General features: G+C 42.2%; 13 protein-coding genes across 17 annotated transcripts; 7 read left to right on the top strand and 6 right to left on the bottom strand.

Moving 5' to 3' along the window:
• Nucleotides 1-1875: 1875 nt before the first annotated feature.
• On the bottom strand, nucleotides 1876-5327 carry stc1 (stanniocalcin 1). Its single transcript, XM_070833286.1, has 4 exons — nucleotides 5147-5327; nucleotides 3161-3303; nucleotides 2796-3007; nucleotides 1876-2176 (listed from the first exon to the last, which is right to left on the bottom strand). Exons 1-4 carry the CDS (start codon nucleotides 5325-5327, stop codon nucleotides 1876-1878), a joined length of 837 nt encoding a protein of 278 aa, XP_070689387.1.
• Nucleotides 5328-37452: 32125 nt separating this feature from the next.
• Nucleotides 37453-40220, bottom strand: ido1 (indoleamine 2,3-dioxygenase 1). Its single transcript, XM_070834085.1, has 10 exons — nucleotides 40080-40220; nucleotides 39434-39529; nucleotides 39232-39351; nucleotides 38985-39103; nucleotides 38849-38863; nucleotides 38653-38752; nucleotides 38409-38526; nucleotides 38279-38330; nucleotides 38021-38169; nucleotides 37453-37927 (listed from the first exon to the last, which is right to left on the bottom strand). Exons 1-10 carry the CDS (start codon nucleotides 40164-40166, stop codon nucleotides 37530-37532), a joined length of 1254 nt encoding a protein of 417 aa, XP_070690186.1. The 5' UTR covers nucleotides 40167-40220; the 3' UTR covers nucleotides 37453-37529.
• A 3339-nt stretch (nucleotides 40221-43559) lies between these two features.
• On the top strand, nucleotides 43560-52426 carry LOC139203695 (rho-related BTB domain-containing protein 2-like). The gene is made up of 10 exons (XM_070833534.1): nucleotides 43560-43822; nucleotides 45634-45835; nucleotides 45990-46093; nucleotides 46184-46369; nucleotides 46480-47420; nucleotides 47512-47630; nucleotides 48334-48484; nucleotides 48594-48682; nucleotides 49622-49727; nucleotides 50390-52426. Exons 1-10 carry the CDS (start codon nucleotides 43761-43763, stop codon nucleotides 50593-50595), a joined length of 2166 nt encoding a protein of 721 aa, XP_070689635.1. The 5' UTR covers nucleotides 43560-43760; the 3' UTR covers nucleotides 50596-52426.
• Nucleotides 52427-54407: 1981 nt separating this feature from the next.
• LOC139204153 (phosphatidylethanolamine-binding protein 4) lies at nucleotides 54408-103408 on the top strand. The gene is made up of 7 exons (XM_070834123.1): nucleotides 54408-54507; nucleotides 55637-55740; nucleotides 55852-55984; nucleotides 75644-75742; nucleotides 95084-95129; nucleotides 95509-95625; nucleotides 101627-103408. Exons 1-7 carry the CDS (start codon nucleotides 54505-54507, stop codon nucleotides 101716-101718), a joined length of 594 nt encoding a protein of 197 aa, XP_070690224.1. The 5' UTR covers nucleotides 54408-54504; the 3' UTR covers nucleotides 101719-103408.
• A 2079-nt stretch (nucleotides 103409-105487) lies between these two features.
• Nucleotides 105488-112945, top strand: egr3 (early growth response 3). The gene is given in 4 exon segments (XM_070833723.1): nucleotides 105488-105537; nucleotides 106695-107428; nucleotides 110145-111191; nucleotides 111194-112945. Coding segments are annotated over 3 exon segments (1311 nt in total). The 5' UTR covers nucleotides 105488-105537; nucleotides 106695-107274; the 3' UTR covers nucleotides 111304-112945.
• A 3284-nt stretch (nucleotides 112946-116229) lies between these two features.
• Nucleotides 116230-144063, top strand: bin3 (bridging integrator 3). Its single transcript, XM_070833657.1, has 9 exons — nucleotides 116230-116321; nucleotides 122340-122388; nucleotides 123205-123245; nucleotides 127722-127783; nucleotides 129404-129540; nucleotides 134186-134226; nucleotides 138821-138962; nucleotides 140046-140180; nucleotides 142506-144063. The coding sequence occupies exons 1-9, from the start codon at nucleotides 116314-116316 to the stop codon at nucleotides 142650-142652; spliced, it is 762 nt and encodes a 253-aa protein (XP_070689758.1). The 5' UTR covers nucleotides 116230-116313; the 3' UTR covers nucleotides 142653-144063.
• Nucleotides 144064-144180: 117 nt separating this feature from the next.
• On the bottom strand, nucleotides 144181-157115 carry acsl2 (acyl-CoA synthetase long chain family member 2). Its single transcript, XM_070834560.1, has 20 exons — nucleotides 157050-157115; nucleotides 151157-151407; nucleotides 150938-151052; nucleotides 150138-150202; nucleotides 149962-150063; nucleotides 149258-149357; nucleotides 148296-148474; nucleotides 148128-148160; nucleotides 147877-147928; nucleotides 147655-147728; nucleotides 147256-147333; nucleotides 147044-147178; nucleotides 146787-146921; nucleotides 146132-146300; nucleotides 145959-146047; nucleotides 145758-145874; nucleotides 145517-145660; nucleotides 145332-145433; nucleotides 145172-145243; nucleotides 144181-145080 (listed from the first exon to the last, which is right to left on the bottom strand). Exons 2-20 carry the CDS (start codon nucleotides 151403-151405, stop codon nucleotides 144940-144942), a joined length of 2151 nt encoding a protein of 716 aa, XP_070690661.1. The 5' UTR covers nucleotides 151406-151407; nucleotides 157050-157115; the 3' UTR covers nucleotides 144181-144939.
• Nucleotides 157116-157754: 639 nt separating this feature from the next.
• On the bottom strand, nucleotides 157755-165849 carry prkg1l (protein kinase cGMP-dependent 1, like). 2 transcript variants are annotated; one of them, XM_070833774.1, is made up of 20 exons: nucleotides 165744-165849; nucleotides 164877-165069; nucleotides 164673-164796; nucleotides 164300-164466; nucleotides 163578-163691; nucleotides 161954-162059; nucleotides 161640-161703; nucleotides 161229-161306; nucleotides 160939-161033; nucleotides 160764-160829; nucleotides 160088-160165; nucleotides 159891-159987; nucleotides 159638-159777; nucleotides 159453-159542; nucleotides 159161-159302; nucleotides 158900-159063; nucleotides 158679-158801; nucleotides 158316-158378; nucleotides 158166-158232; nucleotides 157755-158064 (listed from the first exon to the last, which is right to left on the bottom strand). In XM_070833774.1, the coding sequence occupies exons 2-20, from the start codon at nucleotides 165064-165066 to the stop codon at nucleotides 157981-157983; spliced, it is 2052 nt and encodes a 683-aa protein (XP_070689875.1). In that variant the 5' UTR covers nucleotides 165067-165069; nucleotides 165744-165849; the 3' UTR covers nucleotides 157755-157980. The 2 variants fall into 2 exon arrangements, 1 of the variants encoding a protein (XP_070689875.1); XR_011584412.1 differs by lacking the exons at nucleotides 157755-158064; nucleotides 158166-158232 and having other exon boundaries at nucleotides 158679-158821.
• Nucleotides 165850-167018: 1169 nt separating this feature from the next.
• ubl4a (ubiquitin like 4A) lies at nucleotides 167019-170496 on the top strand. The gene is made up of 4 exons (XM_070833881.1): nucleotides 167019-167192; nucleotides 168404-168509; nucleotides 168641-168894; nucleotides 169864-170496. The coding sequence occupies exons 1-4, from the start codon at nucleotides 167145-167147 to the stop codon at nucleotides 169969-169971; spliced, it is 516 nt and encodes a 171-aa protein (XP_070689982.1). The 5' UTR covers nucleotides 167019-167144; the 3' UTR covers nucleotides 169972-170496.
• A 271-nt stretch (nucleotides 170497-170767) lies between these two features.
• LOC139203620 (dynamin-1-like protein) lies at nucleotides 170768-177185 on the top strand. The gene is made up of 17 exons (XM_070833441.1): nucleotides 170768-170898; nucleotides 171446-171572; nucleotides 171760-171901; nucleotides 172381-172427; nucleotides 172523-172594; nucleotides 172689-172775; nucleotides 172951-173113; nucleotides 173635-173755; nucleotides 173911-174249; nucleotides 174655-174775; nucleotides 174907-175062; nucleotides 175154-175243; nucleotides 175347-175445; nucleotides 175638-175754; nucleotides 175843-175952; nucleotides 176087-176246; nucleotides 176385-177185. The coding sequence occupies exons 2-17, from the start codon at nucleotides 171471-171473 to the stop codon at nucleotides 176439-176441; spliced, it is 1983 nt and encodes a 660-aa protein (XP_070689542.1). The 5' UTR covers nucleotides 170768-170898; nucleotides 171446-171470; the 3' UTR covers nucleotides 176442-177185.
• Nucleotides 177186-183551: 6366 nt separating this feature from the next.
• Nucleotides 183552-192601, top strand: disp3 (dispatched RND transporter family member 3). The gene is made up of 20 exons (XM_070834219.1): nucleotides 183552-184545; nucleotides 184646-184865; nucleotides 185022-185158; nucleotides 185284-185418; nucleotides 185974-186134; nucleotides 186310-186449; nucleotides 186569-186660; nucleotides 186778-186942; nucleotides 187327-187488; nucleotides 187562-187708; nucleotides 187799-187935; nucleotides 188057-188226; nucleotides 188324-188454; nucleotides 190034-190218; nucleotides 190334-190460; nucleotides 190883-191028; nucleotides 191136-191295; nucleotides 191420-191533; nucleotides 191659-191831; nucleotides 192037-192601. The coding sequence occupies exons 1-20, from the start codon at nucleotides 183552-183554 to the stop codon at nucleotides 192391-192393; spliced, it is 4053 nt and encodes a 1350-aa protein (XP_070690320.1). The 3' UTR covers nucleotides 192394-192601.
• Nucleotides 192602-195138: 2537 nt separating this feature from the next.
• Nucleotides 195139-224694, bottom strand: bmp1a (bone morphogenetic protein 1a). Its single transcript, XM_070833683.1, has 20 exons — nucleotides 224354-224694; nucleotides 216317-216430; nucleotides 213195-213320; nucleotides 212469-212586; nucleotides 210825-211003; nucleotides 210254-210359; nucleotides 205228-205352; nucleotides 203428-203543; nucleotides 203155-203257; nucleotides 202494-202610; nucleotides 201931-202076; nucleotides 201612-201807; nucleotides 201253-201378; nucleotides 200081-200241; nucleotides 199722-199902; nucleotides 199485-199610; nucleotides 199240-199367; nucleotides 198601-198814; nucleotides 197985-198235; nucleotides 195139-196582 (listed from the first exon to the last, which is right to left on the bottom strand). Exons 1-20 carry the CDS (start codon nucleotides 224496-224498, stop codon nucleotides 196448-196450), a joined length of 2913 nt encoding a protein of 970 aa, XP_070689784.1. The 5' UTR covers nucleotides 224499-224694; the 3' UTR covers nucleotides 195139-196447.
• A 3567-nt stretch (nucleotides 224695-228261) lies between these two features.
• kansl3 (KAT8 regulatory NSL complex subunit 3) lies at nucleotides 228262-238267 on the bottom strand. 4 transcript variants are annotated; one of them, XM_070833915.1, is made up of 20 exons: nucleotides 238120-238267; nucleotides 237315-237589; nucleotides 236992-237162; nucleotides 236764-236854; nucleotides 235640-235825; nucleotides 235399-235527; nucleotides 235157-235273; nucleotides 234966-235064; nucleotides 234115-234186; nucleotides 233936-234010; nucleotides 233616-233773; nucleotides 233424-233487; nucleotides 232862-233050; nucleotides 232046-232202; nucleotides 231611-231688; nucleotides 231075-231254; nucleotides 230512-230599; nucleotides 230151-230278; nucleotides 229664-229770; nucleotides 228262-229144 (listed from the first exon to the last, which is right to left on the bottom strand). In XM_070833915.1, the coding sequence occupies exons 2-20, from the start codon at nucleotides 237524-237526 to the stop codon at nucleotides 228908-228910; spliced, it is 2538 nt and encodes an 845-aa protein (XP_070690016.1). In that variant the 5' UTR covers nucleotides 237527-237589; nucleotides 238120-238267; the 3' UTR covers nucleotides 228262-228907. The 4 variants fall into 4 exon arrangements, with proteins under 4 accessions (XP_070690016.1, XP_070690017.1, XP_070690018.1 ...); XM_070833917.1 differs by having other exon boundaries at nucleotides 229014-229144; nucleotides 230151-230237; XM_070833916.1 differs by lacking the exon at nucleotides 231611-231688.
• Nucleotides 238268-240568: the final 2301 nt, after the last annotated feature.

The raw sequence follows: 240568 nt of genomic DNA, 5'->3' as shown, positions 1-240568 counted from the left end.
AATGACTCATGCCATCCTTATTTTTGCACCTGTCCTATCTCTTTCTCCCATGTATAATATCAGAACTGACACATAAAAAAAAACATATAAAAATAAATAACAGGAGAAAAATGCAAGGGATGAGAATAATTGCTGACAATAGCTTCGATAAAAATGGATCTCTATGTAGCCGTCTTAATGAGACCTAATTTCTGCCTAATGCGAAGAGAAGCACCATAAACTAGTGCAGGACCATCAGAAAACGACTCTAAGGGGGTGCTTTATTGCTGGTGTTTGTTTCACTGTGATTATACCTGGTCAATCCTCAATAATGTGCACGAATGCATCTAGCAGCTGCAGTGACAACCTTTTCTTTTTTCAACCAGAAAGTGTGTCAAAATGAAGCTATCATTTTGTTGTGGTCCCTTGTAACACCCATAAAGTAGAACACCTGACTGGAATGACCAACCTTGTTCCCCTATGGCCAGCACAGAGTCATGACATGGGTCCCATTCAGTCACCAGAGTGTCAGCTCACTTTTTTTTTTTTTGGCATAGAGCTCATGTTCAAATAGGAGCCATGACTGAACTGCTTTTTAAATCTGTAAACTGATCAAAACTACAATAATGCATTAAAATAAAAAAAAAACCATTAAATAATATAGTAGGAAAATAAATATCATTCCAACAAGGCTTTTTTAAATAGTCATTCTCAATCTTGACACTGGAAGCCAGTGTGTATGCCACGTTATTCACCTCAGAGAATGATGATCATCAGTCCAAGAAGATGGCTGCTCTCAGTCTCATCGGTGAACGTGCTAATCAGCTACTGCACATGCACTACTGCTTCACGCTCAGTTAAGAACATGGATGCAGATTCCTCTAAAAATGGTCCCACATGTACTGTAGAGCTCAACAGTCATATGTATTACAAGTGTCTGGATACAAGATATGTAAAATGGATTTTTTTTCTGATGGCTAGACTTGGCCATGACCTGGACAATCCTTGTGTGCAGGACGGTGGTGTGAAGCACACGACCATGGCTACTCCTGCCATCAGAAAAAAACCCCAGAAACAATTGTAAGTGCTATAGCTATACACTATTTTGGTATTTCATGAATAGCATTCAGGGCAGTTTGTAGTTTTTTGGTCAGTTTAAGGTAACCTCTCAAAGGTTATCATGAAACCTCTACAGACCTCACTCCGTATGAGCACTCTCTTAAAGAGGGCTATGGCTGTCTCAGATAACTTAGTATACAGTACATTGAACTGTTATATGTTAGTGTCAGAAAATAGATATGAAAGTCACTTCCACATCTCATGCTCACAATTTGACTGGTCTCATCGCTGAATTATTAGATACATCTACCAATAATTTCCCATTCCTATCAATGAACGAATAATAATCCAAGTGCTGATTTCTAGTCATGAACAAATGTCTGGTTTATGAGATTTTTGTCTTTTAAAGTACGAACTTGTGCTCTAGAGGCGTGAACCACTATGGCTGTTTTTTTGTTGTTTTTTTTCTTTCCTTTTTTTGCTTCTTGTCATCATAAGACGTCTAAGGATTAATCTCTGTTGGAGGAGGTGAAGAGGAGTGAGCAGGACCATGTTGCACAGATGCAACAGCCACATGTTCAACACTAATTGTGAGCAGACACGTTTGAAAACAGTCAATGGAAGGGGGGTTCTCTCAAGCCTAAAGTGTAGGATATACAATATAACAACAATCAAACTCTGATATCAATATCTCTATGGGCATTCCGGCATTCCCTAGAGGTGCATATTTCTGTAACTTCCAGTCTAGCGGAGGAATGTATTTTATCACCCCTAGGGAATAGAGGAGCTTTCATGATGTTTTGAGGAGTGAGTGGAGTTTCTGAATCTGAGTGGAAGTTAGGAGCTGTCACTGGCGGAGCGCTTTTTGCCAAAATGACTGGCAGAGTCTCTGTTTCGCAGATTAGGCTGGATCTTGTACATATGGGGACCCATGGACCAGCGCCAGCTCCCACGGCCCTCCACTCCAGTTGGGATGGCGGCAGCTGCAGCCACAGCAGTGGATGGGCAGGGCTTGCTCTGCAGCAGCTGAATAAGCATGGTCATCTCTGGGCCCAGCCGCGACACCATGCTGGTCCTAACACGGTCCACCGTGTCCTCATCACAGTCCATCAGGCTCTGTAGCAGCTTACCATAAAACCTAGGACAATAACACAAAGCATCACAGAATGTCTTTTTAAGAGCTCAAATCCTGAAAGGACAAAAATGTCGCACCCTGTAACAGTTCAAATCCTCATATGTATTTGCACTCGCGCTCTGTAGTCTTATGTCATGGAGTCACCATCCCTTCTCCAGTCACCACTAAGCTTGTGCTCCACCCTCCTACAGTAGCAGTTTTGTATCCACTCCCACACTTAAATCCTTACATGTATTACAACAACAATAGGAAAAGGAACATATAAACTTGATATTCCTGTTTCATTTTCTTTCATTGCATGAAAGAATGTAAGAAGCTGGTGGTAACCAAAATATGAAAATCAATGCAAATTTAGCCATCTGTTGTGCTGCAGAGAACAGGGTCAACGTGGTATGTGAAACATGCCAGTAATGTATATTTGTCATTTTTAGGATGATTCAAATTCTTCTTTATGGGAGAAGAAAACCTTAATCAACTCTGTGATAAAAGAGCTTGTGGAACATCCCAAACTTTACATACTGAAATGAAAATATATTTCTCAGAACACTTAATGAGCTGTGCACAGTGTCTACCAGATCATAACCTTAATCTGTAAGATGTACACAGCAGAGGAAGAGCTCACCTATTGGGGAAGTGACTTGGTAGCTGTGCCACTTCTCCAATAGCATCTGGATTCGATCGGGCAACAGTGCAGATATCCAGCTTGCTGTAACACTCCTCTTGGACTTCAGATATCATTCTTTGGAAGGTGGAGCAGCGGCGGATGGTGGGGAATGCCTTCGAGGTGATGCCATTGGCAATGCACTTAAGGCTCTCCTTCACAAATGCTTTACCCTGTAAAAAAAAAAAAAAAAGAGGTAGTGATTCACACACTCTTGCCCTGACAGTCACAGCCAAGTGTAACATTGTACACAGCTCATGTGCATGTAAAAACAGACAGAATGGCATACTATACGTAGTCTTTGTGAAATGAGTTAAAGTGTATACCTGAGTGTCAAATTTAGCAGCACTGTATAGGAAGGACTTGCAGATGTCATGCATGCCATCTGTGTCACAAGTTGAGTTTTCCAGGCAGGCGAAGGCTCCGCAGCCAACTTGGAGGGCACTGTTGAGACAGCGTGCCACATCTGCTGTGGGCACAAAGAATGGACCATCAGCAGGGAGCCAACAGTGGCTTCACTGGGAATCACTGCACACTCACTGAGCTCATTACACAAGGGTTGCCAGAGTTTCAGCTAAAAAATGGGGCGAACAAAAGAGGATTTTCATACTTTGGTGATTCACAAAAGACAAACAGTCACTCTGGGCAAATAGTGACTTGACTGGAGGTTGGACACCTTACAACTCAGAGAGTCTCAGACACTATTTGGCACAACTGCACTTTTCTCTTGGCAGGGACCTATATTCCACTGTTTGGTTCTTTTCAGCAGAGCTTGGATGAACGACACCAGAAATACCAAAGAGTTTCCTGAAAATTGTTGGCATGCCTGTCGACACACACAAACATACACTTGTACCTCTGGCGCACACGCACACACACACACGCGCACACACGCACACACACACACGCACACACACACACACAAACACACACTGCCACCAGCCTCTGTCTTCAATTTTTACACAAGCCATCATTGTCAAGCTGAATTTGAGGACTCTGCCTCCAAACCTTTACTTAACTTTAATACTCTTAACTATTAACTAATCACATGTCACAGGCCAGTTAAATATCCAGAATTGATCCTATGAAGATCGACATAATGAAATACACATTCAGGAAAAAGGCTGCCATATTCATTTCTGAAGCATCACATGACTGGAACAGTTATTAGGCTGATTAACCCACGAGTAACCCCATCCCCGTCTTTGTAAAACCTATGAAACAGCTACACTACAGCATCATTCAGTCCTTCAATCCATTTTCCAGAAACTGATCTTTCCCATAAGGAATAGCTCTAAGTCCGTGCAACTGACTTGAAATTTTACACCAAGACAGAGCTGTAAAACATAATCTGTAAATCAGTGTATCCAGATAGTTGGCGTCCCTTACTCTTGATCCAAGAATCCACTGCGATGGCAAGCAGCCTGACTCAAATCCTTTGTAATAACCATTAACAAATGTCACCGCGGAGCCTAAGCCTACTTGGCAGACTTAGAATCTGGGGCCCCATGTTGACCTGCACAGTCAGATAAAGTCTGCCTGCCATCAGGGACCAGAGATTGTTCTCAAAATGCAGAGAGTGAGCTGCAAATCTTATGATGATGAAGCAATTCCTGCAGAAGGGAATCAGCATCGCTGTTACCCACTGCCTTTTTGTAACTGGGCTGTACCTTTGTGTTAAAAAGGAAAAGTCAACATTTGAATGAAGCCATGCAGATTTATGCTTTGCAGAGTCATTTCTTGATGATTATGACAAGGGGATTTTGCAGAAGAAATGCCAACTAATAGGTTTGCATGTATTTATCCAAAAGGCACAGCCACAGTGGCAAACAGTGAAGGCATACTGAGAATAAATACAATGGTGTAGCCTACTTCTATCTCACTTGAGGGCTGGATAGGGAGGCTACACAGGAAGCTTTACGTTTTAAGCACTGAAAGCCCCCTTCAAGTCCACTATAATGCTGAATAGTGGGACGAATGCAGCAGCCAAAGCCATGAGAAAGACACTATCAGCATGACACAGCCTTCACTCTCAGGTGTCAGCACCAAGCTCCATGCTCATCTGTTGCCGGCAGGACACCGGCAAAAACCACAGCGTTAATCCCGCAGCCTTCTCCGTGAATCAACGCGCTCGTTTAGACAGAAAAGGCTGCATAGGCCAAAACAACATTTAAAACAAATTTTAAAAAGATGAGGAAAAAACCCTCCTTATAGTAAGCGAGCAAAGGGAAGGCTGCGCATGGTGGAAACGGTGTGTAAAGCAGCAAGCAGTGCACTCTGAGATATGCAGATGGGAGCAGCGTGTTACTTACAAGGGCTATTGGCAGAAAAGCGTGCTCTCCTGGGCGAATAGGACTCGTTCTGATCCAGTTCATATGCAGATGCGTTCAGCACCATCAGGAGAAAAAGTCCGGTCCTCAAAGGCATCGTCCTCTCAACACAGATAATACAACTAAATGTAAGGAGGCGCCTCCTGCTTTGTGTGTAATTCATAAGAATAACGCTCCAAAAGCTTCCGCGGCGCCGGAAAGAGAACAAATGTGGGCTATTACAAGTAAGATGCCAGCAATTTTCTTTACACTGGACTCCTCACTATCCTTTTGACTTGCATGACAGATGGAACCGATGTCAAGTGTGCATGGGTTTATATGGGAGCGCTGAACATTACGAGTTCTGCGTTTGGACCAATCAGAGCGCAGCATTCAAGACCGTGGTCCCGGTCTCTCCACTACTAATTGATAAAATCATTTAACACCGGCCAGCATGAGGAATTTGGGAATTATTTCTTACAATGAGCCCAGGAAACGAAATATAAGTATATTTTTATTACCCTGTACAGACTTTTTAAATCAGCTTTGCAATCTATATGTATAATATGTTGCAGCTATGCATTATTCCCACTGGTATAATTTCACTGTGTCGCTTTAGCCTCAGCCACTCTTCCCTTCATTACTGAGGGACATCATCTTTCACCACCCACTGTCTTACACACAGTATTACATATCAACAGCTAGACTCTAATTTATAGATGAAATGCATTTATGTATGAGTTTTCTTATTCTAAAACGAATTGACATAAAATAGGAGTTGTGCTTTTTTGTGAATGTCGTATAAAGTTGGTCCATAATGTAAAGGTCAGCATGAAACGTCGCTAACTTGTTTGAACTAGAACGAAACATTTGGGAGCAACAGTTTAGTCTTACACACACACACTTGGAGCTTTGTTAATACATATTACCTTTTATCTATAAATGGAATGGCATACATTTGTTACCTGCATTTTTTCATGTTTTATCTTTTTTAGTTTTCAAATATTTTGATGGTTTGGTGGGAGGGTGGAGGTCCAAAGGAAATATTAATGACACTGAGAAGGGTCTCGCTTTTATGATTCAGCCTTTCTCCCCACCACAAGTAGTTTTACTGAAGTCCCTAATGTCAAAAACTGCAAAACCCTTCCCCACACTATTAGACTGAAGTGTATTAGGCATTTTAGTCAAATGTGGTGCTCACCCTGCAAACGGATGTCTTTGTCCAAATATCAACCCAGAATATTCAAATTTTTTTTTATCACTCTGGCATTTTCCTGTACCAATGACACCATTGTTGCTTTAATTTAAGCGGGTCTGCGTAACATGGAGATAAACTACCTGTGCTGTTGACATACAGTGTAGGTTATGATTGCTGTTGACCTAATTCTCCATTCTCTTCTTTCCAAGTCAGTGAAATGTTGGCTCAGAGTTCGCTAACTTGCAGCTGCACGTGCCGGCATACAGAGGATGATGTGTGGGACTCTAAGCTATCATTAATCATGGAGGCCTCACGCCTCTTCACCCAGCGCAACGCTTGACTGTTACAGACAGAATCAGACACTAGGAAGCTGAGTTGTCCTGAAAATACGAGTGTAGAACATAAGAAAATGTTTAACAGTGATCTGAAAAATCGCTGTTTCACTTCGACACACTAAAGAAACTTCCAGGTTTCTAAAAATGATTCATGTCACGCTTGTCCTCTTGTCCTCTTGCCATCAGATATACAGCTCATTACAGGTGTCAGTGTGGGCCAGGCGTAGATCACCTCATTAGTTTTCTTACCAGCGAAAGATTTGTGCTATTCTCCTTGCATGTTATGTCAAATCACCTCTCCTTCCAAGCACAGGAGGCCTCTTTGTGTCTCTTCTCTGTGCTCTGGTTGTCTTTGGCAGTGATTGTGCTATAACCCTAATTTCTGCTGGAGCATTGTCAGTTGAGCATGATGTCAAGCTGTTGGCACCTTATCCCTTCTGGGGAATCCAAAATATGGGCCCCTGCCAGCTGCACCAATGATCTTTGTCAGGGACAGATAATATGAATGTAACAGCGTAATGAATGAGCTGTTATCTACTGTCACAATCAATCATTATCAACATACCAGTCCCTGACGGGCATACGTTCCATGTTAGACATGTTTTGGAATTCAGTTCAAAGTCAGCTTGAACACTGGTGAGTCTTTCAAAGGACACCAGAGGACTAAGTGATTTCATTTACTTAAATGCTGTAGGGTTTGTCCTTTGGTGGCACTATTTAGACAGCCGCAGTCTTTTCTCTCATGCCCATAGTTCCAAAGTTAAGTTTGACTGTCCAAAGCAAACTTTCACTTTTAACATCTCTTTCTGTTACAGTAGAGGAGTTTCCAGAGTGATGACTGGTTTCTCTCGCTGCAAACTAGGTGTGGAAAACAGTATGTCAAAGACCAGCCTGCTTGCTTATTGGTTATGTCAGCACTCCTAAAAAAAAACCTGAACAAACACCAGTCTGAACAATGTAAGATTTAAGTCAGATGTTGAGCTGATATTCATGCTTGCCGTGAATATCTCGCATTTATTGCTTCCCTATGCTTTTTCCCCTCCACTGTGCGGGGCTTCGGTGTGTCTCAGCTGAAACTGAAGACGTGAACTGAGAGTTTATTCATGAGTTTGGAAGTCGGTCTCGTCCTTGTTAGCACATCACTGCAGACTCTTCCTTTTTGGAGCGTAGCCACACCACAAACACATTTGAGAAGACCACTTGTGCGTCCTCTGGGGGGAAGGATAATGAATTCCTTTGTCAGGTAGAAGGAGGTGATTCGCCTTGTTTTCATAAATATAACAGACAATATTGGCAAGGTGCTGGAGATAGAGGGCAGAGTTCACTGAAAGGACAAATCTGTTACAGAGAATGGACATGCAGTGAAAACGAGAGTTTTGCATTCATTTACATTGAGGTGGATGAACTGATTCTCTGATTAGAGGTCACTTTGCATCTAAGTTGAATTGTGCCCTAAGATTATTGCTGTTTGCCTGACAGCAACTTCCTCTATAATTATGAGATAATGATTATTATATAATCTTGCTCATTGTGAGCAAGAGATTTGAAATTAGTCTAATAAATGGGAGGTTCATCTTTTATCAAGCACAAGCAAATTAATCACAAATATCGCTAATGTCGGTGCTAAAGCTTTTGAAGAAGTTTACATAATGAGTTATATAAAAGCACTGGCAAGATGTCACCTGAAGGACAGTGCTACTCTACCTGCGTCCACAAGAGGGACTTTTACATGACTTACACGAGCTATTTCTGTAAAGCAACACCTTCAAACACTGGTGTTTCTAGTGCACTGGAGGGATGGAGGGGAAATCTTAGGTTTTGTCAGATTTGAGAAGTGGAAAGGATGCAAGAGATCCTGCAGGATTATAATTACAACCACATTACCCGCATGCACAACCAGTCAATGGTGATGTGTTTGCCCCTACATTTAGAACTGTCTGTGTGCGTTTTGATGTGTGATGCTTGGCCAGGGGGTTAATGCGTTTTGTTTCTGGCTGCAGATGCTTGTGGTGTTCACATGAGAATAACACTCAACTTTTGAGGAAATATTTTGAACAGGAGGTGGACTGTGGGCAGCAGCTCTGCACAGTAATGACATAAAGAACCGGGATCAATTAGACACGGCACCCTGCAGTGCTGTCAGCCGCACGAAAATCGAGACCCCCCAATTGGTTAAAGAGAGACAACGACACTTTTATACCCCAAGAAAAGATTTGAAATAAATACAAACCCTTCTGTAAAGCTCTCAGGATACCAAGAAATTTGATTAATTACATAGAAATGTTAAAACTACCTCCATAAATCAAATGATCCTGTCCAGTGTAACTGAAACCACACTTATAATTGGTATTGTTAGAGGAAAGTCTATTGAATCACCAGAAGTGGAGCAACCAGACTGGTATTTGGTTTCTGTGGGCACACGTTTACCATTGTAAGTATTCACCACTCAGAAAGGCTGAAATTAGCAGACACCGCTGTGTAGTGGGCTCTCATTTTATTGTGGCCCTGTGGAATTCACAGTTCTTAGAAAAAGTGCAATTCAGACTGACAAAATACCCATTGTCACATCACCAGAATGGAGGGTGTAATGTTTGAGTTTATTTTCTTACATTCATTTCTTCCTCGGTAGTAGCTGAATGGATGGTGTTTTTCCTCAAACAGATGTCTGCATGACTTGAACATAACGCAAAAACTCAGGGGATCTGCATTCCTGAACGTGTATCCAATACGAGTAGCATAGCAGGGCTATACATCTGGAGGCTGGAATGAAAACACACTGCAGCTCTGCAGCATGAAACATTAGAACCAAAACATTTCATTAAAAACATTAACTGCTACAAATGTTTTCGCGTTTTGCAAGCACTGGTGTGAGTTACTTAAGCCCCTGCTAAGCAAAGGGAATAAGAATCAAGGAAATGAAGAAATGTAAAATGAACTTGTTTGAACAGCATGGATGGAAGATTGCAAAAGAGCACTTTATAGAATGTCTCTCTATATACATTATATGCAGTATTTTTCCTGTGACAATGTGAACTGCAGAGACAGTATGAAACACCTATTAACTAGATGTGTCAGTGACTGTTAGGACAATCGTGTCCTCTTGTGAAGTACAGGAACTAAGCACTTGTTAAGATTGGTGTGAAAACACATCATTCTTTACCACCACGTTTTACCTTTTAGTGAAACCAAACCACAAAGAAAAAAAAAAATCAGTGCTGAATTCATGCTGTCACCACCTCAACATACAGATTGGTTGGATAAAGATGAATAAAATCAAGTTAACACCACAATGCTTTCTCGTTTTTCCACTGTCGTCTACGCTGTCACAATACTGAGTGATGTATTTTTATCCAGATGCGTCAGTTTAAGTCAGCGTGTCGCATTTTGTGATTCTTATGAGACTCCTCAATTGAGTTTAATTGATTTTTTGGTTTTCAGTACCGGAGTTCATCCGTGGCTTTAGCATATCTGCTCCATCATCATGATTTGTAGTGTTTTGTTGTCACATATGAGCATCCCTGCTGCTGAAGTCTCCTTGAGATACTGAAAGCATCCACTGTTCTGTAGCACTTTTACCTCCCTGTAAGAAGGGTGAAATGACTAATGTCTCCTCAGGGAATTAAAAGGATGTTGCTCACCCAGATCAGGAGCCCAAAGACATTTTACAAGGACAAAAAAGTGTAGTTTTGGTACTGTGTGTGTCCGCTGTGTGTGTTTTGCTCCAGTTTGCTGTTGCAAGCAGCTAATTCTGATTGGAAACATTTCTAAATGGGAATGCTTTTGAAGTACAATGGTGGAAATAAATACTGTCTACTTGCGTGAGCCATGCTGTTGAAGATTTGAAATGCACGAATTTATCAGACCCACACTATTTCCCAAAGGCCAGAGCCATTCACAGAGAACTGTACAATATCATTCCCACAGCTTCATCGCTCTTTTGCATTCACCGTTTGAAACACCTGCCGTGTGGTTGGTGTTGGGCGGGTAATATCCTCTGGTAGTGCTTCAGCAGCAGCAGTGATTTCAATGCAATAAACAGAAAATTTACTTCGCACTTTGCTTGAACAACATCCACTGTAGATAAACGTAACTGACACTTTTAGATACTCCGTTTCATCACCAGAAAATCTGAGGCAAGTATCACAGAGCTGTACAGACAGCTGATGTGTCTGGCAGGAGATGTCTGGAATGTGCACTCCCAGAGATCCCTATGAAATATGAAAGGCACATTCATTGCTGATTTATTCTTTGTGTCAGACCTTTTTATATCAAATGTCATGCATACTCAGTTGAACATCGCATGATTGTGGAGCCGTCCAATGTGTAAATGCCACATTGTAAGTGTCTGCTGCAGCCAGATTTATCTGACTAAGAACAACAGTGGAGTATGATGTTCAAGAAACAGAGTTACATTGTGGATTCTTTTATTTTTATGCAGCTTAATGAAATATAGCTTTGTCGTGAAATTAAGTAACCAAGTCCACAAGTTTTACCTCTTTAAATAATCAGTGTAATCCCTCTTCCATCACACGAGCACGCACTTGCATTTGTGCATTAACTCTTTAAACAAGCATACACTCGAGCGCACACACTTTCACACACATACCAAGCAAAATCACAACGCCTGCACCTTAAGAGGAGTCCGTCTGTATGCTGCATGCAGTAGTACCTAGGCCATGGTCCCTTCACCCGGCCATCTGGTTTCAGTTCAGACCCATCTGGATCTGTCTCTAGCCCAGGCATCTCAGGAATACACTTCGGAGGGGTGCCCACATCCGTTCACACAGACAAGTGTTTTCAATTACTCCGTTTTAAAACCCAAGTGATTGAGCTTTTTTTTTTTTTTTTTTACAGCGGCAGTGGTGGTAAACACTACTTTAAAAGAGCTGCTTCAAAGGGAGATGGCTGACCAGTACACAAGACATCGACTGAGTTACACCTTGATGACTGACAGGAGCACATCACCACTCCACTCTGCAAGCCAAACGACTACCACAGCTCACAGACTCCGGGATCACAACACATACTTGTCTGCTGATTTCAGAGCTACCGCAAATATTCTCTCAGCCGACATGAAGCAACTAGATGAACCATGCAAAGAGCTCATCTCATATTGTAACTGACAGGATGATTCCACAAGCTCCCACAACAAAAAGCAGCGGCTTAGCTTTATGTGTAGCTGAGGTTTGTATCATGAAAAACAGAAGAGATTTTAGGTTTATAGCAATTCATCAAATTTATAAGGGCACATTAATTGGTATTGATGACTTTCAAATATATGTTGCATCAGTTACCAATTTCTTAATCAGAATTTATGGCAATTCCATATCCCAGTCTGCTGGGAGTTTTGCGTTGAAGCATTTTGCAAAAATTCTCTATTTTCTGATATTGTTTGACATTTTTGTTTTGATATGCAATGAAAGAGGAAAAGTGGACAGAATGGTAGCAAATAAATTAACATGCAGCAAAACCAAAGGTCAGTTTGCATGCATCTTAGCCAGCTGTATTTTCTATCACTGACAAAGAGCTCTCCATTTTCTGTGAGTGTGTGTGTGTGTGTGTGTGTGTGTGTGTGTGTGTGTGTGTGTGTGTGTGTGTGTGTGTGTGTGTATGCGTGTGTGTGTGTGTGTGCGTGTGTGCGTGCGTCACATCCATTAATCCATTCTGATGAATTCTGCTGTGTCAGAGTGACGCTTGTACCTGAATCTATTTTAAATTGTGACCAACAGCACATTTTAATGACTTCTATGACTAAACCAGAGGAGACCTTCCTCTGAACGCCGATGGGCATGTTCTCATACAGCTACAGTATTTCACATAGCTGTGTGATAAGGTCTATGGTGTAGCACTTATATATTGTCACAGGCGGTGGTAGTTAATCCAAAGGAAATACTGCCCCTTTTTTCAATTTGCATGCTAATAACATTTCAGATTTAATCTGATAGGAGCTGCACTGTGGTAGCACTCATATAAGTTCCCCATCAGGCATCCAGTCACCGTCGTACACATCTATCTTGAATTAGTCCTGCAACAGCTCCCAGCATCCTTTTCTTTGTCAAATGTTGTAAAGTCTCCTTCACACCCACAATAGCACTGCGTAAAAAATTTAGCCTCCTCATTAATTTCAATAAGATAACCGTGTTGTCATAGAGAGGGGCCTGCTGAAAAAAAAAGGGAGAAAAGAAAAACGCAGGGTAGTCAAGAGGAATAATGAAAGTTGATTCTGCCTCAACTTTCGTTTCTTTTGTTGGCTGGTCAAAAACAAACAAGTGACAACAGCTGTTTCAAAATAACTGGTTCCTTTTAAAATACGTCTACAGCCAGTGCTGACGGCACTGTGAGGTGCTTTGAGCTAAATGCTAACATCAGCATGTAAAGTTAATCGTGTTTGCCATTGGAGTTTAGTAATCTTACCATGCATAACATTTGTTACATGACCTACCACATTTAATGACATTTAATGAGTGCATCCAATGGCTGTTGAGACGTCTCACTCAAAACCACAATTTGATCCTCATGGTGGTGCTGCAACAAAAGTCAGATATGAACATCACAAAATGAGCAATTTTTCCAAAGTGTTGATGTGATGCTTTATCGCAGCAATCTTGTTATAATATATACAGTACAATTTTGTTACAATGGATGAGTCTAACTATGAACCGTCTGCGTACACATCAGCATTTCTGCTAGCTGTCTTTCTTCATTGGTTAAACTGATTTCCATTAAGAACCAGTAGTTTAGTGGGAAAAAAATAAGACAACGGGGAAACCTGGCTAACCATAGTCGTGTCATGAAGTAGGTTATGCAAAGAGTCTAGGATTTCTTCATCCATATGTGTCTACTGTGACATGCAAAAGGCAGAGTTAGGACTCACTAAGTCAATCAGGTTCAAAGTGGTGTCAAAGTTCTGCATACCTAGAATGTTTGACAAATGTACCACGTGTGCTGGAAAAAATCTTAATTTCCTAAATTTTTTTCTAGTATTTAAAGAAAATACATTGTCACCAAGTTGTGTGCGTGTGTGTACATGCTGCTGAAAAAGTAAATAAAGTCTTAAAAATCCCCACATACACCAACAAGCCATAATTCTCGCCATCACACTAATTCCCATGTTGTTAAATTTGTTTTATACACAGCTTTTATTCTAATGACCAGAACTGAACAGAGCGAGAAATCTGGAGGATCGTTGTGGTTTTAATTTATGACGTTGGAGTGTTTCTCAATGGTCTTGCGGTATTCATCACATCTATGCGTAATCGCTAATCAGGGTTATGTACATAGCACTCCATCAATAACCCTTCAACATGGCTCAGAGAATGTTGACTTGGTAATTGAATTTGAGCGTAGCTTATGATGGGAACTTAAGCCAGATGCCAGGATGTTTATGGCGTTGTTGCTCTGTGGGCAGCAGTATACACAATCTCTGTCTTTCGCTGCAGCCAAATTTTCCATGCCCAGTGCATCTTTATGGTGAAAAACATCTTGAGTAATGTATAGTAATGAACTTGGTGTTTGCAGTGATATGCATTGTGTAGGCTACATTAGTTACTGTGCCGTGTCACATTTTGGATAGAAAACATCATTGATTATTGTTCTTGCTCAAAAGTGTGATACTCTACAGACAAATTAAAGTTATTCAAATTAAAAAAAATCTGAATAGGAAGTGGAGAAAAATAATGAATGCAGATGGGGCACAAGGGTCACTGATTAGTGAACGACGCTTCAAATAAACAGCGCTCCCCTCCGCCATCATCAAAACAGCAAATGAGGGAATATCTTTTGGAAAGTAGTGTTCAGTGGAGTTACAGAGTGGTGCACAATCTGTGCCGAGGATGCACTTTCCCTTAATGTGAACCATATTGTGGTTGTCATGCGCAGATATTCTAGAAAGCAAGAGAAAACATTCTTATTGGACATAGAATAAAGTTGTCACTGAACGTATTACAAGGTTTTGTTAAATCTGGATGCACGTAGCTGATGTGCATGTAACTGCATGTTGGGCCGAGGGCATCAGCTGAGCATGACAGGATTGCAAAATGTGTGACTGTCTGCTTGTGTTTTCCGCTACATGTTTCTGATGCCTGCTGGAGACTGTTGATAGTGTAGACAAGGAAGCAGTAACCATCTCCTTTGCAGACAAACACATCCAATCTCTGCTGCAAACCATCTGCTCTCTGCGATCGCTGGCCTCTCTCTCACGGTGAAGGTAAACACATCAACAGCACAGGAGGAGTCTCTTACTCGGTAATGAGACAAGGCGAAAGAGATCTTACCTGGATGTAACTCCAGTTATAAGCAAGTGTAAAATATGTGAATGCCTATATAAGTGTATATCAACTCCAAATCAGTCTGATGTCTGATGTTATCAAGTGTATTTGATGACGATGAACATCTCAGAGATGGAGACTTTGCCCCCAAGAGTGCAACTACCATGATGACCACAAATTGAACTTGGACAGTACTTTAGTGAAATCACAGAAGGCACATGTAATTAGATGTAATTGACAAGTGAGAGGCTATTTACAAATAAGCCCAAATGAACTGGACACAGGATCCAAAGAACAAGCAGGTCCAATACTGCAGCCACCTCTGCGCCAAGTTGTTTGTCATTAACGGTCTCCTTTATCTGCTCTTTTTCATTGCTCTGTTTATGTATCTGAGTAGCTTGAGCTAAATGTATGGGGTTCACTTTCCCAATGCTCTTTTAAGATTGATTACATAACTTGTTTTGGATTAGGCAAAGAGCTTATGGGTGGAGAATTTGATAGTAACAATGCTGGTAATTACACAAGGACAATTATTCACTCAATGGCAGCATAAACTACTTTTATACACTGCGGCAGTGATCCAGGCCTGCGCAGCGCAGCCTTGACCTGCCTTTGCAAAGTTGAGCTTGAAGCGTCTCACCAAGCCACAGCCCACTAGTTTCATGGCAGACACCCTGACCACACTACCACCGCGATGGATAATGGAGAAAGCAATGGGATTTGTAGTCAAAGCGCTGTGCATCCTCACTGAAGTACAGCCTCCATGTCCTCCAGAGCCTCAGCAGCTTGGCCGATTTCTGTGAGTGAACGCAGATGGGAGAGATGCCCAGCAGTGGAAAATGGGGAATAAACTAGCTTAATGAAAGCATCATGGCACAGTGAAAAGCCAGTCTAAGTCATCAGTGAGAATGCCCTGGGGGTAGGAAGATGGGCTGGTGTGCGTGCTGGGGGCTGGAAGCTTGCCTAGATCTAGGAGCTCTGCTGGCCCTCTGTGGGCTCATGGCAGTGCACTCCCTCGACATACAGCCCCTCCTGGGAGCGGCCAAAAAGCTGATATGCCATGTTATAGGTTAGACCCAGAGGTACTCAGCACTATACCGGGAAGATTAGATGCTTCGTTAAGAATGGCAGCGGCCCAAGTTTGCCTTTTATGGACAGAGCTGCATCTGCATTCAATGTCCTTGACGGTGTCAGGAGGAGAAAAAGCTCTGAAGACTCATGTTTTAATTTTTGTTACAGAATAGACGCCACAGTTGTGCTTCTCTAGAGTTGCACAACTGATGTTCACCATCAGCTGTTCAGTAAAGATTTTCAGCTGACAGTAGCTGTTCAAGGCTGCATGCAATTGTTGCCTGATATTTATTCGCTTTTTATTCCAAGGTTAATGCCTCCAGGCATTTACAGCATTTTATGATTGAGTTGGATGGTGACATTTTGGAGTTTCATCTCAAGAGCAACGTGTAAGCTACAACTTCTGATTTGTGTAATTTGTATGCTTTAAAAGTGTACTTATCAATATTTGTATATTATCAATGGGTCAAATGTCTTCATGCGGTATCACCAACTCTGAAATTCCCCTCAACTCTATGGAGATGTTAAGCATCTTTCAGCACACAGTTCTGGTTTTATGATCCGCAGTGTGACTGTGTTTGTTTAGCGCTCTTACCAAGACCCAGTTACTAACTTCATCCAGCATCAGTGGTAGACAGAAAGAGTTAGCAACCAACAGGTGAACAAAGTGAACTACTAAGCAGCTAAAGATCAAGATAGTAGAGACCAAAACAGAGCTAAAACGTGAGTGAATATTGGACATCTATTTGCCAGAGACAGTTTCTGCTTCAAGTGTGAATAGACGACAGTTTGCCAGCACGTTCGCTATATCAACTTACTGATATGTCCATTTTGTGGTTACAGTTTGTTCTCCCGCCCGCAAGTGACCGAAAAGTGATCGCTCCTTTAGCATTGCTGCTGACTCTGAAAGATGCTATAAACTTCCCTTGCTTCAGCCAGGAAACATTCATAGTACTTCTGCAAGTAATAAAGAAAGTATTTTATCCTAATCAGCTGCAGCTACACCATATATGGCTTACTGCATAAATCAGTTTGTTGTTTACCATTTATAAAATCCCTTGTATTTCACCCTCATTATACTTGAGGTAATAATATGCAGAAGTTAACAGTTTGTACAGACGTAATAGGCCTTTATGTAATTTTATATAATAAATATGCCAGAAACAGTATTGCCTGCTTATACAACCAGCCCACCAATTTCTCCTCAGTACACTCATCAGCTTTTTCTTAAAGTCAAACTGAAATTGCATTTGGTCATCCCTCTTTGTAGTCTAAAGTAGTGTCATTGCTATTATTGTTCCTATGCCCCGTGTTATTTAGCGTGTCAGTCAGGTTGAGATAATTATAGTATTAATGATAATTTATTATGGTAATGTTGTCTTCCTACCAGAACTGTATAAGTGCCATTTGCTTCTAGTTCTGGATACATGCTGTGGTGATTGTTCGCTGCCTCGTTTGCCTGCACTGGAGTTAGACTGTTCCACACACACACACACAGTGAAGCAAAATAAACGATATAGTCTTTGTCCCGAGTAATCCTTCCTCCTGAAAGTAGACATCTAAATATCCCCTGTTGACTGAAGATAACAGTAATGTAAATGTGAAACATGAAAAAGGTGAAATGTCAGAAATGCTCCTTTTCATCCAAGCTGGAGGGGCGAGTGGGTGTACGTGTTTGACTGAGGTACCTTTGTTCCACCGTGGGGAATGAGAGATGCAAAGAAGTAAACAAACTTCTAATCTGCAAACTTGTCATTTACAGACATTGTGGGTCCAACATCTAACTGGACCAGAGTGATATTTGCAGTTATTTTTAGGCTACATGCTGTTTAATGTGCTCCAGGTGAGCAGATAATTAGCTAGCCCCACAAATGTTGGTGCACTTTCCTCAGAGGAATGTTTGTTTGGTCTCTCCTTCACCAAGCTAAGGTGCAGGACAAGTGTTTGTGCTTGTAGGTGAAATAAGGAGAGGAAAGCTAATGTGGGTTGTCGTGATGTCTGGCTCAGTGTGACATGATGACAGATCACTGACGTCACTGTTTTATGCAAGATGTGATTGGCTAAAAAATAGATGTCTCCTTTTTTGTACAATTGTAAAAATCACAGTCTAATTTCAGTTATAGAATTTCCATTCACAGTCCTGGATCAATATCTTATTCAGTTGGAAATGAAAAGTATCTAATGTCTATAAGTGCCGGTTAACAACCTTTTAATCTATTATCCGAAAGTTTTTTTTTTAAATCATTTTCTTTTTCTCATTTTCATCTTCATTTACGTCTTTCCTGTGACTATAAATAAAGTCTGTCAATAGAAGCTTTTGTTACCTTCATGATGAAGCTTTCTTCTCCAAGGCTCTGGTGTACAGTGCCACCTATTCACTCCGAGCACAAGATTATAGTTTCACTTGAATGTGTGGCTCTGAAGTGTTCCCGGAATTATAGAGACACACTTTTTAGATATTTCATCCCTCATACCACCAACACATTTATAGTAAAATCATATACAGGAGCTAGAGTTCTACTTCACATCACACAACCGGACGCGCTCCAGCAGAGTTATGGGAGCATCAGTCATGTAGATGGACAGATTTCAGATTACTGGAGTGCATGTGATGTTCAATAACACATTATTATTGTTAATCATAATAGTCAGATGGGCAGAGGATATTAGGAAGATGTCCACTTGTAAACGGGTGAAGTTGAGAGACTAAATCCAGAATGGTGATTGGTGAAGAGCCAATACTGTGTCCATCAACGTCCACAGGTCCTGTCAAACTGTCTTTTAATAGCCAGACTCTTTTTTTCCTCTCTTTGTAATACCCTCTGTATAAGCTACATCAGCTAAAAGCCTAAAAGGTAATGGTGGCTGTCTGTGGACAGTATGGGGAGTTTCCCTCGGTCTATTCAGTGTCAGCTTTACTGACAGAAAGGCCATTTACAACTTCCAAATATATCCTTCTGTATTTTTGTGCAACTGGCAAAGATGGTGAAGTTAACATGCACTTTCCACTGCTCCATCAAGAACTGATTCAAACTCTGAGAGCCGCGGAAGTGCAAACAAGGCAAGGCTAGGTCACTGCCTGTCTTCTTTGTCTTGTGTGTTAACAGGAGGGCGGATATAAACCCACTAATAGGACACAAGGCAGATAAATGAAAAGTTGACACAAAGAGAAAAGATGCGTTCAGGAAAGATACACGCAGTTATTTTTTTCTCTTATCACTCATCTCTACCAAAACAATTACTCTTAAATGAGATTAATAAACATTGATAAAGCAGGATAATATTTTCCAGGGCATCACAATGATACATGCTCTCTACATATTACTCCATGCATGGTTGTTTAAGACCGTGGCGCTGCTACATTTAGTGTCATTTTCCCCCTCTCTGCCTCAGGTGTGTGTGTGTGTGTGTGTGTGTGACCTAGCTAGCTAGACTCAGCTAGTTATCTTTAATTGTCATATCTACAACACTAGATATAGCACAATGAAGCAAGCAAAAATCAGTACAACTGCTGAGTTGAAATTTCTAGCGTGTAGCTAACCAGAAAAAATAACTGCTGGATGGCCGTTTACACTATGCTTAAAAAGTTAGTGACTTAAAACATTAATTTAAAATAGAAATACAATTTTATCCTGTTCTTTTTTAAGATAGTACATTTTTTAAAAACAATTACTTAGTCATGAAAAAGAACCGATGAGAATATTGATAAAAAAACTGAACTAATAAGAAGTTTGGATGAGAGAAGTAAAGTCGACAAAATCTAAACAATAGCTGTTTCTCTCTTTCTAGATTGAAGGTCATTTTTTTATTTGAAACTTCTCTGGACAAAAAAAATACTGGGAGGCAAGAAATGGAGTCCCTCCAAACGGGCACGCATTACGAACAGGCGCGCCCCCTGGATGCAGTGCAAGAAGCCAAAGCAGGAGCCAAGCAATCAGCCTGTTTTGAACAGGCTCACGCTCCCAACGGCCACATCCTGAACAAGCACTGCACTAGTATTTTAAAATCTGGACCAAACTGGTGAACTGGCTGATTAGTGCAGCTTTAAAGTGTGAGAGCTGGTGTTTGGACTTACCAACATGCAGGATCGTGTGCTGAATGGTGAAAGGTGAGGCGGAGGGAAATAAAGCACATACAGTCACAATTAGTGAGTGGTTGATTGTTTAGAGATTTTTCATCTTTTACTTGGATGTCCTGTGTGCAGCGGACGTGCTTGAACAGGGAGTTAAAAGCATGAGTCTGGTGGCTTTGGCACATATTCACAACAAGTTTTGGTCTTTTCATTAGACCTGTTTTGGAAAGTTTGAGACCAGTTTACTCCTTACTGTCCACAATCATTAGATGTAGAAGAAAGGGGACAAGAAAGTCTTGCTTAAGGTATTTTCTTGCGTGGCTGGTGTATATGTGTGAGTCAAAGGAAAGTAAATGAGTGCTGTTTTTATTACTCCTTTTCTGTAGCATGTTGGTCCCGTGAGTTTATATAACTTTGGGGTATAAACCACATTGGACACTCACACTGAGTGGGACGAATAACTAAAACAAGAGGGGTTCTTATAACCTTTCATGTCAGCGTTCTTGGCAAATCCATGCTCACTCCCTTGAGACATTTTAGATTTCAGCTGCCCAGAAAGGGCCAGAGCTATGATGCACACATATTGCTCAGAGGCACATGGGTAGCGCTAACTTCAGTGTGCTTTGATAGTCATGATCAGAGATTTGGTAGGGTTAGGTGTGTTTTGGCTAGGAATAGGCAAGTGAGTGTCCTTTCATTGCTCCTGCATACCAAAGTGTCTAGAAAGTGATTGATAAGCTGGTTTAACCTCACAGTGAAATAAATGATGGTAACTTTAACCAAACTCTCAGTGCATTCAAACTCCTCGGTTAATTATTAGAGTTCAACAGACTCCACCAGTAATGTCCATGGCCTTCTCTCCTGGTATTTGTTAGTGAGTGTGTTTGCATTCTTGTCTTGGATGACAGATAACCAGCTTTGCTTGCATGGAAAGTAGAATTGAAAAATGGTTTTGTGCACAGTGGGGAATGCGTAAACCACAGTGTCTGCAAATGTCCTCACTGGACCCCGGTGAGGTCTTTCGGGTCCCTGCAGCTTCAAGATGTAATGGTTTACATACACAGCTGGCAGCATGGCAGGCTATCATTCATAGTTATATTTGATTTGAAGCAAGTGGATTTTCTTCACGTTATTTATATATGGCTGCGTTTGGTCGTAGGCTTTGGTTTTTATGGTTTACCAATAACAATCTCCTGACTTTTCTCTCAGATTTGGCAACAACAAAGGTTTCTGATACCACACTAGACATCAGGATTGTCAAACATTTATATTTTCATCCCAACGACCTTTAATACGTGAGGTTGACAAGGCCGGAAATAAAAGAAACTTTAGAATTTTTGTACATGTAACACTTTTATTTTTTAGAGGCACGGGTTCTGATCAGGAGAACATCTTCCCATATTGTTTGTGTTGGTGAAACAGTTATTATCACATAAGTGAGAAAACCAATTTTACAGCGCTTAACAGCGGCCAATAAAGATTTAAGGAAAGGATTTATAGTGAAAGCTTAGATTGATTGAAAAGCAAATGTTATTATATTAGCTGATGCCACATGATCTGGATAAGGAAAGAGCAGATTGACCGTGTCTGAAGAGAATATTCATCTGTGTCTATTTTTGTTAGCCTCTTTTGAAGTACTGTATTGTGAAAAAGGACCTTGTCGAGGCTAATGTGAAAGTATTTAATTCAAATAGCATATAATAAGCTTTTGATTAGCAGCCCAGGGAAATTAGTGGTACGGCTGTTTCAGCTTGGCCCTCTCTTTGGTGGTTGCAACTCTGTTGAATCGACTCAGTAAAGGAACAGAGAACTTTGAACACAAGGCCTGTCGATCCCACAAAACTCTGAGAATTACCCTCTTAAAGTTCAATCCACTGGTAAAAGAGTTAATAATACTGTTGTTTAGAGTTGTCAGTCGCACTCAAACAGCATAACGTGGGCGTAGAACGAGGTCATGCAATGTAATCTAAGAGAAGAGCACCGTGTTATTCTCCTGTTTTTCTTCTTCTTCTCCTATTCCCATCGCCTCGGAACTTCCCAGCTGACTGAGGAGGAGACGTGATAATTCAAAGGAGTTTTAACTGAAAACTGCACAATTTAGAGACAGCGGTTTTATGTGGAAAAGGAGAGGCGTGCTCTTAGTAACACATCCAGCAACACTGGCGGTGACTTTGTTGGGGGTGAATATTTTCCATTAAGAAATTCATGAGCTTGTAAACAGCTCATGTCCTGGGAAGCATAGTTACATCTCCAGCCTGTTTGGAGAAATGCCACTTATTTTGTTTTCATTGACATTCCCTTTTTTGTTTTTCTGCACAACAACAGCTCCCGGCTCACTTTGCAATAAGCCTGACACTAATCCTGTAGGAAACTTTGCGCAGGCTCCTGGCCCCGTATTCACCTCCGCTCCAACATTTTAAAAACTTTTTCAGCAGATTATAAATTGAGTGTTAGTGTGTGTGCATGTTCTTGGCTGCCTTTCGTTCAGCGCTTGGCAACGTCTGCCTGCGTGTGAGCATGCAGGTGCACACAGAGCAGTGTTCTGGTGAAGATGAGTCAGTGCAAAGTCACTTAGCAGCTTTATGGAGGATGTTTGTAAACTTTAAAGGGCCACCTGGGAGCAGCCATAAAGCTGCCATTGTGCCAACCGTGTGTGAGCTGAGTCACATCATTTTGCCATGCTCCGCTTGCATTTCTCATATCTTCTTCTGTGGCATGAGCTCTTTGAGGTGACATTGTTCACTGCGAATGCGCGTACAGTGAAGAATCCCTTCATCTGTGAGTGGCGTGTCCTCTCTTGCATGCGCACAAGAGCTTGAAACATAAAATAAACATCAGAATCTCGATTCAAGTGGAGAATAAATATCAAGATCAGAGCTAATTAAATTAAATACTAAAAACTAAAAGGAGCAAAGAGGCACAATTTAGTCCAATAGTCCATTAAAAAGCCAAAGAAGGTCTTATCATGTCCTTGTGCTCGTAGCCTGTACTGAGAATGATTACTAACGAATGCTCTGTTGTTCCATCAGAGCTCTGTAAAGCATGATAACACAAAGTCATACTCTGGATCCAAAACAAGTCGGCTTTACAGAGTAATTAGTCATTCTAGTTGATATTTTTATGCTATATTTTATTCCTTTTTTTTATGCCTTTAATTGGGTGCAAAAGTCTGGCATTCATTTTCTGTTCCCCCCATCAACATGTGTGGTGCCAGAGGTTTTCAAGTTAACCTTCCTGGAACATATCTGCGATTTTGCTAAATATGAGGCCTGCTGTTACTCACTTTAGTGCCCCTAATATATTTTATTTGCGCTCTGTGGAAAGTCTGGCTTTTATGATTGAGAATAAAGAGGATTTCTGCAAAAACTGAATAGCAGAAGAGGAGGAAGGAGAAGAAATAACAGCAAATGTGTAGGTGAGAAAATAAACAGTAGCGGGAGCGCAGCCTTTCTTATGCAACAGTCAACATGTCAATTAAATGATTAAGTATCACATTGTTATATTGGAGAGTGTTACTGATAAATGTGCGTAAATACCAAGAAGCTGTGAACAACTGCCCTTTCGGCACTCAGAATCATTAACGCCAATTATTCACATCTTTAACAGGAAGCTGGGCAGCTTCCTGTTCACTTGACTTCCTTTCCTCCTGTTGCTGTTACTGTATTGTTTATCCTGTGTTTCTTCCCCTACTAGTCTATCCATCATAAACACTTCAAACGACCTACCTTTCAGTCTGCATTCAATACTCTTTCCCTTTCACACTGAAGTTGGTTCCCATGTAGTTGGAAAGTGGTTCAGTCCTCACTTGCTCATAGTGGGACTCATCAACGTCCCAGAGACTCTCTCGCCGGTCTTCCCAGGATGCACAGCTGCTTTTCTGCGCTCCACTCGCTTGGAAAGTCTATTTCGGTGCAGATAATATTAGCTACATCCCCTGTTTACTCCATGTTGAAAAGTGAACCATTGTATGTGGAGCAGTCAGAGTCCCCGGTGACTCGGAGTCACGGCGTAAAGGGCGTAGGATTCCCTCAAAGATGAAGGATAACACTGTCCTACCTGCACACGCTGCAGAGAAGGAATGAGATCTGTGAGAAATATATGGTGACGGCGTCACGTCCTCTAAAATGATCGTGACTAACAAATCAACAGCAGCACCAAACTTCAACACAGCGCCGTTATATTGTTTAGTAAGTTACATCTCCATCACACTCGAGCTGTTGTAGGTTTTCACCGTTAAATCCTGTCTGGTGTGGTAATGTGGCAACATGGAGCTGTTCATTTGAGCATTCACCACTTTAAAATTGGCGCCCGAGATGAAGAAAATGTGGAAGCGATACATTTTGGTGCTTTACTTTATCTTACACTGATTCCAAGAAAACCACAATGAGTTATTTGTAAAGTGGGAAATATCCTTCCTTGTTGCTGCGTTGTGACTCAACATGAATAGGGTGGAAGTGGTACAAGGCAACAGTGAACGGTGCTTTCCTCTGGGTTATGAGTGCAAAGGTTTGGTACGTGTGCTTGTTGAGTCACAGATCCTTTTCCAAACCAAACTGGACTGCGGCCACACTGCATCTTAAAACTGCTGTCCACAGGAGATTTCAAAGCCTCGTTCTGGCCCACCTTGCAGCTCAGTATCGCTGTGATGTTGAAAGGAACTCCAGATCAATGCTTCCATTTTAAGGGAGAGAATTCAAACCAGCAACCTTTTATTAACCTGGCTGACATTAACTGGAGATTGCCGCTCCTCCACTCGAGATCAACAACGTCCTTTGTGATAGCTGAGGAACTGACTGCTTTCCTTGGCATCATATCATACACGGGGGGATATTTTTAAGCCGTCCTGTATGAATTAAGTAGTGTTCAGTGTTCTCTCTGTGGGGCAGTTCAGATCTACCTGATTCAAGGGTTGCTATTAGCCCTTCTAATAAAGGCCAGATTGTGGGAAAACTGGTAGTTAATATGACTCGGCTGTGGCTTGCTGACAGACGTTCCCACCAGCGGTGTAGGACAGAGGCTGCTCCATTTTCCTATCCACAGGAAAAATGCTATCAGCTCCCTCACTGCTGCAGACTCTTAACTTGCATTATTTTCCCTTGAGAGGTTTAATAGCCTTCTATCTTACTCTTGACATCAGCTGCGAGATTGAATGACTCCATTTTCAGTATGAGTCCATTCACTGTTTCTGTGGCAGAATAGCAAGAGAAAACTCAACCCTTCAAACGTAGATACAAAAACCCAGTCATATGTCCAGATACCACTGAAAGTGACTGTGAGAAATGACAACAGTGTTGTATCATGCAGATTATCCCCGAGGATTCAGGTTTTTAGAGACCTATACACTCGTGGTTTTCAGCATCCATTTTAGCACAGTCTGTAAACGTAAACTGATTGTATGAGGATGGAGTGTCGCTGCATGAAAAAGTGACATCATCACCCCAGAAGTCCTTGCTTGTGCATGTTGAGTTTGTTTGAGGTTTTGGGTTTTATCTCACACATGTATTGATGGCTCACACACACAGGCAGAAATCATACACAATATGAGAATAAAAGTAGGGGATGTCCATTTTTTTTCACTGCTCAGTGTAAATCTTGTTAAATGATTTTTAATATTACTTTAATTTTTTGAGCTCATTTTTTTCATCAACAATTTTAGTGGCTTTTAATGTCACTGCTTTGAATCAATTTCTTCACTCTCATCTGCATTTTTTCCAGCCACAGAGGGCAGCTGTCCTCAGTGAAAAAGCTGTCTACTACCAGCACCAAATGGCAGAAGAGACAGATGCTTTTCCCAGGAGTTGGAGGGGACCCAAAGCAGAGCTAAAATACGCTGTGTGTACGCTGGCCCTCATTCAACAGGTGGCCGAAAACACGACTCCAAATAAGGGCTAATGTTCCCCTGTGTTTGCCTTATGTGGGAATTGGCTGTTTGACTTTTGACTGCTGCAAAAACTTTATATGCTGGTCAGGTCAGTTACATTTTCAATTTGTACTGGTATAAATATCTTAAGACATGAGGCGAAGCCAAAACAACTAACTGAGCAAACAAAGGTAGCTCATTTTACTGGAAGGGCACCATTGTATCCTGAATGCCATTTCAATATAAATACACTAGTAATAACCTTAACCAAGGCAAACATTCTATTTAATGTTCATCTTTCTCCTCTTTATTTTAATGAGGGGCTGTTATGACCAGAGTCTAATATATCAATATTACATGTTCATATTTATGTAACGTACCATAATACTAAAAGTCAAAATGCGCCTGCAAAACATGGGTGGTAAAAGGTTAATTGATAGACCTGAGTGGAGAGCAGCCACAAGACACTGCATGCTGGAACTTTTTCCAACCAGAAAAACTCTACGTTGTGTTCATTATGTTATTACTTATGATATTCTATGCAACTTTCCAAGTTCGCACCCTGTTACTCAAAGGGTTGTCCTGAGGCACTGTTGGGAATAAAACTGAAGTAGAAGCTGGTAAAAAAAAATGCTGCAAATGATGTTAATGTTTTCTGGAGTTGCACAATGTTAATTACTGTTGACACATTTTATGCCACTCTATGCAGCGCTGCGCTCTTACCTCAAAGATCAGATCCTTTCCACCTAAATCACCTTACAAAGCCTCTAATTGGCTTCCAGCTTCGTACCCTAAAACTTCAGACACAACAGGAGCATGGTGGAACATGCCTGTCTCTGTGGTCCCCTGTTAATGGAACAAGCTTGTCTGCATGAGACCGTTTAATTCAAGCTGCTGCGTGATTATTTCTTGTGGGTCTGCTTGGTGCCAGGCCAGCAGGTGAGGGCTACGCAGCCAAAGCATCCTGCCCCATTATCCAGAGACGACCTCGCCTCTGGTTCCCACAGCATTTTTTTGGCTCGTTTCTCAGAACTCTCTTCAACCACACAGGTACAGGTTTCATTTGTTTTTGTAAAGAAACAGCTTCATTTTCCAGACGTTTTTTTTTTCTGTTAATAAAGAACACACACAACTATTAAGTCTATTTGAAGCTTTGTGACTTTTAAGTGCTTTGCTGAAATCGTGCAGTGGTGTGGGTGGGGTCGTTAAAGTGGTTGCTTGCGTTTTTGGTTTTTATTTAAATGTTATCTGTACGAGATTTAGAACATTAATAATAATTAGCACAGCAAAACTGAGCCAAAAAACAAGTCAGAGCAGCTGTCCAGCAACTCAGCTAAGACACTGAGCTAACACAGTAGCACATAAGCTAAGAGAAGCTGTCATTCAGCAGTCGTGCACTGAAAAAATGAGAACGACTGAGAGACCTGGCCGCGGAGCTGTGGCAGTGTGAGATGGGAGAGACACACGTTTGTTTGGTCTGAGATGCTGAGACATAGTATACAGAATCCATAAATAAAAAAACAGACAAAACTGTGTTTCTTTTATGTATTTTATTTGTTTCACTCCTGTAAAAGAATAATCATCCAACATTTTTTTTTTTGCTGCAGACAGGAAACAAAGAGACATAGGTCATCAGCCAGAATCAGACTCACCACTCTACTGGTACATGATGCAGTGTGTACTGAACTAAGAGGGAGACAAAAAGTCACTGACTCTCATAAACATCACTGATGCTCTTTAGTGGAGCTGAGGCACAAGCATCCCTCACAGTGGGACAATGTGCTCGAGGATAATCAGCTCAATAAAAGTACATCTGCCTTTCACACTGCTGTATGCTGGGACAGCACAGGGACACAATGTACTGTTGTTTTTTTCATGTTTCGCTCGTCTTGACAAATACTGTCATGCTGCAGGATGAACATAAATCTATGCTATTCATTGCTGGGTTTATGAAGGCAGATGCCAAGTGAATTTCAGAGTTTTGAAAGAAGTTATTTTCAGGGTCATGGACAGCTCTGTCTTTTTTTGTCACTAAAAAATAATTGATGAGCCTTTAGGTTGTGTGCAAACAGCGATACTGTCACAGTATTCATTTTCAAGATGACACGAGACAATTTAATTTATAAAGCACATTTTATTACAAGTGTGTGCTTAGCATTGAAAGGTAAGCACTGTGATCTACAGAATAATAGAATGAATAGAAAAAGTAGAAAGAATACAAGGAGGTTTGACAAAAATCGTATTTTAAGCTCCACTTACTGGACATTTCTGTGTGCTTTCAGTCACATCTTGTGGCCTTCATCGGCAGGTAGAGACTGGGTCATAGTCTTCCACCAATATATGTTATAACATGACAATTTCATACTTAGAACACATGATAAAGGCCATGACGTGGCTGAAAACTACATTGGCTGAAAATTTCCATTAAGTGGACCTTGTGCTAAGAATTTTTGTCAAACTGCTATAACTGAGGTCAATAACATACCTCTGAGGTGGAAACAAAACAAGAGTTTTCTACCAATCATGTCATAGCGTTATTGATGAGTCAAACTGTATCTGATCTTTTGCACAAAGTGTTTTTAAAGCGTCTTCAGGCCAAATAACATCAGTATAATATCTATCCTGTTTAGTATGTACGCAGGTTACGTCATATTGATCTTATGTTACCATTGGCAGTCTTGAATATTTGGATGAATGGGTCACAGTGCACTACATTGTTACCACAGCCTGTTCGGGGTAATTACTTTTTATAGACCTCTCTTTCTTAGAGACTGGTGTTGAAAAGTGAAGATTCTGCCCCTGCTGTTGGGGATTTACTCCCTGTGCATTTGTGTGTGTGTGTGTGCTGTTCTGTCAAAAAAAAAAACACTCTTCGTCACATGTCTGTTGCAGCTTGCACAGCTGATTTCAATATACATGTTAAAAAGAAAAGAAGAAAACGCCAAACACTGTAATTTATCAACTAATTTTTACAATCTAGCCTATTTAAAGTTATTACATTTGCTCTGGCCAGACACACTGTCTTGACACAGAGGAGAATCATTGTACTGAATTATTTTTGGAGAAAGGCCTCATTTAGTGGAGAGCAATAACCAGCAGCATGCGATGCTGTAGACGATTGGAAGAAGACTGAAAATGGCGCACAAAGACACTGTAGACATGGGAAGCCAGAATAAAATTCTTGGAAGTTACTGACATACAAAAGAGTAAGAATGAAAATAAATGTTTAATAAGGGTTGCCAAGACCGCCAAGGTGCCACTTGATGTCTGAAAAGTTGTACGCTAATTTAATTCATTTAAGAACTTATGTGACCGGCTTTGGTTGAAATTGTTGGCTCTTTTCTCTACTTGTCCACTTTGTTTACCGTGGTCCTGTGTGTCAGCTCTGCATATAATGGGTAATATAAATATCTGAGCACAAAGGCTCTCTCAGAGTATTTAAAACAAGCTCAGTTATTTGATTATATAGCAGCTACTTCGCTCTACTACTGTATATTTGCACTCCACAGTAGTAATCCAGATGACACCACAAAAGAGGTTCCCAGAGCTGGAACAATATTTTTAGGGTTTCCTGATTTTTGCAATGAAAAATATTTTAGTTCTCAGAAACTAATTTTATCCATGAAAACTGAACAAGTAGTATTTGGCAAGCATCTATTTATATGTTTTGCATTAAGCCCACTGCGGAAACTAACAATATTGGCTTCCCCAATTTCGTAAATTACATGGCAGAAAGTACAAGGTCTTAAATCTAAATTTGGTTGTTTTTGGCTTAGGTGAACATGTTTTGGCAGAACAAATTGTAAGAGTTTGTTTTATGAATACAGTTTTTCAGGACACGGTGCTTTGGGAGCAGAGACAAGCAAAGTAAGCTCACGCTGTGTGGGCAGAAAAGGGCTGTTCTCAAGATGGGACAAAAGGTCTGAATGTGCTCTTATATGAACCAGTCAAAGCACTGTATGAAGCTTTTCAGTCCATATGGACAGCAATGTATTGACTGTGGTGTTAATCAGCTAAGATTTCTGTGTAATTCGGTGTAAAATATAGTCTGAACACAATTAGCAAGTTAAATTATATCTAATCATTTTAGTTTCCAAGACAACCAAACCAGACTATTGGGTTTTTTTGGCATGGACGACGACAACGACGACGACGACAATGACGACGACGACGATGATGATAATGTCAGCTAGTCCAAAACTTAAGTCCAGAATGAAATATCTCAACAACTATTGGATAGATTGCAGTGAAATTTGGTACTAACATTCCCCCATCATCATTACATTTTGCAAAACTAATAACCTTCGCATCAGCCTCAGCTGTACCATGTCCATCCATCCATCCATCCATTTTCTATACCGCTTATCCGTCAGGGTCCCAGCTGACTTCGGGCGAGGGGTACACCCTGGACTGGTCGCCAGCCAATCGCAGGGCCACATACTGTACAGACAGACAGACAACCACTCACTCTCACACTCACACCTACGGGCAATTTAGAGTTACCAATTAACCTAATGTGCATGTGTGGGAGGAAGCCGGAGTACCCGGAGAGAACCCACGCTAGCATGGGGAGAACATGCAAACTCCACACAGAAAGACCCCGGGTTCAAACCCCTGCTGCCCCCTGTATCATGTCTTTAGCACTAATTAACAAATGTCAGTGTGCACTCACTTGAAGATAAACATGCTGAACAAGTATCAAACCTGCTGAGCATAAGCATGTTAGCATGCCGATGTACAGCATTAATAGTCTTTATTCCCCTTCCCGTAACATAATTTGGTGAAACAACCAGCAGCAGAAGTAATGAGAACTTACAAAACAGTGAATAAAACAATAAACTTTGAAACAGGTCGGTCAAAAACATCAGCTTAATGTGATGCTGAAAAGAAAATACATTTTTGGGCTGCTTCACAACGAAATGTTTCCAACTCTACACTTAAGAGCGGACAACCTGGAGCTCGCCAGAAACACCAGACTACAATTGTTCTCACAGGGGCTTAAACGGGTCTTAGAGCTTGTCATGCCACTAAACCCTTCTTGATACCTGTAAAGTGATCATGCGTGAAAGTATCCACATTGTGTCCTTCAATCACAAAATCTGGCCAAATAAAGCAGAGTTTCTGGGATGCTTGAGTCTTCTTGTTGTGAGCATAATCACAATGACAAAGAAAAATATTATTACTATCATTTTCTGAACAAAGCCACAATTAGATCCCATCCTCCCTTTTGACCAATGTGAAATATTCTTCAGCTGACAGACACAGAACAAATCTGTTCATATTTCTTCCTGTACAGCGCCTCATGTCAGTGGTCTCCTCAGGCCTGTAAGTTGCACCTGACCGCTCCTCCCATCTGCCTGACCCCATCTGTCTCCAGCTTGTCCCCAGGTCTGAGCAGCCCACCCTCTGCCTGCCTCAGCTCTGCATGCGAACAAGTCCGGATCTCGCCTGGGAGGAAGTGGAATGTTTTTACTGGGAAGTTTGGGATTAGACGACCATTGCAGGATTTTCATTCCATCTCTCGGTAGCTGCACTCCAAAGGAAGCCCCCTTTTTTACTTACATAAGTAAGCCATCGCCAGTGTGGATTAATGAGCTTTATCCCATGCAGAAAAAGCAAACTAGACTGTGTGTCCAAAAATTGTGTAGTACAGAGTGTCCACAGTTGAACTGAAGCAGCGTCTTGGAATAAAGACTGCTCTCTGTCACCCATTGATTAACAGCCATTTCACTACCACAGACCCTGCCATTGGACCCTGCCTTTATTAAGTTTGGCAAGGGGGTGCAGGATGGATTGTTGAATGTTGGGATAATTGGGGTCAAGGTAGGGGATGAAGGGGGTCGATTGCACGGGGATGAACGGGGCAGGAATCGTGATGTGCGGAGGTGGCAAGGAACCTGGGGGTTGAGACCCAAGGGTGGAGCATGTTTCAATGAGCCTCCTGTGATAGAAGAAGAATAAATACTTGCATGGAACACATGTATGCACCTGGAGGAAACCCACGTGAGCACAGGCAGAAGATGCAAACTCCAAACAGACAGAACCCAGGACCCCCTACTGAGAGGGGGAAGAGGAGAAGAACGAATTTTGGCTCAACTGAGACAAATGGGAGAGACGGGGTTAGACACACATAGTATGCACGGGTGATTGAATTAGAGCTGTTCTTGTTCCTGAGCCTTTGTTATAATAATAACCCCATAAAACATTTTTGTAGTGAATTACAGCAGCTAATCTTTTCACTGCTTGGAACACTTTATTAATCAGTGAAATCTGACCTGCAAATGTTTTCCCTTTTTAGTCTGTTCTCGACCTGTGGCAAAGCTCGAGGCTATTTTGGTGTTGAATATGGAGGTGTGAATATCCCAGTATAGATATTATCTCCAGTTCCTGAGGTTACTGGTATTATCTTGGAACACCTACTGTGTGATCGACCCCTGAGCTCATTCGGCCTTATCATGCGGCGTGTCTCTGTATGTAGCATGTGTGTGTGACAGGGAGAGATGGACATTTCTTTTCCACGCAGGAGATCCCTGGGGAACTTCCTGTATTTTTGTAACCCGGATGAGAAGCTGTTGATAACACGAGTGTGTGGGCGCCAGGGGGAAAGGTGACATTAGCGACAACTCAGAGGAAGAGGAAGTCAATCAGCAGAGCGAGGGGGAGGAGGACAATAGCAGTGTGGCATGAGAGGAAAGCCAAGTGGGGAAAGTGGGAGTGAACACACACGTGACACGAGGTATCTCAGTCTTCAGGTCGGAGGGAATGAGGCACTGTGTCTACACCTACATGCATGGGTGCTCATTTGGGCATGGCGTGTGTCTGCGCATTTAAGTGCATTTGCATGTGTGTGTGTGTCTGTGTGCACGCACATGGGAGAATGTGTGTGCAGGGAGTATTGCGCAATTGTCTGTTTCACACCTGGCCCGGCTAGTAGTGACTCAGCAGTGATGAGAGGTTGAGCTGTATTCCCCGTCACACAGCTCAAAGTTGTGTTAACCTTTAAGACAAAAGGCTGTGACGCGTGTTGGCTTCTGCTAATCCTGTGAGGAAAACCATCAGAATGTCATGTATTCTTCTAGCTGCCATCAAAATCTGATTTAAAACGTGCGGTTGAGGTCTCTGAGGAAACCATTCAGCAGCTGAACTGTAAGGGCATTTTGGTCACTGCGAGTGTTTCTGCAAAGTGCTGCTCGATAACAACACGGAGGTTCAGGCTTTTCTTATTTTTACTGAGACTACAGTTCAATTAGATGGACCCACAGCACACAGGAAGTCATTCGGCAAAAGCTTGTACCCCCTAGGCTATCTGCTGATTTGATTAGACTCTGGGTGTAAACAAATTTGGAGTTCTTCACAAATTTTGATAATGTGTTGAAATATCTATTGCCCTTGAATTCAGTGTCCAGCCAAAAAGCACTACAAAGGAAGAAGAAATGAAAGCATGAAGTTGGTCACCAGAGTTACAGCTTGTGGTGGCCACATTTCTTTGTTTCATTAACCCTGTCAAAGCATATTTCACAGTCTATAAATGAAAGAGAAAAAAACAAGAGTTTTGATTTGAAAGAGGTCAAATGTTTCTCCCAAACATGGGCGAACAGGGGATAGGTCATTAAGCTGCTGAACACAGAAATGTCAAGAATTAATCCAAGACCAAGAAAACACAAAAAAACTAAAGAATAACATTCTCAGAGGAGAGAAAATGTTTATTTAGTCATGTAATTTCACATTTTCTAACCAAGCTAGTGGCTTTGTTTTAGAGATGGCAATATGGATCAGTCAGTTGGTTCACTTTGGTTCCAACCCAATCTAAACTAAAGACAAAAATAAATTATTGAATGGATTACCACATTTCTTTTTTTACAGATACTGTGGTCCTCTGGCAATCTAGCCCAGTGACTGAGGTCTGTAAATGCAAAAAACATCACACGATGACACTGCCACTCACCAAGGATGGAACGTAACTATACGTCAGATGCAAAGCTGGAAGGAAATCTATGTTGTGCAACGCAGCGTGATGCAGTATCTTTATCACAGGGGCCAAAATGTCACAAGTTTTTCCCTGGAAGAACAAAGGCTGCAATGTAACGTGTTTCTTTCCTGTCAGGACAGTGACGTCATCTGGGCTGGTTCATCGACACTGGCAACAACAGTAACTCCACACCTGAAAAAGCAGCCTTTCAAGCAGGCTGTGAACATGACAGCATCTTTTTTTCTCCTTTCTTCATGTGGGCATGCCGTCTCATTCGAGTCTGTGGGGAGGAAGTGATGAAGTTGCTGTAAGATGACTACATCAAAAACCCTTAACCTGCTCTAACAGACCGCATGTGAGTTACAAAGAGGAGATGGGGTTAAAAAAACGACTTCAAAGACGGGGGAGTTGAAAGATAAGGTGTTTTGTTTAACGATGACTAGTGAGCAGAAAAGTGAAGTCTGAAAAACCACAGCACTTTGAATGTCGGCTTGTGTTCAGAGAGGCTTCTATGGAAACTTCCCAAATGGAGGTACTATAGGGGCGGATGATTCACCTGCCTGGAGGTGATCTTGGCATTAGGGGAGTTGTTAGAGACAATATAGGCAAAGAAGCCACTGCCAATGGAGTGAACTAACACATATTTCTTTAAATTCTTTTCAGACCACTAAATGGATATCCTGTGGGAGGAGGAATCAGGCGGATTACTGTTGAGACCCTCAAATTTGTCATGAATATCTGTCTCAAGTAAAAAAAAAAAATACATATAAAATGAGAAACAACTCTGAGTTAAGTTCAGACTAAACCTTAATTATCCTCTGTAGAGTTTGAACACAGGGGTGAAAGAAAGGTGATGACAGATGATTTTTAGAGCTCAAATTAAACCGAAGGTGTGTCCAAATTAACCAGTAAGTGAATTATGAAGCCATTATCTGACCTGTGGGTGTGTACACATCGATGTTTGACAAAGATAGTGAAGACCAGATGAGAAGAAAGTGATACGACGCCCAGGGTCACCTACCGTACTGCGCATGCAGCCCATAATTCTCAGCTACGCCCGTCATGTGCACGCCAAACACAATCAATCCTGAGCGGCTGCCATCATGGCTGCTCATTCGCAGGGTGAGAAAAGGTCCTGGCTTTGCTTGGCTTGAGGTAAAGAGCAGCATGATAAATTCAATTTTGAAATAACAGAATCCAGGATATCCTGTGGTTAACCACAAAGGCACAGATATCCGATTGTCTAACCAAAAGGAGAACCTACGCCTGTAATCCTGTCGGCTCTGATAGATGGAATATGGATGTTTGAGTAGATTTCATGAAAACAAGAGTGACTCCAGATGCCCTTTGCAGTAAGGAAATTCACTGATGTAGCTTGCTCAGCTGATGCAATATTTAAGCCAAAATATCACTATACAAAGATAAACTGACTGACTTTGTACACTTTATTTTGCTAAGACATCTCACAGCATTCTCACGATGCACATGACTTGTAAGGGGGGGGACTGCATGCATATGTGTGTGTGTCATGTCCGATACTGAAATCAGCCACTGTTGTCATTCGAGGTGAAACTCCAGCAGTCATACAGGCCCAGCCCCAGCTTCACAATGAAGACATCCTTAGAGATGGTCTGTGTTTACTGCCGGGTTGTCAGGGAGTCCTCCACAGTCAGGCAATAAGGAAAAGGATTATTTGCTTTGGCTGTGGAAGAAGGCTCTAATCAGATCACTGTGACATATGATGACACTATTTGTCCTCCCCACCACCCAACTCTCACCACTCCTGCGCAGTTTCTGTTCACCTTTCACCTCCTCATCTCAAGCCCTCTCGTCTTCTTTTACAATCAGTTTTCCAGGTTGTGAAGTAAACGACTACCAATGCAATGCTTTTATCAATATCTTTTTTTTATTTAGTTATATATCACATACATTTCACTTGTGCTCAATTTCATGGTCCTTATAATTATCCTTATAATTGTGCTTGCAGCATCATTATGATCATTAGAATCCTTAGGAAATCAAATAATAAGTAATAGGCACACAGGTGATAACTGAACAGATTAATAAACTGACAGAATAAAGAAATATTTAAACACAATAAAGAGTTATGATAAAGAGATGACTGAGGCTCCCCTCCCTTATAGAACCCCACATCCTTATCTACTCTTATTGACTACGAACCCAATGATTGCTCTGTTATACAGTTATGTTATTTGCTGTGAATCAATCAGAATAAAATACCATAGTGCACGCTTCACAAGCCTTTAACAAATGTCTCTAAAATCTCGCTGCATGTGTTGTTTTCTCTCTCATTTGCTCCTCCATTGTCTTCCCTGCTACCCAGCATGCCAAAAGAAAGAGGGTGAGATGAAGTGGATCGCTCAGGTTGGGGGGAATTGTCATGTCTAATTGCCACATTGTCTCGTCTGCCTTATCTGATCTCACAAGGCTGCTTTTGTAATGAAACACTAGTGGTGACAAGCCAGGAAAGGTGAAGATTACACTGCATGAGCCATTCATGGCACAATCCATCCCTTCATTGCTCTGGGTTTTCCACACTCTCGGTCCAGGAAGTATAGTGGGGCATGTGAGGGCTGGATGTGGGCTGGAGGAGGACAGCAGGAGTGCTGAGCTAACCACTCCGAAAAGTGATGCACCTCTGCACTGCATTGTGCATTGTGCTCCGACATGACAACCCCTTTGTGAGGACACAGTGTAGAATAACGCAACAAAGGCTGATTATTTCATGACAGATAAAGGTCAGGTTCTAGCTTGTCGATGCTTTAATGTGTTTGGAGGATTTTAGCAAGTGAGGATTTCACACCTCTTCAAGTCCTCAAATGAATGATATCAATGATGAGCACATTATTTCATCAGGTCTGTGTTTGTTTGGGACGAGGGCCCATTAGTGGCCTGCATGCTTTTGGTGCACTCAGGTATTGTTCACTGTTTTAGCTTTTTAAAGTGCCTTCAGTGCCCTGCCATGGTTTCACTAGGTATTGCAGTACTCTTTTTTTTTTTTTTCACATGATCATTTTTGACAGCTAAAAACTCTCTCAGTTAGCATTTTTACTTTTAACCAAGTACCAGTAACGTCAGTGGGTGATAAAACTGAAAATATAACTGCTGCTGCATTTTCAGGTTAGATAGATAGATAGATAGATAGATAGATAGATAGATAGATGACTTTATTAATCCCAGAAGGGAAATTACATTGCCTTAGCAGCCAGGTGCATCTGAATACAATAAGAACACAAGGCAAATCCTCTTTGCTGTTTCTAAACTACATTTGAACTGAATCTCAAAATTCACTTAAATTGTCTAATGTCCAAATGTCCTCTAGATACGTGGGTCTGGAGCAGATGTCTGATGCATTTTTAGCATTCCAGTTCAGATTAAAGAGTAAATTAGTGGTTGTATTTAATGGAAAGTAACAGCGATGTTTTGAATTATGGTTTGGACTGAATGATAGATATCACTCATGTCTATTGAGCTGAATTGTGTTTATGGACACAGCAAAGCTGCATGTCATGCCAGACATATAAAGTAGTGCATGAAGTACTTGATTTAAAGACTGTTTCATGTGCTCTAGTTGACACTTTGTTGTGTCCAAATCAGCTCTGGTGTTTCGTTTCTTTGCTTGTCTCAGGCAGGAAGGCGTCTTTTGTTTGATCCCTCACAGTCTTAAGGAAGGTCATGATGCCAGAACCCCCGGTGCCCCTCTCCTCCAATGCAGTGGGTGCTCTGCTGACCATCTCCTCCTCCGAGCCCTGGCTCTGGTGACGAAGTTGTTGGGCGCGGGCAGCAGGTACAGTGATGAAGCGGCTGACAACATTGATGTGGTAGCTACGCAGATCCAGCAGTTTTGTGACACAGTGCTGAAAAGCCTGGTTTAACTGCTGGTCGGCCTGCTGCTGTACAAAGCTCTTAAGCGAGGGTTGTAATGAGATGTCCTGGATCAGTTTCTTGTGAGCAGGGAGCATGTAGTTCCTCATGCGTGTTAGAAAGGCACCTACATAAGAGCAGTATCATCATCATTGAGTGCTTCTCAATCCTCCTTGGAAATGTTGTAATCAATTAAAAGGGAAAAAATCAGCCATCTTACCACTTTTTGTCTCATGTTTGACTCCCAGAAGTTCATCAAAGCAGTGCAGCAGGCAGCTCTGTGCGGCACTCCCACCTGAATATTCCATTGGTTCTGTCTGGACCCCTTCATAAATCAGTCCCTTTGGCATGCAAGGGTTGTCTTTCCACCTATGTGTGTTTACATGGACAAAAACACACTCACATTTCAAAATAAGTTTTACTTTACAAATAATAATGACGAGTGAATCAAATGAAAACAAATGGAGGATTTCTGTACCCAGACAGGTAGATCCTCATGATGCCGTAGAAGACCGAAGGGTTCACGTACACTTAGGAAAAATTGTATTAATCAAAATATTTGTTTATAGGGAAATATCAGTGTTTTTAAGTCATGTTTGAGTGATTACCATGCATCAGTTTGAGCGCATCTGTCATGTCATGTATAGACTGGCTGATGTCCTCCAGGGCTCTGGCCACAGCCTCAGTGTCACCACATCTGACACCATCGATCACAACAGGAATGCTCTACAACACAGGTCCAGTTACAGTGGCTTCGTCTAAAATTTCTTCGATTTAATTGTCATTTGAAGGTGATGTTTGTTCATAAAGGACATATTGTATGAAATGACAGAGTTATGAATTTATCTTCACCCTCAGTGCAGGGACTGCTGCCAGCTCCACCAGCAGAGTAACTATGAAGAAACCTCGGACACTGTCTCCACCTGGGAGACTGAGCAGCAGCTCCAAGTTCCTGTGTGAAGCAAATAAAACATTAACCTTTGCATACGCCAGAGCATTGCGGTCCATCATGTGTAGAGGACCGGAATCGAGGTGAAAATGCACTTACTCCATATCAAAAGGCCTGGAACAGTGAGTGGAACATGAAGACGAACATGAAAAAGAAAGAGAACAGATTTATGCTTTTCACTTGTTCAGGAGGCAACCAAACAACAACAACAAGACAACAAAAATACTGGTCGTACCCATTTGGATCCTTCTTTTTCCAGTTAGCCAATACTGCATCTGCATGGGTGAGAATTGGGGGTAGCCCTAAGCGCTGTGACACTTCCCAGTATGGGACAGCCAGGTTATGTGGCAACATCTGAGAGGATTCAGGATGGAAAGTCATTCCAATGAATTGCAGATTGTAGCATTACTAATAGCAGTCAAGGTGTTAGGCAAGGAAAAAGTTAATATGGTAAAAAGAAAGACTGAAACACAGAGACACACTTGAACTGTGTTGTTCTCTCCCTCCTGCCAGGCGTAGCCCATGGTCATCATGCTGAGGGCCAGGTGCGCCAGCCGTAACTCCCGGTGTTTCTGCAGAAACTGGCTGCTCAGCAGCGGCATCTGGACAGACAGAGTATCAACACTGAACCATGACTCCATAAACACAGTGAATTGTCCTTGACAGTTTATGGTCCCCATTTACCTTGTTAATGTGGAAGCGCAACTCGTGAGAGTGAACAAGCTCTGGGACTCGCAGTGCAATATCCATCCATGGCTGGTAGTAAGATGGAAGCTCTTCCTTTGTAAGTGTGCATCATAAGAAAATATTGAGCACCACGGCAAAAGGAAATGAAACAAATCAGTGTACAGAAGGTGTGAAGGTGAAAATGATTGAACAATCTAACACATTTTAGATTTTAATTTTACAGCCTCCTACCTAAGTTTGCATGTCATAGTGTTATGTTATTGCACATTAACCTTGGACTTGGTGGGCAGCTTTAAACAAAATGCGATTTTGTAAACATTGCTGCTGTAGGAATAAAGTTCATCACATAAAGCAAACAGGAACAATGCCAAACGTTAACTTACCTCAGTCAATCAATATTACCAACCACAAGTTCCTGGTTTCATTATAGCAAAACTATAAGCACTATTCTCATTTAATGTATATTCACATTCATTTCAGTGAAATAACTGCCCATGTAACTACAGCAATTCTTCACCTAAGTTCACGTTTTAAAGAGCTTTCAGAGGCTGAAGTTTCCTGACAATCAGATGTTTTCAGTAGGTAAAAGGTAAAACGTAAAGACTGTATAGAGATGAAAAGTTGTCTTTCGGGCATTTCCTACCAGAGGATCAGAGAGGATGAAGCCAAGCTCCTCAGAGACATGGTAGGAGTCCAGAGAGAAAAGCGATTCTGATTCAGCAGCAGCCATAGAAACTGCAACAATCCTCTAACAGTCCAAATGGTTCAAGAGACCCCAACCTGTCTGGACTTCGGCACAGAGTTCACTTTAAAGCTGTCGTCAATAATGATTGTCGCTTACACAACATTTATCCTTAACTTCTGCTATTGCACAACTCTAAGTTACATGTAAGTGAAGCACATCAGGGCCTGTGCTTCACATTGTAAATCATTTACATAAAAGGTTTTCATGTCTAAACTTGATATGAGAAAAAGGTGCCTGTTAATATTAGATTGTACTGCTGTGAGGATCAAGCTTTAACTTTTCTTGTTACTTACTAGTTTAGAAAATGTAAATGTAACTAATACCAAAGCTGCTTTTGTAGTGGGCCAAAACTAAAAAAAATATTGAATTCTAAGCCAAACATGAACTCCACCTCCACGTCCAGTCCTATGTCCTCCTCTCTTTCTAAGTACTGACACCAAATTCAGGTCTCTCATTATTACGTACTTATCATTAGGTTTTACTGGTGTTTAATATTCTGAAGATTATGCTCACAAAAAGAACTTTCAATTACACAGCTTCCACATATCATTTTCAGCTTGTTCTTTTGTTATCATGTCATTAGTCAATATGTGTTGTAGCATCACCTTTCTTATTTTGAAGGAAATTGTTCCATCCATTGCTGTCATACCATCTGCTTATGCTGTTGTCCAGTACTAAAGAGAGGATTATGGAAATTTAGGCTGTCAGCCTCACCTGGTGGAGCAGGCTGAACATTGCAGGAGTTACAGTGAAACAGGCTGTACACATGGATACAAGAGTCAATCAGTGTCACTCGGTCCTCAATAACAGCCAGGGGTACTTGTACCCCAGGGGGTATTTTTGCAGTTGCCAGAGGTTACGTGGTAAATAGAAACGGTCATCTAATGAAGTCATCTATATCCACATATTGAGTCTGGTGTGGCACCTCAACTATGTTGTGATTGAAAGTGCTTAAAAGCTACGTGACAAGTCTAAACAGTTTGCTAAAAGTAAACTGTTGAAATAGTTACCAAAGTAATGGATGGAAAATAGTTGAAATAGCATCCACTTTAAAATAACATTTGGAACATGACAGATGGGGTCGATGAACTTGAATTTGAGCTGATCTAACAGGGCTGTGGGTGTAAATCAGCTGGGAACCACTGCTCCAGAACACCAAAAGTGCATTTTACAGTGTGAACTGGTTTTGGAAAGCTGACATTCTGTCTCCGCTTCAACATCTAATTCAGTGAAACAGAAATGCAAAAAGTTGTAAAGCTGTAAAGGCGTTTTTACAGAATTATGCTTGTGTGACTCAGATTAACAAATTGAGGTATTTCTCTCACAATGACTCCAGTTCAGCTTTCGTATTAATGCTGTCTGAAATTTGGAAGTATAAAGGTCAACTGTAATTTGATCCTCTTGGTCCTGGAACAAAGTCAAGATATACAAACACTGGATTGTATTGTTAGACTGTGCAATGTGACTGACGTAGCTCAGTGCGAGGTGAGCGAGATAAAAGATAAACCAGCTCTTGAGAATTTGGTTTATTGTAGAACTTAAACTTCCTAAATGGCATCATCTGTCCGCCGTGTGGACAGAATTACTAAATTGAACTGGAGTGGAAATAACCTCAGTTTAATGGTGAAATCCTCCCACCACCTATGCACTATGGCTGTCAGTGCCTGTGAGTGGTAAGTAGCCTTTAATTTATCCCAGACCAAACATGGCAAGTCATTTCTTTGCTTTGCACCCTGACGTTGACTTATCCCACCAGAAGTTGTACTGCCCTGAGGAGCTAAACAATAACTGAACTGGCCGCCTTTAAGAGCCATTGTTACGGATGTCAACACTGTTAAAGGAAAGAAATGAGCCGTTCACCTAATGTTTGGCGTACTAATAATCCTCCTGGCTCATGTCTAATGTGTCATAACTATGATATATGTGAATCTTATGCACACCAAGTAGATTTAACTCAGTAACCATTAGCAGTAAGAACAAGTTAATCATCACAGAAACAGTGATTCACAGTGATTTAATCAGTCTGAATTACCTCATTGATTCTAAAGATGGACCATTATTAGCCAAAACAGTGATATGAGATTTTGGTGAGGTACAAGAAATAATATTTAAGGATAAAAAAAAGAATATTTAACTGCTCTGTTTCATACAGTGCAAATGTACAGCAGTAGATCGACTCCTGTATTAACTGCTGACATGGAGTTTAAAAGGCTTAGACTCTCCCTAACAAAGGGAGAGTCTTGTTGTGGTAAGGCTACTTACCACTCACAGAAAGAGGACTATTGGTAGCATCATTGGTTGAAGTAAAGGATTGATTATTTCTGGAGCTTGACCTGTGCGAATTAGAAATCAAGATTTCAGCATCTCCTTCAATTTTCCCCACTCTTTTGAAAACTCACAAGTCCTACTTGTAGGTAGTGTTTTGTCACAAGTCCTATCCACAAGTGCTGGAGTGACACAAGACCTCAGAAAAGGGCATTCATCAGATTTCCATTATCAATGCTCATCATATTTTCATGTATTAGAAGACTATACTATTCATACTTGAAAATGTACAAACATAAGTAATCTTTTCTATGAAATTATTTATTTATTTATTTATTCAATGTCTTTCTCCAAACCAAATCAGTAACTTATCATATGATAACTGAAGAGTTTGGACTGACAGATCAGAGGAACTCATGCAGCATCTTAATGCACAGTTTTTCATGTAATAGCAGGGAACAGCTGATTATTTATACAAAGCTCAGCAGCTATGATGACTCATGCTTTACTTTTTTTTCCCCCCCAGTGCTCTTGAATGATACAATGATTCACAGATCCAAACAAACATTCTTGTTATTTGTGTGCCAGCCATCTGATTCCCCTTCACACTGCATTTGTCTCATGTTTCTGCTATACATGCATCCGCCATGTGTGTAAGCTATAAACTACACACACACACACACACATGCTCAGGTTAATCACTAGTGTCTCCCCAGTGGATGAACCCCACCTGTCCCAAGTGAGAATGCAGTGGTCCTGCCTCTGGATACAACACCGGCAATTAACGCATAAGAGAGCTGATCATTCATGCAGCCCACTTGATTTAAGGCACCCTGAATGCACGAGGGGTGTGTAATGTCATCTATTTGATCCCACTCACATTAACATACTGTAAACTGTGCAAAGTGCAAGCCGGATTCTTTAAAGGAAGAGGTGAAAAAGCATGTGCTGGACCGGAGGCCAATCTATGTGGGCTCTGTGGGAGCCGCGGAATGAGATTTGTACGACTTTAACGTGGATCAGTGTTTTGTAATGAATGGTTTTTTTCCCGGCGGTGCGCCTGCCTATTATTAGCTACGGAGGCCTCACAGTAAGTGGAGGTGGTTCCATGACGGTCAGAGCTGCAGCTCTGCGACGCACCGACAGGCTTCAGATCAGCCTTCGTATTTCTGGCAATGCAATCGGACTTACCGCACTGATCCAGGGGACCTTTTCCTGACACATCTGCGGTCGGCCGCCTATTTTCAAGCCTCGTTCACCTTGCCAAGAAGATGAAGTTAAATACGAGCTGCCGTCAGGTGCAAGCCGCATCCGATGGAGCCCAGCGTTTTGTCTCGTTCATCGACCAGCCCCATGCAGCACTTCCTTATGTTGCGGTAAGAGGGCAAAGCCACATTTCTTACACGGGAGTCAAACTGGTTTTTTAGGTCCTATTCGCTGTTTTATTTTTGCGATTAGTGAGATAAACAGGCTCGAGAGTCCCTGACGGTTTGTTACATAACGTGTAATGCAGCAGAGCCTCATGACTAGTGTCTCGGTGGTGGAGGGACTGCTCGGTCCTCCTGGTAGGATGAGCACAATTTTATCATCTTTGCTGTGGGTGATAACTGAGGCTGCACGCTTATTCACCGGCGATTTATCCGGGAGGATCATCTGTAGGCTCTGTGCGGCTTATTTAGAAGATCTGACCATATCAAAAAGAGGATGAATTAAAGCGGGAGCTGCGCAGTGTGAGACTCTAACAGGAAAGGGCATGTGAATGAGCAATATCAGAGGCGGTGTATCTGTGTAGTGTCATGCAGGCCCTGCCTAAGGTCAGACTGTCAGATGTTTTTGTATGCATGCCTTAAAGGAGGTGGGCCCTAGCCTATAGGGATGCACTAGTGCCGCCAATGAAACGCTCATTTTATGAATGGCAGCAAACGGCCAGTGACCATTAGAAGAAATCATAGTAACCTGAAATCATAGATCCACTGTGTACAAGTATACAGCATGCTATAGAGATGCATGCTATTTTCTGATTGCACTACCTCATCTTAGAGAATAAGACACTGGGGTGTAGTGTTGGTCATAGAAACATGTGATGCTTCATGAAGGGGGCCGGTTGTTGCCTTCATGGAGGTCTTTGGGGTCCAGACTGGCAGAGGGACATCAGGAGCGTCTGACCTCATTCATAAGAAATGATCTAGAAATGTAAATATGAATGACTCTTCTGATCAAAGGTTGCAATTCCTAGTGCAGTAAGTCTGTCAAGGGGAAAGCTGCTGCGGCAAATCTCAGACGGTGGCCTGGTGTTTGAACATGTGGACTGTGGATGTGGGAGTGTGGGACCTTGATGGTCCCTGTCCTGTGTGCTGTGGTGGCTCAAGTTAGGACTAAAATAAGTCTAGACCACCAGACTAGCGTGACAGTAGCTGTTTATGTGCTGCTGCTGCTGCTGCTGCTGCTGCTGCTGTATTTGTTGAACCAGTAGAAAAAAACATTATCAGTGCAATTGACGGAGGATTGTCTGATAAGATGTGGCACGTAGAGACAAAGGCTACAGTTCCCTTGGAAACCAGTCCGGCTAATTCACCATTTTCAAGAGACAGAAATGTTCTGTTTACCTATTCCCTCCATTTAATGAAGGTGTATTTGTGGATGTCCGATTATTAGTACTCACTGTTATGAATGAGGGCTGTGGTAACTGAAGCTAAGCTTTAAGGTAATGTCTAGATTATAATATGGGATTGTAGGCTTGGATATGGTTGATAGAATTACATAAATATATGGGTAGAATCGATTCAGCCTTTAGCCAACAGTATGCAAACTAAAGAGTTAATTTTGAAATAGGTTCTCAGTTTTTAAAGTGAATGTGCTTTTGTGGAAGTTTGTCATATTATTTTGCAGATCTTGGTCATGTTGTAAACTCTTTCAACCTACCCCAAAATGCATCAACCCCTTTTTGTTTGCTTGTCCCTTTTAATTTTTTTTCTATATCAGGAACAAGGACGGGGAACTTGTGAATGGGCACAGGGAAGTCACAAGACCATCCATTGATAGCTCTGCAGGCAGAACAAGCAGTGCAGATGAGGAGTAGTCACAGTGTCTAATATCCGTATTGATCCATGTGCCTGTACTGTTCAGGACAATAGTTTAGGATTTCTGGTGCTCACGCAGTTTTTTATGCCTCTTTGAATGTCGTCAGGTCCCAGCTGACAGATTCTGATATGGACTATGAGAGGCCAAACGTTGAAACTATCAAGTGTGTGGTGGTAGGAGACAATGCAGTTGGAAAGACCCGCCTTATCTGTGCCCGGGCCTGCAATGCCACACTGACTCAGTACCAGTTACTTGCTACACATGTGCCCACAGTCTGGGCAATTGACCAGTACAGAGTCTGCCAGGAGGTGAGTATGCATCGCAACAAGATAAATCTATACACGGATAAATTAGAAACACACCAAATGTGCCTCATATGTACATTTAAGCTTTAAGCTTAAATTATTAGTGACTCACAGAAACTGATGGTTGAATACCCCTGAATGTATCATCTCTTATTAGGTGTTAGAGCGCTCCAGAGATGTGGTGGATGATGTCAGTGTGTCCCTGCGCCTCTGGGATACTTTTGGAGACCATCATAAGGACCGGCGTTTTGCGTACGGCAGGTGAGTTATTGTAAAATTCAATGTTAGTCAACCAACACCTTCCCTGGTGCCTCCTGAATTGAGAGAATTTATCCTGCGTCTTCCTTTCAGGTCTGATGTTGTGGTACTGTGCTTCTCAATCGCCAACCCCAACTCTCTCTACCATGTGAAGACCATGTGGTACCCTGAAATAAAGCACTTCTGCCCCCGTGCTCCTGTCATCTTGGTGGGCTGTCAGCTGGACCTGCGCTATGCAGACCTGGAGGCTGTGAACCGAGCACGCAGACCTCTAGCTAGGTAGTGGGATTTTTATTTGAACGCAAGACTAGGACATTTTAGAGAGGTTTGCTTTGATGTACTCGTTTTAGTGCCAGAATTGCATTTTGATGTAGTCTCTTGTTTTTCAGACCCATTAAATCCAATGAGATTCTTCCTCCAGAGAGAGGCCGGGAGGTGGCCAAAGAGCTGGGAGTGCCATATTATGAAACCAGTGTTGTTGCTCAATTTGGAGTCAAGGACGTCTTTGATAATGCTATCCGAGCTGCGCTCATCTCACGCCGCCACCTGCAGTTTTGGAAATCTCACCTCAGAAACGTGCAGCGGCCTCTCCTTCAGGCGCCCTTCCTGCCACCAAAACCTCCCCCACCTATAATCACTGTGCCTCCTCCCCCAACCACCACAGAGGAGCATCCCGTCGGTCTTCTGGAGGACCCACACTGTGCCGATGTTATCCTGGTCCTGCAGGAGCGACAGAAAATCTTTGCACACAAGATATACTTGGCGACATCCTCTTCAAAGTTCTATGACCTCTTCATTATGGACACACATAACGAGGAGTCTGAAAGGCCCCCTCGTGGTCCTCTCTCTGGCCGAGAGCTGCTGATGCGTGCTGCTAGCTTTGATGTTTGCGAGAGCAGCGATGATGGAGTCGGGGCCAACCTGAGGGCCTGCACTAGTGATGGGACTTTGAAAGACTCTGAGGGAGGGCGACGGGGCAGACTGCTCTCCTCGTGGAGCCGAGCTTTCGTCAGCATCCAGGAGGAGTTGGTGGACGATCCTGTAACATACAGCCCCAGGCCCATGACTGTGGTTCACATGGACCAATCCATGCAGCTCGGTCCTTTCCGAGCAGTTCTCCGCTACCTGTACACAGGTCAGCTGGACGAGAACGAGAAGGAGCTAATGCACATTGCACACATTGCTGAGCTGCTGGAGGTCTTTGACCTGCGGATGATGGTGGCAAACATACTTAACAATGAAGCCTTCATGAACCAAGAAATCACCAAAGCCTTCCATGTACGGCGCACAAACAGAGTCAAAGAGTGCTTGGCCAAAGGCACCTTTTCTGGTGAGTGGAAATCATTAATCATGTTTTTTTCATGTGTGAGCGGATGCAGGTGTAAGCGACGTGTTATCTGTGCCCCACCTCTGCATTGCAGATGTAGTATTCAGGCTAGATGATGGGACGATCATGGCCCACAAGCCCTTACTCATCTCTAGTTGTGACTGGATGGCAGCTATGTTTGGCGGGCCTTTTGTGGAGAGCTGCACTAAAGAGGTACGTCAACCTACATCACTGACTTGATTGGCTGTGAAATAAGACCAGCTCAAGTACAGACCAGAGTCAGTGCTGGGTAAAACACTTATTCCACATCTTGATTTCCCATGGCATTCTTATTGCCAGGCGATTTATAAAGCATTAGCATTTAAAATTTAATTACTTTAAAATTACACAAAGCACAAAGGTCAGCAAAGATCAATTCATGTACTGACGTAAGTAGAGCACCGGTGAACTATGAAGTCTGTGTACAAAGCATAATTTAATTAAAGGATTGCTGTAATACAATTATGCTGGCTTCTGTGATCCAAACGTACTGTAGTTCTACTTTGTCTTTCTGCCTTAACAGAGAATAACACCACTGGAAATATAGTAATACAGAAGAAATGCTTCTGCAGGTAGTTTGGGATGTAGATACTGTCATTTCAAATTATCATAAACCGCACGGTTCTTGAGAGCTATTTTTAGATGTACTGACCAATAGTCAGCTGTGAGACACACAATGTTTCTCTTTCCGGTTTCTGCCGTTGCAGCAGCTAAAGCAGAACTGAAAAAGTAAAGAACAATTTTGAATTTTTTTACTACATTTTCTGTACTTCATCATATAAATACAAAAGCAAAATGTAGATTTTGTCTCTCTTTTCTTTTAAATACAGCCTTGTACCCCTAAGTCATGACTGTGTCACATGTTCCTGTTTCTAAGGTGCTGTTTCCCAACACAACTCGCAGCTGTATGAGGGCTGTGCTAGAATATCTCTATACGGGGCGGTTTTGTTCTCGACCTGACCTGGATGCAATGGAGCTTATTGTTCTTGCCAATCGTCTTTGCCTCCCCCACCTGGTTGCTCTTACAGGTATTACATTTGGTAAAATTATTACCCTGTAGAGCGCTGTATTATACAAAGCCATTGCCTGTGATTCTAAGTTAATACCTACAGTGACTAGCTTTTATGTTTCTGCCAGAACTGTACACAGTAACAGTATTGACGGAGGCAGCGATGATGGGGGCTGACATTGATGGAGATGTGCTGGTGTACTTGGACATGGCCCAGGTAGTGTGACCTGTCAGTCATCACTAAACAGGGGTGGCGCTTAAAGCCCTTGCATAATGCTTTGGCAAATTGGATTTTTATTAGTGAGGACATTTCTAAGGTACGACTGCTCTGAAGGCTGAAATAATCTTTACCTCTAGAGGGTGGAGCCAAATAAACACATTTTCAGAGTGCAAGTTAGCTATTTGGCAAAATTAGTGGCAAAGGATAATTGGGGCAGTGGGAATTAAGGACAAAAGAGTTTAGCTCAAGTACATAAGTTTGTCTTATCATTCAAACTCAGATGTGCTTCTGGTTCAATATATTCGCGTCAACAGGGTAAAGACCCTCATGACATGTTCATTTTGTGGCAAATGATATGTGTGATCAGTTGCTAATTACTTTGGTGAATATATAACATTAGTTAAAATAGAAGTTGCTTCCTGCATTTTGCAGGTCCTAAATGCTAGAGGAGCCCTATGTCTGGAGCCACCAGATGGTTAATATGGCTTTGCTTATATGTATCTACTGTGTCAGTATTAGTTATACTTTGTCACCTTCAGCTATACTTTCTCAGTTGCCCCACTAATGATGCTAAAAGTAACATGCAAATGCTAAAGTTAGCATTAAGCATAGTCCTAAATGAAGCTCCTGAGTGCACATAATGATAGCTGTTGATCAAAGTCACAAAATGTATATGAAGGTAGAGCCATGCAGATGTAAACATGACAATCTTTACCCAAAATAGCCACTGAACTCTTGTCAGATATAATTGAAATGTTATTTTAGATTCATGCATTAATGACCTTGGCTTTTTAGTCCTGCCCATTTAGGTTTAGCTCATATAATGAGGTGTCTGCATCCAAAGCAACAGCAAAACTACACAACACCAATGCTTGTCATGTACAAAAACATTTCACAAATAGAAAAATGACAGTCAGTGGTTTTGTATGTCGACAGTTCCACGGCGCCCAGCAGCTCACTGGCTGGTGTCTCCACCACATCTGCACCAACTACAACAGCGTCTGTCGCAAGTTTCCCCGAGACATGAAGGCCAAGTCTACAGGTGATCTGGCAGCACATTAGCGACCTTTTAACACCCTCTCATTCATACGTAACACTAATCTGACACACAGCATGGGGTGCCGCACTACATGAGGACTTGCATGTCTGGCGTGGCCATTTGGAACGTAACAGCATGAGCTCAGTGGGCCCATTCCACCTTAGTAAGAGTTATATTTCATTTTTAGCACTTCATAAGCAAAACAATTATTCTATTATATATTCAAGAACTCCTAAAATGAATGGTTACTGCCCAAACTTCAGTAATCTAAAAAGATGATGGTATCGTCTGGTGCTTAGGTTGCCCTGTCTCTCTTTCTGAAATAGCAAAACATCGCACTATGTAGGGAGTGTATAGTGTTGCAAAATCTGCAGTTACATTAGTCCGCTGCACAACAACGTCTTGATAATTTTGCTGTTATACATGATGAGAATTAGGATTGTGGTTCTATGTTAGAATGCAATCATACAGTATATAAGATTGTAATGAATTCCCAGCACTATTATTATTGTGAAAAATATGTAAATATCCCTTGAATCTGTTTCTTCCAACTCAAATGGGCTGCAATTAGTTGTTGTGACCATGCTGAAATGAAAAATTAAATCAGACTCTTGAAAACCCTACTTAGCCTTTTTGAATGCCTAACATGGTTTATTCTGATGCAGAGAACCAAGAGTACTTTGAGAAGCATCGCTGGCCACCCGTGTGGTACCTGAAAGAGGATGACCACTACCAAAGAGCACGCAAAGAGCGTGACAAGGAGGACTACCTATACCAGAGACGGCAATGTAAACGCAAGTGGCTCTTCTGGAACCTTCCTTCCTCCCCTAACTCAAACTCTCCTTCTTCTGGCTCATCTGCTGTCATCTGACCAAGTGGTAAGGCCGGGTCCACTCTGAAGTGCTTCAGTGTGGTCGCGGGTTAATAGAAGATAAGCACTGCTGGCTAGGTATGCCCCAATTATTCAGGCACACACTTTCTCCTCCTGTTTGTTTGCCTCTGCAGTCAAACGACACTCCTCCAGGTTTGCAAGGTCAGCTCAATCTGGCTGTTAAAATAATGAGTTTTGTTCCTTAGATTTTTAGCTTTGGGTACGTGAGACTCAAACCTCAGTGATATGAACCTTGCTGACAAATGGCACAGTGTAATAACAACTCATGTTGATTGTTATATGTTCCAAAAACTACCTGAGTTTTAGGTTTTAAAAACAGGACTCTGCTGGCCCAGAACTTTCCACCTATGATCATAATTATCATCAATTAACCTGAACTGATAACCAAGTGCTGCTTATCAGCTGCAACAACCAGCAATTCAACACAGAACTTCTCAGTCTCAGAGATATAACACTTTGCCCTTAAGTGTTTGTACAATCTACCAAACTATGTGTACAGTATGATCTCATCAACAGGATGTGACAATAGTATAGCCTGCCAGGATTCAGTTATGGAAGTCAGTCAGTCTAAACGTGAAAATACTGGCAAGCTCCTGTTCATTTTTATTCAGTCTTTCTATTTTTGAATGTTTGTGTGAGGCTTGCACAGCCAAAGGTGATGTGAGTCTGGACACACTCAGCATTTACGTATTGTGACCGTGTGATTTGTGGCCTCCTGTCACAAAAGGGCTTTAGTTTACAGGAATGCATTCAGTGTCCTGAGACACAAGAGATCCCAAATCAAGGAAAATACCTGCATTTTTCTGTAAAATGCCAGCAAAAACTAACCAGATCATTATTATTTTCAATGTGCTGCTTGATGAGGCTTGTTAGCGCACATGCTTCCTGAGTCCCTCGGTTCTACAATGAATGGTTCCATCTGCTTGATCACTGTCATCCTGGAAAGCGACACATGTATCGCAAAGCCAATAGCAGTATCTCCAGAGCTAAAGCGACCACATGTACATTACCATCCCTCTGCGACGGTGTGTTTGACACATCTGTTACCAGCGGTGATTTGGCCCTTAGAGATTTATCTTAGTTATTCAGAGGATGCCCCCTGACCGTCTGCAGTTGGCTGATTAAGACTTGCACATGCAGGAGGCTTCCTCATGCCTGGGTGGAGTCATGCATTCTCTCCTACACACCTCGAGCACTTTCTGGACTCCTCTCCACAGAGACACACACAAGAACCTCCAGTAGCAGCATCCTGGTGAACGGCACTAAAGACACAGTGGTGTCATGACACGCTGCAGCAAATGTAAAGAAAGGAAACGGGGAGGATACGAGGCCGTGATGTTTAAAATGTTTCAAAAAGTTGTGAAGATGTTTGGATCCAATCATTCTTCATGATTTGTTTTGCACACCTCACAGTACATGTTAAGGATTGTCATCTACTGTTGTACTTTTGATTGTAGGATGGACTTGTAAGCATGGTGCTCAGTGAAGATGGGTAGTATTGTAAATTGTACAAAATATCACATGAACTGCAAGTAACGTGCATCACTATAATGTGCAGTTACCTATGATTGTGCACTGCAGGCAGTGAGCAGAATCGTACAGTATTACTGAGTAATACATATACTGAATATAGACTTGACTTATCCGACTTGCATTTATTTACTGTGCAGCTACAAACTGTTGTTGAAAATAACTGAATACTCATTGTGCTGACCTCCAGTTACATCTATTATCTACTGTAGTATACATGCAAATCACAGGCAGTTCAAATGAACAGTTGACTTGTAAAATAGGGTTACAGTGCAAAGTAAAGTAGACACATGTTAACATAAATGACATAATGAAGACTTTTGGTACATCCAAAAAAAAAACAAAACACACCGTTGTTATCAAAAAAGTAAATTCTGATGGCAGCATTTGCTATTTGCAGCATATGCTTAAGAAAGGCTTGCTTTTTTCCTGCATATGATCGGTTATACTTTTCCATACAGTTTTTGACTAGACCGATATTTAGAGCCCAACAAAGAGCTTAAGATGTTTAAGTCGTGTGAACCAATTCAGTGACTAAACCAATATCTTGCTTGCATTAACCCCCGACCCAATAACTTCACTGCATGAACAAAACCGATGAAGTTCATTGTCATTTAAAGTGTTAAGATATAGATTAGTGGTGATGCTGATGCTCCAAGCAGTCGCTTTAAATTATACTCAATTACATTAAGTTTTGTCTTTGGCTTGGTAGACATAAGAACTGTCATTTTGAATATCTTAATTGGTCAAAATCTTTTGGCGCATGTGGTCAGGATTAGGCAGAGAGATGAGCCTCCAGAAAGATTGTACTCTCTTGGAGTCGTCTTTATCCTAATTCTGGATGTTTCAATTCATTACACCATATGACTGAGAAATAATGTCCGGTTTTCACAAGAAAAATCCACTTTATTATAATAGTTTAACAGCAGGAGGGTCTGTATTGTTATAATTTGCCTTGGTGGTGTGATTGATAAAGTTCATAGACATGCATTTCATTCCTCAGTGCATTGCATTTATCAGTGAATCTTCTGCTGATGTTTTGCATCTACAACACCTCATGCCTTAATGTACAGTGTAGTGTATGGTATCGAATGTAAAGTAGTGTTTCTGTGGTTTGTAGTTTGTTTGCTATATGTTCAGTTACCATGGTGCTCTCTAGGTTCTCTGTATGTGTGTGTATGCGTGTGTGTGTGCGTATTTGTAAGTGTACATAATCCATAATTTGGATGTAAAGCATTCTGTGTATGATTCGGGGGAATTCAATGTGTGTGCTTCAGTTTGAACACTGCATTGGGTTCATGTCCTTTTAAAGCCGTAAAAACACAAAAGTAATTAAGAAGACTCAAGACCATCAAGGCCACATTAAACCAACACAATGACAAACCATCAATTTATGACATTAACCATGAAATGAATGCAGGGATTTCAAATTTGTATCATTATTTTAAAGTGGCTTTATGCTAATAAACTCCAATTTTGGAGTCTGCATAATCAAAAAGAAAAGGAGAGAAAAAATGCTTCAACAGTGTAGCCATTGGAAGTTAGATTGTAACTCAAACATGTAAATATGAATTGTGTGATGACTTGCAAACTTGGCATAGCAACTGATACAAGCTATTGCATAGTTTAAAATAGATACTGTTTTTGTACTATGCATACTGAAATGTCTGACTTTGAAACTACAAACTTGCACTGCTTTGTAGCACCAGGTTCTATTCAAATTGCATTAGAGAATATAGCAACACCATTAGATATTTAGACAACATCAGGAAAAAAAAAAAGAAAGAAAGAAAAGAGAAAAAAAAAAAATCAGATCATAAATTTACAAAGATGTTGTCCCTGGGGCCCTTTTCCATATGTTTGGGTGCTAATATCACCGCTGCAGACAAGCACAAACCAAAGGGAGCTTTTAGCAGCACCAGGAATATATTATATATGCTGCACAATCACTACTGCATAGTTTAAGAGGCCTTGTTCCGAAATGGTTGAAAATTCAAAAAAAAAACAAAAAAAAAACATTAAATGATAAGAAAAAAACTTGAATGTTTTCTCAGTGTTCAAAGCCTGAATGACATTTTCCTTAGTCGTCAGGTCTTTTTGTTCTCAAGAGCTGTTTTTATTGTTTGGGAGCTGTAAATCTGAGATTCTGTAGCATGTGTTCTTGAAAAATGTGTAAATAATATTTACTAAATAAAAATCAGAGCAACGTGTGCTGTGTTTTCCGTCATCTGAAACTTTGGCTGCAGGCTCGTGCACTGCGCAGAGGCGGCGGCGGCGGCGCGTGAGACAAGAGAAGAAGAAACCCGCAGCAAAAATACAAATACACAAAAACAGACAACAGCGGACAACTTCTGAGAGATGGTAAAGACCTCCACAGATGAAAGCAGCTGCAGGTTGTCAGCAGGAATGTTTTACTGTCTTTTCTCCGTCACCTGATACGTTGCGCGGCGCGCGTGTGCGAACATGTAAAGTGACACAGCACAAACACAAACAAGCTAAAACAAGTCGATGCTAGCTAACTTTGAGCCAATGTTTGTATATCACCGCAAATGAAAGCGCGTCTAAAACTGAAAAAGTGAGAAACATGCGCCATTTTTAAGTAAAGAGATGAGTTTAAAAATGAGGAAATCAAACAAGTTATAAAAGTCACGACACTGGGATCCTGCTGTGTCTCTGTTGTAGCAGGATGTAGCCAAGCTGCGTTTAAATATAGGAGCACATTAGCAGCATGTAATGCGGTTCTTGGTACAGTTGCAGCAAGACTTTAAATGCTGCAGTGTGACAGTGTGTAATGAGGAGTGGCAGCCGAGGCCGGTGTTTTAAAATAAAACAGGAGTGTCTCCATCGCTGCTGGTGTGTCAGACAGTCCAACAGGGATCCAGTGTGTAAATCAGCTCTGACTGCACTACAGGTGAACCAGCTCACAGCATTCAGTCAACATATATGGATATATTTTAGTAGTTTATCAAGGGGAAATGGTTCCAGCCTTTCTAATGTTAACATTTCCTGCTTTTATTAGTCTGATGTCTTTCCCAATGTCATTAGGTCTGGAATTGTTTTGATCTGGGAACTTGCATTTTGAACCCTTTTCACATTTATAGATGCTTAAGCATCTTTATTTACATTTTTAGAGTTTTTATTTTGCCAGGTTGTCAAATTATTTAAAGCTGTAATGAAGAAGCACTATTGATGGAGTTAGTTTCCACTGCTGGCAAACACAGTTCAAGAGTGATGCTGCTTAACAGATGCATGTCATGTCACTTAAAGTGCTAATTACAAATGACAAGATCAAATACTTGAACACTCTTGTAAATCTGTTTGTAAGGACAGGCCTGCTTTGGTATTGACTGTCAGGACCTAATCAGACTTTAGCTGACAAAAGAGCAATAATATTAGATTGAATGGAACAAATTAAAAATAAAACATTTTCGGAGCAAATGTAATTAACGCAATTGTTAGACATAATTGCTCCTCGACTGCTGTTCTGCAGGCTGTGCCGGCACTGTTTCTGGTGTTATGTACTTGTCTTCTGGGATTTTACCATGTGGAAGCAACAGAGGACATCCTGAGCTCTCTGGATTCGTCTTTCTGCCAGTAAGTAGCACTTTTGGCCCCTGGCAGTGTTGGGACCGTTTTAAATACGCTGGCCATGTCAGGATGTGAGCCTGTCAGAGTTTCATTGAATTTTATCTCTCCCCGATAAAGTGGTGGACTGGAGGTGATCTACCCCGGACTGAGCATTGACAAATGCCTCATAATTCCGAAGCACCTGAAACTCAGACAAAAGGTCAGCACAGTTTGGAAAGCCCCACAGATCTACTTCTCTGGAGGACACAAGGTATGAGGTGTATGTCTGTGTGTGTATGTGTGTGTGTGTGTATTTATGTTTTAATGGTTTGGGGCTGTCCCAGTAATCAAATGGTTCGAGTAGGCCTGTATTTACATATGCAGGGATTATAATTCTGCCACTGTGGGTTATTAATCAAGAGAATATCAACCACTTTTTCATATCAAATATTAGACTGACCTGTCACACAGCTCATATATTTTAAATGCTCTAAACTGATATCTGTTAGTACATCTGTGAATACTAAAGCCACATTCTGCAGATTTTAGTCATCATCTCTGTGCCTGCTTATCAGCCCTCTTAGTAAACGTAAGCATATTCCTCATACCCCAGATGACGAGCTCTGAATAATGCTTGCGTGGGTTTCTTAGGACATTTTTGACGTTACACTGTGTGTAAAATATTGTCTTTGTGTAGTCGGTGTGATATGGTGAACATGCACATGCTTATTTGCAACACTAGAGTGCAGTAATTGATAAGACAGGCTGCATCTCTACCTCAGCATGACAGGCTTTAAGTTATTGTTACAAGAAACAACAATTTTACAATATTTTGAAAAACTATAAGCATGAAAAAACATCTTAGTAAAATTCTAAATGTCAGGCTGCTGAGCCTCTACGCTGCCTTCTTTCTTTATATACATTCTTTCTAATCACTGATACTGTGTTGTCACCAGAGGGTGGTGCTAGCACATCATAGTTGTAAGCCCTTTAGCGAACAATCACAAAGTAATGACCAACCTACACCTTATACTGTTCAGAATGTCAGACAACCACATCATAAAGTAGATAACACTGTCATGGACGTTCATAATTCAATCTCTGATTTTGACTGGGAAATGCTCTAGTCTTTGTTTCAAACCAGTGAAGCTACAAACAAGAAATCTCCATCCTCGGTTATTTGTCAATCCATTTATTAAATTGCATTTCAGCAGACAGCACACAAAACTGTGCATGCTTTAAATGACCACTGTATGCACCAGTATTCTTTAGCAGTAGCTCATGTTTAATAAAAACACAACTTCTGTAAAAGCTCAAACTATGACCCTAAGGCTAAAATAGGTTACTAATTATAATACACATATCTAAAGGATGAAACTGTAATTTAAAGTAATGCAGTAAAACTAAAGTGTTTTGTTACAATATACAGATACATTCTCACCATGCTTAAAGAAGTCAAAAAAGATTTTAAAGAATTGCGGCATCAGAATGATATTCCTGATGATAAAACAAAGGAGATGCTTTTAAGAAGAAATGACATTAAAATTACGGCACCTTAGCGACTTCTATGCCACAAATACTGAAAAGAGAAATGAGTTTGGAAACTGGGTTGACAGCACATGAGGTAGAGCCTAAATGACGTGTAGTATGTTCCTCTTAATATACTCACCCTTGTCCTAGAGAGCCATTCAAATGATCTGTGCACTATTTATTTGTATTTTTATATGTGTGTATTTCAGTGGATCACGTGCAGTGCAGTTTCCTTGTTGAGTGACAAATTGAGAGAGACACACTTCCCAATCCACAGAAACCCTGCTGAAGTTGACAATGAAATTACATCAGGCACACACCAAATCCTATATCTGTAAATTGAAAACTTAAATTGAAAGCCACCTCGATTTAGGAGGTAGTTTATGAATTCCAGAGCTAAGCAGTCTAGCTTGAACATGATCTATCGCCTTTCTCTTGCCCAAACTCCATTTGATCTATGGTCGTATTATCTATAATGCTGTCTTACATGATTCTCTTTCATTGCCAGAATCAGTGTCAGACAGCAAAACAGATTACACGTTGGATTAAATCAATATAAACTTTATTTACTGGGCTTTGAAATGTAATTCTCCATTTCTCCTGACACTTAAGTAAACACGCACTATTGAAGGATCAGATTGTTGCTTGTGGTTCTGTGGTTGGTCTGCTGGCCACTACGCTCTCTGTCACTGTGCCATGCTGCCAGAGCTGCAGCTATTCTCTGCCACTCAGCCCTTGTACCCAGTAGTAGGAATACAGAATAGTGGCCGCTCATGCTCAAATCCGCCCACTGCAACACCCACTTCATTACTGGGACGGAATGCATGCCTGCTGAGTAATTGTAATGGAGCGCAATGGGCAGTGGTCCCATAAAGCCGCCTCTAAATAGGTGCTCATAACCAAAAACAAAAGCAAAGGGCCACTGAAACTGCAGATTTTTGTGTTCAAACTTCAGAGCAACGGTTCACCACTCGCCATTCATGTGTTAGCATAATCTGGCATGTGTGTGTGGATGAAACATTTTTAGAAATCCTAATTAAACTCCTCAGAAGCATCTACAGTTTGAAGCAAGTGGGATATGTATTGGCTAACGGAGCTCAACTATAACAACATGACGAGTCTCATAAATAAAGTGCAAAGTGGTACGAAGGATTGGAAGTTAAATAGATCTGACCATTATTAACTAACTATTGTACGTGCTAAAGCTTGATATGTAAGTTTTAAAAGACATGGACTTATGACTGAATTAACCTCTGAGCTTTAAACAAAATGATATTAGAAAATGAAACTCTCGTCTGCTTCATTTCCAGTTGAAGGCTCTGAAATACTGCAACGTCACTGTACAATAAAGACTAAGAAAAGTTTGGCACTTATGGATAAAGCGACAAAGTGTTTCCAGAGGGAATGCATAATATATGTCAGATCAGACTTTAGCTCCACCAAATGTTAAAGACCAGTAAATTCCCTGAAACACAGGTGAAATGAGTTGTAACCAAACAGAGCTACAAAAGATAATTTGTTAAAATCAGACCTATAGCATTCTTGACGCTAGCTATAGACTAATATGTATAATAAATATGGTAAATTAAGGTCAATACATAAGGTGCATTGTCTTAGTAGGAACCGGAAGTATCTGTTCACTTCAGTATAGTCCAGAAATGAATGGCCCATTTTGTGAACCTAGCTACTGAATATTTGTAATATCTGACATATGTGCTGTAGCCATGACCCCAAACACAGCCAGATAATAATGGTCTCAATTAGTATTTGACCTCTGGGCATTGCAGCCAAGGCAGTGCTGTCACAACATTGTGGTTGGTTTTCCAAACCAACTCTTTGATCAACAACGACACCTCGACGTAAAATAAGTGTCTTTGACGGCACTTAGGAGAGGAACCAAACCTGTAATTGGAACTTCTTCTAGATTCACAAGATAAATATCTTTAATTAGAAAACAACTGTTAAAACCACGATCTTGTGTTTTTACATAAATTGGGTCTCAGAGGTCAGTAAGTTTGCACAGTTTTGAAAACCTACAAACACAAAAAAAGATGCTTGGCACTTATTATTGTCAAATTTTACTTTTTGTAAAACTCTGATACCTGTCCAAAATATTTTTTTGTGTGTTCGACTGCTGCAATGTTATTCTTGATGATTAATTGTTTAATAAAGATGCAGATTAATTATGGACAGTGAAAGTAGCTTCTAAATGTCAAATTATTTAGGATTAGGGTATCAAAACCTTGTCCTGTTTAATAGCTACACTCATAGTGTCTCAGTAAATGCCAAAATGCTTTTAGGACATTTTTTCACAGGGAGGAGGAGCTACTTGAGTTTTTCAGGTTGACAGAGGCTCTTTTGAAAACCAGCAAACTTGGCCCAAAGACAGAAAAGCCGTCAGATGAAGCTTTGCCTGCAGAAAAGAAGAACAGAATAGTGAAAATTAAGAGCACTCCAAAAATAACCCAAAAACCTCTCAAGTAGAAAGGATTAAAAAGCTCTGTATATTTGACTGCATGGCACCTCATCCAGGTGTGATTTTGGCACAGGCAAAGACTGTGAATGTGAGTCTCCACCTTCTCAAACTTTAATTGAGCTTTTATTGTAGCTTGCAAACAGCCTGATTGCAGTTATTTTAGTTCGAACAATTCTTGACTTGCAGGATGATTTTCTATCAACAAGGCGTATAGTGTAACTTGGATATACTTTTCGTTCATTTATCACTAATGTTTTCATTTTTCATAGATAAATTTCATGCAAATCAGTAGAAAACTTGACAAAATGAAGCCACCTCAAAAAAAGATGTTTGTAGTCTATTTTAGAGGGTAGTGGGCACGACATGAATGTGCATTACATTTTATTTAAAAGTCTTTATTGTGATACAAGCACGCTGACCTTCCCTTGATGTAGTTGGTGTAAACAGCGCAGGCCACAGGAGCTATCTTTACCTCATAGTTATTCCAAAAGTGGAGACAGTTTTGGAGTTGTTGTTTTCTTTTTTTTTTTTTCAGTAAGGACCATAGCCACAGGCCACATTCTTAGACATGGGGGATTTCAAAGCCTTGTTTTTGGGTAGACATTTCTTGCATCTGGTGGATGGAATGAGGGTTTAAACCATTACTGCGATTAGAGCTGCCTCACTATGATCTCTTGAGCTTGCTTACTGCTGCTAATAGCTGTTTCCTCTCTATTTCCCTCTATCTTTTTCTTTTTCGCTTTCTCTCTCTCTGTGAATGATTTTTATGCTTTGCTAAAACATGTGGGGGCGTTGAGAGAGGATTTAAATGCAACGATCCCCCTCCTCTTTTTTTGGTGAATCTCAGCGTTCTTTTCTGCAAGCCTCTGATGACGACAGGGCAGCTTTAAGCCTGGCAGTGCCCACGGCAGGCTGCCGTCTCAGCGCTGCCCACTCTCCTCTGTGTTGGCATGCCGGAGAAAGCGAGGGTGGGGTTCCTCTTTTGCAGACCCTGTCATTCCTAGGAAAGCCTACATGTCCACCCATGCAGGATTCCTGATAGGTCTTCATGGTGGGGTTGTGAGAGCACAGAGATAGGGATTTTATTTCAGTAGGCGACAGTCCTCATTCAACGAAGAGTCAAGGATGTATATTTAGATAAAGACACAAGGCACTTCCTTGAGCCTTCATATGACAGCGAGGGTCAACAAGTGAAACATGCTCTGTAATATCCATTTAATTGCATATTCAGTGTCATCAGGTGGGTGTTTTTGGCTCTGCTGGATTAAATCAGCGTCTTTGGCCGAGATTCAGGGAGTTTATTTCCTTAGCTAATGTTCCCCTTTGTCATTATAACACCCTGTTAAGCTGACCCGTGTCCCACTCCATTCAGTCATTGCCCATTACTACGCAACATATATGATTCATGGAAGCTTTTTCAAGAGCAAAGAATTATAACCCTCTGCTACCAGGAGCACTGGATTGATTGTGCATATTCAGTGGATTGAGAAGAGGCAATAAACCTCCTAAGCCACCTTTCCACACAGAAGAAGCACATTGTATGTCTGGGTCATGTCGACCACTACAGGTGCAAGCGGGCACACTCATAGAGGCTGTTGTGCCACAAGGTTTCGGTTTTAAACTCAGTGGCCAGGACTGAGGGCAAAATGATGTGTGCAAATGAATCTCATGCACAAGTGAGACTGCACCTGACACATTTATATCTCATAACCAATATTTTTATATTCTATTTTTTCTCTCTCCTCCATTTCCTGTGTTCCTTTTCTTCCCTCCACTCACCCATGCATTCACTTGCAGACTGTCAGTCTATTTTGAGTCGACCCTTTTTTTACCCTGTTGTTCCAGTAGCATGGTATTCCTTCACCTTAAATTTGGTCTAAGAGCGTAGGCAGCAGTACTTTTACTTTGTGGCGGTGAGTAAAATATGATTTCAATTACCATGAAAATGTATTGTATTATCAATGGGAGGATAAGAACAGATTAAGGAAGCTCTGGAATGCTCTTACAGATGACAATGGTCAGGTTTCTATGCAAGCAGCGGTATTGGAGAAAATGATAGATTTTCACAGTTTAACAAAAGCTTTGAGGAATGGAGGTGGTTCAACATGTAAAGCCGACTGAACAGACGCTGATATGTGTTAGATGAGGTTATTTGCTTCAATACACAGGAACCTTTTCAGTACTGATAGAGAGGTCAACTTTTTTACATAACAAACTAACAAAGAAATAAAAATGTGTTGATAAAAGAGAATGTGCACGAGTGAATTTACACATCTTGCGCAAAGTTTTCCACATGAGACCGTGTGATAATCATGAAATTCATATATTAGATCCAAATTTCCAATGACGCTGGAGCACAGAGGCAAAGACTTAGAGAAGCAGTGAGTCCTTAATAAAAATACCACTTGAACCTCTGCCTGCTGATTATTATTCAGTATTCACACAGAAATTCTATCTTGTCAGTTCATATACATTGACGGCAAGATCTGTTCAAACAGAGATTCATAATCTGCATGGGAAGTGCATCTGCTGCTGTGGATACTTAGACAAACATACAAGATTAAATTTCTATTTATATGAGTCACAGAAACCTAACATTTACCAGGGAATCACTGTAAGATCTGGAGTTGACTCGTTGGCACTTTGGCATAGTAAGAAAACCTGTGCATTTTATTAATGAGATCTGTCCAGTAGGGAGAGGTCTGCAGCCTCATGGTCCCAAAGATATCACCTTGAAAAAATATCGAGCTGCTCTCTGCAGTTTTCATTTGTCTTCTTATCTAGTGTGTTGTGTGATCAACATCTGACAGACATCTGCGGGCCTCCCATCTCTGGATTTAGAGGTGCTTGTTTTGTAAGAGCGCCTACCATTGCGAGGAATTTCAGCACCAAATTTGAAAAGTAAACTTTCATTTAGACACAGTAGTATAATAATTTATCTTAAATATGAAGAGTTTGAAAGTAGACACACTTGAGGACTTTATAGGCTTATGGTTAAAACTGAGGTATTTTTCTTTGACAGCCTTTTTTCCTCTTAGAACTAAGTAATCACAAAGTTGAAAGTGATCACGTGAAGTTTACTTAAGACCCAGATGCCTGGCTTAGTGGCATTTTGCCCAAAATGTTTTGTGCTTCTCATTTGTGGTCCGGCACAGGGTTTAGTTACAGTTGTGTCCCAATCCTCTGATTCACCTTCTTTAGGAACAGCTTCAGGGCTGCTCACAATGCTTAACTCTCTATAATGCCATCCCCTTCATCTCCTCAGTGGTCTTATTGTCTTAACTCTGGATGGAGAGAGTGTTAAGAAAAAAACAGGTTAATACACGTTTGGCACACTGAAAGTGTCTTTTCAAAGATGCACTCTATTCAAGTGTTTGGAGAGTGTTTATCATCAGATGATTCCTGTTTCTCCCAACTAGTTTAGTTACCTTGTTGGCCTGGTACATTTTGCCTTTAACATTAAAAAGCTGTCATTAATGGAAGCAGCGATCAGGTCCATTGGTGCGTTGATTGATCTGAGAACAGTGGATGATAAAACTGCCTTCCTTGTCATTTTACTGATCCTGTAGTTTGGAAGCAGAGAAAATGTTATGCAAATGATTTGTTAATCCCTTTACATTATTTGTTCCATTTCTGCCTTTCATTTTCACACTCAATTTCTAGCACAGCGAGCTGACAGGCGGACACCCTCAGATTGCTAATTCTTAAGATAGAAAAAAACAAAAGTCAGCCATCCATTTTGTATTTAGCATATACTTGCTTCAATTAATTAATTTGACTTGAATGATTTACCTAAATAATGCACAAAGAGATCCTGAAAGCCCTTCAAGTACTTCACTTTAGAAACCTTCAACTTTAACCTCTTTCTCTTCTTCTTTGTGCTTGAGTCTTATGTCTAAGCCGAGAGAGCAGTGTCACATGTGACCAGTATTTTTTTCCCCGTAGTTTTGTTGTCCCAAAGGTTGGTGTTAAAAATAATAAGAAAGAGGTGGGATGGTCTTAGATTCAAGAAGCTTAAAATGCAAAATCTCAAATAAGCCCAATTTTCCTTAGCCAATCGCGTTGCATTTTGGTGGGTTTGTGTTGATCGTCTCAACTGACTCACATACCGCCCCTCCCCAAATGAAAACACTACAGATTTACGTGGCTTTTCAAAAAATGTATCTAGACATTTATCCAGCTTAATCTTCTTAACATATTAAAGTGATTTGCTTTACCCTGAAGTGGCTGAAGCTGCGAGCTCACCGCCCCTCATGGCACTAAGACCTGAGAGGCATTGTGGACATCTTTCCGCTCTTGAATAAGAGAGAGGTGGGCAGAAGTCAACCTGCTTCTCAGCTGTGGAGCTGTGGCTGTCCCCGCTGTGCGTCCATTTTATTTTTTTTGTTCTGTTATTAGTCCAACTGTTGCACTCAGTCAGTGTTCTTAGGCACATGGCTCTGCCAGAACTGCCCACACTGTGGTGTGGAGGTTTGGAGCTCTCAGCTTTTGAGCTGAACTGAAAGAGCTCTCTCACAGAGTAGGTGTTGGCAGGATGCTTTGTTTCTTTCTGTGAATGTCATGAGAGGTATGGATAATGAGAAAACTGAAGCACATTGATGGCATGATTTATCTGGGTGCCAACTTCATGCCTGACTGCAGATCTGGGCATTTTCAGATAGACGATGTGCTTAACCTTTTCTTCAGACGCGACACAAATCTGAGAATCAGTAGTGACGGTTACAATGTGTTTTTCCTTACAACACCACTTCACAGGCCAGGCAGCTAAAAGGTCTTGGTCAAACTCAAGTAGTGCTAATGTCCTTATTTGGCATAATGCTCTATGGATCCGCTTCAGGGCGTTAGTTTTGCCAGATCACATTAGCAGAGCTGTGAATCTATAGTTGGAGACACTCATTGTAGCTGAAGCCTGAGTCCATTTATTGTCTTCGTGGTATTTAGCTTAATGTCTGTCAAAGTTAAATCAGACATGATGGGGTCAAAATAAGTGTGGCCATGCTACAAGCATAATTTATTTTATCTAGATAGGAGTTAAAAGAGTTGCCTGAAACTGAAAGGCATTTTTATGATTATTTCAAAATTACGTTGTAGATTTGTTTTATTTCATGGATAAATGTGTTTTAATGATAATGAAGCAGTCCTTCACCAAGACAGCAGTCTTTGGGACAAGCCAAAGCAGTGTACCACTTTTGTGATAAGGACATCAGTATTTAGGTTTCATCACAAAACGTATGAACGTCTGTTCTATTTGGAGAATATTCAGCTTCATCTTCAACGTGCCTTGCTTCGGTTTGGCTTTTCTGTAGTAACATAATGCATGTGCTCAGTAGCTTACTCGCCACCTAGCTGTTCATAGCAGGTTTTCTCACTTTTTCTCAATCTTTGGCTCGATCGCTGCTGAAATATTTGTTACATCTTGAGAGGCGGCATCTACATTAGTCCACAATGACACAACTTAGTGGCTTTAAAAAGCTCTTTCCTCATGAGACACATCCGGGATAAGTATAGATCTTGCAGTGATATGTGTGTATTGCTGTACCAAACAAACATCAAAACAACAAAAGAGCAAAAGATTTCAACATTACGGCCATAAACACATATTTAATACATTGGGTATGCTGTGTGTATGCTGCAACTGACCATTATTGTGATAGTCAAATAACCTGCCAATTCATGCCTCGGTTAATCGATTGTTTTGCAAAATATCAGAAAATAGTTGAAAGCGCAATTTACTAAAGCATAGGGTATCATCTTTACACTTCTTGTTTTGTCTGACCACCAATCTAAAAGCCAAACATATTCAGATTACTATCACATAAGATAAAGGACTACAGCGAATTTCCCAGCATGTTTCCCTGTGCACAGACGAGTTTCATTTCGTTAAGTGTGGGTCACTGAATCTAGCACAGTTTGCTACTATTGGTTGTGCACCAAACCATAAAAGAAAAAGAGATGACAAATATTATTGTGACACTATATGAAGTTAACAACCTGCTTACAAGAGTGTGACAGCACACACTGATGACTTGTGCAGAGAACATGTTTTAACGTCCTACGTGTGCTGCACCATATCTGATTTAACTATGATGCGTTTCTGTAAACGCGTCCACTTATTAGGATACCTCATGAAATAAAATGCAGTGTTTTGCTTCATCCCTTCCCTTATTCAAAGAGGCAGGTACTTGACCTCTCGTACTTGGACTGGCAGGTGTTAAAAATTATACACTGAGGCTGTCCATACAAAATGTTGTTGAACATAGCACATCTCCACACAGACGAGCACTTCAAACAAACTATGAGTGGTTGCTTCTCTTCATAGCACAGAGAATAGGAGAAATTGATTGGAACTGGGAGGCTTAGGACTGGATTTTCCTCAACCATAATATTTTTTCTTTAACAACTGCAGCTTAAATTTAGATTTTTTTCTGGCTTTGTTTTTTATTTCTTTGTCCAAATCCTATCGAGTGGTGCTTCAGGTTTTTCCTTGAGTAAAAAGTTGATATTGTTGTGGGGAGGGAGAAAGGACTTTTTTCATGTGTGCAGGAATGTAGATTTCTTCCCCCCGTGAAATCCTAATTGTGCCTTGGAGGGCTGGTAGGGTATCTCTGCTCGGCTCAGCTCAACAGGATTTGTGTCTGTGTATGTTAGAGTATGTCTCTTAGCTTGAATGCGGATATAACCCTTTCATTGCACAAGCTGCTGATTTTTCATTTTTGCCGATAGGCTGATCCCGTGCATCCGTAGCTTTTTGTGGAAGACATTGAAAGTTTTTGTTTAAGGTGCTTCCATATTTAATTTGTCCCCCCGTTAAATATTTGATTTTTGTTAAGAGGTAATGCACGTAACATTTGGACCTCTTTGTGTGGCTCAACATTACTTGAAAATGATTCTCCTGAGAGCAGGTCTTGTCAATAAAGTATGGTTCGATTGTGAATATATCTCAGGTCAAAACTACGTCTGTCCCGGGTGCTCCTTGAGTTATTGCTGTGCATTTATCTATGCAAATCCAGGATAAGATCCTATCTGCCTGCAGCGACATATCCCCCTGGATTTGGTCTATGTGAGTTAGGCAGGTTATGGTTGACACTCAAAAAGGAATTGCAACAACATATATGCGAAGATTATTGCTGTAGTCATTAATTGTTGCTTGAAAGGGGATTAGGATTACCAGTCCTATATACAACACTCTTAACACCTGTCCTTCCTCATATCTAACAATGTGACTTCAGTTTTTCTTTTTCAGTATCAGTTCAAGTTGGCAAAATAAAAAAGACTGATTTATTCAAATGAATCATCAACGCTGGAAATGATTCAATATGTGCCACATTCAGATGGGTGATATATTATTCCCTTGGGGAGAGGCAAAGATGGAGCTGTGGAGCTGTTTTATTTGTGCTGTCTTTATCAGTGTGTCAGGCAGAGAGGCTGAGCTTGTTCTCTATGAATGGACGAGCCCTTGAACCATAAACCTGTACCTCCTCTGATAACAGTTTTTGCATTGTGATATAAGTGCCATTCTCTGTGATGTCCTCCCTGACAGCGCTAAATATAACAACATGCACAAAATGATCTGTCAGACGAATTATTTTATTTCAACCAGTTCTCCAAAACTAAGGATTTTCAGTGCTGCGTACGCAGTGTGTGTTTTTGAAAACATAATGTGGATTTTGTTAAGGATTCAAAGCAAAGCGCAGTATTATGGTTGCATTTCCCCAAGCTTTGCTATTCATGCTCTTAATGTTTTGCCTGTAGCTGAAGAATTTTACTGTACTTTTTTGTCCTCCATACCCTGTGCTGTATGTTGTTTAGTGCTATTTCTGATGCTGGGACCTCAGACTGCTCTGACGTCTGAGATTGCCACATCTTCTAAGGTGATAAGAGTGCTCCCTGAATTACTCAGAGCCCGTGTGATGACATGGCCCCGATTGTCAGACGGGTGGGCTGGTGACACTGGAACACAGACGGTGCTTGTCTGTTTGAAATATTCTGTTTCAAGCTTCCAAGCCCTGGGCAGTCCTTTCTCCCAGTCTCCCAACACCCAGCGTCGCCCACTGAAACAAGACTCTTCCATACTGGAAAATCTGGCCTTGTCAACTGGCAGTCTTGACTAGGTTCAGCCCACACTCCAAGCACCCCCCCCCCACACACACCACCACTTCCACCCCTTAATAGGCACTAGAGTTTGCCACCCCATGTAGATGCCTTTTGGTCGCCATCCATGGATGGCGTCAATAGCATCTTCCTACACAACAGTGACTGAACGGAGGGCACAAGAAAATGTGGGAATAATTTACACTTTCTCACTGTACTACCATCAGAAACCATAATTAATCATGATAGAAAAAATGTGGAAGCCATCTTGGCTGGTGAAACACACAGTGCCTGTGAACAGGCCTGACACCTTTAACAGCTCTGATGGCCAAATAGGAATGGGTGTCAGAGTGCTTACAACCAAGCTCCCTTCATGGCAGCATGTATCCCATCGTTTTCAGAATTGTGTCTGCTGCATGGTGGCTCTCCATGCAGCGTAACTGTTGTACGCCTTTTTTATATGTCATTTAGATAAAGTCTTCGCTCCTTAAAAATGTGGCAGTAAGCGTCAAAATCAATGTAACAATAGCAACTATTCTCCTATTAAAACAAACAAGACTGATAATTTTGCTCAAGCTTTCACTCCTCTCTCTCCAGATTAAAAAAATGGAACAGTTGGTTTCCACAAGAATGAAATAGCTGCCAAAATAACATGTGATGACCCAGATAAAGTACATTTTCAGAACACATGTTAAATTTAAGCTTTAGGTGTTTACAGCCATGAAATCGCACGTCATGGCCTGTGTAAACTTGCTGCTTTCAGTGGCACACACTGTACAATAACCAAACGCATCCACTAATCCCAATAGATCTTTGTTTCCTCTCTTTTCCTCCAAATTCCCCTAAGTACATTTAGAATCAAAATAGTTGATTTAGATTCCCAAATCCTGGTGAAGTAATTAGAATGTGCACACCATTAACTTTTATAGGCTGCACTTGGTGGTAAAGTAGCAGATCTATGTTTTTCACTGTGTGACATGCTTGACAGACTAATTATGGATATGAGTCCAGTGCTGTAATTTGCCCTGTTTGACTGTGTTGTGTTCTCAGCAGCCAAACTACATGACAAAAATATTTCCCTCTTGCCTCATTTAGCACGGGCTGGATCTGAGGCTCACATCCCAGCGCCTGGCTGCACGTTACTTCAGAGTACCTGTTTGTGGTAGTTACTGTGTTTGAGCATGTGCATTTGCAGAAATGCTTTCATGGCAGTGAGTAGGTGTATGTGTGTAAAGCCACAACTAGAAAGTGTTGAAAGCCTCAGCTAGCAAGATCGCATCCAGGGTGACTAATAAGCTTAACATGAGCACGGCTGTGTTCGCAAGCATGGTGCGGTGAAAGAAGTCTTCAATGTTGAGAGAAATGCAGAAATGGTTCCCTAGGCTGCTACTAATTCCTTCACCCCCCTCAAGCTTCAATCAGACTGTGAACCATCTCACTGTTAGCTATGGCTTCATAGCAGTTCCAAACTGCATCGGGAAAGTACAAGGCTTTATAAACAGAGTTGACGACAGACTGCATTCAAACACACATCGGCTTTATCAGAGGGCTGTTTTTGTGACTTTAGTGGCCAAAGTGAATGAGGATTGTGATGTTTCAAGAATTTGCAAGTGACATGTAGACTGAGAACATTGAAATTGAATATGGTGAATCTATAGGCTGCAGATGGATAATATTGCCAGGTCTCGTGTTACCCTCTGTCATGTGTCAAGTCCATTTAAAAAGTATCATTGTAATACTTGCTTTCATATTCAAACAGAGGGAGTGTTAATGTGATTATGTAATTATGTAAACTTCATATTCCACTGTGATTCCTCTTGAACCGCTGCCTCCTCGTACTGTAGCTCACTCCTCTGTTTGGCTACCCAGCGGGGATCTAGTAGCTGTGTTGTCTTTAGGCCTAGACTATGCGTTTCTATCCACAAGTGACTTTCCTTTGACCATGTGGCTCCTCAAAGTGTGGATTTATAAGCCACTTCACACTCCACTCCTGTGTGGGAGGGAGGCTGAGTTAAAAATAGGCAGGTTTGGAGGTAGTGAGCAGCCCGCACTGTGTGAGGCGCTTAAGAACATACTGAGTAGCATTGGCTTTCTCTTTGCATATCATTTATATGTGTCAATAATCAATCTGAATGTTAAACCAGTTGCAATAGTTGTCATTGGCTCATGTGAAATTCCCCAAATCATCCTGTATAATAAGCCTCAGAAGTATCGCTAGCACTCACATTGCATCAAAGTGATAAGAAACACTTGGATGTGTGTTTATGGAATTTGATAATAAATGGATGAACTGCTTTGTGCGGTGAATCAAGTCTAAATTATGAAACTCCAATTTTAGCTCATTAACCATATATGCATGATATTTATATCACTATAATTAATTAATATACCAATATACTGGCTACCCAGTGATTTTGTATTGTGCTTTTCATAATGTTTGGGGATATGCTGAAGACAGATTTTAAAAAAAAAGTCTAAATCGATGCAGAAATATACAGATTTTTAGTCCCTAGTCAATTCTGTCTGTAATGTTATTATTGGTCTGTATGTATGTCTGTTTGGTGCCTGGATTATGTTGAGTGTTTACATTTGTTACAAGTAAAGGAAATGCTACATTTGTGTACCGCAGAAGCCTCAAGGAGGTGGTTGGGGTGGATAGTGGGCGCACAAAGTACAGGATTATGACACTGGAAACTGTTGTTAGTATCCTGAGCACCATGAGGGGTTAGGTTTAGGCAACAAAAGCACTTTGCTTAAGGTTAGGCTTGGAAACGTTTCAACTAAATGTTCAGGAAGTAACAAGTCACTGTAAGGATTTTTTACATTACATTACAACATTTAACCAAGACCATGAACTTTACCAAAACTCAGTCAAGTGCTGTCAAGTGCCTAAAAATAACTGGATTTTATTACCAGTAGCAGCACTACAGAGAAATGTTTCCTTTTTGTTCTTATCATGTGTGCGTACACGGAATTTATAATCACATCCTGGTTTCACGCTTATCCAATGATTGACACTTGGTGGTTGTGATGGTCCAATGACAATGGCAGGGAAGAAGAATGATGCTGCAAAGGAAACATGGCTGTAGACAATGCAAAACAGGAACCAAAAAAGCCTCAACAAATGTTTTGTGAAGAAGGAATTGCATTAAACGTGTTTGTTAGATCTTAAGGAAAACTCCACAGAGCACCTATAAAAGTATATTTGCAAGATCAGATATTGTAAGGAACACAAATTAAATATTGAAATCAATTCTCAGCTTGTAAAAACATTGGATAACACACTCCCCATAATGCAACTCTTGACACCCCCCTCCCCCCAGTCTCCAAGCCCAAGGCGTGTTGTCACTTGAGTAATGTCCTTAGACTTCAGATGGCTCCTTCCAAAGCCACAGAAGATGTTATACTGCAACTGTTTTTAGCCCTAATCACTATTAAGTTGACTCTGACATGTTAAATTTGGTGGAGCATTGTCTCTGATCACACGCAATATGTTTACTGCTGCTGCTTGACAACTGGAGGTTACAAACAGGTATAAGTGGTCATGTGCATTGTATATAATGAAAGCCCAATACATGCTAAAAGTAACTACTTGCTGTCCACCTTTAAACCTGTGGATCACGACCACAGTTTTAGGTATCCAAGCTGACATTTGTATTTTATGTCCCCGTAGTCATGATAATAGAATAAGATTCCCCAAAATTCCCATTTTTTTCCTCACCCAATTCCTCTGTGGCAGAGTGCCGATCTGCCCCTTATGATTGCCTCTGAAGAAGGTTTTATACATGTGATGCTGCTTGCAATGAGGAACAATGAGGTTTCAAAGTTTCTGCAGATGAGAGATGGGGGCGCCTGTTATTAATGACAACGAGGACCTTCTCACCTGTAAGGTTGGTGACCTCTAGGTGAGTGCTACAGCACCCCGTCTATCTCCATCTCATCTTTGGGTGTACGGCCCCCCACTCTCTGGTCAGAATGCAATTACTGCTGCCTGGCTGACCCTTGACCTCCCCTCCACCAGGATGAACCCCCTTTTCTGACCCTGACAATGGCACCACTGTTAACCTTTCCCATCACTCGCTCTTTTGCCCCTCTCACCGCTATCCTGCCTCCGAAATGAGACCTTATTGCTCTGTACTTAGTATAGAAGTCCACACATCTTTGCTCTCTGAATTCACTGGATACTAAATTATATATTCAGTTTAATTTAAAACCTTTTTTAATACTGTTTGACTGCAAAAACAATGAAATGGTAGCTCAGATTAATGTTGCTCGCCATCTGAAAAAATTACCTCTAGAGTCGTGTTTGAGTTTCTATTTTTCTGTATTTTCAGATCGATCTTTCAACCTTGCTCTAAGCTGCAGTCGATGGTTGTTAAGCCATCACCGTCTCTTAATCACAACACAGATACCTGTTAATTACCAAACGAGTTCAAGTGTTTTTGCTACTTAAACAGGGATTTGAGATCGATGCGTTGCTTTGCCCTGGGTTGGGCAGCGAGCACAGTTGACCATTTAATGAATCATTGTGGGTTCTGTGCACAGAGGCTGAAGGAGATGAAGAACTAGGAGGATAAAGCAATGGGTATATTAATAGGCAGCAGCACGGACGACACTGTTTGGTATTGGGTCAGGGATAAAACATGAACTTGTAAACTCACAGAGGGGCCTCTCCTCCCTCCCTCCCTCTAGCTAACTTACTCTCGCCCTTCGTGGTGTCATCAGTTAGCAGAGCTGGGCTCGATAGCCCAGGCAGCTCTACGAGAGCAGCGATTAGACATCTCTCTGATTCTCATCCCCAGCAGAGTTCACTCAAAGGTAAGCCAGTAGTTTACATCCTCAGAGACACTGGTCTTCCTCTGCCTTTGTTCTCCGCCGTCTTCTGTTTTGCAAATACTGTATCTATTCGATGCTATTGGCATGGAGTGGGAGTTTCATGTCATCTCTTGAAAATACAACAATATAAAAATGTATATAAAAAAACACATCTGCATTTATATGATATATTATCATGAAGTACTGAGTTCATTTATTCAGTAAATGACACCCGGTCCCCCCTCTGGTATCTATAGGTGTCACAGAAAGGAGCACCTCCTCTTTTCCTCCCTACCACTGACCAGTAGCCGTGATCGAGACGCCCAGGCGGCTGCGGGGTTTATTCCTGCTGCCTGGCGTCTGAGGTGTGGTCCCAGCGGGCCGTTTTGCTGTGATCACAGCAGGCAGTGGGAGGTTAATCCCAAGAGAATGCAGGCTCAATCTCCCCCCACCTCCAGCCTGCATAATGGCCCGATGGAGCTCTGTGGTCTGTGGCTGACACCTCCCCAGATTTCACTTCTGCCATGAGCTATGAGATTTTTATGACATTTGTAAGGTTCTGTAGATACCATCACAGAGCGTAACGGAGTGGGCAGATGACCTCTCATGACTTTACAATAATCTAAATTAAGTAGATAAAAGGCAGTAAACAGAGGAACATTAAAACAATTCTATGCTAATAGCTTGGTGTGTCCTCCCAAATATAGAAAATTAATGTCATCAGTGAATTTCCCTCATTTGTATTAGTGATTAATACTAATAACATATTTTGGAAAATGTGTGCCTTCCAGTATCCAGCTATGAGAATTAGCGCTGTTATAACATGTTTTGATATACATTTAGTTTGTTCAAGCCCTGATAAATTATTTCAGATGGCAGAATATGCATCTGTTTTTCCCTGGAGTCTTTCACACATAGCTCTGCGTAATTAATGTGGATTTTGACAGATGGAGAAAAAAAAAAAGTCCTTGTAAAGAGAGAAGGGTACATGCCACAATGTGTGAAGTGCAAGCATGGAGGGAGCCTCTTGTATTATTTGCTGCCCATGCCAGCTGGACCAGCCAGATTCTTACAGGTAGAAATTCAAGCACTAAATATGTGCAGAAATCATTTAAATTCAGTGCCCACCATAAATAGGCCATGTTTTTGTTGTTATAGTTGGAAATGAATGTGAAATGTTCTTAATGTTGTTCTAATTCTGGCTTTGGGAAAACTAAGCCCGTCCCATACAGTGTATCTCCATCCATGGTAACTTTCGTGAAATATCCCATAAAGTGCTATTCCTTTCAGTGATAATTGTGACTGGAGGTCATTTTTAATTTAAATGCTTAAATTGCCTTTTAGTGTGTGCGTGTGTGTGTGTGTTTATGCCTGTGTGTGTGTGCTGTTGTTTGAAACCATGGTATTTCTGAATGCATCAGGGTCTGACTTAAATATTAGTGTAACTACATTATCACAGTGTCTTTGCCTGGTAGCAAACATGTACAAATGAGGATTACAACTCCTCAGAAGGCAACAGGTCATGGTTGGTAAGCTGCCCGGGGGGGGTCACTGATATAGAGTCACTTTTGACAGGCTGTGGAGGAGGCTCTATTGTTGCTGGTGTGTCTGGATGTTACCTGCAGGCACTATCACTGAGACTACAGTATTATCCTATTATTAGGCTTAGTTGTTTACGCTTATTACTGCTTGTCAGGTAGGCAGAGAATCCTTCTGAAAATGAGCATCTGCAGAAAAATACATGACTACTTCTTTATCTCATTCAAGTACATCGGCTTACGATAATTTTCAGAGACCTTTAAGAAAGTCCTGATAGGACACAACAAACAGAAATTTAAGGTTTATGTTTACATGCGAGCATTTGATTCTGTGAAATGTTTCACTGTGCCACAGACAGCATTGTTTGGCAGTCAGTGTAAGGATGTAAGCAACGCTGCATCTGCTTTATATGTATTAAAGCTGATATCATTATGGTCTTGCTTCAGTTGAAAGTACATATACAGTAAGAGGACATCGTGGATTGAAGCAGCCCTGATTAATGTCTCTGTTTGTAGAGGAAGTGAACAAAATAAAAAAAGCCCATCATATGGTCTGGCAGATTTTGGGCACAGGACCAGGGATGACAAATGTGCTCTTGCAATAATTCAATCTGCTCTCATAATTCTCTAACTTTTAGGGACAGACAGAATGAAATTTTTCCGGCAGTTAAGCGGCCAAGTCAACGTCCAATAACTGTGATCAAGTGTTAGTTAAGATGCTTTTTCTCTCACTTTATCTATTGACAGATTGAGGGGTACAAAGATACTGGGTAAGTGGCAGAAAGTTACTGTGAATATGTTAACGAGAGGATTTGGTATTGGATCCAAAATGTTGTCATTTTATTGATGTCACAGTAATGATATTTTAAGGAGTAACAGAGAAGAGACAGAGCTGTACTTTGTGCACTACAGTAAGTGATTAGCAGGGGTACAGAAGATATTATCATTTCTGTTGCCTTTTTCTAACAGTTTTAATTACCGCTTTAATAACAATATTGTCTCATGTATCTTTTCTCTAAGCAACATTTTAGTCTTGACAGCTGAAGCAAGACTGTGTTAAGATTATGTGTCAAGCCAACAAAAGGCCAACTCAACCTTCTGCTATGAACAGGGTTTGTCAGCTTTGTGCACTCAGTTGACAAATCAAGTGACTACGTAAAAGACAAACCACACATTTTATGAATAGAATGAAATTCACTCTTTGCAGCATTTTTACGTGCAGCAAGTTAAAGCTAAATGAGCAAAGTGAAGCATCTGTCTTGTAAGTATTTAAGATTGGTATTGTTGGCTGCAGAGATGGCAGTCAAGCCTTGGGCAATGTGAAGCGCAAACAGCACATGGCTGCATTTAGAAAGTGAAAGGGATCAGGTACCGCTGTTAGTGGGGCTGCCTCTGGGCTAATCACAATGTGTGTGGTACTGTTGTAAGGCACTTTGTCTGTGTTACGAGTAATAATGTATGGATCTCCTTCTGTTTGCAGAAAAACATGTATGCTCTGGTGATGGTTGATCCTGATGCTCCAAGCCGCACCAAACCAACATCTGCTTACTGGAGGCACTGGCTGGTCGTGGGCATACAGGTACAGTAAGTCTGCAGTAACCTCTGCTGTCACTTAAAAACAGCTTCATGTTTTGGTGATGGCGACACGGACAGCATTTTACATTTTATTGGATTAGGAAGTCATACGGTAAAAATTTATGAAGTAGCGTTTGGACTTTTTTTCCTTGAAAACTGTGCATTTTCATAATCTCGGGGTCTCACTTGGCATGTCTTGTGTTTACATCTGCACTGGGGCCGATCGCAAGGCTGAAAAATTATGAATGGTTTTTAAGCCTAACTTGGTGAAAAAAGGATGCCAAGTTCAAAAAAATGTTAATTTTTCATATCATGTATCTTGTGCAATAAATGCCTGTGACAAAAGTGTGGGAGTAAGTCTTTCTACATGGCTGTGAAAGTTTGCAAGGCCCTGTCAGCAGCAATTTCCCTCTGCTGCAGAGAGCCTGGGACGTGTCAATGCAGGCGTGTGAGACTGAGATTGAGGAGAGCAGCATGCGAGGCGCACACTCTTTCTCCCATAGAGCTCCAGTCCCTCAGCTCCCCCTCCAGTGGAGAGATCTTGGCAGAGAGTCCTCCCTTCATCTGTTCCCCCAGGCAGAGCAGCTCCCCCAATGATCCACACTTCTCCATATTTTACACCCCCGAAATGGGCACAGCTCCGATCCCCTTATTTCTCTTCATATTTCACTCCTTTTTATCCATTCGTTTGTGTGTTTTCACAGTCTTGCATTCTAACGCCAAATGCGTGTTGAGTTGTTGATTGCCTCAAATATTTGGAGGTTTGCAGACATTTTATAATCCCGCGGGAACCAGGAGATCAACCCAGTAGATTAAGACTAGTGGTCTGAAAAACAACCACACAAAGACGGTTCGGTGATGTATTGCTGCTCCCGTTTCATTTTATAAGGCGTTGTCATACTTTAAGTAAATGCCACATCGATTAAAAGATCCAAATGTGATGTATCTGGGATGTATAGTTTAGTATGTTTCAATGGGTATAAATTCAGTATTTTGTGATTCAGATTATCAGTGCTGCGCTTTAGGGATGATTTATGCAACCACGGGCCTGTTTGCCTGTAAGAATTTGTGAATATTTACCTCATATCACTCACATACGTCAATGATGTACAAAAACACAAGTTATTTCCACTTTACAGAATTGCATTAGGCATCACCTTTGCTTCTTATTTTTAAGCCCACAAAGTCTGCCTGGCCGTGTGACCACCTGCGAATAAACAAATATCTTTCAAGTGCTCAGACAGACCACATTCTCTCTAGCAATTCAATTTCCTGTCACTTGTGTGGGTGTTGACCTGCGTTGCCCATGTAGGGATTGGCCAGTGTGACGGGATGTTTTTCTGATTGTGACTGGTGGTTGGTCAGAAGGGTTAATGAGCCTTTTGAGTGATGCCAACCCGTAGTGGGAGGTGTTTAATTGACCAGGGTGGCGAGGTGACATCGCACAACCTCAGTTTTGTTTTTTCAAGTGTCCATGTGAAGTCGGTTCATTTTGCTTCAGTGCAGTGGTGATTTTGACAGCAATGCAGGTGATTTTATAAACTGATGCATGTATATAATCCAGCAAAAAAAAGACTAAACTATCGGTAATTTAGTTTCGTCTGTATGTAAGTTAATGGAAGGGAAGAGCTCTACAATAACATGTTTGGTTTCTAAATTACTATTTCTGGCAAGATGATCAGAAGATTGTTTTGTAAAACAAAGTACTTTCCTTAGTTTCCTAAAGTCAGAGGTTGTGCTTTCAAATGTCAAATGGATCAGTGTTTTGATCCTCTCTCGTCAAACAGCGCGAGCTGCAGCAGCCATCTTCTTTTCATATATATTCATTAGTCTAAGGTCATGCCATCTTGCCGTACTTTGTAGATGTGTCCATAATTAGTGTGTATTCTTTATCCATAGCCACAGTTATGCAGGTAAAAGATTTACGTAATTCAGCAGAGAGTGAAGTGAGGTCAAGCTGGACTGAGCAACACGGCACCATAGATTTACACTGATTCTTCAGCCGCAGCCTCATTAGAGAGGCGATGGTAACAGAACAAGGACACGCTGGACTATCCCGTGTATTATAGACACATCGCTCACCTTGCTTTGAGCTGCATTATGTAGCTAGCTCCTCACTTATCAAAACATGTGCTGAGGATCTCCTCACTGTGTGTCAGCCATGCCAAAACCCTCTTGAACCACAGAAAGAGGTGTTTGAGAGCCTGATATTTGTCGCCACATACTGTACAGTGCTGCGCATGCGTACAGTATTCTTCCACAACTACAGTGTGGAGCTCTACGTGAAGCAGAATTTACCATTAGCTATAGAAATAGGAGGGTTTAACAGTCTTCTTAGGAGAAAGGGATTTCGTTACACCTGCTTTGCTTTTCTTAAACAAAATCAGATGAGTTCTTTTTGAGGGATGATTATAAAAACTTGAACAGTGGTTTTGTTTGGATTTTTATGATTATTTTATAAGAAGTTATGATCTTGTCTGATAAATCCTCTACAAGAGCAGAGAGCAGTAACGGGAGAAGAGGCAAAGAACTGACTGTGCAACAAATGGAAAGGATGCAATGCCTTCATTTGATGTCCTGTTTAAACTGATTAGTTTGCAACAAAAAATACTTGTTGAGCTTTACTTTCCATTTAGCTTCTATCTTATTCACGTGGGACAACAACCAAAATCAACATATTTTGAGTACAGGAAACAGCTACAGGTACTGCTATGGGGTGAAAACAGGATTTGGTTTTCTTGATTTGACGCTGGTATTTAGCTGTTCATCAAAAAATTATGTTAGAACAAATATCAACAAGTCAGAAATGTTTCACCGCTGTAACAGTCCATGTGGGCAGCCTGCTTGTATATACATGGTACAGTAAATAACACAACTAACTTGCTATAAGCACATCTGTGTACTTTAGTTTATCCACCTAAGCATCAACACCCATTTATAAACCAGCAGTTTAAACCACCCAACTAGATGACAATCATATTTTAATGTTTATGTCATGTGTCAAATCTTTAATTTAACTGGCTGTACATCACATCATTATTTTAGACTGCCAAGCACAATGTACTCCAGCAGTTAAGTGTAAGCTGAGAGGCTGGGTGTCTCGTCTTCTCCCACCAGCTGTCCAGTGTCTTTTAGAACTCACATTATTAAATGCTGTATGTGCATTTTCCTCGCAACTGCCCATTTTCAATGACCCCCCGAGCTACAGAAAGCGTCATTTAGAATCTTCTGCAACACACACTGTGTTTTACATCAATTATGGACAATTACCAAAATAACCATCAACAGATTGTTGTCTAGCTCTCGAAGTCGAATTCCAGATTGCGAGCCTCTCCCTCCCTCTCTCTGCTCTCCCAGAGTCTAAATCAATGCAGATGTTCCGGTATGGTCTCGCAGCGATAATTACTGTAACAAGCAAATCATTAGTATCTGAATAGAGGCAGCTTATATAAATACAGCACTGGGTCCTACTTTACTTGTTAATACTTATTCTCTCATTATAGTTTTGGCGGTTTGTGAGCCAACATGATGCAATATGAACTTGCAAAGGAGTGCTACAGTTAAAGCTCTTTCCTGCTCTGAGAAAAGCCAAGGTGTTCATTATCGCTGTAAAATCCCATTTAAACAGTGATGTATAGCCTTAGGTTTCTATGGATTTTTTTTCTTGCTTTTTATAATGTATGAAGTTTCTCTGCTGATGGTTTGTCTCCATGAAAGGTGTTAGTTGTCTGAAATACTTAACTTTTTCTATACTAATGTTGTGCAGAAAAGTTAACATGAGGATAATTATTGAATTTTCTATGCCTCAAATGTATTTATTTTTTTTCATAAAATTATTCTATGAAAAATTGATTGTACAAATATGTATAGTGTGTGACTATATTTACCAGAAGCAAATGTATTAAGCCTATCAGCTGTGTTGCCGTTTGATTGGACTGGATAGCTGTTTTCGTATCGACAGGCTGCCCATTTTAAACAAGACATTGATGACCCATCATGATCTCCTCAGGCTGTGGTCATCCTGTTCAGTCAGTATAGTTCTTCATTTCCAGATTCATTTCAATAAGGTCTTTGGATTGGATGCCACCATGTGTTTGTTAACTTCCTCTCCCTGGCTAACTGAAGGCCAGTTGGATAGTTCAGCACACTGCGTGCTGTGCTTATTATGATGCATGAGGGACATGCATGCTTTATCATCCATCTTTGTTGTAGCAGTTCCCAAAAGGGGGACAGAGCCTGTGCTCTGCTGCTGGTCAGGCAAATACAAACAGTGAAGTATTGTGACTGTATCAGACCAGCTGGCTTTGTGTTTGTGATTTCTGCGGCCTGCAGAGATCGTCTGCTCCACACCTCAAGATGTCCTTTAACTGCAAACTATTAGGTGTGTAACTCCTTCCTGCATTTCATTCAAAAACACTGGTGTTATTTTGTGGCTTTGTTATTATCACCTCTACAGACCAAAGAATTTTCCCTGCAAACAAATATTGTTTGTGTAGCTCTGATTATAATGAAGAAATACTGTGTGTCAACCAATGTAATGATATGGATCTTTCAGAAGCATTTCATATTTTATTTTTCAAAGAGAAATAAGCTACTGCATATCAGGTTGTGTTTGTGCAAACAGTACTTGTTTTATAATACCAGTAATACAAAGATAAATATAACACCAAGCTTAACCTTAAAACGTGTAGCCAGTACAACAGTCCTTAAGTCACAGAACAACACAGAAACATTTATTCATACACACAGGGTGATTAGAGTATATGTCTTTATTTTGTTAAGTTACGGTTCAATAAGTTGAGTTTTGCAAAAATTCATTTCATTCATTCCTATCTGAGCTGTAGCAAGTGATGGTAATGAGTGTTGCAATTACATTTTTAACCTCTGCAATAGCCTTAAAGTTTGTTTTAGCAAAAATACTTATCCAATATTGCAAATAAACATACATAATTGCATTGTTCTTTATCGTGTAATTATCCCTACTGTGGCATGTTATGATTTAAGCGTTTATTTTTGACAGACAGCTGCCCCCATATGGAAGCCAAAAACAATTTCCCAAAAGGCCAGGCGAACCATAGTTAGCTTCATTGTGAGAACAAAGAACCATTGGTATTATTCATAATTAAACTCTTATTGTGTACTCTGCTGAATATTTCCATTCTTCTGCCTCTCTCCTGTTCACTCTCGTTTCCCCTCTCGGTACTTTGCACCTCGTGCTGGGAACATCTGTCTGGCGTCAGAGTGGAGCCTGGCTGTGCAGATTGGAGCAGGTAGAGGAGCACATTGTAGCCCAGCTAATGATGAGAGTGTCTGCCCTCTCTCTTGGAGGAGACGCAAGCTGCTGCTTCACGCTCGCTCACTCCACTCATACGCCCAGGGAAACAGATTTCCAAACATATGCAGTATGTTTTTAATCCAGTTGAGCACTTCATTTCCCAGCAAACACAAATAACCTTACGGGACATCCATATCTTATGACAAGGGGGTGGGCGCAAAGGAATTGAACAATTTTCCTTTTTAATGTGATTTTTTTTTCCCTCCAAAGTTGCTAAACATGCTCATAACCCAGGTTAACAGTTTGCTCGTTTATGGTTTCGCAAACTTTTACACAGAAGTGCCTCCTGGCTCATATGAAGCAACTTTATCCAATCTAAACTCCACTCAGTGCACCTGTTGTCATCCTTTGTTTAAACTTAAACTGACAGCATAAACACATGTTCCTTGTGTGAAGTGCCTTAAAGAATTCGAACAGATTGTTGTCGATAATATATATGTGAGAAGTAAGTAAACTAAGCACCTGTTTACTGTACGTGATTCAGAGTTATGCCAGAACTTAAAGAAATGTTTTCGGTTTTTAGACAGACAGCAAGTTCCCAGGAAGTCAGAAAACAGCAGTGTTTTTTATTGCACACTTCATATTGCAGCTTGAATTAGTTTGACCCTGCCCAGTTTACATGCAGGTCATTCATCTTTTTTTAAAACTATCCAAACCTCCCTGTGGTACAAGTCAACAATAGCCCTTAACATGGAGGCCCAGCTGGAGGTGCTTAACATTTAGAGCGGTGCTCATCCTGCTGTCAGCTACAGCCAGACAAATGTCAGAGGTGGTTCTTCATGGAGTTCAGCTTTTGGAAGTCATTCCCTCACTAAACCTCATCAGACTCTCCTCACAGCCTCTCAGCCAGATTACGATGCTAATGTTTTATACTTCCACACCAGCGACAGCCGGGGCCAGACGCATTGTGTTTTCAGGTTGTCCGCATTTTCGTGAATGCCATATCTCAGGGACGTCTTGAGTTGAATTTGTTGTGTCCACTTGGACTGAAGGATGAAGTGATTCGATTTTGGTAATCAACGGTCACTGACCTCACGTTTTTTGCCATTACTCAAGAATTCATACGCAAGTTAAGACAAAATTGCGCACAAATTTCTTCTTGGATAAAATGATAAAGTGCTGACGTATATCCAAAAGGTCAAAGGTCTACTTCACTGTGACATCATAATGTTCTGCAAAAATACTTTTCTGGCTGTTATTTACGCCAGAACTCATCCACAGGAGGGGAGATTGGGAATATATTTCACTTTTTGGATAATAACATTGGTGACACTAATCTTGGGACAGATATGGATGTTAACTGAAACTTGACAAAAAGCATACTAATTCTAATTTCACTTTTTTGTTACCTTTTGCAGTCTGGCCTTTTCTGAGGTTGTCTGTATGTTGTCTGTATGTGTGTGCAGACAGACACACATACAGAGTTTTGTGCTAATAGGAACCAGTGATTAGTTGGAGATGCCCACTTAGTACCTGCACTTGATGTCACTGTGGCTGTATTCCTACCACTCTGCTACATCTAGACCCACCCCGCTCTTGTATACAAATCGCCTGTAATAATACTATCGATCTTATCTTACTTGCAGCTTATTAACAAACAGGTTCTTCTTCAGTGTGGGCTGCTGCTCTCACTGTTCTCCGCCACCTAAAGGGAGAATTACATAAGAATCCTCCGCTCAGTTGTCAGCTCCATCCCCCGTCCACATACAACACACACAAACACACACATTACTGTAGCTGATAACCTACCAAGCCTCTTGCCATCTCTATAACAACTGACCTCCCTGCTGTGGTTGCCGTGGTGAGATGATTGAGGAGGTTTCACTGCATGAAGAACGTGAGCTGCTATGGTTTCCTATCAGAAGCCATGAATGCTGCTTGGGCAGCAACGAAATGATTATAAATAAATTGTACTTTTCACATGTTGATTCATAGTGTTTTCTTGGAAAATCTAATTCCTATTGACCGTGTGAATTAAGTCTCTTTGTCCAGGAGAGAGAAATTCATATTACATCTTTTAATCATTTATTTTATTTACCTACTGCATGTCAATGTGCTACATTAATTCCTACCTTGCACACTGTCCTGGATATATCACGATTACTCTCCAAGAAAACAAGGACAACCTGGAAAGCCCTCTTTGATCCAGTCTGTCACACTATAGCCTAGTAGGAGAAAAAAAGAACAGATTGGACCTTCTCCATGCAAATGCAGTTTAAAAACCAGTAGCTCTGCTCACATAAAGGCGCTTCTTTTAATATGTGCCCCCTTTCTTCACACCCACGACCATTGTGTATAAAATCCTGTTTTTCCTGAAAAGATTTCTAGTCGCAGCCGCAGACAATGTTCCCCCACACAAGCTGTCGTCTTTGTCATACCCCCCCTCTCCTCCACTTCAGTCAGTAAAGCAGGATCTCTGGCAGTCGGCCCCGCGTGCAAATTCATGTGTTTCAGGGTACAGGTGGAGGTCTTGCTGGAGTCTGCCTACCTGTTCTCCTGTAAACTGGTCAATTTTGACAGACACGGATGGGGGGGGGGCATTGAAACCAGAAGGGGGGAGAGAGGGGCGGGTAAATGAACAAATGTCAAGGTTAGTGGGGGGTTGCTGGGGCCGTGGCTGTGGAAAATGCTTCCCCTCAGGGGTGTCTCCTTATAGGGTACGGCGAAGGGGAGTGAGGCATGCTGATAAAAACAACTCACTAACAATTATGCTTACCTAAAATAGCCCTTACTTAAGTATATAGCATGCTTGCCAGTTAATTGTACACAAAAACAAAGACTTCACAAAAGACCTCCTGCAGCCAATGTATTTTCTTGTATTTTGGCATGATAATTAAGTGTGACAGCTATGAATGCGAAGTTGGCAGATATTATAGTGGCCTGTCTAACTCTACGTACTGATTATGATTGTTTGGATTCCAAAAGTTATACTAAACTATAAAATTAGAAAAAGCTACAGTATAGTGCAAAGAAAACTATCTTGCATAATAAACAAATAATTAGAAGTGCTCAGATTGTGTGTATACTAAAATAAAGTGCACCGCTTTCTAGAAACGGTGCAGCTAGAATCTACCACGATTTTATAAAAGTACTAAGAGGTCTCCACCATTGTTACCAAAGCTTGGTGCATGGAGGCTTGACACTTATCTGTTGACAATTGGATAGAAATTGTAGAACAGAGGCTTGCTCTGTTTTATGAATATCAAATAATAATTGTTTCTATTTATAAGAGAATTTGTGAGTATTTGACAAATACAAAAATTGTACCAGAGATGAGTCCATTCACTGATTATTTACAGCCCATGTGTGTTCTTAACAAGCAGCTGACTGCATGGGATTTAATGACAGCATTCCTAATATTCACGGGAGATAATGCTTTTCATAATGGCAGGCGAAAAGCCACCATCAATACAATGCGTTGAGTAGAAGCCAATATTTTGTCCGTGTAACACTTGAATAATTTGTGTACGATTGCTGCATTTCCTCTGAATTGTTCTCTGGATTTGTTCAAGTTGTTCTTATTGATATGCTGTAGGACTAACAACCATAAAATCTACTAAGACCTCTGATCTGTACTATTGACCATTATCATAGCCAAGAGGTTTGTTACAATGTGGTATTTTTATGCTACAGTTGGTGAGAAACCTGTTTACATTCCAGGGTGCTGTATAGTTCACTTCTCTCCGCAGCTCAGTCGGATTCCAAAGCACTGTATAGATTTCTTTCAGCTGATGAAATTAAAAAGACAGCAGTGTGTGTGTGGTGTGCCTTCCAGCAACGCGATTTGCCTGTGAGTTCACGATACGGGTTGAGAGGGGAGTTCCTTTGGGGGGGATTAAATAGCTCCCTCTCTTCCTTCCCTCCTCCCCTGCCCTCCATACTTGCAGAACACAAACAGCTTGCAGGGCTGTACAGTACTTGTACAACATGTTTGCCACAGTGCTGCTCACAGGTAACAATAAGCCAAGGTTAAAGGTTAAGAGGGATTGTGGAGCTCAGTTTTTTGTGCGTTCCTCTGGCAAACATTGTGCACACAGGCATAGGAAACAGTGCCCATGGTGTGGCTGGGAGAAAGAAAGAGTGAGAGAGCAAGTTGGCTCGGAAGAGATGGGGTATCATAAAGAGCAAGACCGGGGCCGGTTTCATGAAGATATGTTGGACTGGTCTTTAAGGTTAGGACAGTCTTAGTTTTGCAATCAAAAGTATCAAAAGTAAAAGTACTTGTGCAGCAGGACTGCCCCCTTTCCTACATATGGTATTGGATGTTATTTCAAAGGGATATTGTTATAGATTCTGAAAAGTAGCTGATAAAATAGCTGAAAAATGAATATGGTGGTGTAGAAGTATGAAAATCCTCAAAATTATATTTAAGTACAGTTCTTAAGTAAATGTTATTGGTTGCATTCCACAGCTACCACAGTGTCAGCAGGTCAGGAAGTGGGTCATTTTTAAGCCAATTACAAATTTTGGTTTTGAAGATTTCAGGGTCACGTAACCATTAACATCACCTGCTGACAAAAAACAGTTGTTGGAAATAATTTTAAAAGTATGTGTATTGTTGCAAAGTGCCATCTTATTTGTAAGATTTCCCTAGGATAATTGTTCATTCCCTAATTTACCCATGCACAGAAAATATGTTCCGAAGGATTGTCGAAATAAGTGATGAACTTGGACGTCTATCTGAACTCTGACTGCTGGTTCGCTTTAAGCCTTAATGAAAGTCTATCTTTGTGAAACCAGATCCCTGCCTCCGTCAGGCTCTTTGAATGGGAAGGAGATTATCCATTTAATCTCTTAATCATGCACATGTATACATGCTTGGTCCTGTGCCTAAAACCTCTGTCCTGATCAGATGTATCTTTGCCACCTTTTGTGATGATTCCCTCTAACCCACAGACTAATTCAGGTTAGCGCTGCTGACACTGTTACAAATGTTCCTCTCCAGCTGTCAGTGTATTATACCCTCGGTGCCCTGTTAAAATGAAACCCAGACCAATGGTGCATAAAATGGAATGTGGAAATATGTAGATTTTAAAAATACAGCTTTTTAAAATCCCTCATTCCCACAAATGTATTCAGAATAAAGGCAGATGTTTCGTAACATCAGGTTACTGTACATTTTGCACAGTATATGTTCCCCAAAAGTAGGAATTAATAATGAAGATGCTTTTTGGCCTGAAATTGCTGTTCAAACAATTATGTACTTAGTTTCTTCCAACAAATGCATTCCACATTATTGTTTTGCCTCATAGCAAAGCACCCAAAAGACTAAAACCTTTCATTTCAGCAAAGGCCGCTATTGGTCACCGTCAATAAAAGCATAAAAGCATTTATTTCCCACGTTTGTCAAATTAACAGCATACTCCATCTCCCATAGGACTTGTAAGGTTCATTAACCTTTCTGTGAAGTGGGACAGGTTTCCAGCAGTTACCATAACCTCTGTCTCGCTCCTACCTCAATTATAATAGAAGAATTAAACATCCAGCGATTCAAAACAGTAATGCTGCCTCTTAAATCCCTTTGTACCAGCTCTCAGTTGTTAATGACTAAAGACACTGAATGAACCATAGAGTTATCAACAGATATAACCGCGGACAGAGGCATATCAAATGGAAACTCTCAACGGCAGGGATTACTGACTGTATATGTGCAGTTTTTGTTTGATGGCCAGATTTTACTGCTTCTAAAATTATTATTCAGTTTTGAAATTGTAGGTTGCCTTACACGGTTTTGTTAATGGTACATAGAACAGTTATATATATAACACTGAAAAACTGTGCCACATCTGTGTGGAGACACTTGTGGCTGTTTATTCGTTGATTAGTCAGTGCAAATTGCAGGATATTTCACCAAAACCTTCACATCTAGCACAGTGGTCCTTGTCCTTCTGAAGTATAGACTGACCTTGAACTAATTAAGTGGTCAATTACACGCCTGTTGATCTCTTTTAATTTCTTAATAATTAGATTAATTGTGTGGGCAAAGAGTTCGTTTTCTTGTCCACCTACTCCTACTCCTCCTTCATCCTCCACCTCTTCCTCTCACTTCTTTCTCTCCTCCTCCTCCAGGCCCAGGCCCACAAGGTTTCAATACTCATTTATTTTGTGTCACCGTTCACACTTCAAAAACTATTTTAATTCAATGCCATTGACTGTTTTATAAGCTTAATCTTCCTCTGCTGCTGCTCCCACCCCCTTACCTCTCCCCCATACTCTCATGTATTAATCAAAATCCAGCACGTGCCTGGGTGTATTTCTAGGCATAGAGCATCATAACCTCAGTTTACTATCTCCGTGGATTCATGGTCTTACCGCCGGAAACAGCTGTAGCCATGGAGCTGGAGCTGTGAGGCCTCGTGTTTGTGCGTGTGTGTGTGTCTTCTGATGCTACTCGTAGGCAAGCTAAGGCTGGGATTTTCCAGTGCCACCCCCGTCAGTAGGAAGCCCTGTATGGGGACATGTCAGCGCCTTGTTTGCTTGTTGTGCTGATGAAGCTGGGGGTGGGGCGAGTGGGCAGCCTTGTTCAGGTTCCAGGATTCCCTTGAAATGAGTCAGCCAGCCCCCACTCAAAGTGACTGTTACCTTGGGAACTCAGGCTGGGCTTCCCTCAACAGTACTTAAGTACAGACTCATCAGCACCCATACTCACTAGCACACACAAGAGCAGTAAGGACTCGGAAGCAGCGCCCAGGTTGGATGAAATTATCTCATTAAAACGCTCTCACTTTGGCCTGTGCTCTGCCCTGTTAGGCCCAATCTGCTCTATGAGGATGAGATGACCAACTCAGCACGGCCACTTTGTTATGGCGAATGGGTAATGTATGCAAATTAGACTGAATAGATGAGGGTGATAATGAGTTTGGGTGGCTAGTTTCTTAAGTCAGTGATTTGAGTAATAGTATGCTTCCCTGCTAATGAGCACAACCACCCATGGTGTGGGTTTGGTACATCACGGTGCGTCGGGTGATGTCAGTGATGACTGGAGTTCACTTAATAACTGGACTGTTTATGTTTCCAAGTCAGTTCATTACCGAAGCCAAATGAGTTTCTTTACTAAAGCCATTAGTCTAGCAGGCTATTGTTAAGTGGGTTAATTTGTTGATGCACTGAAGCAGATCAAGGGTGACTCCCCCACTGGCTTTCACCCTGTCCTGCTGAGGCCAATCCAGCCTGCACAGCTGATCATCATTGGGTAGCTCTACCAACCAGACACCCCAGACTCAAGCCCATCGGGCCCACAAAAGCTCATTTGCTGTTACTGTAGACCCTAGTAAAATTGAGTATTTGTTTTGTTTGTTTTAATTGGGAATAATATTATAAGTTTTACATGAAAAAAGGACCTTTGGTGGCTTATTTTGATGATTAAAAATTACGTGAGAAAATCTGTCTGAAAATTTCACCACTACAGTATTACTTATGCTATGTGTTGACTGATTTAAGCGAGCGAGTAGGGGGAGCAACTACATGACCACTTGTACTTTGAAAACCATGAATAAAAAAAAAAAAAAACGTGCCATCCACATCCTATTACTGTCATACGCATCTACCAGCTGCTCGACTGAGAGATAGAGGTTACCTTCTATATAAAATAAAGCCTGGCATAACTTCCAAGTTCATGCAGCACTGGGCTTTGCCAAAGTCTGTTTGGGTGCCATCTTTATCCATCTGAGAAGGGGACTGTGACCTTTGTAGGCCACACATTAGCGTTTGAAGAGCAGCTGAGACCTTCCAGTAGAGTAATGCGCTGTAGCTTGGGTTTGCAGTGCAGTTGAAACAGTGAAGCCATCTGTTAGCTTAGGTCTGATGCCATTCTTCAGCACCTGGTTCAGTCTCTTCACGCTTATTTTTGCATCAGTTATAGAGCTATATTTACAGGCTCTGTAACTGACTAGCTCTTTTGAGTTTCATCTTGGCCACCTGGCAAAGATGGACCAAAGCTGGGAGAGTACAGGGTCCTGCTCAAAGGTCAGTTGGAAGTGTGGGAGAGGAAGGGAGAAAGTGTAACTTTCAAGTGGAGAGCAGAGTGTCTAAATGATGTCTTAAGTTGCTTGTGCCTGGGCCTTAGTTTGTTGATGGAGGGGGAGTGGCATGAGAGAGAAAATAGGGGCCATGTTCTTTCAACCTGGAGTAATCTGCAAGGTGAAGAATGGATCCTGAGTGGTCTGTGCCCTGCGCCTGGTGTGGGTAAGAGAGCTGTAATGGCCAAATTCCTGGCCATCAAATCCAGGGCAGTGCATCAACTAGCTCAATTATGTCTGCCTCTAAGGTCAGAAACTTTGTCCTGCAGTTTCAGTATGCCATGTACACGTCTACTCCGGGGGGAGGACTAATGGGGTTGAGGGCTTTTGTCAGTAAATTGTTTCATACCATGTTAGTAAAGTCAAAAGAAAAGTGGGCTCACTGGTTTCTTTTCACTCATTTGTACTAAAGAAACTTGCCCCCCAGTTACTTTAAATTCAGAAGTGGCAGATTACACTGAAATCTTATATTTTCAGCTTCCTCAAGATCCCCTCGTTTAGCAGTCATGTGATTCTCTCTTCCAATTTGGAAAAAATAACAGTGTTTAACCTGTAAACGGTGTGGTTCCTTGTGAGACACAGACTTTTAATTCACAATAACCCTGCAAATGAATGGGCTGATTACTAAGGCGAAGATGAGGAGGCAGTCATAAGCACTTGGCTTGAGTGGAATAGGCAAAGGGGGGCGGGGGGGGGAGGCTGTGGCGGTACAAGTCCAGCCTCAGAAATAGAGCTGTGAACACCATCTGTCATGCTCTCTCTCCCCGTCTGTTAGCTTGACTGCAAGTAAAAGGGAGAATGATGCTCTCAGAACTGCATTAGAAGGACGTGGGTGCTGATTGTCGTAGGTGTGGGTTTACAGGGTGTGCAAGGGAGGGGGAGGGAAGCGGTGGATATACAAGGAGGTGCATGAGTAACTGACAAAGGGAAGCACTCACCCACACAGAAAAGGAGAAGAGTTGTTGGGCAAGTGGGCATTCCTGGTGAAACCGCACCCCTGCACCCACCCACCACCTCCTCGTGGACTCCTACCTATTGGCTCTTGTCAGAGGATTCCTAGCGGAAGTTATGTAGACACATTATACAAACACATTGCGCATCTTCTCCTCTAAGACCTGGAGGAGTTAACAATTCACATATAATATTAAGCTTTCAAATGCCGAGCAAGTTTACCTCAGTGATACCTGTAGTACATGTTTTAGTCAGCCACTTTCAGACCCACAGGAAGTGCGTTGATGTCCCATCAACTATGACTTTCAAGAATTTCATTATTTTACTGCTATCAACCCTAAACTAATTCAGATTCACTGTGTGGATTATGATAAATAAGTTGCTTTGGATCAGCCTTGCCTCATTTGGAACAGAGAGCTGGAGTTGTTGCGCTGAACATTGGTGGTTAGAGTGTCAGGCTATTACGTGACCCACAGAAAAAAAGTCCTGCAGCATCGCTTTTTCCAGATTTTCAGAATTATTCATTGCTCATAACGTGTAGGTTGCTCGGGATCCTTTCTGCTTTTGTCTGAGTCAGAGTGTGAAATGCAGTCAGTAAAACATGAAGGCAAGCTGGGCCACAAAGAACAACAGGGAGAGGCAGGATGAAGCGTCCGTAAGACCACAGCTGGACTAGCAGTAGTTACATCTGGGGTCTGAAGGGGTACCTGGCTCTGACAGTAAATGAGGAAATCTTAACTAAAATTGTTTCTTTAGCATTTAGGAGCAAGCAATTGTCAATATATGTAATAAATTCTTCGTATGGTAATTTTTATATTTTAATCCACAATGCTGCTTTCCATGACTGCCCTCCACAGGCAGATCAGAGGTCAGGGTCAGCTATACAACAGCTTGTGGCGATGTCTTTTTCACAGGGCACATGTTTCCTGCTGCACAGTCTTAAACTGAGGCCCTCCATCCGAAAGATGGTGTCCAATTCACTATACTGGATCGTCTCAATCAGTGTCACCACAATACAAAGAATATTTAGCTGATTGGTGACACCTCTTCCTAGATTAACAACTCACTACCACTTACCCTTTTCCAATGGTCTCATTTGGATCTACTTTTTCATACATTAAGAGTGAACTAACAACTGAAACAAAGCGTTCTACCAAGTCCAGACCTCCCCCGGGTTTAGGCGCCACAATTTCTCCTGTTTATTGCTCACTGGTTCTTATTATCTCACGTTAAAAGTAAATGCTTTCCTCTTGAAAGATAGACAAACCTTAATTTTTGTTAAGTATGTAAAATAGTAAACAGCCATTTTGACACTTTCAGTTTTTATCTCTCTGTCAGTTTCTGCCTCTCCCACACTGCTCAGTGTGTGATTCACTATCACAGCTACAAGAATGGGTATTCCCCTAGCATGAGGATGCAAAGCGTGGTCACATTTAGTTTGACTCAATAACTCACTCTCACATTAACTCAATCCAGATCCTCAACATCTTTTTGCGTGTTTTGTGTTTGCAACTGAAAGCATTTTGGCGTATTTCTTTAAGAGCCAAACCTCCACGCTGTTGATGATGCATGAGTTTGATGATTGTCAGGGTTCAAGGTTTGGTGGCAGGGAAGTATTTATAATCTATGTCATCAAGTCACAGTAATTTGTGGTGATTATGTAACTTAAGGTGTGGTATATAAGTGATTGTAAGTACTTTAAACTATTAAGCTTCTCTCTGTAGAGTTTTATTTGTAGCCTTGTTAGTATGAGCCTGTACAGCATTTGAATATACATGTATTTGTGTAACTGTTAGAGTTCAAAGAGCAAAGTAAATAAGCTTTGGTACAAATATTTGATAAATATAAAAGAGGTACATACATCATGACATCATACATCATGTGTTGTATATAATTTGAAAAGTAGCGCCTGGGTGAGAAAATACTTAGAATACTTTTCCATTAACATTTGTATTATTAGAAGGTATATTGCACAATACAACAGTCCAAGCGACTGTTTACTCCAACATCTGCCTTATGTAATGTAACTTTTATGCTCAGCTTGAGGCCAGCTCAGATAAACCAAAAATAAAACTGTTTGCAGTGGGTCAGTATAGCTGTGTGTTGTACTGCAAAAGAGTTTTTTCTCTGTCTATACAGAGCGGCACGGTGGTGCAGGTTCGAACCTACATGTTTCTGCGGGTGCTCCAGCTTCCTCCCACGGTCCAAAGACATGCAGGTTATTTTAATTGGTGACTCTGGCCTGTAGGTGTGAATATGAGCACTGTCTTTCTCTGTGTGCATCAGCACTGTGATTGACTGACGACCTGTCCAGGGTGTACTCAATGCTTTTGACTTTTCTAACCCAGAGCTCAGAGTGTTGTTTTTAGCTGAGGATATCCTTGATCCAAGATTAACTTCATCAATGCACTGTGTGGCTTTTGATTCCCCCTAACAAAGCTGTAATGGATTTACAATATGAAAAACTTTTTGTGAGGCAAGCAGCCATAACATTTATCATCCATGCAGCAAAACTGTAGTTGAATTAATTTAAATGAGAAACCTGTGTTAGTGGATGGTCACCAGCTCGTTAGTTCATACGACAGACACTGTGTGAGCCTTGTATACATAATATAGCCATAATTCATGGAATCATTATTCCCAGATTTTGCACAGGGGTTGTTGAGGTGCAGTGAGTGAAATTAAATAGGTCAAACTACAGTGAATTCCAGCCTGTCAAGTAACACTTGAATCATTGGAGTCATTGACAGCTGAACCTTTCTTAATAAACACAATTAACACAGCAAGGGGCTGTCAATCATTTGGTGGTCAGAACTTTTCACGCTCTGTGCCCCGCCCCCACAGCAGGGTCCCTGAGGGAGGCCGCCCACCATGTGAGAATGTCCTGTAGATTAGTGTGAGCGAGTCCGTCACCCCCCAGTGAACATCAAGAGTCAGCGACCTCGACGCTGCCCTGCCCTGTCACAGCTACTGTGATACCAGCTCTGCTCTGGAATAGATGAACCCCTACATCCACAAAACAGATTGATTTTTAAGGTTTTGATATCTCGTAAATATTAATATATGTGACATTCTATGTGAGTTCTCCATGTGATTGACTTCACTTTTATTGTTTGGCTGAATTTCAATATTGCATTCATATGCTGTTGTTTTTACTCAATGTATTATAATGAAATTAAAAGGGCAGAGGGTGCCATGGAGAGCGAGAGAGAACCGAGCATTAAGATGTGGGAAAATATTGCACGCTCAAATGTTGACTACCTGTTGCTATGGCAATGGGTTTGGATCCTGCAGGCTGCAGGACTCTTGCTGTTTCTAAATAAAGCTTTTTTTCACACTGATCAGTGGATGAAGATACTCACAGTTGAAACTAATCTTCTGAATTTTACCAGTCTGTGTAAACACTGGGGTTCTGCACTGTAATACTTACTGTTAAAACCTCCCAAACGGCAGTCACATAAATAAGATAAGATTATGCATAATAGAGGACACGTGCTTTCCTGCCAATGCATTCTTTTACTGAAAGAGTCTAATATAAATGCTACAGTTAATTAAACTCTATAGTCATAAGCACATAGTGTGGCATTTTAATTGGCACTATGCAGCATCTAAAAGACAGTCCAGTTCCAGAGTCCTCTGTTCCACATATGACTAAACAGCAAGCCAAATCTCTCCATTTACTTATCAAGACTATAAACTAAAACAGTACCACGAATACTGCAGTGATTTATTAGAATACTCAAATAGGAAGAGAGGCTATAATGTTTTGATGCCCTTTTTAAAAAAGATAATAGCTGTTGAGTGCAAAATGCGTCTGCATTATTCCCAACATGTCTAAAAAATGATCTCTACATAACACCATTCACTGCATGCTCTGAGTTGTTGAGTCCAGAGAAACGCAGCTTAATGTTTCTATAATGCTGCATAAATGGTATTGTGTTTCGTTCCATCAAACAGTAAACTGAAACTTCTGCTAAAGGATCAAAGGAGATGAGAAAAAGAGATGTCCTACATGTCTTTTGTCCTCGCATGCTGTCTAGTAACACAGTACCTATGTCACCCTGTGGGGGGAGCCTGTGTGTGGAGAAAAGAGGACAGAAATAGGTGCTGAGACCAGATATTTGATGCCTGTGATGGGGACTTCCATGCTTACCTCAAGTGGGTTTTGGGCCATTTCACAGACAACATATTTAGTCCTTTTCCTCCCACTCAAGGATGCAGCCGTCTTGCTGTAAGCAGCCAAGTCTATTAAACAAACATTCCTGTGTGCAATTTTCAGTGTGAGGTGCCTGACTGTGTGCTTCCTGGGGGTGAGGGAGTTTAATCTGACAAATATACAGTAGGAGATGCTTATGAATAATATCTACGCCCCACATCAGGTTACATGATGTCTGTTTCTAGGCAACAGGAAGTTAATATACAATTAATAATATGGGAAATTGTTACCTGGAAATCTTCTCAGTGGTTTAGTTTGCTTGGAAACTTTCTATTGTCTTTTGTCCTCAGATATTCATAGAACAGATCTTTCATATATTTAACCCCCGACAGACTTTTTGACAGGTTTGATGTACTGGAGCTTCCTGTAAGGTTGAATTTTTTGAATTGCTAGCGACAAATGTTTGTCTTTCTGCAATCATCACCAATGTCTCAATGTTTATTGGATCTATGGTTTAAAAAAAAAAAAACCCTTGCTATGATAATATATGTCTAATTTAGTCAAAATTCAGTTGGTTAGATTATAACAAAATTGGCAGATAAAATTGGCCTGGGAAATAAATAGCATCTCCAGCCTCCATCTGGTTGGTACAGTGGTTGCTAATTCAAGGACTGAGCGAGTGCAGACCACTTGACTGTAGAAGCATAAAACTAAGGGAAGAGTGGCATTATGTTGTGTCTCAGGAAGCAATGTAACGTCCCATTTTACTGTCTTTCTTGTCAAATTGGTATTTTTCATCATGAGGTTTTGGCCTAAAAGTGACATAACTATCCATCATAAATCTCCTAAATGCTTCTCTGACTGAGTCTATGTCTGAATTATCAGGGCAACACACTCAAGAAAGGGCGCATACAGGGGACGACCCTCACTGGTAAGTATGGTTTTCAGTCGACTATCCATTTTGTAACCTGTTTCTGTTCTCATTACATCTTGGTTTGCTTTAATTACATAATTTTGTCTCAGCATACTGTGGTACAAAGATTTATCCGAAGAAAAACTGTTACCCGCTTATTACCCACAACCCAGAGTGACTGAAGAATGCCAGGAATTCAGGGTCACAATTTTATGGATCTACAGCTACCATTGGTTTATTGTAATCTAAAAAAAAATCACAACAAATAAAGAGGAATAGATCATTTGGATATGAAAGATTTAAATTTTTTTGTGATAGCCACTTACTGTACATTGCTATGCAATACCATTCACCAGCCTCGGTTCTGCTGGTCCTGATTCTTTGTTTTTCCATGCAGACTATTCTCCTCCAACCCCGCCACAGAAGTCTGGCTTTCACCGCTACCAGTTCATGTTGTTTGAGCAGCCTCCAGACGCTCCAGTGTCACTCAGCGAGCAAGAGAAGTCTTCCCGTGGTAATGACTCCACTCGTCAGCACCTTGAGTTCACAACACTGTTGGCCACTGCACAATCCTCTATCATTTGCCAACACTGATCAACACAACTGCCAGCAGTTAGTTGTTGAATCAGCAACAGAAACGATTAAAACTCAAGGTCCAAACATTTCCTCTCAAATTTACCGCATTATAGTTTGTGTGCTTTTAGGTTTTAGTTTTTTGCAAACATTTAGAGGACACTGCAGGTATTTTTGTAAGCACTGGCAAGTAAATTATTCTATTTCCTGGCATACAGTAGGAAGTTGTGTCATTTGACAACATTAGATTGATTTAGGTATTGCATCATTTGTTTGAGTGGGCTTAATCCTTTATTTAGGGTGAAATGATTCCACATTAGGTTTCAACAAATGTATCCGTAGCACTACTGAAGCTGCTATTATTAGTGATTTGATTTATTATATAATGTCCCAAGACACCCCAGCCAGACACCATCTAACCATCTCTAAGCCCAGGTTTTTGTAGCTGTCGTCTTGAAACATCATTAGGCATAATTCGCAACAATTACGAGCATTTAATCGAAGCATTCGGAGTTGCTTTAGAAAGATAATTTTCTCCAAGCGCGTGAACTTCAGGGAAATGTTAATGAGGTTAGTGAGTAAGTCCGCTGCAGTGTTAATGCCTGCGGGGTCAAGACATGTATTGCTGGCTCCCACGCACACCTGCACAAGTCTGCCTGACCATGTCTTGTTAACCTCTGCCAAACCTGAAATCCTCATCAGCCACTTCACATGAACAGTACATATTTTCCTAATTTTGTCAGTTTGCCTCACAAAAGATAACCATGTCGGTCTCACTGACAGTGGAGTTACTCTTTTGTCTATACTTCAGGTTTTCTGACTTTTCCTCCCTCCGCCAAAAAGTCTCTTGAAGGTGGGCAACTGTGCTCAGATGTACAGTACAGTACCTCACAGTAGGCGTGTCCCTCTGTCTGCTCTACTCGGGTCACAGCCGGTGATTTGTGGGGAGATCGGGGCGGTTCGAGACTTCAATCGCTGCGGCCGTGAATGAGTGAAGCTGCCAGTCTCTGCTGTTTGAAGTTTTGACAGCTATGTCAGCAAACAATCCAGGCACATTAGGCTGAGGTCTGTTTGATGTTGAAACCTCTGGAAAAAAGAAATGTCAAAAGAGATGTACTTTGGAGTATTTTACGTATTCAAACTCACATTTGGGAAGGTTGAGCTGAACTCTCATCACATTTTTAGGTTATTCAGTGTGTCAGAACTGGTTAAGCTGAAGAAAGATAAAATCATGAATAATAGCCTGCTATTTAGAATATTTTAATATATTTTTTGTGCAAAATAAACTGGAGCATACTAATTTTCTGCTCCCAGCTCCGATACAGTAGTTGCCCCCACATTATGAAGCGATTGAACTGAGTGGATCCACCCATCCTTAATGTACTGGATGAGTTTAACTCCCGCTGTTGTACTTCCTCTCTCCTGCAAACTGTTCTCTCTATTCAGGGGAAATGAAATTAAGAAATTCACTCTTGGATAATCAGATGTTTCATTTGATGGGTCAATTCTGGAGAGGATAACTGCCCTTGTAATGGAAAAAGACTGCGTGACAGATTAAGAATGAAAACCTAGCCATGGTTTATGAATGGAAAAAATAAAATAATAGTTTTTACAATTATTATTGGTTTGGCTGAATTCTGTGGTGCACCTGCAGTATCGTTACTGCCCTCCACTTGGCCACGGTGAGGACGGTATTCCCGCACAGACAAGAGGAACGGAGGGAATCCCATGTCTCCCCACCTCCTCCGTTAAGTATGTTCACTTATTAGCGTCTGTCCTCCCTCCATGTGGTATGACACAGAGAGCATTTTTCATAGCCCATGACATTAATTGATGTGATTTGCGAAGGGAGAGCATTTAGTCGTGGGTGGGAGGCTCCTAATGATCGTTTTCCACTTCCAGTAGCGCAGGCATTGACTCAATTTTATCGCAAATTTGTTGTCTTTTTTTCTTTTCATCTCTGACCATCACTTAAGTAGTAGAGGGGGTAAACAATGAGAGGTGGAGCAGGGCTGTTGTGAGGAGCCGTGGGTGTCTGCTGTGCCTCCTGTGTTAAGGTTATGAATGTGGGTCAATGAACTGATGGAGACAGCTGGTTTATTACACAAGGAACTACAGGGGGGCTGCGCTCTTGGCACTGGGCACAGGGGCGTGATCGTAGGGAATCCCCTTCGCTCTGGCTCAGGAAGGCTGTCCCTGACTGGAGGCTGCCCCTGTGCCAGGGTGGGGGGCAGGCGTGGGCACACAGGCCCTCGTGATACTCGTTAGCCACTTGGCAAGCTCTCAATATGTCCTGCTACTGTTCAGTGCCGCCGAGTCAGTTTGTCAAGGGAAACAGTGTTACAAAGCCGGGGAGGGAAATACTGAGGCCTTGAGAGAGGCCATCTAGTGTTGTTTCAGCCTGCGTGGTAGTTTGCACATGCACTGTTCACACATCTAGAACCCTGTCTCATGGCTGCCCTCTCAACAGATAGTATAGATTGATCATACACAAAAGAAAAATGGATTTATATCAGAATTATTTTGCTGAAAATTCAATTAAAAGTTGGACGTTAAAAATTGATCAGTTTGTCTTTTTTTTTTTCCTCCATTTTTTCGTGGTAAATTACAAGGGGGAGGATGTACGTGATGATCATGTTGTGTGAATGAATGGATCACAGTGGAGTTAGCTGCTGGATGGTGCACGTTGCTCATCTTGCCTCCTAGAGCCCCTACTGCCAGCTCAGCACACTCCACAGTAATTGAAGCCATTTGCAATGTTGCAGTGTGGTAATGGGCAGATCCATGTCTACCACCCACCCACAGCCTCTACCATTAATCAGAGCTGCGTGGAGTCAAGAGAGCCAGGATTTGGTTGCTACAGCAGGCCTGAGTTTCAGCCAGGAGTCGGCTGCCTTAAAGGAACACTTTAACGTTTTGAATTTTGGCTGGATTTGTTGGTTTTTTTTGTTTTGTTGTTTTTTAACAGATGCTTGTCAGGTTCAGGGTAAAAAAAATCTAGATTTTTCCTCCCCTCACCCTTAAATAGTTTCATAGTATTGTTAGAATTAATAAGCAAAATAGATCTTAAACAATCATTTAGCCACCGGAGAATAACCGATTAATCATTTACATCATGTCCTGTTTCCAGTTTCTCAAATCGTTTGGGAAGCTAGATTTGCTGCTTTTTTATTATATGTGATAATAAACTGAATATCTTTTAGTTTTGGCCTGTTGGACAATACAATACACGCACACAAATATGGAATTTAATGCCGTCACCTTGCATCGTGGGAAACTGTGATAAGCATTTTCACTGTTTTCTCACAATTTTTAAAACATAACTTTCTTGTAATGCGACAGAAGAAGAATACAATACAAAAACAAACTGTATCTAACACATGACGCGTCCCTTCGAGATTGAATATGTCCCCGGCAAAGACACGGCATTTGGTGACAATCAATAGGCTACTATATTGACAGCAGGCTGAGAGCCGAGATCGGCAGTCGAACAGCGTGACAGTGTTCCTCGGCCCAGGTCCCTCCGCAGCAGTCGTCTGCCCTGCTGAAGGAGACACGTCTGATCCCCGGCCATCTAACATCCACAAAGAACTTCCATCTTCATGATATTAGGAGTGCATTATTGTGACTATGAAGGCTGTATGATAAAGCTCAGTAAAGCTCTTACACCGATATGGCTCCTCTTGCTCGACTGCGATGAACAGGATCACTTGGTTTCGAGTATTTTTGAGAGACTATAAGAGGTTTAACAGGGACACCGCCCACACCACTAAATGTAGCAGTTCTGTGTCACCTCACAGCAGTCCTGATCTTCCTGCCATACCCAGACAGAGAAGCAAGGTGGAAACAAAAGGGGTGGCAGGAAGACTTTAACATCGCCCTCAGGTCCCACACTATCTGTCCTTTCCATGAGCAGGCAGATGGGAGAGGTGGAAACACGTCTCTGCACTACAAACAGACACCAGCCTATTTTAAGGTCACTTGTAAGTCTAGGCATTTGAAGGGTACCAGCCAGCGTGATAGCTCCAGATATTGTGAATTCCCCTCATTTTGGATTGCGCCCAATGATTGCACAGCTTTAGACAGGATTATGTGTGTAAAGCCTTACAAGCAGCGCCTGGTTTTGACTCTCTGTCTGATCGTTAGTCTACAATAAAATGATCTTCAGTGTGACATTCTCCTGGAACTGCACTACTGTAAGGATGGTTCTCCCTATGAAAAGGGAAAGAGATGGTTTGACTATTAATGCATGACTGTCATGAGAGTCAAATCTGCCATATGACTCATGAACTGTATCCCAATATTGAGCGTAAAGTTTGCTGTCCCCGAGCTGCCTCACCCCTGAGCTGTCTTTAAAGTGCTACCTCAAAGGTGTGAGGGACCTTGTTCTGGACGTGCAGGGGAGTGTGGGGATCTGCAGAGGCGGTGCATTATCTCCCACTGAGGCACAGGCCAGAGGGGCCACTGGGGCCATGCCCTATCATATAGACAGGTCACTTGACTCCATTGCCCTCACCTGGTTATTGGAGCCCTTTCTGCAGACAATCCGAAAGCACCTGGCAAGATTCAGGTACTCATCTGCTCATCTCCCAGTTATTATTCATCTTCCCCAGCTGAGCTGAGAGCCTGACCTGACCTCATGGGGAACCAGGACACACCGAGGTATCAGTCTCATAAGCTAAACACGTGAGGAGGATCAGGAAGGGTGCATGCGACCAAAAAAGTTGAATGATAATATGGTTATATTGTCATTTTATGTTCAAACCCTTTCAATTTGAACAAGTGCAAACAAATATTCTACCTTAAGATTTGAGAGGAGTAAAATACAATAGTATATATCCTGTAAAAAGCCTGGAAAATCACAGCCTTGAATAAGACATTTGTCTGAAATGGAAATGAATCTGTCTGATTTGTTTCTGTGCTGATGAGAGGTGAGTGCACTTGATGTGCGTGGCAGCGGCAAAGTATATGTCTTCTCCCAGATCTCCGTCAGGATGGAGGAGGATGCAAAATGTGGCTCCCTGATGGCGAAAACAGCCACAGCAAAGGCCTGTAAAGCAGCTGCAGTGAGAGGTGAAATGCAGTAATACTTCTATCCAGGCAGAGCCAGACCCAAACCCTTAACTGCAAGACCATTCTCTCTACAGATTCGGACTATTTCAATAGTTTTGGCCTCCTTTTAGAAGGATTAACTTTCCTACTCTATTCTTGAGCATCTGTTCATGCAATTACTCCACATACGGAAATACCAGAATGTCAGTGATTCCCTGGATTACGGGGCACGCTATTGTCTTATGTACACCAAAACATACAGTCATTTTGTCTGGAATCTGTTGAAGTTTGCAAGTTAAAAGTGCACAGGGTTTTGTTGTCTTGGAATGATAATTGTGAATTTTTTTTGTCTTCTTTTTTTTCGGTAATGGGAGGGGAAGCTGCAGGGAATCAGCGGTTGTCAAAATCTAAGAAGTGATATTGTCATACCAGCCGGATGGCCGTCTGGTGTTTGTTTAAAAGGGGAGGGAAGAAAAAAAAAACAGTCCAGGCGATTGAATCATATCTTCTTGCCAATACGTCCTTGCGTTCCCACCTCCATCATTACAGCAACATGTTTTATTTTCAGCAGTGCTGTTCTCAGTGACTCACATCCCAGAGCCATGTGCTGCTCAGTTAGGCCTCAGATCCCTTAAACATGGGCCGAGCGGTCATGAGAAATACTCTTGTAATGCACCAGAGATTGCACTCGCACTGTGCTAACATCATGTAGGATATTGTCAGGATAAAAACATGTAAACATGTTGTGTAATAAACTTGTGAGGTGCCTTTGCTTTAGCTTACTTTGATCTATCTGCAACAGACTGAAAACAGACCTGTCTTCTACATGCATTGCCTCCCTAAATATCTATACATATATATATACTAAAACGTTTTTCCTGCTTCCACAGGTAAATGGGACCTCCGGGCCTTCATCACGAGGTTCAACCTGGGAGAGCCTGTGGCCACTCTGCAGTTTCTCACCCAAAACTACAACGATTGAAGGACGCACATATGCCTGAAAAATGTTGTGGAAGAAGAAATCTGTCAGCACAATGATAGAAAATAAGATGTTTCCCCACTTTCCCCAAATTAAACAGCATCATTTCTTCAAAGCTTGCAACAGGTCAGCCCTCTTTGCCTCTATCTTATCGTAGGGCTACAAAGAGATTTCCTCTTTGTGTTACACCAGCTGCTAGGTTTTGATGTTGCACTGTATCTCTGTCACGTGGTCTGGAGCGAAGGATTTGGGAGATAGATTTTGACCTCACTGGGGATTTCTTATTAGTTTCCGAACACTGTCGGCAAGAGAAGGAAGACAGCCTGATATCACAACTCGGTGTGGAAAAAGTTGATTCTAATTCAGGGGCGGAAACACGTCAGGGCCAAAAAAAGGAAGTGGGAGGTGAAACCAAGACCGCAACACAGCCGGATGCCACAGTGGAACTTGAACCAAAATACTCAACAGAGTAACAGGGCAGTGGGAGGGGCCGAAGGGCCTGTGATGTATTGGGTGAGGGGAACTTGCTGTTTGTGTGATTGTTTGTCATATTTCCATTGGCCACTCTCACCTCAGCTGGAAACAATGAGCTGCTTTCAGGTGCTTGATTGATTTTTTTTTTTTATGTACAAGTTTCTCTAACACATGGTGAAGTGTCCTTGAATGTGACTTTGGGATGATGAACCCATTCTGAACTTTGGACAGTTGCATAAGAGGCCCACCTTGCAGGTCTGTAGAGGGTGGTGTGGATAAACTTTTCAACCCTTTCACGAGGAGATACTTTTCAGACTTCATGGGTCTTTGTAGAGGGTGGGTCAGAGTACCTCCCATGAGGAATATTGGTTTCTAACCAGCAACTCTCCTCTGGGAGGGGTTTGTATCAATACCCCAGATGTCTGGAAAAAGGCTGGATTTACATGAGGGACTTTGATGTTCTGATAATCAATCTGTAGTTGGTGGTTTCATTGACCCTAATTTGGTGTCTCATCAGTGGGCTAGGCAGGAGTAGGTAATGGAGGTTTTTGTTCCTTTGGTGGTTAAGCCAGCCTTGGTAAACCCCTATGTGCCCTCTCGATGAACTCTGGGAGATCATTGATCAAATTGTCCTGAATCTGCTTTGTTTGCTTCCCCGACTTAGCAGTCAAAGCAGTCCACAAACAAAACAACCAAAACAATACACACGGGCACATAGTTAGTCAGTTAGACAGTCCATTGCTTTTGAACAAATGTTAAGTATCCGTCAGTTCCAATATCTCTCTTGACCTTGATTTACTCATCTTATTTGACTTATGAAAACACATTTTTAACAATTGGCAAGTGGAGTATAATTCCACACTCATTGTGAGGCATGCCAAGTGGGAGAGCATTCTTCCAAAAACCACCTACTTGAATCCATCAGTACACCATTGAAATGCCAAGATTTGTACTTCCAAATACACTGTGCACTGTTTTTTTCTCCTCCTTTATATCTTGGAGATATCCTGCCAGAACATCTGGGTTTTGCCACTCAGCTTCCTTGAATGTGTTTATTTTTACTCCAAATGTCAGGAGAGTTGAAATATTGTGATTAAGAAAAACTGACAGCTGTAGTTCAACGGCACACAGTATATTGCCTTCTCTGAAAAAAAATAACGTCTCACATCCCCTGATGATATGGGAGAGGCATTTAATATTTTTTTTAATTTATTCAAACTTACATTAATTAAAAGGAATTTGTATAATCAATTCAATTGCCTAACCGGCACTAAGTGATCTAATATGCATGATGACTTGAGTCTCCATTCTTCTTTTCAATCAGCTGCTGAAGAAGTGCAAGAGATTTATTTCACTGGAGAATTTTAGCAGTTCATCACTTGTTGTGAGCAGTGGTGAAAAGGATCGGAGTGTGACATCTGTTTTAATGCATGTCAACGGTATGGTCTGCTGACCACCTCGCAGCATTTTTTTTCTGTCTGTTTGACCCCAACACACTGGTGCTGTTCTGAAAATCTGGCTGCAAAGATTCAGCGCAGTTTAGTACACCTGGAGGTTTGAATCCTGCCTCCCATTCACATGAATATTTTTATTTTTAGGCGCTATTACTGTAATCACTCGCCAAGAAGGAATGTGGAATTTTAAAATGCACCTTTTGACCTCTGAAAGGAGCATTTTTGCCGAGGTATCTGCTCTGGCTTTGTGTCTTAAATACATGTTTTTATCTCTCCTATTACCTGTGAAATATAAAACTCTGCACATATGCAAACAGATAGCAGAGACTGGGTACAAGATTTATGATGTCTAATTTGAACTAAAACAAGTAATTGATAATAAATAAAAGCCTGTAAAGGCTTGAAAAGTTAAAGTTTGGAGATATGAGGCGGTTTTTGGATCATTTACTTATTAGAGCGTTGGGTCAGCAGATTGGTCAGCCTAACTAGAAAATGTGGAAATGACAATCTACACAATCATAATAGCAATACAGGTGTTGGCTTTAAAAGGTAATGTAAAATAATGGATCTTAAGTTACTGTTGGTATAATTGGCAACATTTTATCTTTCCAGCCCTGTAACTAACTGCAAGGAACAACAGTTTTATCCTTCTCCATGAAGCTTGGAAAAAAACAAAACTAATTTGCCTATATACCTGATGTGCCTGGTTAGTTTTCCACTAGGCTTTAAAATGAGCCTGTGCTTCCATGGAATCCCCGTATGCAAAGTGAGCTCGGCCGCTGCAGTCAAAGAGATGTAACTCCGCAACCCGTCGACAAACACTGCAGGCCTGCCCCATGTGACCCAGTTCACAGTCGAGGAAATAAGCCCACAACAGAAAGGTGTTCCAGCTGGGCTGGCCAACTTTCCAACCACAGAGGCACACAAACCCCTCCCCCCTGGACAGACATCCTAATGCAGTAAGTCCTCCACCTCACCTGAGGGGATTCTCTCAGTAGTTTGCATCCATGCACACGACAGTTGAGGCACCCTTTTTCCACGGATCTCCCATCCTGCATTGAACAACCTGTGTCGCATCATGGGGTGGACACAGTAACAGGAACAACAGACCCTGCAATGAATGCTTCCTTTTATAAAACTATAATAGTCTTTATATTTAAACTGTGTAAATTATGAGGCCATAGGTCACGGCAGAACATCACACTGTCAGGGTCTCCTGTTATTTGGTCCAAACCAAGTATATCTAATATATTCCTGGGTTGTTTAATAATGCAGTGGTATGCAACACGTCCGTATGTTAACATATTCACTCTCCAGAGTGAATATGTTCATGTTCAATATTCCATATTTCTTCGCAAGGTGTTTCACCATTTGACATTGTGATGTTACTTTGTTTGCTTGATAGAAATCAAGTTTTTAATAAGCTTTCCAGAATTGTCACCTCCCATCCAAAGAATGTTTGATTCTTCCCTTGAATTTGCATCACAAATTGATATGTAACCCATTAACAGCCTCTTAGCAGCCAGATATGCGGGTCATAAGCCAAAAACAGGGATAAGAATGTATAAAAACCAGTAACCAGTCTTTGTTAAAATACAACCTGAAGTGCAGATAGACATCTTAAAACATTTCATTTCACCTCTTTGGCGATTACAGTTTAAACTTCTGCTGCCTTTTGACCTGGACCCATGTGTGAAAAGTGATGAAGAGAAGCAGAAAGGGGGGTGAGTCAGGATGAGACGGATGATTAAGTAAAAACACAGTGTCCTTTTGGCGGCACACACAAGAGCGTTGAATTTTGAATCAAGTCCATCGGGATCATCACTGTTGTCTATTCTGCTGATTCAAGGTACGAGACAGACGGGGAGCGAGACACCCAGGGAGGACTCGGCTGGTAAGACTGAAACACACACACACAGACACACACACACGTGGAGGACTTGCCTGTGGAAATGAGACACACAAGATCACTGGCTGCTCTGTTTGTGTAAGCCCCCTAAACACAGAGCATGATTCAGACTAATTCTCCCACACACTGTGTTTACACTTCTGGTTCATTGAGGTACTATTAATTTCTCAGGTCTGAATATTCAGGCACTGACATTTCATTCAATATTTTCTGTGAATTTTGCAAAGGCCTGTGTTTCATATTGTTGCAGCTACAGCAGGGAATAGATTGAGTTCAAACCACAACTAAGCAAGTCTCCACTTAACTATAAACTCAGTGCAAAAGCCAATAACTGTAATGTGAAAGTGATACAGTACATGTGATGTGAGGGAATGACCCCACAGGCTTTTACCTATTCTGAGCTTTGTGTGTAACAAACCGGATCATTAGGGGATGTTTGTGACACTTTTTCAGGCAACCAGTGTAGCTATTTTTTTTCACTACTTGGCAAATTGGTGAAAAAGCGAGCCATGACGCTTTGTCCACTGTCATCTCTTTGCACGTCTTGTGGCTTCCGATCACTTTTCCACTACTACTTCACCCGGAACTCACATGTCCAAATAGAGACACTGAGGGGCGGGGCCGGACACTGCCTTATTTGGAGTTTCCACTTAAGCGGTCACTTGGGCTCCAAGTCAAAGCAAGTCTGTGGATTTACAAAGTGCCTGCAATGTTTACAAGCGATTAACTCGGCCAAGCACTATCTTTGTAAGCGTTCCTGCATGAAAAGGCGAAACAGGACGGCGCAAAGTGCGCGCGCGTGTGTGTGTGTGTGTGTGTGTGTGTGTGCATGTTCACCAATGGCAAAATGAAAGCACTTATCCAAAGTCACTTTTTCCATCTGAGCTTATTTGGACAAAAAAAGTGGGCTAGTTTAAAAGTGGAGCCAACAAAGAAGCATCCTCCAATATTTGATCAGTATTGGTAAAATGTTAACAAGCAAGTTTTAAGAGCGACAATACACCCTCTGTCTTTCTCCTGTACACACACACACACACACACTGTGCTGCATAAATAGCTCACAGTGTGCCTGAGTGTCCAAAATCAAAAGATCTGACAATAATAAAGATAACACGCCGCTGTCATGTTTTCCACCAGGACAGGAACAGCCGAGGCTCATCCCGAAGAAGGACGCGGCTGGAGGTGACATGTAGATTTAGTAAACTTTGTAGCTCTCTATCTGTCGGAGCCTTTTGCCTCCGCTGTAGTTTCCACCGCCTGACGCGCGGAGAGCCTGGCGCGGGGCGCTCTGTCCATATATGGTCATCTACGTCACGCAAATGTTCCATCCCCCTATTTAATACAGGCAAACTGGAGTCCCCTATCCAGCTCCAATAGAGCAAGTAGAGCTGCTCTTGTGCAACCAACACCACCACCTCCTCCATTGATTCACAGACTTCAAATTCCCCCACAAGCAGCCCATCAGCTTCCACAGTGATCAGATTAATAACAACAATAGCCTGTGATCACACAGGAGGAGATAACCGGCGCTGCTCGTCCTCCGCGGGATACTTGGATAGCTACAGCAACAGGATCCATCCCTGCTCCTCTCTCCTTTTTTCCACGCCTGATCCACACCTGTGTTTTCCACTTTGAGAGCACTCGTTCTGTTTTTTTTTTGAGTAACTACTTGGATACCTGCGCGTTGTCCTTTCTATAAATGTCGGACTGAATATAACTGCTATGACAGGGAAACTAGCGGAGAAGCTCCCTCTTACAATGAGCAGTTTAATAAACACGATCCCTGACAGTCTCTACCCAGAAGAGGACATCCCGACGTCTATGAATATTTTCACCAGTACGGAATCTATTAACCACTATTCGCAGATGAACTCAGGTAAGATTTTCATCTACTTTTTCCCAGTGCGAGTGTGTGTTTTTGGATTTGAGTGGTTCAAACTGCGACGTGCGCGAAAGGCAACAGTTGTCTTGGGGCTTGGAGCACCTGTTTGCGCTCTGGCTGTTGCGCACAAAGGCAGATTCCCGGACTGAAAACACTCCCGGGGTCAGGTGTAACACTGCCCTCCGTGAATTAGATACACCTTTAAAATGACTCACTTTGAGCTCGGCCGTGTCATTTCTTTTTCTCTTGCTTTTTCTCTCTTGTCCGTAGCCGAAATGTCAGGATTTCAAAATGCAGCGTGAAAAAGACAACTAGACTCAAATCCAAACTTTTTTCTTTTTTAAAAAAAAAAAAAAGATGAATCACCTGTCATTATATTGCATGTACACAAATCCGCCGTTTTTATAGTGGGTTTAATTCTCCAAAGCTGAGGCGTGTTTGAGGAAACGTGTTATGAACGGCTGTGGGGGGGGAGAAAAAAAAAGGCTGCTTTACGCAAAGTCCACTAAAAACGCAATCGGCTCCTGATTGAAACTGAAACCCGAATGTTTATGAGAAAATGTGTCTGATTAATGTGGTCTGGCTGCAAATGCCACAGATCTATTAATCTAATATCCACTCGCAAAGATGGGTCAGCTACTTTAGACAATGACTTTCATTCACAACTCTATTAACATGTCACAAATTGGATTTTAGTAGGCGTGTGTGTGTTTTCTCTGTAAGAAACATGTTGAGACGCCAGGCCCCTGAACCGTCTTATATTCACTAAAGTGCGAGGCCGGGGACACATTGATTGATTTATTGCTTAGTCCAGATCTACGTATATTTCTGATTAATTCAGACGCCTACATAAAGATGACTTGTTGGTTCGGCTCAGCGTTGGCATTAAATCAATCACTAATTGTACAGGCTCACCTCCTGAGGTGGTGGGTCAGTGCTCCACGAAATCCACTAAATCTTTAGTTTGTGGCTCAGAGGATCGCTGTGTGGTGCAGTGACCACAATATACATTTACCTTCTCCAACTTTGTCCATTAATCTTTTTCTTTTTTTTTTTTTTTTGATGGTCAAGTTTTCTTTGTTCGCAAATTAAAAAGACATCTCAGTTTGAATTTTGCCCCAAACATTTCCCCCTTATTTACACAAGTGTAGCAATGTGCGTTAAATTATTCCAGCGCTTATAAATAGTATATATTTTTAAACGAGTGAATTAAATATAAGCGACTTTAAGTTCATGATATACATTTGGCATATTAGATTTTTCCATAAACACGGCAATAAAATATATTCTTTGTGACCTCTGACAGGAGATATTTAAACAAGTGGAATGGGGGTAAAAGAGATGCTGCAGAGGAACATGTGTGTGTTGCTGTTTTAATTATGTCTGATCTAGTTGAAAATTCACATTACAAACTCTAAAATTTATATAGATGTATGTGTATTTTTTTTGCATGTATGTTATTTTTGGGCAAATAACAATGACACATTTTTGAAGTAGCATGCTGTGATTTTACAGGTGGAGCAGGTGTGTGCTGTGCTCTTCAAAACTGACCCATAAGAAAAGAGTGGAGACTTTATCTCACGCCCTTCATTCTGATTAAATATCCCACAGTGCAAATTACCCCCCAAAAAGACTAAAGATTTAGAACATGCGTTAATATCAGCTCAGGCTTCTTCTCTACAAGTCATACACACCCCGCAAAAAAATTATGTCACAAGTGTCATTGCTCCTATATACTCCATGTGTTGTTTGCAGTACGCGAAATTTTGCTTTTGTTTGTATTATTATGATTTATCTTTAGCCAAATTCCAGCAGGCTGTAATTACTGTGAGTGAGTATACAAGCACCCCTGTGTATGATTCCCTACAAATGAAAAGAGACGTCTATTTTAACTTCTGCTCCAAACAGAATTCTTTTCAAATGTCTCACATTAAACCTTCAGAGCATGATCAGCACATAAATGTATCCCCATTAAGCACATCTGCATTCGATGGGTTTTATGGCATCTTTGTAAAAAGTTAAATGTGTGTGTGTGTGTACGTGTGTGTGTGCCTATTCAGTGTGAGGTGTAAGATTCTGTACAATAAAAATATCAAGGACATTTGTGAAAATGTTGTTAAGCTCACTAATGCAGAGATTGGATAGGAAACACTTTTTACCCCCGTTATGTGCAGATGTTCTTTGCTGAAAATGTGTTTTGAATCCTTGAGCGTGATAGATGTGGCGTCTGCCTCATAATCCTCCCTGCTGTAAAGAAATCAGATCTTGCCATTCAGTTTGGCTGTCCTCCTGAGGGACACAATGACTGGATCAAAGGGGGTGTTTAGGTCTTGATTTATGAGAGCTTGTGGGATCTGAGAGCGAGAGAGACACCACTGTCTCACATGCAGCAGTCACTCACTTAACTCACAGGTCTGACAGCGCTCACATTTCTTTATGAACTGCATTGGACTTCTTTTATTTTGGACCTCCTGTTGGCACACTATTACAGAGACATGCAGAAAAGCTGAATTTTGGACAAAGCAAGGACTGTCACTTCAAGTTCATACAGCTTGACAAAGTGAATTTCTTAGACTTTTTTTCACAACTTGTGCCACATTATCACTTCTACAGGCTTTTTCTTCCCAACCGATTGCTTTTCATGTTCATGTCTGAGCAACCATGTGGATGATTTGTTCATGATGTCTGTTTTTTATTTGCCTTTGTCTAGATAATATCATGGATCTGGGCATGGGAAACGAGAAAGCAAGCGCAGAGATTCAATATGGATCCAGCTTCCAGTCCAACCGCAGCGGGCAGACTGTCACTTACCTGGGGAAGTTTGCCTTTGACACCCCTCCATCAGGTGGCATTGGTGGCTCTGGCTGGTGCTCTGATAACAATATCATAAGTCTCGTCAGCGCGGGGATCCTGGGCGTTTCTCCTTCACCTGGCACGGTAACGACGCAGACATCATCCTCCGCAGCCAGCATGGGCGGACAGACATCAGATATGGAGCAGGTGTACGGTCCACCACTGCCCGCCTATTCCACCTGCAGCGACCTGTACCAGGACCAGGTCTCCTTCCACCACAGCCCTGCCACCAGCACAGCTCTAGCCTACCCTGGCAATGACTATCACTCCACGTCCAAAGCCTCCATGGATGGCAGCCTTTTCTCCATGATCCCCGACTACAACCTTTTCCACCATCAGGGGGAGGTTGGCGTGATGGAGCACAAGCCCTTCCAGAGCATGGACCCCATTCGAGTCAACCCTCCACCCATCACGCCCCTGGAGACCATCAGAGCTTTCAAAGACAAGCAGCAGATTCATCCGGGTTTCATCGGTGGGCAGCAGCACCCTCCTCAGCACCACCCGCCGCCACAGACTCTCACCCTTAAACCCATCCGACCACGGAAGTACCCCAACCGTCCCAGCAAAACCCCCGTCCACGAACGGCCGCATGCCTGTCCGGCAGAGAACTGTGACAGACGCTTCTCACGCTCAGACGAGCTCACACGTCACCTTCGCATCCACACAGGTCACAAACCCTTCCAGTGCCGAATATGCATGCGCTCCTTCAGCCGGAGTGACCACCTGACCACGCACATCCGCACACACACAGGCGAGAAGCCCTTCTCCTGTGAGTTCTGTGGACGCAAGTTTGCCAGAAGTGACGAGCGAAAGAGACACGCAAAGGTTCACCTGAAACAGAAGGACAAGAAGCCAGCAGACAAGAGCAGTGGGGCAGCTGGGAGCCACAGCTCGCCACCCAGCTCCTGTGGGGGCCCAACCGTGGGAACGTCATGACCGTCACCATGTGCACTTGGACTGGACCCTCACCATGCCCCATAAAGAGACTTAGGAAGAAGGCATCACGTCCTCTATGAGATAAATAGGTGACTCTTTTCCTCTCTTTTACACCCCCTGCTCTTTTCACTTCCTTCTATTTTGAGATGGATGCCTTTAGTTTAAGTAAGAGGGGAAAGGCTGCTACGCCCTTCTCTTTCAAGTAACTCAGAGCCTCAGCTACTGTAACACAGTGCCAACACAAAGAAGGGCACCTTGGCACATTCTGTCCAAAGGGCCACTGTGTATCTATAGGTTTTGGGTGGATACACTTTTGTAAATTTTACTGAGAATTTCTAAATTGGAAGGAAGCCAGAATCCATCATAGGGGTCAAAACAGACAAAAATTACAATGGAGCTTGGTTAAAGGGAGAGTTGTTTAGGAGGTATGCATTAATTTTTTTAGGCTGTTTAAAAGTGCAATTGGTTATATTTGTGTACTGTCATGGATACCTTATTAGTGGCACTTGACTGTCTTTTTTTGTTGTTTTTGTTGAGGTGTCGTGTTTTTATTTTCTATTTGAATGTTGTTTTCTGAAAAGAATGTGCCAAATGTATTGTGGTGAAACAGCCAACCTTGTTCTTATTATTGTGCCTGACATTTGCCAAACATAACGGTGATATCAGCTTAGCACACATGTCGAGTCAAAGGAAAGATCACATTCAAGCAGCGTTATCTCAGATTTAGATTCATCTGCACAATTTGGTTAAAATCTAGACAATGACTGAGTGGGTTACACAGAGCAAAGCGATGTCTTGTCCTGTAACATGTACTTATAAAACACACATGCCTGCAGCAATCAATGCCTCTGCCAATACTTATTTATTTGTAGTCACTGAGAGACACTGTGTATTTTTGTTGCTTTTATAATATGGTGGCTTTGTGTGGTGTTACCAGATATAATTTCTCTTGCTTTTTTTTTTCAAAAAGCTCACCTATACTGTTCATTTCTTCCAGTTTTTCCTTGAGTTCTGCAATTATATGCAATATTCATGACACATGCCACCAACCCGTAAATCAAATAAACTAAGAGCACAGTTAGACAGACTGAACTACTTAAATAAATGACACTGGGTTTCAAAAACCAGCAGTATATGAAAGCAAATATGAATGAGGACTCACAGTGTAAAAAGACTAAACTACTTGGTTTAAGTCACCAAAAGATGAGCAGCACATTGTACGAGAAACATTAAAATGTCCAAATCCATGTTTACATCTTTTCTAATACACCGAGACTGAGACTGAGACTGAGTTGTAAACTAAGGAGTTGTTGTTTTTGTACAGTATACAAACATGTATGCAGGTAGCTACAGTAGAAGTTTCACTTTTGTACTCAAATGTCAAATGCACCATAACTCAGTATTAAATTGTGCATATATGTGCATGCCTTCGTGCACACTATGTAAATACAAATGTCTGCATAAACGAGAACTTTCAATTGACTGAATGCTTGTGCGGAATGTGTCTTAAAGCTTTTAGTAATGTAGTTATAATACAGAATATTTTGTTGTCATAAAGGTCATTGCAAACATTTTTGGAGCACTACACTAGTAGATGGTGTATTATCTTCCATAAAAGAAAAAAGAATAATAGCATCTGCACTTCCTGTACGCTTTGAAGTGGTAACTGGCTTAAGGAAGCACTAATGTCTTCTCTGAATAAACAACGAGATTTTTTTTACATTTTGTGTATCTCCATTATAGTCGCAATCAGTTATTTCAATTAACACATCCTCCCCATTGTATAGGAAACACTGGCTGCTCTCAGACAGATAGGAGACTAAATGACTGAAGCCTTTCTTAAACAAGAAAAGATTATAGGCCAATGCTAATATTTTTCCTGTGTGGCTCCTCATTGATCTCGGTCCTGATGGATAGAAATACCTCTTGTATCATTTAGTTAAAATATTTTGTGTTGCTTCATCTTTTCCATTTGCCTCTATGGGATCTTTAAAAAATGTGCTATAACAATAGTGACACAGCGAGGAGCACATTTGATGAACTTACTGATGCCAGATTTGTATCTGAAATATTTAGTTCTTTTGTATCTCTGTAAAGCAGGAGGGCTTTTCTTCTCCATGGCTGCATTATGGTCCAGGGGAGCAAAAGCGAAAAAAAAAAAAAAGTCATGACTGAAGCATGAATATGGCATAGTCATCAGCTGCTATTAATCTATTACACTTTTAGTGTACCAATGGAAATTTTTGAGAAATAGAGGTTGATTAAGACTGCAGATATCAAAAAATGAGGAGGTGTTTGCTTCTGTCAAAGCTATAAACCCATATGTCAAAAAAATAGTACTGGTTTTAGCATCAAAAATCTTTTACATTCATTCCATCACTGTTAATGTATTATTTGAGGAGTGATAACCTTGTCCAAGAGTTAAGATTGTTTCTGATTTGCTGCGATACCAGACAAACGTGCCCTTTTCTCTCCATCTACTTTGACAGTGTTTCTGGTTAGTGGTTAGTGTTTGGTTCTCTCTGATTGTTAAGGAGTGTAGGCTGCATGCGAGGCAGAGAATTTAAGCAAACGTTGCTATCAGCTGGAAAAAAAAAGAATACTGTGCTGGTCAGTAGACATGGCAATCAGACATAAAGAGAATACTGACTGACAAATGCAAAGGCCAAAAGAAAGGTTCAGGAAAGCAGTGCCACAGAGAACACAGTGCATACAGAAATGAGCTTCCCAGGCCACGCTTTCCCTTGTCTGTAACAACCAGTTTTCACTGCTGAGCTTCCTGGCAAGTGTCCACTTATTTTCCAATTAATTTGGCCTCAGAGAGTCTTTTCTCAACTCATCTACATGGTTAAATGAACAGACCTCCTTGCACTTTCTCAGATAGTTTAAAAGTTCGCACACCCTGTAACATCTAACTGTAAATCAATAGTTTTGTATCATAAAATTTTTTTTTTATTTTACTGCATGGATGTTGGTCGACAAGTGAAACTTTTCTGAGCTCATCCCAATAAAATGCAGCTGAAATGAGAATCACAACTTGACAAACTGAAGATGTAACCTTTTTAAACATTACATTTCCTTATTTCTGACCCCAGGTCATCAGCTTGATATTTAACTAGCATTCCAACATTAAATTGGGATTTCCGAGGTTAAATTTTGCAGTGAGTAATGGCCTCTAACGTCAATATCATGTAGCAGACAGAGAGCCAGCACAGAGGAAAATATATATATATATACATGAGATGATAGGAAGTACAAAATGTTTATCTTTAATGTTCACCTAGAATCATTTGATGTTAAGACACTGATCATAATAGGCTTTTGAGTTTATTTGACCAAAAAGTGTGCTCTTGTGTGTTCTTAATTTGACCCTGTGCTGGTGCGAATGGATGTTTTTAATTATAACAAATAGAATGTGGCTCCCTCTGAGAGAAAACTGTGTTTATGTTGCTTCGTGTTATGACGCAGAGTGAGGCGGAGACTACACCAAACTATTTCCACATCTAAATGAAGCCATGTAATTATAACTTTGCAAACTCAATATTTCATCAGTCATATCGTCTCACTGTGTTTGTCACTTTTGTTTCGTGACACTTTTGTAATGGACAGATAGATTTTGTAAAATTCATATGATCCCCTCAATATAGTTTGGTGGTTGAACAACAATGCAGGCTGCACCGTGTTCTTCTGAACAATAATCCCCCTGTGTAATGTGTGAATGTAATAGATATATGTCGATGACTTGTTAAACAAACTCAGAAACAACCCCCTCTTAGTAGTGCTTCTTCCGAGAATAATTTATTTTATGCTTTTTATGTTCTTTTGTCCAAAAGTGGGCAGCTGAACGCTCTGAAATTGGAATTTGCCTCATCCTCGTTCTCTGCTCCGTGTTGGATCTGAGCCAACGTCAGCAGCCATCTTTGTGCCAAACTGGGTTGCAGGGTTGGCTGATCAAAAACAATATCTGATGGGAACTCCACAGGAGCAACAAATCACAAATGTGACCTCAGTCCGCTTGCAGTTGGAGGCACCCTTGTGCTAATGTTTGTGTTTAACTGTTTGATTTAGTCTCCGTGAAGTTGGCCTTGGACAGAGCAATAGGCATGGGCTCATTCGTGATGATTAATACTTAACGGGATATTAAAAAAAAGAGAGATTTCAAGTATGTGTAGATATTATAGGCTACTCATGTCATCTTATGGACTACAGGGTGGCTTCAGGGATTTTGTGGTCTTCAACAGTGACACTATGGTGTTCAGATGGAGTCGATACTCACTGTTTTCTGTTGTGTAGTGTTTCCTTTTCATTACAGTATATCCTCATGTTTGCATGTGCACGGAAATGTTCCAAAGTGCTGCCCTCAGACGCTGTGGGTGGTGCTCATTTCTTTATTATGCATGAAAATAAAAGTCACATTGGGTGAAATGGGATAAACCTAACAACAATTCAATGCAGACAATTGAAAACACACACTGGAATAACTGTTCTGTTGGCTTTTCTTTTTTTTTTCTTTTTTCTTTTTTTTTAAGAAAACAAGGGGTCTTGTTTAAAATGTTGTGGATGTCTATAGCCTATTTCATGTTTTTATTACCTTATAATAAGGTCCTTTTATGATGAGCTGAATATTGAAATGAATTTTACTATATCCTTGTGATGGGGAGATGTGCTCCCCTGTTTATTTGGCACTTCAGTTTGTTGTAATGCAATTGTTTCGTTATTTCTATGTAAGTACTTGAATAAAGAAAAATATCACTTGCTTTCGGTTCACTTGGGTCTCTACGGGCGCGCGCACACACACACGCACGTGCGCGCACATGACATTTAACTTGCTGAATATGTCTGCACTTTATACACGCATTTGACAGAATCATGTGAGCATTTGCCCTGTGACATTATTATATTTATACATTATAACGTTTGCATATATATTGTTTCGCTTTGATCGTTTCTGTGAAAAAACTTCCTTAGAGGAAGCACGAGCGGCTTAGCTCGGGACTTCCTGTTTGGTGGCTCGGCTGTTGACTGGTGGGATGAGGTCCTCGGAAGATAATAAAACCACCCAATGAAACCGGAATAAAAGTTCTCTCAAAATGAGCTGGTATGTATTTTGGCTACAGCATTAATTTACCGCATTGCTGTGAAAGTATAACCTGTAAATGATACATTAATAGTGACTAAGGACAGATGGTTTGTCGACCGGGCTCCGGCTATTTCCTGGTAGCGCTACACAAACAGTAACGTTACAGTGGACAGGAGTTAGCGCTAGCTTGTTGAACTCATGAATAAAACCTCTGCTAGAGACTTTACTAACAGGTCATAGATGGGTAGCAATGTCCTCAAACAGGTGCTAATAAAGTGGTAGTTTTCATAAACAGTTAACTTAGACCGAAGGGTGGTTGATAAAGTCGAGCATTCTAAGTTAGCTAACTTGTATTTAGCACCTAGTTTGGCTGTTGAAACATTAGCGAGCAAATAACCTACAAAACAACAATTATTTACCAGCACTGCTCTTTGAGATTATGGCTACTTGTTCATGCTGTTAAAATAAACCTATGTTGTGCTTTTAGCACAACATGAGACATGAATATCGCTAAGCGTCAGGTCAACAGGGTCAACTCTGAAGCCATTTAAAGGGATTTGATAGCTGCTAGCTAACGTTAGCATCTGTCGTGCACCTCAGACCCACTGAGGAGGACTTTTGTTACTTGTTGTGCACCCGTGTCCACGTAATAATAGCATGGTGATGTTGTGTCCTTTACCATTCATCAAGAGTAGTGACGATGAGTATTTAATGGTAAATTGGTGGGTAGGTCACTATGATGATACCCCCTAACATGTTTAATGCTATTGCGTTTTTGCAGGCACCCAGGATGCAGATATGTCCTATATGTTGTGTTTACTAATCCAACACAAGTTTGTTTTTTGAGAGGGAAACATTTGCTCTAAGTTTGGGCTACCTATTCACAAGTCTGAAGTCACCTACTGGAAGTAAGAGAGGCCTCTGATAGCCAAGCACTGTTTAAGATCAGGTTTTACGGGTCACAGTGACTGTATGTTTTTGTATTTTCTTTATTTGGAAGCGACTGTATCATTTGTTTGGATTGTATTTTTGATGACTAGTTATCTTTAGTTTCAGGTTTAATGCCTCATATTTTCTGGATCAAGCTTCTCAAATGTGAGAATTTGTTGCTTTTCTTTGTCTTAAAGTAAAATGATAGATTGGGTTTAGGATCGTTGGTTAGACAAAGCAGTCAGTTTTAAGATTGATCATTGTTGATCATTTTCCCTCAAGATGAATGAATGATAATAAAAGGAAATAATTAACAGATTAATCAACAGTGAAAATATTTGTTATTTACACCATAATCAGTATGGCAATGATTACTATGTCACTATTATTATACATTATATAAATACATATGTTTAAACCAAATTGTATCCCTGGAGATTTGAGGGTTTTTAGTCGGTTTAGTGTTTTGTAATTTTCTACGCGTGTCACGGATGAATGGTATTGTGTTGAATGAATGAAGAGAGTTGGTGTGAACAGTTGGTTTTATGACATAGTCTGCATGGATGATCTGTGCAGATATCAGCTGAATCTGTGAGGCTTGTTATCAGTGATCTTTCATCCAGCTGGTTACCTTCCTGAGAAAGTAAACAACAGCAAACAAGGCTGTGCTATCATTTTCAGCCAAATGGCAACAAGAAAAGTAGTTGCTACAACATAATATGTCTTGAGCATTTCTGATTCTCGACTCTTATCTCAGACAAGATAAGTTTGTTTAAATAATGTCCCTATACAATTGGCTTTACAGACCCACATCAGCACTAGCTCCAGACCCAACCCAAGTACTCTCGGGAGACAAAGAAAAACTCCCCCAAACCTTTGCTTTTTAGAAAATTTCACTCCAGGGTGTCTGAGAGTTTATTTATCATTGGTTCCACAGTGTCTTCTCATGTATTACTTTTTCTTTTCTTTGGTAGGTCTAAGTGTCGTCTTGATTCTGTTTGTTATTTCATGTTTCAGGATTTTCTGTTCCTTGGAAATAGTTGAAAACCAGGTTCAGGGAGATAAGTAATCTGCTGTGAACTCTGTGTGCGTCACTCTGTGCATTGTATGTTTCATGTAGGAGATGACATGTTTCATTGTCTTTCATAGCCTACTATGAGTAGTACCGCTGGTCTCTTAAGGTATTGAGGGAATTCAGAATGTCTTTATCATACTAGTCCTCAACTGTGTGCTGCTTAGGAGTTTAAGAAGGTTTGAATAAATTCAGTGATTGTGTCTCGCAATTCATGAATGCAATTCAAAAGGAAATGGGGAGAGACTAGCATGTATTATAACAAACTCGTTCAGTTCGCTTGTGACGTGTATGTACATTAACTTCCTTTATGTTACGCTACACATTCTTTGTGTCATTTTCAGGGAAGACAGTTATCAAGTAAGCAACACGGCGTCACTCAGTTCAGTCTGACAGTCAATAGCTGGCAAGTGACGCTTCTGCCAGCACGCACCGCCAAATACAAGGTCAAGAGTGGGGTGCTCGACCAGTGAAAAGAGTCCTTTATGGGCTCTGCTGACTGATGCATTCCAGTAGGGCCTGCACACTTGCCTCTATGACGTGAGAGGTTTGACTTTGGGGTCATCATCAGAACAATCCCACTTCCCAACATCTTCAACTAGCCCTCTGTGCTCCACGGAATATCCAAGGTCGAATGATGCACCATCCCTCTAATGGCGTACGCCTTTGCAGTTTTCGTGAAAAGCCATTGGCTCTTCCAGCCAGTGCATAATATGTCCCGGACAGAGAAGACTGTTATGTCTTTGTTCTTGCCTACGTGCTTACTTGATGGCAGTGACGTGTAGCCTATTACAGCAAAGATGAGATAGCTCTGTAAATGCAAGTTCACCAACTTGTTGACAATGACAGCAAATGTGTAACGGAGCAGTTTTTAAATGCATCTGCGCCTGGAAATGGGCAATGGCCGAATAATATTAATAACCTTTCAAGTTACTGTGATTCTCTAAAAATCATTTTCCCTAAATCTATTTACGTATCTCTTGAGTTTTTGGCTTGTATTTACTTGTGTGACTAAATGTTTTATTGGTTAAGTGAATCTTTCGACTTACAGAAACATGTAGAAATACTCTAGATCACTCTAGATTGTAATAATCACATTGTCCAAATTATTTAGCACTAAACACCATGGCAATATTCAGCTGAACTACTGATGCCTGCCAGCACTAGGCTTAGATTTCTTTGCAGAAAAATTTGGACTTCAGCTGGTGCAAGACGTAAGTTTTCTGTCTTCAGCTGTCTTGTGGCTGGGCCTCTGCCATGTCAGACACTAGTTCTGGGTTCACAGGACCCGACTTACCAGTGTTTCTAAATGTGACAGCCCCTACAGAAATATTGCTGTGTGAAGAAACATTAGAAATGATTCTCACAGTGACTACCATCCTCCCTCTTTCTCATTCCCCCCCCCCCCCCCACCCCACCCCACCCCCCCCCCCTACCCGAAGCACACTTCACTCTGTGTGTTTGCCAGTTCTCATGAGCAGTTGAAGAGAGTGACCACTTTATTTTGGCGCCTTGGAGAAGTGGATATACTCTGAATCTATAAAATTAAGAACTCTGCTCAGTTTTTTTTTTCTCCAAGCAAATGTATCCTGTGGTACATTAAAGGGAAAATCCACCTTAATACGGTTACACTTGGACGGACTCTCTTGATGTCATTGAGAAATAAATCCTGTCATGGTCAGCTCTGCCAAAACATAGCAAAATATAACATTGAAAGCATGTAAATACGTGTTTTTTAATATATATGTGTGTGTGTATGTGTATGTATGTATGTGTGTGTGTGTGTGTGTGTGTGTATATATAGATAGATAGATAGATAGATACACGTTGTGCAGTGTGCAGCGAGCTAGAAAAACATAAACTAATGCAAAATCACTTGTGTAAAACACCAAATCAACAAAGTGACCGTATACGTGTCTTTCTTTAAATGCAACTACATTGGCTGTGTTTTAGCAATATGCAACCACTGTGTCCTCTTTATACTCCATTGTCAAGTTTTGTTCCCTAAAATTTTGCATGTTTGTTCAAATGGACACTCACTGCCATTGCACGCATTTGTTAATTTATCTTTTATTTATTCAGGAAGTCTCACTCAAATCAAGATCTCTTTAACAAAATAGAACTGAATTAAAACAATCACAAACATGATTAACAAGAAAACCTTTAGTGTGAGTGTCTTCAGTTTGTTTTGCAGTTCATTCCAATAGCAAGGTGCATCTTGCCCATTAGTATAAAGCCTGTTAGCATGTTTGAGTCACTTGAGCAGCTGTGTGTAGTTGTAGTTTCTACCCGAATTGTGGAGTCATCATTCATAAACACTGGAGAATGCGGTGGGTAAAGGTCTCACAAATCACGAGGGCATATGCCAAACAAAGGAATATTGCATTAGAAAGAAGGTGCTCGACCATATACTGAAGATATAAGATATGTATTGTGTTAAGGGAGGGCAGTCACCAAGTTTTGGTGATTTGCTGGTTCATGACTGACCAGGTTGAACTGATTGTCAAGTGGTTGTTTCCAAAGTCAAATCTCATGGTGAAAACTGGTCATTGAAGATGTAGTCTGGCTGAGCGAGAATGGTTCTCCTTATTGTAGCTTTGGAAGAGCACTAATTGATCTCCAGCCTAAGTTTACATTCAGATATTATGTTGCTATTATGTTGTATTTTGGAAAGGGAATTCTTTACAATGTCAAAGACGGCTACATGCGTATGTATTGTACCTATTGTGACGTTATAGTCTACTCATCAGGTAATCAGAGAAAGGTGAGTCACGTGAGATGGCAGTGAGTAATTTTCTGTGGTTACTTTCCGTACTCATCCAAATGATGACGAAGTGGGTGAAACTACTTTCTTGAGCCAAAAGTAACAAAATGGTTTTAAGCATTAGTAATTGTTTATTCATTAGAATCTAAACCAATTGATTTAAAACTATAGTTAAGATAGGACAAGACAATTGGTACCTCATACAACCTAAAGCACAACATCAACACAGAGCCAGCAAATCAAAGCAAATCTTGATACCTGAGCCACTAGTAAAACCTGTTCTTTTCTTTTTTTACCAGATTAATCTTGCTGTTATTTGACCATGTTGAGTTTTGTGATTGAGCTGTCATCAAAAAGATCTTCCCTACAAATCAGTAGCATTCCCCGGTTGCACAACGAGGCCCTACATCACACCCTCTCTTTTCCATCTCATTAGTCTACACACCTTTCTTTTGACGCAGCTGCTGCCTCACCCTGCCTGTCAGCGGCAACTGTCCATCATATAGCTTAGATTTCAGGCTATTAGTGCCACATCAATGACAACCTACAGCCAAGCACATTGGCAAGGCAGAGTTTTCTATCTCATGGATTCCAAAAGCACCCTGATGCTCAGCAGCAACTTATTAAGGCAAAGCCGTGGTTTTGAAATGGGGACAAAAGATTGTGTTTTAACTAAGAGGGAACAGGTTTCTGTTTCTTCTCCCAAAACTATAGTCAGGATGTCTGTGTTTGTCTTTCAAGACTGAAGAAAAGTTTGTATTTCATTCTGAAAATTATGTGCAGCCACTGCATCTACACTATACCCCATGACATGTTTTATTTTTTGATTGATTTGCAGCGCTGGTCTCAAGTTTTCTTTTAAAAGCAAGCCATCGTCCTGGCTTTACCTTTTGAGACCCTATATGTGAGGGTGTCGTGATGAAATTAGACTCATCTTTCTGATGAACAATATAGGGTGTCCATCTGTGTTTCATTGCCAGCCGAGGTCATGCAGTCAATCTGCACTGAAGGGACAACCACTTCTGTTTAGTGATATCCGCCTGCAATGGGAACCAGATGTGTTTAGTGATGACATGAAGTTAATGTACATGGCTTTGACTGCACACTCCTGCGAAGCAAGAATTAACAGCTTCAGATTGTCCATGTCTGCCTGCAGTCACCCATCATGACAACTGATGACAATCTAAGCACTCAGTAATTCCACCTCTTAGGGAGTCATTTTCCAGCTGCTTATGTCTGACCTGTGGCATTTCTTTTTATGTGATTTCAGGATTCCCTTCAAGATTGGACAACCAAAGAAGCAGATTGTCTCTAAAACAGTAAGTAACTCGCTACAAACAAAAGTTGACTCAAGTTCACTCATCATTCAAAAAGATGTTGTGCATAAAATTCAAATCAGAAATCCAATCTGTGTCAGTGAATTATTGAAAACTTGCTTTAAGGCAGTATTTTAGAAAAAAGTGTTTTTGTGAAGGTTTAGCTATACATACATATATATAAATTTGTCAACCTTTACAAATAGTACATACAACATGAATAGTAGTCTAGTAGCCTAAATAATGTCATCAGAGTTCCTCATCCGAAAGACTTATGGGATGCCAATTTGTCTGAGCCAAGGGGGCAGAGGTGGTTACCTTGAAGTGACAGTGAGTGGGCGTTCTCCTTGCTGGAGAAAACCACTTCCAGTATAATCGGTCTGTGGCCCCTCAGTCACTGTCAGACTGGGGTTCCAGCTTCCTGTGCCATCCTAGGCAAAAACCAGGGAGTGGGTTAGAGGAAGCCCAGTAAGACGATCCACTAGCGACAAAGTGTCAACTGCCGTCCTCGTTGTTTGGGCCACTGTGTTTATATGGAGGAGCCCACAGAACCACAAGGCAGGAACCTACGCTGCCTCTGTGACCTGCTTGGCATGTTTTCGAGACATGGTTGGACAAACTGTCTTAACCCTTGTTGACCCTGGGAACTTGATGCATTCAAGTATGTTAGCTGCATCTTAACAGCTGGAACCCGGAGGAGTTAGACTTCTTTAGCTGTAGTTTGTGCCTCCCAAGAAGTCCCTGTTCCAAAGAAAGTATATTCAACAATAGAAATTAACGCACATGCTGAATTTTACATGAAATGTGTTCTCTTTTTAGGTTGAAAGAGACTTTGAGCGAGAATATGACAAACTCCAAAAGTAAGTTTGAATTTTGAACTTTAAGGTAGACGATCAAAGGGGTTTTTTGTATGTGGTATTCGTGTCTCTTTGGAAAGTTTGTGATTGTGATACAGAGTGTTAATGAACTCAAACCTACTTTTTGTGGATTGCAGAGTGTGTTTGAGGTCCACGCATGTGTGCAAATTTACAGTCAGTTGGTCCCTTCAGTTTGATGAAATGTGGTTTCTCCTCCACCAAATCTGTGCCCACGTAATGCATTTTATTTCTCTTGAAGTAGCGTTCACATTCATAAACCCAGTCATCGGAGAGAGGTGTCATTGTGCCAGTGTGACGAATTCATAACTTGATTAGTCAAGTCTTAGTCAAAATGAGCATGTAAAGCAAACTCATCATCAACATTTAATTTTCAACTTACAAAGAAGTAATTCATATATATAATAAACGGTATATTGGTTAGCGTGCATTCCGTCCAGTGAAGTATGAAAATGTGCACCAGCCACACTGTAATGTAATGAAGATGTTAGAAACCTGAGAACACTGGGAGATCTTTTCCTAGATTTATGCATGTTGATCCAAAATTAGATTGTTGTTGTGTGTTATACAACTATTGTGTAATTTTACTTTACATGTTTACAAAGCACCCTGAGAAACTCACACTTAACATGCCTCTCATTGTACATACAGTGTCTTTGTCCCACACAATTTGCCAGCCCCTGCTGTGTTTGGTCACTTTTTCTTTTCTCAACACTGAACTGTGAAAGGACTCACATTTTAGCTATGGTGCTGAAATCTGAAATTAGAAATTGTGAAACTTTTTACTTTCCTTTAGATATGAACCTCTGATAAACTTAGATTTAAGCTCAAAGTTATAATCAGTCAGCCCCATTGGCCATGTATGTGTACACATACAAGCAATTTTTCCTTTGCGCTCAATTACACAGAAATATACACACAGCACAAAACAACGAACAAATAAACAAAAGATCGGAAAGTACGGAACTAGATGTTGTGGATGCAGACATTCTCGAGGCTTTTTTCAAGTAACCAAAAAGCCTAAACTGAAACGGAAATTTGTAAACTGTTGACAGCTATTATTTTACCAGCCCACCTAAGATTGAGTGAGAAGATATAAGTGATTCTATGAAACAAAGGAGAGACCCGAGAGCTCTGTACATTCAGGCCGTCTCTCACTGTGAGGCCAAGGTTCTAAAAAGTCCCTGAGGGCCCTGCTGAATGAGTGGGAGCACCATTTTCCTCTCAGGTTTTGTTGAGTAGGAGGGCCCATTACCAGGAAGGTGTGGTGCCAATAGACCTTATAGATGAGTCAGAATAGCAGGCATGTACAGACATTCAGGTTCCCCACCCAAGAGATCCATATCAACACATTGTGGTGCATCTGTTGCCTAAACACACTTGGTAGGCCTCACTATGAATCCTGTTTTTGCATTCCGTCCGCTTGACAAAAGACAACTTTGGCGTAATTACAATTCTGATTTTGTGGGACTTGTATTAACTACACCTAACCAGGCCTGGGCCTGACCACTAAACGATTTCTGAGGCCAATGCCGAGATCAGTGTTTGAGACAAATCTGGTCTACATCAGGTCATTTCTTTTTTTTTTACATAAGTGCATAACATACATCTAGCTGCAACGATTAATCAGTTTCAGTAATTTTTTAGAAAAATCTTTCTGCTTCCAGGTTCTTAAATGTCAATATATAGATATAATATATCTGTGAACATGGCTGAATGCCTGTTCCTTTTCTTGTGTCAAACAAAGGGTTTGTGTGTGAAGGTTGTAAAAAATTCAGTAGTGTTGTCCCGGTTTTCAATTGGCGACATGGCTGGATGATGGTGGCTGCACAGGCCCAACATTGGGGCACTGGAGCAAGGAGCAGCAGCTGTTCAGCTAGGCTGCTCTATTAGCACCTTTTGGAAAGAGACTCCAGGCTCACCTGGCGCTCATCCAGGATTGCTCTCTCACTGTCAGTGCTGACAGGGTAGAGAAGATGCAACAGCATTGTGCAACACATTTTAAAGTAGGAGGTACTATCTGGAACACAAGTTTGCACAAACAAGCACTATGAGAACACGTCTTGAGTGTACACGCGTTGGTCTCATAGCATGCTAGTTTGTTTACATCAAGAGATGATTTCACCAAGTGTCCCGCAACCCCGATCTCCGTGATTGGCAGGGTTTTTACTGTTATACTGTGATTTACATCATCTCTTATTTGTCTCCTGTCATTAAGCTCAAGTCTTAACTGTGTCAGCCAAGACTATTTTAGTTTTAGTTTGTTTTACATGGTGCCTTCCATTGACCCACCTGACGTTCAGAATTGCATTTAAAACTTGCGATGTATTATGAATTCTCAACTCTTTCTACTTGCTGGCATCATAAAGATGGAAATGAAACTGACCACATATTGGTATTACCAGATGTTTTTAACAATGTCTGAAGCAATTTTTTAATTGCAGGTATGACTGAAGACAGATTTGTAATGTTATTGCTGCATGGAAACATTGTCTCATAGATCAGCTTTTAAATCATTTTCAGATTGTCTCAACAAAACAGACAAACTGATGTTTGATCATACAGTGACCCGAGCTCTTCATAGCACATTCATAGTGCACACTGAAAATGTATTTACTGGGCAACCTCTGCTTTGAAAACAGGAAGAAGCCTTCTAATTATTAAATACTGACTAAATCCTGCTAGGAGTATTGCTTTAAATTTTGACAACAATGCGAGTTGCATTTGCTGCAATTAGACACATCTATTTCTAAATAACTGGAATGTAAGCGTATATTTTGATTACTTTAGACAAAGGCTGATCTGGCTTATGAGACCCAGTTACATCTAATTGGTGAGATAATACAAGAAGTTACTGTGGAGATCGTTCTGACAGAATGTTTTTTTTCTCCTGTGGTGTGAACAATAAGGGATGAAGTTACATCATTTACTGCAAATGACATTTTTGGAACAACCTCCATCTGGTCTGTGGCGATTGAGTGCAGAATCCTAAAAAACGTCAAGAAAAACAAAAGCATGTAGAGGACAAGTTATGATAGGAAATAATTAAGGATTTTTAGTAACCCCCCGACCTACATCCGGTTTACTCGGCTGCATAAATGAAATTACAATCACGGATCACAATCTAAAACCGAAGCTCCTGTTGTACAGATGCAACCTGACATGGGCTAATAGCACAAATTGTTAGTTTTTTGCATTAATGAGTTACTGTTAACAGTTGTGACAAAATTTACAAAATATCTGTGTTATGATTGTACTCTGTGTTTTTAGAAGTTTAGAAATGACTGTATTTAACTGTATTTCAAGAAGTTGTTTGGCCTCTCAACTCTTAATAGGGTAATACTGCACAAACTGTTTGTCTTAATTTTATGACAACACACTTATGTTGCCCTTCTTTTACAATCCTCTCACTTGTTTCTTGTTTTGTAAAACAGAGCTGTGTGAGCTGACTCATTGTTTGCTCTATGCACATATTAAAAGCTTCACTGATAAATTAATAGAGATAATAATCATTTTGAGATGCATTATTTCTCCATTATTCTTTAACATTTGAAACGGTGAATATTGAGGCAGAGGACAAACGGTAACATTCATGTTTGGTTCATGCACCTGTGTGTATGCTGGAGTAACCCACCGTTCGTTTGTTTCCCAGCTGTCAAACAATAAAAACCCTTTATTTAGAGCCAACGTCTTTGCATAGCCACATGTGTCCTACCAATATCTTAAAATCTTGTGGCCAGTAGCCATAGTGCCCCCACCAGAAATCCCACGGGATTACACAGCTATTGTCTTCCTAGTTCATATAATCCCTCAAAGCAAAGATGGAAATGAAACCGCACCACGTTCCCTTTTTCATCAAACCAGGAGAAGTGATATGACAGCAGTCTCAGGGGAGATTCTAAACCCCTCGTTTGCCTTAATTGATATAATGAATGGCATGTGTTTTCAGCCTCCATAGTCTGGTAATTGCCATTTTTAACACCCATCAATGGAATATGTGCAGTGGAATGATTGAAGACATTAATGCTTTTGAGCGCAAATGTAGTTGACAGTAACAAGAAGGATTCGCTGTATTATTAATTAGCTAACGGATGTTATAATAACATTTTATGTGGAATCAATGAAACATGTAATTCCTTCTTGAACCACGTGTATTTTAATATACCAATTTCCTTTTCTAGATTTTTGGTTCGGATCTTTTCTTTTGTCCCTGTTAACACGTCTGGCACAGATGGAATAGATCTATATTTAGATTAATTATGGATACAGTTGTGGAAAATGTTTACTTGACTGACTGTTTTTTCACTTTTGTATTTTTTGTTCTGGTTCTGACCAATTCCATTGGTTATACATTTGTTGTTTGTTGTCATTTCAGCCCAATTTTCTCATTGTTTTCAGTGTTACTGTCACTATTACTAGACCTGACGCTGGCTGATAATCACTCTTCTTCTTGTCCTACAGGCTGGAGGATCAGACGAAAAAGCTTCACAAGGACATGAAGAAAAGCACTGAGGCTGATTTAGGTGTGTTCTGCCACCAATCTGTGTGTTGCCGCTGGGTGTGTGCCATTGATCTCCACTTGTTCACCAACATACTTGATGTTACTTGGCAGGTTTTTCAGGGCTAGAAAGACGTTTGGTTGTCTTGGTTTGATTGGTGGTGCTTCATTGCTCTCCGAACGACTCGACAAATGAGACGGGACTTCACCTTAATCTTTTATAGGTTTTTCCAGGCTATCATAGCGTGTGTGTGTGTGTGTGTGTGTGTGTGTTTTGGATTTATGAGTGTATCTTTTCTATGCGATGCTCAGTTAGGGATCAGTTTGTCTCCCATGTCTGCCTTCATTTATTCATACATTTTGTCAGCCACAGAAACCATGTTTACTCTACCTTTTTATTTGCTTATTTGTTGGTTTTGGAGTTGTGTATTTGGGAAGCAGCAGTAGACATGGCCTGTGGTAAGTAGTCAGTTGTGGGGGTGGAGGAGCGGGGACGGATGGAGGAGTGTGAGAGGCTTCTTCATTTCCTCTCCTTTGTGCTCTGGAATATGGATGTCTGCATCATCAAAGTGTCATAGCTGTCAGGCCCTCATTATCGTTAATGGATTCCATCTGTTGCACAGGTCCCGTCTCCACCAACTGCTGCCAAACAAAGAACTGGACTTACTCTGCATGTCAGCACTGCATTTAATACACTGCTTTCTATATCGACGCTCATTTATCAAGTCAAGGGTGGTGATATGCAGAGCTTTGTTGAACTCGCTGCCAATTAGCTGGTGAGGGACGATAATATCTTTTAAGGGCTTCTGCAGTTCACAATTTCAATTAGTGACAGAAGGCAGAGAAAGTGGTTGGGATAACTGTGCTCTTCATACTGAGACATTGTTCATCTCCTTTCAGGCCCAGGTGATTACATGGGACTTCACTTATTTGCACTCCACTACCACAAATAATTAAATCACTACCCTCAGGGTCACCTTTTGATTTTCATGACCCCTATAATCAACATATTTCTCAGTCATATCAGACTCAGACAATGTCAAATCAGGCAATTTGTTACTTGTCAAATGGAGAGATATCCAGAAACGCCACACCACAGTAATTGATTGGCTGAAAATTGGTCTTGAGAGAATCCCAAGGGACTGAGAAAAGACTGTTCCAGATCTCCATTTTCACCACAGCCTCCCCTGTCAGCACGTGTCTCCTCGGTGAGGCTCACTTATTTTGACTGTGAAGCCATAATCTGATACGCGCTCCGTGTCTAAACAAAGTGGCATAAGTGCAGATTAACAGTAATTGGTGCTGTCAGTGTAGAAACATTGCAAAGGTTCTTGGTGCTCTGGTGAATATTCAACACAGCAGCCAACCCCACAAACCCCTCAGATTATTACGATGGGGGCAGCACAGTGCCATTCTACTTCTGCTCTATAGTCCTTTCTCGAAAAGCTCACTTTTAAATATGCTACTACATACAAACACATGGTGTTTGGTTTAAGAAAAATGTAAAGAAATCTAGCGTTGAATTGGATTAAAATGTGTAAATGAGGTAACCTTTTATTTGCTGTAATCTACAGGATTCTCTTTTCGCTATTAGACAACTATGTTTTAACAGTATCCTCTGCGTGTGTGTGTGTGTGTGTGTCAGCCATGTCCAAAGCAGCGGTGAAGATCTCCGCAGACCTGCTGAGTAACCCGCTGTGTGAGCAGGACCAGGCCTTCCTAGAGTCCATGAATGCTCTTGATACAGCCATGAGAAGGATGGAGGCCTTCAACCAGGAGAAGGTCAGACTCAATCCCACAGTCTTTCACACTTTAAATTTTTAGTGTGTTATCTCACTCTTCTGCCGTCTCTCCCTGCTTTGTTTTCTTGGCGCTTGCTATTGGCGCTGATACCATTAGATGGTTATCGGGGGAAATGTCTTTCCTCAGACATACAAAGTAAGAAACTAGATGAGTTTTTGTTGAAAATACATGTTTTCATATTTGTCAATATTGTGCAGCCTGTGGACTAAAAACTATCCGTATGTCTTTCCTTCTGTTGTTTTTGAAAAGCATCTGTGCCCATCATCCTCTATAAGCTCAAGCAACTGGTTATCAGCTGTGAGAATTGATGCATTTGTGACTCACTGGTGTCTAAAATATCTCATACAATGGACAGGCCTTTTCTCAACAGAAAAAAATGCCCGACCACAAATTTCCTAGAAGTAACTCTATCCACATCTTGTGTAGTGAACATGTCTATAGTATTACTTGTATTATTTTTTTTAAACCAACACTTGGCTTCAGATCAACACTTTTGTTTTGCATCGATGGCTTACACCACCCCACTTTGTCTCGGAAGGTTACAGAAAAATGTTGTTATTTCCTTTTAATTTGAGAAGCGCAACTGTAATCCGCTCGAATTCATCATACTTTAAACACTTGTGTAAACTTCTCAAATGCCTCCTGCAGCATTTCATTTTTGCTGGTAGCACTAGATGAAAGAACACCAGGAAAATCAAGTCCAACAGGCAGACTCAGACTGACATTGCCATCCTAGAGCCACACTGCTGGTGTGCCTGGAATATGGTCCGTCACCTCTTTCACCTACATTTCCTGTCCTTTTGTTTCTTGGTATTGTGATATTTAGAGTATTTGGTTGTTTTGGAGTGCGTTTCTCGTAATCTTTGTGCTTTTCACAATGTTTTGTCCTAAGGGGCAACCAACCGTAGATAGGCAGACATCTCTCTCCAGAAGTATAAGCCATACAGCACACTCTTGCCTCGCTCTCTCACAGCTGTACTTTGTGAAGATCTCTTCTTTGGCTGTCAGGCCTCTTCAGATTATTTGGTGGGTGCACTTCTGGTTTTTGATTAGAATCATCGCCAAAGGTAGTTATAATGTGAATCATAGTGGCACCGCATGTGTGCATCCTCAAGGCACTACACTGTGAAGGGTAGACTTTTAAAGAGGAAAAAATACAACAGAACACAAGAGATCACACTAAGGCATCTACCGATTGACTTTTTTCCATCTGTGTTTTCTTGACTCTTTGCCCTGCTCTTAGGTGTTCTTTTCACATTTGTTGCCTTAAAAAATTCCCATTTATTTTCACATTTAGCTCCGTACCAGAATGATTTAATAAGCTTTTACATAACAGCTATCTAACAAGGTGGAGAAAATGAATAGCTTTCTGAAAAGTGCATAGTTTTTTTTTATTTTTATTCCATGGTAAAAATTTTAGTGTAGTATCTTGAGAATAGCACACCATCTGGATTTGTACACACTGGGTTGAGCCGACATGATTTATATTTTCTGCGAATTCTCATGATCTGGAATCAATTTCAATAGAAAATCAAGCCATGACCTTTTACCCAAGACGTGAGTAAAGCAGTATCCATGCTACAATCCAAACTCCCGTAGAGGTGTTTTGAAGTCTCCTTGTCATTCAAAATAATTTAATCAGTTTTGAAATATATTGTCAATGTAAGGAGCTTGAGTTGGTGAATAAAGCTAAAAAAGTAAGTTGAATACTAGATTTTATATTTAAGATGTTTTGTCATGTCAAGAACTGTCTTTGTACTTTGATAGAGAGTAACTAAAATGCCTTAAAGAAAAGGGACAATTATTGAATTGAATGTAAAATTTGCTGAAAATGGTGGGTGGAGTTTGAACAACTAGGCTGCAGCAGTCATTTTTGTTTCTTTTCTTCTTCAGCTTTAACATACCAGTCTTTCAGACTGGCTTTCCTCACAGCTCATCAAATTTTACTGGAGCAATTTTGAGTGACTAGACAAAGTAGAATGTGGGTTGGATGGAGCGTGTGGGTTTGTGACCCGGGGTGCGTATGTTCCAGGACTTGGCTTGGTCGAGTGCCCAGGAGAGCACTCCTGCCAGTTTGACTGTTTTTGGTATAGAGCAACTTCTACATTCTTCAGATTTTATACCATAACAAATTTGTGTTTTTAGAGCTGATGAAAATTTTTCACCAGTGTTGCCACGCACATGCTACTGACACTTCACTCTTTCCACATCTTTTGAAGACCAAAGCTTGAAGTAACAAAGTCTCCCGGCTTACCTTTTCCCTTGTGGCTAAAATTGTAACCACTGTCTTCCAAACCTGGGCAGTCAGGCCATTACTGAATCCTGTGCAGATATCCTCAATGGCCTTATTTCATTTCACTTTTATTTGTTCTGCTCATGGTAATGCACAACTACAGGAAAGAAAAGCAATTCACAATCAAAACATAGCTCTATTTATGCATTCCATGACTGTAAAGAAAAACGGGGGAGAAAAACTCAGTCATCTCTTACTTTAATGTGATCTTCTATTTTCACATTTTAAGCAGTCTAGTTGCAAAAGGCACAACATATTTTTATAGTGTATAGTTGTGATTCTATTTTCTGGCTCCATGGTGTGTAGTTTTCCTGTTTGGCTCTGTGACTGGGATGTGTTTGACAGTGATTCAGTCAGGCAGCACAGTTTTTCACTTGTGGAGGACAACAGTCACCAACTGTATTGACGTGGTTGTATATATATTTTTTTAATACACTTACATCCAGAGTGGGTTTTGACAGCTAGGTCACACCTGATTTTATCTGCACTTCTTTCAGTCTTACTGAATAAAAATCCTTGCCTTAACACAATGTTCAGTTCCAGGTTTGGGCAGGGCTGTGTGGCTCAAAGTGAGCTAAAGGCAAAATAGTGATTGTGAGCACTTTTTGGTCAGTCTGCTATGTGGAGTATCACCCCAGGTTTGCTAGGTGTTTTAAAATCCAGCAGAGCTCACTCGAACACAACTCGAGCTTCTCCCTTCAAGCTGACTGTTGATTCTGACGGCACCAACTGCAAACCCTATTGCTCCAGCAAAACAGACACAAAAGCATCCACCCTTTGCTCTTCTCCGTGTTGAGACGAGATGTTCTGCCGCGGGGCCTGCAAGTGAGAGAGCCAGCAGATAAAACGTGCAGCGATAATGAAGGCAGCAGTGGCCCAGGTCTGTGTGTTTATTTCTGGGGCTGAGGAGGGCGCACAGCCCCGCCGGCACACTGCTGCCGAAGCTGAGCCCCAGTGTAGATGGCGGCAGCGCAGTAGAGGATGCTCCGTTTGGAGGGATATTGATTTCCTCTGCGATCTGTGTGTATTTTTGGGAGGCCTGTGTGCCAGGATGGCCTCTGCCCCGTGACTCACTGATGGAGACTACTGCTTGAGCGTCGGCCTCAGGCTCTGCAGGGCCTCTAAGGAATAGCTCTGCCCCCCCTCTCTGTGGGAAGGGGCAGAGGGTAGAGGGCACCAGCATGCTTAAGCAAATCTGCCGCTGTTGTTCTCCCTCCTCGCTGCATGCTCTCACCTTAGAAGCAGCGGCGCAGCTCAAGTCGGGTGGGGGGGGGGGTGGTGGTGGTGTGAATATGTAAAACAAAGAAAATGTGAATTCCCATGTACTTATTTGTTATTGGTTCTCTGTTTTCCCTCAAACCACAATCAACCATTTTGTACTTGGAAATCTGCCGGTGTGAAGCAGTGAGTGTTGCTGTATGTTCTCATAGATGGTCAGGGCATTTTTACAAAGCACAGCTGCGATCTCGCTTCCTTGTTGTTGTGTGATTGACTGTCCTTCCAATAGCAAGTGAACATATGATTAGTGGAGCTGCTCACTGTTCTCATGCAGCTGTCACTTCACATCTCGCTGCTTTAAATTCTCTTTCACTGTTTCTTAGCATTTACTGTTCACTTGACTCGATTGACTGGTTTACTTAGCAGTCTGTCATGCTTGAAGATCTAGTCGTAACAGTCATTTTGAATCTGCATTGTAAATGACGCTGGAAACTTTATTAATTGTGCGCCAACTTCTGTCGATGAGACTTGGTGCTGGGGCTTGAGGCCTCAAGATGAGATGTTCGTTTACTTCCACTTAACACCCCCCTTCCCGTCCCTCCCTCCCTCCTGCCCTCCCTCCCTCCCCTGTCGGCTCTGGCAACCAGAAGGAGAATGCAGGAAAATATAAACTGTTATTGTTAAAATGTTTGTTTGCAAAGAACTTTCATCTTGTAAGGCAGCCCACCCTCCACAGGATTTGAAATCAGTTGGGCTTTGCTTTCATGTCCATCCCCTGACAGTTCCATCCTTTTGTATCGCTAGCTCAATGAATATTCAGGGGTTTCTCCTCAGGGCTTGCGTACAATAAAAGAGTCAACGTCACGAAAGTTTCTTTGCAAGCCCCCCCCCCACCCCACCCCATCTCCTTTTTTCTTGAGTGTTCTGTTTGAAATGTACACAACAGTTGATGTTTGTGCAGCGGCATTACTTAGCTGCTAATGAGCAAGAGATGTAGAAGCTATTTTGTTTTGACTTCAGTTTTGATGTAACTCAATTTGACAATGAATAACAATTTGTAATGTCACTTCCCTTGATATGTTGATGATGTTAACAATTGTTCTTAACTTATAGGTCAACCAGATCCAGAAGACCGTTATTGACCCCCTGAAAAAGTAAGTGCCCGTCTTGATCTCTATAAAAAAATGTTTTCTTTTTTTTGGCCACCGTTACATTTAAAGGGAGGCTTCAAATAATATCTCTCTCCTCTACCAGGGTCAAATAGTTGTTGTAGATAAGTTTGACATTTGTTTGGAGTAGCAGAGTGGTGTTTTGCTGCAGAGGTGCTGTGAAGGCAGTTTAGTTTGGTTTTTGTAGCTTAATGTTCCTGATGTGGTGAATTCATATGACACTGCCCGTAACAATTTTATTATCTGACCCAGCTCTGCTCCTCACACTGGTAGAGCAGGGCCACAGGAAGGCATGCAGCGTTCTAACACAGATTATAAAAATGAACAAGGGAGTGAGTGGTGCTGCTGTGGCGGTAGTATGTCTGGAAGAAAGTTTATTTGAATACTCGCCCCCATTTGAGCAGGCTTTGAGTGCTATTCCATTCCTTAAGCCTCACTTTTTCAAACATGTGTGCGTGTGCGTGTGCGCACACACACACACACACACACACACACACACACACACACACACACACACACACACACACACACACATATACTGTACACACGCACATGCAAAGCAGAGGGACTGAAGGGAGTGGTTGGACTATCCCACCCGTCTTCCGGAGCACTTGTTAAGGGTTTGCTTCCTCCTCTTGGCTCCTCCCAAGAGATTAAACATATGCTGTGTAAGAGAGCACGAGCATCTGCCTCTACTGCAAGTTTATGTTGAACCCCATAAGCTCTTTAGTTTATTTTTCAAAATGGCCAATGTGAAGAGATTCTTCCATAAAAATTGAACAGGTCAGGTCAGTGTGTGTGTGTGTGTGTTGTGTGTGTGTTAAGCCCTTTCTTCCTCATGTGCTCTGGTGGCGGAGCAATGACAGGATGGAATGGTTCTAATTTCCTCTTCCTGGTGGGCGGCAGGCGGACGTGTGGGCAGGCTCAGAATATGGCAGAGGGCCCAGCTTCCTGGGCCCAGCGCCGTGGATTGGTTGAGGAGAACTGTCTCAGGACAGTGCATGCTCTCACACAAACATGGACACACATACACAAACTCCAACCCAGATTTTGGAGGGGGCACTGTCTTACAAAGATGGCATTTTAGACCATAAAGTTAGGCATTCACATGATTCTTAAATAGAGCAGAGGAAGTAAGTTCCTAAACTCAGAGTTTTTAAGTTAAGCTAAACTGACCTCCTTATTAACTTTTCCCTCCTTAAAAACACTGCACTATTAGTTATTAGTTTATCAAAGTGCCCTCTATAGAAAACTGAGACACAAAAGCTACTATACTACTTTAAAGCTTCCATTAAGATTCCATTAGTCCATCACTAATGAATATTTTTCATTGTTTACTCAGTCTCAAAATACTCTATTGGTGATCTTGTGTCATCATAAAGAGAATTAGAGAAGAGTTGAAAAGGAGAACGTTAATGTTAATGGAAGACCTTGAATGGCTTGTGTGTGTGTGTGTGTGTGTGTGTGTGTGTGTGTGTGTGTGTGTGTGTGTGTGTGTGTGTGTGTGTGTGTGTGTGTGTGTGTGTGTGTGTGTGTGTGTGTGTGTGTGTGTGTGTGTGTGGGGTTGAAGATTTTGGCATCCATCCTTAATATTTAGTGTGGTAAAATGTACAGTAAACAAATAGAGAAAAAAAGTGACCCCCCCCCCCCCCCCCCCCCCCCCCCCCACACACACACACACACACACACGATATCCCCCCTATTCCGTGTGTTTTATTCTCTCTCAGACCCAGACGTGGATCCACTCAGCAGGGTCACTGAGTGACATCACTGTGTTTATGTGTGGGGAGGGGAGTGCGTGGGCATGTTATCTCGGCCTCCTAACCTAGCCCTTTTTGCTCTTTTGCTCTTTTGGGGGAGACAGAAGTCAAGCCTGTTTTGAGACCTCTGCCCTCAGTTGAGAACTGCCTGGACAAGCCACATTCACTCAGGTTGTTTAGTTTTTTTTGTAACCATGAAGTTATCTGTCTTATCTTATCCAGTGTATCATGTATCCAGATTGCGTGAGTTGTCTGAGTTTTGATCAAGGCAAGTTGCTGCAGATCAAACTCTCCTTCTGATGAGACGAAGGAGGTTCTGCTAGCATGTACACACACACAGATGTTCCCGTGGCCCAGTGGTCGTAAACCATTTATACATCAGGTGACGGTTATTTTACATTCACAGCAAGCATATTTTAACAAAACTTGCCACGTGATATAAAATTGCCTGACACTCTTAAGTCTTCATCTGAAACTGTGACACATTGGAGGTGGTAATTTGCACATGAACAATTCGCTTTGCCATATTTTTAGTGGTTTGCTGTGCATTTTTTGCAATAGTGAGTTATGTGACGGTGATAGTCAAGAGGGACAGCCAGCCTGCTAGACTGAGGGTGTCTAGACCAGACTTGGGCTTGGCTGACGGATCAGACTGGCCTCTATGTGGATTGGCAGCTGCTCATAAACTCTCACTCTTGTCCAGATGCTATTTCCATCCAGCCTGTTCACCACACCCTGACCTGTCACATGGACAGTGGTGTGCCCTTGGCCTCCATGCAGCCCTCAACCAGAGTAAGACCTCATTCAGGCAACACTGACCGCAAATGCAGACCCAGCCGGCTGACTGCTAGTTGTCCAGCCGAGACCAGGATATCGAGGGAAGTATCCAGTGCCTGGACAGTTGTAGAATAATTTATCATAGCAAAGTATGTGCAGTCACCTTCAGCCTTTGACACAGATGAGTCACTATAACATCTGGACATAAAGAACCCCGAATGTAACAGTGAGACATCAGCATCCAGCATGAAAAGAGCAGGAATGGGTTAACAAGCAAATGGCTTTGGGTCTAGCTCAAGTCTCTCTGTGTGCTGAAGCATAGTAGTTGCTGGCAATGCTGTCCCACTTTAGAGCACAAATAGCAGGCCATCGTGGTGTGTCACAAGGAAATCGCACTGTGCTGTCAGGTGAAGTGTGCTGGTGAGAATGTGATCAGCCTGAAAGCTGGTTTGCTGCTGCGTTGTCATCAGCCAATGGGATCATGTTGGAGAGCAGTCATGCCTAGAGGGCAGTTACATAATCCCTTGGCACTTCAAGTATGTGTACACTGGAACAGATAGTAGACTTGAGGATCGGCATCCACCCCTGCCATAAACTGGGCCAAAGTGGTATTTTATAAATAGCGGTAGAGCGTGGGCCGCAGGGCTGGGCTGAGCTGAGCTCTGTGATGTCACTCAAACGCTGCGAGACCACTCCTTACTTAACTTCCTGTAGTAAACAATCGCTGCTTGTCTGAGACTGAGCCTCAGTACGCATCGCTTTCTGCTCCCCCCTCCTGCCCTCCGGTAAGGTGCACACACAGCCGTAATCTAGGATTTCACAATCAATCCACAGGTTGTCAGTGGTTCACTCATATGCTACACAGAGCAGGGCAAGGGTTGGCATGGAGAGGAAGGTAAATCACAAAGCCCACACATTTTGTGGCCAATAACACTATGGGCGGAGGTGCACATAATAAACTATTGTAGTAGTGTGCCTACACAGTTGATGAAATGTTTTAAATGAGTCATTCAAAAGAAGCTACATCTCACTCTTCAATTGTTTTTATTAGTGACTCACATGTAGCAGACACCTGTGTGAATAATTTTGTGGCCTGCTTTTTAAAAACACTGTCACTGCTTTGTGTTTACATGTTAGAGAGGCCAAAGAATTGGTTTCTTAACGGCTGTCTTCAGTTTGGTTTGCTATTGATTTGTGGATGACTGCTGGAATTTTAGCAACAGCTCATGGTGCTATCTTATTTCCCCTTCACATTCAGACACACGTGTTATTTGTTGTGTGTCCCTTGTCTTTTAAAACTAATGAAAACGGAGCATAACTGCCCCAGTTTAAAGAAATAATGTCAGGCCTTTGTAGCATACTGTATGCTAAGGGTGCATACATTATACATTAAGCAAGTTTGGATGTTATTTATCATGCAGGTATGTTAACTTCAAGTATCTAATTCGTTTTCACTAAATATTATTAGGTTGAATATTTTCTGTGTACAGTATTCCTGTTTCCCATTATAAGCAACCACAAAACCAGTGCAACAAGTCCCAGGATGAAGCTCAGACTCCTGTTGCTAAGTTACAGATGAGTGTTTTCCTATTTTTAGTGCCGAAGACTAGGATTCTCTTTGCAAGAATATATTTTCATTTGGAATATGATAATTGTCACAAAATGAATTGTTTCATGCCATTTTGAACTACAGTAATTAGATAATAGATTAGAGGAAGCTTAATGCAGAGCTGTCCTCTGGGGTTTCAGAGTACCTCTACAATAAGATGTTGAGGAGAGAGGTATTATTAATTCATAATGACTTTTATTAAGATGGGAAGCAACGCAAGATGCATGTCTACAAATTTCATAGTAATGAAAGCTGTTTTAATAATTTCAGTAACTTAAGTTTCTCTGAGAATATTCTGTGCTGATTACTCTGGTGTGAGCGTTTCTCTCTGTCTTCTGTTTGCATGAATCCATGCGTGTGTATGTGTTTTGTTTAGTTCCCTACTGGTTGTGTCAGAAATCTTTAAGGTTCTCTGTGTGCTTGTTTGTCGCAGGTACAGTGGCGTCTTCCCCAGCCTCAACATGGCGGTGAAACGCCGGGAACAAGCGCTGCAGGACTACAAACGGTTGCAATCCAAAGTGGAAAAGTATGATGAGAAAGAAAAAACCGGGCCCGTTATGGTCAAACTACACCAGGTACTGTGAGTTTAAAGCCTGCATGTGCGCACGTGTTCGTCCACTCCAGCGCTCCCTCTATCTGCAGAGGAGCAGAGTTCACTTGCTCTTACATGTTGCACGTATTGTGAATAGAGCACAAAAAGTGGAAAAAGACACAAATGCTGACTGGATATGAACAAAAATAGTTGAGCACATGCATACTGTACATGTGCGCTCCTTCACCCACGCAAGCTACCAGGCTCTCAAGTAGTGCCTTTTCAAAAAGGCACTGCTGCACATCTACAGGCACGTAATTGAGAATTGTAGACATACACATACACATAGACACACTATGAGGCCACTACAGAAGCGCACACATTCACAGATAGCACTGCAGTGTTGCCTATGCTATTGCCTCTAACACATCCTCACATGGCGAGCCACCCACACACATTGAGAAAAGCACTGTCAGGGGAACAAAGCCTTGAAGAGGCCCCTACATCCCTGCCCTTTGAAACCCCCTGCACTTAAAGAAATGATCCTGACAAAACACTCACATGCTGTTTTAACTGGCATTTGTAAGGAAAACTAACTAATGACCAACCCACAATGCCGCACATAAACAATATGTTGCAGTTTGAATATAGCAACTCCCCCCATCCCCTTAATAAAAATTCTCACCCTCTCACACATATTCATTGTGCATTCCATAACTCCATGCCTACAGTAGACTACCCACTAATACATTCACACACAGATCAGTGGTGCTGGAGTCCACTCACAGCCAAGTCTGCCCACATTACCCACTCCTCCTCACTGTGGTCGTGATTACAGCCTTTTTTTTTTTTTTTTTGCACTGCTTCTCCGTGGGAATTAGGCAAATATCTTTCTGAACAATAAGAAAAAGGACATTAAAGATGGCTCCAGTGCTGAAATGCTAAAACCTAACTTGTTTCTCTTTGCAGGTATTTTTTATTTTCTTGGAGGAATGTTCAGAATTATGTGTATATTATAACATGACAACACGCGGTGAAAGCAGGGGATGTTATTATGTAAAGTTGGAACTGATAGTGACCGCTGATGACCCGTTCTTTTGTTTCCTCTCTCCCCGCCACACCCCAGGCCAAAGAGGAGCTCCGACCTGTCAAGGAAGACTTCGAGGCCAAGAACAAGCAGCTGCTGGACGAGATGCCCAAGTTCTACCACAGCCGCATCGACTACTTCCAGCCCAGCTTCGAGTCTCTCATCAGGGCGCAGGTTAGTTATCCCCCCTGGAGATGCACACACAATGAGGCGCTCACGCATGCACGCACACGCCCACCCAACAGTGTGCTGTTACGCCCTCTGAGCATTGTTTAAACAGTGGATAAAGTGTCTGATGGAAGGGAGTGTATAATCCTGGCAGTCTGTCTCCCTCCACGCAGTCCTAATGTGATTAACCCCCAGTGACGGCCCACAATACTGTGTTTAGCCCAGGAAGGTCTCATCTGTCTGGCTCCGCTGCAGCGCTGCAAGTCATCCTCTAACCTGAAGCTTCTCTTAAAGCAGCTGGGCTTCTCAAGTTAGCGCCACCATGTCCCCCTCCCCCACCCCAGACCTGCCTGGCCATGTCATTTCCTCTTTGGGACAGTCACTGGCACACTCCTAATTACTAAACGAGATTATCCTAGACCTAATGGCAATTATGAGTTCTATGATGTACTTTGAAGTTAAAATTAGCTAACTGAGCAATCAGCTGTAACCAGCGTTAAACATTTCTGTTTATCTGAACTCGGGCCTTTTCTCTTTTAAGTTTAAATCGCGTTGTTAGCTTTTTACCTGGCCTTTTATGGTGCAAGAGCTCTTATTAGTCACACTTATGCTATTTTATTCCATCTACATTCTTTTTATTCATTTTGCTCACACACATGAATGAGCATTTCCACATGTTTACACACACACACACACACACAGACACACGTGGGTGGCCAGTGGTCCAGTGGACCTCATCCCCAGTCTTGCTGCATGTGCTGGGCTTCATCCTCCACTCCCCTCTCTCTCAGCGGCTGTTGCTGCTCAGCTCCCAGCAGCAGCAGGAAAAGGCACAAAGGCTGCCTTTGTTGTGAGCTTTCAGCTTCACTACCACGAGTCCTGTCCAGCGACTGTCAGTGGGACACATGGCCTGACCTGTCCACCTGTACAGATGTTGATGAATTGAGACATTGTCTTTTTTTTTTTTTTTTACTAAATTTTTCATTCTCCTCTGCATGTGTTCATTCATTCAATCATTTAAAAACTATGTTCTTTGTCCTTTTTTCAGCTGATTTTCTTTGTTTCCTGAGACAGTGGTCACGCATTGTTACTGGATGTAATGCAACTTAAATTATTCTAGGCAGAGATGTCAAAGTGCAACCTCTCTCTATAAATATTAAGCAGTATGTTAAAATGCCCAGACAGAAGTCGTGTGAATTAAAGCTCTGCTTTACTCAAAGGGTCCTTTTTGTATCGTAGGTGGTCACAGTTGTGTGATGTCGCGTTTATTCCTCGTGGTGACTTGACTAATTGTAATAGTAGAGTGTCTTTGCTACAGAGGGCACCCAGACACTGATCTGGTGTACATTATCATCACTGGTCATATGGACATTTCCGATGGCCCTTTCAACAAGCCACTTTTGAAAAAAAAAAATATCCGCTTTACCCCCACAAACAGCAGTAACCCAATACTTAGTGCCCACACATGTGGTTTAGGTGGCAAATATTGGTATAAACACTCAAAGGTCTTTCAGAGTGAGATCTTAAAAGGGCTTGTACAGTGTGGTTTAGAAACTTGACTTTTTTCCCCTTTGGCTGACTGTGTCTAATCTGCTCATGACAGAATGATGCACAAGAAGCATGATTCTTAGTTTATTTTCCAACTTGACCTTGTTCTTATTCTGTCGTGACCCTTAGTGGATCAGTGAGCATCTCTCCCACTGGCACCTTGCTTGGTCTTTCTGTTTCGGCCTACAATAGGACACACGAGCAATTTCAGAGAAGCCAACGATGCCCCCTTTAAGAGCACAGTATCGTATGCATCGCTGCATGAATAAATATCGAGATGTGTGTATGTGTGGGTTTCAAGGGGTTGTATTTCCCAGTACTTTCATTCTCTGCCTACTCTTCTGGAGTCTTGTAATGTGATTAAAGTCTATTAATCATCAAAGCAACTCTCTAGGGAGCCTGACTCATGAACTAAGGGGAAGAGGCAGGGGTGGGAAGTGTCAAGAAAGCTTTCAGTGAACACTCTCTATCTCTTGTTCAGATTGGGAGAGAAAAGCAGGGTCACTACCCACTGAAGTGCTGGGTTTTTGGGGCTTTGTCAGAGTTGTTTGATATCTTTGGGCTCTCTCTTCTCCTCTCGAATCACTTCTCATTAGCGGGGTTGAAGAGGTATGAGACCAGCAGCTTCAGACTAGTGTAAGTAAAAGCAAGGTGGCAATTTGGATATGAATCTGGAGTGTTTTCTGCGGGGCGTCCAAGAAAGGTCTGCGGATTGACCCCGTCGAGTCTTCATCAGAGGACAGACGGGACTATCTTCATCTTTTTCCTTCCTGCCCCCCTCAGGTGGTCTATTTCACCGAAATGTACAAGATCTTCAGCGAGTTAACAGACCAGATCGACCAGGCAGGGCTGACTGATGAGCAGAGGGAGAGGGAGACCGAGGCCAAGCTCAGCGAGTTGCGTGCTCTGTCCATTGTCGCCGACGACTGAGGGAGAAAAGCAGAAAACCGGGAAGGGCTCCTTTCATGCCCCTCTGAACGGATTGCACTCTTTTCAGGCTCCTTCAAACGGACAGCAAAGGCCTTAACCTGATTATCAGCTTGTTTCCTCGCGGCCTCATCAACCCCCACTCCTCTTGCACTACACTCCCATGTTTCATTCTCCCTACAAAGACTCTCTGCAACTCAAAGCAGCTGAAATGCCACATTAACTAAGCCATCAGCCATGTGCAACATTATAAGCCAATCTGTTTTTTTGTTTGTTTGTTTTTTAGTAAAGGAGTTAAACGGTTCTTGTCAGAACTAGTTAACAGGGTTACACTTGGTTTCAGAGACGTCTATAAGCATTTGTTTCCAACGTAGGAAATGAGCAAGGAAATGTTTTAATTAGTCACATCTGCTTTGTCACCAGCAATCTGTGAAACAGTCTTTAATGCCCAACTTTGAAATCACAACCACTACAAACTGAATGTTATTTAATATACAGCAGGTTATCAACAAGAAAATGTATTCCTGTATGTTCTGACCTTTGCTGGTTATCTCTAAGCTAAGTGCTGTGCCATGATGTGTGAGGGCTTTTTTATTGGGGTTTACAGGCTGATGTTGGTAACATCACCTGTGTATAATGTGCCTACTCTGTCCTGACTAAGTTGTGTGCAGTAAGCCTGTGCAGCGGTGCAGAAGGGATACTCGAATACTCGAGCTGCGGAGAGAACAAGTCCCTGGTGAAAACGAACCGCTGCACAAAACAAAGGCTGGTGCTCCCTCTAGTGGAAATAACTAATCACAACACACTATTTCTTTTTTCTTCACACCATCCATCATTTGTTCTGTTATTGTGGTTCAGTCTGTTAGCAACAAAGCTCACACATTGTTGGCGCTCTAGATTCTAAAGTCCTCTCTCTGTACCCTCTTCACCAGGGTTGGAAACCAACTGTTTTGGCTTTCCTAAATTATGGACCAAATCATACTGTCATTGCACTCTGTTGTTTCCACCTTTTTATCAGGTTCTGCCTCAGTATGATGAACACGCTCCAGTTATTGGGGTTGTATGGTGATGTATTAACATTGATTGCTCCCGTATCATTTTAGTTTTTGATGTGTCATACGCAGAAAATTTCTATTTATTGTTTGACAGACATGTTTTGATTTTTAAATTTCCTGAAACACTTAGTCAGTGGCTTGTCTTTGTGTTACACTTGAATAACTGTATTAATGAAGGTGTTTTTCTAAACAATTATGAGTTTTTAAGTTACTATAGTGGTTGATTTGTTTGTTTTTTTATATAACACAACTAAGTGAATACTTTAACATTAGTTTTATTTAGGTTTTTAAATGTGTAATGCACTATCTGTTAAATAACAATGTGATCAGCTGTCATCTCAGTTTATAATCAATCATTAAATAAATTAACTGAGAAAAAGCAACCATGTCTGCAATGTTGGCCAATTAGTGTTGTATTGTTGCCTTGGATATTCACTGCACAAAAAAACATGTACAATTAAGAGTTATCAGTTACTTATCTTTATTCTCTGTGTTTTACTTTACTGGAATTAGTCAGTAGTGTCCTGTCAACAATTCCCTCTGAGCAGTATTTACACTTCAGCCATTTTTTTTTGTTTTTTTTTACAAGTCATTGCTGGTTGAAACCCTCATTCGTGTTAGGAGTAGGATTACATGTCACACTGGTTTATGAAATCTGTCCCAACCAATTAAACAAGCACATGAGCATCGAGCTAAGATGACGGATGTTCATGAAAAGCTTATGTCGTGGCGATGAGAAAAAATACAAACCTACAGTTAATGCAAGTTCTACGAGCGAAAAACGCCCCAAGTACACATTAGTGTCCCTTTGAAAAAAAAAAATCCTTACATGGGTAAAGAGCAGTGTGGCGTAAATTACATGTCTAACTTCACATCTCTGTGATTCTTATCTCTACAACTAGACAATAATTTATTTATCAGTAAAATCTCCCACTGAATCACAGCTCTGATTTAATGAAAAAGTGAATAGAGAGATTGGTTTGGTCCCATTCTGTCTTATTTTTCATGTGAAGAGTTAATACTTTACATACATGTGCATGAGGACGACACAGGTGGACGTATTAAAACTTCTTTGAAGCAAAATACCGCTATTCAAAAATATATCCAATTGTATATTTTAAATAAGGCACTGCTGGACGTTTGTAATTTCCTTCTCCCGGGTCCCTGTTACATTTTTCCCTTATTGGACACCAGTAACCCACGGGTGTTGGACGTGAATTACTGAGTGGAGTCCTTTAAATGGCCGTCTTGCTGTACATGATTGATATTTGTTCCTGGAAGACTCTGCGGATGTCAGCACGTCTACTTTTCAGTGTTGGGGTGAGAAGGCCGTTGGCGATGCTGAACGTCTCTGGATGCAAGTAAAGGTCCTTCACCTGAGAGGCGAGACGCAAAATCACAACTTCACTCACTATCAGGAGGTTTGCAGCTCGTAAATTGCCAACGTCAGCAGCAGCAACGACTCACCTGTTCGAAGGACTTGAGCCCTGCTGTCTTCCCCTCGGCTTTCATGTCTTCTAATACTGCCTTCTTTACGTCCTGTTGTCAAACCAATGGCTCAGTCACTTGTTTTAGGATGCAAACAGCAATGTGCAGCAGACCAATTGTGAAACTGGGGTTTACTTACAGGATTCTGACACAGCTCTTCATGGGATCCCACAAATCCTCGCTCTTTAGCCCAGTCAACAAACACCTCAGGGTCAGGCACAACTATGCCTATGAGATAAGACTGGCAACATGAAACACAAGAGAAAATGAAAAACCACACTCATACCACGGGAAGGAGCTTTGAATCCGGATCATGCATCGTACCTGTAAACTATCTCCGTGCACGAACACCTGTAGCACAGGAACGCAGCGCATGTAGACATTTTCTATCTTCTCTGGAGCGATGTACTCTCCCTGGGACAACTTGAAGATGTGCTTCTTCCTGTCAATGATGCGTAGTGTCCCATTCTGGCAGAGGAAAGGGGGAAACACACATTTGCTCACTTAAAGGCGACTACAAGACGACATATGTCACCTACAGGCTCAGTGCTGTGTCTAATCTTACTGGGAGCCACTGGCCCACGTCCCCACTGTGCAGCCAGCCGTCGCTGTCCAAGGCTTCAGCCGTCCTTTCTGGGTCCTTCAGGTAGCCTCTGAACACACTGGGGCCGCGAATACAGATCTGACAGAACAGAGCTGTGAGAAACCTCAGCAGGCACCAGACTGTTTGGTAATACGGTTTGATTGCACCTTAAGACTATCTCACCTCTCCATCTCCGTTCTTAGCATAGTAGTTCATGTCAGGGATGTCCACCAGCTTCACCATGGCACAGGGCAAGGGAGCACCAACATGACCTGACAAAGACACAATCACATACCTGCTGAGGAACCAGCACAGCCACTGTAGAAGAAAGAGCGGGGAATCGGATCGTGTCTAACCTGCGCTCCAGTCCCCCGGCATAGAGAAGGTGCAGCCTGCGGTGCACTCTGTCTGGCCGTAGCCCTCAAAGATCAGACAGCCCAGAGTGGCTCTGAGGAAGGACAGCACGGTGGGGGAGATGGGTGCTGAAGCAGTCAAGGCGAACCTCAGGTTACCTCCTAAACTGGCCTGAAACACAAGTAATGGATTCAGTATTAATGTGAAACACTTCAAGTACAAGCGAAAATCCATTTTAACAGCATTTTCAACCACTAGACCATATTCTCCCATCTGCATTAATGATACCGAGCCAAAATCTCTCAGTTTTTGCTTGCCTGCTTCTCCAATAGACTCCCACAGGACCAATATGCTCTGGGTGAGTTTGGCATTGATTGCTGGAATAGTGCTTCTCTTGTAAAGTTTGGATACAAATTTATTGACTATTTGCAGTGCTGCTGGTCTACTTGTACCACTGTGTTAAGCAGTGCAAAAATATAAATAGTGACAACTGTAGAGTCCTGGATTAATAGAAAATGTGTCACAAAAGACTAAAAAACAAGATTTTTTTGTTTGTGGGCTTGATTTCTGAAGAGGCCTCTGAGGTTGTAGTTCTTTACTGGAGACCTACAGGAAAGACTAAAAAAAACAACAACATATGGATAAAATGGAACTGACCTGGATCCTGTTGAAAACCAGTTTGTCCCACAGACTGTTGTTACGTACAACCCCACTGCTGAGCTCCGCCTGCTTTCTCCTCACAGCGTAGTGGAGCAAAGCCCGGCGCAACGGAGAGGTCACAGAACCCAGGATCTTTAAAGAAATTAGCGAAAATGCACAAAAAACGGGGGAAAACAAGGTTTAAAACAAGACCGACCAGGAGCTGTGGCAGCCCTCTGGGTGCTAAGTACAACAGCGTGGATCTATGCACTGACCTTGTCGTAGATGCGATTGAGTAAACGAGGCACAACAGGAAAGAACGTGGGTTTGAGAGTTTTAATGTCGTCCATAAGAAGAGAAATGTCGCCTTGGTAGAAGCCTACTCTGGCCCCGTGGCAGAACATCGAGACCTGCGACAGAATAAGACTTAATTTAGAGTTTAAACACACACACACACACAAAGAGTGAAAAAAAGTCTAAGAACTACCTGAATCATCCTCTCAAACATGTGGGCAAGCGGCAGGTAAGAGATCGACACATCCTCCTGCTGGATCACAAACGAACCCTGAGAGAGAAAACGAGGAATAAAATGAGCAAAGCACAAGGGACAGATAAAGTTCAGGCGGCAGCATACGGCGAAGCCTCGCAGGCAATCAAACGTGCCGTATGGGTTTTTCAGCAGCAGTTAGATAGCACAATCTTTATACAGGGGCAATTAGTTAAAGTACCTTGCAGCGACAGGGGCAATCAAACAGCCAATTAATCATACCATTAGACACAGCGGGGAGAGGGACGGTTTTGAGATACAGAGACACAAGTAGATGTGAAGTGATGCGAGCTGTGAGGCTGTTCTCAATTAGACAAGGAGGTGGAAGTGTAGACAGACCTCCAGGATCTTAATGACAGAGGAAGTGTTGGAGGCGATGTTGCCGTGGGTGATCATGGCTCCCTTGGGCTTCCCTGGATAAATAAACAAGACATTATTGCAGTGCCCTGCGCAGCAAATGAAACTACAGCGGTGCCATAAAGAGAGGTTGTTAGTGGGCACTGAAGGACGCTTCCCCAATGATGTGAGTGAAGGATAATTGCGAATGGAATCAGACGGTACCTGTGGTTCCACTGGTGAAGCAGACCACGGCCAGATCCTGAGGCTGGGGCGGCTACAGCAGGCAGCAATGAAACATGAGAATATGACAACAGGCTTCCTCCACTCTTAATCTAAGCCATGTTTACAAGTGAGTGTTAATGATATCTTATGGGACAGGGGCAACGATAAAACTGTCAGCCTAGCATTTAGAGGGGGATTGGCTATTTACTGGAACCAGTTTGATGCGGTAATGTAGCAGCTGAGAGACTCACCACGGGATCTTTGAGGTTCTGCCTTCCCAGTTCCTAAAATGTGGACAAAGAGGAGTTATTCGTATCAATTTCCAGATCGCCATGGATGACTAAATTAAAGGGGATACATTTAAATGAGCCTGCATTTTAGGGATTCAGTGCTGCTGCTGCTGCTTCCACCCGGCTCACCATGAGCTGCTCCAGTTTCAAAACCTCCACCTCGCAGTTCTTCGCCCTCTCCACAAAGGCGTCGCTGAAATCGTTGAAGAGCACCAGGCAGGAGAGCCTCGGAGTCACGCCTCTCTCCTTGTTCTCTAACAAAGACGCTGCCTTCTCCTCCCGGTCACAGATCACCAGAGAGATCTCCGCTGGGAACAGACCACGACACACAGACGACATCAACGCCATCGACATCAACGAACTCATGCTGGAAAACTCATTCACAGATTTAAACTTTAAAAAAAAAAAAAAGATATTATATACACATTATAAATGACTCCTATACACGAATACAGCATGAAAAACTAAAATAGACTAAACACTTCATGCACCAATGTAAATCACAAGCTAAATAAATAGTACAGTGTGTTAACTACAGGCACTGTGAAGGAATAGTTCACCCAACCCAGAGTGACAAATAAGTAGTTCTCTGTTCAGCTTGTAACTCCACTGAAGCCTGATAAACTCAACTCATTTTCACAATAAAAAAAAACAAAAATCTAAATCAAATATTTCTCGGGTATAGAATAAGTTAGCATAAGCATTATAAGCATAATAAGTTCATTAAACCAGTAGTTCACAACCTTTTTGACAAAAAAAAAAGCAGAACTTTTTTTTACTTCTCCACCGCATTCATCATCTGCACAACCAGTACTTTTACTTTTTATACTTAAAATACATTTAGCTGATAATACTTTTCTACTTTTATTTAGGTAGAAGTTTGAAAGCAGGACATTTAGGTATAATGAAGCATTTTATAGAGACTTTTAGACTTCTACTGTTACTCCAACATCATGTATGCCTGTAGTGTCTTAGATTTTCCGTACTGGAGCTGCACATATGCACACCTCTTATGGTGAACTATTCCTTTAAATGATAATTAAAATCTCACTGGCGGTGAGTTTGTGATCTGTACATGCAGGTTGTCTCACCCAGGTTGAGTATGTGGACCATGGCCTCCAGGCCCAGTGTGTCATACAGAGGCACCACCGCCATGGAGTAAGTGTAGCAGGCCAGCTCCGAGATTATCCACTGCCACCAGCAGAGGGAGACAAAGCACCACCATTCATACTCATTTCCAGTCTTTACCCACTACTGAGCTCATGTTTAGGTAGATGGGTGAACATTAGAGAGGTATGCATATGTATTACCGTACATTTCATATTGACGAAGCAAACAAAACCATATTCAAAATTAAAAAAAAAAAAAAACACTCAAAATGGCTTTGCCTGATGGATAAATAAAAAATTGGGTTTGGGAGAGGACGTGCTCCAATATTAGCTGCCCTGGAGACCCACATTCACCACCAACAATCTGCTCACAATATGAATGAAGGAAAACGCACCACCAGGACAGACGCAGACAAAAACAAGTCATGCCTCAAGTTTCAAGGCACAAAACTTAAGGGATGAGTGATCAGGGACTGTAATGGATCAGAATTAAAAAAAAAAAAAAAGTGTCCTGGGATCCAAGAGTAGAGGAGAACCTCTGTGGAGGTGTGTGTGTGTGTGTGTGTGTGTGTGTGTGTGTGTGTGTGTGTGTTCTACCCTTCTACTATAGGGCTGTTTTTAGAGGCGAGAACCATCCACGTCTTAACATTAATCTTAAAAAGCTCGCGGGAATGAGCGATTCATACCTCTGGTCTGTTTTGTGCAAATATCCCAACGAACTGCTGCGGGTTCGGCTGGCAGCCTTTGGCCAGCAGCCCGGAGCCCAGCACCTGCGCCCGCTCCGCCACCTGAAGAGTCGGAGACGCTCCGTCAGCAAACAGCAAAGCGTACCAGATCAAATCCTGTAAAATAAATCTCAGACCTCAGAGTAGGAGATCCACTGGTAGGGCTGCCCCGGCTTCCTGAAGCCAAGACAGGGGCCATTTCCTGGAGGACACCAGACAGTTGCGTCACATCTGGTCAAACATGTGCAGCCTTTACAGCCCGGCGCCTGTTTTTTGCTCCCAGTATCTTGTATATTAAAGATCTGCTTATGATCCAAGTTTTCATTAATCTCTCGGGATTTGAAAGGACTTGCTGTCTGTCTGTTTGAAACGGGCACGGGCAAATAAATTACTCGGTCATACATTCATTCAGTGGAGTTGTCCTGTGATGAATAATTGCAGCCATTACACCACAGCTGACTGAATGAATGATGAAAAGCTCATGTTAATTGATCACGGTAACTAGTTCTAATTATAAAACGGACTCTATGTGCACTTCAGAGTCATTAACATAAATGTGACTGTGAACCGAGTGAGTTTTAATTTGATGATTTATCAATAAATTGATTTTGGTTTCTGAAACATTTATTTTGTTTATTTTCTCCAGCACTTAGTATAAATTAGTGCCGTTACCTGAAAGCCTGCAAAATGTCAGCTTTTAAAAAAAACTGCTTTTCCTTTAGTAACGTGACTGTTGTGAGTTTTATGTGGTAGCCTTTCAGAGGGCATTCATATTTGTCTCTAGAAAACCAAGAAATCCTTACGCTGAAAGGTTAAAGGTGAACTAAAGTGAAAGCATGACAGCCACTGTAAGTGGACTTAAGTCTTTTTTTTTTTTTATCCTTTTCTTTGATATGACCACACAGTAAAACTTAAAGGATAAAGTTAAGTTCACCACCTGCGATCCTGAGGCCCCTCTGGAACATGTCATAGGCCGTCTTGGTGTCATCGTAGTAAAACTCCAGCAGCGAGTCGTCTTTAAGAAGAGCTGATCGTCTGCAGCTGGCATCTCCCTACAACAAACGCCCCCATCAAAAACCCCTCAACGCGGTAATGACACACGGCATTTACACAGTTTGCATTGTAACGAAGCCGCCGGCACACACGAGTAACTCACATTCACGGCCACAGACTGGGCCTGCAGGTCGCAGGGAGGACGCATGGGTCGAGGACGGGTGACCAGCCAGTACGCGGTGAGAGAGGCCAGGGCTCCTAAACCCAGCAGAGAGGAGGGAGACAGGGACAGGGAGGACAGGGAGAAGGAGGACAGAGGCAGAGACGGCAGGAGACTCCAGAAGTCCTCTGATTCAGACCCTTTGAGTCCGGCGCTGGAGCGAAGTGACCGTAACCACTCCTGGAAATGCATAGCTGAGCAGAGAGGACAGAAAAGAAGACAGAAATAATAGCCAGTGAAACAGAAGGAAGGTGTATGGTACACTTGCATCACAAAAGCTTCATTGTGCTGTGATTTTAACAAACGCAGCGTCTCCTGCAGAGGGCAGCACACAGTGTGTTCACTGTCAGGCCAACAGATTCAGCCTGTCAGCATGTTTTATTACTTCTACTGCATTTTTATTAACTTGCTGACGTTTATCTGCAAAATTTGGTTTAACTTTCATTGTTGGCTTTCATCTTTTTTCTCTTTTGGTGTGATGCACTGTAAAATACAGTAATAAATAAAGGTAGAGTAAATAAAAGTATAAAGGTAATTATATGTAGAACTGCGGCTAATGATGATATTTATTAATAATTCATCTACTGATTAGAGTGAGACCAATAACTCGGCCGGGCTGATAATAACTTCCTGCAGATATAATATCATCTGTTTATGCGTCGACCAGTAAAGAAAAGAAACCACAGTAAAGAATGGTAACTAAGTTTGGTCATTATGTACTAAAAAACAAATCTACAGGATTAATGTCAATATAGTTTGTTTAGGTCATGTGTTTAAATTCAGCCCATATATTGTTCTCAGATTTTCACTCAGGTATCAGCTAAAAATTATAACTAATTATTTTTGCTATTAATTGACAGAGTCTGTAAAATGTCCAAAGGTAATACGATAATGCACATTTCACTTTCCTTGAGCCCAAGTTTACATTTCTAAATTGGTTGTTTTCTGCAGCCAATGTTCCAAATTGCAATTGTTTTCTATGTTCAAAAAGAGAGAAGATAATCCTCACATTTGACAAGCTGAAACCAGTGATTTCTGTGAATAAACTCGCTACTTTTAACTGTCAAAAAAAAAAAAGGAAAACATATCTGCCAGTAAATTTCTCTACTACCAAGAAGGTGCAGTTCAATGCATTTCAAATTGGAGAGATGCAATGAAAGGAATATGAGAGAGATTTCATTTCACTATAAGTGACTCAGTTGTAAATGCATCATTTCATATTCCCCCTGGAGCAGTCCTGGAAAATAAACAAGATGATTTAGCGCTCCTGTAACAGTCGGACAGAACCAGAGACATCATTTTTTTCTTATTCCACACATATTTCATTTTTTCGCATTTTTCACAAGGCAACTCCGTCGCAGCAGTTGCAGCTACTGTAGCCCTGAGCCACCAGCTTCAACCAGAGATGGATAACGGATTAGAGTTGTTTTTTTTTCCTGTCTTCAAGCCCATAGTCTTTAGGTCGTCACTTGAATATAAGACCTATAAGTATGAGAAAAATGACATAAAGTCTTTTGTGTGGCTCTATGTCATTTTTCTTATGTGCAGTAGTGATGTCGCTCCCCAACACCTGTAAACAGACTCTGATGATGCCTTTACCTCTAAACACCTCCCCTACTATCCACCAGAGTAAACTCTGTTCAAAAACCTAAAACAAATGTTGTTAGAAGCATCATTCCACTTCTGAAACTGTTTAGCACCAGTTGGAAAAGTCCAACATCCCTCACTGCAGTGTGCAATTCCCTTTTGTTTCATTTCTGATTTTTGGCGGTGAGTCAAACATCTGACTGTGACCACATTGAGCACCGCCCATAACAACATAGATACATTTTAGGAAATCAAAAGAAATATTATATAAAATACCATCATCAGTGACTGTCTGTTCTTTACATCTCAAACTTTGATACAAGCTACTCAATTAATTCATCACTAATCAATAACTGGACATCTAGACCACAGCTTACTGCTCAGGTGGGCAAATTAGATAAATATTACAAAATAGATTTTGCATAATGAAACTCTCACATGGTTTCACTTTATGTCACATTTCTGTCCAAGTAGGAATCTGTAAGATTTAACTTCTTCTGCATTCATCATGTTTCATCTATTTACATTTGTCATGTTCAGTGTTAACCTCAGGTGGACCAGACCCCTCTCACAAAAGGAGGAGGATGGGAATGACGGGCTGAGCAGCGGCTCTGTATGGGTGGTGTCAAACACCCTAAATTGAGCACCGCCCCAGATCACACACACACACACAGCAGTGATGGGCGTCTCCAAGAGTCTGGTTAAAAGGCTGAAGCACACTGGGCCACATGCTTGGTGGCACCGCTCAGAGAGAGAAGAAGAGAAGAAAAGGCCTGAGCTGCACACAGGGGAGGGCGGGGGGGTGGGGATGTGGAGAGACACCAGGAAGTAATAACCATTGGCTTAGCAGAAACAGGCACCGAGGTTACTCTCAGTCATGTTGTGCCACTCTTTCATTCAACAGAGAAGAGAGAGAGAGAGAGAGAGAGAGAGAGAGAGAGAGAGAGAGAGAGAGAGAGACTCGGGGTGTGTACAGTAGCGAGGGGCTGGTGGTGAAATAGGGTGAGGGGGAGGACCGGTTAAGTCCACCCCCATGATTGCCTGCCAGAGATTTCAGTGTTCATATCAAAACTGAATGACAGAGGGAGAAACAGGGAGGGGAAAAGCAACTTGAGAACAATCTGTGGCCTCGCTCCCTCCACCCGCACACAAAGTGAGAAACTGAAGTCTACCTCCGACTGCTCATTTCGCCCCCTCCTCTCACAAACCACTTCATCTGCCACCAAGCAAGGAATTCACCTCACTGAATAAATCTCTGCTTTCCCACATTGCCCCCACCCGCCTCGATCACCCCTCAACCTCTCACCCACTTTCTCCCCCAGTGCCCAATAGGAGAGGGGATACAGAGTGATATCATACCCCTCCCTCCGCTTTAAGCAGGCTGCTCCTGTGTCCGCTTTCCTTCCCTGCACGGGCAAAGTGATGCAACACTTAGATTTTACTTTAAGCATCAATTTATCTCTTTACACCTGCTGGAGCAACAGAGCCTCCCCCGGAGTCATTTCAATAGGTAAAGAAACGGGAAACAACAGACTTTATGAAATGTGACACATCAAAAAAATTGCTGCTAAGAGAGCTTCCTGTAGCCCCTTTCTGTCTCACCCCACCACTCTCCCCTCTCTCCCTCCCATTCATAATGGCTATTGTCAAGGCCCAGACAGGGACCATTGTGCTGCCGGCTTTTACTCCCTGGAAGACATGAGACAAAAGCAGTGGCACACACGTGAAGATATACTGAGGGGAAACAAATGCAACTTCACAGCATGTGCCAGGCTCTCCTGGGAGAGAGAAACCTTCGTGTTTTGGCGTTTCACACCTGAAGTCCTGCATTCATTCAGAAGGGTGATTGCATAGCAGGGCCTGCGTGACGACATCATGCAGAGTGACGTCTGAACATCAACAGTGGATTAAAAGTATGTTTGGGGCAAATGATGTTTGAGCCAACAAACAAACTTATGTAAAAAAGAAAATAACCTGACATTCTGCTACGGGGTGCATACCAAATGCCATAAAACCAGCAGAGTGCAGGTTCACAGGGAGACAGCAGGCGTGTAACAGATAGCCTGAGGCAGTCTGCATGTCTGTGCGCATTTACTCCAGCTGACAAGCAAAGACAGAGCTGAGAGAGCACACACAAGATATTCAGAGCCGCAGTATACTGTGTGAAAAACACACACACATCACAAGAGCAACAGAGTTTGTGGAATGTGCAAAAACAGAAACCAAAAACTGGTTTGGAGAAAAAATCTGGCGTGTGATCAACGATAACGACAACTTTAATGAATAAAACTGACCATTTTTTGTGTGAAATTCGCATGCCACGTTTTCTGGGTGCGCTGAAAACATTAAAAATGGGAGGAATTATTGAAGTGTTCAAAGTATTAATAGTAAAAGAACTAGGCTGCCTCGTCTCCAGTAAAATCAGGGCTTGAGTGTAGAATTGGAGAGCTGCAGCTGTAGGCTAATACGCTTAATAAATGCAAACGGTTGTTCCACTTAAAACTCTGCCTGTCAGACTCTGCTCAAGTTGAACATTTTGCAGATTTTAGGACGAGCCTGAGAGCGTCAAAAAGCAATCAAGGCTTTTTTAAACAAATATATGCAGAAAATGTCTTTTTTTTTTATCACAAGCACACAGAAATGGGCTGACCTTGAATTTGTTTTGAGTCATTTTCTTGTTAAATTCAACTAATTTGATTTGGTCAGCTTGTACAGACAGAATTAAGTGACATTCTTACCTCAAAGCCAATTTCCTACATAGAGCAAGCTCCTGAATTCCATGTAGGGAGAGAGGAGGCTCTGTACAGTGGCCCACAGAGCTTCTGTGGCCATGAGAGCAAAGCTGGGGAATGCTTCCCCCTGACCCAGAAAACTACAGGGGGTGACACTAGGAGGGGGGAGGTTTTTAATGGGGGAGAGAGGCGACAGAAGCAGCAGCGGCCACAGCAATGAACTCTGCACACTTTCCATGTGCCCAGAGAAGTGAATGGTCTGGTGGGGGGAGATGAGGGGGGTGTTGGGGGGAGGACACGTGAGGCCGGCCGGGCACTGGGGAGAAACGAGCAAGAGAGAAACGCTGGGGTGTTTTCCGGCTGTGATTCCCAAATGAAGCATGAAGAACACGGACACACACTTGGTCACAATGAAGTTTTTCTAGTTGAAGGGAAAAAGGTTGAAGAAGAAATGTGAAAGCGACCTCATGCTGCGCGGACAAAACACCTTGACTCTCCTCAGGACGGCCACGAGTCTCCTGTGGCCTCACATTCACTTCAGGCCGATCAAGATTCTCTCAGACAATGCAGCACTTGTGTATTTTTTTTTTTTCCCTACTCCAGCCTTAAGTTTTCAGTTTCACGTAACTAAGCAGCAGGTTCAAGCATCACTGGTAATCTTCCACACCTCAAAGGTCACTTGTGAAATCTGTGATCATCCAGCCCTGCATGACCTGCCACACAAATCTCAGCTGCCATGCACTGTACACTGTGACTGTCACACACTCCAGGGGATGCCACAGAGATGGCTCCTGGGCAACTGCAAACATGTTGCAGGACCCTGAATATCTAGACATGCAGGTGAATAAAGTTACAACACACACACACACACACACACACACACACACAGAACCAAAGCAGAGACCAGAGGAGGACGTGGACGTGGAGACAAAAGAATGTCTGAAAACCTGCAGCTCAGGGCTGAAACTCTCCCCAACCATAATTATTCCCAGCCAGGATCAGGGACAAAACACCACAGCACTGTGCTTTAGCCACACATACATGCACACACCCCAGTTCCTTTAAGGACTTTGGAATCACACTGCAAAAATATCCAGTTAAGATTGAAAAACTAAGACTAAACGTAGAGGGAAAGCACCATGTAAAAGTTAAAACTTCAGCAGGGCAAAGGCACAATGCACAACAAATGTCATACAGAGCAGGCTTTGTTGTTAAGAATCTCTCCGGGATTATGTAGAACTGAAGCCTGTGTGTCACCACTGGATCATTTAACAGGCAAAACTGAATTGTTTAAAACGTGATGCAACAGGTTGATCCATCCCCACAGAGCTCCACACACTCACTGCTCGGTAGCCTGGACTCTCAGCGGGCTGCAGCAAAAACTTCTCCTACTGCATGATCGAAATGTCAGCACCTCAGGAATGTTGGAGAATGTTGGAATGTTTGTGTGTGGAGCTGAAAAAGCGAACGAGACAAACAATAAACAGGCAAACAAACAAAGACCAAACAGGACTTACTTGGGTGAAAACACGGGCCTCCAAAGTCTCCTCACTTTGAGCTCCAAAGTTACTCCTTCAGCTGCAGACTCATCGAAGTGTCCTCGCGCCAGGTTAGAGATAATATAGCTTTGTTTCCGGTCAAGACCTTCAAAATAAAACCTCAGAGGGCTGTGCCCATCATGGTTTAGATTAGTATATAAAGTGCAGCAGTTCGCCCAGACCAGAAGTAATGAAGAGAATGATTCCTGCATTTTGATTCCATAACTACTTGACATGTCATATGTCAACATCACGGCACAAAACAAAATCTGAGAAGGAAATATGATTTAAAAAAATAACACAATTTAACAGGCTGGAAATGTGAATGCTTTTACGTACTGAATTAGATGCAATAATTCTGGCATTTCCTCTTTTCCATCGTCTGTGTTACTATAATATTTTACATTTTACTTACTTTAATTTGAAGTTAAGACCGCCTCACTTCCTGTATTTCTCTGTCTACTTTTCTGTGACTTGACGCCTTTCTGCAAGACTGGGCCGACGATGACGTCACTTATTAATTATATTCATGTGTTTTTTTTGGGGGGGGGGGTCAAATAATGACCGACTCAGGGTGAACTTGCACGTTTAAGAGGAAAGAGAAGACAGTGAGGTGCAGCCTATTACGTGTTTATTGAGTTACATTCAACAGCAGAAACATCACTGATGTCTATAAATCTAAAGAGGTTTTACATCAGAAACAGTCTGAGCTCAACATGATAGGCAGCATGGTTCATTTATCAAACTATATCTGCAGTTGCTGAAACTGTGGAAAATATTATCTGTCTGAAAATATAATTAATTCTTGATGGCAGAAAGACTGAAGGCAGTGAAATATTTATGAGGACTATTCCTGAAAGAGATGAAGAGTTGAGTTGTCTGACAGCTTTTTTTTCCCAGTTCACATCTGTCAGAAATCATCCCAGTCGGTGCACAACTCTCCTGAACCCTCAGTGTAATGACCACATGCACTGCTGTCCAGTGGATGCTTAACCTGAAAGAGGAAAAACACTCTGGCATGTAAATTAGTTCTACTTATTGTGACAAGAGCTACCACAAAATAAAAAATAATGAGCCAAACTGAAGGTGTCTTACTCTGGGAATAACTGGAGGGTTCAATGTGCCTTTACGAAGTCCGTCCCAGTTAAATCCTTCAAACCATCTGAATAAAAAAACAGAGCATTGCAACCCATGAAACCATGTCTCCAAGCACAGGTCTCCAGCATAATAAATCTGTCATCTTACTTGTGCCTCTGAATGTCCTTGGCCCCATTTCTCTGACTGCCCAGTCTCTCCGAGGGATTGCTCCTTGGTGGTGGTGGAAAGCCGACAAGAAGACACAAATAAACAAACTATGAATTAATAATCGCATTCTGTAATTCAAGAGGTGATGTTACTGTGCAGGCCGTGTCCAATACACCTGCACCATTTCCTCATTAGCTCCTATTTGCTCATGTGTGTTGGGGATGGCAGACTGGAAATATAATATCATACATAATGGTGGGCGGATGGTTTACGTGTCTGAAAAAGCACCATAAAATAACTAGAAAACCATCATTAGCTTCCACATTATCATTTGTGGTGTCTTGAGAGTCGTATTTACAACACCTGCACAGCTTCTTTATGAGACTGGAGGCACTTTTGCTGATGGCCTTTGGGAAGTCGATCTGATCAATGCCGCGAATGGTCGCTGTAAGAATCTTCATCGGATCAGAGCCGCCGAACGGGAGCCTGGTGAGGAAAACATGAGTCTGTCAACATCACTTTCATCTATAACTCATATAGAAATGAGCTTAAAAAGTAGGGCTGCGCAAAACTGTGAAACCTACCCACCGCTCAGAAGTTCAAACACAAAAACGCCCAGAGACCAGAAGTCTGCGCTTATACTGTGGCCTTTGTTTAAGATGATTTCAGGCGCCATGTATCCTGGCGTACCGCAGAACGTCCAGGTCTTCTTACCCACCTCAACCTTCTTTAGACATCTGGAGCTCGTCTACAAAAGGTAGATGTCAGAACATTTGCACTTACCTTAAGTACAATTCAATAGATGCTACAAAGTGTTGACTCAAGAATGGGACCAACTGCAGTACCAGTTTAGCATAACCGCGCTCATCCAGAACAACATTTTCAGGCTTGACGTCTCTATAGACGACACCTCGACAGTGAAGAAAGGTCAAGGCCTCGACAACACAAGCTGTGTAGAACCTGGCGCTGCATTCGTCCAAATATCCCCTGAAACAGTGAGGAGAGGTATTGACTTAAACATCACAGCGAGCAAAACAAATGTATGCAGCTTTAAAATTGCATTGTGATGAGAGCTTGGCTATAAATATTACATCAGTGTGATGACAAAACTGTGCTTTGCATCTTGAAAACACTCACTTATCCTTGAGTTGACAACAGAAATCTCCGCCAAGACAAGCTTCGGTCAAACTGTACAGGCACTCAGAATCTCGGAAGGTTTTATGTAGCCTGTGAGCCATAAAAAAAAATGTTTAACATGCTTTTTAATCTTTAACATATTAATAATGAAAACAATCCTAATTATATGACTGTAGGACAGACACCTGACTATGAATGGACAATGAGCCTCCATCAGTATGCGCCCTTCTCTCAGGATGTGCTCTCGTTGGCTGTTGCTGAGGATCAGCTTCTTCTTAAGGACCCTCATGGCAAAAAAACGGCTGGTGTTGCTCTTTAACTGCACCTGACAGAGGTGGAAATCGATGGATTGCATTATAGAAACATGGGATCTCGAGGAGGCAGGGGTACGGGGGCTCTGTGTCATTGTGTGTGAGCTCCTCTAGGATCAACTCTTACCAGGTCTACGTGACCAAACTCCCCAACTGCTAGAGTGCAAATAATCTGGAAATCGCTTAAGGTGGAGGATGAGAGGAGGTCTGTATCCTTGTCTGACCTGCTCACATGGAAAACAGAGGTGAGCTTATGCCTTGTGTTTTCTACTGGTTTAACTAACGTGCAATTGTTGTAGGAAATAGCGTCATAATGCTCCTCACTCGGTTTTGAATTCATGGCTTTGCTGCACCCTCTGACTGCAGTCAAATACCAAGCCTCCGATGATGTCTTTAAAGGTCCTGAAACACAGAAGCATATGAAAAATTCTCCAAATCTCGGGAAAAGCACAATAGCCAGGGAACCAGATGAATCTGCCAGCTCTTGTTTTATTTGCTCTGGTAAAATCATCTGGTCCCCCTCCCATTCTGACAGATTTCTAGCCCACCTGTCCTGGGCCAATCACAGACATTTATCTAATATGGGCCGGGTTTAATATGATGACTGACAGAGGAGAGTAGTTGAGGAATTTTCATAAAAGACCAAGATGGCTGCCGCTGATGTGAGTTCACTATCACATCAGTATTAAAAGACCTATTTTCCCTAGAAGAAGAACAAACAACTGCACTTAAAGCTTTTGTTGATAAGATGGATGTGTCTGTCGTACCTCCCGCAGGATTTGGTAAAAGTTTAATTTTACGTCACATGCATTTTGGTCAGCACCGGTTGATAACTGCTCTTGGAAATCAAAAATGAACTGAGAGGTTCCACACTAATTCTCATTTGCAATGAGTCTAGCGATGTCAGGCTGGATAAGCATATCAATTTATGACCAACTGACAGTATGAGGTACATTTTCCATGTAGTCACTTCTATTAAAACAAAATACCCTCCACTTACTCTCTGCCTATGACCAAGCATTTCACTTCACCAGCAGCAATCACATTCATGGTTCGAACATCCTCTCTAAAGACAGAGAGAGGAAAAGTATCACAGGAAAATCACTGATATCATTTTCGCTAAGATTATACGTTTTTACCATCACTACCAGCTGTTTCCATTACTTCCTCCTTACCCCCAAAGAGCTTTTTCTCCAAACCACTGTCTCTCAGAGAGTCTAGAAAGGACTGTCTGCTCTTCATGGCCCGACTTCTTTTCGGTCACTCTCACCTGGCAAGTCCAACAGGGAGTGGGAATGAAAAAGAAATAATGGTGGAGAGCAGTGCAGAAAAGCACCAAAGTCAATTATCACCACGACGTTGCAATTTCTAAAGCTGCGCTGACATTTTGTCCTCCACAATCTAAATCTTTTTCTCTGAAAGCTTCGTTTCATCTGTGCAGCAGGCAGAGAGCATAAACCTTTACCTGGCCTTTGCTAATGATATAAAAGGTGTCTCCTGTGGCCCCTTGTCGAATGATGTAGTCACCTTCAGCGTAGTGTGTCTACGGAACGTAAATGACAGATAGAGGAGCAAACAGTGGAAAATTATTTAAAAAGAGGATGAAAAGAGAGCAAGAAAAAGAAGCAGTTCTCTCACAGATAGAAAGATGAAGGATGGTAACAAGGAAGGATTAATTTTGAACCTCTCCCAGCACCTGCTTGTTAGCTGATGCAAAACAAAGAAAGCTGAAAATAGAAAATACTGAGCCGGTAAACAATCATGTTTACCGGCGTGCCGTCTGTGTGCACACATAATCTATTGGCTGAGTTCTGTTTGAAGAACAAGTGATGGTTGCACAATGCTGTGCTTGAGATTTTATGAACTTAATCTGTACCTCCTCCATGAGATCAGACATTTTCACGATGACATCCTCTGGCAACGACTGCAGGAAGGGAACGCTGCAGACACACAGATAAAAAGAAGAAGATATCATCCACAAAGACGGGTTTAAAAAGGATTTGACTTAATTTTTCAGAAACATATCGTAGGAATGTTAATAGTTTGGACACCATTAAGGGCCTAAATCCAGCATTGTGGTGACTGACAAACAACACAACCCTGGTGATATTGTGTAGAGGCTACTAGAATGTAAAGCAGCTTTGTAGCAGCTGCTCCGTGTCAAATCAAGTGTATCGGCCTGACGTTCACCTGCTAAGCAGCTCCATTGAATGAGATAGGCTGTTGAGACCACTCTGCATAAGTACGGTCTGGTAGCTCTTGCGGTCAATAACCCACAGCTTGCTGTCCGTTTGTGCTGCAGATGAAAAGACAGCGGCGAAGGAAGAGGTGAAGATTGTGTCAGTGACACCGGAGCTCAGGTGGACAGGCAATCAAGAAGCATGTATTGAATCAGCTCTCAAAGAAACACATAGTCTGAGAGGGAGGGTGGATGTGTGATGCAGGGTCACCTACAGCCTAAAGAGGCAGTGACAGTAAGCAGGCAAGGATTCCATCAGAAATGCTCATCATGTAGTATAGAGAGAAACATAAGTGCGGTGTTGCAGAGAAGGACTTTTAATATAGATCTAATCTGATTTTCTTAACTATTATTAACCTCTTTCTTTTTAATAGAGCTTGAAAGAGAGTGTTGTAAATTAATAATGACCCATATTGATTGGTCCACTGAAGCTTCCTGCAAACGGAAGCAGATATCCTCTAGACAGTCCAATTAGATCTGCCATCTAATCATGTGGTGCAGCCCTGATATCTCAGTTCATCCATTTGGATATTACCCTGTGAATTTTCACTTTATTATGTGCAGGTCTGGGCTTCATTCAGATTATGCTGTGCAGGATATTTTTACTACTTAAAATGAAGTAAATCATTGCGGCCTGAGGATGAAGCCCCATTTTCACCTGCACCTTTATCACTGTCACAATGGAAGAGACCTCATGAGCACATCCCTTACGGATGGTCTCAGATGGCAACAATGAAAACAAAAAAAAAAAGTAATTTCAGGTCAGGAAGGAGATAAACACAGTGGGCCCTGAGCAGATCAAGCACAGTCTGACAGAAATAGACGTGGAACAAAGGACAACAGACTGCTGACATGAGCTGAGCAAAGTAAAGAACAGTAAATTGGAGAGGCTGACTGGTCGCAAGATAAAGAAAGCAGTGAGAAAAAGGAATGAGATGCTTAGGGGCAAACAAGGCAAATACACAGAGTTTTTCAATTTAAAGTAATCTTGGCCGTTTCCGCAACCTATTTATTTGTGAAACCGGGTCAGATGCACGCGGCAATGGCTGAGAAAGTTTTCCCACAGGAGTTTGTGTTCAGAATCCGAAAAGGAAATAACAGCACACCTTAAAGAATATCACACATTTTGACACCAGAAATGCATATATGATAGATTACAGTCTAACCGTGGAAAGAATTAATCGAACAGAAACTGTGTCCGACAATGTTATTTGTAAAAATCCACTTTATGCATGTTGGACTGCAGGGAGGAGATGTGGCAGTCAGACTGCCGGGTTATGCAGTAAAGCAGAAAATGTTTTAAATTCCCCACATCTCTGAGAAAAGCGTTTGAAGCTGTGGTGTTGTCTAAGATCTCAAAGGGTCTTTGATTTTAAATTCACCAGACGTCTTCTGTCTAAGACCACTGCCAGAAATCCGCCTGCTTGTGATATTCTCTCAAACAAGAATTATTTATGTCCCCACCAAATCAAAATGAATTACAGTGAGACTCTGGCGGTGTTTCGTTGTTACAGATCTCCGGTGATATCTGCATGCAGATATAAAAACCAAGAGGGCAACACGATGCTTTGATACCTGAGACAGAGTGTGTGTGGGTGCAGCTGTAGAGGAGGCCCAGCTCTCCAAACATCTCTTCTGGCTCAATTGTGAGACACTTCAGCCCATCTTTCGTCACATCCAGCCTCCCTTCTGTTAATAAACACACCGTCAGTGACATAGCACGTGCATAACACATAGAGCTGTTATGTGCAGGTGTTTTTATGTCAAGAAATGTAGGGAGGAAGTCAAGAACCTTCAGCTATCCAACACATATTGTACAAACAACAGATAGGCAATCATCCAAAGCCACCACCTCTCACTGGTTAGGATGACAAGTGAAAAACGGGGAGCGGCCACTCTCCATTAGCTGTCACATTACAAATGCAGCCAAGATTCCTGAGGACAATCAAGCACTGATGAACTCTGCAACCGGGGCAAAGCAGAATCTTTTTTCGCCTGGCGTTCATGTCAAGTTGACATTTCAACACAAAACATCAATGTGGGTCACTTGTCATTCCCCAAGGTGCCTCCTCTGTTCTCGTTCAAGCACGCAAGTCTCACATCACTGTGTTTGATAGCAGTGTCACATTACTATCTGATCCAATTGTGCACCAGCTGTAACACAATTGATGTACAACGATATGACAAGAATAATCATTTCATCGGACTGTTCTTCAGCACCTGTCATCTCGAGGAAATGTTAATGAGGATCCTCAAGCATGATTGATGATAGCAGTTGTGAGAAGAAAATGATTTACCTTCTAAAACATAAGCCTGCGCCCCGTTGGTCCCCTCCTGAATGACATAGCAGCCTTGATTGACGTTGGTGGAATACATACAGGCCATGATGGCTCTGATTTCTCCTTCGTCAAGGTTCCTCAACAAGTCATTCTTCAAAAACGCCGCCTGAATCAGCCTCTGAGACCTGAGGACATGGAGGCAGGACGCTGATGTAATATTAAGGGCAGCTTATTAAATGCTGTGAATGCAGCGTCAGAAGCTACATGAAAATGTTCAGAAATATTTATTGATACAGAGTCACGCAGATAGCTCTCTGTGAACCTTGCACATTTGAGAGACAGATTTTATAGTCGGTCAGGTGGGAGCTGAGGGAACACTGTGTGCTCTTACTCTTGGCTTTTGTCACAGCTTCTTTGTGAAACCATGGCCAGAGTCACCGGGTCCAGAGTGAAGTGCTCAGAAATGATTGTTTTCCTTTTGGCTCTCTGCGTGTCCTCAACGTGAGCCGAGCAAGCTACAGAAAAACACAACGAGTCAGGTTTAGGGCTCCTCCTTACCTGTTGACGTGCCACATAAAAGCTACATGTTCTGTACCTGCACCGGACGCAGACGGTCCTGGGAGGGACACGGTGGCTCTGTGGCGATCCAGTTCTTCCTGCAGTCTCCGTATGAGTTCATCCTTCGTATCCAACTCCAGCTCTAACTCGTCTATTAGTGTGTCCCTCTGGCGGAGCTCCTCAATTTTAAGCTGCAGGGCATATTGGAGGTCCCGCAGTGTACCCATTACCTGCAAACATTAGGTATAAAAACACAGTGTTATATATCTCCTTCTACACACAAACATGCACATAGTGAAATACAGCCCTTCTCTAATTCAGCTGCACTCTTTCTGTGGTTATTTATATTCATATCATTCATATTCATAAAAATAAACAGGGAATCAATAATGGCTTCTACTTGGACTTGGATAAACAGGAAACTTTTTATCGAGCAATTATGCATGTTATGCATAATTAATGATATAGACAGACAGATACAGTCAATATCAAAATAGATAGATAGATAGATAGATAGATAGATCTCAAATGGAAAAAAAATTATCTAAAAACATTTGTCACATAAAAACATAAAATAAAATGACAAGAAAATCGTGCAATGGCAACACCAAAGACATAAAACACCTCAGATTAAGATAAGGTCATTATGGACTCTTTATTAAGTCACACACACTTTATGTCAACACAGGAATAAAATATGGGTGTTTTCATTTTAGGTCGCAAGCGCCCCGAGCCAGATGCATAATGTTGATAACAGCCTTTGTGATACATAAATGTGTTGGTAAAATCCGGCAACAGCGTTATATGTTTCTAAAAGACTGTAAACACAGATACATGGTCTGTCCTGCAGAATATAACCGCCGTGCTTTATTCCACACACACACACACACACAGATTCACCTACCACACGCAGCCTGTCTGGCGTTGTGGAGGTCTTCCTCACTTGTCCTGAATAGGTTTGTCCCTGTTAGACAGCAGACGGTCCATCCGACAGGTGCAGACCTCCTCTGTACCCGCCCAAGTGAGAGCTGCTCCTGTGCAGCTCGGGGCTGTGCACAGACAGCAGCCAATCACGTGATCGAGGCGGTGGAGACCATCCGGGAGGCTGTAATGAGAAATGCATGGACTGGAGCCCAATTGGGTCAGAGGGTCTTTGGGGTATTTGCTAGCCCTGGGGATAGGTGGGTCTACGGCATACTGAGCGGTGAACTTCAGTCATTTCACTCCCCAGATATTTGGCACATGTGAAAGAGACATAAAGGGCTGCCTGTGAGCACTGATCAGAGGCTTTACTCCTGCTGCTCACTGCAAAGTGGCCCACATCCTGACACCAGGAATGCTGAGTTTTCAGACACATATTATACTTAACATTTTTAACAGAAATGTTTCATTTGTTTAACTGAACAATAACGCTTAAATGGTGCAACTGGTGCTGGATTGTTGGAATTTCACATCAAAGCATGTTGAAACAGTCATGATGATTAGCAATAGTTACAATGGCGCAATGGAGGAAAATTAAGACATGGCTTTGTTCAACAGGACAAAAAAAAAAAAGACATCAATTCAAGTCTTTGTGCTGAGTCACTGCGAGCTTCAGAAAGAAAAACAGATTACAATGTACCATAAAGTAAAATCAATAATTGCTAATTCTAGAGGCCCATCGAAAACTTTATCACCTCCTTGCCACACAGTTTGACTCAGATTGCAGTTAGCCAACAGATCCACACATGACACCACAAACCATCTCCTCCACGCCACCCTGACCCCCCTGGAATAAAGTTCAAATGCTGATTGTGGACACTGAGCTGTAGTCCACAAATAGCATTTTAACATAATTCAACCTCCTGATGTCGAAAGTGGGCCAGGCCAATGTGGATGAGATGACTGATGGCATCATTTGTTTGACTGCGTACACGACAAAAAAACGTGATTTGATTTGATGTTTTTAAAGGTTGTTCTTTGCCACTTTTAAACTCCAAACTCCGGCCATTGTCCTTCATCTTCCTCTTCCCATTTAATATCTCATCTCGAGTAGAAGAGTCAAATCATTTGTCATTTTCTTTCTTTTTTGGTTGATTTATCCTCCTCTGGCAGCAGCCATACGCCCATCCAGCCAGTAGGTGGCAGCAGCGCCGCCTGACAGCAGCAGCATCCCGCATCAGAAGAAGAAGATGGGCCGCTGACAAGGGAGGAAGCCCTGTGGCTATCTTGAGCTAGCAAAGTAACGTTACTTGGGTAGATTTTGTTGCCCAATCTTTGAAGGTGTTGTTGTGTAGTTGTGTTTTTCTCCTGAGTACCATCCAAAATGATCCTTACCGTGAAACCACTACAAGGAAAAGAATGCAGTGTACAGGTAAGCTAATTGATACGTGTTATCTCCCTGATGCTAACGCTAGCTCACATCAGAATTAGCTAGCGGTAGCCTCCATAGGCTAGCTAGCTAGCTACTTAGCCGCCGTCCTGTCACACGCTGCGCTGCCTGAAACACCCACACATACGATGCTTGAGTCAAACATTAGCCTGTTAAACGCCACACAGTTTAGCATAAATGGCGTATTGTTCAGTCACATATCGCTCAGTTATGAATCAACGCTAGTATGCTAGCCACAGCGTTTAGAAAGACACGGTAACGTTAAATGTAACGTTATCTCATCTACGTTACCGCCGTAGAAACAAAGCGGTGGAGTGGGAGCTCTGTGGGTCCTTATTTGGTGGTTCTTCTATGAAGGGGAAGCCACTTGTGAGTCTTTTCACTAAAGCAGTATGTTAAGGGAAAGGCTGTGGTTGGACTACAGACTTAAGTTACCAGTGTTTCTAGTCCAACTCTCAACAGTCGGTGATGTTATTTGCTCTGTGTGTGTCAGTCGTAGCCCCAGCTTGTGCCTCTCATGTTTTAAAACGATAACGTTACTGAATGAGGCCACATAGGTGTAGAAACACCCTCAGCCCTCTGAATAAAGGAGCTTATGGGCTTTATCAGCACAGTATGTGAGTGTGGGGACCACTGTTATTTTCTATGCGACCAGTTCCCCTCTGAATTGCTCTGGGGTTTTCTGTGCAGTTCATTTATAAAGAAACAATATTGATGCATATGTAATCTAAAGCATTTGATGATGATGATTGTGTGTGTGTGTGTGTGTGTGTGTCAAATGGGGAAGCATTTCATAGACTGGACTAAATTTCTGCGGAAGAGAAGTGACTCAGACTCTATTTACTCTGCGTCAGTGATGGAGAATATGCAGTGCTGCTGTAAAAGTAAAGAAGTACCTGCCCACATCTTAACGTGCCAGGTCTGCAGTGTTCATGAGATAGATGCTACCACTATGGGCCAGTGGCTGTTTATTTCCTATCGGAGGAATTTGCTAATGAGGCCATTTAGCAAGGTACCAATGGATGCATTTGTCACTTGCGCTGGAATTCCTCATTAATTGCTTGTTTATCTTAATTTGATGCCAAACCAGAGCATCAGGTGAGCTTCACCCTTCTTCAATTGAATACTCCTCAATTAGATAGAAAGAGATTGCACTTGCAACTGACTACATCACCATGTTATTGATCTTCCAGGTGACTGAAGATGAAAAGGTCTCCACAGTGAAGGAACTTGTGTCCGAACGTCTCAACATACCAGCAAACCAGCAGCGGTTGCTCTACAAAGGGAAAGCACTGGCAGGTAGATTTGCCAACAGTCAATAGTTTCATAACCTTTGTGCAGATCTGTAATTGCTGCACACACCAATCTGTGGTGTACATGAATCAAATGTTTACATTTTTGATGATTGCAAGCTTTATTACTTTCCTCAGATGAGCACAGGCTGAGTGATTACTCCATTGGGCCAGAGGCTAAATTGAATCTGGTAATCCGTCCAGTGGGGGAGAGGACTGGAGCTGCAGGGACGACGGCCAGCAGCAGCAGCAGCAGCAGCAGCAGTAGCTGCAGCAGCAGCAGCAGCAGCAGTAGCAGCACACAGGGTAGAGTGTGGCAGACTGTGTCCACTGTCCTGGCTAGACACTTCAGTCCAGCAGATGCTGCAAAAGTCCATGAACAGCTTATTAAGGTACTTATAATGTAAGCTTGCTGCCATGCATTGTAATCTAAATTTCAAAACTATCTTTATCTATTTTAAAGTGGATATTTACATTAGATTGTTGAATTCTTATAATGTGTTGCTACCAGGGGAGGCCAGAGACTCAAAACAATGAAAGGGAAGCATCAAATGCTTATTTTAAAGGCTCTTGATCCAACTATGTATGTTTAATGAATATGTGGGGATGGGGGGCAAAAGATGTCAGCTATCTGTGATATTTTCTGGCATGTTGACAATTTGGATATTTGACTGTTTTTCAACTGACGTGATTTTATTTTTTTTTGTCTCTTGTTCTGTCAGTATAAATTGTCTTAAATTTAGGGACTGTTTTTTGCAAAGTCAGTATCATCATCTAAACAGGTCAAGTATCCTCCAAATATGGTAAAAAAAAAAAAAAATTGCGGCCTTCTTTTGGCTAAGTATGGAAGACACAGCCAGCCTATCCGTTTGAAGCCCTCTGTGTCCCGCAACCCATTGTGTGGTGTTCAGTTGTTTAATTAAGTGTTCATGCACGACTGGTATAATCAAAAATGGGAAATGGTCTCAGTTATGAAACCTGGACATAATCTGCTCTTTTTGTTCTCATAAGCACGGCAAGAACTTAACGTTCATCTAATTGTAGTGATTTGTTTTCATATTAATGTTGGATTGTTCTTCTGTTTATCAATGTCAACAACTCCTAATTACATATTATGATATTAATTTATAGGCCCTGAACATGGAACTAATATGGATTTATTAAAACCTCACACATTTTGAATGAACTCATTTTAAATTATTTTATTTGCCACTGGTTTTTATTTACAACTTGGTTGTTTCATGGTAATGTCCTGGTGACAAACTTGTTAATGCACCATTAGTTTTGATCCCTGTGAGAACGCACCTTCTCATTTAAGGCTGTCTAAATATTTGTGTTCTTTTTTTTTTTTTTTCTTTAAGGACTATGAACGTTCACTTCGACAGCTTAGCTTGGACGACATCGAGCGCTTGGCAGGACGTCTCCTTCACCCCGACGGAGAAGGGATGGATACCTCATACATGGACTAAGAATGCATAGCTGGAAGTTGCTTATTGTGATCTGTCTTTTGAGAGGTGCATACGGTGTTTAGAGTGTGAGACATCAAAAATACAGTATCTGTTTTCTTGCAGAGGCTCCCAGCTGTGTGCCTAATCAGTGGCTGTGCGAACACAAGTAGCGCTGACTGTTGATTATCTCTGTGATGGGGCTTTCTTATCCACGACCTAAGGACTTGGATAAGAAAACTTGGCCAATTTGAATTGGTCCTTGTCATTGACGTTGCAGTCGTGACACAAGACCTGATCACATAATATTTGAATACAAAGGAATCCATTTTTGCTGTTGGTTTCACATGATCTCTGGCTGCTACAACTCCCACAGGACACTAACTTCTACTGGATGGTATTTGTTAGTACTGTCTGTTGGGTGGTGACTGGGTGTTTTCTGTTAACCATCCCTGAGAAGGTAATTACATGTTTTATTCCGTAACTAACTGATGTTTATTGTATGATTTGTAAATATCATGTTTATATACAGACATTAAAACACATAAAGAAGACAAATGTTAAGGCTTCTGCCTTTGTATTGTGTGCTGATATTTTACTTTAAGTCTAGAAGAATGCAATAAGTGGAGAGGAAGTGGTTTTCATGGGATTTTAGTAGAAGTGGTTAAATATGAAAATGACACGAGACTACGAGGCGGGAGCAAGCAGTGCGTCATTACCGTGTCGACCAATCAGGTAAGTGGGACGCTATGAGTCATACTTTATGACCAATCAGATTGACGGAGAGTCATGCGGGTACCGCCTATGTGGGAAACTGACGGTTAATTCCTTTGCTGTTAATTTTGGACACTTTGGATTAAAATGCATCGTTTTTAACGCTCGTATTTTTTTCCTACGAAGTATGAAAGACAGACACGTTGGATAAGGAGGGATATTGTTTATTGAACATTGGTAAGGTCGTAATGGAGCATCGGTTGAAACAGAGGGCTAAGCTAGCGTTAGCACAAAGCTAGCAAGTTTCTACTTCCTTCATTTACCAATTAGCTTTAGCCAGCTAACATTAGCTGATGATACCGAGCCTCTCGGCCTGTGCTACTACATCATTTGTTGCTATGTAACTTGGACGTAAGGTCGGTGCCGCGGCTGATAAATAATAACCACGTTTCCACTTGAAATCCCTCTTACCAGTGAGGTTTGGGCGAAGTGTCGGTCCAAGTGATGCTTGGGCGTTACACCCCTCTCATCAGGACCAGTTTTCCATTTGTCAGAGTGTAACGTTTTCTGTCCTCCAAGGACTAACAGTAGCTTGTTTTAATTTTATACATGTGAATATAAGTAGCAATTTAAGCAAGGGTTATGTTTTTGTGTTTCTGCCAATTTCATTCTCATCTCTTCTCCGAGAGTATAAATTTACTCTAGTTTCAGTATTGTTCAGAATTAGTCACTTTGCTGTACTTTCTTTCTGTCTATTGATGCTGGTTCTGCTTTGCCAATTTAGTAAGTGTGCCCAGTCTATTGGAAGGATGGAGACTCTAATTCCCACCATCAACCGGCTGCAGGAGGTCTTTCTCACAGTGGGTGCAGAGATCATACAGCTGCCTCAGATAGTCGTGGTTGGATCTCAGGTCAGTCAGGAATAAAACAATGAAAAGCTTCTTTTTAAACCTAACTTTTATCTAAAAACCTTGCTTGAACTTCACTGCAGCTTCTAAAATTGCATGTTTTTGGTGCGATCAGCAGGGCCCACTGATAGAGACTGTATCAGTGCTGGTATAAACATTGCTAAAGTACTTTTGTTGTGTCCAATAACAGAGCAGTGGAAAGAGCTCAGTGTTGGAGAGCCTGGTTGGCCGGGATTTCTTGCCACGGGGATCAGGAATAGTCACAAGACGACCCCTCGTGCTGCAACTTGTTAATGTGTCCCCACTGAAGGAGAGAACGAAAATCGAGAATGGTACCAACACACTTTTCCATTCATTTGTGCTTTGACTGTCCTTGAAAACACACACTTTAGATTTGGTAGAATTTATGGTGAACTGCAGCATACTAAAGCAGGACAGCAGGAAGTAGTTTATGTCATTAGCACTTTCACTCCCAGTTTGAACTGTAAGCTACTCCCTGTAGAGCCCTGGTCTCTCTTTGCTAACATGCAATCTTTCTTCCTCTTTTTCTTCACCGCTTTTTCAGGAAATGGGGTAAAACAAAATGCCCAAAACAGCTACCCAGGTCTCTGTATATTTGATCTGCATGGGCTTGTCTCGTCTTTTCATTCCTTTTGTTTACTCACATTTTGGTCATTCTGATCTTCATCTGTCAAACACGATATGACGCCATTTGTAATCTTTCCCGATTTTCATGAGTTCTCCCCAATCAGTAAATGAAGCTGGAGACATCTCTGAAAGTATGTACACTCACTCTTTTATGTTTGCACAGGTGTCAAAGCTGAAGAATGGGGTACATTCCTTCACTGCAAGAACCAGGTACATTTATCTGAAAGATTCAAATAATGTGCAGCCTTTGTCCTGCATCATGTGCTGGGTTAAGCTGATGCATCATTCTCTCACCTTTTTGACAGGTCTTTACAGATTTTCAGGAAATTTGTCGGGAAATTGAAGCAGAGACTGAGCGCAGTTCAGGTGACAACAAGGTGAAGGAAAGCATCAATGATAACTCTGTGATGCCTTAAATTGATCTTTTTACACTGCTTTCATGATTTTCTTTCCTTTTTTCACACCCTGCAGGGAATCAGCCCTGAGCCCATATATTTGAAGATTTTCTCCCCCAAAGTCCTTAATCTCACCCTGGTCGATTTGCCTGGAATTACTAAGGTAAACTCCGCCACTTTACAGAGATGCGGTTTTGTTTCGTGTGTACAAACAAAGTGGCACTTGATCATGATTAATGCTGAGTGCACTGCATATCTGTAATCAACACAGATTCACAGCAGCACCCCATCTGTGCTGTTCTTACTGTAATGCTGGCTGCTCATTGTTGTTGCTTCAGGTTCCTGTTGGGGACCAGCCAGAGGACATTGAGGCTCAAGTACAAGAGATGATCTTGTCCTTCATCTCCAATCCAAACTCCCTCATCCTCGCGGTGTCCCCTGCCAACTCTGACTTGGCCACCTCTGATGCACTGAAATTGGCTCGTGAGGTTGATCCAGATGGTAGTACATTTTGTGCACAGGCGCCTCTTCTCCTCTGATCTCAGTTAGATTTTCTTTCCTCTCCATCGGTGCTTATTACATAACAGTAGAAATACATTTTCAATTATTAAATGTGCATGAAGAATACATTATGCTCAAGTCATTTCAGGCTATTGGACCATCATTACTGTCATTACTGTTAATAGCACTCTGGCAGTTAACAGTTGCTTAGAAAATTGATGTTGCTGTCATGGTGCACTTATTAATGGATGATGATGATAATGGTCTGTGTGTTCTTATTGTCTGGGTGGTTGGCAGTATGGTCTTTAAATGCCTGTTGTACGCGTTCATGGTGTGCCAGTTAGGATTTCTATATCTGGGTCCAAATGTTCCCCTGCTTGCTTCAATCCTGTCCCACCAGAGAACAGTTTTCCTGTTTTCCTCCTGTCTGTCTCAATATAAAAGATGAAAAGCTTGTGGGAGGACCACTAAATGTCCTTAAAAAATATGCTCAAAGGTTTCTGTGTTTGTCTGTCTGTCAGGTCGGCGAACATTGCTTGTGGTCAGCAAGCTGGACCTGATGGATGCCGGGACTGATGCTCTGGAGGTCCTTCTGGGTCGAGTCATTCCAGTCAGACTTGGGATTATTGGGGTGGTTAACAGGTTCGAAATAATAAATTGCTCATTGTTTTTCTTTTATTTTCGACATTTAATCTCTTTAACTTCATAATAGAGCAAGGTAGTAAGTTGTTCATCTCCTTATTACCTTGATCATCTGACTACGCTCCCTTTGTCTCCCTAATTGGTGATCCTCCAAGGAGCCAGCATGACATCAATACCCAGAAGAGCCTGGAGGACTCAATGAAGGATGAGCAGGCCTTCCTGCAGCGCCACTACCCCTCGCTCGCCTCCCGGGCCGGCTCGTGCTATCTGGCCAAAACTCTCAGCAGGCTGCTCATGCACCACATCCGGGACTGCCTGCCAGACCTCAAGACCCGAGTGACCGTGCTGAGTGCCCAGTACCAGGCACGGCTCAACAGCTATGGCCAGCCAGTAGAAGACCACAGTGCCACCCTGCTGCAGATTGTCACCAAGTTTGCCAGCGATTACTGCAACACTATCGAGGGAACAGCCAGATACATCCAGACCTCGGAGCTGTGAGTGTGACCTCTTTACGGCAGGAGCTTTATGTGTAGCAGATGCTTTTATAATGACAGCAGCCTTTGTTTCATGTTTTAGTGAATTGTCTCTTATTTTTTGTCATCTAATTTAGTACTGTTGTTGCACAATCAGCATTTTACTTACATTAGTTCACAATGAATGTCATGAGGGTATGTCCTTGGAGTAATGTAATTATAAATTGAAGTGGTATCAGCATCTTCTGTTGGCACCTTCATCTGTACAGCACTCTCACCACGAGGCCATTAATTAATGTAAATATCCCAGGATCACATATTGACCTTTTTTGGTTGACTGCATTTAATTTTGGCGGAATTTAATTTGCTGACACACAGCACTGAACAACAGCGTTGGTGTCACAGCTGAACCCATCTCTTCTACAGCTGTGGGGGTGCTCGGATCTGTTACATATTCCATGAGACCTTTGGCCGCACTTTGCAGTCCATCGACCCTCTGGGAGGGCTGACTGAGCTTGATATCCTCACTGCCATTCGCAATGCTACGGTGAGCCCCCCCCCCCCACCGACTTCCACGGGTGTAATTTGTTTAATCCAAATTCGAATCAGGTTCCCCCACTCTCCCGTAACAGGTAAATGTGTGTTTGTGTGTGTGTGTGTGTGTGATTTGGCCTGCAGGGTCCGCGGCCAGCGCTTTTTGTGCCTGAGGTGTCTTTTGAGTTGTTGGTGAAGCGACAAATAAAGCGGCTGGAGGAGCCCAGCCTGCGCTGTGTAGAGCTGGTGCATGAAGAGCTGCAGAGGATCATTCAGCACTGCTCCTCCTTCAGCACACAGGTTTGCCACAAGATGTTGACTGACTTCCTAAAATAGAGTAGAATTAACCGTGACAGCAGCATGTCAAGAAAGTTTTCTTTTTGTTTGCAAGGAGCTTCTGCGATTCCCCAAACTGCACGATTCTATTGTGGAAGTAGTGACTGCATTACTGAGGAAGCGCTTGCCGATTACTAATGAAATGGTAATCCACAGCTCAGCTAAGATTATTTTTCATACTAATTATAATAACGAACAGCCAAGTCCTTTTAATTGCCTGAGGTATTTTTCCTGCTTTTTTCCATTAGGTGCACAATTTAGTTGCAATAGAGCTCGCCTACATCAATACAAAACATCCAGACTTCACGGATGCAGCACAGGTCTCAGCGTCTGTCAACAGTCAGCAGGTAGTTATTTGTCCCTTACAGCAGGTACTCGCATTGATCATCTATTCTGCTAGGGTAAACAAGTTGTGTTCTGGAGAGCCTTAACCATTATGTTTCACATGCAAACATTACAGCTCCTTTCAAAGTAAGTAGTGAAATTCCAGACTCAGACGAAATTGCTTTGACCCCCCGACTCGAATTTCTTGCTGTCAGGCAGAGGGCCTCGATGGAGGGAAGCGCTGGAAGAACGAGAAGGTTGCCGAAGAGAAAGCCCCGGCTGCAGGCTTTGGCAGCCCCAGCAAAGGCCAGGCCATTAACCTCCTTGACACTGTGAGCGTTGGGATTAGCAGTAGGACAAAACACTTACTAGTGAATACATTGCAGGCTGTCAACATTTCACTTTGCCCCCCTTTGCCAGGCTGTGCCAGTATCCCGCAAGCTGAGTACGAGGGAGCAGAGGGACTGTGAGGTCATCCAGCGCCTCATCAAGTGCTACTTCCTCATTGTCCGCAAAAGCATCCAAGACAGGTTCGGCAGGAACAAGTCCAGAGCACCTGGGGGGGGGCACGCTCTCCTCCCATTTCCCTTTCTCTTTCTTTTCTTGAGTTCAGTTGTTATTGATGTTGATTTTCTAACATTGTCTCGGGGCTGTGTGTCCGCAGTGTGCCCAAGACAGTGATGCACTTCCTGGTGAACTTTGTGAAAGAGCATCTGCAGAGTGAGCTGGTGGGTCAGCTTTACAAACAGGCACTGCTGCAGGAGCTGCTCATTGAGTCACAGGACACGGCACAGCAGCGGACTGAGGTTGCTCAAATGCTTGAGGTAAAATTGGCTGATGCCTTTTCTTTTCTGAATTAAGTTCTGAGCATCAAGAAGCGAAGTGCCTTTTCTCTTTCTTTTATCTACTATTTTAAGGCCAGTGATTTAACTGCCCTCTCCTACTTTTTTTTTCTTTCCCAGGCGCTCAAGAAAGCCAATAACATCATCTCTGAGATCCGGGAGACCCATCTGTGGTAGCCAGAGGAAACAAACAATTCCCTCGTCATAGGACAGCTTTGAGAGTATGAGCGTGTGTGTGAGTTTACAGCACAGAGAGAGATTGTGTGTGAGAGCGTGTGTGTATTTATCTGTGTGCAGCAGTGCTGCTGTTTTCTCATGGACCAATGACCATAGCACATTCAGTTTTACTTTTTCCCGTCAGCTGTTGCCCTGACCAATACACAGGGCTGTTACTTTTCACTGTGAACATTGTGTCGTGACGGAAATTAATTAAACACTCAGGCCAAAAGTGTTATTGCAAAGTTGCAGTAAGAAAGACCAAGCCGCGATCAAAATGTTTTGTGACAAAATGTTTGTTTGGTCATAAGATTGTTGCTGTAAAATGTAGATTATTTATGCTGTGTTTTTTTTTTCTTCTCTTTTTTTGATCCAAATGTGTTCTTACTGTACAATTTCACACTTTCCAAAAACTGGGCTTCCTCTGAGCCGCTGTAGCAGGTGCTAAAATTATGTTAGATTAGATGTTTTCCAACTTGAATCCCCGTCGTTGGTGCACTCACCACCACATCACATAGAAATGAAGTGAGACCAGCTCATTCAATGCTGACTGCAATGCAACACTCGAAAACAGACCACGGGTATTTGCAGAAATTACAGAATCGATGCACATTGTTTTTCCAGCTCTGTATTGTTAATCAATATCAGGTTTTATTTTTCACCCTCAAATTTACATATCAGCTCATTTATACTGTTTACCATTGCACTGACTTTCTAGTGACAACATACATTTTCCTCTGTTTATATTTGGTTTGTAGGTGATAAAAAACTATGGATCAGCTTTAGTATGTAATGTACATAGGTTTTAACATTTAGAAAACAGAAAAGAATATAAATGATTAGTCAGGATATTATATTATAGTGGAAAGGTACTCCAAGATTTTAGGTCTAGATGGGAGCACTGTAATGTTCCGTAGTTTCTCTTTCATTCCTCAAAGTCATTTGTCAACTAGTTTCCACTGTTACTGAAACGGAGAGATAAGTTCACTAACATAGTCTCTGTCCAGTGGTGAGGATACTGCCCCAAGTACAAGACACTCAGTATGCGGACACCTCCTATACTGTTTTTTTTTTTTTTTTTCATTTTTAAGTGTGAACTCCCATCTGAAATTAGCCAGAGCCATTTACAAATAATGTTTTCATAGCGTAATATTGCTTGATGTTTAAAATTGTGAATCTTTCTCCTCCCGTTCCAAACGTAGATTGTTGTTTGGGCAGATTCCTCCCCCAAGTGCTATAGCTATTACTGTTATCCTAAAAGTTAGGCTTTTTCAGGAGGACCTGCCTTAAGGGGACCATGAAACTCTTTTCACTTCTTCAGGGAGTGAACACAACATCCTGTCAGTCTGTCTTTCTGAAAGCCCCGTGTACGTTTGCATGTGTGTGTTCTGTATGCATGTGTGTACGTATGAATGACTGATTTAAGTATATTTTGTATTATTTAAATGGATATTATTATCATGCGTCAACTGCCTCCAAGTTCTTGCTTGCCAACGTTTGTGCTACATGTTTACTGAATGAAGTCTGTTGAGCCTGGAGGGTCTCATTAAACTGTAACAAAGGACACAGCACAGAGTGTTTGAGCGTTATTGATGACACGCACTTATAACAATTGATCAGTTTTCATGAGATCTGTTTGTTTGCCTCCCACAGAAAGAAGTGATTAGACTCACTCTGCTTCACTTTATTGATCACAAGTGACTGAAAACATCTGTTTTGTCAGATGGGTCAGTCACAGCCACACCAACAGAATGAAGACATCCTGAAAGGTGCCAACACACACACACACACACACACACACAGACGCTGACAGTGACATGAGCACCGGACTCCAAAGCTGTTCTCTTTGTGTGTGACTCCACACTGCTGCAGCTCCCATGGAAAGAGCTACATAGTGTGAACCTTCACTTCAGAGTTCTCTGCTTCCATTCAGATACCTTTTGATGTCAAGGCAAATCCAAGTTAAACCTCAGCAGAGGTTGAGCAGTGACATGATGGAGGAGTTGAATGTGAAAGTAAGAGAGGAGAGCCGGTCACTGATGTTAGATGAGAGTGAGCGAAGGAATGACAGTCCTGTAGAGCGCATTATTGGCACAGCAAAGCAAATACGACTTGTCACATCAGCCATCATGTATTTGTTATGTATATTCAATACAACCCTGCGGGGTGTTAGTGGTACACACAGCAGAGAAATTGTATCTTATACAACAGAAAAGCCAGCTTGAATGGCTTCAAATTCATTTGCTGAGAGGGCACTGTGCAAAAGGAAAATGAACTACAAGCTAATAAACTCTTACTTCAGGTGATTATTTTAAATTGCCTGCACTTTGTCTCCCACTGTAGCCAGTTATTCTGATCACCCTCCTATAACACACCCCACCTCCCCACCAACCGAGGCTAGACTAGACCATACCAACTCTGACAGCATGGGAGGTGGCTCAGCTGCAGTAACGTGACAACTGCATCATTTTTGGTCACGTAAAAGCAGCTGAATTAGAGTGCAACCAGTCCTAATCACTGTCTGATTCATTTATAAAATCCCTCCAGGCTCCCCGCTGCCTGCCGACAGTGGTTTACAGAGGCTTTCGGGCTGCATTCCCCTCATCGCCTTTCCTCCGCTGGTGAGCCAGTCAGCGGAGCAAGCTGAACAAAGCCATGAGAGAGAGAGGAGCTTCTGGGAAGAAATGTCTCTCACTGACTCTGTCGCCTGGACAACCGGGTAAGAGTGGAGGGGAGGGTGCTCGAGGGAGAGAAAGGATACAGGAGCATAAAAGGAGAGAGAAACAACACATTATTAACTGCTGAGATTAGAGGATTCCTGTAGTGTGGAGGTGAAAGTGGCTGTTTATGTGTTATTCTCCTGTGAGGGTTCCCTTGGTGTCTCTCTCTTGATGAGTTATTAACTATGACAATAAAGCAGTAAATATTTTTTTTTTCTACACCAGAGCATGGAGGGGATGAAATTACAGAGCACAAGTTCAGCACATTACAAGTGGACCCAATAGGCCTGAACGCTCCACCTGTAATTGTCGTCTCATCAGCCTCAGGTAAGAGTCCCCTCGGTGTTGCAGATATCTGCTTTGATAGGGATGCTTTTGTTTGACCTGATTTGTTGATTCAAAATGGTCATTACTGAGGACAGTAAACTATGGCATTATCTAGAAAATGAAAAAAGTCAAACAAATCTATAAAAGCTCATCCTATCTCCTTGCAAAGCAGCTTGGAGAACAAGCATTGTTTATCGGAGGAACTCTGAAGCAGATAAGTTTTGAGAAATAGCTCTATGTGCATAATGTGTTTGAATGTGTTGTTTTCATGCTGCCAGAAAAAGAAACTATCCCCACCATAGTGCCGGGGCTTATTTATTTCGTTTTACCGAGGAGAGTGAGGGAAATTGCATGGTACAGCCCCAGGATGCTTCACACATCGTGCACAGTGCTTTGTGCTTCCGTCAGTACGAGCATGAATTCATCTACAGTAAGAAAATGAACACCGTTGTTTGGTACAAATGGATCTCGAGAGTTGGACTTGACTCTGGATTCACAGTGCGTAAAGAATAGGAGGCACGTCCGCTGTAAACATGCTGCTGAGCACTCGTGCATAAGGAATATATTCATAGAGCACTAGTGGTGAAATCAATACTCCTTTAAATGAGGTGGTGTGCTGGCTGAGTTTACAGCAGGCTGAATGTGTGTGTGGGGCAGGAGGCAGCATGTGATATCCATATTGAATGAGATGGAGAGAGATAAACTGAGGACTATGGGGTTATTTATAGCTGCTGTTCAGTAATGAAGGCTACAAATCTCTCACCTTTGTAGACAAGATAGAGACAGAGAAAAAGCGGAAAGATTGACGAGAGGCAAAGGGTAAGAGAGTGAAGGATGGCGAGCAAAAGGAGGGATGAGAGAGGTGATTATAGGTGATGGGTTCAGGCTCACAGCAGGCTGGGATTGCTCACAGCTCCCACCTCACCTACCCAACACAGAGATGTAGTGAAGGGTAAAAACGCTGACACTCAGCTTACCCATGTTTTTATAGGAGAAAAAAATACATGGGAAAAACCTGGTTCAGCGGAGCTTCGCGGCTCATCCTCCGTTTTTCCCACAGCTGCAGCCCGAGTACAGCTCTGTGCTGCACAGCACAGTCCATCATATACAGCTGCTTTACCTCAAACAAGCAGGCAGGTACAGCAAGACCACCTGCGCAGTAGTTGTTTAAAAAAAAACAGCAAAAAAGGGTATACAGAAAGTTCAAAACTGAGTCTTGCGTGAGGGAAGGGAAGGGTATCCAATACACAGCCACACAGCTTACGTAACACAAGAGCAGGTTCATCTTTCAAGCGATTAATATGGGATTTCATACCTCAAAAGCTGCAAATAGGTGTTCATTTCAGGCCTCAGTGCATTTATCTGTCTCAGTTTTGAGTCAAAAACTACATTAAAGACAAAGACACACAGCCTCACTATGAAGAACAACTTTGCTTAAACGTAGACAGACCCATATGGGAGACAGCTTTTATTCCGGTAAATACACAAAGCAGGATGCCAAATGAGACACTATTTTTAATTCACACCTGCAAAGGGTTTAAATCGACTGTGTATTCCTAATCTTGGGTGAGCAATTCTGGGAGCTTGTAAACACATTAGTTATACCAGGCTCTGCACTGCTCACAGTGCTCTGCAGCTGTACACCGCTCATAATTACTGTACATGAGGTACAATGTTCTTAGGTACAAAGAGACATCAGACTCATCAAGAGGAGAGAAAAGGATGTGCCCCTGAGGCCATGCATCATTGCAGTAACCTGCTCTTATAGATATACGTGTGTGTATATAGTTTTAGATTAAAGCACAGAGCTCTTCCTTAATGACTAATAGGCACTAAGTCTGCATATCAGTCTCTAATGAGTTGCTCAAACATCTGCAGAACTAATCAGCCTGTTTTGATGTTGAAACAGACAGAGGAATGGAGCTATGGAGATGTGCCGATGGTCTGCTCATTTAGATTTTTTTGCAATGAATATTAAACAGTAGAAAATCACAATTTCTTTTCACAGATCTTTGAGTCGCTGGTCGTCTGTTTGAAGGGTGACGGGCTGCGGCGTGTGTGTGTCTTCAGTCGTTCCCCAGGCTTTTCCCTCCCCCCTTACCTCCACTTCCACTTCCCTCATCACATTTCTGTGCTTGTCTGTGCGCCGCCTCTCATCTTCTGCTGATGAGAACACCAGCCTCAAAACAAGCCGGAGAGGCAGAGATGAATTGTAACAGGATTACAATAATCTAATTATCAAAATCAGCAGCTGTATTCCATTTCATTTAGTGAAATGCACAATTATATCTCGTAAAATTTCTTCACATTACCTGGATAGAAGAACTTTTGAAGGGGAAAATTATGACATTACAGAAAATGACATAAAAGTGCTAATTTTGGAATAACAACCTGTGATGGGTACAGATGACCAGTCATACTGCCAGCAAATAACAGTCTGTAAATTGGAGCATATCGTTTTCCTTGTTATTTTAGAAATAGAGGGCACACAGTGGCTGAAAATAATGAGGTGATTTTGTTGAGAATGCACATTTCTTTCTCTGTTTTCACACTTTAAAGCCAAACTTTCCCAACGCCATTAATGAATTTGTCCTTTAAAAGAGGAGGGAGTTCATGTTCAGACTGCGTGGGCAGATGCTGGGCTGCTGGTCTCCCATTAAAAGGTGCACTGGTGTCCTTGTCGGTGCAGTAACATGACATCGTGATTAATAAGAGGAAGTGTTGCGCAGATTTAAAAAATGACCCAAAATAGGCTGTTTTTTTTCCGTGTTAGACACAGTGGGGCTCTTGGTTTTCTACTCAACAGGCTTCCTTATCTCGTTCATAAAGGGAAAAATCCAGAATAAAACTGCATTAGCATATCTGAGTCCTGCGGACATTTGAGAACATTAAACGGTCTCTCTCGGAAAGTGAGAAACTGCAGAGCTAAGGCTGTTAATGACAAGGCCCCGAAACTCATCCATGAGCTGCTCCATTATCAGTGAACTGGAGGCTGACTTTGTGGACACAGTGACCGCACATGAGGTGATTTTATGCAGCTTACATGAGCACATTTTCTCTTTTACCACTACCATGAAATAAAGTTTGTTCAGGTGTAAGAGCACAAACAAAAATCCCATAAATCAACAATCCTCCAGTTCATTTTTACCTCCAAGAGTCTTACTCCTCTGCTTTCTAACTCTAGGAGTCTTATTCATTTTTACAAATATTGATTGAAGTGTATAATTTGTAAGTTCTTCTTTTATATGATGGATTTTCACTCCAGCTACAGAGCTGAGCGCAGATATCTTAACACATAATCAAAATTCAGTGTCTTACCTGGCTGACCTTAAAGAACTCCTCTAAAGAGAATAGATGAATTGCTGCAGTTAGTGGGCTCACTGCCACTTGAATGCGAACCGTCTGCAGTATCTTGTGTGTAGAGGAGTGTAATAAAGTGGCACCTATTGACACTATTAGTCAAAGGCTGCCCATCACAGGAGATAAACCCGCTCTTATTTCACAACTCTACCTAATATCCCACTTGCTCTTCTTGTCAGTAATTAGACAAGTGAGATGATTTAATTTGCTGCAGAGTATACTCAGCTACTCGGACTGCTGATATGTGGAAAGCCACCAGCACAATCTCTCTGGGTGATAATGGTTCGCACACATGGGCAGACAGAAGAATTAAATCACAGCTTTTAGCCCGCCTCACCCCTAAGCTCTTGTGATCAGCATCTTAAAGCAGGACCAGGCCAACCGTTTTCTCTTATAAGCCCTTGAGAAAAAAGGTCTCCCCCTCCTCAGTTTTCTCCATATGAGCTGCCAATGGAAGCTCATCGTTGACAGCTGTTCGAGGGCAGACTTAATTCTCACGTCCTTGCTCGCTGAGTGCAACTTTGGAAGTTACCCTGTCCTTCATTTTGCCAGCTGCCCGTGTTTCAGACATCTATATTGTGCTCGTGCCTGAGGAGAGAAAAGAGGGTGCGACCTGAAATGAGCAATGATCAAGCGATGTTATGTGTCCCTGACAGGTGCCAACATGGATGTGGAGGATGAGCCGCCGCTGTTTCAGACCAGCTGGGGAGGGGAGGAAGATCAGGAGGAGGAGGAGCAGGAGGAAGATGATGGAGTAGCACACGCAGCGGGGCAGAGCTGTTTCTCTGGGGAGGCTGGGTTGTGTGGGCTGTGGAAGGCGGTGGGGTGGGTGTACACGCAGCCGTCGGCCAGCGGAGTGGTTTTAGGGGTATTTCTCCTGCTACCGTGTGCTCTGTTTGCCTACATGCTCCTCTACTGCCCTCCTCTGGACATTGACCTCTCCTACAGTGCCTTTGAAGTTCACAGTCACTTCTCTGCCGAGCGCTTCGATGCCCTCACCATTGCTGTGAAGACTCAGCTGGGATCCTGGGACAGGCGTAGGCGAGACTTAGATAACAGCGAGTCCGAGGCCCTGCGGGAGCTTTTGCTGGAGAAGCTGGGCAGACACGGAGTGTTCAACAGCACAGATAATGAGGGCGCGAGGTCCCCCGCTTCTCAAAACGACTCTTTACATGCAGGTTATGATCACAAGAGAGGAGCCACAGGGAGCAGAGATGAAAGGACAGTGCCTGATTTGGATCAGGAGGAAGCTGGGAAGCACAAGAGCTCACATCACAGAGCAGAAGCTGATGAGGAGAGATCATGGGATGGAAATTCCACTTTGCCACTCATTAGGAGGCGCAGATTCGTTCCCAATTACTACTTGCAGAGCCAGGCGCTGTGGAGGATCGAGCTGGTGTTTGTGGCTCAAGGGGAGGGCGATCACAACATCTTCACCCCAGAACGCCTAGAGACCATTCACCACGTGGAGCACCTGCTCATGCAGCACCCGCAGTTTCACCAGTTCTGCTGGAAGCCACTGGAGATGCTGAGGGATCTGCCCCTGGGACCGTCCTACTGCTCCCCGCCCAGCTCTCTTCTGTCTTACCTGTACCCCAGCGAGAGGGGAGGGAAGATATACTATGATGGCATGGGTCCAGATCTTGCTGATATTAAAGGTGAGTCCACAGTGAAGAGAGTGAAGAAAATTAACAGCTTCAGAGCTTCAAAGAATACCTGTAAGAGTCCTCCTAACACTGTTGATTTATGTGTTTCCAGGTTCTCTGAGCCTGGCCATTACCCACCCTCAGTTCTACTGGTATGTGGATGAGAGTCTGTCCCCTGAGCATCTCTCCTCCTCTCTCTTACGCAGTGAGATTCACTTCGGAGCTCCTCTTCCTTCCTACTACTCTCTGCAGGACAGATCTGACGAGCAAAGGTCCCGCTTCAAAAAGTTTGTGGTTCAGTATGCAGACATCCTGGCCAAGCAGTCTACCAGGTCAGGAAAAAAATACTGCAATATCAGGCATTCATCACAGTATCATCATTCTTTTCAGGTGTTTCTTTAGTTGCATTATGGTAACGCTGTTTATATGCACAACACATGTGTTGTAAACAGTTTGATGTCATGTTGTGTCTGCTTGCCTTGTCCCAGCCAGGTGAAGGTGCTGTATGGGGGAACGGAGCTGTTTGATGATGAGGTGAGACACACCTTCCACAATGATATGATGCTGGCTGTCATCAGTGGAGCCTGCATTTCTCTGCTCGTCTATGTCCTTACCTCTTTTTCTGGTACAGTATGACCTGTTCCCTATTCCACACTTGCAATGGTATTAATGATCAAATTCAGATAAATCCGTTATTTGGTAGCATATGAAAGTTCACAAGCTTCTTGTTGTTTTCTTGTCTCTCTGCAGTGTTTCTGACTTTCTTTGGACTCACTAGCATTGGACTGAGCTGTCTGATGGCTCTTTTCTTATACCATGTTGTATTTGGCGTGAGGTACCTGGGCATTCTCAATGGCGTTGCAGCCTTTGTTATTATTGGTATTGGTAAGGGAAAAGAAGTACACCATATTTTTCATTAAAATTGTTTGAAGACATTTTGGGAAATACCCTTATCCGTTTTCTTGCCCAGAGTTAGACGAGGTGACCTATACTTATCTCATGTCTGTATGTGAAATAGGATGCTAGAGCCAGCAGCCAGTTAGCTTAGCTTTGTGCAAACACTGGCAGCCAGCCTGTCTCTTTTGAACGGTGACTAAATCTGCCTACCAGCACCTCTGAAGCTCACTGATGAACACCTTATATCTGGTTTGTTTAGTCTGTACAAAAACTAAAGTGTAAAAACATCACCTTGATGGTTTTCAGTGAGTTTTGTGCAGCACATAACCCCTCACCCCAAACATCATCCTATAACAGCCTGCTAATCTAATACACATAAAGCTTCTGGGTGCTAGTGGTAGCCTCATATTTCAGTCTTTCCATCTAACTCTCTGCAAAAAGTAGATCCCGAAATGTCAAATCATTCCTTCAAGTGTTGAAAACCAATCTTACATTCACCAGTATATGTAATAAAGCGGCTTTTGTTCTCTCCCTGTTGCTCAGGGGTGGATGATGTATTCGTGTTCATAAGCACCTTCAGACAGGCTTCCCATCTCCGTCAGCCGCAGCAACGAATGATCTACACAATTAAAACAGCTGGCCGAGCCACTTTCCTCACCTCCTTCACCACAGCGGCTGCCTATGCCGCTAACACCTTCTCCCAGGTAATCATAGAAGAGAAATACAGCCCTTAATAGGATCTATGCAGGAAGTGTAAGTGACTGTCCTGCCATGGATGAATAGAAGTGCCTCTCTCAGCAGACAGCTATTTTCATGCGATAAGCACAAATTGAATGTTTCAAGGTCCTTTACACTGTGCTTCATTTAACTGACACTTAGATCCCAGCCGTGCATGACTTCGGCCTATTCATGGCCCTCATTGTCAGCTGCTGCTGGCTGTGGGTATCCGTCCTGATGCCAGCCGCCCTGTGCATCTGGACCGAGTGTGTGGAGCCTCAGGAACATGCCTGGTTGAACTGGTGAGGCGTTATTTCCCTACTTTTGTGTGAGATGTTATTTGTGCATGCTGTGCGACATCACGGGGGAGATGTAATCCCTTCAGCTGTCTCTCCCCCTAAACTGCCTCCTCCCTCTCAAGCTGGAAGCTGTTTTCGGGCCTGTCAGCGAGCCACGGCCCTTTGTCAGATGAGGATGATGATGTGGCGCTGCTGTCAGTGGATATGGAGCCAGGTGAGATTATTATCTCCCTTGCATTGAATGACTGATGGGTGGGAGAATGGGAAGGAGTCCAGGCTGTAAAATGCTGCTGTCCAGGCACCGCTAAGCCCGTATCTTTGTCTTTGCCAGCCTCCTGTGAAACGGACGGCGATGCAGCCATTCTTTCCCTGTCAGTGGAGACGCCTCTGTCCCCTTCAGGGCGACAACGTGTGGGTGTGGTGAGCACAAATCTCCAGTGGGCTCTCAAGCACTTAGCGGCAGAGCCAGTGGTGGAGCACCGAAAAGCCGTCCTGGGTGAGATTAAATTTAAACTCTGCAAACTAACGAGGGTTTCGACACGGCTGAGTTCATGCTCAAGAAAACTTTAAAAGATCAGCGAGAAATGTCTATAATTTGCTTTTTGCGAAAATTGTCAGCCAAGCTTTGATCTATGATGTGGATGTGAAAGTAACCTCCAGCTCAAATAAAACTAGTGAAGAAATGCTGAAATCTTTGTCTGGCCTGAGGGGATATAGTCTGTCAGAGGAACAGCAAGCGCCCATCATGAAGTATTCATCCTCCTCCTTTTCTGGAGCGACCGTAATTGATGATGGCACCTGATCTGTTTCTCAGCTGCTCTGTCTACTCCGTCAGACCCTCCTCTCTGCCATTGTTTCTCATTGTCTTCCATCGGCCCAGGTGTCTTCCTCCTGGTTCTGCTCTTATCTGCCGGGTGCTGCTGTCTCCTGAGGCCGGCCACTCACGCCCCCCTTCTTTTCCGCCGGGACACAAACCTCCAGACTCTGCTGGCTCTGAGGAGCAACCTCAGCGGTCAAGGCATCTCCTGTCCTATGTGCTCAGGTTAGACTGCAGTCGTGATGGAGACACACTCACCAGTTAACCTCAAGATCTAAAATCTCTTTGTGTCGTGCAGGTGTATTCATGGAAAAGCCGCACCTCTTGTACAGTCACACTCTCTCGTCAGCATTTAAGTTTTCTACACACCAGCAGAGCCCGAGCACAACAACCACCACTGCTCCTCGGAGCTCCATGAAACCAAATTCAAGCAGCACCCAAACGGGTAAAACATCCAGCACATACAAATCCTCCTTACGTGAAATCTGTTCCACTATTTTCATGTCAAATATTGCAATTTGTTACTGTTTTTTAGGCTCTTTACTTACAGTGTATATATCAAAGTTGGACCTCGGAGCTTCTACAACCCTGTACCGCTTCGCCCTTAATACCAGCACTCCATCACCGTGGAAACTGTGCAGCGCAGACCATGAAGAGGTGTCATCATTCCAGGTTAGGAGACCTAAAAAGTCCACTTGATGTTTTTTTTTGTAATTAGTTGTAACGTTATGTCTTCCAACTGTGACATGGTCCTCTAAAGCGGCTTATAACTAATCTTGTTTCATCTGAATAGGCTTATAATCAGCCCCGCAGCAATTACACCACCAGAATGACAGTGTGTGTTTCCCATGTGTACCACCCGTACCCCAGCTGGATGATCACATCTGCCTCATGTGAGCCCCGGCATGGCTGGACACCAGAGTTTTCCTTTTATGTGGCATCGTCTCAGCAACAGTACAGCAGGTGAAACACACAGACAACAATCAAAACGCAAGTCAGGTGGACTGTGGTGACCTTTTAGTGGACAATCTGTCATTTCGGCTCTGCTCTCTCCTTGTAGGAGACTGTACTTTGTCCAGCGCCACCTGAGACCTCATCCCAGCCGAGTGTGTGTCAGCCCGCCAGGCTGCGGCATCAGCTCTGGGCCCGATGGACCCACACAGGGAACCTTTTATGCTCCTCCTCCCAGTGGTGAGCCAGATAGCGTCACAGTGTCGGAAAGCATCATTAACATAAAGATGGCTTGTTAGCACTTCAGGAGAACACTGCATGTATCACACTGCTGGAAAGTCTTTTCTTATATAATTTATTCTCATTAGGTCTTAAACATTCATATGGCTGTAAATGTAGATTCTTAAAGTGGCACTCTCTGAACCCACTGGAGGATTTTTCCAGTCACGTTTTCATTATTCTTTAATTTAATGCAGACAAAATGATACACATAACACACATGATAATATGGCAGCATGACAGCCTGACAGAAAAAGCAATTGGACAGAAACTGAAATATACATGACAAGTTGAGCAAATATTAAGTTTTATAGTCCCACTTTTCACTAGAGCAGTTTTTTCTCTACTGTTTAATGGTGTGAATCAGTGTATTTTTTAACGAAATTTAGATTCACATTAGTTCTCGTTAGAGATTAAAATATAAATAATGACAGAGTAATTGTATTTATTATCTGGGGACAGTTTTTATCTGGAGCCCCCAACATAATGTGTTAATGTGTGACGATAGAAAAATAATAGAAAAAATGCCACTTGTCTTGATGATGGTCTTCATGATGATGGTCAATGTTACACATGTTGAGTTGGGTTTTTTTTAATAGCAGTGATTTTGTAGAATATCGTCAATTGAAAGATTCTGGAGAAGGAATCGATTTCTGTTTCATAAATTGTCCTGAAATTTTCTTTCCAAGATATGAAAACATTAAATGCACCCTCCCAAAAGGAGCAGACTGACTGAAAGCAGTAAGGCCTCTGCTCTGTGAAATTAAATTATCAGTTATTTTCTTTATCCTTGTTTTGTCTAGCTGACATATTTCTGACACTTTTTCAGTTGGTTGGGATAGCTGACAGCATGTGATTGAAATTAAGAATATCTGATCACCTGCTCTATGTAGTCTTTCATTTATAAAAACGACTCTAGTGTTTCCCACAAAGAGGGCCTCCCATCTAGTAACACCTCTTAGATCATCCATATTACCTAGTCTTGGATATCTTCTGGGGTGTCTAAAGGCTAATATTGTAAATTCAGCCAAGCCTTCAATGCACCTTTAAAAAAAAAGAGAGAGATTCACCAACATTCCTTATAATCGCCATTCAAAGTAGTGACATTTTAGTTGGAAAAAGGGGAACAATTTGCTGTTAGACACTAAACACACAGAAGATTAGTTTTGACTCGTTCCCACAGAGACTGTTACAGTAAATCTTATTAATCCAGGATGCTTTTAGGCGTAAATTCAGTGCTGCAATATTTTTTTGATTTAATCCACCCTTTTCGTGTGAATTGTATATGTATGCCTTTTAATCTTGTCAGGCTTCTTATTCCAACGGAATATTTTCTGAAAGAAGGATGACTTTAGGGAGGGAAGTGGTATTAAGAGATAAATTAACTGAGGAATTATGAGAATATTAATCTGTGTAATCTTTCCGTGTGTCTTGTATCTCCAACTTTTCCAATTGTCTCCATTTTCCGTGTTTGTACATATTTTTACACTGTATAAATAATGCCATTGAGAGACTTTTTTTTCTGGTTGTGTTTTCAAAGATCCTTCATCTGCTGCCAAGAGGAAACAATCCAAAACGTTTGGCTTCAACCCGTGCAGTGGCGGCGCATGTGGCCTTCCCGCAGTGCGTCCTCTGGTCGACACCGGGGCGATGGTTTTTGTCGTGTTTGGCATCTTGGGAGTCAACCGGACCGAACGCAGGGACAACCATGTTATTGGAGATATGGTGAGGGTCACACCTGTGTCAGTGCATGTTACTAATCAGCAGAAGAAAAAAAACAGAGCCAGATGCTGAAATGATGTTCTCATGTGGTTGACGCGGTATTTAATTCTCTCCAAAGGGCAGCATTATATTGGATCCAGACTTTGATATTTTCCAGGAAATGGAGCACCTTTGCAAAATCTGTAAAGCTATTAGTGCAAACAGACAGCTTGTGAAGCCAGGAGGAGCGCAGTGTTTGCCTTCAGGTAACACCCAAGTGAACTCATAACACAATAATTGAACAACAAAAATGTGTCGATTTGATCATTAAAGCCATTTTTCTAAGCAAAAGTGCCAAAAACGCACTGGTTATTTTGCTGGTTTTCTGTTGGGTTTAACAAAAAGCCCATCTGATATATTTGGGAGTTTGAGGACTATGATGTTTCACTATTTTCTGACAATTTCTAAACCAAATAATGACTCAATCAACCCAGGAACTAATTGGCATCGATAATGAAAATAATCAAAAGCTGCAGCCCTAAAACCTTATTTTTATTGCACAAAACTGTAAACCACAAAAAAATCAGCTCCTGAAGAAAAAGAAGGTACATCATGACATAAAGTTCTAATAAAATAATCATTCAGAGAAAATGAAAGTGTAAAAAGTCCTTTCTTCTGTTCTCTTCAGGTAATAAACTCTCTTCTATTCTGCCTCTGCTCCATCCCGAGTGTCACTCTCTGCCTGAGCCTAACCTGCTGCCGGGGCAGCTCTCCCACGGAGCGGTGGGAATGCACGGAGGGAAGGTCCGCTGGCTGTCCATGGCCTTCGAGTCTGTAAGTCGAGTCTCTCAGCTTTTCATCTTCCTGCATCACAGAGCAGCTCATTTTCACTCCGCTTTGGCTTGGTGCCGTGCCTGACGCTCTACCTCTCCTCTGCCAAGACCACATACAAGGGGAAATCCTCCTTCCAGACGTACTCCGACTTCCTCCAGTGGGAGACCTTCATCCAGGAACAGCTCGCCGCCCTCCCGCCGTCCTCTGCCCTGCAACGGGGTTTCCAGACCTGTGAGCACTGGAAGCAGATCTTCATGGAAATCATAGGCAAGTGAAGTCGAACAGACTTTCTGCGAGCTGAGGAGGGATTAATCTGCAGGAGTAAGTGAGGGCAGCGGTATGTAAAAAAAAATCTGATGCTACACTTTGGTGCTCTGTGGTCTGTTTGTAGGTGTGGAGAGTGCCCTCTGGAGTCTGCTGCTGTCTCTGGCCATCTGTGTGGCAGCTGTGTCCGTGTTTACCGCACACCCTCTGCTGCTGCTGCCAGTACTCATAACCATTCTAGGTAAGAGATGAAGTCGTATGTTCATATTTAGACTCAATTATACACCCGGAAAATGATTTCAAAGCTGAATATTCAGGCCTTGGTCAGGATCATGTGTGTAATGATGAGTTTTTGGGATTCAACAGGGGTGATCTGCCTTGTGGTGGCTGTCATGTATTGGCTGGGCTGGGAGATGGGAGCGGTGGAGGCGATTTCTCTGTCTATCCTTGTGGGATCTTCAGTGGATTACTGCCTGCACCTGGTGGAGGGGTATCTGCTGGCTGGGGAGACCATGCCCCCTACGCCTGGTCTGAGCTCAGTACGGGAGCGTTAAGTTGTTTCACAGCAGCAATTATGCGCAATTAGAAAAACTTCCATAGAAGGCTCTCTGTTTGCTCTAAAACAAGCTAATGACTGAGATTTTGGATTTAATAAAGTGAGAAGAGCTCTGAAGGCTTCGTGAATAAACATGAGCTGCTCCTCTTATTAAACTGGGTTTTTTCTTTTTTTTTTCTTTTTTGCAGGAGCCCTCGGTTGAGAGGCAGAGGCGGACCCTGGAGGCAGTGAACCATGTGGGCGTTGCCATAGTGTCCAGCGCCGTCACCACGGTGATCTCCACAGTCCCTCTCTTCTTCTGTGTCATTGTGCCTTTCGCCAAGTTCGGCCAGATAGTGGCCATTAACACGGCCGTCTCCATTTTGTTCACCCTGACCGTGACTGTGGCCATGCTGGCGAGCATGGCCCCCGCCCGCTTCAGCCGCCCCCCCGGCGCCGTGCTGAAGGCCAGCCTGGCCGTGATGGCGGCTGCAGCCTTGGGCGCGGCCGTGTGCTGGGTGGGAGGACAGCTAGGAGCATTGGCCTGGCAATCAGTCAGTACGTAAAAAAAAAAAAAAACTGCTCGCCACCTCACACTGATGTCAGGCAGAGGAGTCCCTCTGTGTGCAAACATGAGAACTGCAAGCACGGTATTTTCCTCCATGTTTGCGTCTAATATCAGATCAGTAAATGATCTCGTACTTTACAGCACAAAGATGTCAAAATCTATTCCGTAATTTAAAGCTATTTGTCATGTTTTTCACTTGTATTGATCGGTGGATTTTAAGTATTACTGACTGGGTAACTCTTCTAAAATATACTGTAAATGACTGCCTGACTCACAGTAGTGGGTTGGCCCTCCTGGGCTGACATGGTGATTCAGCAGAGATATTTTTTTGATCCGATATCGCCTTCAGCCGAGAGGTGGAAATGATTGAGTAATCGTTGGGAAACGCTGGCTGAGTCACAGTTTTCATCAGTGTAACTTATTGAGTTGTGAAGAGCCACTGACTGTTCAGTGACCTGCTGTTGTGAACACCGCCAGGGCGCCGCGCTCTGATGTCCGTAAAGTGTTACTGGTTCACATCATTTACGGCCATCTTGTGAAACATCACTTCGGTTTATTTTTGTGCGTGTTTACTTAGTCGTGCATTGAACGTGTTCTCAGCCACTCCTGTATCAAAGGTTATGATGTCCTAATGTGGCTGGATTAAAAGTTGTACTGGTCATGTTTATACTGTGCACAGTTTTGTTAAATGTACTGTGTGACGTAGATGTTTCAGTGTGCTGCTCTCACACTTTATGAACTGAACCACTGATGCTGCCGGCACACACTTGTTCTCAAGAGTTGTGTATACTTGCCACAATGACTATAATCACTCATCTTCTCCTCTGACTTGCACATGTTTATATCTTAGATCTCAAGCTGCTTCAAGGTCTCTATTTTTGTCATCAGCACCACTTGACAGAGGCTGCTTGTCACGTCCTCAGGTGCCCCCTCTACATGCCCCCCACCGCACTTGTTAGCACTCACTGTAACCTGCGCTGCTCCATCCTCTGCTTTCAGACAATTTAGAGCACCACTCATGCACCCATTGACGCAGCTCCGACCTGCCCCGCTGTAAAGGTGAGGGCCATTTGTCAAACCACATAACACACCAATAATGGTCAGGGAGAGAGGGACGGACTCAATTGCAGCAAGAGCAGTAAATTTCTGTTTTGTGTGTATGTTCCTTGTGAATGTCAAATAAAACAGGTGCAGAAAGCCTCAGGTCTTTGCCTTTGTGAAAGCTCAGCAGCGCTTTCTTCTGCATTGTTATGTAACGGAGCAGCGGAGCAGGATGAAGACCTGTCACGGTTTGCCAACAGTCACAGAGTTACTGGGAGCTGCAGTGGAAAGCTTCACATCTCCAGTTGGCTGTTGTTAATTATTCACATGAAACGGCTCAGACTTTACTTGCAGAATTGCAGCAAATCAGTGCGTCGTGTCCGTAACATACAGCGTCCTCCTGCAAAAGAAGATGTAAACAAATATTTTGAGTATGAGCAGAAAAAACCTTGGCAGTGCTTTGTTTTATTTAACTGAAGCAGCAGCTGCAGATTTATTATGTAGCAGCAGAAAAAGAAAACATAGTGTGCTGCCAATTGTGAGCATGTCTCCAATGTCAGTGGAGGAGCTTCTATAGAGTTTGAATGCTTTGTTAATATTTGTTTAAATGTGAGGGTGATTTTTTTTTTTTACAGGAGCATTTCTTGTGTGGAGATGTTCTCTTTTTTTCCTTACAAATAACAAGTATGTGCAGCTGGAGTATGAAGTAATAATTTGAATTTGAATTACTGAAGTATAGCCTGCTCTTACTGGAGCAAGGACACTATTCCCTTCAATGCTGTTTCTACAATATTTTTTTCTGTTTAATTCCTCAGTGTCTAAATAGCAGTCTCGGTTCACTGTTTTAACTCGACTAAAATGTGAAAATCTGATACCGATAAGTGTAGCAAAAGTACGTCACGTTACACAAAATCCAAAATATGGTGAATTATCTGTTACACCCATCTACTTAGGTAACTGAATGACAAAGGTAACTGCACCTTTCAGGGATTTCTGTCATTCGTACATGTTTGTCTTGATACCTTTAAAGTGTGTTTGGCCAAACTGTGTCTCGCCCACACTGCATGTATTTTGCAGTATTTCTGGTTGAGTTGAGCAGAGTGAGGGCCAATTTCAGTCGTGCCAGTCTGGCAGTTTTCTGTGCAACGACTCTGCTCTGCTCCACGTGTTTTTATTTAAAAATTGAAATAAAATAAACAAAACAGCAGAATAGTAATGGAGGAATTATTGAGGCAGAGTGAGGTTACATGTTGGGGAATTAATATTTAGCGAGGTGGAAAAGGAAATGCTTTCCTACTGTAGTCTGAAATGACACGCTTCATCTATAAATAGTGAATCAAAGATTCTGCGAATAAGGGATATTTGTATTCCGCTTTTTTGTATTTGCTGGGTGTCAGCAAATTCATGCAAAACTAATTTCAAACACAGACCAGTGTGCCATTTAAGTCCTCACTTCTGTACTTCTCCTCCTGATCACATGACCTGAATCGCACTCAACCGGAAAACTCAGTCAGTGCAACGCAGGATGCGGCTGAAGTGTAGAACACAAAACAGGTTTCCAGCTATCAGTTGATACTGTGAACAAAGGTCAGACATCGAACAGATCTGTCAGACGGCTGCAGTGTCACACAACATTGTTCTCATCGAGCTGAGTGAGAAATAAATGAAGAAAAGGAATGAGAGAGCAACATAGTGTATTCAACATAGACCAATGGCTACACATTAGAAGGCAATTATAGGGCTAATTTCAACAGTACCTTTCCACCTTTACATTATGTAATTAATATAACAATAAATACCCAGGCTCATTTGGTTCTTGAGAAATACTTCATTGTACCAAGAAAAGGCATCTTCTCTGGAGAGAAATTATTTTACATCAGAACTGTAAATCAACACTGAAACATAAGTCAAATCTTTATTACCCCGTGTTACAGGGCACACACAATGTTCAAGTATGCCCAAGGAACTAAATGGAGAAATAAAAAAAAAAAAAACAATAAAACAAAAAAAAAAAACAATGAAGAATAAGAGAGATAAAATGCATTTAAAAATAAGTGAACTGGCATTGCATTTCACAAAAACTCATAAGCTCATGATTTTGGAACAATTCACTGTAAAGTGCTAACTGGTTCGAGCTGAGAAAAGCACATGTTCCCTTTGACAGATCATACACATTACTTTATACATGGAGGTACAGTAATAGCCAGTCGTCAGGCAAGCAATTACCAACCAGAAGACATGGACCACAATTCATTTATTAGTCCTTTAATAAGATAACTGCTTCCTTAATTTCCTTGTTAATGGTAACAACGAGAAACTTGCCACTGGTTGCCAGGACAATGCCAATTACAAATGCTGGTGTTGTCACTGTACAGTTTTCCTCCTTTCCTTGTAATTACATGCAATTGACTGACATACAGTATCAAAATCTCAAGTCAAGTCCTACTAATCCTCTTACAGATAGGAATCCTTGAACCAAAGGGATGAGAGTGTGAGGAGGGGAGAGCAACTACTGAGGGGTGCAGGCGACCTTCCCATACTCCTCCCCTCCCCCTGGGTGTGGTGGGCTGGCCAGACAAAAGCAGGGATCTGTCCAGCTGATGCCTGCCTTCCTACAGGTCCTGAGAATCCACTGTTTTCCTTTGTACCTCTCATTAGGAGGCATGTTTTTTTTTAAAAAAAAAGAAACAAACAAAAAAACATTTCTGGAGTGGACTGGGTCAAGAAATTTTCCCCTAATGTCTGCCTAAAGCAGACATTCATCCTCCCACCCCAATCCTAACCATAAAAAGGTAAAAACAAGGTGTACTGCAGAATGGCTTTACTCCTCACAGTCTGTGGGGGGAGCTAGAGCCCCTAGGAGCTGAGGTGCGGTTGGTGGTCTTGCGGCTGTTCGGTCGTGTCTGATTCATCTTGGTGGCCGAAGGTTTCCGAGCATCAGGCTGGCGCCTCCCCTGGGGGCCCCTCCGTTTGCCCCCTTGCCCTGCACGGCCCCTTCCGGCCCCCGCTGGTCACTTGCGTGAGTGCAGTGTGTCCTGGAACTTGGTGCTGGTGTAGCGGACGTGAAATCCTTTTTTGTTGATTGTATCGTCAGAGCGGAACTTGATCACAATGGAGTCACCGGCCGAGTAGATCTCCTCTGGAGGCTGTCGGGGGGACAAAACAACAGATTCATTTGTGCTGTTGCTTTCTGGTTCTTTGACTGCACTTCAATTAAAACTAAAGACTTCTCACACGCTGAAGTCAAATCAGTGACCATGACGAATGTCTCCTGACTGCACAGGACTGCTAGTTCTGCAACAGCCAGGGGCCACGTAAGGGTCAGGGACCAGGGCTGGCCTTTTCCAGCTTTATTCTGATTAAACCTTTGGCTGCTATTGAAATGAGGATAAAATGTACTCAGATGATTAGTTCCAGGTGTCCTGCTACACGGAGCTCACTCCTTCCCTGAACAAAGCCATACAGCGCACAGCACTTCATATATTTCTAGTCTTCAGTACAAAGTCGGCCAAACTATTTCCAGTGAAGCACAAGGGTAATTAGCTGCATTATGTGAGCACAGATAATGTGCAGCACTCAACCTGGCTGTTTGTCAGAACAGTGGTTTCGAATGAATATTAATTCGGAACATCATACTGAAAATAATTAGCTGGTTGAGGTGCTCAGGCAGCTGCACTGTGGCTACAAAGACAAGTGCTGCGATGTCAGAGCAGCCAAAGCATGTGCAACCAACTGTAAAACACCACACTGCCGATTAAAGCTGCCATTCATAGCGCGAATAATACATCTACAATAGCCCATAAGTCTTAGTTTATTGGGAAAGGGATTTAAAACACAAGCAGAAAGCGACCAACTATTTTTTTTTAGACCCAGCAATATGTGGTCTACTACTTAACTGAGAAAAGCCCTTGGGCTAAAAGTAAGCCTCCCCACACTATAATGAGTTTTCACCCTACTTTGGACTGAATTGTGTCAGTTTATTTCGACCTGTTTTATAAAAGGAAACTTGATTGAGGAGACGCTCCCCGGGGTTCTGAGGGTGTTATGTCCCCTCCAGCAAACGATTCTCAGGAACAGGCATGAGTAAAAGGCCAGAGCTTATTATTGAAGTGTGTAAATGAGATCAAGCTGTTCTCTGACCTGAGGAAACTTGTGTTTCTATTCCCTGTCGGCCTCATTGTTCCAGACCCCGGCTGCAGCCTCAGCATTGGCTGATTAATTCGCAGTTACAACCCAACGCTGGAGACTCTGATAGGCTCACGGCACCCTGGGAGTGACAACTTGAGTCGACCTACAACCGCCTACGCAGAAACACTCCCAAAGCCAGAGGAGCCCGTCGACTTCAACAAAGTGATTAAAGCCGGTCTGGAATCAAATGCCCCGGGGTAGTTCAAAGAGCCACCCATTTGCAAACTGCTGGCAAAGGTTGCTCAACAACAGCACTAATTCCAAGTCAATTGTCTGAATACTCCTGCTATCATACTGTAGAAGAGGAAAACATTCTGTAACGAAACGGATGTATTTGTCAAAGAAAAAGATGTTTTTTACCCCTGAGCCACAGTAACGTCCCAGTCGTGGAGACTTGGTGTCGGCGCCATCGAAAAGCTCCATGTAGTCGTAGCCGCAGTCCGCCTCCTCCTCAATCTCAAAGGTCTGGAAGATGAGCTCCACGCCGTAGCCTTTCTCCGCCGAGATCACCCACTGACAGTCGGATGCCCCGGGGTAGTTATTGTCCCCAAACTGGGCATGGGAGAACAGGTCCTTGGTTTTGACTTCAGCCTTTAGACGACCGCCACATTCTGAACACAAAACACGAGCTGAGTTGAACATCTTGTAGGCAGAGTCTGGTGTTGATAAGCTACAGGAACAGCTGCTCTGGTTGTTGGGCTCATTTGTGGTTTCACAGTCATCCAGATACAAAGGAGTCTTAAATAGGCTCTGTAGTTAAATATGAGTCATAATCATTCTCAGACAGGGTGGTGAATTGATGCAAAAACTACATATTGTATGTATTCCATCCAAAAGGTTTGATATGCCAGTAATTGACTTGATGTCTCAAAAACAGTTGGGTGTTTGGGAGATTTTACTGGAATCCATCTTACTAGGATTGTGGTTATTGTGCTAATGAGAAAATGAGCGCTGTTATAACAGCGTCTACTCCTACCTGCAGTATGGGAAGCCTCGAAGCCTTTCTTCTGCACAGAGTTATCAGAGAAGAAGCGAATGAACAACTTGTTTCCGCTGGACGTGATGGGTGGGGGCTTCTTGGTGCCACAGAAGCGACCCAGACTTGGAGCTTTTCCATCCCGCCCATCGTAAATCTCGATGTGGTCATAAGCACACTCCAGGTGGGCCTCCATGTCGATCTCATTGAATGTCTGCGACAAAACAAGATGATGAGCATTTTCAAAGAAGTGTGCTATTAATAGAAATGAGAACAAACAAAGTTCTTTTTGACATTGTCTTGACAGTGATGTGTTATTTCTGGAAAAGTGCTTACACACCAAAGGTAATATTTAACTAAATAATGTCCTCCAAGCTTTTGCACCGTTATACACACAGAGGCATGTATGACATTATAAAGTGGCTTCTTTTTAAAAAATAATCTTTGACACAACAGACAGAAATGCAAATAATAACAGAAGGGGGAGCCACACATCATCATAACAGCCTGTGACATCAACACAATAAACACAGATGTCCTCTGTGGATTTAGCATTTCAATTACACAATAAGCCACATACAAATACATACATGATTGACAAGTGAAATTATACAGACAGCAGGAGGAAGTGGCACATACGATTTTGATGCGGTGGCCCGGAGTGGTGGTGAGTGCCCAGGTGCATGCCTTCTTGCTGGGGTACTTGTCCGGCCAGTTGGGGCTGGTGATGACACCGCTCACACTATTTACAGTGTGATCACAGCCGGCTGTAGAGAGACATCACTGAGTCAACGCAGACCTCTGTATCATGCTGATATGGAACGGTCCAACAGTGGAATAAATGTGCAACCATATAAAAACGACAAGAGTCGGAGGTGAAATACCTTCTTTACAGTCGTGTTTGTTCTCATGCAGCACAAAGCCACTTCGGCACTGACAGCTGTAGCTCCCAAAGGTGTTGACACACTCATGTTGACAGCCACCGTTTTCCTTAGAGCACTCATCTTTGTCTGAGGAAGCACAGAGGACACAACCTTGGCGACTGCTCCCTTTTCAAATCTGACAGATAGCTGCTCCGAGGGACTAAATGAAAAGATTTGTGCTGCTCTGAAAAGGCTCACCTGAGAAGAACTGCGCTTTAAAGCCCTTTTTGGACACGGTATTGTCTGATTTGAACTCGATGCGCATGTTGTTGTACTGGGAGGTAATAGCCTCAGGTTTCTCTGCCCCACAGAACTTCCCATGTAGCCTTGAATCTGCTGATAGCCCACTGCGCACCTCCACGTAGTCATACTTACAGACCTGAGCAGGGAGATAGAGCATGTTAAGAGGCTGGGACACTTCATTTGGTTTTAATTATGAAACAAGGAGGAGAGGAAGGCTTAATTTGCTATGACAGTGGGCAGATGCAGTGCAATGATAGAGAGAAAACACAGAACAAACCCACCCCGTGCCGATTTATAATAACCCCAGTGCTCACGTCATTGCCCTCAGTCTCGAAGACGTCAAAGAGCAGAGTGATGCGGTACTGCGTGGGGGCAACCAGCTGCCAAATGCAGTTCTTGTTTGGGGGGTACTCTCTAGGCCAACCCGGGCTGGTGATTGAACCGTTCAGCTTGGTGATGAAGCCTCCACAGGCAGCTGGATAGAAAACACAACATGGGAAGGGACAAGGACAAATAGTTTGTTTGATACCGATGCGGATGTGAAGACAGAACATAAATTATAACACCAAATGTTTCGAAGGGACGCGTTTCAAATGTTATGCCGCAAACCATACAGCTAAACTGAAAGCCCTTTGAAATATCCTTTGTGTGTCCCAAATAAACCTGATTACTGCCTGACCTGCCTGTGAGGACTCACGAAAGCTTTGTGTCAGTTACGCAATACACATTACAACAACTGGTGTTACCCATTCCCTCACCTGGCTATTTTTAGCTAAAAATAATGTGCAGTGTGTTGATCCTTACTGACTACAATAGACGCTGTGTTGATTTGTGGATTGGAAAGTTATTAGATGTGGAAACTGGTGAAATGTTGGTAAAAGTTTCAAAAATACTTTTTTATGTGCAACACAGATATAAGGTGTCAGTTTCTTACTCATTTTATTTTCTTCTGTGTGTAAATTCAGATAAAATTGTAAAATACTGCCTTTGTTATTCTATTATACAATATTTTTTACTTTTTTGACATTATAGTTTTCTATAACAGTTGATTGTAATGTTGGTGTAAGAGATGCCAATACTCCGTCATACTGTGTGAGTAACTATTGGGTTGTTTATGTGACTGCATATACCACTAAATATTTGTTGTGATTGCACTGCATTCTTTTATCAAATAATGGATATGACAGAGCTGTAGTCAATCTTTTTTCAAATATAATCTGATATTGTGTTATTTCAATTTAATTTGCTTGTCTTGTACTAAATAGTTCTTAGGTCTTAAACAACAACAACAACATATAATTTGAGATAATAATAATGCCTGCATTGTTGTGACTCCAATCTCTAAAAGACGGTGCCCAGCCAGCACAAGCATCACTGTTGGCATGTTTTAGGATTGACTGCACTTATTGTATTTGGGTGGCTAACTGTTTAAAGTGCTTTAGCATGTAAATTACATGGTGAGCAGGACTTTTCTCCCTGTACTTACCCTCACAGCTGCGCTTGTCAGCGGCCAGCTCATAGCCTGGGTCACAGGCACACTTGTAGCTGCCTAGTGTGTTGACACAGCGTTGCTCACAGCGACCGTTGTCCGGCTTGGAGCACTCATCCATCTCTGAAAGCACAAGGATATGTTCAGACCCTTTTAGCTGGCCCCCTGGCTTGGTGGCTTACAAGAGAAATACAACAACAGTGCCCAGCAAAGAGGATCACACAGAACACAGCCGTGCAAGTAAAACAAAAATATCTCAAATAAACTTCCTGTGTACTGCTGTGATATTTGAATAAGATAGCAACAGACAGAGTAATTGCTGAAACACGTCTGATAAGAGTTTACGGCCCTCTGACCTTTGAAGAAGTTGGCAGCAAAGCCGGCCTTGTTGACGGAGCCATCAGAAACAAATTTCATCCACAGTTGGTTAGAGCTGGTTTTGATGTCATCTGGCTTGTCGTAGCCACAGAAGCGGCCCAGAAGGGGACTGTTTTCAGAGTTCCCATCACGGACCTCCAAGTAGTCATAGGCACAACTGTCATGTCTCTCAATCTGAGGACGGTCAGGGAGTTTGAGGTTAGGGTTGAACATCAGCAAAATCTCAAAATCACTCATAAAATTCACAAAAAATAAATTTTTTTTGACTTAATAATTAACAAGGGACTGGTGTCTTACCTCAAAAGACTGGAAAGTAAGGCCTACATGGTATCCCTGAGCTACAGTAATCTTCCACACACACACTTTGTTGGGCCTGTAGTCATCAGGGTAGTTGGGGGACTGGATCTGGCCATTGTCTTTCTTCACCTCCCCACCACAGATGGCTGCATGTGACAGTAAAGACAATAAAACCAATACCGAGCTCCCTCGATAGCAATATAATCAGCACAAGCCTTTAAAAAAAAGAAAAAAAAAAAACGTGTGCTCGCTGCTCTGATTTACGCAATGTGGATTAGCTTAAATGCCTCCACCACCAGCTTCCACACACACAAACACACACACACACACACACATCATCCCTTTGCATGGTCTGGAAACAATGGAGCTGAATGTGAAGGCTGGCCAAAATCTGATTAATGCAGCGTAAAGTGCCTGACACATCAGCAGTAAGGGAGCCAAAAACGTTGGATATTACTGCAGCTTCTAGGCACATTGTTGGACGTGTGACTGGCCATGCGTTCAGTCAGCTGAGCAACATCCTGGGATGGGGGGGCAGGAAGGTCGGGGTAATGGGTTCTTACCCTCATAAACGGCGGAGAAACCTTTTCCCACCCAGTTGCTGCTGCTGCGAAACTCAATCCAGAGTCGGCTGTCAGTGGAGATGATTGCCTCAGGCAGCTTATCGCCACAGAAACGACCTAGGTCACAGATGAAGACACACACACACATAGAGCAAGATTTGATTAGCACGACACCTGCGATAGCTCTGAAATTCCTCTACACAGCTTTGAACTGGATAGAAAGTAAATGCACTGTGAGAGGATAACAAAGGAAATGAGATTCAAAAGTATAAAAATTTGCATATTTCATTTACAACTAGCATCTTTATCTTAGCTTTTAATGTTTCATAAATCATGACAAACAGAAACTAATGCAAGTAGCACTCAGTCACCAATCAAAACTCTAAATAATGTCTATAATCTATATATTTAAGCCCAAATAAAACCTACTTTCAATATAGTATGAATAGCCAATAAATCCGACACATTTTCAGGCTTTGTTTTTCTTTTAGGATACTAAACGGAGTATCTTTGAATTTTGGACAACTGACAAAACAAGACATTTGGAGATTTTCTGTGGTGAATTAACTGAAAAAATGATCTTCAGGTTGATGGATAGCTGAATTGAAAAATGAATCGTTTGCCTTAGTAAAATATTTTCTCTGACCATTCTAAAACTGACCTTTGAGAGGCGCCTTCCTCCAATAACCATCTCGGATTTCTACATGGTCGTACCAACACAGGTGACTCCTGTATAGATCCATGGACGTGAAGTTCAGAATGATCTTAAAAACCAAGAGAGTGTTATTACTGGCAGGGTTCAGGCCAAGGGTCACAAACTACTAATGCTCAGATAAATAAGAAGAAACAGAGAGACCACAACAATGTAAACAGTCAGTGAGGTTCGTTTCAAGGCATCTTAAAAGTGAATCTGGCACTTTCCATATGCTCATACCTTTTCCCCGGGTGTGACTGATATTCTCCAGATGCAGTGCATGTAGGCTGAGTATCCATTGGGGAAGCCAGGAGAGGAGAAGTTCCCACTGCTGTCCTGCAGACTGTCCCCACATCCTGCGCACAGAAACAAACACACACAGCATGTAAGGCCTGAGCCACGAGCACGATGCACTGCCAATTAGTGTCTGCCTGAAAACACCTAAGCCACTTATTCAAGCTATACAGCCATCAGCTCTGAAGTAAATCCCCTGAAACCTTGCTGCAGAGACAGATGCTTGATGCTGGAATTATAACACCAAATGTGAAGTAAAGGGCAGCTCTTTTATGTTCAAAGGCACATCTGCTGATAATATTCACCCACAACCCCGCACCTCACCTCACCCCTCCCCCACCTACTCCACATGATGATCACACAAAGGAGTAGAGAGTGTGAGACACTTTCTCTGAGCATCCTCTGAAAATAAACCTGGCCCACTATAAATAACCCAGCCCTCCGGAGGATGTGATGCATTATGTACGTGTTGCCAGTGAAAAACCACCCTTAGTTTGACTGGCAAGACTAAGTGTGCAAGTGTGCGAGGACTGGCTCCAAACACAATACACAGCCGCATGGAACGACTGAGGGAGGCTCATGCCAAGTGGGGGAAAGATGTGTTTAATTAAGACAGCGCAGAAATGATAGAGAGTAGATTGTATCCTCAGTTGTCCATCTCGAGAACTGTGTACGTGTTCATTATTACCTCTGTGTTATCTTAACCTTGGGCTGCTTTTAGGAGGAGTAAGGAAAAATTCTGCCATGACTTCTTGCGTTCATTGCCTCCCTCGAGGTTTGTGTGTAAGCAATAAAACGAGAAGCCCTGAGCTACGAGTTGTGTGTGTAATAGCGCTAGGCAGAGGTTTGCCAATACTAAACCATTAACACGCACTCAGGCACACACCGGGGATGACAAACACTTCCAGGAATGCTGTATGAATGGGAGATCGTGGCTCTTTAAGATTTTTTTCCTCAAGAACATGTGGAGACTCACTACCTCATTCCCCACAACGTGCATCACATCATCCACTCGGTTTCTTCCTCACGAGACAGATTGGTGTAAAAAGATAAATAAATAAAAAATAACGCTTCCATAGACACATGAAGATTCATTTAAGGGTAAACTTCACTGAAACCACACTGGCTGGTCCTGCTCTGGTGACCATCTCTATGTTTATTCATTGAGCTTTAATGTGGGGCGACAGCTCAGCTATCCCGGCCTGACCTACAATTAACCGTCTGACATCAGATCTATTTAGCAGAAGGCTGTTCTCAATGTACATCTGTTAATGCTATAAATTCTGTTTACAACAGCCTTAAATCCTCTCTCTCCTCTTTGGAAGCATAAACAAAGTCAGCAGTTCGGAAAAGTGCCAGGCTTATGTAACTCTCCTTAGTGTATCGCCTCACGGTTTACATTGCCCATGCTGTTACTTACGGACATGAGCATTGTTCGCTACAATCATTTTAGCAATTGTCTTCTCCAGGCCAGCTGTTCTTCTGTGTCTATCTGGGAAAAAGTGATGACAAACTTCCCGTCCCCGGGTAGTGTTTACACTCCTCCCTGCTTGGGAGTCTCGGACGCTGTAGCCAAGGAACCACACCACATCAATAGTAGATGTTTGACTGTTTCCACACTGTGTGAGCTGCATCTAGGCAAGGCAGGAGAAACTACAGCCCTCTCTCTCAGGGCTATGTTGCGAACACATGCAAAAATAGACAGGAAAAACCCATAGCAGACAGGATCTGTCATTTTGGTCTTACTGGAGCATTTGTAGAGTTTGCGTGCCTGTGCAATATCCCCTTTGCTCAGTCTGGTTCTCTGGCCAATGGGTGGTCGCACTCCGTTCACATCGTAGCGTGGCAGGATGGTGTCCAGGAAGATGCCTCTGTAATTCAGCAAGAGAGACTGGCGTTAATGTTGCATGAAACCCAGACAGTATGCACACAATCCTGATAACTATTCCATCATGCATATGCACGCCACAAAACTTTTGCTCAAGGATTAAGTGACTTACCATCGATAGTGCAATTCAAACACTGTCAAGATTATAATTAAGTTTCTAAAGGATTGAGAGTTCTAAATACCACAATGAAAATGAGAACTGCCAGTCTTCACTAAGCCAACCACAGTGTAGTTATTTGGTGGAAAAATACCACAACACTCAGACAGAATGGGTATGGAGAGCTCATTTTCATATTCATTTTAGATTAGCTTTCAAACCGAGATGTAAATCAGGTAACTCTAAACACTAACATGCATTTGCTACCATGAAATGTCTAAATACATTTGAGATGTTTGACGTAAAATTCACATCTAATGGAATCTGTCAGTCTTTCTTCCAGTTAAAACACATAATGCTAATAGACTGCTTGTAATGAAGTGTAGCACGGAGCAGCATGAAGCCGTCTCTTGCTGTCAACCTCAGCACAAGTGGGCACACTCTCCTGTATGTGGACGCATGAGTATTATCATTATTGATCCTCATTCCCTTGTACTGTTAAAAAAAAATCAGAATATGGCACTTTTCCACTTGACACATTGACAAAAATAAAGTTAAATTAATAATTTAAACCATTGTTTATGCTTTTTTTTCTCATCTGAATTGCCATATGCTTCTCCATCTCCCACTGGCATATATGAATGTTAAAGTGTGTGTGTGTGCATGAGTTTTAGTTCGCGATTCCTCAGATGTCCTCGTGTCCCGCTAAGATACAGTTGCAGTCACTTATCATGGTTTTCCTTTGAGGTCGGGGGCAGTCACATGGGCTGTTTTTGAAGTTAATGCTGACATCATTCTTCACACACGTCTGCCCTACAGATGGACCCAAACTAAGAACTTAAGCTCTTCTCCAGATTCACAGAGCGATCAAAAAAAAATTGCGTAAACTGTAAAAGGTAGGATGTGTGAACGTTAACCATATGTCTTGTTCGTCCAAAATGGAACAGTAAAAAAATGATCTGGTGAAGTGTTTACGTAACTTTAGAAATGGCAGAAGAAAACAGTTAGTCCTAAGAGTCTTTTCACACTGCTGCTGCTGTCTCACTTGACACTTTGCTAGTTTATCATCTTCATTTTTCTCTAAGTATTGGCGAGCAACGGTCTGGCTCCCTGGCCGTTCCCATGGTGACATGCCTATCAACGCCAGGCATTTGCAAACAGAGCAGCCTGAGCTAACAGTTTAGACTCTGCTTGCCTGTCTGTCTGTGAGCTTCTAGGAGCCCGTATGCTGGCTGTCGGTGAAAAACGCCACTCCAGCCGGTGTCAGAGCAGACAAAGGGCACACTGGCAGGTCTCTATTTGAGTTGGCACTGCTCCATGCACCAGCCCTGAAAAATATCTCTGGAGCAAAAGAGGGGGCAGGCGGAGCTGTGGGTCGGGTAACACACCCGAGACAAAAAGCATGGGGATCAGCCCTGCATGTCCCCAGGAGACACAGCAAAACATCAAGACAAGCCATGAAATCTTCCAAACAACAACCGCGGCAAAGGGCCTGGCTTCCCACGGTGATTTACTGTAAAACACAGAGCAAACACACTGGCTAATAATGGGGTGACAAAGAAAGACACTGGCACAGGTAAATCACCCAATCAGTGCTCAAGAAAAAGTTCTTGGAATGACTTGTGAAAAGCTAACAGGAGCCCCTTGTCTGCTAATACAGCTCTGTGAAACATTCCCCAGCAGTGGCAGCCTTTCCTCTCTCATGTCTTAACACTCTTATTGATCAGTTCCACGAACTAGGACAGCAACAGAGTCCGAGTTGGAGGGAAAACAGAAAAGGGCAGATTAGCCGGCATAAACATAATTTAGGACAGGGCTGCTACGTTGTGCCGCAGACTATAGCGCATACCAAGAATTTACCAGATCATAAGGTTAAGCCCAAATCTTGACCTATGAGTTGACAGCAACTAAATGGATGTGCTGTCTTTTAAGTTAAATCGAAACTAAGAAAAAACTGCCCTCTTAGAAAATAAAAAACTCTTATTTTTATGGAAAACACAAACAACAATTTATCAGCTTGAGTGTACTATATCCTGGTCCCTGAGGGGATCCCAAAGACCTACAAGCCCACTAGAGAGAAAGGGTTGTTGTTGGTATGAAGCGAAAGGAATTTTTTGGAGCATAATGTTTCACATTCTGTATCATACCAGATGTTGTTTTATGCCTCTCTGTTAACTCATTTACCTGTGCAATACTCAACACTAAAACCCAACTAAATCAAATAGTATTTCAGCTCCATTCAGTGTGCAGAGCATTCTCGAACCTACAGTCTGGATGCACGAGTTCAGACAGGCATTTCTGTATGTTGGCCTACACCCAGCTGCAGCCTCCGTGAAGACAAAGATTCCCTCTCTGCTTCCCAGAATCTGTTTGCCGCAAGAGCATGGCAGTTGATTTGGGAAGAGGCCCGCTACACTGAGAGAGTAACACAGGACATGGGAGAGCTGGTGGTGAGGAAACAGAAAAAAGTACATATATTCATAAGTACAGCTGAACAAAAGGACAGCCACAGCTGGTTCTCATATCAGAATGAGGTAGTTATGATCATAGTCTGGGTTCACTCGTTTTCTGCTTTAACGTCTAGTGACCGTACATCCCATCACACTGACTTACTGAAGGCTATCAAAACTATTCCTGCTATAGGTAGAACATTGTATAGTGGTGACTGCACCTGCAGCTGTCCGAAAGATTCACTCATTTTGTTTATCTATGCAATACAGGCAGTTTTGCACTTAAACTGAGGTCATATCCTGCACATAGCGGCCGGAGGTAACCATAATATTTATACAACCCTATGTAGAGTTCAGCGTCACAGCTTGCAAAATAATTTAATGTACATGAACAGGTTGTCAAGAAGCCACTCTGTAGTGAGTGTGGTGATGCTTTTGAAATTACAATGATGACTCAGAAGCTGAATCTGAGTTAGTTCTCCCAAAAGGTCTATTTTAGTGTTACAGTCACCCAGTTGGTAAATGGCACTTGAAACACATGAAATTAACCGCAGACTAGGATGACTAGAGTGAGAGCCCAGAGCAACCAGTGTTTGTCATGGAGCTTTTTCTAGTAAGATCCTTCCTCTGACGCCACAACACCAATGTGTGGTGCTGAATGACAGCACAACATCTGGAGGAGCTTCCTGTTGTATCCAACAGGCAGTAAGGACTGATGTCAGTTGATTACACAATTTAGTGCTTGTGTAAGTATTCATAGTTCTGCTTTCACAAACAGCAGATTTCTATGAAAAAATTCAATACCAAATTAGGTTTGATATATATATATAAACATACCTATATACATATATATACATACACACACACACATATATAAACATACATATACACACACACACACACACACACACACACACACACACACACACTAATTGAGACAGTAAAGTTTTCCCTCCTAAATTCCTTACCATATGCACGTGTTGACCTACATTGAGTTTGAGGTGCAAAAGACATTTAATAGCAAGGCAGGTATTATAACGCTTGAGCGCTATGAAAGTGCTAAAAAGCTTTACAGCAGACATAGGAAATAAATCTACGAGTCCCTGCTGTAGCCTCAGGTGAACATCATGCCACTGTTCATCAAAGCCTCTTCAAAGGGCCTTTAGGAGTGTAACGAGGTGGTTCATAGTATGAAAGCACAGCTTTTACAAGAAGCTTCACATAGCCTTGAAAATGGTGTGTAGAAATGTTGTGAATAAGCACTGGGGCACTGTTGCTGGGCTAGTTCAGCCCCAGGACCGATGCTGCTTTACTGAGCTGCTGCTGCAAAAGCAGCAGGAACCAAGCAGAGGTACCTTAATTTGAACAGGCTGTGGGAAAGAGCTGGTCCATCCCAAACAAACACTTTCACTATGGCTACAAAGACTTGGCTTTCACTTACAAGAAAAAAAATCTATAACATAAATCATTTTAAGTTTTTCAGAGACGTTGGATTTCAATAATCCAACCAGAATCCAGAATGAGTGTAACTGTCATGGTAAGTGTACCTGATACTGTTTTGGATACCAGAGCAGGTAAAACCTATGGACTAACAACTGAGCTAGACGTGAAACCGACAGATGTACCCTGATCCACTGTTGGACCAAAAGCAAAACGCTAGATGGAATCTGACATGTCAGATTTCTTTCTACAAGTTATTTCCCACAAGTGTATTCTTTTTTGATTGTCAGTATCCCCAATACAACAATAAGAAAATCGTGTCCAAATATTACATGAGTCACATTAGACTCCTCCTGTCTCCCTAAAGCCCCATTCAATGTGAGCCTTGATTGTTAAAAAAAACAGCCCAAAAGAAACTTAAACAAGAGAAGGAGAGGTCTTAGTTCAAAGTAGAAGCTTTTGTAGAAACTACTTTATAAAGATCCACTAAAGACCCACCTTTTCCAAAGAAAGCAGGTTCTGTCTCTAAACTTAAACTCAAATAATAAAAAAACAATTCAAATCCAACACAGACATTCAAGGAACAGTGAGCCTTTTCTAAACTTGATGTCCTCGGGCTACACGTGAGTTTTCTAGTGATTTATTATTGGGGTGAATTAAATGTTTCATTCTTTCTCCTTCCCAAGCACTGGGAATCCTCCCACATTACTCAGCAGCATAGACACAGACCTGGTGCATTACAGACCTATATAGTCACAAGACTCTATGAGAAGAAATGGAAAACAAGACGATGGGTTAAAAGGTTGCAGCAGAGTGGGGAAAAAGCTCTGCCTGACTTGATCTAAGGCTAGTTTTCATGTCTGGGGAGCATGGAGTGGAACTTGGCTTGGCTCCTACCTGGAGAATGTATTCCTGGCATAGTGCATGATACTGTCGAAGTCATAGACTTCTCCCAAAGAGTCCACCTCCCCCGGCTCCATCTTCAAAAAGTTATACTCCTGTCCTGTGAAAGGAAAAAGGGAAAAGCACAGCTGAAATACGAAGCTGAGTCATACTGTGCAACCATGAGTATGTATGTCAAAGGTGAATTCAGTTCTACACTGTCTGAAAAATCTTTCATACAATGAGGCTACTGAGATAAATGGGCCACCTGCATTGGTTGGGTTGGATTGTTTTTGTGTATTTTAGGATGATAAAGGTTTTATGCTTTAATATTTTACAGACAAAAATTTCTAAGTGCTGGCCTGGATACTGACTGTCATTATTAGCTATTTATATGCAACTGACCAGCTCTAGATACGTTTCAGGCTGAGAATAAACGCGTACCGCACTGGTGTTTTTTTCTTTTCCTTTTGTTTCCACCAGCTTAGCCCAGAGTCTATGTGTGTACAGAGGTGTGACTTTTATTATTTTGTCTCTTACTGCATCTTTCCAACAATATTGCTGAGGGACTGCGGAGAGATCCTACCTGGTTGAATGTTGTCCCTGATAATGCTGACGTGTTCGTCACGGTCAGGCCGCGTGTGTTCATGCCAGAATCCAATAACATGGCCCAACTCGTGCACCACAATGCCAAACTTGTCACAGTTTTTCCCAATGGATATGGCCTGGGGGCCCCCTCCGCGACGACCCACATAGGAGCAGCACCTATGAATCAACAGCCAGACACACACACACAGCTTTGTTAACAAAGCCAGAACAGAGTGACCAGACTTTATATTTCAGTAAATCAAAGTAATCACTAACAAGCAAGTGGAAACTACACAGAGAGACCAAAAAAAAGTCATGTTTCCCGGGGGAGAGGATGAAGGAATGCGTCCCTGGCTCTTTAATATCTACCAGCTCCTGTATTTCAACATGGTCTGTACATATATAATGGAGCTTATAATGAGAACAACATTATCTTAACAACCTCTGGTCTGTTTTACAGACTGAGCTGTACAGAGAGCTGTAGTGGCGACCCGTCACACACACATACAGCATTGACATTCATTCATCCGTCTGCCAATGCAAATGCTGAGAGTGACGGTGGAAGCTGGCTGGCTGCAGCGCTCCATCTCAGCGTGACATGAAAGGTTCAGTGTGGGAGTCTGGAGGATGGGCACACACATCACGGCCCTGTGGGCCAGACAGCCGCTCTCTAATTACTGTGAGCCCAGCCAGGCTCTCCTGAGACACGCCTTGAACTTTGCACAGGACAGATGGGGGCCTTCTGAATATGCAGCAGAGTAAAGCGTTCCCACTGCTAACCGCTGCCGCCTGCGTGGATAATGTCATCCCTGTTGCTCCAGACGCCAGTTACCAGGCTAAAAATGGCTATCAACAGTTGGCTGGAAAAAGTTCAGTTCCATGAGCTGCATCCGCTTTCTGTTAAGCTGTTTGAGTTGAATGATACATATCAGTGGGAGAGGTACATTGTGTGTAATGACATAATGGTTCCAGCTTGTGGTCTAAATCTGTGTGAGGTTAAAACATGGGAACTGGGAACATTTTAGGTTTGCGAGTCCCTTGGGAACCTTTCTAATACTTCATGCAACAGCTCTGGCCTCTTTTTCCTCAAAATCTCAAATTAATAGGTTACACTGGTTTGCATTCCCAACGGCAACAAGTGCTTTAATTTAAAATCATTTCATCATTAAATAAAAGCACCCTGCACGCCCAAACAGGTCGTCAATAGTCGCTTAGCAACAACAAGAACCACAACGAGCACTTCCCCTGAGTATCTGTTTCAAGAAATAATGCTGAGTGGACACTGAGCCTGACTTCAGTGGCGTGTGGTAAACAGGGTTATGAAGACGCTGAGGAAGTCTCCGCCTGGGGTGCAACTCTGTACACTATGTAAGTGGTCAGTGACTGATGCTGTGTGATGATGAGGCACAGGAAGCATTCCTGGCCACTGAAAGGCTGTCTCTCTCGGGACTGGTAGGGGGCTGAAATAACAACTCACACAGAGACTGCAAACGGAGAGGATGAACAAAGAGTGAAAGGCTGCTGAGCAGGAAGCAAGGAAAACTACTTTAGCTAAATAATTAGCTGTAGATAATGAAGGCTCAACAGAGGCTGACCATTGTTCCATGTCTTCATGTGGGAGCTAAAAACCCCACTGACTCACCCACATGGTCGGTAGGTGAAGACAATATAGCTCTCCTCCTGCGTCCTCTCAATAAAGGTCACGCAGGTGTGCTTCTCCCAGTGCCGCATGGCTTGGCGAAATATAGCCCGCTGGCTGCCTGAATAAGACGACAGGGAGGGTGAGATCAGTGGAGCTGACAGAGACAGACAGACACACACGCACACACACACACACATACACACACATGCACACACGTTTTGTAGAAAAGGGAAGATGAATAGAAAAGGGGACAGCTGGGAACCGCTTTAAAACAAGAACTTGGATAGAGAGGTTCTGGAAATGAAGTCACAACAAGATGTGTACCATCATGACGTAAACCTAATATTTCCATAGTTTCATAATCTTTATTGATTATATAAAAATGTAACTGCTTATGAACCCATCATAGAAACTTTTCTTGAGGTGACATGACTAGATGGCACGTTTTAACTGTGCATTTCTTCATTTCCTTTTCATTTTGAGGAATTAGGAATTAGTTTCATAAAGTATGTTGAAATTCAGAAGCAAGACACCATCAACATGCTACTTTCTTGTAATTTTACCTATATCCGGGAATAATATTTTATAGATTTGAGAATTAGTGGCATTTAAAAGGATATAAATTGTTCGTTATTCATGCTACATCATACTTATGCACATGTCATGTACATGAGTATACTGTTTGCTAAAAAGGCAGAAGTGACCCAGTAAATGATTGTTACTTACCACTAAAGTTACCACTGATGACATAGGGAATAACACCTTCAGGCCAAACACGTTCAGGTCTGGAGGTGGCAGCCCGTTTCCTGCGGCGTGAACCTTGCCTGTTTTGGCCACTCTGATTGGTCGATCCTGACGATTACAAATCACGACAGCAAAAAAACACAACAAAAAAATAATAAAACAATATGAATGTTTCATTTCTGTTTCTGACAGAGTAAATGTTTCTCCTACATTTTTATGAGGAGCAAATATGCTTTGCCTTCAGATGACAAGAGACTTTTTAATCCTAAAACCACAGGACATTATTGAAGGTTTGATGCTCTTCAGAAATTCTAATTATCATTTTTCATTTAAGAAATTACATTTACTTCCATTTGTTCACATAACATTGTTCTTCCTATTTTGCACAAAGGGATTTTATTGAAGCTGGATTCTTTCTTCTTTCAAATTAATTTCACCATTTTAATGTCACTCAGACACACATTAATGTCGAGTAACCATGGAGACTAAGCTCCCACCTAAACCTGATGATTATAATAAGACAAATCCATATGTGAACCACATATAGCATCATCACCCTGCTGTACCTCATTACACTGAAGAACAGGCGCAACTTATACTGAGGCAAATACAACTGCTATCATTTACTACATGATGCAGCTTTGCAGGAGAATAATGGAAACGTTTAATCCAGTGGAATAGTTACTTTGATTTTAACTGGTATTTCATTTTTGAAAAAAAAAATACAAACGTGTCACGATGATGTGTTATCACAAACATTTTAATTATAGACAATTTGATTAAAGATTGCATCACATCAAGATATAAAGTGATACTTCATTGTGTTATTTCATGCAGTAGCATGCCCTTTCAATAGAAAACACGGTGAATTACAGAAAGATACCATTGACGTGCTGTTTCCTTGTTATTTTAACCACATCAAGGTATCATATAGAGCAGTTCAATCAGTAGAGTCCTTTCCTTAAAAGGGGGATAAATTAATAAGTGTAGGAGAGAAAACTTCAGTGATCTGAGGACCAAGACTGGGAATTACTAAAAAAGCCCATTAGATTTGTGGTGGTATGGAGTCGTGATTTTACGTCATGCAATCAAAATTTGCATAAAAAGGCAATGTGCTACTCTACATTTATATTGTTCCTATATTGTACCTAAATGTTTCAAACAGAGATTACTTTGACGTGCTATAGAGGGCCTGGTCACAGCAGGTTGTCTTTCCACATTAAGACTCCAGCAGTTTCCTCTAACTGGGTGAAGGTGCTCGTGTAAGTTAAATCACTTTAATGAAAACCAGCAGAATCCCCATGGTACATTAATTCCTGTCCCTGGTTCAGGAGTTAGCAAATTATTAATTTTACATTTATTAAAACTATTAATTAACATGTTGACCTCTATCCATTGCAGAGTTGTGAGTGATCGCTGCAGAAACAGTTGAGTAGGGATCTATGGCACAGCTTCACCTACTTCACTGGCATATGGAGTGTGGAAATAGTCTGAGGAGGTCCAAACTTCACCAACACTTGTAGTATGAAGACCACCTTTATTATGAGACAACATGTGGATGACCATGATGAAGGCCACAAGCTCCAACGAGGTAGTCTCACAATATGGTTCTTCTTTATACTATGGGTATTGTTGTAGAAACAAAAACAAGTGTATCTGGTTTCAGTAAATCCCGAACAAGGGCTGTTGTTCTATAACAATACTTGAAGCTGTGCGACTATGAGCCCTCAGCTTTTCAAACTAAATTTAATTAACATGCAAGCCACAGTTTGCAGCAAGTTTTTTTAATTTGCTGGAACAATGCGTTCTGTTGAATTTCAGTCTGCAGGAGTAAATCCTAGCGGCCTGGTGAGATCAATTAACACGTACACTTGTGCATGTGTTGAGGAAAAGTCTGATAACAGCCAAATCTGCTCAGTTAACTGATAAGGAAGAGTGCTGGGGAGACAAAACTTGTGGAAGATGTGTTAATTACCATAATGTGATTAAATCTACCACTTCCATTCATAGTAAACTTTTCTTATTAGTCTGATCACATTATCGATTTAACCAAATGTTCCTGCTCTGATTCATATAGGGCAGGCAACAATTTGTGTCAGGTGAGGAGATATGAAGTTAGCTTCATGATAACTGAGCAAGTTTATAGTCCTGTGAAGTAACAGGCTAATCCACAAATTGAATTCATAGAATATGTGAAAAACATGACCTAATAATGTGTAAAGCTTATTTTGACAACAAATTAGGATCTGCACCTGTGATAGGTGATCTGGTATATATATCTCCAGTGAGCTGACTGTCTGCGCAGCCTGAGGAAGGTATAACATCACTGAAAACAGTGTAGTTGAATAAGTTCTTTAAAAATCAAGCAGTAATGATTGTGTTTTTCATTTTGTTGTTTGAGTAGCCTGTCTACTCCACAACAAGTAGATGTGCAAACCTGCCCAAGTGGACAAATAAATGTTTAGAAATCAGAGTACACAGCCTGTCTCTGCTGCAGTCTGAAGCCATGAGGCTCCTCTTAACTCTACAGCACAGAGGTCACTATTTAGTCTGGAAATCAATCTTAACCAGTGGATATTTTAAGAGCCGTTGAAATGTATTTTCAATCCATCAAAATGTTTCTTTTCCTCAACGTGCTCATTAACTCCAGTTGAAAAAAAAAAAACAGCAAACCGACACGGTTCAAGTATAGACAGCAACATGCACATACTTGTTGGTTCTCGTTCACCTGTAGTTTATAGGATTATCAAATTTATTGGTCCCTGTTGTCTTACAGCTGTTAGTTAAATACTTCTTTTCATTTTAAGAGCTACATTTAACCTGACAAAGCAGTTACTGTTGAACACAGTGATACCGGTGTAGCAATGTGTAGCGCTAACGTGACAGCTGTAGGGATAAACATTCAGAGGAGCTCATGAAAAACACAAAGCTGCTAACCAACACGTGCTGCTCGAGTCTCGGTTGGAGAGGATCTGTGCGTGCCATGCTCATTTTTGTTGCAATTTTATCTAGACAGACAAGCAAAACACTTTGCCTCAGTGCTATAATGAGGAATTTTCCCCTCAAGCTCTAACCTTTGGTGCAGAGGTTTATATTAATGTTACCTGAGTCAGTGTGATTAACAATCTGGACGGTTCTCTGAGCCAAATCAATTATTCTGTCCACTTTAAACAATCGCAGGTCCTCCTCATCCAGAGCAATGTCTCCCAGAAAGGCAGCTGAAACAGATAAACAGAGATGGCACATGTCAGACGACTGTAAGGCAACTTAACAATATGAGCGTCAGTCTGAGCCTCCAGTTGCCTCAAGTGTTTCCTGCTGCTCAGACTGAGTAGGCTGCATGGAGGCCCAGTTTAAGCACTTGTGGAAGGCCTAGAGCATGTAGCACACGCATATACAAATATATACTCTGTTCCTTTCTTGAGTCTGCTCTGTTTACCCTTTCCTTGCAGTGAAATAGAAATAGAGTTGTGAAACAGCAGTATGTCTGTTTGGATAACAGGAAGGCTGCCTTGTCTGGGGTCCAAATTATAGGATGGAAATGTAAGCAACATATTGCACGTGGCTCGTGAAGCTTCATGCAATGAAGAGAGCATGAACTCAGAAAGCTGACAATGGACGTGATTAATTGAGCCATGTTCAGACCAGATGTTACCAAACAACAAAACTCACACTGTGTGCTTTGTAGTCCTTGGATAGTTAATGAGAGCTATCAGATATGATACAGTGAGACACTGACACTGCCTCAATGGAGTAATATGGGGCACCTTGAGCAAGTAATAGCTCTTTAATGAGGCCAAGGAGAGGGAAAAATAACCAAACAGTCCCACTTTATGAGGAATGTGCTTTATGGGATTCCTTACTAAACGCCCCATTTCTATGCAGGATAAGCTAGGAGTCCTCTCCGCAAAGACAAGGCGCTCAGATTTACTGGCTTTTAACACCAGCACGTCTCTAGAATTTATGACCCAACTTGTATGCAGGTTGGGGGAAGACGGAAAGGGGGGGGGGGGGGGGGGGTGTTAGAGGGTGATGGAGGGGAGGGGGGGTGAGCAGAGGGGGAGAGCAGTGCAGAGGGGTGGCACTGTAAACTGTGTCTAAAGAGACAGAATGACAACGAGAGGGGAAGGGAAGAGAAGAGCAAAGGAAGGCATATCCCCTCTGCCCAAACCGCAGCTCCGAATAGGGAAGGCAGATGTGGAGCAGCAAGAAAATGACAGCCTTCTGGATGTGTGTTCGGAGGTTAGTGTGGTAGGGAGGAGACCAACCCATAGGGGTAAGAAGCCGGGAGAACCACTAAACTGCAGAGTTAATGGAGGTGATTTACAGTGGTTGTGTTTGTCGAAAGTTAGAATCTGTAAATCGTCAAAGTGTCAGCCAACACAAGCTACCGTTACTGTGAAATACAAAAGAAAATTCTTCACGTAGAGATAAACTTGATTTTTATTTTAGTTCTGAGGCAGTTAATAGATTTTTTTTCCTTCTACCATGCAACGAAAACATCCACAGGGGAGGTCTTTCATCCCCTATACTCCTATAAAAGTTTGACAGATCTGAGACAGAGAAAAGGAGATGAAAAGCACAATAGAAACAAAGACAAAACACTTTTCTCGCATTCCTTTTCACCAGAAGAGTATTATTGAAACAATCTGGAGTTGGCTTTGGTAGATGCAGGCCAGTCTTCCACGCTGCAGGTCGTGGAGGATGCACAGCAGAATGGCTGTGTTTGGGATTAGAGGCTAATGACAGCAATAAGAAAAGGTGTAGATCACTGTTGGCAAGACAGGGCACGCACAAAAGACAGGTTTGAATTCCAGAGGTCAAAGGGATCCTCTAATTTGTTCTCGCTAAAAACACTAATTCACTCTAAACAAATCCCTGAGACCAAACAGACTACTCTCAATCAGCACTCATACTGACGGCCATTGCCAAAAACACACCGATAAAGGGAAGCTACCAGATGTCACACAGTAAAGGATGGATAGGCTGACAACAGAAGGAAATTTCTCTCTTTTATCTTCACATTTTTCACTTGATTCCCAGAACTGGCCGAGGGCTAAACAGAACAGGCAGTTCGTGAACAATTAGTTCCACATTGCAGTCATATAGAAGACCATAAGGGGGGGGGGGGGGGTATTGAAAACAATCATATGAAACTCTTTATCATTCCATATTGACGGAGGAAAAATTAAGCAACAATTGAAGGACATTTCTTTTCACATGTTTTGCCAATTTGCACATATTAACAGTGTTATGTGCAGGCTGTGACCAAATAACGAGGTGCAGGCTTTGTCTCACCCCCATGAGGTTCACAGAGGGCTGTGCTCTCTGCCCAATCATCCACCACTGTGCTGAAGACAGGCCGCTTAATCCGCAGTGTCATTGTTCTCAGACAACACTGGAGATTGAAGTGAGCAAATGCACGGCCCGGCGGCATTAGGACTCATTTCCCCCGGGCACAGCAGTCGTCCTGGAGACGCTGTTGCAGGTTTATGGAAAGACTCGCAGGGATTGTGAATTAATCCCCTTGTCTCCTGGCTTTAATTATCCACGGACACACACGGTTTTAGGAATCTTTTGTACACAACTCTAGGCTTGGATTGAGGACCGGCTATGGAGAAAGGTGATAAACTCATCTAGATACACAGCACAGTACTGATATGAAGTACAAACAGTGAGAGACCTGTGTGTTGCACTGTAGATTAACAACCCAGTGAATGTGGCAGATGGCAAGAGATCACCATAGAGTACAGTGCTGCATCTCTTTCCAAACATTATTCATTACCTAAATGACAACAGCTGCAGCTATAATACCAATATCTATGCAGAGGGGTTTTTAGTCACTGTTCTAGTTCTCATGTCTGTTTTAGTCGGAGAAAACAACGAAACATTTAAATTCAGGCCAAAATCGGTGTGTACATTATACAAAGCAACAAGACTAAGCTGAATACACACCTTTTGACTAAATGTTGGATTGAAAATATTTGATGTGTCCAAACTCTCCTCCCTGTAATTGATTTTTTTTGTTGTTAATCTAAACCATCATAATCCTTCTCATCTCAGACTTCCCCCATCAAGTCAGATTACACGAGATCTCAATCAAATTAATCCCATTGATTCGTGTAATGCCCTAGCCTCGACCTCTGTGGTGTCAAATACTGCAGGACTATTCCCATAAATCTCCTTTCGTGAATACCAGGCCACGACATCTGCCTCTGAAACCTGCACAAACATCAATACTAAGCCTATACAGACACTAACACCAGCCTATATTTAGAAGGCCAGCTCCACTGTGAGGCCACGGTTTACTCCTTACAGAGACGTTGAGGCAGTCTCTCCCTATACAAGACCTAATGATGAGGGATGAGAAAGGCTGGCCAATATGTAAGCCTGGAATGCATCACAATACCCTGGCACCGCCTTTCACAGCCTGTGTTTGGTAACAAACGCTGCATTTAAATTCCAATAGAGACCAATAGTGTATTGCGTTAAGGTGATTAACATCTGATGACAGTGTGAGTATCACTTTTCAGGTTTCATTCTCTACCAGCCATTGTATGTCAAAACACTGTGTGTTTAAAACTGCACAGAGAACAGTAGTAAAGCAGCAAAGCCTGTGTAACATGAATATTGAGACAGTTTCTAAAAAGAAACAAAAAGCATTATGCTAACTAAGGAATGATGAATTGTATTATTCAGACCAGTTGTCATGCAAATATGTTACTTCTCTCCTCTGTAAAAACAACACCAGCTGTTATTTCTTCAGCAAATGCTTACCTTGACATTTCCTAACACTGCAATTTGAGCCCAACGTGGGAGAGGGGAGGAAAAAGTCTGCTTATGTGCACTCTGCTCATTTGAAAAAGTTAACCATGGTATAATTAGAGGAGAGACTGTCGTGAAGTCTCGAGCTACAGCCTGAGATCCGAGTAATTATTTCCCAATAAAAGGCTGAAGTCTCATCAACCACAGCTGAGACCAAGACCGAGTACCTGTCACCACACTGCAGCTTCAATCTCACTGGCAAAATGAGAGCAGCTCCAGATGCAAAGGGCACACAGCAAGAGGCTGCCTTCTCTTTAACATTTCACACTCCATCAAGCCCATTAGCAGATTGGATTTCCCAGCTCATCCCTGTCACTGATTACTGATATACCCTACTGCCAATTGAGTCGAACCCCCTGTAATGACTCATCAGCTCGCCAGCCATTTGTCTTTTTTTTTTTAATGTCAACGATACACAGTTTTTGATCTCCGTACACATATGAATAATTCATCGCCACACGGCAGGGATTTTAACCTTTGACTAAACTTATTTTGACCATCCAGGCTTCATATTTGAGAGCAGACTAACACATATTCACACAGTCTGGTGTGAGGGAAGAGCAGGTTTTCTCTGAGCAGACGTCCAAAGCAAAGTTTAAATGGGTTTGTGGATGAGCTAAATCTGGAAGATATCTTCAACCCTCAACACTTTCCATAAATAATAGCTATCTGCAGCTGAAGAAAACACCTCAAGTATCCACTACAGGTGGAGGGAACAGAAAAACAATTCTTCGAGATGAGCAGCAATGTAGCACTGATGAATTATTTAGCAAAAACAAACTGTGAATAATGAAGAAGTGAAGTGTTAAGCTGCTTATTACAGCAGGCTAATTGGGCATCCTTTCAGCCATTTAAATGAGCTCTCCCAAAGCATTTGTTGTTACTTAGGCTGCGAACACAGACTTGGTATTAATGTAATGCAAGATTAGTTATTACTTAGCTCTGACGACAAACATATTGTTCCAACTAACGCACCGAGATCATGCCAATAGATTGGCTCCCTAATCACCTGAACCCTGCAGAGAGAGAAGTGGCAGGGGTCCTGTAATGTTAAAAAAACACCCAGTGTGGGCTCGGCTATATAGCCCGCATTCCATGATAAAGAAAAGCATCTGCTTAAGTGTTGCTTAAAGGCCCAATCATGAAGTTCAACAGCCTGCCCCATCACATGAGCACAGAGCAGGGCTGAGGGCTGGAGCTGGGTAACGAGTGTCATCTGTTTCGAGCCATTTTCAGAGACACAGATGAACTAAATCCCTGATCTGGGTCGACTCAATGTTAAAAACGTTGTCCCTACATCGAGTGGCAGAAGGAATGACGTAAGTCTCTGTTTACAGCAACAAGTCCTTCGGAGACAGCAAGCCGATTGTGGATAACCTACCAAGCCTCACCCCCTCCGTGACTGGGCTGCACTCACTTCACCTGGGCTGGGGTGGCACAGTGCGACCGGCCTGCCCTCCACCTTCCAGCCGTGCTTTCCCTTGGCACGATGTGAATGACCTACAGTCTGTGTGAAGAGTTTGAGCCAGTCAGAGGAGAGAGCCGGCGGCCCAGGGAGACAAGCAAACCACTTGCATAAGAGACGAAGGGGGGTGTTCAGGTTGCCCTGTCTGCAGCTGAGGCCACGGCAGCACAGGAGCTCAAACACAAAAGCACGAATCAGAAGCCACATGACATACACAACGGTCGGCACAGACAGACAGTGCTGTCTTTACTAGATTAAGATGTCTGCTTCATAAATGAATGCATACATGCACGGCAGACCAGTCACTGTTTGCATGATTATCATTTAAGCAGAGCAGACAATGAGCGTGACTGGTTCTCATCCATTTTTCATTTTGAAAATGAGTGGATCTAATCTCAGTGGGTTGTTACAGTCTTAAATGACTTCCTGGGATGCTGCCAAGTTTGGGGTTTTGCAAACTAAGGAATTTTCCACTGGTTAACTTCCTAAATAGACGGCATTACTTCAGTGTTACTGCACTGCTCGCTTCAATCAATGCACATTTCTGTCACGTCTGGTATAGCAATGAGTTATTTAATCCTTTGTAAATGTGAACATTTTTGAGGGATTTATTTTGGCTTAACTAGAGAGCAGTGGTACGCATGCATTGTGGCAAAGAATTAAGAAACTACCGAGTGCAGTTGTGAGGAAATTAAATGAAACGGCCACCACTCAATAGTCAACAAATTAGCAGAGTATCAGAACAATATTCACACGTCATCTTGCTTTGGGACAAAATGATGATTGATTTCTTAATGGGAGTCTTTCTTTGTCAGGACTGCATTCACTGCCAAACAGGAAAACAATTTCACACATGTATCCCTCCATCAATTAGTGAACAATTTGACACTGATAAACAGTGTCAAATAAGGTCAGCCATACAGAAGACGGGCATGAATTGAGCTTTTTTTGCAGAGGGATACTGCATTAGAAACCTCACACCGCCGTAAGCATTTTCCTGGGCGGAAGCAGCATGACATGAAAATGCTGACCTGGAGGCCACAGTGAGCGATCAAATAGACTCAGTGCGGTGATGCACTTGAAAAATGAGAAAAAAAAAACCCAAAGCAAATCAATCATCTAGGAATCATCAAGTCCATACAAGTTATAGATACTGGTGCGGAGTTGACTATAGTGAAACATTTAGTCTCCGGTGTATCAAGTGAGCGAGGAGGAGTAGGGAGTACAATCTTGGATCTTTTACCGCTTAGTGGGAAGGAGAAAAGCAGGTGGGTGTTGGAAGAGCTGGAGACTCGGAGGGTTAAGAGAGTGGGAGTTTGTACTTGTGACCGTCTCCTGACCACCTGTCGGCAGACGTGCCCAGAGGAAACCATAAACAAAGCTGCACTCCGTTCAAATGACACATAAAAGTGAATTACTAATAATGAGAACATCCTCATCCAAATAAGACAAGCCCACATTATGACGCAGGATTAACAAGTGGGAATGTCCCTGCTGAGACATTTCTGTTAAATATCAACGATTTCTCAGAATCAAAAAAGAAAAAAAAAACACTTGAAATGTAAACACAGTATCATCGATCCTTTGTCAGTTTACCTCTCAAAGAGTCATCTGAACACCGTGTCCACTAAGTCCACACTAGTGATGCAAAACTATCACTTGAGTGACTCAAATTAAACAGGAAGGAACATCTCCACTGACGGCTCATCCGCAGCCCCACTGACCCCTGTCATGTTTATGTGAAGCCACAAGACCGCTAACACACCATCTTTACCTCCACACTTACTCTTCTCAGGGGGAAGATGAAGAAAACAGACAGGCCAGTCGCTGAGAGTTGGAGGATCGAACTGTGCTTTCTACTCGGCTGCCACATCAGAAATCGTCAAATGCCAAATCAGTAAGCACTTCCAGGACTTTAGAGGTCATTTTGACTGAAGCCAACTCTCTGTATCTGTAACCTGAATACTTTCACCAGATGGAAAACACAATCTGTTCAAACTCCCCCAAAGGGATTTGGCAAGACAGTGAGTTCACAGTACACGCACACATAAACACACACACACACACACACACAGAGAAAAGATTACAATGACAAGTCAGATATGCTTTTGCCAAATAATTGGAAAATATGCAGGTCTCACCACAGCAGAGAAGAGGCAGACATATTTATACCTTGAGCCATATGACAGCAGCCAACAGAATTATGTGTGCATAATTTCTAAGCTCCACTGTACTCTCCTCTCTCCCCTCCTCCACTTTGTTTTAGTGGCCGTGTGAACAGCCGGTGGAAAAAAAAGACTGTTTGTGCAGTGACAAAACCAGCCAGAAAGGGAGCACAAGTCCTACAAATCTTTAAAAAGTGCAGAATTCCTTTGTTTCCCCACAAGATCAGGGTTTGTTTGTTTTTTTAAATATAACACACAGCATTCAGCCTGCAGGAAGAAATCACATGATCACATTTGGAAGAATAAAAGTGAATTTGTCACTGTAACTTTTCAACAAGCACTTCAGCCCAAACTTTTCAAGTCTGGAGAAATGTACTCAGAGACTCATCCTGTTTATTTTTATTCTTACAATCCGTGCAGCCACTCTCCGAGCTGGGTTATCCCAGGGCGACTCAGTGTGCTTCAAATGTTTCAAACTGCAGAAACTATGTCAATCAGTACTAAACAAATGCACATAATGTTCTCCCAAGCCTTTTAAAAACTACATCCACTACTGTCATCTCTCTGAACGCGTTTCTCCGGCCGATCTCTGCAAGCTCCACAAACACATTCGTGGCATGTTTCTACCTCCACATAAAAGGTAAATCACACAGCGTAGAGCCAAAAAAAGGGGGGAAAAACCTCACCAGCTTTACAGGGATCCTTATAGTCGATCGCCTCTGATGTGGCAATGGGGTCCACATAGTAGCCCGGATCAATCGCCTCCAAATCGATCGCCAATATCACGCCGAGACAGGATAGGAGAAGCAAACATCTCGCCGTGAGATCCATTATTGTGGTGGGGGAGACGGCGAAAGGCGAGGTATAAAGGTAAAGGAAGAGAGAGGGACGAGAGAGGGACAGGGGGAGAGAGACAGAGAGAGAGAGAGGAGAGAGTGAGTGAGGGAGAGAAGGAGAGAGAGAGAAAATGGGAGGTTTTTGGGGGAAACGAGATCCCTCCAGAGGGCGGGTTTTAAATGCAGCCTCTCTCCGGTGTCCTCCTGGCTCTGGGGGCAGTGGTTCCTCTCCTCCAGCCGGAGCTCCGGGCCTCTGCTCAGTGAGCTGCCGGAGAAACTTTGATGATATGGCAGCTCCTCCACAGGGGCGGTGATATTTTGCCCTGTTACTCGGTGCATTTTTATTGCCCCCCAGGGGTCCTTACAGACAGGGATCTACGAGGGACTGTGATTTGGTTCACAACATATTATCTCTTTCTGAAGAATGAATATTGTGGTGATAGTTTTACTGCGTCCAGTCTTCTGTTTACAGCTACAGACCCCAAACTCAATAATAAATCGACCGACGTGAAAATATCATCATATTTATCTCCCCCTGGGCACGAGCTTGTTATTTTAAAAAGAAAAAGGCCCCGCGGAGTTTAATGTCATCTTTAAAAGTGCGCATGGTTCAGAAGTTCAAATGAAACTCTACTTACACGACGCGTTTGAGGCTTCTAGAATTTTTCCCTGTCTTTTTCTACACTTTAATTAAACTCGTGCGCGCTAAAAACTCCATCCTTCAATTATTTTTTTTTTATCCCTTCCACACACACGGGCGCACGAGACAGCCTGGCTGAGGCGCGCACCGCTGACGCACGCGCGATTATTCACACGTGCGCACTCGACGCCAGCCAGCCCGTTCGCACTATCACACGCACGCGCGCACTCACACACAGAAACAGTCAGACAGACAGACACGGACAGACAGACGGACAGACAGACACAGACGGACGGACAGACAGACAGACAGACAGACAGTGAGCTCGACTTGCTGAGTGGCTTTGCTGGTGTAGGTGAAGCAGTCAAACTGAAGCGATTACTGCGCCACCTGTTGGCAAATTACGGAACATCACACTTAGTGGCGGCATGATGGTCAGAGTTTGGCAAAACATCTCAGTGATTTATTAGTTTATTACTTAGAACTTAAACATAACTATTCATTAACATTAATGAATCACCCAGTTTTAATCTTTCCAATAGTGTCTGATTTTCTCTCGCACTTTTCAGACCTTCTATCTGTATGTAAACAAATATACACATATACTGCATAAAGCACGTGAACTATCGCCATTATATTATGTTTTTATATTATATTTTTGTTATTATCTGCATGTACCTCATTGTTGCACCGTGTCTACTCACTGCATATCAGAGTTAAAGCTTATGGCCCTTTAATCTATCTTATTTTAAAAATGTATTCACAAAAGGAGAGAAATAAAAGGATTCCCTCAGTGTCAGTGTCCATGAGGTGGAGACGGAGAGACCTCAGATGGATGTCTTGAATACGCACTGCTTCTGAAGATGGGAAGCTGTGCCAGCTCTGTTGTTCTCTGTCTGACTGGCATCAGTTATCCAGTGCATGCCTATTACATACAAAGCCTGGTTTATATAAGAGTGGAAGAGACACACTCCTCTCTGTCTTATCTGACTGCTGCCTATGTGTGGAATTTAAGACAGGATGTCTGCTGAGATGAGTGGGCTGTATTTATGCTGCTGCTGTAAACACAGCAGTATAACTGAACTGCAGGAGAGCAAGCGCCTTCATTACATTTCAAATACAAGGAGCTGCTTATCTTGCTCGATGCTACAAGTGTTGGACTCACAGGACCAAATATTTAGATTAGCAAACAGGAAGCACAGTTGAGTGTCTTTAGGTGAATCATTTTCTTTTTTTACTGTGGCAAACAAAAAGTCCATACACAATGAAGTGGTGACACAGTGCAGATGGGAAATAATGCCACATATATAGTAGTTTAGACTTCGGAACATGAGGTTATAGACACTGAATACAAACACTGAATGATAAAAACAGACAGACGTGAGCTGGTCATGTATTGCAGCTTTTTGAGTGCATAGGGCATATTATTCAAAGTGTTCAGCCAACGCCAGACATCTTTGAGAATATACTGAAGCTACATGATTACGACCAACACTGACATTTAATTAGCGTTTAAATTTAGTTCTTTAATCTGACACGTTAGGCCTATTGCACGGTGACATTGTTTTTTCCTGGTGAGACACCAAAATAACATAACGCAATTATTATAAGATAATATGATAATATGGATGCCAGGATAAAACACTCAGATTTAGTAATCTAAAAAAAAAATGGAGATATTCATTTGTGAACCGAAAATGCTCTGCGCTCAAGCTGACATTCCTCTTAATCCCACTTATCTAAGCCTGCGATAAATCAGATAGACAGGATCTCAAGTTATCACACACTCAGAACGAATCAGTGCTACTATCACAGTCCAGGTAGGCCACATGGTGTCATTTTCATGTGAACGTGGTGTATATCTGGCTGTCAGAATGAGCTTATTAAAGTCAAAGTTGTGAGAGGAGAGCACAGCTGTAGCAGGAGGACCACCAGTAGAGTCGGTGCTTCCCGTCTGCAAACAGAGGTTAAGCATCGCAGCGGCTGCCCGGCCTTTTCCAGACATCTCGACGGGGGAGCTCTGTGGAGGGTGTGAGGCAGGTGTTGGGCATGATGTGGGGTGGCGTGCTCATCATGGCAAGCCGTGGCACCCAGCCTCCTGCCTCTGGCACAGCCCCAGCTAACATCGGGTGTGTGACCACGTGGAAATCCTGAGCCGAGATTTTCACTGCTGTGAAAGAGCACAGTGAATTAAATTTGACATTTACCCCTCTGGCTCTACAATTAGCAACCTCAGAGTGAACACAGTGTCTTGAGTAGTAATGTGATACGTAAAAATACTTGGGTTTCTATAACAAGGCATCTGTGAAAATAGCTACAAACAAGGTCTTTAATGAAATTCTGTAAAGGCTGATGTCCACACTGGAACATGAAACTTAAAAACCTCAGTATGTGCATTTAATTAGTAAGTGTTGTACAACTTAAATGCACATTAAGCTACAAAACACCACGATAAATTGGGTAAAAGATTAAGAGCATGTTATTGTAGTATATCAGTGAAGATACTCATATGCTACCCAAAAAGTACATTTCCTTGGTTTGTATGGATAACAATGCGTGATTCATGCAACATCTGCCTTTTCTGCTGTGAGCAGAAAAGGCAGATGTTGCATGAATCACGGCAACACATTAGAGATAAGAAACAACCAGACAAAGAGCTCCAAGTAAAATGTGCCCACATCAGGGGTGAGCAGATGCTAAAATGAGACACACCTTGGGCTCATGGGTGCGAGCTGATGTCACAACTTCACCAGCCTGGCTGAGAGATCCCCCTCTACCCGGCTGTGCTCCTCGAAGGGTCACCGTTATGGAAGTGGGGGCTTTCTGCCCTACTGACACACAAACAAAGCTGCTCAGCACTAACAGCTACACACTCTAATCTCAGAAATAGATTACATGTTGCCACAAAAGTTGTCAGACATGTTGAGATGATGGAAGTCATCAGAATGACCTTTTTGCGTTGCAGTTTGGTTTGCAAATTAAAACAAAAGCTGGGTGTCGGACAATGAACATAATGAGTATTTTAAAAGAAACTTGGGGCTTTAGTTTAGAGAGGTGAGAAATACGACTGATTGACACTGGAAAGAAAAAACCAAAAAAAACAGGAGCAATGGAAACATGAGTTTGATTCCAGTCTTTATTGTCACAACAGGAACAGAGCTTGGGTAATGCCATGTGCTAATTTTATTGCTTTTCAACACGTCTCTGAAAGATGTCAGCATTCGTAGTTATGGTTATTAGCAGGCGATTTAATGGAGGGGTTTTACAAAATGTTACCAGACGAAGAGGTAAACAAAATAAACACAAACATGAAATGACTAACTAACAAACAAATCTGTCATACAAAAGCAGCCTGGATTGAACTTTTGGGTATCTATTCAAATTTGGTCAATCTTACCAACATTGGTTTTAACTTAATTCACAATTCTTTTGTATCAAATGGTTTCATACATTTATATATTTTACAGTTGCATCTATTTCTACACAAACATTATATGTCAAGCACAAGCCGAGAGCTCAAAATGTTGATATAACATTTCTCAAATGGCTCTTTCTGAGCATGAAAACAGAACATGTCGTACGCCGCTGCTCTGCCCTCTGATGCCGTATAGCTGCACATCTGAACCTGCCAACTGTCAGGTTCTTCCAGGCAAACTCAAACACACATACACGTCAGAGCTGCCCTGTACTGCGGCAGTGCTCCCTGGCCTACAGACGTCCTGAACTACCGTGTCCAAAACAAAGGATGAATGAACCCTGGACATTCAACGTGGTCGTCGTGTTTTGGCAGTTCGAGACATACCAGCGGTCTGACTGGTGATGTGAGCCAAGCCGGGTAAGCTGCTGGCAAGTTTGGCCAGCCCGCCATTGGTGAGCAGTTGGTGGATGGCGGTGGTTTTAGCCACTCCTCCTGTGGTGACCATGGGCACCGCCCGGAGCAAAGTACTGCTGCTGGTTCCAACAGAGCTCAGGACCTGACCCTGGGGCTTGCCACAAACCGCCTGAGTGTGGAGGAGGAAAAGACAAATAGAGCAGGGTTTACTCATACATCTCTACGAAAACAGACCAAAGATGAACTTCATCTTTTAGTCCCATCAGTAAACTTTTGATACACAGTCTACACATTTCCTGTTGTATGTACAAATGACATTCATTTATATAGATGAGATGGACAAAATGTTTGAAGTCACTAAGTATAATGCAACACAATTCAATATCACCACAATCTAAAAAATAAAGTGGAACAGACATCTTTAATCAAACTTGAATTATAACCTTCACAAAGGTGGAATTAATTGCTTTAATTTGATGGCTTAATGGCTTTTTGGCTAGGTGGACCTAATAAGAAGGGAACTCAGAGTACATGTATGTATGTATGCGTCTGTGAATCTGGTAATGTGGGTGGCAATCAAAACCTTGATTTTTTTTTGTATGCACCTGTTTCTGCTTTAACCAAACTGGTCAATAGTGACCAAAACCTTCATTGTGGTCATTTAAACGTTTATGTAACCAAGAGGTACCTGTGTGCTGCCTGTGCTGGCTGGCGTGGAGGGCAAGCTAGGAGCTTTGGTGACGATCTCCTGAAGACTGAAACTTAGGCCTTGTAGTAGACTGCTGGCGGAAGCCGCTGCACACAAACACAAAAACAGTAAATAGATGGGGCTGAAATTTCTGTGCCAAAAAAAAAGAAACACAACATCTTCTACTTTTACAAACTGTTCCCACCCAAGTCCTCGCACAGGCCTAAACTAGATGGACAGACACACAGACACCTCACGCAACTCATGTCCAAAGGGTAAGGTTTGGGACAGTGATAAGACAGTGATGGCGCAAGAGGTGATCAATGATGATGTTTTCCTCACACACTGTTCTCATCCAGTGTTCAGAACGTTAACCTCACTTCACAAAGCGGTTAGAACTGCATTGTGTGTTGACAGTACTGCGCTGAGATTAGCTGCACAGTTGAGACTGCAAACAGGCGTGCAGGGCAGGACAGGACAGAGATACCTTGGGCAGTAGGCGGAGCTTGCGCCTGGACTGGTGTGGAGGACCCTGACACCATGCAAGGCTGCACGCTGCTGAATGAGCTGGAGCCTGGGGACAGGGCACCAGACACCTCTGAGAGACTACCAGACCTGCAGTGACACACATAACCACCAATCTACTCAGGAGCTAAGCCAGCAAGTGCTGTTCGGCCATCGTTCAGCTCCAAAACTCAAGTGTACACCACTCATCAATCCCTCTGCACCAGACACACTTTTGCCCTACAGGGTGGGGGTGGGCATGGGTGCAGGCATGATTGGGGGTTTAAGTGCTCTGTGCTGAATGTGCTGAATGTGCCTGTGTGCAGCAGGACAGACGAGCTTACCGCTGGCCTGTAAGAAGTCCTGAGAGCTCCTTGGCTCCAGCCACAGTTTGTCCCACTGTCACTGTTAAGGGCTTCCCGGAAACACCAACTACACGGAAAAAAGGATCGAATCATCATGGTTGGTTATTTAACTTTAAAGAAAAAAGTTAAGATATTTCATATGGCCGTTTTTTTTTAGAAAAAGGCAGAGACTATTACCAAGCACAACCAAGTAGTCATGCATTAGAGGTACCATACATTTTCAGGGGCAAATGGTTTTCAAAATTCCTACTTTCATCTTAGCAATACTGTATACCAAACACCAGAAACATGTTTCTCCTCTTATCATTGCATCTAGACATCTGTATGAAGGTGAGCTGCTCAAAACCTCTCCACAAAATCCACCAATTCACAAAAACAAAGAACAGTGTCCGTTTACTCCGTTCAGACAAACAAAAGAGCCAGAAAGGCAAGTTCTCTCAATGTTTAAAGAAATCAGAGTGAACACTCCTAAGTATATATCAAAACACTGCATATGGGGTGTCATAAGTAAGTGATGAAGTTAAAGATTCCAGGTTTTGTACCTTCCTGTGCCGCAGGGCTGGTGGTGCCCCCTGCTGACTCGCTTTGGGAAACAATGGTGACCTTGATCTTCGCCCTCTTGGATGCTTTGCTTGGTGTAGGACTCGGCGTCTGTCTCCTCTTGCCATGGGATCTCAGTTCATCTCTGTCCAGGCCCTCCATCTGATCACTGGTCACCGGCACTGCACCACACCAACAAGCACACACACACACACACACACACACACACACACACACACACACACACACACACACAGATATTCACTAGCCTGCTGAGGTAGCTTGAACCTGGGCTGTTTTATCCTTCGGTAACCCTGCCATGTATTTTTAATCTTGAATTTGAACACATATTCTATAAACCTACTTCGACAAGCTCTAAGCTGCATAAAATGTACTAAGTTGAGTTTAAGAAATGTCAAATTCAAAGCTTGACAAGTGGTGTTTGGTGATGAGCCACTCATATAAAATAAGGGCAATGGAAACAAGGAAAGAAGTGAAGAAACAGAGGAAAGAGAAAGGAAGAGGGATAGATACTTACCAAAAATACAAGGAGGGGTACCAGGAGGAAGATTTTTCCTCACAAGCATGTTTTGTTTCATAAAAGCAGCAAACTGAGCTGGAATGAATCGGAAGAAAAAGCCGGAAAGGAAAGTTGTAGGAAGAGAAGAGACAGAGGATGAGAGGAAAGTATTTCAGTCACGTTCCATCTTGCCCCGTCAGATGTTGTGGCGTGATAATCTCAGAGAAATGTTACTTGCGATCATTTTCACAGTCCACATACCACCCTGTCTGCCCAGCTGGCACAGCTTTTGCAAAATTGTGCAGTAGTTGAGGTCAATGACTCATTGTAACAAGTTTACAACAACATGTTGTACCTATGGGTACCAAAGTCCGCTGCGCACATGCAGGTGAACGTGAATGTGAACGCGGGTGCTTTCAATGCACCCGGAGGTTAGTGTGGCATTGAACGTACCTTGAGCCTGCTTGTGAGTGAGTACTGTGCCAGAGCGCTGCATGTGTGTCTTGAGGAGCTGCGTGGCTGTTATGAGACTGGACTTTTGTGCTGGAGAAAGACCAGATGTCTTGGGTTTGGGACTTGAAGTGGGACTGCTGCAGACACTGGACAGATCCTGAGGACAGAGTGAAGACAAACACCTGATGAGGAATGACTCATTAGTGTCAGTCCTTGAACAATGATAAACACATTGTAACCGTATTGCTTTCATTATTCATTAGATACAACGCTTTGATGTGAACATGGCTGCAGCCAGCACAGTGTACAAATATTAGATTATTATAACTGAAATCCAAAAGAGTTTATTACATATTTGCATCACTGTAGAGTGAACCAAAAACACAAAAACTGAAACTGGGGTTCCCACTCTATTAGATAAAATGGCCAATGCTTCTGAGACATTTTCAGTGATAAATAGTTGGTAGGGCAGAAAGGTATAATTTTCTGCTCTCAGAAAAAATGAGAGAAATTGAGAACATGTTGAGTACTTTTGCAGACGACACAATGACTTCCAGAATAATATCTGTTATAATATCTCCACCATTTTTCCATGACTGGGCAACAAACTAAAACATTCCCAAATGTACAAAGAAAACGAGGCAATCATTAGATTTGATGCAGCTCTATTCAATTACTATTCCATGTAGATATAGAAAGGTTATTTGAAGTATTCTTGTAGTAAATAATGTAATAATGCAGCCTTGGTGGTTGATCTAAGGGCAAAAAATAAGTGATACTGACACATGTTGGTAACTGTAGCCACTGTGAACTTGCCTCTGAACCTGATGGTGAGATGGGAACTCTCAGTGCAGGGGAGGAAGGTCGTCCTCTCTCCATGTCAAAGGGAAGCTCCCGTCGAGGCCTTTTCTTCTTCTCTGTGTCCAGGTCCCTCAACTCTCCTGATCCGTGGCCGTGGCCCTCTGCCCGTGTGAGGACGCCTGTCAAGAAGTCAGCGATCTCATCCTACAGATCAGTGATGAAAGAAGAAAAAAAATCATCACAAGTGTTTCTGTGTATAAGCATATACAGACATCATTAAAATCATAATTTTGGGGAATCTATAAAATGCAAAAATCAGGCCATGCTGCGCAGAACAAAGAATGTGATGCCTTTTTGTCCGCATCGTTGACATGATATACCTTAGCTCTAAATGTATAAGAGCAAATTCCAACCTCAAATTATTTGAGTCTAGAGATACTTAAAAGGGCCTTGTGAATACAGGAGTTAACTGCTAACATCCGTTCTATCAGGATCAATGGATTGCCTGGTATTTATCTGGGAGAATCATTTAAGAGAAAACTGTGTAAATTGAATATTTCCAGTTAGAAGAACCAACCTGAATGCAGCGGTCCACCATGGTCTGCGTCAGTCCCTCTGATTTCATCTTTGCTGAATTGATTCTGTGGAATGAGAGCATTTAGTGTTACTATTACTACTGAGTGACAACAAAGTCTTTGTGCTCATCTAGGATGGATATGACATTATGATTTGTTGCTCCTTAAACTGCTGATGAGAGGTCATGACTGACCGGAGGTTGTCGTCTGCTCCTCCCACCACCACCATGCTGTTGTCTGCCCTCAGCTTCTCTCTGAACTCCTCCATACTTTCTATGTTACACTGCAGAGCATTCTGGCCAACCACAAACAACACTGGGGTCTTCATGTCCAGCAGCGGGTCATCCACATCCTGCAACCAGTCAAACCAGTAACACATTAACATTCAGCATAACTACTGACTAGAAGCAAAGTTCTTTTTTAGTGGAGACAGTGAAATAATACATACATAATACAGTATTAACATAAAATAGGAAAAAACTATATCACTGGGATATAATGCCTGCGGTCTTACCCCTCTTGGCCCGTTGACTGTTAGCAAGGGGAAGCCGAGACACACCACAGCGGTCAGATACTCCATAAGGGATACCTGTAATTAAACAGTGTTAATTAGTAAAATCATTCGCATTTTCAAAGGGTGAGCACTGTTTATTCTCACACTAGATCACTATGATACATTACTAGAAGTCTTACATGACAAGCGATGAGAGCTCCGGCGTTCCAGCCAACCAGGATAATGGGTTTGTGGGGGAAATGACTGTGAACCTGGTGGTTACATTTATAGCACATAAGCAATACAACAGCAGACGCATTGTGTACAAAATCTAAAACAATACACAGACGTTTTAACACTTTGTCTAGTAGGCCTGCTTGTGGTATAAAGGTGGAGTCAGCGATTCTAATCCAGTACTCTGTGAAATTTGGTGAGTATCTCCACACAGTCCGCTAGCTGTCCATTCTGTGTGTGCGCTGAATGAAAATCTGGTGCTCGTACACAGCCCTGGCTCTGTAAATGGGAAATGAACAAAGTGGCTTGGACCGAGCAACATAAAATTATTCCAGCCAATCAGCAACAGGAAGCGTGCGTGCTTGTGCATAGGCCAGGGGGAAGGGTAAGGGGGGGCTGGAGAGAAAAGAGGCAGTGGGAGCGAGGAGGACAGTAAATCTGGCACATACTAACTAGCTAAATATCAACAAACTTTCTCCAGAGTCGCTGACTCCACCTCTAATGTACAGAGGTTTGCCTGTTAATAAAAGCAAGAGTACTGCAAGGACTAAGAAACTTAGAAAAGACTAAAGACTGACTGAAATTAATATTTTACAACAGCGATTAAAGCAAATGCTGCCATCTTAGAGGCAAGTCATCATAAATCTAAAATGTTTTCTTCACATTTTCTAACACATCTTAACTTAGAATCTGTTTTACAGTTTTCGTGCACTAAAAAGAAGTCAACTACATTCAAAAACATAAATTTCACAAACAACATCACGATCACAGTGTAACTGCAGTCACGTAAGTACCAAACAAAAAAGGAAAATCCTACCTCCATGACCTTGGCCCTGACGGTGCCCAACATGTGCTCTAGACACTGTGTGATGCCAATATTTGCTCCACTGTTCACATGACTGTGTACTGGGATGACCTAACATAAACACAGCTGTTATAGGCACTTCTCTGAGACTCAAAAAAACCCAAATTATACATATATAGATTTAACAGAGTAAGAGTAAAGACCTTTCCCAAACAGGAGAGCTGCGACTGCCAGAACCTCATTCGCCGCGAGGTAGAGAGGGCAGGATTGGTTGGGCTTGATGGTGCGATCAGGATGAGTGGGGATCCAGGAAGCTTGCTCTGAAACATTTAAGAAAACAGACAGGGATCTGGTCTCTAACTGTTACAGATCATGAGGAACAAAGAAAAACAAAAGTATTAAAAAAAAAAAGCTTTCTTTGACAAACAGAATGGTGAATCGTTACCGGTTTGTTTTGGGACAGGACTCCGACAGCTGGGTCCCAGGGCCGTTTCAGTAGCAGTGACAGGGCCTCAGCACTTGGAGCGCCCGTCTTTGTCGTCGTCAGCAACATTCTGTCAATCAGCAAGGGCAACTTCCAAGACACAAAGAGGAATAATAATAAGTCATGAATACTGGAGATTTCAGATGCTGGTTCAGCCCTCTGACAGGAAATGCAGACCAATTCTTACTCTTACACATCGTACCTTGCTTTTGAGCGTCTGCAGCACATCCAGGTAAGCAGCAAGCATAGCGAGGCTTAACGACTCAATCATGGTAGTGTGTAACCACTGCGTCAGTTTAGTGTCCCAGTTCACACTGGCTAATGCATTCCGCACTTTCCTGGCACATTTGTCCACAGCTATCCTCCGCAAGATTGGCTCATTTGAAGCCTATAGAGAACAAGATCAATCAAGAGACCCAATTACATTTTAATGATTTTGAGCTGGACAAGGAAAAGTTATTTAGAGCCATGCTCCAATTTAATCTACAAAATCCAAAAATAAGTATTGTCATGTCAATAATTCACAAATCACTTCACAGGATGACGCTTTGCCCCCACATAAAAATGTTGAACTCAAAATAACTGGGCACTCAGCTTGGCTTGGCTCAGCTTGGCTCTGCTCACTTAAAACTCATATTTTTTGGTTTCCAACTGGCAAAAATTGTGCCCGATACCAGGTACTTTTTTTGGTATCACTTCCGTCGAGGTTCTAATCGAGCTGAGCTGATACTAGAAAGGTGTGATGACAACACTGCAGACCACTGATACCTCCTGCAGACCTTTGAAGGTCTTTCATTAGTTAATGGGAATCAAAGACATTTCAAGACTTTGTAAAGGACCTGTGCCCACCCTGGTGGAGTCGAGCTGCTCCATGCAGTGGAAGTACGGCATTACTCGAAGAGCTGTCACAAGACAAAATCCAAACAAAGTGCCTTTTGTGTCAAAACCTATTGTACTGATTTGCAAAATCTTTGCAACAGAGTGCACTGTCTAGCTACAGCCTTCAATGACTGATTGCATTGACTTGTTGGGTGTGTGATGGATGAAAACCTTCATGTCCATAATGAGAATCCAATAAAGACTAGGGTCAAAAGAGTCATCAATGCCCAGTTAAGTCTTTTTTTACAGTGCCTGTGATCAAACACAAGGGAAAGCATACAGTTTCAACCCTGGACTAAGCATTTCACGTACACTACGCAGTAACTGATCATTTCAGAGAGCAATAAATGCCTCAATCCGGCGACCATGCATGGTGCTGAGGAACTTGCAATGTCCTGAAATTTAAAGCTCTTGAGAACATTATTACATAAAATAAACACAACTTACGTTTTCATTGGCCAGACGGGCTAGTCTTTCAGCTTGTAGAGCCTTGAGGACTTTATTAAACAGTTTGTTCTGGGCCACTGACCATCCAGCCCTGAAACAGAATAATGACAGTGTCAAAACAATTGATTGAGATACTTTCAATCACAACCAGTATTGTTGTTGAATACGAGTGTCAAGTAAAACAGCAGATGAGAAATAAACAGTGAAGCATTCCAGATGTTTGGTTACTTGTTTATATGTTCTTCCCAGTCATCGGGGGGTGGAGGGCTCTCAGCCACCGTGCGAGCAAACAGAACATGTCGCTCACACTCCTTCATCACACTAAGAGCTTTCTGATTATCATACAGAGGAACAGGTGTCGGTGTGACCGTTTCCACATCTATTAGAGAATCAGAGTCTCTGCAGACAAAGAAAAGCACATCAAGTTACTGCAAGGCACAAAAACAGTTATATAATAGTGGATTCATTTTACTTGGAGGCTGATGACAATCCCAAACTTTATTATGGTATCTAATTCAGTTACAGATTATGATGAGGAGCTTTTAACTCACGACAAGGCTTCAGGCTGGCGACGAGGGGTAACAAACAGCGTCCTTGTGGGTCGGGCGCTGCTGGCATCTGGGTGGGCATTCCATGGCTTAGCATAGCTATGATCCAGAAATACCAAATCCAGCTCTCTTTCATGAGCAGACAGCTGGAACAGCAAAGATGTGCCCATCTTTCGTGCTGATATCTGGAAGTCCTTATCCCCTCCACGATGCATCCTCTTCCTGGGCCCGAAAGGGCCCCAGGAAGCACTTGAGGGTTTTAATGGATTCAGGCCAAACTGGCGAAGAGGAGACAAAATGTTTTAATGGAGATAACATCAGCAACAAATTCCTTCCACCAAGGATCAAAATCTAGAGCTGAAAAATATTTCTGTGTTGGTTTACTAAACTTTACTCTAGTAAACAGCATGTGCTTGCACGGACTATGGACTCCGGAGAACTGATAAATTTCAGTTATCATTTCTTGAACTTCATGGACTATAAATAATATTTTTTTACAGCCCAACAATAACCTGACGTTCAAACATGCAGGTGCTTTGTCCACTGTGAGCAACATCCATTACTGCCATATACTGTACATTGGTCGCGTATACAGTATAATATAATAGACCTGTTTTGGGCTAGATTACATCTAAACCATTCATTAAGACAACAGGTGAGGACAATAGCGCATTTGTGAGCCGTTTGCTCAGTATTGATCACTGTTGTCACTGCCTGAAGGGTCTGGCGGCTGTGGGCTGGCCTCGCATGCTAACGTTAGCATAGCAAGCTAAGAGAAAACCGACTGACGCTGTGCTTCGCTGCTCACCTTTTCGCTTTATCACTCCATGTTTGTCACGACGGCTTAGCCTCTTGATCGGAGCCAAATAAGATCAAAGAAGGACACGTTTATCGGTAAATTACAGACGTTACATAAAACACAAATATCTGGTGCGCACAGGTCCCACTTCCTTTTGTTGTGTGATTTGTTGCCACGTTAGGCTCCACATCCCTCCTTTTCATGGCAGGAAGAACAAGTGGGACAGTCAGGGCTACGTTTCAGCAAAACTGGCAACCCGGTTTGTGGCGCGTCAAGTGAGTGACGCAAAACATGGACTGGAGCAAGGCGGAGTCTGTGATCAGTATATACACTATAGATACAGTCTACAATCAATATACATTCTATAGATGCAGTCTATGATCAGTATACAGTTTATGAATACAGTCTATGATTAGTATACAGTTTATGAATACAGTCTATGATCAGTATACAGTCCATGGTCATTTGCATCTTCTGTGAGATGACCCAGAGGATGACATTTGTTTTGTCGCTGTCCCTCCTCTGCATTTTGGAGAGATATAGAGACGTTTGTCTGTTTAAATAATGAACCTATGTATGAAATACACCTGAGAGGGCTCATTGAAGTCAAGGAGCCAAGCATTATAGGTTATTTCATGTAGCAGAAACTGATCTTATTTTTCGGTCTCATTTCAGATCTTGTTTTTTATTTTTCAATATTTGCTTTTTTCGAAGTTGTGACCTTTTTACCGCTTAGTTCTCAAAAAGAAAAGTAGACATGTTGCACAATTTTTTTAAAAACTGCCTGTTATTGCTGTACACTGCTGTACTGTTATTTACTTAATTTCTACAAACAGTGGTATTCTCTTCAAGCAAATTGACTCCCCCTCCCCTCCCCTAATTTGATTCCAAAGGTCCCAGCAGACTCACAGTTTAAAAGGCCCAGCCCTTTGTTTAAAAATAGGATATGTTTTAACCTCTTACTGAAACACAATTCAAACCGAACAAGTTTGATTGCCACCATGGTGAGTTTTAAATTGGTCTTTGCTCTTTTAGTGCTTTCGATGTGATAAAGTAATGGAAATAATATAGGATGAAGAGAGTTGTGTTACTAGTGAATTACATGCTGAATACATATCTGGATTCAGTAAGTTGAGATCAGATATTGAAATTGCAATGTTTCTGTTTTTCTGTGTAGAAATACTTGGCTGTGGCTTTGCTGCTATGTGCTCTGCTGTCACTGTCAAATGCTTCCTGCTATGTTAAAGTCATGAAACTAGGTAGGAAACGAAAACACACGCACAAAATACAGCATATTTACGGAATACACAGGTGTTCTTACTTATAACAATATATTTTTTTAAAAAAGCATTATGACTGTGCTGGAAACTGCTTACCACTTTTTCTTTCCACGCATAGGGGCAACCCATTGTCAGGACGATGTGGATAACACATGGCATGCAGTCGGATCTGAATGGAGAAACAGTAAATGCATGGACTGTAGTTGCAGTGGATGTTGCACTGCGTAAGTACACAGGTCACAACATCTTGTTTTTAAATGGGGATCCGTTTTATTTATTTCTGTATTTACGTGCTCTGCTCCAGCTCTGTGTTATCTGTGTGATTGCAGGTATTCAACCCCCAGGAGCTTCCCTGATGACTGTGTGTCAGTGTTTGACTCTGACGCCTGTAAATTCATTGTGCACAAGAAGGACGACCCAACCGTAGAATGTCCAATTTATGCTGGAGTAGGAAAGTAATGGAGCTGTCAGAAAGTCTTTCTTTTTTGTTAGAAATTGACAATGAAATCTATTTCCAAATGAAATCCCAAATTAATAAATAAACAAATCACACATTTCCTTAATGATTTACTCCTTTTTGCATAACTCTGTTGCCTAACTCTGTATGTGGTTCTCCATCTTTATGAAAGTGCAATACTAAATAGCTTGAATATCCTGTTACCATCATTAGAAAACTGACTGGATGCCATATTTGAGCCAGATGTTACTGGCATTAGATTCTCACAGATCCTGTCGCCCTGTTGTGACAATTAACAATTATTTATAATTAATGAAGTTACCACAGCCGTGCTGCCTGCATAAAAGTGCAGCCTTCCATGTTTTGAGCATTGAAGCATATCATAACTTGAGTGTTTTCCTGCCATTGATGTGTTCATTTTCTTTTTTACATTTTAAATTGCCGTCCTCAAATGTGAGCGCATGCACCATGCTTCTTTTGAAAATGTGTATTAAAACTGCAATTAATACAAGTCTAAGATTATGTAGAAGTGTACTGAAGAATTTATACATCAAAAGCTTGATCTTGGTCTTGAGCTTGGCCTTCAGGCTCCATCATTTCTGCTCTGTGACTGAACGAAGCCAATAGTCTGTGGCTCAGGGGGGCTGTACTTGAGCTTAAATGCTCACATCAACATGCTAAAATGCTCATAATTACAATGGAAGCATGTTGATGTTTAGTG

The sequence above is a fragment of the Pempheris klunzingeri genome, chromosome 7 (assembly GCF_042242105.1).
Source record: "Pempheris klunzingeri isolate RE-2024b chromosome 7, fPemKlu1.hap1, whole genome shotgun sequence".
Lineage (NCBI taxonomy): Eukaryota > Metazoa > Chordata > Actinopteri > Acropomatiformes > Pempheridae > Pempheris > Pempheris klunzingeri.
This window is presented reverse-complemented; position numbering and strand designations above follow the sequence as displayed.

Coding starts and splice junctions, on each gene's coding strand:
- bin3 (XM_070833657.1), top strand. Junction 129,541..134,185: donor AGGCCTTCAACCAGGAGAAG/GTCAGACTCAAT, acceptor CTTAACTTATAG/GTCAACCAGATCCAGAAGAC. Junction 138,963..140,045: donor TTATGGTCAAACTACACCAG/GTACTGTGAGTT, acceptor GCCACACCCCAG/GCCAAAGAGGAGCTCCGACC.
- ido1 (XM_070834085.1), bottom strand. CDS start 40,166: ATGGCTGCTGCTGAATCAGAATCGCTTTTCTCTCTGGACTCCTACCAT. Junction 39,530..40,079: donor TCATCCTCTCTGATCCTCTG/GTAGGAAATGCC, acceptor ACACTTACAAAG/GAAGAGCTTCCATCTTACTA. Junction 39,352..39,433: donor TGCGCTTCCACATTAACAAG/GTAAATGGGGAC, acceptor CTGTCTGTCCAG/ATGCCGCTGCTGAGCAGCCA.
- ubl4a (XM_070833881.1), top strand. CDS start 167,145: ATGATCCTTACCGTGAAACCACTACAAGGAAAAGAATGCAGTGTACAG. Junction 167,193..168,403: donor GAAAAGAATGCAGTGTACAG/GTAAGCTAATTG, acceptor TTGATCTTCCAG/GTGACTGAAGATGAAAAGGT. Junction 168,895..169,863: donor TCCATGAACAGCTTATTAAG/GTACTTATAATG, acceptor TTTTTCTTTAAG/GACTATGAACGTTCACTTCG.
- acsl2 (XM_070834560.1), bottom strand. CDS start 151,405: ATGCATTTCCAGGAGTGGTTACGGTCACTTCGCTCCAGCGCCGGACTC. Junction 148,161..148,295: donor TGAAACTGGAGCAGCTCATG/GTGAGCCGGGTG, acceptor TCCACATTTTAG/GAACTGGGAAGGCAGAACCT. Junction 146,922..147,043: donor TCAATCGCATCTACGACAAG/GTCAGTGCATAG, acceptor ATTTCTTTAAAG/ATCCTGGGTTCTGTGACCTC.
- LOC139203695 (XM_070833534.1), top strand. CDS start 43,761: ATGGAGCCCAGCGTTTTGTCTCGTTCATCGACCAGCCCCATGCAGCAC. Junction 43,823..45,633: donor CAGCACTTCCTTATGTTGCG/GTAAGAGGGCAA, acceptor GAATGTCGTCAG/GTCCCAGCTGACAGATTCTG. Junction 49,728..50,389: donor CATGAAGGCCAAGTCTACAG/GTGATCTGGCAG, acceptor ATTCTGATGCAG/AGAACCAAGAGTACTTTGAG.
- prkg1l (XM_070833774.1), bottom strand. CDS start 165,066: ATGGGTACACTGCGGGACCTCCAATATGCCCTGCAGCTTAAAATTGAG. Junction 160,166..160,763: donor TGCTTGGTCATAGGCAGAGA/GTAAGTGGAGGG, acceptor TCTGTGTTTCAG/GACCTTTAAAGACATCATCG. Junction 159,543..159,637: donor CATTGTCCATTCATAGTCAG/GTGTCTGTCCTA, acceptor TATGGCTCACAG/GCTACATAAAACCTTCCGAG.
- kansl3 (XM_070833915.1), bottom strand. CDS start 237,526: ATGCATCGTGGAGGGGATAAGGACTTCCAGATATCAGCACGAAAGATG. Junction 235,274..235,398: donor TCCTGTCCCAAAACAAACCG/GTAACGATTCAC, acceptor TAAATGTTTCAG/AGCAAGCTTCCTGGATCCCC. Junction 230,279..230,511: donor GGACTTCTTACAGGCCAGCG/GTAAGCTCGTCT, acceptor GTGTCACTGCAG/GTCTGGTAGTCTCTCAGAGG.
- LOC139203620 (XM_070833441.1), top strand. CDS start 171,471: ATGGAGACTCTAATTCCCACCATCAACCGGCTGCAGGAGGTCTTTCTC. Junction 172,428..172,522: donor TCCTTCACTGCAAGAACCAG/GTACATTTATCT, acceptor CCTTTTTGACAG/GTCTTTACAGATTTTCAGGA. Junction 175,953..176,086: donor CGCAAAAGCATCCAAGACAG/GTTCGGCAGGAA, acceptor GTGTGTCCGCAG/TGTGCCCAAGACAGTGATGC.
- stc1 (XM_070833286.1), bottom strand. CDS start 5,327: ATGAATTACACACAAAGCAGGAGGCGCCTCCTTACATTTAGTTGTATT. Junction 3,008..3,160: donor CTGCTAAATTTGACACTCAG/GTATACACTTTA, acceptor TTTTTTTTACAG/GGTAAAGCATTTGTGAAGGA. Junction 2,177..2,795: donor CCAAGTCACTTCCCCAATAG/GTGAGCTCTTCC, acceptor TTATTGTCCTAG/GTTTTATGGTAAGCTGCTAC.
- bmp1a (XM_070833683.1), bottom strand. CDS start 224,498: ATGGATCTCACGGCGAGATGTTTGCTTCTCCTATCCTGTCTCGGCGTG. Junction 203,258..203,427: donor CAGTCACACCCGGGGAAAAG/GTATGAGCATAT, acceptor TTGGTTTTTAAG/ATCATTCTGAACTTCACGTC. Junction 201,808..201,930: donor TTACTTTCCAGTCTTTTGAG/GTAAGACACCAG, acceptor GACCGTCCTCAG/ATTGAGAGACATGACAGTTG.
- disp3 (XM_070834219.1), top strand. CDS start 183,552: ATGGATGTGGAGGATGAGCCGCCGCTGTTTCAGACCAGCTGGGGAGGG. Junction 186,943..187,326: donor GCACCGAAAAGCCGTCCTGG/GTGAGATTAAAT, acceptor CCATCGGCCCAG/GTGTCTTCCTCCTGGTTCTG. Junction 190,461..190,882: donor AGCGCAGTGTTTGCCTTCAG/GTAACACCCAAG, acceptor TGTTCTCTTCAG/GTAATAAACTCTCTTCTATT.
- LOC139204153 (XM_070834123.1), top strand. Junction 75,743..95,083: donor GGCTGGTCGTGGGCATACAG/GTACAGTAAGTC, acceptor CTGAATTATCAG/GGCAACACACTCAAGAAAGG. Junction 95,130..95,508: donor ACAGGGGACGACCCTCACTG/GTAAGTATGGTT, acceptor TTTTCCATGCAG/ACTATTCTCCTCCAACCCCG.